The 202,875-nt window shown below is 42.9% G+C and overlaps 2 protein-coding genes across 4 annotated transcripts; both read right to left on the reverse strand.

Annotated features, from left to right (window-relative positions):
- Positions 1 to 37,261: 37,261 nt before the first annotated feature.
- ABCD2 (ATP binding cassette subfamily D member 2) lies at positions 37,262 to 141,816 on the reverse strand. 3 transcript variants are annotated; one of them, XM_063448075.1, is made up of 10 exons: positions 140,729 to 141,816; positions 117,900 to 118,080; positions 101,782 to 101,903; positions 99,362 to 99,527; positions 89,487 to 89,581; positions 81,252 to 81,397; positions 61,648 to 61,793; positions 47,851 to 47,935; positions 46,519 to 46,644; positions 37,262 to 37,893 (listed from the first exon to the last, which is right to left on the reverse strand). In XM_063448075.1, the coding sequence occupies exons 1-10, from the start codon at positions 141,635 to 141,637 to the stop codon at positions 37,683 to 37,685; spliced, it is 2,187 nt and encodes a 728-aa protein (XP_063304145.1). In that variant the 5' UTR covers positions 141,638 to 141,816; the 3' UTR covers positions 37,262 to 37,682. The 3 variants fall into 3 exon arrangements, with proteins under 3 accessions (XP_063304145.1, XP_063304146.1, XP_063304148.1); XM_063448076.1 differs by lacking the exon at positions 140,729 to 141,816 and adding an exon at positions 118,537 to 118,722; XM_063448078.1 differs by lacking the exons at positions 117,900 to 118,080; positions 140,729 to 141,816 and adding an exon at positions 117,616 to 117,703.
- Positions 141,817 to 155,393: 13,577 nt separating this feature from the next.
- LOC134601718 (tigger transposable element-derived protein 1-like) lies at positions 155,394 to 157,088 on the reverse strand. Its single transcript, XM_063446226.1, has 2 exons — positions 156,102 to 157,088; positions 155,394 to 155,939 (listed from the first exon to the last, which is right to left on the reverse strand). Exons 1-2 carry the CDS (start codon positions 157,086 to 157,088, stop codon positions 155,394 to 155,396), a joined length of 1,533 nt encoding a protein of 510 aa, XP_063302296.1.
- Between the last annotated feature and the right edge of the window lie 45,787 nt (positions 157,089 to 202,875).

Below are 202,875 nucleotides of genomic sequence, written 5' to 3' on the forward strand. Positions count from 1 at the left end.
TTTTAACAGGTCACGTTACATTTTAACATAGGACCCCTTATTTGATAGCATCCATTGAACTTGTGAGTTTTTGGACAGTTTCTGCTTAAATTTGTTTGCAATATGTCAGAATAGCCTTCCAGAGCTGCTGTTTGGATGTAAACTGCCTCCCACCTTCATAGATCTTTTGCTTGAGGATGCTCCAAAGGTTCTCAATAGGATTGAGGTCAGGGGAGGATGTAGGCCACACCATGACTTTCTCTCCTTTTATCCCCATAGCAGCCATTGATGCAGAGGTATTCTTTGCAGCATGAGATTGTGCATTGTTGTGCATGAAGATGATTTTATTACTGAAAGCATAGTTCTTCCTTCTGTACCAGGGAAGAAAGTGGTCAGTCAGAAACTCCACATACTTTGCAAAGGTCATCTTTACACCTTCGGGGACCCTAAAGGGGCCGACCAGCTCTCTTCCCATGATTCCGGCCCAAAACATGACTCCACCACCGCCTTGCTGACGTTGCAGTCTTGTTGGAACAGGGTGGCCGTCCACCAACCATCCACTACTCCATCCATCTGGACCATCCAGGGTTGCACGGCACTCATCAGTAAACAGGACTGTTTGAAAATTAGTCTTCATGGAGGGGCGTGGCCTGACACGGAGCGAGCTGGACGCGTTTCTCTAGAGCTCCGCTCCGTCTACACCGAGAATAGCCCACATTAGCCAGCAAGAAAGACTGCAAAACCCATCAACCTACCGTCTGAACAGCCCGGGTGAGATGGAGAAGCGACCGGGGAAAAAACCGCCGAAGAAAGGCGCGGAGGCAGGAGCTTCAGCCTCCGTAGCGGAGTTCTTCACTACTCCACGTGGCGGCCAGGCGGGCTCCCAAGATGGCGGAGCTACTCACCCTGATCCGGCAGACGCCTTGAACCGGAGGTCCCCAGGGGCTAACAATCCGTCCCCAGACACGGAGCAAATCCTGCACACCCTGGCAGAGGTAAAAGCCTACCTTGCAGGGGAAATAGAGCGCTCCATGAGGGTCCTGAGGGGAGAAATCCACGCCATAGGAGACCGTACCGCGCAGCTGGAGGCAAGGCAAGAAACGGCAACCCAGGCTCACAACACAATGACACAGCATGTAAACCTGCTTACGGCAAGACTGACAACAGCTGAATTAGCCGTAGAAGATATGGCGAATAGAACCCGCCGCAATAATCTGCGCCTCAGAGGCCTGCCTGAAAACACAGGGGAGGGCCCAGTAGCGGAGATAGTCACTACCATCCTGAGACCCATGCTACCTGGCCTACCCGACCACATGTGGCACATTGAGAGGGCGCACAGGGCGCTACGTACCCGGCGACCAGATGCTAATGTCCCACGGGACATCATCATAAGATTCCTGCACTTCCAAACCAAGGAGGCGCTGCCTCAAGGGGGGTGGGAAGGCCCTATCACTTACCAAGGCGCCAACCTGACCCTCTTCCAAGATCTCGCCCCAACTACGCTGCAACGCCGCAGGGAATGGAAACCGATCACGGAAGCACTAAGAGCGGCGAATATAAGATATGCATGGGGATATCCATTTAAGCTGCTGGCTTTTCACAAGGGAAAAACCCATTTCCTACAGCCAGGAGATGAGGCCTCAGCGCTGTTTGCAGACCTGGGAATCCAGACGCCACCAAGACTGCCCTCCACGCTCGGCAGTACCGCTGAACTCCAGCCTCTACCTGTAGAATGGCAAACCGTCGGGGAATGAGGTAACGGGGACATACTATATGGAGGAACTCTGTGTCCCTCACACACATGGGGACTGTGAGCCTGGTGGCAATGGCGGGGGGGTCAAGTGCTGAGTGGGGTGGGGGGTGTGGGGATGCATATGTCAAGGAGGGAGGCGTGGGGCAGCCGCCAGGACCCTTTTTTTCCCCCGCAGTTGCCTTTTTCTATTTTACTTCTCATTTTTCTCCTTTTTTTTTTTCCCTATGCGAGAAGGGCACACATTCACTGGTCCGGTACCGGAGCCCCTCATTACGGGGACTTGGGGAGGGGGGGGAGTCTTGGGGGAGGGACAGGCCGGGACACAGGGACACCCGGTAGCTTAGAGAGGCTGTGAAGGGAGGGCCTCACAAAAGCCACAGGGGACATATCACAGTCTTCGCCTCCTACCAGGAACCAGCCTCTGGGACTCTGGGGTCATGGCTTGGGCAACGATTGTCATGGATCTGGGACTCAATACGCTCCCAAGTGAGCCTACCTAGTAGACTGAGCTTTTTGACTGTGCTATTATACACGGGGGTTCATGCATGACTAAAGGGATGCACTGTTTAACTACTATTTCTGTACGAAGAGGGCATGCAGGCGTAGCAAGCTCTCTATTGTAAATAGAATGTTATGCACACGGCCCGTGTGCCCCCGCAGCCAGCTCTATTGTCTAAATCACATATTGTGCTTTTGGTGTGCAAGCATGCATTGTGGGATAGGCTGTTTAGATAAAATGCTCATGGGGTTTATGCACACGTGGTATAGTTTATGGTTTTAGAGAGCTTAAAAAGAGCATAAGATATGCGGGCCTGCACAATAAACTGTCCTATCCGAAAATCATGATGCACATAGTGCTCTTATACTTCCCTGGCAGGATAACTAGATGGAATTTGCCGCACATAGTACCATACAGGCGTAATGACGTACATTGTCTTGAGGTGGACTGCTCTGCATACGGGCCTTGCAGCATGATATATTGCTTAGACTGTTCCTATTACACGGAGTGTTTATATACATCAATAGCAGCAAAGACTGCTTGGGTAGCATACTCAGCGCGGGACGTCTCTGCATAACATAGCAGACTACAAGGAGTTCGTCAGAATATTATACACATGCTTACGTAACATGTTATGTTGTTTTCAGGGGATGTTCCGCATTTAGTACTTTATGCATCCATTGTAAGCCATCTGGTTATATTAGAGTATTCTACGCAAGGTGTTCTAGGCATGCTCAACCGTGCAGATAGATTAAGGTACACAAGAGGTCTATACGCACACAGCAAGCTACAGTACTCTGACGGCGTACTAGACGCGGGTGTGTATGCATACGTAGCGAATTCTCTCGGTCCTATTGGGGACTCCGACCGTGGGCACACTGAGACTTGACGCCCCCCGGAGTCCGGGGTGCCCACTGTCGGACTACCTATACTACCCACTTCACGGGGGTATTAAGTGTAAACAGAGATATCTCTCAACAGCCCCATAGGGCCCCTCAGGACACGGAGGGTGGACACGTAAAGGAACCATAAATCCCGGTAGCGGTTGGGGTCCACCAAAACTGATATCAATAGCTGGGGGAGGGGCACAGTTTTGTTATAATTGTTATAATTGATAATGTTTCACATTCTCTCTCTCCATGTATCACTACTCACGCACTAACATATCCAGTGTCCATGGGCAGCTATGGCCTGAGACCACTAAACCAGAGGCGGGCGCCCCCTAATGGGTACATCCCAACCCAGTGCTAGGGTGGGCATCGTTCACAGAGGCCCCCATGGAGGGGATACCCCATACTCGCACAAGTCAGGGCACGCATCACCTAGGAACGTCAGAGGACCCCCCATGTGATCCCCATGTGCACCTCCTCTCCCCTTGCACCCCCCACACCCCTGTTCTCCCTTCCCACCCCCTGCCATCTCGGAGCCTGAAGGCTTTTACTCACGGGGATGGGCGCAATTGCGCCTTCCACACTCCACCAATAGCTCCCTAACTTGCTCAAGATTAGCTTTTTCTCACCGGTGTAGACACCCTCTTGGTACAGGTATCCATGTCTTATACTCCCCGGTATAACGGGAGAATGGATCTGGGTCCCACGCACCACATCGGACTGGCGATTAGTAAGAGCAGTCTCTTTTCTACCTCTTTCTTCTGTTGTTCCTTTCTCTCTTCCCTCTTCCTCCATCTCCTTCCCCCTCCTGACCCCTACCCTGCGGCGGGGAGCAAAAATGACATAGACCCACGACAGGAACCTTATAGGCTTCCTATTGACAGACCACGGAACGGGGGCAAACGATCCCCAGGCTACTATCAGCACGATACAGACCCATGTAGATGGCTCTAAAACTAACATCATTGAATGTCAAGGGACTTAATGCACCAAAAAAGAGAAGGCTCATGTTTAGGGAAATGAAAAGGCTGAGGGCAGATATAGCTTTTTTGCAGGAAACACATTTAACCAAGCGCACAACATTTCACCTTAGTAACCGAGCATACACCACTTCATTCGAAGCTAGATCACACTGCAAACGCAATGGGGTGGCTATACTTATACACAACACATGCCCGATGCTCATACAATCTTCCGAACTAGACGAGGAAGGGAGATATGTAATAGTAACAGGCACCCTCCATTCCCACCTGATCCACTTGATTAATATCTATGCCCCCAACGCACCGGTAGCTGCCTTTTGGGACCAATTAACCACAAAAATTAGGGCCTTGCCCCACGGAATGATTGTACTGGGGGGGGACCTCAATGCCGCACCGTCCCCAGCTGCAGACAGGAGCTCCCGGGGGGGGCAACCGAGATCACAGGGCAGAGGGGGCCAGGACAAACTACTTCACAACTTCATTAGACGCACGGCTCTTATGGACGTCTGGAGGGCCCAACACCCCAGTGAGATAGATTTCACCTTTTACTCTGCTCCCCACCGGTCCTACTCGAGGATTGACTGCTTCCTTCTAAATAACGCTGGTATGGCAAGAGCGATAAAATCGGAGATAGGGTCAATCACGTGGTCTGACCACGCAGAAGTATCTCTCACATTGGGAAACCTAACAACGGCAACCCCATGGACTTGGAGGCTGAGCCCGGGTCTACTACAAGACAAGAATACCCAGGAAGAAATCCGGAGGGAGATCAACACATACTTCCAAGAAAATGACACTGAAGGTATGGCCCCTGCTATTGTATGGGCGGCCCACAAGGCGGTGATCCGGGGCACTTGCATCAAACTAGCAACAAGAAAAAAAGCAAGAAAAATGAAGACCCTGAAACAGCTCCTTGAGACTCTGCGACAGACTGAACATAAACATAAGTCGGCACCTACACCACCACTGTATGAACAACTGAAGGAGGTCAGGAGATCCATATCAGAACTACTCCTGGATGATACGGCTAGGGCAATGGCGTGGACAAAAAGGACATACTACGAGAAGTCCAATAAAATGGACACAATGCTCGCCAGAACCCTGCGCCCCAGACAAAACCGAACTCCCATCGCAGCGATCAAACACCCTGACGGGACGACTAAGACATCGCCCATAGATATCAACAAGTTTTTTACAGACTACTATAAACGACTATATAACCACTCTCCTGGGACCACGAGCGCGCAAGCCGAATCGCTCGAAAACATGCAAACCTTCCTAGGCGACTTGGAGTTACCGAAATTACCCACAGTAGCATCAGCACAACTAAACGAACCCATCACGACAGAAGACATTGATAAGGCTATCACGGGACTGAAGGGCAATAAGGCTCCAGGACCGGATGGCTTTGATGGGTCGTACTATAAAACTTTCCGCGAAGAATTATCACCAAGACTGGAAAAACTCTTTAACCATTTCATGGACGGAGGAACGGCGGAAGGTGAAATGGCCATGGCCAACATAATCCTCCTACAAAAACCAGGCAGGGACCCCACCCAACCGACTAACTACAGACCCATCTCCCTGATTAACCAAGACATTAAGATCTTAGCAAAAGTACTGGCGGACCGACTCAACCCCCATCTCAAGACACTGGTACACCCAGATCAAGTGGGGTTCATAACTGATCGACAGCTTTTCGAAAACACCAGGAGAAACGTCGACCTCATATGGAGACAAAACAAAGTTGGAGAGCCAACCCTGGTTGTATCTATAGACGCGGAAAAAGCTTTTGATAGGGTCGCATGGCCCTACCTCTTCGGCCTCCTGGAACATCTGCATTTCCCAGACAGATACATAGCCTCAATTAAGGCGATGTACACCCATGCCTCTGCCCAAGTTAAAACACCCGGTGCAAACCCCGAACCCTTTAAACTGGGAAACGGGACACGCCAAGGATGCCCTCTATCACCACTCCTGTTCGTGCTCACTCTGGAACCATTACTACAAGCATTACGGCTACACTCGCACATCAAAGGGATAAAGGTGGGAGGCAGTGAGTTTCTCGTCTCAGCGTATGCGGATGACGTCCTACTGACCCTCACAGACCCGATGGAATCCATGAGAGCATTACAAGAAACTCTCGCCCGATTTGGGGTCTTCTCCGGCTACAAAGCCAACTTAGACAAATCCAGCGCACTCCCGCTGGGGATTCCAGCGGGGGACGTGGCGGCATTGGGGGACACCTACCATATACCCATAGCTAAAGATCATCTTAAATATCTGGGGGTACTACTACCGAGTGACCCGGATAAGCTTTATAACCTCAACTACTCCCCACTTATACAAACCCTGATTCGAGACATAGATAAGTGGCAGGATAAACCCATATCCTGGATAGGCCGCCTGCATACCATTAAGATGAATGTCCTCCCCCGCATATTGTTCCTTTTTCAAGCACTACCGGTAAAGATCCTAAAATCAGATCTTGCCCACTTACAAAGGGCTATAGGGAACTTCATCTGGCAAAATCGGCGCCATAGGATATCCAGGAATATCCTGTACAGACATAAACAGAGAGGTGGGATGGTCCTACCACACTTATACTATTACTACCTAGCAGCCCAACTGGCACAGGTGGCAATGTGGCACGCGCCTCTGGAGGAGAGACGGTGGGTGGACCTAGAATCCCTGATGACTGGCCTAGATCTCCCACAATATCACATGTGGCTCCCAAAGCAGGACAGGCCTATCCTAAGAGCCACGTGCCCAGCAATCTTAAACTCCCTGAGAATTTGGGACCAGACGGCGATAAAATACAAATTGGCATCGTCCCCATCACCACTCACTCCCATCCTGAGGAACAGGGGTTTTCCGCCAGGAATGTCGGCAAGGGATTATAAGAACATAGAGAGGGTGGGCATACAAAGAATTTGTCATATGTACAACGGAGACCAATTGGTACCCTTTGCACAATTACAACAACTAGCACACCTCACCCCCACAGACTTCTTTAGGTACATGCAAGTTAGGGATTACGTACAACAACCAAAAATACAACAGGCAGCCCGAGGTACCCCCTCTTTCTTTGAGAAGATGTGTCTTAAAGAAATTGCACAACGAGGACTCATCACTATTATATATGCACACCTCTGCTCAGAAACACGAGAATGGGGAACCCTAACATACACAGACGCATGGGAACGAGACTTGGGGGAGGTGCTGGAGGGAGTGGAATGGAGGGAAATATGGGAGGCCAACACCTCGGTATCCATGTGTGTCACCCACCAGGAACAGGCGTATAAAACTGTGTTTCGGTGGTATACCACACCTGCTAAATTGCACTCTATGAGACAAACACCCACTGACACTTGTTGGAGAGGTTGTGGAATAAAGGGTACTTATGTCCACATGTGGTGGGAATGCCCCCTAGCACACTCCTATTGGTTAACAATACGCCACCTAATAGAAAGGATATTCCACAGAGCGCCGGCCCTGAACCCTTGGACGTACTTACTGAACCGATCGGTTGATGGGTGGACACGGCGGGAACAAAAACTGATCCATAAGATCACTCTAGCAGCAAGGAAAGCAATGGCACAGGTCTGGCTACAAACGACACTACCACCCATACAGAGGGTTATATCCAACCTAAAAGAAATACACCTCATGGACAACTTAACCGCTCGATTGAAGGGAACATTACCTAGTTTCGACAAATTATGGGACCCATGGCACAGTAGTGACGTGGTCTGACCCACCCACCCTGACCCAATTGCGTAAAGGGGGGGAACGACCCAGGACAGAACACAAGTAGCACCCCAGTTAAGTACCGGACATACCACCGCGGACATAGATAACGTATATGGATGCGTTGCACCGCTGCAGGACCCCTTCCCCCCCTCCCCCCCCTTTTTTCCCTGCATTCTTCCTCTACTCAATCTTCTCTTCTGCCCCTTACTCGTATACTTAACTTCCTACTCTTCTTAATTCTTTCTCTATATACTCATGGTGACAACATAAATTAAAATATGCTAAGCAAAAGTAGGTTATAAGCCTACCTGTACACTATATTAAGCCCACGTTCGAGGTCGGCAAATGTGACACATTTATTGATTTTCATTGTTTATTATACATATTAATGATAAAGCGCTTACAAGTTATGTATGATATTATTCAGTTATTGTTTATTTAAGAAAAAAAAACCTTGACACGGAGACAAGAGAACTTACAGCTACACAGCTTAAGGTTTATATTATGGAAAAGCACATGCTGGTCAGAACCGTGATTACTTGGGCTTCTGCGAAAGCCGTGATCCAACTGTGTGTATTCATGTTGGCAAAAGCCATATTGCAACTGTGTTTTATCTATGTCGGTGAAAGCCGTAATGCAACTGTGTTCACCTAAGCTCTGTCAAGTGAAAAATAAAGAAATAAAAAAAAAAAAAAATTAGTCTTCATGTATTTTTCTGCCCAATGCAGCCGTTTCTGCTTGTGAGCATTGGTTAGTGGTGGCCGAATAGAAGGTTTATGCACAATTGCAAGACTCTACACCTTGATGTCCGTGGGACTCAAGAGGCACCAGCAGCTTCAAATATCTGTTTCCTGCTATGTAATTGTATTTTAGCAGCTGCTCTCTTGATCCGATGCATGGATCTGGCAGAAATCTTCCTCAATATGCCTTTATCTGCATGAAGCCGTCTGTGCTCTGACTCAGCCACAAATCTCTTAATAGTGCGATTATTACGCTTAAGTTTTCATGAAATATCTAATGTTTTCATACCTCGTCCAAGGCATTGAACTATTTCACTCTTTTCGGCAGCAGAGAGATCCTTTTTCTTCCCCATATTGCATGAAAATGGTGCTTGCTTAATAATGTGGAACACCCTCCTTTAGTAGTTTTTCCTTAAGTTGGGCTCACCTAGCAATCTAATTATCACAGGTGTCCGAGATTGTTTTCAGTGATCAAAAGAGCCCTGAGACCATCGGCGGATCCGGGGGGGGGGGGGAGGGGGCGCAACGGGGATCCCCCCCTTACACACACTGCCCCCCATAAACACATATCGCCCCCAATACACACACTGCCCCCTTATACCCACAGCCCCAATACACACTGCCCCCCTTAAACACATAGTCTCCTTACACACACAGCCCCTCTATCCCCTCACACAAACTATAACACCCTACACACTGCACCACACACAAATATACAGCCCCCCCTTACACACACAGCCCCCCTTACACACACTGCCCCCCATAAACACACATAGCCCCAATACACAGCCCCAATACACACTGCCCCCCTTAAACACATAGCCCCCTTACACACACAGCCCCCCTCACACAAACTATAACCCCCTACACACTGCACCACACACAAATATACAGCCCACCCTTACATACACAGCCCTCCTTACACACACACAGCCCCCACTTACACCGCCCTCCTTACACACACACACACAGCCCCCCCTTACATACACAGCCCCCCTTACACACACAGCCCCCGCATATACCCTTACACACATAGCACTCCTTACACACACAACCCCCCCTTAGACACACAGCCCCCCTAACCCCTCACAAACTATAACCCCCTACACTACACCACACACAAATATACAGTTCTCCTTACACACACAGCCCCCCTTACACACACAGCTCCCCCTTACACACACAGCCCCCCTTACACACACAGCCCCCCCTTACACACGCTGCCTCCCCTTACACACGCTGCCTCCCCTTACATACACTGCCCCCTTATACACACAGCCCCCAATACACACACTGCCCCCCTTAAACACATAGCCCCAATACACACACAGCGCCACTCACACACAAACACACTGCTCCCAATATACAAATTGCTACCCCATACATACACTGCACCCCTCTCACACACGCACTACCCCTCCATACACATACTGCGACCCTCACACACATTGCACCACTCACTCACACACACACACACACACACACACTACAGCCCCTATCCCAGCAGACCCTGGGCAAGTTATCAAACATATTTTTAAACGGTTTGACTACTTACTCTTGGAGGGCACCACAGCAAATCCTGGCACCAAAACCACTACAGAGAGCTGTAGTGGTTATTGTGCCTGGATTGTTTCTTAAAATGATCTGCCAGTGCCCCTCCCGAGATTAGCTTCTGGATCCTCCACTGCCTGAGACACAATGCCATCCATGAGTTAAACTGAAAAACAAAGTATTTAATCTTTGTGACACTTAAATAGAATTTGCATAATAATTTGGAACACTCTTCTCTTTTTGCTGCTGCATCTAATGGGTGAGTGAAAAATCTTCATGGTCAGCTGGTTTGTCACTTTCTTATGTTTGCTGGTGGCTTCAGTTGTGTGTTTTGCCATATTTTGCCATCCTTTTGATGCCTTCTTTTCTTTTTGGTCATTTAGCATTTTATTTTTTTAATGTTGGATTTTTGCAGCGCATAGTTATACAGTCAAGCTAGTCATGTCCCAACAGCAAGTAACAGACATATTAGGTAACATAAGAAGTGTTTTATAGGGCAGTAGAGAAAACATGCACAATTTTATATTATAACATAGGCAACCCGAATAGGTCATGTGATAGAATTTATCTTGATTCCAAGGCTCAAGCTTATAGGTGTCATATAATGATATCCTATATTGAAATTGGCTAACTTGGACTCAGGAAATGCTTGATGCTTAAACAACACTTAAGACCATATGTGTCTAGTTCTGGGAGCAGAGAGCTCCCACCTGAGATGTCTCTTCTCTAATCTTTTTGTTCTTTCTTACCTTGGAACATATTTGTTATGTGTACATGACGTTCATCCCTATGCCTTATCTGTACTCCCTTCCTATTACTGTTCTATGAGTATTTGCACGTAAGCACTTACTTTTCAATGTATAAAACCCAGCTGATGAATAAAACGGCAGAGGCTTATTTTGAATACCAACAGGTGTCTGGTGTCTAATTCTCGCTTCTCCAAGTGCACTTGTAATAATAATTTGGGCTTCCTCTGAAAATAACAAAGATCATTATTTGGATCCACAACAGTCAACAGTGAAACAATAACTGACTATATGAGTATACAAAATTATGCAGTTGAAGTATTATGCTTGGTCTAAAGTGAAGTATACAATAGATTTAAGACCACCAGGTCCTCTACAAGAGAGATCTTACACAGGCATGTTATCTATCTGCAAAATTGGGGCAAAGCAGCACAAAATTATGTTGGCAAATTAGACATCTGACTCTGTGTACAAGTTTATAAATAAAACAAGGCTTCTAAAATAAAACAAATAAATTGAGGTCTTGCAAATAAAACTATGGCAATGTTTCCAGAATGATATGTGAAAATTAAAGCTGTGCACAAGAGTGCTGATTACAGTCAGTGTCCAGGCTTTAGCCGATACCACGATCGTAGGTTAAGTGGGATCCATTTTTGCTGTCGGCTATGGAATGCTGGGTGGTTTTACCGCAACCTCTGGACCATGCATGTAAAGCACCAAAAGCATAAGGATCCAGACGTCAGTGTGCCAACTTCTCCACTCCCCAAGCCTGGACCGATAAGTAAGCTGGTGCTTTCACACTACGTAGCCCACCATCTCCAGAGGTAAAGGGAGTTAGTCCCCCAGGGTTGTGACCAGTTGATGGGCATAGCGTCTTTCTTGGCTCTCACCCCAAAAGACTTGCAGGGCGTCGGGACTTTGCCAAAATTCTCCCCAGGTCTAGGTAGGATAAGTGATAACTGCCTCTGTCGGGCCTCAATCCATTCCTAGAAAGCCACGCAGAGCGTGTCAAAGGCTGCAATAAATCTGGATTCCCAGAAAGATATCACGGGCTCATGTGATATGGTGGCCATCTTAGCTATGCTGCAAGGATGTGCAGGTAAGGACAAGATGAGTTTCCGTGCATTTTGGTAACGATAAGCGGTTCCTGGTGGGGACCGGGATATCCTCTAACGGTCCAAGGGTAAGAGCTTTTTCTTCTAATTACTTCCTTTCTTATTCACTGACACAGGTAGATGTCTGACCTGTTGAAAATATTCTGACATGTGTCGGAAATATTGTTTTGGTCCCCAAGATGTCCAGACAGTTCAGACCAGTCATCAATTTCAAAACATTAAATGCTTTTGTCAATCATTATCACTTCAAGATGGAGGGTATACATCTGTTCAGCAACTTTTTCTGTGTGGGGGATTGATGCACTTATCTTGATTTAAAGAGCACCTACCTCACAATCATGTTTATTATATCCAGTTCTTTTGGGGAAATACTCTAAGGCAGTTCACTTGCCTTTCTTTTGGCCTCAGATCCACTTCATGAAGCTCATAAAGCCAGTTAATGTCTGTAACAGGATCTCCATTTGAAAGTATCAAAGTCTTTAAAGTCATTCTCTATTCCTATTGGTTGTTTATTTATTTTCAATCAGATGTAACTTGCTTTAAAAGTTTCTCCTGCCCTGTAAATTGAACTTCAATTACATCCAGGAGGCTCCTGCAGGGTCTAGCAAGCTATTAGCAGAGCAGGAGACAATACATTCTAAATTAAACAGAATTTTGCAATAAAGAAAGTGTAAACATTAGATTACTCTTTACAGGAAATGTTTAGGATGGCTGTGTAAGTCACATGCAGGGAGGTGTGAGTAGGCATAAAAAAGTCGATTTAACCTTTAAATAGCAAAGAATTGAGTGGTTAGATTGGAAGGGCATGAGCTACACACCAAAACAGCTTTATTAAGCTAAAGTTGTCTTGGTGACTATAGTGTCCCATTAATGTTTGCTGGATGGCCTCTTTTGCTGGATGGCCCTGTTGTCACTCTGTAGCATGGTTTAGCATGATATGCTTTGGGGCTCTAGATTTCTACTCCCTCACATGCTGTTCCGGCGTTAACAGTGCTTGTTGTCTGAAATGTAGAGTTTTACTACATCCTCTCTGTTCCCACACATGATGTGGCTGAACAGCATGACACAGTGCAGATATGGAGCAAGACAGCATATGCTGGCCATGCTACAGGGTGATTGCATTATCTGTAGGGGCATGTTCACAAACTGGGGAAAGACTACAGAGGTTGAAAAATGGAGGAAAGACTTTTTCAGGGGAAGACTTGATGGGGAAGCTTGTGACACACATGGCTGATGATTGGGCAGAAATGGGGAAGAGGGCTGGTAAGTAGGCAAACATGGAGGAGAGGCTGATGAATGGAGACACCAATAAGAAAGACACGTTAGGAGAGTAATGGATGAGACAAGTGTGAAGCAGAGAAACAGGAGTGAGGAGAGAATGGAGAGAAGACAATAGACAAAATTGGGACTAATTGTAAAAATTAGAGAGAGAAATTAGGAAGATATGAGGAAGAAACAAATAAGATGAGGGATACAGAACTGAACATAACAGGAAGTGAATAATTAAAATGGTTTCACACCTGCAATACGAGTATGTGTGAGGGCAGTTGTACAGTGTGGCATTATAAAGGGGAGCTTAGTGAGGAGCTGGAGTCAACATAGGTGGGAGCGGCCATACATTTTATTCTTGGGCCATAGGCTCTGGTCTTGATGCCACCTAACAACTGTGTGTCTGTTCGTAGCATATTAACAAGTGTAACGATATGGAGGCAGTTTTTAACTCTAGGTAAAAACCATCTATGCTATCATAATGATAAAATTAAACTTTTTGAAAATAACCAACCAGTATAATTATTAGTCCTACCTACTGGTATATCAACGTAATTACATGTCTACACTAGCAAAATCAGCCTAAATCATAAATTCACAACTGTGAAATTAACACACCATTTGAACCAAAAACTATGCGATTCAGGCCCTATGGAAAGGATGAACACTTTGTGAGTGAAAACTCTATAAGGAATATATTATTACAGAGGTCGCAAAGCTAAGTTTTCTGCAACAATTTTTGGTCTAAGTTGTCATGTTTTGTTATGACACACGAATAAAGTTGTGTAGGGAAAGCTGCTGCAGGGTTTGTTTTGTACTGGAATCAGTTGCAGAGATCCAAAGTGAATGAATAGTTAATTTTCTTTGTGTTCTCTTTGACCAGTGTTGGCTTATGCATTACCTGAGGTTCACCGAGGGTCACTGAATACTAGTTAATTATTGAACCTGCCAATTAGTTAAATATTTTGGGTAATTCCATAGAAAATACTCAGAAAAATAGATGTTTTTGTTATTATCTTGAACTCTGAACTTCTCTGATCAGATTTACATAAATTAATCAGAAATGAAAAATGTATCACATATCACAAATCTTCACATTTAACCTTTTTAAATACTCTTCCGATTTCAAATGAACTTGTTACTTTTTTATTTACTTGTTACTAATAATTTACTTTCCGTTAATCCACCCTATGTATTTTACTGAAATTTTCCATGGCAATTTTAATGTATAGCATAAATACCAAGTATGTTTATATACTGATCATCCACAACATTAACCCCTTCAGGACAATAGTACACATTCTGATCAAAATATAAGTAAAACCTGGAATTTGCGTCTGTTCAACCGTAATTCACCCCTTTCATATTAAGTGCACCCTATTCAGGGGAAACAGGGATTTCATTTCTCATGAACTATTCATGTATGAAACATAACTTATTATGAATAAAATAAAAAAAATTGTGAGAAATTAAGATTTGAAAAAAAAATTGTAGTTCTACCTGACATTTTAGTTGTAAATGTCATGATACTGTTCACTTTTACTGCAATAAAATGCACATATTTGTATTCAGCAATGTCTCCCGAGTAAAACAGTACCCCCCATTAGCAGGTTTTATGGTGTTTTGGAAAGTTACAGGGTCAAATATAGCACATTCCATTTTGCATTTTTTTCACATTAAAATTTGCCAGATTAGTAATGTTACCTTTGAGACCGTGTGGTAGCCCAGGAATAAGAATCACCCCGATGATGGCATACCATTTGGAAAAGTACACAACCCAAGCTATTGCAAGTGGGGTATGTCCAGTCTTTTTTAGTAGCCACTTAGTCGCAAATCTAGATTTACCTCTAATGAGTACATGCATGAATTGTTCATGCATGCATTCATTGGGGATATATTTTAAAAGAGCTAGTCCTGACAAGGACTTTTCCTCCGCTGGATCCATGAAGACAGGAACTCAGGAACAAGACGCTGAAATGTGAATAGCTCTATCCCTCCCCAGTAACTGGATGACACACAGTTCTGGGAGTACAACTGCTTTATTCCACACACACTCAGCCTTTTATGCACAGACCATCAGCATGTGGTCTTAATTAAAAAATACACAAGTCCCTCTCAGGCATCCCATTGTCTGAGAGAAAACTGAGCCAAACTGAGTAACTCGATTATCTCTCAGGTAAAGAAAAATACATAATATATATATAAAACATCCCAAAAACATCATAATTCACAGGAACCCCGCAATTCTTATATCCCCGAATAGCCCGGATCTCAGCTCCCAACATATCTAAATAGCGCTCAGATACGTTCGGTAGAACGGAATCGCCATTCGAGTAAAGTTCTGACCGAGGTGATGGTCCAAAACAGTTCCAGAGAAATGAGGGTGATGGCCAGTTGGCTTTCAGGGGTTCCCGCTTACTTTTAGGGAGCGAATGCTCCCCCCAGTTGGTAGCTCATATCTCCCGAACGTCAATTGGGAAGTGGAACAGGCAGCGCACAAACTACCCAGGGAAAGCACTTGAGTTAATCACTTAATTTGTGGTTAACAGCCAGGGGAGGTCGGTGTTTGAGGAGAGACGAACAAGGGGGTACGACAACCAAACACAAGGGAAAGAAATCTGCTACACTATCTACTAAACAGATAAGAGGTCACAATTAAGGTGAAAAAAGCTGTTCTTTTAGGCAGCTATATAATAGGTTGTTCCCTAATTTTGGTTTTACCTTTATGCAGAATTATTCTTTTTAAGGATACCAAATTACCAAGTTATCGCCTAGAAAAACAAGCTGATTTGGTATCCTTTTGAATCCTAGTGAATTTAAAGTTTGTTCCTGAATGATAATGTCCAAATCTCAGATGACCCGAAATTTTAAAATTAATTAATTGAAATTAAATTAAGAGAACCAATGTTTTTGGCTGTGCACGCCTCTAATACACACAAACACACCCCTGCATTCAAATGCCAATACAACACACATATACTTCATAAAAAACATGCTTACATTAAAACACAGACGCTGCTCACAAATTCAGTCCTGCAAGTATAGGTAAATGGCAAAGCATCTTGAAAGTTGTAGGACAGTTAAAGGGACACTATAGTCACCTGAACAACTTTAGCTTAATGAAGCAGTTTTGGTGTATAGAACATGCCCCATGCAGCCTCACTGCTCAATCCGCTGCCATTTAGGAGTTAAATCCCTTTGTTTATGAACCCTAGTCACACCTCCCTGCATGTGACTTGCACAGCCTTCCATAAACACTTCCTGTAAAGAGAGCCCTATTTAGGCTTTCTGTATTGCAAGTTCTGTTTAATTAAGATTTTCTTATCCCCTGCTATGTTAATAGCTTGCTAGACCCTGCAAGAGCCTCCTGTATGTGATTAAAGTTCAATTTAGAGATTGAGATACAATTATTTAAGGTAAATTACATCTGTTTGAAAGTGAAACCAGTTTTTTTTCATGCAGGCTCTGTCAATCATAGCCAGGGGAGGTGTGGCTAGGGCTGCATAAACAGAAACAAAGTGATTTAACTCCTAAATGACAGTGAATTGAGCAGTGAAATTGCAGGGGAATGATCTATACACTAAAACTGCTTTATTTAGCTAAAGTAATTTAGGTGACTATAGTGTTCCTTTAAGGATACACGCCCCTCCCCCCTCTCCCTTACACTAGTGGGGGGGACATTTCATTTACCAAGGTCCTCTCTACATTAGTTGTGCCACAAACTAAGCTTTGCATATTCAACTGGCTTTCTGACTATGCTAAAATGAATAAACATCAGTTTGTTATTAAGGGGTATTTTGCATGAATCTATAATAATAATAATAATCTTAATTTCAGCTTTGTACTCATGGCACTATAGTATCCCTTTAAATGTAACAAACATTGAATTTTATTTATCAATTCCAAGCACACTTGCACAGCTATTACATAATTATTGTGTTTTAGCATTCTCTCAAGGGCTAAAGCTGGATGGATAGATACTTTTTATACATGCTATATGATAGTGGAGCACCACCTAGTGCTTTTAAAAAGAACTGTTAAAAACAACATCAATGCAACAAAATGTCTAAATCTTACTCAAGATATTAAAATATTAAGACTAGGCCGAATGAAGTGGTAAGAAAGACACTCTAAAACTAATTTGAAGAACAAAAACCATGCTTCCAATATATTATCTGTTAGTATGAAATGGTTCAAAATTTGTGTGGTGATAATGTCAAGTCCCTGGAACATTTAGTGTCTTTTTGCCCTTTTTGTAATACTGCTAGCTGTTTATGATTTCAGGGCAACTGCTATGTTTTGAAATTAAGATTATAAATAAATAATAAGAAATGGATGAACCATTTTTTTGTTACTGTCATGTTCACCGCCGGTACTCACCTGTTCCAGGGTGCCTGTTACTCCCTGGAGGCCAGTCCATGGTGATCTTGGTTCTTGTGCCTGCTGCATGCTAGCCAGCCACCTCGGTTGCTTGCTGCTGTGGAACTTATGGTGGTTGCTCCATCACACCAAGATGGTGGAGGGGGCGTAACTGTAGATGGAGCAAGCATAATGATGTGATCAAGATGGCACTGAGTCCCAGATGGAAAACTGTAAGAAACTCAAAACTCTTTATACCTATGTAATGTTATCTGTTGTCAGGACACACCACTTCCTCGTTCCCTCAATCTCTCCTACTTCTTCTCATTAGGGATGGCCACCCCTCCACGTAGTATAAACAACGCTCGCCCCGTTAAAAGGAAGAGGTTGTCGCTCAGTTATTTTATTTCAGCTGATCGATACAGAGTTGGTACCTGAGCTTCCCTCTACTTTCTTTTTATTGCCGTACCTGCTAGTCTCATTGTTGATACTTGAAGTTAAACTCCATTCACGCAATATCTCCTGGCTCCTCTGCTAGTTGTTCACTGTGCAAATTTACAGGAACCTTCCACTTAATTATCCTCTGGTATAATTTCTTACTCTTGGAAAATATTCATCTATGAAGTTTATTGCCTCAGAAGCTTAATTTAATGAGATAGAACATTATTTGTTTTATCTGCAATAGTATTCCTGCCTAACTTTACTGGATCAGAGCCTGACATCCTTATAATTTTCCGTGCTGCGTTCACTGTGTGATGCATAAACTTCCCTATTATATGCTAGCATTGCTAAGGAAAATATAGCCTGCCAATGCTAATACCTCCATTATGATAATACAAAACTAAGGATACCTCACTCAAAATATGTTATAATAAGGTACCATAAATTAAAAAAGAGAAAATAATGAGGTAAATGATTCTATACAAACAAACCAGACATCCTATGTAAATTGAATAACTCTCTTTACAGAATTACTAAGGAATATCATGGAAATATTAGCCAAAACACTTTTGAGTAAAAGGGTGTGTCTTACAAAGCCCAATTGCAGCTTAAATCCAGGGCTGGCGCGTCCATAAGGCGGCACAGGCGGCCGCCTTAGGGCGCACCGGCTCCGGGGGCGCAAGATTTCAGTGACCGGCAGGAGAGAAACTCTCCCTCCTGCCAGGCCACCATCTCGACCCCCGGCGCGGCAGTGCTGTGATTAGACGCGGCGAGGGAGCTCTAATCTCACCGCTCTCCTCCCTCGCACGCTGTCTGCTGATGCCGCGGGAGCCGGAATATGACGTCATATTCCGGCTCCCGCGGCATCAGCACACAGCGCGCGAGGGAGCAGAGCGGTGAGATTAGAGCTCCCTCGCCACGTCTGGTCACATCACAGCACTGCCGCACGCCACCCAGCAGCCCCACTGGACCCCAGGGAATGACTCCTCATCCACACCAGCTCTCCAGGTAGGGTGGCTGGGTGGAAAATGTTTATTAAAATAATTAGTGAGTGTATGTGATGTGTATGTGTGTGAGTGTATGTGTGTCTGTGTGTGAGTGTTTGTGAGTGAGTGTGTGTGTGTCTGTGAGTGTGTGTGTGTGTCTGTGAGTGAGTGTGTGTGAGTGTCTGTGTGTCTGTGAGTGAGTGTGTGTCTGTGAGTGACTGTGTGTGAGTGTCTGTGTGTCTGTGAGTGAGTGTGTGAGTGTTTGTGTGTCTGTGAGTATGTATGTGTGTCTGTGAGTGAGTATGTGTGTCTCTGTGTGAGTGAGTGTATGTGTGTCTGTGTGTGACTGAGTGTGTGCGTGAGTGAGTGTATGTGTGTGAGTGTGTTTGAGTGTATGTGTGTGTGTGTGTGTCTGTGAGTGATTATATGAGTGTTTGTGAGTGTCTGTCAAATCAGTGAGAGTATCTTTGTCATTGAGTCTGTGTGTGAATATCAGTGTGTCTGTCAACGAGTGTCAATGAGTGTCAATCAGTGTGTGTGTGTCAATGAATGAGTGTGTGTCAGATCAGTGAGTCTGTGTGTTTGTCATTGAGTGTGTGTGACTGTCAGAAGAACACTAAGGGACAGGGAAGTCAGGGGACCAATAACGGACGGGGAGAGGGTCTGGTTAAGAGGCACATAGGCGAAGATGTTATTTGGGGGGGGGGGGAGGGGGGGAAATACATCTTTGCCTATGTACCCAAAAATCCTTGCACCGGCCCTGCTGAAATCATTAGTAAAGTTCGCCGAGTTTGAGGTAAGAAGCTTTTGGTAGTAGGGGAATGCCTCTTCAGGAGTAGCAAAAATACCTCTTCATATATGAAAGATTGTTCTTATATTGTGCAAAAGGTTTTTCTGGTTATGTACAAAAAAAATAGTTTTATTTGCTTAGGTAGAAAGAGAAGAAAAAAATTCAGCAACAGAATTTTTTTTTTTAAACAAGATAAAAATATGCGCGATTGATGGCCAACCCTGTTTCTCCTGAACAAAATCATATATAATAAGCGTGTGTACACTTAATATAAAAGAGTTGAATTATGGATGAACAAACATATAGCTCAAATTCCAGGTTCTATGAAAAGGCAGTGTTTGCATGAAAATGCCTGCATACAGTGATTGCACTTACCAGAACAACTACCGTATATACTCGAGTATAAGTCGACCCGAATATAAGTCGAGACCCCTAATTTTACCCCAAAAAACTTGGAAAACTTATTGACTCGAGTATAAGGCTAGGTTGGGAAATGCAGCAGCTACTGGTAAATTTCTAAATAAAATTATATCTCCCCAAAATTATATTAATAGAATATTTATTTACAGTGTGTGTATATAATGAATGCTGTGTGTGTGTGTATGAATGCAGTGTTCGTAGTGTGTGTGTGTGTGTATATAATGCAGTGTGTGTGTATGAATGCAGTGTGTGTGTGTATGAATGCAGTGTGTGTGTGTATGAATGCAGTGTGTGTGTGTGTGATGCAGAGTGTGTTTGTGTGTCTGATGCAGAGCCTTGGTGGGGGGTGGGCATTTTTATTATTTTTTATTTAATTATTATTATTATTATTAAAATATTATTTTTTTATATATTATATTTTATTTCTATATCATTATTATTTTTACTATTATTATTATAATATAATTATTTTCAATTATTATTATTATATTTAAATTTGTATTTATATTTTTTTTGTCCCCCCTCCCTGCTTGTTAGCTGGCCAGGGAGGGGGGGGGGCTCTCATTCCCTGGTGGTCCAGTGGATGGGCTGTAGGAGGGGGGCTGGCAGGAAGCTGTAACTTACATTCACAGCAGCTCCCTTCTCTCTCCTCCGGTCAGCTCCCTCTGTAAGTCTCGCGGCCGCGTGGAGCGTTGCCACGCTCTGACCCCGCGGCTCTCACAAGACTTACAGTGGAGGAGAAGGGAGCTGCACGGACCGGAGGTGAGAGAAGGGAGCTGACAGGAGCTGCTGCAAAGGTAAGTTACAGCTTCCTGCCAGCCCCCAACAGGACCGCCGGGCTTGTAATGAGCCCGGCGGTCCTGTCTGTATTGTGGCAATGTAAGTTGCCATAATACAGACACTCACTCGAGTATAAGACGAGTGGGGCTTTTTCAGCACAAAAAATGTGCTGAAAAACTCGTCTCATACTCGAGTATATACGGTACATTAAGATGTAGTTGTTCTGATGACTATAGTGTCCCTTTCTTTTATTCTTTATTTTCATAGTGCTTAGATAGACATACAAGCTTGTTATGCTACGACCACAGTATCAAGCACTTGGTACATACATGTAGATACAGTGTCATAGCATGTGAGAAAGATGCTCGTTTTTATGGTATTATATAGGCTAAACTAGAGGTCTCAACTTGGGATCTGAGAGAGTATAGGGTTAAAGAAACATAATATGAACAATCACGAGTGTCAAGCGTGAAGGTGCCAGGGTTAGTATGTTAATCATAAAAAATTTCAGCTTGTAAAGACATTTTAGCAGACAATTTTAAGAGTGTCTTGAGCGTTATGGATAGAAAATGTTGCGAGATAAAACATTGCATTGTTATTGTAGTGAGCATGCTTTGCACCTAAGACAGGCAATATACGCAGTTTAGTAACCTAGGCTTTAAGTAAGTGTCAAGTAATGAGCTTGGCTAGAAGGTGGCATGAGAAAAGAAAAACAAAACAAAATAAAGAAGAAAAAAAAACAAGGTGTGAAGCTTATAGCATAAGTGTAGAACCAGATAAGTCCCCTAGGAGGCCTCAAGCCAGGCAGACAGATGCGTGTTAGGAGAAAAGGGTGCTCTGTGTAATGCAAAAACAGACGCTTAGTGGTAGTATAAATGTATATAGAGCAGCTCAACACACGTAGAGGTATCCCAATCCTACACAAATAAGTATGTGAAAAAGAAGGTTAACTTGGTGGACTGTACCAACACACAAAAGATCACTCAGTGGAGCGCTAAACGAGATATCTTACCCCTATTGTAATTGGGGAAGTCGTGTGACACTTATCCCACTCGTGGGGATATACAGGACAATTTTGTCTAGAATGAAAGAATTAGCCACATAATGGTGCAGTATGCCTGTGAAATCTGGATAGTGCAGGAGGGGTATATATTCAACTCACATGGTAAAGAGCCTGGGGATTGGCTCAAATCATAACAGCTTGGGTATATGTGGTTATACCAGACCTTCTCCGGATATACGGCTCACAGATATATGGAAACAAAAATATCCTATAAATGCAAATATGTATAAATGAGGGAGCAATCAAAGTGACAGTGAATGAATGTGCTCACCTGGGATAGAGCCAGTTATACTAGGCTCTATGTATAAACGCCACTGTGCCTTTAAGGGAGGCACTACCCTTCTTGTGTAGAGATGCAGGAAGCAGTTGAAGATACACTAGTATGGTGTATGGTATAGATAACAATTTATTGTATATTACAAACAAATAAAATAAAAACTACAGTGAGTGCAAATACCAATAACAGAATCAATGAGGTGGTCTTCCTTTGAACTCCGAGACGCGTTTCGCCAGTAGGCTCTCTCGATCGGATGAATCTGCTTCCTGAATAGGCTGTGTTTAAGTCCTTGTATTGCCAATCTGATTGGTCGTCCTGATCCCTGGACAGCCAATCATGGTGTGAATGATGTAGAGGTGTGTCTCTCACAGCTGTTGGCCGTGAGTCCGGGAACTCCGAACCCGGAAGTGACGTCACATGCGTCCGTCCTGGTCTTCTCAAATGCCGTGTGCACATGTCGTCTTTAGTAGCATGCTCACTATTGTCTCCTGGAGGTATAGAGAACCATCTTGCTTGTGGGCATTAGTTCCATAAATAAGTCCGTTCTCAATGAAAATGCATAACGTCCCATATTAGTCAATGTATACATGAAATTAAAAACAGAAACATAATTATATACAAATAATCAACCAGAATAACTGTGATATACATATATACATATACCAGATTATTGTCAATAAATGCTTCTAACATATAGGGAGTTGCATAATCAAATCTGAATTATGCATAGGAGTCGAAAATCATAACAGATCCTTATTGGTCACTAGAGTATATAGTAGTTTGACGCATATAATGATAAATAAGATATATAACCCTCTACAAGGAGTGCATTTAAAACATTTATTTATAGAATTAAAAAAAAAATGTATGCAAATACATAAAAAAAATATCTAAAAGATTAAAGATGAATGTATAAAAAGTTAAAAAACAGATTTTAAAAATTAATTCAAGAAATGGCAAAGCTCAAAGTCGTTATTTAGGCCGTTTGGTTGCATACTATTCAAGTTAAAAATCCACTTCATTTCCATTTGTCCCATTTTTATAATGGTGTCACCTCCTCTCCAGTTAAAATTAACTTTCTAAATCCCTAAAAAAAGTAATTTCACTCGGGTCACTATTGTGTTTGATTTTAAAGTGCAGTGATAAACTGTGCTTAATATATCCATTTCTGATATTGCGCACATGTTCTTGTATTCTGACCTGCAGGGGGCGAGTAGTACATCCTACATATTTTGATTGGCATGTAATAATATCTCTAATTTTAAACTTTTGATTACCGACTTGGGGATGTTGGAATTCTTTTAAGTGGCGTTTAAAACTTTTTGTGTTCATACAGGCGCCACTTATTTCGCATCCATAAAATCCACCAGATTCATTGAATGGATTTTTCTTGATTTTATTCAAAGAAGAGTAGTTTTGAGTCAAATTACACTTTAAATTGGGAACACCCCTTTAAATAACTTTTGGTCTTTCTGGAAGGATGTGATTAAGAACCTCATCACTTTTCAAAAAAGGGGCCAGTGTTTAATTCAAAGTTGCTCACTCTGACAATTGAAGTCACAAATAAACGGTACATTGTCCCCATTCATATTTTGTTGTTTATCTTTATATTTAAATATAGTAAAATATGACCTTTATTCCAGTCTGCAGATGCTGGCTCTGCACTTTATCTGCTTCCTTGGCTGACTTCATCAGAAGTGATGATCTGAGCCAATCACAATGCTTTCCCATAGGACTGCCCCAGGAAGCCCCTCTAGTAGACATCTCAGGAGTGGCCAATGGAGGTGTCCCTAGGCTTTAATGTAAACATCGTTCTTTTTGTTTTGTTTTTAAAAACAGTATTTACAGCTCTAGTTGTTCTTGTGACTTTAGTATCTCTATTACATTTTCTGATAAATCGGTACCATAGGAAAACACTAGTGTATTTTCCAGCTCCTCACCTTTTAGCAAACCTACCCCAATATTTCTACATACCCATTTTTTTTATAGTTTGGTCATAATTTCATATGATTTTTCAATTAAGAAGGAATCATAACCTTCTTCAATAATTTAACAGATCTTTATGTCACACAGATCAGTGTATGTGCATTAAAGGGACACTCCAGGCACCCAGACCACTTCTGCTCATTGGAGTGGTCTGGGTGCCAACTCCCACTACTCCTAACCCTGCAAGTGTAATTATTGCAGTTTTTTATAAACTGCAATAATTACCTTGCAGGGTTAACTCCACCTCTAGTGGCTGTCTACTTGACAGCCACTAGAGGGAACTTCCTACTCTATAGCACAGAAAACCTGTGCTAGAGCGTCGCTGGACGTCCTCACGCTGTGTGAGGACCTCCAGCGTCACTCATTTCCCCATAGGAAAGCATTGAAATTCGTTTTCAATGCTTTCCTATGGGGAGACGTAATGCGCATGCACGGCATTGCCGCGCATGCGCATTAGGTCTCCTCGGCCGGTGGGCGGGATCAGTCTCGCCCACCGGCCGACGGAATCACAGGGAGGAGCGGCGCGGAGGAGGAGGCAGCGACGAGGGACATCGTTGCTGCCTCAGGTAAGTGACTGAAGGGGTTTTCACCCCTTCAGCAACTGGGGATTGGGTGGTGGGAGGGAGAGGGACCCTCCAGTGCCAGGAAAACGGATTGTTTTCCTGGCACTGGAGTTTCCCTTTAAGCACTAATGCTAAAAACACAGTCAATACTATAGGCTCTCTCCGTATTGTATAATGTTAACATTTCACTTAAAAACAACAGCACAGCACTTTTAGTGTAATATGCATGAAACATAAGTGGCTATGGTACATAACAAGAGGTGTAAAATAGAACGTCGGGTGCAAACAAAACATTTTGCCATATTAATATTCTGAGAGCTGATACTTTGGGAATTTAGAATATATTAAGAACATACGATATTGTTTACACAGAGCCACACTGATATAAGTTTTATTTAGTAAAAAATAAATTTCATTCAATATTACAATCTAATGCATTCAATCACGCAGTTGAAAGAAAAGTGTAAAAGTAGAATCTTGTCCTACACCAATTTAATTAACATTATGGGTAGTTGGAAATTAAAAAAAATAATAATTTTAGTAAACATAAGTTGCTGTTTTCCTGTGCTTTTGAGATTACATATTTTGAAATGATGGCCAACATTGTGGACTGTCATTCACTTACCAAACTCATTGCTCAGTAATTACATTTTTCTGAGAAAGGCTGAATTCTTTTGGATCTGTTAAATAAAAAGTAACCACACAAGCTAAAATTTAAGAGGTAGCAAAATAAAACTTACCCAGAAGTAATGCCCACAGCCAAGAGGACAGGGATACAAGACTGGAGTACATTGAGGGGGTATGTCTTGGTTATAATGTATTTCTATCCTATTAAAGATCTATAGTAATGCTGCCATAGATTAGCCAGGAATAATAAGTACTCAATAGTGTCAGACAAGGTACTGCAGATCTAGTAATAATAGAAGAATATTTTCTATACACTCTGTATACATTTTCCCAGCTGTTTTATGCATTTCTGTTTTGACAAATGTTTAAAGAGGAACTCTCACTACTGGAATTGTTGCAAAACTCATTAGAATTGTTCCCAATCTTTCTATTATATTTTGATTAAAATCATATGGTAAATTGTACATGCCTGACATATGATGTAAATCAGCAGTTATCCCATAATGCTGTGAGCGCAAGTCTATGAACAAATTTGTGTGCACACAGCTTTTTGTGAAGCTAGGGTCATCTTGGGAAGGAGGTGGGACCATAACACATACGTTATATAAATTAACACATATTTCTATAAGTAATTTAGTTAAGGTTACATTTCCTCTTTAAAAAAAAAATGTACATAGATTTCTTAACAACTGGTGCTTAAATCTAATTAACACTTTATTATGCAATTTTGATCAATGTTATCATCATTCTTCTTCATGCATCTGAAGCAGACAGGATACATACTTATACATATATAGATGCATGGAAGACATCATATTTATTCTCTTTTCACTTTTAATTAAATGGCATTCCGAGATTGTTTTCTGGCATTTTCAAACAAACATTCATCAAATAATAAAATATACAGCTAGTGTACAACTCCCTTGTGTCAATTATTAAGTACAAAATGTCATGCTGATTCTGCTGTCTTGCACATAATTTAACACTAGTCACAATTAGGGCATTAGAAGTGGTAACTGCTTACATGCTACTGAAAATATCTAGATAACATTCTGATAATGTTGCTGTGCGCATTATAATAAATATTGTAAACCATTGTCCTAAATTATACATTAGGTTACCATTGACTCTGAAAGGTCATTTATTAATCTGTGCACTTGCAAGATAATTACTCTGACATATGTGAAGGGAATTATTTACTGAAACCACCTGTAAATATGCCATATAAATGTCATACACAACATCTCATAGATCTTAGAATTATTGTAAACAAAACAACTAAATATCACTCCATTAGTTCACTGGTTGGTGATGGAAAAAAATAATGGAAACATCGTAGGATATGTGACTATGAAAGAGACACCCCCTGCATTTAGAAAAACATCAGTCCTTGAAATAATGGAGACATACAAGTCCTGAATGTTGATTTGTTGGATTATTGCACCACTCTACCTCGGCAGTTCTCTGACAAATAAAGGCAACTGAAGTCTGCTTTTCAGTCGGATCTCAAATCCCTCCAAGAAAAGTTTAAGTTTATATTTGTTGTCTGGGGAGGTATACTACATCCTGGTGTTCATGAATTACTATTAAATGTATTTAGCCATGTATTATCACCCTAGAACATGCACACACAGTACTAAGTCATATTGCTCAGCCATATAGCTGGCCCATACCATTGTGAATCACAATATGTTTACCAGTTGGCAACCTGTGGTAATAGCACATCCTTTTCTTTCTCCATATGTAAACCTGTAAAGATCTAGAAACCAAAGTGAAAGCTAAATATATGACATAGTTGCTACTTTTCTTTCTAGTTTACAGGATTCCTGGATAGAGCTACTGAATGGCAGCCATGCAAACGTTTACAACCTTTTTATATTCCATGCATTTTTTTTTATTGAGTACTGACTGAGTTTTCTGGTTTTTTTTTTAGCCTGGCCCTTTTTTTTACATTCACTAACTATCCAATGAAAGATATGTCTATTCCTACTTGTGACCTTCAACTGGTAGCCACTGTTCCTGTTTGCGATGGCAGATTATTTGCGTGTAAAATATACTGTCATATGCTGTCATTTTTTAGAATGATCCTCTTAACCAGTTGTTTTCAACCAGTGTGCCGAGGTGTAAGCCATCTTAAAGTGTACTGTGTAATTCAGGGTTGCAATATGTTGAATGCAATCCTTTAAATTTACTTTTTAAGAAGTATCAGCATTAAAACTGTGAATTCCATTTGACAAGTAATTAAAGGAACACTAGTGACACCATAGCAACTACAGCACACCAGATCACTCCTAGGGTAAGTAGTCAAACTGTCTAAGATACAAACCTGGGGTGGCCAGATGCACCCGTTGCGATGGTGCTTTGCGTGTTTCTTAAAAATAATAAATCAATTTGGCTAGAAGTATACAAATCTCTAGTAAGGATTTAAATACATGTGACATTTATAAACTTCCAATGTAGTCAAAAAGAAAGACAAAGCAAGTGTGCATTGGAAATTTGACTTGAAGCATGCCTCTGTCCGAAAAGGTTAGGCACCACTGCCCTAGACATATATTTTTGTTTTTATTCCAATGCATATTTAATTTGGGCACTGATTTACTTTAAGCACTTTAGGACTCTTAATTTTTAATTGTAAAAAGAAAATGTGTCTTTCATTAAAAACTCACATATCAGCATGCTGTTATACCTATTTTATAGAGCAACAAACAATGCTAACTGGCAATACAACTAATATGATTATTTTTTGTGCAGTGGCATTTGCAATTATGATTTATATACTTGAGTATAAAGCTTTCTTTTTTCTTCCATTACTTTGTAAACTTTCTGCATTATAAATGTGTAGATTAAAACAATATTGTAGTGTTAATTTTACAAACGAGACAGGGTAATTCACTATAGTTAGAATTATTGGGAATTCAAAGTGATTCTCATGATTTAGGTCAATATATCTGAATTAGAAATATTCTCCAAGTTAGTTCTGTTTTCTATTCGAATTTCAGAATTAATGCCAAAAAAAAACACTTTAAATTCCTGACGAATCTCACTTTAGTGAATTACCCTGTAAGAAGTGAGCCATGGTGAACTGATATCCAAACTGCAAAATACAAGATTAAAGGAGACATTATCAGAAGTGTTGTTCTGAGCCAATCACAATGCTTCCCCATAGGATTGGCTGAGACTGTCAAGGAGACAGACCAGGGGCAGAGCCAGCACAAGTCAAACACAGCCCTGGCCAATCAGCATCTCCTCATAGAGATAAATTGAATCAATACATCTCTATGAAGAAAGTTCAGTGTCTGCATGCAGAGGGTGGAGATATTGATATGTTGTGATGCACACTAGGCAGGACTGCTTAAGGAAGCACATCTAGCAGCCATCTGAGGAGTGGCCAGTGAAGTTATCACTAGGCTGTAATGTAAACACAGCATTTTCTTTGAAAAGACAGTGTTTACAGCAAAAAGCCTGAAGTGAATGATTCTACTCACGAGAACAAATGCAATAAATGCTGTAGTTGTTCTGGTGACTATAGCGTCCCTTTAAATAGCCAAGCCTGAGACAGTCTCCAATACATCTATCGTTCTATCTAATTAGTTTGATCTAAAGCATGTCATTCAGTTAATTCACATGCTTGTTTTGATGCTTTTCTGACTTTTTTTTACAGGTTGCTACTCAGTAATAACAGATGACACTCACATACTGGTATACTTTTGAAGGGGAACATTGTAATAAGACTTTGCTACAAGTTATTTGTTAAATAAGTGTAACGGCACACATATTATAGGCAACGTATTATTATACTGTGGAAGACTAAGGGATTCATAAAGTATATGATTTTTTTTTAATCTCAAACAAATTTAAGTAATAGACAAGACATATACAAAACAATTATAAGTGTAACCCTTTTTTGCCCTGCTCCTGGCAACAAGCCATATTTAGCAGCAGTTACAAATTCTTCTGTCGCTGACAGGGATCCTGAGCCTCCGCTATAGTTGGGAGATCGGGCCATCTTGTTCTGACACAGTGCCTCTTCTATTTATGGGGAACCCACTCCACTGAGTAGTCGAGTACCCTCGACTTAACCCCTTAAGGACACATGACGTGTGTGATATGTCATGATTCCCTTTTATTCCGGAAGTTTGGTCCTTAAGGGGTTAAAGGAACACTATAGTCACCTGAACAACTTTAGCTTAATGAAGCAGTTTTGGTGTATAGAACATGCCCCTGCAGCCTCACTGCTCAATCCTCTGCCATTTAGGAGTTAAATCCCTTTGTTTATGAACCCTAGTCACACCTCCCTGCATGTGACTTGCACAGCCTTCCATAAACACTTCCTGTAAAGAGAGCCCTATTTAGGCTTTCTTTATTGCAAGTTCTGTTTAATTAAGATTTTCTTATCCCCTGCTATGTTAATAGCTTGCTAGACCCTGCAAGAGCCTCCTGTATGTGATTAAAGTTTAATTTAGAGATTGAGATACAATTATTTAAGGTAAATTACATCTGTTTGAAAGTGAAACCAGTTTTTTTTCATGCAGGCTCTGTCAATCATAGCCAGGGGAGGTGTGGCTAGGGCTGCATAAACAGAAACAAAGTGATTTAGCTCCTAAATGACAGTGAATTGAGCAGTGAAATTGCAGGGGAATGATCTATTCACTAAAACTGCTTTATTTAGCTAAAGTAATTTAGGTGACTATAGTGTTCCTTTAATAACGCAGAGACATGAAATAACTACAGACATAGAAATACACACTGTAGTTTGGTTAAAGAGATACACATAGAACAGCAGTAACAGCAATGCAGCTCCTGGCTAATGTTTAATCATGATAAAGTCCCTGATGTAGGAATTAAACAGTCACAAGAGTCTTTAGCAGCAGGAATGCAGACAACAAACTTCCCTTAATAACCTCAATAACTACATCTGAACAGTTAAACCCTTAGGTACCTGCAGGTAAATTATCCTCCCCTCTGTAGAATCCTTGCCTTCCGCTGGCAACAGCAGTCCATCTGGTTTGTAACTGTTTTACAAGATGATACAATACAATCTAATACAGGGAAATTCTATCACTCAATATTTCGGTCAAAGTATGCAAAACATCGATTAACTTGCAAGTGTGGGGGTTCTGAGAATAGGTGGGTTCCCCAATGCTGTTATATTGGGTTCCCCAATGCTCCGATTTCTTCTGCCTCTACCTAGGTTGCTTGGTGGTTGTCCACTAATTTCTTCATCACAGGGTCTTTCAGCCACACCATTGGGAATGGATCCGGTAGACAGAGGTCCAGATCCTCGCATAGAGTTAGAGTCCCTATCTGGTGAATGAGGGACAAAGATGGGTTTTTCATGATTTAATCCGGATGAGGAGGAAGATGGAGATGGAGCAAAGGTAGAAGGGACCAACTGTGTTTCTGGCGCTGTACACCAGTCTCTGTCAGGGCTGGAAGCTGTAGCTTCTTCTTTGTCATTATTAGTTGGTGATGTTCCACTGGAACCTTATCCAGGGTTGTCTTCTGAGTCAGTTTCCAAGACAGGCTGTATGCTGGAATTCTTATTGGCTTCGCCAGTGTTTTCCTCCTAATTAGAATCTTCACCAGAGAAGGCAATAGTTAATTAGGTTTCTCAAGAGTACTTTATCTCCAGGCTCAATGTCTTTGTAACGTACTTTGGAATCATATCTTCGCTTGTTATTTTCATTAATCTTGTCAGTAGCTTGCGAAGCCAATTCATAGGCCCTTTGTAAACTTTCTTTTAAATTCCTAACATATTGATTATGAGAAGCATGGCTCATACCATCAGAAGACACTCCCAAACAGATATCAATGGGCAGTCTTGCCTCCCGGCCAAACATCAGAAAGTAAGGGGAAAACCCAGTTGATTCATGTCTGGTACAATTATAAGCGTGGACCAGAGTTTCTACATGTTGACTCCAATTCCTCTTCTCTACATCTTAACCCCTTAATGACCAAACTTCTGGAATAAAAGGGAATCATGACATGTCACACATGTCATGTGTCCTTAAGGGGTTAAAAAGTGCCAAACATATCCAACAGAGTTCCATTGAATCTCTCCGGAAGAACATCTCCTTCAGGATGATATGGAGTCATCCTAGTTTTCTCAATCTATAACAGTCTCCGCATTTCTTTAATTATTCTGCTTTCAAAATCTCGACCTTGGTCAGAATGTAATTGTTTAGGAAACCCATAATGGGTAAAGAATTTCTGCCATAACACTTTAGTGACTGTAACTGCCTTCTGATCCTTGGTAGCGTAGGCTTGAGCATATCGAGTAAAATTATCTGTAATCACAAACACGTTGCTCTTACCAGTAGAGTCAGGTTCAATGCATAGGAAGTCCATAGGGCCAGAACTTGTTAGGTGACCCATGGAGGCAGCGCAGGTAGGTAAAGTCTTCCGCTGGATGAAACTTCTGCACCTTCGGCAATGCATCTCCACAGATTCTCTCATTTAGGGCCAGTAGAATCCATCCTGGATTAGGCCGAAAGTCTTGTCAATTCCTAAATGGCCATAGAAGTCATGTAGAGATATAAGCACCATTCCTCTGAACCTTTGAGGGAGGACCAACTGTTTTTGGCCAGGGTGATCATGGTATTGTATGACTCTGAATAGGATTCCATTTTCAATATGGAATTGACTCCACTACCTTTTAAAATGGTTTCGTAGTTCAACAGGCAAATCCTTCATATACTGGAAATCCTGTTTCTCCACAGCTTTGATGAGACTGCCAATTACTGGGTCTTGAGCTTGAGCTTGTTTTTTCTCATCTAAGCTGATAACAGACCATTCGGGGATAGTAATTGGAAGACACAGGGTTTCAGGAATTGACTTGGGGGTACAACTAAGAGAAGCAATACATCTAAGTCCTTCCAAACTTGCATCTAAATGGAGAATATATGGCATATTGGGATCAGCGTAAGCTAACACAGGTGCTTTAGTCATCTTTCCTTGAGCAGTTGGAAAGCTTCTTCACAATTCAGAGACCATTTCTCTCCTATAGGTTCCTTAGAGTGAGCGGTCTGAGCCTCCCTACAGTCCCCTTTCATGAGGCCATGGAGGCTTCGGGCTATCTTTGAATAGCCTTCTCAAAATGACGGTAGTAGCCGCAAAATCCCAAGAATGAACGCAATTCTTCAATGTTGTTGGGCGCAGGCCAGTTTAAGACTGCTTCTACTTTGGCTGGGTCTGTGGCAACAACATCTGCAGATACAATGTGTCCAACATAGGTTACAGAAGTCTGAGCAAATTTACACTTATCAAGGGACAACTTCAGGCCTTCCCTTTGTAGACAATCTATTACCTTTAACTAACGTTTCTTATGCTCTTCAGGGTTTTTTCCAAATACAATTACATCATCCAAAAAACTAGACATTCCCTAGGGCTCATATCTCCTAGAGTCTTCTCCATTATTTGCTGGAAGTTTGCAGGAGCTCCGGTAACACCTTAAGGCATGCAAGTAAATTGTAAGAATCTTAAAGGGCAAATAAAAGCAGTTTTTTCTTAATCCTTCGCCTTCATAGGGACACGGAACCAGCGGCTGCCATTCAAGGCATTCAAAAGATCTTCTATTCTTGGCAAGGTATATTGATCAGGAGTAGTTCTCTTGTTCAGTGTACGGTAATAAACACAAAGACTTTCTGACCCATTTATCTTTCTGACCACCACTATAGGTGATGCATATGGGCTTCTTGATTCTTGAATAATATCTGCTTCCTCCATCTCATGAAGGATGTCCCTTCATATCTTGAGGAGCTATCCTTTGAGATCTCTCTCTAAATGGGGTAGACTCATTTAGCCGAATGGCATGCTGAGCACTCTTGGCACATCCGACATCCATATCCCCTTTAGAGAAAACTTCTTCTCTAGCCTGAAGGGCCTTTTGTAATCTATCTTTCCATTCTGCAGGTAGTCTGATACCTTCTAAATCAAATTTCAACTCTTGAACAGAATCTTGGTTCAATCCAACAGGCAAAGATGAAATAGACCAAAACAACAAAGAAATGCACCTTATACACACACTTATATACAAGGTAGGTAAATACAGCCTCCCTCAGATCGCTCCCAGCTAGCAATCAACTTGAACACAAGAATATACAAAACACAACGAGGGAACCGGCTGGTAGCCTAAATAAAGATAAATACAAAGAAATATAGTGTAATACAGTTTTACAATATTGACATTGCGCAATATGAAATGCACTCACAGGATCTTGGACAGTTCAGGCATATATGGTGCCACCCCTGATGCTGTGGGGGGCTGGGGGAATCCCCTGGACACTTCCACCCAAAAAGCAGGACTCCGGGTGAAGGTATGAAAAAAGCGGCTTTAATTGGATAAAAGTATATAAAATAAATACAAATAGAGGTCCTACGCGTTTCGTCCCTTCTATAAAGTATGGGACTTCCTCAGGGACCAACAATATTAAAATAACAATCAATGCAGTACAATCAAAAAAGCAGCCTCATCCTGCCTGTTTTCTCTTTAAAAAAAAAAAATGTGCTGTTAATGACCGCCATGCAAATGTTAATTCCTTGTTATTCCAATGGCCTGTATCAGCTGTCGTGGCGATGCACGCAAACATGTAATCTTAAGCACTACAAAAATAAAGATTTATAAAAAAAAAAAAAAAGCAGCCTCATTGATTGTTATTTTAATATTGTTGGTCCCTGAGGAAGTCCCATACTTTATAGAAGGGACGAAACGCGTAGGACCTCTATTTGTATTTATTTTATATACTTTTATCCAATTAAAGCCGCTTTTTTCATACTTTCACCCGGAGTCCTGCTTTTTGGGTGAAAGATGAAATAGGCCTTACTTCTTCCAAAAGATGGATCACTCCCAGCTTCTGGCAATGTTCTATGTGTACATCAATTGGTGAGTGATTGTGAATGGTTACTGCAAACACATCAATTTTCTAACTTCGCCAATCTTTTACCTCAGGCATGATATTCCAGCCTTTAATTAAATCCTCTTCAGGAAGAGACTCTAGGCAAAACTGACACTCTCCTGATAGCATTCCTTCTCATAAAACTGCAACAACAGTAATGGATTTCATTTCCCCTAGTTGAAGGTCAATAGGCGTAGGCCCCCAATAATGGAACCGACCTGTTCCGGCTTCAAGGGATAGTCTGTGACATTCTTGCCTCAGAGCTGGTTCTAGTAAATTTAATTTGTTTAAGCAGGCATTGTCCACTTCTTTCAAGTAACCTCAAAATAAATTTCTCACCACCTGAGTATTAGTCCCCAATATGATGGGAACACCAGGACGATTTAGATTTGGGCACACCTCCACATTCATAGGACATTCTTTCCCAGTGTCCAATTGAGGCATCACAATCTGTACTTTAATTACTCCCTCAACGGGATAATTCTGAGAACACAGCCCCCACAATTTCATCAATTTAATTTCATCATCTGCTGGTAACATTGGTAAATGGCTTAGATGCTCCTCATAGAAAGACCAGAAGACTATCGTTACTAGCCAGTGGCTAGGAGGGCAGACACATGGATGCCTTCAATCACAAGAGATACATGTGATTTTGGTCCTACTCTAGAATTTCCAGCCAAGTTGTCACCAGAGAACTTATTTCTTCCTTTCCAAAACCGCCTCTTCTTCCAGGGTCTGCCACATGTAGGGCCTGGGTAAACAACTAAGCCCTCTGAAATAAGAGAATCCTTCAAGGGACATTTGCTCGAGACATGTCCTGCTTGCCCACAGCTAAAACATTTAAATTCTCCTTTCTTCCCTGGCTGAGGAGAGATCTGATAACTTTTTCTTAGAGCTTTGAACTTCCATGTTTAATACGGCTGTTAGTAAGTAAGTCTTAGGTGCTTTCTGATTTTCATGTGATGATGATTTCTTTATGCCATCATGACGTTTTAGGATATGGTCAAACTGTTTATTATTTTGGCTTCTTTCAGTGTATCAGCATAATCCAACAACCCCTTAACACATAGAAGGCTGACCAAAGTTGTAGCTACAGGATCCTTTGGTAGAGTTCCTCTTAGAACTTGTCTCCTTATATATTCATCAAACTTATCTGATGTGATAACATTCTTCTCAAATAACTTGCCTAGCATTAATCCTAATTGTATGAGATAGGAAGTGAGGGTTTCCTTCTCCTGTTGAACCGTGGCAGCATATTTTAACTGGAGCTCTTCTTCTTCACTTTCCTCACCATAAGTATTGTGTAACACCTTTAAAAGATCGTCAGTAGGAGAATTTGGGAAGCGTAGTAGGTGACACTTTATTAATTCTAGTGCAGAAGATCTCAGGCCTTCGATCAAGCTTGGACTCATCAGTACAAGTCCACGCTTTTAGTGCCGGGGTTACATTACTTCTCCACAGAGCAAATCCTTCTCCATAACTCCAGAAAAAGCTTTAAGTCTCTTGTAATTATGCTCATTAGATGCTTGGACCACACTTTTAGATAACTGAGTTAAGACTTTTGTTAGGGGGAGGCTCTCCTCTGTCTTCTGACTTGTGGGAACACTAGGAAGCTTCCTATGGGTACTGCTTCTTTTGGCCAATTTCAGACGCTGTTATGCGTGTTTATCACTGCCTTCTCCTTCAGTATCAGTCATACTTATTCTCCTAGGAGGGATACCAAATATGTGATCACTGTCCACTTCATTGGGATCACTTTCATCTTCTGACTCATCTTGAGCAACTGTAAATACTTAGGACAATCTTCTTTATTTAGTGGCCTATGACTCTTTACTAGAGCAACAGCAAGTCCTGCCTTCTCATCCTTCTGTGTCTGTATAAGGCAGAATTTATGTAACCCTGGGATCTGTCGAATGGCATCATCAAAACATTTCCTCTCCAGGTTGAGAGGCATGTTGCACACAGCTACAACTTGATTTGGGAGAATTAATTTCTTCCTGGCTCAGTCCCTGACTTCTTTGGGGCAGAGACATTGTTTTTTTATTACAATTTTGCAGTCCTGATCCATCTCAGGAGTGGCTCCATCTGTAACCCTTTTTTGCCCTGCTCCTGGCAGCAAGCAGTAGTTAGCAGCAGTTACGTTTGAAAAAGTAAACAACCCAAGCTATTGCAAATTTGGTATGTCCAGTCTTTTTTAGTAACCACTTAGTCACAAACACGGGCAAAAATTAGCATTCAAATTAGTTTTTTGCATTTTTCACACACAACCAAATATGAACGCTAACTTTGGCCAGTGTTTGTGACTAAGTGGCTACTAAAAAAGATTGGACATACTCCATTCGTAATACCTTGGGTTGTCTACTTTTGCAAATGGAATGCCATAATGGGGGTAATTCTCATTCCTAGGCTACCATACGGTCTCAAAGGCAACATAACCAGTCTGGCAAATTTCAAGTAAACTAAAAAATAAACTAAAAAATGTAATGTGCTAAATTTGACCCTGTAACTTTCCAAAACACCATAAAACATGTACATGGGTGTTAATGTTTTAGTCGTGGGATATCGCTGAATACAAATATGTGTACTTTATCGCAATAACAGCTAACAGTATTATGACATTCACAGCTAAAATGCCATGAAGAACTAAAAAAATAAAATTTCTTAATTTCTTAAATTTGTTTATATTTTATTCATATTAAATTAAGTTTCTTATATAAATATTTGATGTGATATGAATGCCCTGTTTCTCCTTAACAAAATTATATATAAGTTTGGATGCATTTAATATGAGGTGAATTACGGTTGAACAGACATAAAGCGCAAATTCCAGATCTTGTTTACGTTTTGATCTTATCAGAACTTGTACAATTATATCAGTCCTTAAGGGGTTAAATCAATGGTCTGTGATAAGAGTGAGATGTTTATGACATACGTCATGCTAATAGAGTAACTAGGATTTATTCTAGACCACTGTACTTACCGTACTTGGTGCAGTTAACGCATTTGTATCATTAGCAGAGGGTTGTGGTAATTGCTGTGTGTTTATCTCTGAAGCATTGCTGAATCATAAGGACAATAGTGATATTTTTATTAATATTTTGCCAAACAGATTTGGTGACAATCCATGCATGCAGACTTCTCATTTGCACACCATGGGCTCATAGTTTACTAAAAAGTAAATTTGTTCAAATTAGATTTTATGAATTGACACAATACAATTATGTGTTATTGTGGATTGTTTTAAGCACTGAATCTTCTCCTAAAATTTGACAAAGTTCATTTAGTCTCTGTTGCATTTTAGGAATTCCAGCAAGTTGAGATTCAAGTCTCTGTTTTTCTTCACTTAAAGATAGACGTGTAGCAGTATCCAGTTCTTCAAAGCGCCAACCACCTTCTCCATCAAACTGCAACAAATGCGTGTGATACTTCCTGGACAGGCATAAGGATTAAGAAATATTGAGAATTTACATACAACATGAAACACAATTTTATTTGGTTGCCTATTATAAAAAAAAGTTATTAACTGCACTATTTGATTGCATTGGCTATTTGAAGGAACTGTATTTTAAAAGTCCCAGTCTAATGTGAATAGTGGAGTAGTCTAGAATTGTGCAAAACACTTTTTATTTTCATCAGCTATATAATATTTTGTTTGTCTTCCTTTCTAAAAAAAAAAAAAAAAAAAAAAGATATGTCTTTGCAACTGATATGCCTTCCATAATGGCAAGGTATTTGTTTATGGAAGAACTTTAATCCTACTGATAATTAATCTGGTCAAGAAAATGTACTCTCCTCAACTTCTGACTGTCTCACAAACCCTTCTGAACATGGCTCTGTCACTTTTGAGTATTTCATAATAATCAACATTTGTCTCTAAAGTGAGAATTCCAAGTGAATTTCAAATTTAGGGCCAAATAACTAATATTCCCAGTTTGGTTATTTTGACCTTACATTAGAAATTTTCTTTGGATTCACTTAGAATTCTCACTTTCATGAATTCCCTCATAATCATCAAAAAATACATACCTAGTGTGTTGTAATTCCATTGAAATTCCACTACAATCCAAATAAACAATTGAAAAAAAGCAGGGACTACTTTGTCTTATGGACAAGCTTGGGGTTGACAAATATGACAAAAGGCACAGCTTCACTATCAACTTTTGCCAAATTACAGCAGTCATTGAATGCTATGAACATGGGAATCAGGCATTGTCTTGCTCAATGCAAGACATGATCTAAGTCGACTCCCATGGTCTTGCAGAGTCATCTTCAGACCTCAACATTGAAGACGGTTACAAGGAAGGAGATGGTGGTGGCTGCAAGGGACACCTTCAGGTATAGTACTGTGCAAATGTTTTAAGCAGGTGTAAAAAGATACTGTAAAGTAGGAATGCTTTTAAAGTAGAAATGTTTGTTTATTTGTATTAATTAACAAAATACAAAGTGAGTGAACACAAGAAAAATCTAAATCAAATCAATATTTTGTGTGACCATGCTTTGCATTCAAAACAGCATTACTTTTTTCTAGGTGCACTTGCACAAAATATAGTACAAAACTTAGCAGGCAGGTAGTTCCAAATATCTTGGAGAACTAACCATGTCTGTGGATATGATGTAGGCAGCCACAGTTGCTTATGCTTCTGCATGCTTCTGCACAGTTGCTTATGCGTCTGCAATACTAGACAGACTTGAGGTTGAGATCATGGCTCTGAGGGGACCATACTTCACATCCAAGACTCCTTGTTCTTTAGGCTGAAGAAAGTTCTTAAAGCGGCACTGTCATTTTTTTTAACCCCCCTCCCGCCTCCACTACATCTAACTGACCGCCTAGTTACCCCCAAATGCCCCTAAGCCCCCCATATTACCTCTTTTTTAATCTTTATTTTCTGCCCCGATCTTTATTCAGGGCGCCGCCATTTTTGTGTGGGTAGATGAAGTCCCTGTGGGACACGTCATCTGCCCACACTAGATAGCACTGAGATTCCCGCACATGCCCAGTTAAAGGACCACTCTAGTGCCAGGAAAACATACTCGTTTTCCTGGCACTAGAGTGCCCTGAGGGTGCCCCCACCCTCAGGGACCCCCTCCCGCCCGGCTCTGGAAAGGGGAAAGTGTTTAAAACGTACCTTTTTCCAGCGGTGGGCAGGGAGCTCTCCTCCTCCGATCCTCCTCTTCTCCTCCCCGTCGGCTGAATGTACACGCGCGGCAAGAGCTGCGCGCGCATTCAGCTGGTCACATAGGAAAGCATTCATAATGCTTTCCTATGGACGCTTGCGTGCTCACGCAAGTGCCTCTAGCGGCTGTCAATGAGACAGCCACTAGAGGAAATAGGGGAAGGCTTAACCCATTCACAAACATAGCCGTTTCTCTGAAACGGCTATGTTTATGAAAAAATGGGTTAACCCTAGAAGGGCCTGGCACCCAGACCATTTCATTAAGCTGAAGTAGTCTGGGTGCCTAGAGTGGTCCTTTAAACACCTGGGAAAGGATAGGGGGCACTCCCGAGACCTGAATTTTGCATGAAAGGTGCTGCCGCTGTGACCAAAATTTCATAAATGAGAAAATAAATAGTGCGGCGCACTCAGACTACAAAATACAAAAAACAAAGAAGGCTACTAAAATGCCTGAGTATAAAAATGGGGATTTGGATCCACCATATGGCCATATGTTGTTTTGAAAGTAGTGGTGGGCTTAACAAAATATGGCCATATGGTGGAACCAAATCCCCATATTTATACTCAGTTAGGCATTTTAGTAGCCTTCTTTGTTTTTTGTATTTTGTAGTCTGAGTGCGCCGCACTATTCATTTTCTCAGTTAAACACCTGGACATGCGAACAGGAATTTCATCTATTCATTCATTCGTCAGACAGACGAATGAATGAATAGAAAAATCAGACGAACAACCAAACACTGAGTATCAGTGTTCGTTCAGTTTATTACAAGGAGGGAGCTACCGGCGCGCAGCTCTCTCCTTGTAATATGTAAAGATAGAAGCGGCAGGGAGCAGTGCTCCCTGCCACTTCCTAAACCCCCCATGTCCTCCCTCACTCTATGGGGGTCAATATGACCCCCCATAATAGCATAAGGTAGTTTAAAATCTCCCGAATGCCCCTACTCGCTATACCGCGAGTAGGGGCATGTCCACTAAACAGTGAGCAGCCTGTGGCTGCTCACTGTTTAAAAAATAACCTACTAAATAACAATAAGGAGGGGGGGACCTACTGTCCTCCCCCCGGCCCCCACCCTTGAAAAGTGGGTGGGGGCCCTATATAAGAATGGGGGGGGGGAACTACTGTCCTCCCCTCCCCTGACCCCCCCGGCCCCCACCCCTGAGCAGTGGGTGGGGGCCCTATATAAGAATGGAGGGGGGGACCTACTGTCCTCCCCCCCTGGCCCCCACCCCTGAGCGGTGGGTGGGGGCCCGAAAAAATAATAAGGGGGGGACCTACTGTCCTCCCCCTGGCCCCCACCCTTGAGCTATGGGTGGGGGCCCTAAAAAACAATAAGGGGGGACCTAGTGTCCTCCCCCTGGCCCCCACCCCTGAGCGGTGGGTGGGGACCCTAGAAAAAAAGGGGGGGACCTACTGTCCTCCCCCCCGGCCCCCACTAGTGAGCATTAGGTGGGGGCCCTTGAAAAACAATAAGAGGGGGGACCTACTGTCCTCCCCTTGGCCCCCACCGCTGAGCGGTGGGTGGGGGCCCTATATAAGAATGGTGGGGGACCTACTGTCCTCCCCCCTGAGCGGTGGGTGGGGGCCCTAAAAAACAATAAGGGGGGGACCTACTATCCTCCCCCGGCCCAACCCCTGAGCGGTGGGTGGGGCCCTAAAAAACAATAAGGGGGGGACCTACTGTCCTCCCCCCTGCCCCCACCCCTGAGCGGTGGGTGGGGACCCTAGAAAAACAATAAGGGGGGACGACCTACTGTCCTCACCCTGGCCCCCACACCTGAGCGGTGGGTGGGGGCCCTAAAAAACAATAAGGGGGAGACCTACTGTCCTCCCCCCGGCCCCTCACTCCTGAGCGGTGGGTGGGGGCCCTAAAAAACAATAAGGGGGGGGGCCTACTGTCCTCCCCCCTGCCCCCACCCCTGAGCGGTGGGTGGGGACCCTAGAAAAACAATAAGGGGGGACGACCTACTGTCCTCACCCTGGCCCCCACACCTGAGCGGTGGGTGGGGGCCCTAAAAAACAATAAGGGGGGGACCTACTGTCCTCCCCCCGGCCCCTCACTCCTGAGCGGTGGGTGGGGGCCCTAAAAAACAATAATGGGGGGGGCCTACTGTCCTCCCCCCTGCCCCCACCCCTGAGCGGTGGGTGGGGACCCTAGAAAAACAATAAGGGGGGACGACCTACTGTCCTCATCCTGGCCCCCACACCTGAGCGGTGGGTGGGGGCCCTAAAAAACAATAATGGGGGGACCTACTGTCCTCCCCCCCGGCCCCCACCCCTGAGCAGTGGGTGGGGGCTCTAGAAAAACAATAAGAGGGGGGACCTACTATCCTCCACCCGGCCCCCACCCTTGAGCGGTGGGTGGGGGCCCTAAAAAACAATAAGGGGGGGACCTACTATCCTCCCCCGGCCCCCACCCCTGAGCGGTGGGTGGGGGCCCTAGAAAAACAATAAGGGGGGAACCTACTGTCCTCCCCCGGCCCCTCACTCCTGAGCGGTGGGTGGGGGCCCTAAAAAACAATGTTTTTTAGGGCCCCCACCCACCGCTCAGGGGTGGGGGCCAGGGGGGGAGGACAGTAGGTGCCCCCCCCACCGTTCTTATATAGGTCCCCCACCCATCGCTCAGGGGTGGGGGTGGGGGGTGGACAATAGGTCTCCCCCATTGTGATTTATAGCCCCCACCCACCGCTCATGGGGGCCAGGGAGGGCAGTAGCCCCTCCCTCATTGTCATTTAGGGCCCCCACCCGTCACCCATGGGTGGGGGCCGGGGGGGAGGACAATAGGTCCCCCCTAATTGTTATTTAGGGGGCCCCCACCCGCCCGCGCAGGGGAGGTGAGGGGGGGGGGCGGTTAGTGTTTTGTTTTTTTAAAAACAGTGAGCAGCCACAGGCTGCTCACTGTTTACTAGACATGCCCCTACTCGCGGTATAGCGAGTAGGGGCATAATTTACTAATACTAAGTAACCTTTACTTAGTATTAGTAAAGTTGGCTGAAAGACCAATTTAGGTCTTTCAGCCTTTTAGTAGATAGCTCCCTGATACCGTGGGAACCGTGGCAAGATGCAGCCACAGCACGAATAGGATCGGAGTTTCATTCATTCGAATGAAATTGCGATCCAAACAAAGTCCCGAATAGCATCCTAACACGAATGGAGAAACTCTTCTCATTCTGTTAGGATGCAATTCGGAAGTTTTGCCGGCGTTCTGTCTAAGTGACAGGACGTTAGGCAAAACTGACAGGAAGCATTGTGGGAACAGGGAGGAAAGCTAAGGATTGTGGGAAAATTGCTCTGACCAGCGGAAATGAAGCACACTTTGCTGCTCCGCTGGTCAGAGCTGGTCAAGCGGAGGAAACCTCCATAAGGCAAAGAGTCCCTACTTTGTCTTATGATTTTAAAGAAAACTAAAGAAGACAGGAAGAAAAGAAGAACAGATCCTGAGAGAGGGGGAGAAGAGGAAGAGATTGGGGAAAGGTAAGTTCGGCATGACAGTGCCGCTTTAGGGATTTTGGCTGTATGCTTGCATTTGTTATGACAGACAACAATGTCCCCTGCACTCAGGTTACATAGAAACATAGAATGTGACGGCAGATAAGAACCATTCGGCCCATCTAGTCTGCCCAATTTTCTAAATACTTTCATTAGTCCCTGGCCTAATCTTATAGTTAGGATAGCCTTTTGCCTATCCCATGCATGCTTAAACTCCTTTACTGTGTTAACCTCTATCACTTCACCTGGAAGGCTATTCCATGCATCCACTACCCTCTCAGTAAAGTAATACTTCCTGATATTATTTTTAAACCTTGGCCCTCTAATTTAAGACTATGTCCTCTTGTTGTGGTAGTTTTTCTTCTTCAGTCTTCTCCTTTACTGTGTTGATTCCCTTTATGTATTTAAATGTTTCTATCACCCCTGTCTCGTCTTTCCTCAAAACTATACATGTTAAGGTCCTTTAACCTTTCCTTGTAAGTTTTATCCTGCAAGCCATGAACCAGTTAAGTAGCCTTTCTTTGAACTCTCTCTAAAGTATCAATATCCTTCTGGAGATACGGTCTCCAGAACGGAGTACAATACTCCAAGTGAGGTCTCACCAGTGTTCTGTACATTGGCATGAGCACTTCCCTCTTTTTACTGCTAATGCCTCTCCCTATACAACCAAGCATTCTGCTAGCATTTCCTGCTGCTCTATTACATTATCTGCCTACCTTTAAGTCATCAGAAATAATTACCGTATATACTCGAGTATAAGCCGACCCGAATATAAGCCGAGGCCCCTAATTTTACCCCAAAAAACTGGGAAAACTTATTGACTCGAGTATAAGACTAGGGTGGGAAATGCAGCAGCTACTGGTAAATTTCTAAATAAAATTAGATCCTAAAAAAATTATATTAATTGAATATTTATTTACAGTGTGTGTATATAATGAATGCAGTGTGTATGAATGCAGTGTGTGTGTATGAGTGCAGTGTGTGTGTATGAGTACAGTGTGTGTGTATGAGTACAGTGTGTGTGTATGAGTGCAGTGTGTGTGATGCATTGATACATGGCAGGGAGTGGGGCTCTCACTCCCTGGTGGTCCAGTGGCATTGGCAGTTCAGTGGAGGGGGCTGGCAGGAAGCACTTACTTCTCCTGCAGCTCCTGTCAGTTCCTTTCTCCTCCGCGCCAGTCCGGTCAGCTCCCAGTGTAAGTCTTGCGGCCGCGCTATGACCCCGCGGCTCTCGCGAGACTTACACTGTAAGCTGACAGGGGAGCTGACCGGGCCGGCGCGGAGGAGGAGGGAGCTGACAGGAGCTGCAGGAGAGGTAAGTAAGAGCTCCCTGCCAGCCCCCCTCCTACACAGCCCCCAGTCTGTATTATGGCAATGTAAATTGCCATAATACAGACATTGACTCGAATATAAGCCGAGTTGGGGTTTTTCAGCACAAAAAATGTGCTTAAAAACTCGACTTATACTCGAATATATACGGTACCCCTGAATCCCTTTCCTCAGATGTTGAGATTAGGACTCTATCAAATATTCTGTACTCTGCCCTTTAGTTTTTACATCCAAGATGCATTATCTTGCACTTATCCACATTAAAGGTCAGTTGTCACAACTCTGGCCATTTTTATTGTGTACCTAAATCATTTTGCTGGAACAAGAACCCTGTTACATATCTTTGTATCATCAGCAAGAGACATACCCTTAAGACCTCCTGCAATATCACTAATAAAAATATTAAAGAGAATGGGTCCAAGTACAGATCCCTGAGGTACCCCACTGGTGACAAGCCCATGCTTCGAATATACTCCATTGACTAAAACCCTCTGTTGCCTGTCACTCAGCCACTGCCTTACACATTCAACAATATTGGAATCCAAACTCCAAGATTGCAGTTTATTGATAAGCCTTCTGCACATATTCTAGTTTTAGAAAAGTCTGTTTTTCTAAAGTCTAAAACTTTTGTTTTTGTGTGGTGTGACTAAACTCTAAGTCTTTTATTCACAACTCTAAGTCTACCAGATCCTACATTAATCCAACTGCCATTCCTAGCACGTCTCTGCGGCAGTATCTTTGCAACAGTTCCAGCCTGAGTTTGTTTACCAGATTATTTACAAATCTCAGACTTCAAAAACACAATCTCCTGCCACAATATAGAGAACTGTCTACAGATTAGACAGCATCCAAATCTCCAAAAAGTGGAACGTGAAACAAATGCATAACAACTATTACACTGAACTAAGTCTGCCATTTTAATGAGGTGAATTATTTAAATCAAACAAATCTTAATTATTTTTTTTTTGTCCTCCTGTACACCTCAGATAACCAGCTTATCTCCAGAATATCTCCAAACACACACTTTGAAGCAGCACTCTCCAAAATATCTCCAAACACACACTTTGAAGCAGCACTCTCCAGAATATCTCCAAACACACACTTTGATGCAGCACTCTCCAGAATATCTCCAAACACACACTTTGAAGCAGCACTCTCCAAAATATCTCCAAACACACACTTTGAAGCAGCACTCTCCAGAATATCTCCAAACACACACTTTGATGCAGCACTCTCCAGAATATCTCCACGCACACACTTTGAAGTAGCAACCAAGCGATATTAGCCAAGCTAATGACCACAACCCTTATATAACTCTTAAAAGCACCATCCACTAGGAATGTTTAACACCTGGGTAGGCCTCTGCTTATTTGCAAACAATAGCTAATTAGCCAACAAACAATAGCAAACACCTAGCTAATCAAATGCCTTACCAATTAGTATCAGGAAATCAAACCTTGTGCAATCAGTAACCTTTTTGCTCCAGTCCACAACCTCAGAGATGCTCTGCATTAGACTGACACTGCTAATCAGTCCAATGATACAAGATAACAGGCAACACTCCAGGTACTGAAGGTGTATTATTAGAGGGTAGGACACCCAATAACAGGGCAAACGTTTGACGTTTTGGCCCCAGAGGGCATTAATCATGCATGATTTAGGCTCTCTAGGGCTGAAACAATTGCCCTTTTATAGGATGTCCTATCCTCCAATAATACACCTTCAGTACCTGGAGTGTTGCCTGTATTTCCTGTTATATTGCATCTTGTCTTCAGTACACAGTTCTCAGTGCCCTGAACCCCTTATGACTACCCTCCATATCTCCAGATTACAGATAACTGAAGTGCAAGCCTTTGTTTTAATAGGTACTATTACTAATGCTCTAAACAACTGTTATGTCACAGAACATATCTCACACATATTTACATAAATGTTTTTATTTTTTTTATTTGGTATGACATAATTACTAACATATGTGTAGCTCATTAAGTATTAAGTATTAGAATAATGCACAACCACCCACAAAGAAAAATAAATCTTAAAGCTTACAAAACCTTTCCTTACCATAGTGATGGCCGATGTGTTATTGAAAGAAGACTTATTCCAGCATCTTTTGCAGCTTGAAATATTTTTCCCTCCACATCAATACTAACAGCGCTTGTGCATTCATCCAACAATGCATATTGGGGTCTTTTTCGAAAAAAATAAAATAAAAAAGTATATTAAACTCTGCTGTCATAACTGGATAGGAGACATCAGTTCCAGATGTAATCACATATATTCCTGTCTTTTAATATCTGATGAATAGTACATATAGTTTACAGTGACATCAAAATACAGTAATGCATTTGCAGTGGTCCAAAAATAGAAATGTAATAAGGGAAACATTATCTGAGTGGAATAACTAATCAACACATGGCTTCAGCAACTTAAAGCAGGAGAATGTTAGTAATTTGCTATGCCCTATTGTTGTGCTAGTCATCCTGTGACCAGCAAAAGTCTTTGACCACCCAAGTAAGTAATGATTTTACTTTATTACCATTACATAAAGGGTTATTCACTAAAGTCCAAATGGACCCAAACAGAATGGCAGCAAAACCATTTAGTTGTGTACGGGGCTATTTGCACTGTAATATCTGGAGATTATTATTATGATTATTTAACAATGTCAGAATTATGCAACAGGGACTCAAGTGCTGGCTAGATTGTGCATAGGTTAAACCCTAGCGCATCCAGGAGTTTTTTTAAAAAAACAAAAAAAACAATTTGTCCACTGTAGCACTAGTCAGTAGCACTAATAATAATTTTTCATTCGCAAAAAAACAAGTGACACTAATATCTAATATGTAAATGTATATCCTACATTCAAGTCTCAATTTTGCTTAAAATTGGTGCCTTGTAAATGTTCTGTATCCTATACTTTCTATAGCACTTACCACTTATAAGATTCTGGTCCCAGCAAGACACATTTTTCTCTTTCAGCTACACAAAAGAGATAGGACACTGCAGTGGTCTCAAAGAAAAAGCTCTCAATGGTGTTGTTTTATGGAAAAAAAGGAGGTTGTTTTATAATACTGAAACTCTGACACTATCTACTAAAGAGCTAATGGTGTTGTAGTTTCTATGGTTTCTTACGGAGTAATTTAAGTCCAGTCCCCCTCCTCACCCCTTTTTTGAATAATAATAATTGAATAATAACAATTACTAAAAATAATTTTGTTGTCAGAAAAATGTACCTGACCCTTATAAATCAACCTGTTGGTCTTTGGTTAGCAGGTTGTGCTTTATATTCACTAAACACTAATAGGTTGACTATACAAAAATGTTAATTCACCCAAAATAATGTAAAGTATTTTTTATCACCAGGTAGCAAAGCTTACAGTATAATATGCTTACTTATGGTAAAACATCCTTGCCATGCCCATTCTTTGTTTTTCACCTCCTGACAAAACATCTTTCCAGTCCATAACTGCATCCCATCCTGGAAGGATAATACAGAAATACAGTCATGTAAATATAACTGTGCAATAGACAATAAACAGTAATGGATAATCTTGTTATTTCAGATGCTGCTTGGCATTACAATTAAATCTAACAAAACACATTTGACATACAGGAACCACAGGTGAATAGAGCCCTTCCCAAAAGAGCTGACCATGTAAAAATCTTTTCCATCATGTTGTATGGTAATCACCACAGCAAAGGTATCAGCCATATGGGAGGTGTGTGCCATCCCCCTTTAACAGGTACTTTTCGATGCCTTCATACATTTACCAAATTAAGTATCAATATATGCAGGACACCTGTCTAAGGCCACACTTTACTCTTACTGTATACATAATTCCGCCATACCCCACATACCCCTTGCCTACAAATTTTAGATAGTGTCGGGGGCGGAGCCGAACAGGCAAGCTAACTAGACGCACATTGCTTGAGCTCCTGCAGGGTAGGCCCATATTCTGCAGAAATCTGGAGTTTAACCGCCGCAATTTTCCCACAAACCTGCCTGTGTGCTGGGGGAAGCAACCACGAACATGCCGGTACCTAACTTGAAGCCTGACTCGACAGGGAACCGCGGAGGTACAATGAGGCCTACTGGAAGTAGGGGGGAAGGACGGCCGCCTTCCCGCCGGATTTCAACTGCGGCGCACGAGACCAAAACATGCACCCCCCCCCTATGGATCGGTGGGGGATATCCCGGTCCCCGCCTGACGGGCTATCCCGAACCCAGCGCCGACAGACAAACCTTAAGACCTCCATAAAGATCGAGGGGACGGGAGGGCCCAAGATGGCGGATCACTTAGAAGCGACAGTATCCGACAAGCGACAGCGACCTCCAGGCGCAAAGGACACCGGGGACCGCGCAGGAGATCCCATCACAGTAATCTTTGACCGCTTCTGGGCTACATTACAGGCACGCTTACAGCCTGCAGTACCCTGCCAATCATCACCCACACGGGTAAGAGCAAACGGCGGACGGAAGCATGGGAGTCCTCCTCAGGGCAACATCAAGACCCTTACATTAAATCCCCACACCGTAGGCCCTCCCGAGCTGAGAGCAAGAAGGGGTATACCCCAGAGGCGCGGGCCACACATGCGGAGAGAGGCAAGGCAAATACCCAAAAGACTCGATCTCAATCCCCGCACCACCCCGAAAGGGCCGACCCTGGACCAAGACGGTTCCCAGGCTCGTGGCATACGAGCGCCAGCTCTCCCACAGCTCCGGGGCAAGAGAGGAATCCCGCAGCCAAGACACCGCGGCGCAGCCCTGATGGGATGGATCTCAGGCATGAGGCCCAAGTCTGGAAAGCAGCCGATCACAGGGGGCCGCCGGGCATACAGCGACAAGACTCTCATCCTGGTACAAGCTCAAGGGAAGATCTCCCTCCTTACCACTGCAGTCTTCAGTGACGGCCTGGATGTCCTCCTCCACAGCAGACATGCGGGACTCAACACAGCGAGGCAACGAGGACAGCGACAGATGACCCCCAGGGAAGATATGGTCCTACCAAGCTGGGGCATCGGCTGACAGTGCCACATGCTCCCGAGCGAGGTACCCGTGCCCCCCCCCAGGACTTAACGCTATTTACTAGCCATTGAAACCCAAGCAGACAACACTGTCAAATTATAGCTGAAGTTCTGTCAGGCATCAGGGACTAAGGTCATATTAAATAGGGGTACCGTTTTCCATACTCTATGCTGGCAAGGAGATATCTCTGATGTGTCTAATACTGGCAAACAATGTTTTCCTTTATATGTTTTACAATGGCAACCAGCGACATTTTTAAGTATTATTTTGACAACTAGTGATATAATGTATATCACTAGTATAGAATGTAAGCTCGTTTGAGCAGGGTCCTCTTCAACCTATTGTTCCTGTAAGTTTATTTGTAAGTGTCCTATTTATAGTTAAATCCCCCTCTCATAATATTGTAAAGCGCTACGGAATCTGTTGGCGCTATATAAATGGCAATAATAAATAAATAAATAATACATGTGTCTTCTACTGGCAATCAGTGATAAGTCATGTTATGTTGCATTATTTTTACTTCTAATACTGGCAAACACTGATTTCCTTTATATGTTATACAATGGCACCCAGTGAAATTTTTATGTATTATACTGTCAACTAGAGATATCTTATAAATGCCCTCTACTAGCAACCAGTGACAAGTTATGTTAAGTAGCATTATTTTACTATGACTGTGCATATAACTTGCCTCACCCTTGCCTTAAGGCATCGGGTTAACGCCCGCCATCTTTCGGCCAGTGTACCCCCTCGCTCTAGCAGATACACTCTCAAGTGGACAGCCTAGCCTAACATAAACGATCTTATCGGTGCCTTATCGCTTTTAGTTCTGCATATTGTGTCCTCTAGCATATCTATACATAGTCCAGCTCAGTTGCTTTTATCAATGCCATACTGTGTTCTTTGGCATACTCATATGATTTTCTTTAAACGTGACACATGCCTTGTGACACTGTCCCGATATACTCTGTCCTAACATTACTACGTTTACTTTTCATTAAGCCTACACAATCACGTTTAAACGTGGGATTGGAAGTAGCTTAGAGTAGGTATCTGGTATGCCATCGCCAGCCCAAGCTATATGGCGACACTCGTCATATAATGGCAGTTTAAGTGTTTTACCTAATATAGCCCGCACCTATGATATACCCAAGGTCTAGCTAATTTTTCACGGCTGATTATAACTTGTATTTCTCAACCATGTACCTGTTCTGCGTATCGCCTGCTACATATCCTGTTATTTCATTAACCAAGCTTGTATCATTATGTTTACATGACGGTTTCACAAAAAAAAAACAAAAAAACATGGCAATCTTTCTTTGAGGTGCATTGCACACCATCTTGATGTTATTACCTCATGTTACCCCACAATGCCTCCTCTTTCTCTTTTGTACCCCATAACGCATATGCCATAATAAAAGAAAGATTTACAAAAAAAAATAAAAAATTTAGATAGTGTCATTTTATGCCTTAAGAGTGAAAAGCGTTAAGTATACACTGATCAGCCACAACATTAAAACCAATGGCAGGGAAAGTGAATAACATTGATTATATCAATATTAGATCTGAGTGACTTTGACAAAGGCCAAATATTCATGGCTTGTTCACTGAGTCGGAGCATCTCCAAAGCCAAGTCTTGTGGGGTGTTTCTAGTATGCAGGTCTTAGTACCTACCAAAAGTGTTGCAAGGAAGGACAACCGGTGTCAGGGTCATGGGCGACCAAGGCTCATTGATGCATGTGGGGAGCAAAGGCTAATCCATCTGGTCCGGTCACACAGAAGAACTACTGTAACTCAAATTTCTGAAAAACTCAATGCTGGCCATGACAGAAAGGTGTCAGAACACACAGTACATCACAGTTTGCTGTGTATAAGGCGAAAGTGCCTTCAATAGGGTTGTGAACAACATAACTGGATCATAGAGCAATAGAAGAAGGTTGCTGGTCTGATGAATCACATTTCCTTTTAGATCAGATGGATGGCCAAGTGCATGTGCGTTGTTTACCTGGGAAGAGATTGCAGCAGAATTCACTATGGGAAGAAGGGATGCTGGCGAAGGCAGTGTTATGCTGCTGGGAAACCTTGGGTCCATTCATATGGAAGCTACTTTGACACGTACCACATTTCTAGAGATTCTTGCAGACCAGATACACCACTTCATGGCAATGGAAAATACATCCTGCAACACTGCAAAAATTATTGAGGAATGGTTTGATAAATAAAATAACAAAGAGTTCAAGGTGTTGCCTTGTCCTCCATATTCCTTATACCTGAATCCTACTGAGCATCTGTAAGATGTGCTGGAACAACAAATTCAATCCATGGAGGCTTCACCTCGCAACATGCAGGACTTAAAGAATCTGCTGCTAATGTCTTTGTGCCATGTATCACAGGACATGTTCAAAGGTCTTGTGGAGTCCGTGCCTCTACTTATCAGAGCTGTTTGGCAGCACAAGGGGGACCTATGCCAAATTAGGCTAGTGCTTTTAATGTTGTGGTGATCAGTGTATGTATTCTTGTGTATCAATGTATGTGGTAGTGGTGGGGAAGTGGGCATAAGCATATGGATACATAGTTTGCGGAAGTCTATTTTTATGTCTGTATGTAAGACTGTGCAAGAAAGCATATATGCAAACATATTCTGACAAAAAACGGTGTGCATATTGCTCATCGAGCTTTGAGACATGCTACATTCTCATGTAGAAAGATGACATCTGTGTCTATTACAAGGATCTGGAAGAATATTATTCCCATGTGAGACAGGTCTTACAAAGTTTAAGGAAGGACTCCATATAAAGTAAAGGTTAGAAGTACAAGTTCATGAAGCATTATGCCATTCTTCCTTAGGTATATAATTTCCTCTCAAAGTCTTTGCATGAATCTGAGACAGTTAACGCTATCACTAGAAAAGGAGCAAATCTAAAGTACTAGTTTCCCAAAGTTCTCCCAGCCTTTGCAAAACATTTACCGTATATACTCGAGTATAAGCCGACCCGAATATAAGCCGAGGCCCCTAATTTTACCCCCAAAAACTGGGAAAACGTATTGAATCGAGTATAAGACTAGAGTGGGAAATGCAGCAGCTACTGGTAAATTTCTAAATAAAATTAGATCCTAAAAAAATTATATTAATTGAATATTTATTTACAGTGTGTGTATATAATGAATGCAGTGTGTGTGTGTAATGAATGCAGTGTGTGTGTGTAATGAATGCAGTGTGTGTGTATGAGTGCAGTGTGTGTATGAGTGCAGTGCGTGTGTATGAGTGCAGTGTGTGTGTATGAGTGCAGTGTGTGTGTATGAGTGCAGTGTGTGTGTATGAGTGCAGTGTGTGTGTATGAGTGCAGTGTGTGTGTATGAATGCAGTGTGTGTGTATGAGTGCAGTGTGTAAATGAGTGCAGTGTGTGCGTATGAGTGCAGTGTGTGTGTATATGAGTGCAGTGTGTGTTGCAGAGCCTTGGTGGGGGGTGGGCATTTTTATTATTATTTTAATAATTTTTTTTAGTATTATTATTTTATTATTATTAAAAAAAAATGTGCCCCCCTCCCTGCTTGATACATGGCAGGGAGGGGGGCTCTCACTCCCTGGTGGTCCAGTGGCATCGGCAGTTCAGTGGAGGGGGGACGATGCTAACACAAAGGGTTACTTTAGGAACTTGCAGAGAGACATAAAGCTTTCCGATGGACTAATAGTATAAACAGAATGCAACCTGGATGTAGCAGATGCAATGTGCAGCAGCTGTAATGTTGTTGTACTGTGAGTAGGGGGAAAGGCAGGATACTCCTAGGAGGAAGGACTTAAGTTCTATCCTTTTTATATGGATGCTCCTGACTCGTCTTCTTTATTCTATTGGGTGCAGCGGATCCATGCCCTCATCACCTTTCACATGTGGTGAAAACACTAGAGCAGTAGTTGGCAATGTTCATCACTCCAGATGAAGGAGCTTGTTCATGCGCTGGTAATTTCTTGCATTGATTACTGTAATTCTCTCCTAATCGGTCTCCTCAGAAGTCGTACTACCCCGCTACAGTCTGTATGAATGTTCCTGTATCCTATAGGTTTCAATTAAAAATACTAACTTGCTTCTGTCTGCTGCTCATCAGGAACCTTCTCCTGTCCGCTGCTCGCACCATTACTGCTAACTCGCTCTTACTGGACTTTTCACGGGTGGCTCCTTTCTTTTGGAATAGCCTGCTTATCCCCATCAGACTCCTCCCTAATCTTCAATCATTAAATGATTGATGTCCTTGCTATTCCTTTTTTACTCCACTCCTCTACACTGTAAGCTTGTCTGAGCAGAGTCTTCATCTACCTATTGTTCCTGTAACATTTTATAATTATCTCATATATTATTTAATGTCCCTCTTTCATAATCTGGTAAAGCGCTACGGAATACGTTGGCACTATATAAATACCAATAATAACAATACATGTCCCCTAATGCTTTTCCAATAATATGGCTGTAAGCACATCATGGGATATGGCTGTAACCACTTCATGGGGTTGACTACCCCTAGACTAAAGGGCTTGTGGAGGTGTTTTAAACACAGCTTCCTGCCAAGAGCTAATTGACTATCTGAAAGAGACTGTCAGCCATACAAGACACTGATACTGGACTCCTGCATGTTTTGTGTGCTCACAGCTCCATCTGCTGACAAAAGCTTCCATATCAGTTATGTTATTATTATTTTACTATTTACAGTCGCAAGAAAAAGTATGTGAATAGGACTCCAGTTGGCTGACATCTAACTCCAATTAGCTCTTGGAGATGTCATTAGTCTAGGGGTTCACATACTTTTTCCACCTGCAATGTGAATGTTTACATGGTGTGTTCAATAAAAACATGGCAACATGTCATTCTTTGTGTGTTATTAGTTTAAGCAGACTGTGAGTGTCTATTGTTGTGACTTAGATGATGATCAGATCACAGATCAGCAGTCTGTCTGTGTGTGTACTCAGCAGTCTGTCTGTGTGTGTGTACTCAGCAGACTGTCTTTATGTGTACTCAGCAGACTGTCTGTATGTGTATTCAGCAGACTGTCTGTATGTGTATTCATCAGTCTCTATATTCAGCAGTCTTGTGTGTGTGTGTGTATTCAGCAGACTGTGTGTATGTATTCAGCAGTCTGTGTGTGTATGTATTGCATTTGTTGGAGATTCTAATAAATATAAGCTTCATTTTATCTATTTATATCATTATTTAAAATTTGTATCATTGAACTCTCTGTTGTTGTGTTCTTTTAAAACAAAAGTTGTTAATTAGTTCGGGCAACAGTACGAGTTGTTTTTTCTAAACTTAAACCTCAATATTCAGGTTTAATTGCCGTGTTGGCACTTTAAGGAAAAAAATTTGGCATGTATTGCGGTTTGGGCACTCGGGCTCAAAAAGGTTCGCCATCACTGTCCTATACCAAGGTCTACCAACTACAAGAGTTATAGCCAGGCAGTTCAATCGAATCTCCCAAAAATAATAGAGAGAAGGAACCCAACATGGAATGAAGAAGAGAGAAGGAGGAAAAACAATAGATACCCTCCAATGACACAGGGAAATAGATCGGATGAAATAGAGGAACAACCACATACATCCAAACAAGAACTCTCGTCGACTTTTTTTCTGAAGGACCCAGCAACGGAGAGATTGAAAAAAAACGCGACAAATCACAATATGGGAGTCTCCCGGCAAACAACAGAGATCGGCAAAAAAATAGAAAAATAGAAAATAGAAAAAGAAGAAGAGAGACACAGAGAGAAGAGAGGAAAGAGGTAAACTCAGAAGGAATCTTTAACTTGACAGGTGAAGAATTACCCAGAGGGGAGATCGAAGTCTTACAGAAAGGCCTAAAATTTGCCCCAACCTCTGATCTTAATAAATTAGATTTTTTTTATAGATGTCAATAAGTTTATTAGACACCTCTGTTTGCAAAAAACTTTTGTTAACAGAGAAGATACCTCAAATGAGGAAGCCCCATCAGAATACACACATATGAATTTAAAAATTAAATCCAATTTTTTCCCCAAGCACCTTATTTCAGACCAGATAAAGACGTTTGAAATAATGGTAATGAAAGAAATAAAGAGAATTAAGCCGTTAAATAAGTATCAACAAAGCATGTCAAACAAAGAAAAGAAAGCAGTGAAAGAATTGAAACAAAATAAAGAGATCATAATTAAGCCAGCAGATAAAGGGGGAGGCATAGTAGTTATCCCTAAGAGTAAGTATCTTCAGGAAGCAGAGCGAATCTTGTCAGACCCCTATACATACCAAAAATTGGATAAGAATCCAATTGAGTGTATTAAAAAGAAATTTGATGATTATATTGAGAAAGGTTTGGAAAAGGGAATATTGACAACAAATGAAGCCAAGTACCTATCCACCCCATACCCCAAAACACCAGTATATTATCATCTCCCGAAAGTGCACAAGAACAAGGAAAATCCACCGGGAAAGCCAATCACATCTGGGATAGACTCCATATCAGCGAAAGTATCAGAATACCTTGATCATCTACTATAGCCTCTAGTTATCCGTAATCCTGCTTACTTGAAATATACTATTCATATTTTACAATTAATAGAGGAAATTACTTGGAAAGAGGGAAATTTTTTTGTGACATGCGACGTGACTTCACTTCATAGTATTATACCACATGAAAAAGGATTAGAAGCAGTGCAATATTTTTTAAAGAAAAACTATTTTAAAGAGGAACAAGTGCAATTTATTTTAGATGGTATATACCTGATTTTAACCAATAACTATTTTTGGTTTAATTAAGTTTTTGACCTGAAAATTAGGGGAACGACGATGGGCACCAAGTTCGCCCCCAGCTACGCCAATTTGTTAATGGCGTACTGGGAGGAACAGTTTGTATATCAGGGGCATCCCTGGGGGGCGAACTTGGTTTGCTACCGCCGTTTCATAGATGATATATTTTTTATTTGGACTGGCAATGGTACAGATCTAGACACCTTTATCACATATCTGAATACCAATGATTGGAATATTGTTTTATCGGCACAAATTAGCACAGAAAGAATACATTTTTTAGATTTAGATGTTAAAATAATAAACACAAAGATCACGACAAAGAATTATTTTTAAGAAGTAGATGCCAACGGATATATTGGGAAAGAAAGCTGCCATTACGCCCCTGATGCTTTGCCAGTATTATGGCGGTAGAAGCATTAAGGGAGATGTTGTCCAAAACAACCAGAGTGCTGAAGGTCAAATACCCCTACCCTATACACAAATCTAAACATGGTCTATGGATCAAATTATGGCACCAAATCTTTGAATGAATACAGACTATTATATTAACCTATATTTACAAACTCTATACCTGCTGCATTAGCCCTTCATCAAGATTAACTCAAACTCGCAGCATTATACAGAGAGGGGAAAAAAGTATATGACCCCCTGCTGATTTTGAACGTTTGCCCACTGACAAAGAAATGGTCTATAATTTTAATGAAAGGTGTATTTTACCAGTGAGAGACAGAATAAAAGAAAAAAAGAATCCAGAAAAACGCATGTAAAAAAAAGTTATAAATTGATTTGCATGTCAATGAGTGAAATAAGTATTTGACCCCTTTGACTTAGTACTTGGTGGCAAAACCCTTTTTGGCAATCACAGAGGTCAGATGTTTCTTGTTGTTGACCACCAGGTTTGCACACATCTCAGGAGGAATTTTGTCCCACTCCTCTTTGCAGATCCTCTCCAAGTCATTAAGGTTTCGAGGCTGACGTTTGGCAACCAGAACCTTCAGCTCTCTCCACAGATTTTCTATGGGATTAAAGTCTGGAGACTGGCTAGGCAACTTCGGGACCTAACTGTGCTTCTTCTTGAGCCACTCCTGTGTTCCCTTGGCTGTGTGTTTTGGGTCATTGTCATGCTGGGATACCCATCCACAACCCATTTTTCAATGCCCTGGCTGAGGGAAGGAGGTTCTCACCCAAGATTTGACGGTACATGGCCCCGTCCATTGTCCCTTTGATGCGGTGCAGTTGTCTTGCCCAGTTAGCAGAAAAACACCCCCAAAGCATAATGTTTCCACCTCCATGTTTGATGGTGGGGATAGTGTTCTTGGGGTAATAAGCAGCATTTCTCCTTCTCCAAACACGGCAAGTTGAGTTGTTGCCAAAGAGCTCGATTTTGGTCTCATCTGACCACAACACTTTCACCCAGTTCTCCTCTGAATCATTCAGATGTACAGTGGAAAACTTCAGACGGGCCTGTACATGTGCTTTCTTGAGCAGGGTTGACCTTGCGGGCACTGCAGGATTTCAGTCCTTCACGGCGTAGTGTGTTACCAATTTGACTATGGTCCGAGCTGCCTTGAGATCATTAACAAGATCCTCCTGTGTAGTTCTGGGTTGATTCTTCACCGTTCTCATGATCATTGAAACTCCACAAGGTGAGATCTTGCATGGAGCACCAGACTGAGGGAGACTGACAGTTATTTTGTGTTTCTTCCATTTGCAAAAAAATCGCACCAACCGTTGTCACCTTCTCACCAAGCTGCTTGGCGATGGTCTTGTACCCCAATCCAGCCTTTGGTTTTGGCCATGGTGGAGAGTTTGGAATCTGATTGATTGCTTCTGTGGACAGGTGTCTTTTATACAGGTAACGATCTGAAATTTGGAGCACTCACTTTAGGAGAGTGCTCCTAATCTCAGGTCGTTACCTATATAAAATACACCTGGGAGCCAGTAATCTTGCTGATTGATAGGGGATCAAATACTTATTTCACTCATTGACATACAAATCAATTTATAACTTTTTTGACATGCGTTTTTCAAAATGTTTTCTTTTATTCTGTCTTCCACTGTTAAAACACACCTACCATTACAATTATAGACTGATCATTTCTTAGTCAGTAGACAAATGTTAAAAATCAGCAGGGGATCAAATACTTTTCTCCCTCACTGTAGCTGCATTTCCTGTATCAAACGTTTGTATCCACAAAAATACCCCTGCATTGTTTTGTATAATTAATTTTATATATGGTGCATTAAGGTTACACTGCTTCAAATCATAAAACCAAAGTAACATTTCTATCTAAATATTACAGGGGACTTGGGACTAAAAATGAAAGGGTGCCAAAATTTAACCTGGAGCTTTGCAGGACCCCCTTGGTGCTCCAGCCTGTGTCATACCCGCAATGCAACATATATGCTTAGGAATATTGAAGATATTCTAGAAGATAATGGATTTTTAAGTTGTATTGTATAGAGAGAATTCAACTTTCCAGTAGTTATGCAAGTTTTATTTCTATTTTTCTCATACGCTTTTAAGATTCTATCTTTCACACATAACACGTTAATGACTAATATTATATAGGGTGAATGTTTAATATGTCTGTGTGTCAATAATTTTTAGACATATAGTTTACAACCCCATTTAGGGATGATAGACTCTTTTTGAGAGATGGACTTTTTATATATTTATGAGCTTCAGGCGGAGATGATACCTGTGGTGTAAGCATGTTAAGATCCACTTTACCAGTGACAGCTTCATCGGGAGCAGCTACAAGTTGTGTAAATGGTGAAGAGAAGCTCTTTAAATAAGCCCATGTACACCTGGAGTTGTTTTTACATTTTAAGGTTGGTGTCCTTTTGCATTTGGATCCACCATTAAGAAGGATTTGATCCTCCCCATGCAAAATAGCATGACTGGCGCTTTATCACGCTACATTTGTCAGTTTGTTTCAGAGGGGGTCTGGAAAACATACTAAATTGTATTACAATATTACACTATGAACATTGCTTCTTTTTAAGAAGGAATAAAACACATTAAAAAAATTATACTTAATTGTTTAGTGCACCAAATTATTATTATTAATGTTTGAATTAGTGTATTGGATGATGTAACACTAATTGTTTGCAGCTTTATATTTTCTTTCACACACTGGTATATGTATTGGCATTTGTGTCACTTTTTTTTCTTTTGTTGAATGGCTTCATCTAAAAAATTACTGTGGTAATAAATGTAAAATCAATGTTTTTTATTCAAGCAGCATGGTGGTGTCATCCCTAAAAGTCTGCACAGTAAAGGTAAGATCTATACCTCAACCTTCTCCTATACCAGGGGTCCTCAAACTCCAGCCCCTCAGATGTTGCTGAACTACAACTCCCATGATTCTCTGGCTATCTATGTAATTCAAAGAATCATGGGAGTTGTAGTTCAGCAACATCTGGGGGGCTGGAGTTTGAGGACCCCTGTTCTATACCATTCCCTCTACCTATCCTTGTACACTCAATTGCTATGTATGTGCAATACTTCAAAAATGGACCAAGACAAGTGAATCTATAAATCAGTGGGGTGCTATATATCTACATCTATTTCTTTTTGATTTATTCTTGCACATACAGTATTGCAGATAGAGAGGCCTCAGGGGAACATATTGCAGGATACACAAAAGATCCGAAAATCTCCGCAAGTGTCTTTTTTCCATGGCTAACCTATTTATTTGCACCCAGGCGTCTTTTTCAATTTATTACTCACAAACATTGTCCAACATTCTGAATTCCTTTATGTTTTCTGTATGGTTTAATGGAAGCTTAAAGAAAGATCCTAGGCAACTGTATGACTTTGAAGCATGTTAAAGCTCATGATAAACTAACTTACATTATTTAAAATGACTCAAAATAATCAAGTTCTTGAAAAAAATAAATCTCAAAAACAAACAAACAAAGAACAACCCACAATGGAGCCTTTTTTCTGTAGGTTACCTTGACTATTTACTAGTAATCTAATGTAAACACAACAAACGGGCAGATCTGGATTGTCTATGTGCACAGTCCAAGTAATGTGGTAGTATCCAACAACATCTAGTATGTATGTACACCTGTATGTAGTTGTCATATTTATTTTTGTTTGCCATTGGAATAATAGTACGTGATCTTGAGGTAAGTGCGTATTTAAATCTATGGTGTTTTTCTTAGCACAGTGCACAGTTTGCAGCTAAATCTACCCGATGATGAACTTGCGAATAACAGACTCACTTTAAAAGATATAAAATTAAACCACAAGACAATTCTTTAAAAAATATAAACTAGAAACAAAAAGAATCTTAATGTATAGGAAAGTCCCAGTAAAAGTTCCAACCTGAGTCTGACTGTTAGCTTTTGGCAACACCTGAAAGTACTTTCAAAAGTCCACAACCAACTGAATGGATCTCATACAATCTGCCAACAAAAATTGGCAAAGCTTACAGGATCCAGGATCCAGATGAGTAATGCTAACAGGGACCTATTTTAAATGACTCATAGCTCTAATTGCTACTGTGGTAATCCCACTAAGTATTGTGTTGAATATTCATGCTACAAGTAATGTCTACCCTTTAGTTTAATCAATTTTATATTTTGCCCCTTTAACCCCTTAAGGACCAGACTTTTTTTGCGATGTTGTACATTTGCGACCAGGCATCTTTTTGACACTTATATATATACACGTGTGTAATTTAATTATAAGTGTATTTTTATATTAATATATGTACATATTAATATAAAAATACACTTAGTATGACATTATATATATGATATTTAGACGTATATTATATATATATAATATACGTCTATATATCATATATATATATACACATATATAATTATTATTTTTATTTATTAACTTTAAACTTTATTTTTTTTATGATTTTACACTAAGCAGGGAGACTGCCTGTCAGCACAGACAGTCCCCCTGCAGGCAGAGACTAGGACACCTATTGTGACCATGTGGTCGCCCTGTTGGGCGATCACATGGCCACAGGGGTCCTAATCCGCCATGGGGAGACTGTCTGGGCTGCAGGCAGTCTCCCCACACCGGGAGCACCGCCGATCGCCGCCGGGGGAACGACGGCGATCGGGTAAGTACATTGGACCGTTAGGACGGTTCAGGACCGTCCTCGGTCGGCAATGCAAAAATGCCGATGACGGTCCTGAACCGTCCTCGGTCCTTAAGGGGTTAAAGTACTGTGTGGTACATTTCAAATAAAAGTGTGCATAGTTAGACAAAGCATAATACATTTAATGTAAAAAAAAATATACAGAAAGGAAATTTAAACCAAGTTACGTGTTGTCTGATTTTGGAAGACTGGGAAGGGCAATATAACATGATCAATCACTAGGGTGGAAAATCAGTATTAAAATAACAGCAAAATACATACCTCCCTCTCTTACTGCAATGTGATTTAGATAAACTAGATCAAGTATATATTCCAGGTCATGGTCCTGATATCCTTTTTCATGCATATCATCCACAGAGTCAGGATAGATTACTTGATCTCTAAGTGTTCCAATAGACATATAGGGTCTGTGAAAGAAAAAGAGATTTAGTTCAATGTCTTACAATCAACAGTAGATATATATGTAGACTTTTCCAACAAACATTGCTCTTATTTCTAAATTATTAATTATTTTTTTTAGCGCTAAATAAATAAATAAATAAATAAATAAAATAAGAAATACCTTTGTAACAAACATTGATCTTATTTCTAAAGCAGTTATTTTTTTAAACTAAACCAAAAAAATTATATAAAATATATATATATATATATATATACACATATATATATATATATACTCAAACATAAATACATACATAAACACACACACACACTGTTTAAAATGAGAGTTTGAACGGAACACTAGAATGAACGTGAAAAGCTATTTCTGTCCATAACTACGTAATTGTTTAATATGCTTGTGGTGCTATTGCAATATAAATCAATATTTTTATTTATCCAAAATGCTCAAAATGTATGTGGCACACTGTTTCAACTCTGATATTATATTGAAATGTAAAGGTAGCAGCAAGGAACTCTACAGGTTATGAGGACCATCCTCTGCCTCCATGTACTTTCATCAGAAGAGATCTATATCACTTCACCTCCACAACCTCCATTATTAGCACTATGCTTGGTGCTGTGTTATAGGGAAAATCTGAAGATGTTATACATAGCATTGTGCACCAGAATAATTGTGAAGGCTATGCAGAAAACATCTAGATTTACTGGTTGCATGGCAACAACAGGGTAAGGGTGCCAGAGACAACAACAAAATGGTAAGGATGCCAAATAGACTGGGAAAGAGGAGCTACACCAGTAGGGTTATAGATAATGGACAAGCACTAGACCACTATTACCTCCATTCTCAATACAGCAGATACCACTGTATGTTTAGTTTCAGGAGTCATGTTTTTTATAATTTAAAGGATCCCTAAAATGTAAAGATTTTTTTTTCTTTCTTCACACTCAGAATGATTACCATTCTATGTGATTTTTGACTAACATATTCTGGTCAATTTACCAATGCTGCTAAAAATCAGATACGTGTCAATTTAAAGATCCATAATATTTGCTATCATGTCTTGCATGTTGACTTTCAAACATAATAGAGTAAAATAGCAGTCTGTCAATAATAGCTGCAAACAGCAATACTTTGCCACTGTTTGCAGCTATAAATAGTCGGCTCTTGCCGCACATGCACATTCAGCCGATGACGGCGAAAAGGAGGAGGAGGAGAGTTCCCCGCGCTGAGGGAGCCCGGCGGGGGAAAACAGGTAAGATTTAACCCCTTCAGCCCCCTAGAGCCCGGCGGGAGGGGGGCCCTGAGGGAGGGCGGGACCTAGAGTCCCTATAGTGTCAGGAAAACAAGTATGTTTTCCAGGCACTATAGTGGTCCTTTAAGTAATTTATATAGGCTAAAAAGGACAAGATGTTCAGTCTCTTAAGCTCTTAAAGTGACTCCCCAAGTTGAACAGGGTCCCCAAGTCCCTAGAAACCTCTTGAAAATATGTCTTTACCTACACTAGTTATAGATAGGAGGCAAATAATCTGATAAATAAACAAATCAATAATACCTTTAAAAACAAATAAGTAAATAAAAAATGTAATACAATTTGAAGGTTTGATTGAAGATCTTCCTTTTCACTCCAAAAAGGCCAAATAAACATCCATAATAACCAACTACAATCCCTAAGCCTAAAGGTAAAAATCCCCTTGAAAAAAGTAAAAAAGCTGAAAGCCTCCAAAACATATGTATTCTCTATCATCAGAATTACAGTGTACATAAAGCACAAAAATGTAAAAGCCACATTGCAAGATACTGATAAAACAAGTCATATACATAAAGTGTGAACTAAATAAAAAATAAAAAGGTGTTAATCAAATAAAATAAAATATCAACGACATAATCTCCATAAAAGGACACTATAGGCACCAAAACAACTTTAGTTTAATTAAGCAGTTTTAGTGAATAGATCATGTCCATGCAGTCTCACTGCTCAATTCTATGCCATTTAGGAGTTAAAAAACTTGTTTATGCAGACCTAGTCACACCTCCCTGCATGTGACTTACACAGCCTTCCTAAACACTTCCTACAAAATTCATCTAATGTTCACACTTCCTTTAGTAAAAAAGCTGTTTAATGTATAATGTCTTATCTCTAGCTCTGTTAATAGCTTGCTAGACCTTGCTGGAGACTGCACTAGATAAAAACACTTCTAAAACAAGTTAACCTCTAAATGAAAATGAAACCATTTTTATTTCATGCAGGCTGTGTGACTAACAGATATGGGAGGTGTAGGACGGAAACAAAAATGATTTAAAGGGATTCTCCATTGCCAGGAAAACATATTGCCCCTCTCCCTCCCACCACCCCATCCCAAGTTGCTGAAGGGGTTAAAACCCCTTCAGTGACTTACCGGAGTCCAGCGCCGATGCCCCTCGGCGCTGTTCAGGCTCCGCCTACTCTCCTCCCCGGCCACCTAAAGCGCACATGCGCGTTAGAACTCCAAATAGGAAAGCATTATTTAATGCTTTCCTATGGGGATTTTGGTGACGCTGGAGTTCCTCACATAGCGTGAGGACATCCAGCGTTGCTTAAAACACTCTGATGGACAACCACTAGAGGAGGACTTAACCCTGCAAGGTAAATATTGCAGTTTATGAAAACTGCAATAATTACACTTGCAGGGTTAAGGGTAGTGGGAGTTGGCAGCAAGACCACTCCAATGAGCAGAAGTGGTCTGGGTGCCTGGAGTGTCCCTTTAAGTCCTAAATGGCAGTGAATTGAGCAGGGACAGTCCAGGGGCAAGATCTATACACAAAAACGTCTTCATTAAGCTAAATTTGTTTGGGTGACTTATGGATCGACCGATATTGATTTTTAGAGCCGATACCGATAATCTGTGAACTTTCAGGCCAATAGCCGATAACTTACCGATACCGACATTCTGTACATTTACCGTTTTGAAAAAAATAAACTATTTCTACACAAATCTACTGTTAACTGAACATGTTTATTGAACTTTATTTATTTTTTTGCAAATCTTTTTTTATTTTTTATTAAGGTAAATGCACAAAATACACATGCCAGTCAGAAGTTATGTTTTCAAGAATATACAGTTGCAAGAAAAAGTATGTGAACCCTTTGGAATGATATGGATTTCTGCACAAATTGGTCATAAAATGTGATCTGATCATCATCTAAGTCACAACAATAGACAATCACAGTCTGCTTAAACTAATAACACACAAAGAATGAAATGTTGCCATGTTTTTATTGAACACACCATGTAAACATTCACATTGCAGGTGGAAAAAGTATGTGAACCCCTAGACTAATGACATCCCCAAGAGCTAATTTGAGTGAGATGTGAGCCAACTGGAGTCCAATCAATGAGATGAGATTGGAGGTGTTGGTTACAGCTGCCCTGCCCTATAAAAAACACACACCAGTTCTGGGTTTGCTTTTCACAAGAAGCATTGCCTGATGTGAATGATGCCTCGCACAAAAGAGCTCTCAGAAGACCTACGATTAAGAATTGTTGACTTGCATAAAGCTGGAAAGGGTTATAAAAGTATCTCCAAAAGCCTTGCTGTTCATCAGTCCACGGTAAGACAAATTGTCTTTAAATGGAGAAAGTTCAGCAATGCTGCTACTCTCCCTAGGAGTGGCCTTCCTGTAAAGATGACTGCAAGAGCACAGCGCAGACTTCTCAATGAGGTGAAGAAGAATCCTAGAGTGCCAGCTAAAGACTTACAAAAGTCACTGGCAAATGCTAACATCCCTGTTAGCGAATCTACAATACGTAAAACACTAAACAAGAATGGATTTCATGGGAGGATACCATGAAGGAAGCCACTGCTGTCCAAACAAAACATTGCTGCACGTTTACAGTTTGCACAAGAGCACCTGGATGTTCCACAGCAGTACTGGAAAAATATTCTGTGGACAGATGAAACCAAAGTTGAGTTGTTTGGAAGAAACACACAACACTATGTGTGGCGAAAAAGAGGCACAGCACACCAACATCAAAACCTCATCCCAACTGGTGGGGGCATCATGGTTTGGGGCTGCTTTGCTGCGTCAGGGCCTGGACGGATTGCTATCAACGAAGGAAAAATGAATTCCCAAGTTTATCAAGACATTTTGCAGGAGAACTTAAGGCCATCTGTCTACCAGCTGACGCTCAACAGAAGATGGGTATTGCAACAGGACAATGATCCAAAGCATAGAAGTAAATCAACAACAGAATGGCTTAACCCCTTAAGGACACATGACATGTGTGACATGTCATGATTCCCTTTTATTCCAGAAGTTTGGTCCTTAAGGGGTTAAACAGAAGAAAATACGCCTTCTGAAGTGGCCCAGTCAGAGTCCTGACCTCAACCCGAATGAGATGCTGTGGCATGACCTCAAGAAAGCGATTCACACCAGACATCCCAAGAATATTGCTGAACTGAAACAGTTCTGTAAAGAGGAATGGTCAAGAATTACTCCTGACCGTTGTGCACGTCTGATGTGCAACTACAGGAAACGTTTGGTTGAAGTTATTGCTGCCAAAGGAGGTTCAACCAGTTATTAAATCCAAGGGTTCACATACTTTTTCCACCTGCACTGTGAATGTTTACATGGTGTGTTCAATAAAAACATGGCAACATTTCATTCTTTGTGTGTTATTAATTTAAGCAGACTTTGATTGTCTATTGTTGTGACTTAGATGATGATCAGATCACATTTTATGACCAATTTGTGCAGAAATCCATATCATTCCAAAGGGTTCACATACTTTTTCTTGCAACTGTATGTGTGTGTAGTGGATACAGTGATAGTATTTGATTAGTGGATGCAGTGTGTGTGTTTGTGTAGTGTGTAAAGTGAATGCAGTGTGTTTGTGTAGTATGTATATAATGAATGCAGAGTGTGTGTGTGTAGTGAGTGCGTGTTTGTAGTGTGTGTAAAGTGAATGCAGTGTGTTTGTGTAGTGTGTATTTAATGAATGCAGAGTGTGTGTGTTTGTGTAGTGTGTGTATAGTAAATGTAGTGTGTGTGTGTAGTATGTGTTAAGTGAATGTATGTGTGTAATGTGTGTATAGTGAATGCAGTGTGTGTGTAGTGCGCAGAAAGTGAATGCAGTATGTGTGTACCCGGCTGGACTGACAGGAAGTGCTCTCTCTCCTGTCAGTCTGTCCGGGTGCATGAAACAGAAGCTCCTGTACCGCGCTACGCCACGCTACACTCAGTGGTGTATGCACACTAACAGCCACACACACTCAATGACAAACACACAGGTGTCACTGACAGACACAGACTTAATTATCTGACACACACACACTGACAGACACACACTGATTGACAGACACACTGATAATTACACACAGACTCAATGACAAACATACTCTCACTGATTTGACAGACACTCACAAACACACACTGACAGACACACACTCACACTGGCAAACACACTCATACACTGACAGACACACTCATATACTCACACGCACAGACATTTATACAATCACGCACACATACACTTGCAGACACACACACTCACACCTATACACACTCACACATACACTTACAGACAAATACACACACACTCACAGAGAAACACATATACACACTCACACATACACTTACAGACACACACATTCACACAGACAAATACACACACTTACAGACACACATTCACAGACAAACACATACAGACGCACACACTCAGACAAATACACACACACAGACACAGACAAGAACATACACACACTCACATATACCCTTACACACGCGCACACTCACAGACAAATACACACTCACAGACAAACACATACACACACTCACACATACACTTACAAACACACACACACACACTCACAGACAAACATACACACACTCACACATACACTTACAGACACACAAATTATTAATAATAAATGTCCACCCAGCCTCCCTACCTGGAGAGCTGGTGTGGATCTGTCCCTGGGGTCAAGTGGGGCTTCAGTGCGGCGGTTGGCTGTGTTCTAATCAGACGCGGCGAGGGAGCTCTAACCTCTCTGCTCCCTCGCGGGCTGTCTGTTGATGCCGGGAGCTGTAATATGACATCATATTCTGGCTCCCGCGACATCAGCAATCATCGCACGAGGGAGCAGAGAGGTATGAGCTCCCTCGCCGGGGGTCCAGAAGGTGGCCTGGCAAGAGGGAGCGCTTTCCCTCCTGCCGGTCACTGAAATATTGCTCCCCCCATAGCCAGTGCGCCCTAAGGTTCCGTAAATATAGCAAAATCTTACTGTATTCAAGCCTGAAGCTGTAACTCTGAATGCTGTTTGCCTCAGAAAAACAAGCAGTCTGCTGACATCATCAGAAGTGGTAGTCTGATCCAATCACAGCGCTGCCCCATAGGATTGGCTGAGACTGACAAAGAGGCAGATCAGGGGCAGAGCCAGCATGATTGAACCATAGCCCTGGCCAATCAGCATCTCCTCACAGAGATTAATTGAGTCAATGAATCTCTATGAGGAAAGTTCAAGTGTCTGCATGCAGAGGGAGGAGATACTGAATGTTGGATGCATTTTAGGCAGCCATGACCCAGGAAGGATCTCTAACAACCATCTGAGGAGTGGCCAGTGAAGTTATCACTAGGCTGTAATGTAAACACTGCATTTTCTCTGAAAAGACAGTGTTTACTAGACATGTGCATGGGGAAAATTTTTGGTTCGGTTCGGGATTCCGAAATTCTGGATTTTTGCAATTCGGGGCTTCGGCAATTCGGCACTTCAACACTTTGGAACTTTGGCAACTTTGGCACTTCGGACCTTCGGCAACTTCTGAACTTCAGCATTTCAGGACTTCGGCACTTCTATTGCAGCCGTTTAGTAGATAACTCCCAAATTCCCACGGTATTAGGGAGTTATCTACCAAAAGGCTGAAAGACCTAAATTGGTCTTTCAGACAAATTTACTAATACTAAGTAAAAATTACTTAGTATTAGTAAATTTGCCCCTACTCGCTATACCGCGAGTAGGGGCATATCTAGTAAACAGTGAGCAGCCTGTGGCTGCTCACTGTTTAAAAAAAAAAAAAAAAAAGAAAAAAAAAGCACTCTGATTGGCTACTTAATCCACCAATCAGAGCGTTATGAGTCAAATTACACAGCGTGGGAAAATTCCAAAGAACTTTCCCACGCTGTGTAAAATGACACAGAGCACTCTGATTGGTGGATTTCAAACCAACCAATCAGAGTGCTGTGACAGGTAAATGTAGAAACTTACCTGTCAGTCTCTTCATTTACCTGTCAGAGCACTCTGATTGGATGGCTTAAACCCACCAATCAGAGTGCTCTGAGCCTAATTGCAGGGCGGGGCAAGGCTTTATAAGCCTTCCCCCGCCCTGCAAAGCTCAGTCTGCGCGGAGCCCTCCATGGGTGAAGATGGATTTTTTTTTTTTTTGCGCTCGTTTTTTTTTCTTTTTCTAATTAGGTCGGTTATTATGTTTTTTTATTTGACCTTTTTTGGGGCTGAAAAAAGAAGATTTTAGAAAAAAGAAAACATTGAATGGTAAGTTTTTTTTACAGGTTCTCAGTTAAAGGTCCCCCCTCATTATTTTTAGGGTGATGGGGGGTAGGTAAGGGGATCATTTTTCTGATTTTAGGGCCCTCACCCGCCGCTCAGGGGAGGGGGCCCGGGGGTAGGACAATAGGTCCCCCCCCCCATTATTTTACATTAGGGCCCCACCCGCCGCTCAGGGTTGGGAGCCGGGGGGGGGGGGGCAATAGGTCCCCCCTTTAGGTTAAAAGCCCCCACTCAAGCGTCGCGGGTGGGGGCTCGGGAAAGGGAGCCTTTTTTTTTTAATAGACATGCCCCTACTCGCGGTATAGCGAGTAGGGGCATAATTTACTAATACTAAGTAATCTTTACTTAGTATTAGTAAATTTGGCTGAAAGACCAATTTAGGTCTTTCAGCCTTTTAGTAGATAGCTCCCTAATACCGTGGGAATTAGGGAGTTATCTACTTATTCATTCCTGTCATTACACTGACTGGCCAAGTAACTTACATTTTATATGAATGTATGTTACTTGATTGTTGTAAGAGTTGCAAATGCTTACAGGTGAATCCTGGCTATGTTTGTATACTTTTTATTTAAAATTGTATACAGTGTAACATTCTTCTTCTTTCACTGGGTAAGTATATTAGTACTTAGGCAATACTATGCTTCGGCACTTCGGAAATTCGGAAATTCGTTAATTTCGGAACTTTGGGACCTCAGCAATTAGGATATTCAGAAGTACCCGAATGTACAAATTGCCTGAAATTCGGCCAAATTCATATTCGGACCGAAACGAATTGCACATGTCTAGTGTTTACAGCAAAAAGCCTGAAGGTAATGATTCTACTCACCAGATCAAATCCAATAAGCTATAGTTGTTCTGGTGACTATCGTCTCCCTTTAACTTTTCTATGAACATAATGGCACTTTATTACACAAATATCAACTGACAATAATCATTCTCTATGAAAACATAAACACACATTATTAGGAGCAATGTTGTTTCATTTTGTCAATGCTGTGTCTAAATACTATCTGACAAACTAACTGAACAGCTATCACGATATAGATTTGGTGTCGGTGGTCTAAATAATGCTTTCGTAATGTGTTTTTATTAATGAAATGTTGCTCTGATCAGATGAAACACAATCATGGTTGATAAGATAGGGTTAACATATCTTAATTATATATCCCATATAGATACTGTATGTATATCTCAGTTTTTTATGTTTATTTTTCTTTGCCATTTCTTATGTCCAATGTCTTATGTCACATTTGATGAATTGGAAATGTGCTTATGTTATCATAGAGTGAACAACATTTTTCTCAGTGGCAGCAAAATACACTGATAAACCAAAGCATGAGGGAATATAATGTTCTCTTTCAGTAAACTGTGCAATAAAAAAATAAAAGGTACTGAAGTCAACTTATTGACAAGAAGCAAAATATATATTGTCGATGGCCATGAAGCCACATCATAAGAGAATATAATGTCCTCTTTCAGTATACTGTGCAATAAAACGTATTGAATTGAACTGTATTGACACAAAGCCAAAAATATATTGTCAATGGCCATGAGTAAATTATAAGAGTATATAATGTTATCTTCAGGTAAACTGTGCAATAAAAGGTACCGGAGTCCACTATAGTGACAAGAAGCAGCAAATATATTGTCGATGGTTGGGAGGCAGCTTTGAGTCGCAGGTACAGGGGTAGTACAGGCTTATGCTAAACAGTACTAAACTGCTACCTAAGAGTCTATTGGGACGAACTCTGTGACCTAATTTATTAGATTCTGTTTCTAATCCTTATGTATGAAATCTGTTTTTTTTTTTTTAATTAAGTGGCTTTGCGAACTAACCTAACATCCATTTACCACTAAGCAGGGTAGTGCGAGTCCCGAATAATTTGGCTATATACTCTTGTATTTGGGTCCTGCGAGACTAGATCCATTTATCAGACCTAGAGACCTGTGTGTCCTATTGTGTTCAAACTTGAAAACTTCTTTAAAAAAAAAAAAAAAAAAAGAATAAAAATTGATACTTACAATAAAAAAATATATTGTCGCGGGGCCGAACCGCAAAGCGAAGTAGACGCATGGTACTCTAGCTCCTGCGATTTTCAGACAATTCAGTTTCTGGTGCTGAGACAAGGCAGGCAACTGCACTATGAGGTGCTAGCTCTGAGGATAAGCCAGTGACCCAACTTTTGGCCCCTTTAGGGGAGAAAACTAAACTCTGTGACCGAGGACTAGTCAAGCCTACCCAGGTGGTGAGTAGGGTGGACGTCCGCCGCCTTGCTATCCTCCCTGTCTGCAACATAGTGGTCCCCTAATACAATGGGGCCCTACTAATGCCTATTCTGATCTGAGGACTCACATAACCTTCAAGATAGCTGAGCATGACCGGCACTCTGTGGAGAAGTTGACCCCCTTGACCCCTTCAGGGCTCTTGAAGCTCACAGCGGGCAACTCTGGGTGATATCATCTGAGCAACATACCTCTCCCGAGGCCCGGCCTGGGGTGCTACCAGTCAACACTGAAGAAGCTGTGCTGAAATCGCCTGACTGGCTTCCCTAGGTAATCAGGCTGCATGCTGGTAGAGACACATGATGCTGAGTTACACCACTGATTGCTGCACACCTCCAGCTCCCTACCGCAAACGGCTGATACCACCCGACAAGCCACACCACGGCATCAGGGGAATTGTACTCTTTTGGTTAATACTTTACAATGATACCCAAAATGTCTATGTTATTTTGTGAAAATTGCAATGCACTACAAAAATAAAGAATTTAAATAATAATAATAATAATATATATATATATATTTATATTGTCTTTTATTTTTCTTTAAGTTGCACAAGCAAAAAATTGCCTGCTCAAGGTAAGAGTTACATGCAAAACTTTCAAAAGTCCATTGCCAATATCGGAGTAGGCCCTCTTTTGGTTTCATTTCATTCTAATCAGATACTCTGAGCAGCAAAACAACTTTAACATAATGAAGTGGTTTTGGTGTATAGATCTCTACAACAGCAAATGATTAGTTGCTTTTCTATGAGAGGCACTGGATTAGCATAATGAGACAATTGCTATGTGTGTGACATGTGCATGAAAAGCATCTGATTGGACATCAATATTAATGACTTTATAGGAGGATGCTCAGGCTGAAATTAAAGTCTGCCTTGGTGCTGGAATAAAGGTAAGTTCAACATTTTATTTATTTATTTTTTCAAATTTTTTAAAGGGTTACTCCAGACACCATGATCATTTCACTGATTTGAAGTGGTCATGGTACTTAGAGTCTGTAAGGGTTAAAGCACATACTTGCCGGATGTCAAATTCCACCTTAGGCAGCATCCTTAGTCAGTTGCCCAGCAAGAGTTCTGGGTTGGCTAATATCACATCTGTGCATATTCAGCATCTGTTGTCAGCATGCATATCATGCTTGCAACAGACAACCAATATTGGCACTGCCCCACTCTGTGCTGCCCAAATACTACCTTCAGCTTGTCCTATGAGATTAATTTCTCTCAGCAGTGACGGGTAGTGATATCACCGCAGAAGTATTAGAATGCAAGGAAACCTTGCCTTTGCCACATTTCTGCTTTGTTTTATTTTTTTTTAGAGGATGCCAGCAAAGGTTTGTCTAATAAAAAACACTTTTTTTCTGTTTTCTCAAATTAAGTAACTCTTTAATTAACTGGGGTCAATATAAATTTGTGTAATTTACAGACTTTAAGCTGTTAGCAATTTAGCAATGAATAAAACAAACAAAAACAACTGAAATAGCTCAACACGACCAATGCTTTAAGTGGTCTCCCCAAATTCAACTGAAAACTTACAATGACTTTTACGCCCTCAAAATTATTAAACCCTTTGAACAGAATCCCTCACAGCAGCACAAATATGCAAATAAAAGTGGAGTCTCAAGCATACCTGATGCAATTAATCAAGTGCTTCATAAGCTGAACCAGGTGTGCTTGAGCTGGAACATATGAAATACCTCAACTGGCTAGAGGTTTGAGGAGTGTCACATTTGATTGATTGTTGGAAATATGGCTAAGTCAAAAGAATGGCCCATAAAAGTTACGAGAAGAGATCATAGCCCTACATAAACAAGCAACAGGATATAAAAATATAGAAAAGGCATTAAATGTTCCTAGACACTCCAATGGAAGCAAAGTTCACAAGTTCAATGTTGAAGGAACAGTGTTTACACTACCTGGACGGGGAAGAAAAAGGAAGCAATCAAAGGCTGAACCCAGATTTATGAGAAGGCAGGTTGTAAAAAGCCCTCGAGTGACTGCAAAAGACCTGCAGCAAGACTTAGAGGTATCAGTGAGCACAGTAAGGCACATACTAAACACAGATGGTTTCTATGCCAGTACTCCAAATGAGTACACCACTGATGACCCAAAAGCACAAGAAAGGTCGTCTCCAACATACTCAAATCATATAAATAAACTACAGAAGTTTTGGGATTCTGTTCTGTGGAGCGATGAACCAAAATTGGATCAGCGGTATGTCTGGAGGAAGAAGAACACTCTGTCTACAATTGTTTCGATTCAGTTTATTCTCAGTCTGGTGCAGTATCTCACAGTGCCACTACCTGTCTGTGGTGCTATTTCAGGCTGCTGCACCTAGACTGAGATCTCTCTCTGTTCACAGCTGGCCTTACTTTGTAATTAACTTCTCCCTATTTCGTTGAGCCTCAACCTTTCTTATTTGTCAGTTCATTGATGTTAATGTTGTTGATCTGGTCCTGCCTATCCTGTGTTCCTGTGCTAGCTGTCTCTCTGTGTTCCTGAGCTGGCTGCTTCCCTGTATCCAGAGGCCTTTTCCTGCGTACCCTGTATCCACAGGCCTTTTCCCTGTGTTCTTTGTATCCAGAGGCCTCTCCTGCGTTCCCTGTATATAGAGGCCCTTCTGCTACATTTAGTTATCTGTACACTGTGTGCAGAATTATTAGGCAAATTAGTATTTTGACCACATCATCCTCTTCATGCATGTTGTCTTACTCCAAGCTGTATAGGCTCGAAGGCCTACTACCAATTAAGCATATTAGGTGATGTGCATCTCTGTAATGAGAAGGGGTGTGGTCTAATGACATCAACACCCTATATCAGGTGTGCATAATTATTAGGCAACTTCCTTTCCTTTGGCAAAATGGGTCAAAAGAAGGACTTGACAGGCTCGGAAAAGTCAAAAATAGTGAGATATCTTGCAGAGGGATGCAGCACTCTTAAAATTGCAAAGCTTCTGAAGCGTGATCATCGAACAATCAAGCGTTTCATTCAAAATAGTCAACAGGGTCGCAAGAAGCGTGTGGAGAAACCAAGGCGCAAAATAACTGCCCATGAACTGAGAAAAGTCAAGAGTGCAGCTGCCAAGATGCCACTTGCCACCAGTTTGGCCATATTTCAGAGCTGCAACATCACTGGAGTGCCCGAAAGCACAAGGTGTGCAATACTCAGAGACATGGCCAAGGTAAGAAAGTCTGAAAGACGACCACCACTGAACAAGACACACAAGCTGAAACGTCAAGACTGGGCCAAGAAATATCTCAAGACTGATTTTTCTAAGGTTTTATGGACTGATGAAATGAGAGTGAGTCTTGATGGGCCAGATGGATGGATTGGTAAAGGGCAGAGAGCTCCAGTCTGACTCAGACACCAGCAAGGTGGAGGTGGAGTACTGGTTTGGGCTGGTATCATCAAAGATGAGCTTGTGGGGCCTTTTCGGGTTGAGGATGGAGTCAAGCTCAACTCCCAGATTCTGGAAGACACCTTCTTCAAGCAGTGGTACAGGAAGAAGTCTGCATCCTTCAAGAAAAACATGATTTTCATGCAGGACAATGCTCCATCACACGCGTCCAAGTACTCCACAGCGTGGCTGGCAAGAAAGGGTATAAAAGAAGAAAATCTAATGACATGGCCTCCTTGTTCACCTGATCTGAACCCCATTGAGAACCTGTGGTCCATCATCAAATGTGAGATTTACAAGGAGGGAAAACAGTACACCTCTCTTAACAATGTCTGGGAGGCTGTGGTTGCTGCTGCACGCAATGTTGATGGTGAACAGATCAAAACACTGACAGAATCCATGGATGGCAGGCTTTTGAGTGTCCTTGCAAAGAAAGGTGGCTATATTGGTCACTGATTTGTTTTTGTTATGTTTTTGAATGTAAGAAATGTATATTTGTGAATGTTGAGATGTTATATTGGTTTCACTGGTAAAAATAAATAATTGAAATGGGTATATATTTGTTTTTTGTTAAGTTGCCTAATAATTATGCACAGTAATAGTCACCTGCACACACAGATATCACCCTAAAATAGCTATAACTAAAAACAAACTAAAAACTACTTCCAAAAATATTCAGCTTTGATATTAATGAGTTTTTGGGGTTCATTGAGAACATGGTTGTTGTTCAATAATAAAATTAATCCTCAAAAATACAACTTGCCTAATAATTCTGCACTCCCTGTATTTGTATTTTATTTAACTGCCTTTTTTGTAAATATCAATACACTTATTTTATTGCCTTGATTTGTGTGTATATTGGTTTCTTTGCATTCTGGCTTCCACTCTATAGAGGATGCTGCACTGGTCAGCACCCCTTCCCGACGACCAGACCCCTGACAACAATTAGGCATGGTGGTGGCTCGGTGATGTTACTGCTATTTTACTTATTTTTATAAGACTCATTAGGAGGTTTTAGCCACTTTTAGGTCTGAAGAGAGATCACTGTGAAATGCAGTAGATGTAGGGATTTTGCAGCAGACACAGGAACTTCATAAATTATGCCCTGTAATCCACCCTCGGTTGCTATATGCCTGATTATGACCAAATGTGACCTCAGTACAATTCAAGCTTTTTCTGAGCCTCAAGCAGTTTTCTTAGGAAACTTTTCTTCCACCAGTTCATAATCCTCAAACTTCAAACTGATAACAAACTGCAAACCTACCAGCAACCCGGAGGGAAATACAAGCAGCACTACAGAAGTTAAAGAAAATTAATGTAAATAAAGCTCCGGGGCCTGATGGTATTCACTCACGAGTACTTAAGGAGCTAAGTATGGAAATAAGTGAACCTCTGAATTTAATCTTTCAAGATTCTTTTCTTTCAGGAATTGTAACCAGAGGATTGAAGGAAGATAGATGTTGTTCCTATATTTAAAAAATAGTTAAAATAATTGCCTTGTCCACAGTCAGACAAGAGTAAGTGGTCAGACTGTGGTTTTTTGCAGAGTAATGAACATTTGTGTACAGGCAATAGAGAGTTGATAATATTTAATATAAAACAGTAGGGGTTCAAGTATATTGTTAGAGAACCTGAGAATACATTAGGAAGCATAACTTGGTATGAAGGACAGCTCCACAGGTTTGGGTAATGTAGTGTATGAAATGATTGGAGCTGGGGGGGTGTTGGTGTTACTTGGAGCTAGAATAGTCGGGGTTATCCCGGTCTCGACTTAGGTCGTTCCGCTAATCGTGGCCTTGGCATAGAGCCAATACTGCAGAGTGTCCAGAAAGGTGCAAACTGGAAAAAATAATGTAGAAGCTTAGGGCAGACCCTATCATTAAGGAGAAGAAAATATGACCAAAGAGAGAGTCATATTTCGTTGTGCCATGGGTCGCTGGGACAAAGGGGATGAATTTAGCAGGATCCCAGACAGTGGTGGTGGTGGGCTGGGGGCCGACACCAAGGCACAGTGTAGACAGGATAGCATCCATCTCTGAGGCATCTGACATCTTGACCTCTGTGTAGCGAGGAGATCCAGATCTGTATTTTAGGCTGTTGGCAGTCAGGATTGAAGTGAGAGGTCGGGGAGTCTTCCTCCACTGTAGGGTACTGCGGGAAAGGTTGGAGAAAAAAGTGAGATCCATCTCCTCAAACTGGTACAGCGTCTTCCCCCTGGTCGCGTTCAGTAAGGCGGCTTTGTCCTGCCCACTCTGGAATTTAACCAGAAGATCGCTAGACGCAGTCGCCGCGCTCGGCTAAGTTTTGGGCAGTCGGAACATGCCATCAAGTGTTATGCCCTTTGCTTGTTTTGGGGGTAGTATAGCTGCAAACAGCCTGTGGAGGAGATGTGGATTTCTGCCATGGTGATGCTTTCTGATATGCCCCTGATCTTGAGGTGTTTCCACCTTCTCTTATCCTCTTGCGCTGCCAGTTGGTGGGTTAGGGGAACTTGGGCTGAAGTAAGGTCCTGAACCTGTTTCTTCAGTTCTTTTATGTGGTTGCTATGGGTGTCTGTGGTGTGTTTCACTGTTGCCATGCGTGCACTGAACCCCTGAACATCCTCCCTCACCTGTGATATCTCAGCAGAGAGTGATTTCCTGAGCTCTGCCACAAGATTGGTGAATATAGCTGTTGTGACAGACGGAGAGGTGATCTCTTTCAGGGGTGAAGACTTGGGTCGCCTTTTGTAGCCCAGATTGTCCATGCCGTGGAGGAGTGAATCGCCTGAGTCAGAGAAATCGTTGAGTACCGCCGCCATATTGGACACGCATGTCCCATGCGGCCTTCGCAGTAAGTCTCCGATATCGGCGGTAGACCTGGGGTGAGCTGGTCTCGGCTTGTTATTCTTTCTCCCCATCACGTAGTGCACCCCTGTGGGCTTAATGACAGATTAAGATGTGCCTTGATCAGCCGGTATTTGGGCTCTTTTAGCCTGAAGGCACGGAGCTCCGCGATCGTGCGACTGCTCGTGTCGGGACCTAGCTCCGCCTCCTGAGGGCCTTTTAAGGGATAATAATCAGGAATTAATTTGGAAGAACTTTGTTATTAGCAATAATCAGCATAGTTTTATGACATATAGGTCATGTCAAAGTAACCTAATTGCATTCTACAAAGAAGTAAGTAGAAGTATAGATCAGGGTGTTGCAGTGGATGTGATCTACTTGGATTTTGCCAAGGCATTTGATATGGTTCCTCACAATAGGTTAGTCTTTTAAACTAAAAGAAATTGGTCTAGATAAATATTCTCGTTCTTGGGTAGAACAGTGGCTTAAGGATAGAGTACAATGAGTTGTCATTAATGGTACATTTTCAAACTGGACAAAAGTGGTAAGTAGTGTCCCTCAGTGTTCTGTTTTGGGACCGTTTCTATTTAACATATTTATAAATGATCTTGAAATAGGCATTGAAAGCCATGTTTTAGTGTTTGCAGATGACATAAAACTTTGTAATGTAATAAAATGTGAGCAGGATATTGCTTTGCTGCAGAGGGCCACTAAAATGGCAAATTAAATTTAATGTAGAGAAATGCAAAGTTATGCACTTCAGGGTAAGTAATGCACAAGCAACTTACACCCTAAATGGTAGTGAATTAGGGATAACACACGAGAAGGATTTGGGAATTGTTATAGACAACAAATTAGGCAGCAATATGTCAATCGTCAGTTGCTAAGGCCACTAAGGTATTGTCAAGTATAAATAGGGGCATAAATTCTCGGGAAGAAGTTGGCCTCTTTATAAATTGCTGGTAAGACCACACCTTGAATATGCTGTGCAATTTTGGGCACCTGTTCTAAAGAAGGATATCATGGCACTAGAGAAAGTGCAGAGATGGGCTACAAAATTTATAAAAGGAATGGAGCATTTTTAGTCATAAAGAAAGGTTAAAAAATTTAAATCTCTTTAGTATGGAAAAACGGCGCCTCAGTGGGGATATGATAACATTATACAAATATATTCGGGGGACAGTACAAACCATTATCTGGAAACCTATTCATAAACAGGGCTATACATAGGACACAAGGTCACGCTTTTAGGCCGGAAGAAAGGAGATTTAGCCTGAGCCAAAGAAAAGGCTTTTTTACAGTAAGAACTATAAGGATGTGGAATTCTCTGCCTGAAGAGGTTTTTTTTAAATCTGAGTCCATATAGATGTTTAAACAGCAATTGGATAAATACTTGCAAAAACACAACCCACAGGGATATAATTTCTAATTAGTGCGTCGTTGGCGGTCTTCCATTGCTGCCAGCCGGGCCGAAATTGCTTGTTGCTGGGTCCAGATCTGCTGTACCAAATCTTGCAGCCTGGACAGTTGAGTTTGCACTTCAACAATGTCCTCTTCTGAGGCCTTTACACTTTTCCTGATGGTCTGCATGTCTGTTTTGATGTCAGCTAGTTCCGCTGCCAGAATTTTGCGGAAGTCAGTCAAGAGGACCTTTAGGTCATGCTTGGTGGTTGGAGTTGACTCGGCGAAAATCTCTGAAGAGAGAGGTTGTGGGGTTCGCGGGTCCGGTGATGCCGCTCGGGTGATATCATGCATGTCTTCTGCGAGAGTGTACCTGTCGCCATGGTAGGCTTTTGTGAGCGGCTGCCCATGATTGGCATACAGACGGGAGAGGTAGATGTTGCGGGGTGTGAGGCCAGATTCTCCCATGTCTCTGAGGGTCTGCCAATGAGTGTCTCTAGGCCCGGGAATTTCTAAGTGGGGTAGGCACCTCCGTTTCAGCTGAGTTACAGTAAGAAAAAACTGCATCTAGTTATGCGGCTAGTGCTGTGGGATCCAGCTATCAGCTTTTTGTGTCTGGATGGGCTTCAGATTTTGAGATATTCAATCAGTTTTGTAGAAATATGGAGGAGCTTACAAGAATTGCATCTGTTCTAGCCAGGGAGCAAGCTCTGTCCCATATGTTTTTTTAAGTACATAAACTGTTTAATTACAATTATGCTATATCATAATTATTGATGAAGACGTTAAAGGACCACTATAGTGCCTGGAAAACAAACTCGTTTTCCTGGCACTATAGTGCCCTGAGGGTGCCCCACCCTCAGGTTCCCACTCCCACCAGGCTGAATGGAGAGGAAGGGGGTTAAACACTTACCTTTCTCCAGTGCCGGGCTCCCTCGGCGCTGGAGACTTTCCTCCTCCTTCGCTCGTCATCGGCTGAATGCGCATGCGCAGCAAGAGCCGCGCGCGCATTCAGCCAGTCCATAGGAAAGTATTCTCAATGCTTTCCTATGGACGCTGGCGTCTTCTCACTGTATAAATCACAGTGAGAAGCGCCTCTAGCGGCTGTCAATGAGACAGCCACTAGAGGCTGGATTCACCCATTTGTAAACTGCTATGTTTACAGCAGGCAGGGTTAATCCTAGATGGACCTGGCGCCCAGACCACTTCATTAAGCTGAAGTGGTCTGGGTGCCTATAGTGGACCTTTAAGACTCCCTTTCCACCTTCAGGGAAAGTGTGTAATTTTGTTTTCCTGCTCATTTAAAATGTTTCAAGTTTATTTCAGCCTTTATACTCTTTAATCAATTAATCTGTTACCTTTTAAAGAATATATCATTTTATAAAAGTGACTTTATGCAATCAATAAATAAGAACATATGATGGTTAACTATTCCATGACTGGTTTGAAAAATTATTCTGACAAGAAAATAAACATAAAATTACAATATAATCAAAATGCATTTATAGTATTGAATCGTATGATACAAATAAAGCACATTTCTATTTATTTAGACTTCTATAAAGATAGATCCAAACAACAAGTTTAAAGACAGAAAAATGGGAATGCACTGAATAATCTGTGACTAGAAAATACTCAACACCAAGCATTAGTATAACCAACCTAACTTCTGGTGCAAACAATTGGTATGAGCTGAATACACTGGGTTTGATTGTGAAAGCCAGACTATGGGAGAAGTAATTCTGACTGATACAAGCGGCTGACAATCAAATAAAGCAAATATTAAGGGGAAAAATTACAAAACAAAGTACTCATGTAGGGAAGTCAAATTAGTTTAGGGCAGATGATAACATATATGGCCGTTCAATAGAGCACAGCAGAGACAAGTATCTGAACTTGTGTAACCATTTACTAGTAAGCGGACAGGTTCTTTATTTGTGTAAAATGTAACCATCTGCAGCAAATACAATGGGATGAAAGGTAGCATTAGAACTATATACTCTATAGGATACATACCTTTGTGGGATATAGAACATTTGTTCAGGAGGGGGTTTATAGAGAACTCCTTCATAAACAGGCCATAGACCACCTAAAATTCTAAAGAGAGAACTTTTTCCACAGCCATTTGGACCCGTAATTAGAAGATGCATTCCTTCTTTTACCTGAAAACAAATAAGTATAATGAGATCGGCACAATGGGGTCTGTAAGTATAACAGTAATATACTTTTTTTAAAAAGACAATCTAAGAGGAAGTGGTGTACTGAATTCTACGCTAATACTTAATACTTTCATAGAAACTATTTTACTTTGCAGTACCACGTATTACTGTATATTTACTATTTCCAACTGACATTTTAAATGAAGAGGGATTACACATATAAATAATAATAATGCAAACTTGTGCCTGTAAAATAAAATCATTGAGTCATTGGAATTTCCTGTTAATGTGTAGGTAGTTATTGCATGGTTGAGACTTTATTTTATGTAAGCTTATGTAGTTTCATTAAAAAAAATCTGTACAATAATTGCAATAAACATGGAAAACATAATATGTACCATTAATAAAAAAAGAGCAGTGCTAACCTTTAAGTAATGCTAAACCATATAAAAAATACCGGTTGTGTAACCTAATCTCAAGAAAAGCGAGTGAGAACGTCAAACACCCATTAGGTAATCAGAAAATTATGCTATTATGTGATGCTAGTCTCCTATAATGGTAATACAAAATAAAAAACATATTAGCATTAAAATATCTGAGCAAGAAGCAGCTTTGGAAAGTTACAGTATACTGTATATGAGGCATACATTTTGAAACTTTAGTTGGTAGATACATTTTTAACTAAATGTAACCGTTATACATGACCAAATCTCACGAGAGGCAAAATGTGATTAACACAACATCGAAAACACTGATTATCGCATTTGCACAGAGGAAAAACTGCATTCTATCAAAGTGCAAATTATATGTTAATACATTCTAATTACATATCATTATATGGCTCACTCTATAATTAAGTAAAAAGTAGTATGAACTAGGGGAAATACAATGTGAGGTATCTTTATTATGAGCAGATTTATTCCTTGGAGGTTTTATTGATTATAAAGATCATGAGTAGCTTTAAAAAGGGCATGTTGCATATAAATAATAAATATATTGTAAATTTTTGGGTAAAGTATAAATTCAGTCAGTGTGTTACATGAGATTCTTCTTTCTTTAATATACAGTATAATTTTTTGTGAGATTCAGTTTGTATTATTTGTGCTAACATCCACACCACACTTTTGTTAAAAAAAAAGAAACTAAAAAAAACAACTAATTTTGAGGATGGACTCACCCATTCTTTAACATTAACTTCCAGAGTGCCGAATAGTATAAATCTGGAACTGGCTAATCCTAAGAAAGTTGTAACAGTAGCAAGTTACGATGACACTTTGTAAATTTATCTTTTTTGAATGTTCGTAATAGCAGCTATGCCATATGTATTCTTGACGTATACATTTTGGGATTCAAGTGTGTTAATAGAACTCAATATAAATAGGGTATGACACTCAATTAAACAAAACCTAGAAAATGGAGTAAAAATGATAGCCCTCTCTAAACTGCTCTACCTTTCGCATATAATTTCCCTCTCCTTTCCTCAATGGTATTCAACAGACAATGAATAATGTATATGCAACTAAAATTAAAAACAGGACAAAGCAGTCTAACCTGTACCTCCTTTCCGACAGAAGTATATATGAATTCCTAATAAAATAACATATTATAATGCTGCTGTATTAGTCAATGCTGTACACAGTTGGTTAGACTTGGAACAATCGGATGTACATGCCAGCTGGGTTTGCGCTTATATTTTTGTTGGATTCCCCTCCTAAGCTATGCGACGGTTGATTAAATGGGCTACCCTTCCCCTTGCATTGCCCAAACACTGTCTTTGGTCCCTGTTCTCCACCCCCTCCCCCCCCACTGTGGACTGGTGGTGGCTATCTCGGTCCCCACTGAAGTGCTGACCAGATAACAGCCATAATACCCTGCCGTTCACATGAAGCGGACTCCCTGCCACATGTGCTCTAAGATGGCGTCGAAGGGAAGACTGACGCTCAGCAATCTCCCACAAAATGGGCCTCGCAGTGCATTGCTTAAGCCTTTGAGCGACTATAGTTGCAATTCTGGACACAATTTGCCACATTTATGAAGACTCTAAGCAGTCTAGGTGGTTATAGCTACGTTAATATGTAACAAGGGTGATCTGTGTGGAAAATAGGCGAGTGGTAGTAAGTATATAACATATTTTATGTGGATCTCTCTAGTCCACCAGATTAGAAGGTATAATAAGGATTAGGGAGTTTGAGAGAGGGTTAGTAAGAAAAAAAACCACCAACCACAAGTCCCTTAAGTGGAGTGCTGAATAGTACTTACCCCTAAACTTAGGGGTATCAGGTAGTCCAAATGAAGATTTAGATATGCAATACTCGTAAGAAAATACGCAAAAAATATATTTCTCTGGTGAAGTATGTTTAGAGGAAATTTGAACAAATTAAAACACCAAATGGTATATTGCTCATCTTTTCCAAAATCAAATCTGTATACCTGGCTCTGGTTTGAACAGCTTGTTACCCACTAAGAGGGGTACACCTTCTTTGGAGGTAGATGAAGATAGCAGCATACGTTAATATGTAATTGGTGTGACAATATGCTCACATGTTTCTTAGTTGGCTAGTAACCATAGCATAATGTGTCTAAATGTACTTACCTCGTCCAACTGAGACTGTTTAATAAACAATTCAAAGGGACACTATAGTCACCTGAACAACTTTAGCTTAATGAAGCAGTTTTGGTGTATAGACCATGCCCCTGCAGCCTCACTGCTCAATCCTCTGCCATTTAGGAGTTAAATCCCTTTGTTTATGAACCCTAGTCACACCTCCCTGCATGTGACTTGCACAGCCTTCCATAAACACTTCCTGTAAAGAGAGCCCTATTTAGGCTTTCTTTATTGCAAGTTCTGTTTAATTAAGATTTTCTTATCCCCTGCTATGTTAATAGAGCCTCCTGTATGTGATTAAAGTTCAATTTAGAGATTGCGATACACTTATTTAAGGTAAATTACATCTGTTTGAAAGTGAAACCAGTTTTTCTTTTTCATGCAGGCTCTGTCAATCATAGCCAGGGGAGGTGTGGCTAGGGCTGCATAAACAGAAACAAAGTGATTTAACTCCTAAATGTCAGTGAATTGAGCAGTGAAATTGCAGGGGAATGATCTATACACTAAAACTGCTTTATTTAGCTAAAGTAATTTAGGTGTGAGGTATTCTTTAGCAGCTTATGTCATAAAAGAGGAGGCATTGTAATTTATAAAGTTTAAGATATCGTGCAGTAAACAAATCATTGTTGCTGGAATCTACCGCCCACCTATTTCTCCAGTGCATTCCCTGTCTGACATAGCCCAACTCCTTAGTGAAACCATAGCTCAAAGCCCAAAAAGTGAATTGTTGGTTTTGGGAAATTTTAATATTGATTGGCTGAACCCTAAAAAAATTAGTTCATGCTCGCTGTTTAAGATGTTGCAGCTATCGCAATTAATTTCATCCCCTACTTGCATAAACATAAAAAGCCATACCCATACTTTGCTGGACTGGATTCTCTCCACTTCCCCTGATAGAATACAGGAGGAAGGTGTTCTTCCTAACAGTTTCAGTGACCATTGCTTAGTGTACTGTGTGCACAAAATAAAGGAAGCAAGGTGAAAGGTCAGTGTAGGACCCGCTTACGGGGGTCTGCCTTGACGGTGGCGGGCGGGCATTCCCTCCAATGACCATTGGAGTAACTAAATGACCTCCATTTGTCTAAATATACATAGGGATTAAGGAGAGAGCGCAGGTAACTTTTTTTTCCTTTGCGTTTTACTATATATTGGGGCTGATGTGTACTGTGGTCGTTGTTGCCGCCCAGGAGTGATGGGAGTGAGTACAGGACTTATCTTTTTCTTTTTGTATTCACTTTTTGTATTACACAGCTTTGTAACAATGCTGCCGCCCATCCCATGTGTTCCCTATTAAGGGTTAATAAGTATATAGGGGTGTATATAAAAATACCCCTTTCGGTCTCATTAGAGATATCTTTGCCAGAAGCTCAAGGAAGCAAGGTGAAGGGTCAGTGTAGGACCCGCTTAGGCCATTCCCTCAAATGGTCATTGGAGTAACTAAATGACCTCCATTTGTCTAAATATACATAGGGATTAAGGAGAGAGCGCAGGTAACTTTTTTTTTTGGTGCACAAAATACAGGCTACTAAATCCTCTCCCAAGGTTATAATCATTAGGTCTGTCCAGAAATTTAATCTTGAATCCTTTCTAACTGACAACAAGAACCTCCCAAGGCACATATTAAACTTTATCCCAGATCTTGACTGTACAATTGAATAATTTCAGTCCAAACTCCTACAAATTTAGAATTTGCATGCCCCGCTGCATAAGGTGCAAGTAGAAGGGGCACATACTAATTGGATTACAGCTGACCTGATTCAAATGTACCAGTTTAGAGAATCATTGTGGTCAAAGTTCAAGCTCCATGAACAATCACTGTGCATATAGACAATGGCGAAATACATGCACAAAACAAACAAAATTGGCCAAGGTCAAATATTTCAGTGAAAATCTGAACAATAACATTTCAAACCTTAGACCTTTGGAAAATCATAAATAACTTACTAACTCCTCCAATCCACTCCACTGTCAAAGTGGACAACCAAACCCTGTAACATTCCTTAGATGTAGCAAATTCCTTTAACAAATATTTTGTTAGATGTTCGACAACCCTGATGGCTATGCTAATAAATGACAGGCCCCACTACATTTACCAAGTCCCAATATAGAAGAGTTCAATTTTAGACTTGTACCTAATAGTGTCATTAAGAAACACCTTAATAATCTAAAAATGATAAAAACAATCTGGATATGATCAAATCCCAGCAATGCTGTTTAAGCTCAGTGCACCAGCAATTGATAAATGTTGCAAGCCTAATCAACGAATCCTTGGTGTTTGCATACATACCCAAACTTTTGAAGACAGCAAGAGTAGTACCTATCCATAAAAGTGGTGACATTACTTTGGCTTCTAACTATTGCCCGATATCATGGCTCTCTGTTTTGTAAAAAAAATTGGAAAAATGCATCCATATTATTATTATTATTATTATTTTATTATTTATATAGCGCCAACAAATTCCGTAGCGCTGTACCATACACAATTATGTGAGTATTACCAACAATCAAACTATCTGACCCCAGATCAATCAGGCTTCTGCCCAAATCACTCAACTACAACTGCCCTCTTAAAGGTTTGTATAGACATCCAAACTTAGACCTAAGTGGAGCTATTTTCCTTGATTTTGCCAAGTTCTTTGACACAGTAGACCATAACATTCATCTGCAAAAACTAAAAAATTCAGGTATTGGTGACCGTCCACTAACCTGGCTTCGATCATATGTATCGGATCAATCACAATATGTGTCCATTTCTGATATTGACTCACTCCCTCTCCCAATCATGTGTGTTGTTCCCCAAATTTCGATACTCGCCCCCCTACTATTCACAATATTTATAAATGATCTGCCTAATGTCGGCAAAGCCTCAAATGTACACATGTATGCAGACGACACAGTAATCTACGCAAGGAAGCCCGATCTACCGCAGCTTGAGGCTGTGCTCTAAGACCAGTTCACAGAAGTAGAAAAGTGTATTGCTAAACACAAACTGTTCCTAAACACTATCACAATGATCTTTGGAAACGTACCTAAATCACACAAATTACAAGATTCCCATCTATGCATCAAAACAAAATAAAATAACACACTGACGGCAGTCCATTCTTTCAAAACCTATGGTATGCTGTTAGACCCCAATCTATCTTTTGGCCTCCACATAGAAAAACTTTCATAACAACTTTATTAAAAACTAGGTGCCCTGTACAGAAACAAATCCTGCCTAAGCCATGCAGTAAAGGAAAAGATTGTACAGAAAATGCTGATGCCAATCATTGATTATGGGGATGTAGTATATGCACCTGCACCGCAATCCCACATTAATAAACTCAATACAGTGTACAACTCGTTCTGCCGATTTGTGCTACAATATAATTACATGACACACCATTGTGACATCTTAAAATAGCTAAACTGGCTATCGCTGGAATCCAGATGCACCCTTCATCTTTCCAGCCTTGTGTTTAAGAGCTTTTCTGGAAAGCTCCTGTGGAGTAGGGATCATTATTATTTGATATACAATATACATTGTATACGTATGGTATATTGTATAGTATGGAGTATATATATTTAATATGGAAATGCATTTAGCTTTATGGTGTATATATATATATATATATATATATATATATATACACACACACATTTCTATATATATATATTTATATATATACACATATATACATACACATGTATATTGCGGACTCTTGACATTCACTTAACAAAAGCACTGGAAGGGTTAAAATTTCAAAATAGCACAAACAACACCTGCCTGTCAATCAAAATGTATACAAGGCACACTTCACTTAAAGGACCACTCTAGGCACCCAGGCCACTTCAGCTTAATGAAGTGGTCTGGGTGCCAGGTCCAGCTACCTTTTACCCTTTTTTTTAATAAACATAGCAGTTTCAGAGAAACTGCTATGTTTATACTGAGGGTTAAGCCAGCCTCCAGAGCCTCTAGTGGCTGTCTCATTGACAGCCGCTAGAGGTGCTTGCGTGCCTCTCACTGTGAAAATCACAGTGAGAGCACGCAAGCGTCCAAAGCATGCGCATTCAGCCGATGACGTCGCGAGGAAGAAGAGGAGGAGGAGGAAAGCTCCCCGCCCGGTGCTGGAGAAAGAGGTAAGTTTAACCCCTTCCTCTCCCCAGAGCCCGGCGGGAGTGGGTCCCTGAGGGTGGGGGCACCCTAGTGCCAGGAAAACGAGTATGTTTTCCTGGCACTAGAGTGGTCCTTTAACCTTGGAGATAGTCATAGACAGCACATTACATCATATATCAGGGAACAAGTTAAAGAGCCTTTTTGGGAAATATCACAGCACGTGGGGGCCTCTCTTTGGAGGAAGAAAAAACTATATAAACAGTAAGTTAGAATTTGTCATTCTCCATCATTTCCATCACTCCTCCATCATTCAATCATCCAGCATATATTCTGCTGTCTGCACCTAATTTCCGTTGGGAAGATTATTTAATTGTAATTTTCTTTCTGTAATACTTATTGATTCATTAATCTATTCTATAGACTACACATTCTGCTGCCAGTGTTCTCCTTTCTGTAACCTTAATTAATAAACATACATTTCTATATTTATTTGAGTCATTGTTTCATTTATACAATATTATTACAGTGTCTTCAGACACTCGTCTTCAGACATTGGATTACTTTAGTGATAGTCAATTTATCAGCTAGAATAGTTTATCTAAAACAGATTTTTTATAACATCTTGCAAAATGATAGTTCTCCTACTGCTGTATAATCACGATAAGTAGAATGACCGGAGAAAAGATGTTCGTCGGTACAACAATCATACCTTAGAGCAGGGGTGGGGAACCTTCGGCCCTCCAGATGTTTTGGACTACATCTCCCATAATGCTCTTACAGGCATAATGCTAGCAAAGCATCAAGGGAGATGTAGTCCAAAACATCTGGAGAGCCGAAGGTTCCCCACCCCACCTTAGAGAGCCATGTGACCAATATATAATAAAGTGTTAATATAGTGGAAAACCGATAGCTTCCACCATACCTGAGCAGAATGCTCTCCCCAGCTGTTCCCACCATCTATAACCTCCGATCCAGTACAGGCACTTTATTTAGTCTACCTCAATACAAAAAGAAAGCGTCTCGATCCTCATTTTTCTATACAGCACTTCAATTATGGAACAACCTCCCACACACTTTCAAATCTTCCCCAAGCCTAAAATCCCTTAAGAGATCCCCCTCTACATGTTTCAAAACAGAATGCACCTGTCATGGTTGATTATCTTACCTGTTCCATTTTAAATTTTGTATATATGTTGTGCACTAATATTGTATTTGTATTTCACAAATTTTATTCAACCACATACGTTATGCTCTTTTAGGAATCATCAACATATTCCCATTAATCAATACCAGACAAAATAAATTCTAGGTCATGTTTTCCACAGACACGGTTGTTGGAATATGTGTATTGCAATTATACTGCAGAACTTACAATATGTACATCTTACTTTAATGTTCAACTTGGAAACCACGACATCTCCATTTGGAGTAATGATAGGGACATTTTCACAGATGATCCCATGATCAACATCAATTACTTTACCTGCAAAAAACAATTGATCAAAGAACAAAATGTGTCAATCTTGCTTAAAAGCTTAGAAAACAAAACAAAAAGAAAAAAAAGAAGAGTAAAACCAACCAAAATAAACAAATATGAAAAATGACATACGGTTGTACCCCAACTTACAGAAATGGTGAATCCCATAAACAGAGGTTCTTGATAGACATATTACCAGGCCTTAGAGTGGCCGGACTTAATGTAAGAATGGTAAAGACAGAGTCAGGTATAGCCAAGGTCAGGAATTTGAAAATACAAGTAAACAGAATAACAATCTAGGTCAGGATACCAGGAATATACAAGGTCATATACAAGCCAAGGTCAATATCACAAAATAACTAGAGACTTACTATGAGCACTAACATGTATCAAGGCAGAAACCATGAGAGAGCAATGAACAAGGTCCAAAAATATCTTTATATGGGCTAACATACTTTCGGATTGGTCCAGGTTATCTCACTTAGCTGACGTGGTACCTTTAAGGGCAGGTGTGACGCCTGAATCTATAAAAGACACGTTCAAACAGGAAAGCAGTGCGGGCACCATGAGCAGGGAAGTCCCTTACATAAACGAAACAGGAACATACACACATGCTGGCAGTAACGGACTTCTGTACAACCCAATACTTTGGTTAGTTAGCTATGGGTTATGTTATTTCAAAAAAATTATCTTTTTTTGTAATTAATAAATACCTTAAATTCATATTCATATTCAAGGTGTGGTCTTACCTAGCCTGGCCACTCAATGAAGGACCTAAAAATCTAATTACTGAAAGGGTTTTTCTAAAAATACCCATGAAAGAAAACCTTTTTAAACCAGAATGATCAAATAGTTTAACAGCAAGAATAGAGGACTAAATATTGATTTGGGTTTCCTGTCCCACTACCAACACTTTACATGAACACTCCTCCACATTAGCTTACTGTTCTGTCATATGTATCAACAGTGGCGTACATACCAGGGTCGCAGGGGTCGCGGCTGTGACCGGGCCCGGCCCACCAGGGGGCCCGGCCGCCCCTGCAACCCTGTATGTACCCACTGGGCCAGCCTCTTCTCCTGGGGGCCCCAGGAGCCGGCCACCTCAGGGCCCCCCGAGGCTGGCCCTGCTTACACCCGGCAGGCAGTCAGGCTGGCCGGTGCGAGAGGGAGCACTCTCCCCTGAGTGCTTCCTCTTCAGCTCCCTCGCGCACCGCACTGATACCGGAGCCGGAAGATGAGGTCATCCGGCGCCGGCATCCCTACGCGGCGCGCGAGGGAGCTGAAGAGGAAGCACTCAGGGGAGAGTGCTCCCTCGCGCACCGGCCAGCCTGACTGCCCGCCTAGGAGCCCAGCAGCACCACTGGACCCCAGGGAATCCCCTCAGCACTCCAAAAGGTAGGGAGGCTGGGGGGCATTAAATAAAAAAAAAAAACGTGTGTGTGTGAGTGTAAGTGTGTGTGTGAGTGTTAATGTGTGTGAGTGAGTGTGTGTGTGAGTGTGAGTGTGTGTGTGAGTGTTAATGTGTGTGAGTGAGTGTGTGTGTGAGTGTGAGTGTTGGTGTTTGTGTTAGAGTGTGTGTGTCTGCTAGTGAGTGTCAGTGAGTGTGTTACTATGTGTGTCTGTTACTGAGTGTGTTTGTGTGTGTGTGTTAGTGAGTGTGTGTTTGTCAGTGAGAGTGTATGTTTTCTAAGTGAGTGTGTATGTATGTCTGCCGCTGAGTGTGTCTCTGTCAGTAAATGTGTGTGTCTGTTAGCTAGTGTGTATGCATTTGTTCGTGAGAGTGTGTGTGTGTGTCTTCAGCACTTACCTTTCTCCAGCGCCGGACTCCCATGGCGCTGGGGATCTCTCCGCCTCTCAGCTCCGAATGCGCATGCACGGCAAGAGCCGCGCACGCATTCAAACCGCCCATAGGAAAGCATTACTCAATGTTTTCCTACGGACGTTCAGTGTCTTAAAATGGCGGAACCGCCTCTAGCGGCTGTCAGTGAGACAGCTACTAGAGGCTGGATTAACCCTCAGTGAAACATAACAGTTTCTATGAAACTGCTATGCTTTCAGCTGCAGGGTTAAAACTAGAGGGACCTGACACCCAGACCACTTCATTGAGCTGATGTGATCTGGGTGTCTGTAGTGGTCCTTTAGGTGTGTGTGCATCTGCATACACTGGCGTACATACCGCGGTCGCAGCCCTGCAACCCCTGCGACCAGGTGCCCGCCGCCATGTGTTGCTGCCTCGGCCCGCGCAGAGTAAGCGCGAGGGGGGGGGGGGCACAGATCAATTTTCGCACCAGGGCCCCATGGGTCATGTGTACGCCACTGTGTATCAACACTTTAAAATGCATTCCAATATGTTTATTCTATCAATATACTGTGTGTAGACCTATGCTTTTCCATACTCTTATGCATGTATGCTTATATATATGACTGTGCATTTATATGTGTGTATATGAGTTCATTTGCATGTATGTATATGTGTTTGTGTGTATGTATATGTGTTCATGTATTTATTTGTATGCGTATACATGTATGTATTTGTGTGTGTGTGTATATATACATGCATACATGTATGTATATGTGAATAGGTGTATGTGTACATATACATATATATATGAGTCTATGTATGTGTAGACACATTGGTATATGTGTAGGTACATGTATTGGTGCTTGTGTGTGGATGTATGTGTAGGTATGCATGTACATATATATGAGCATTTGGTTGTATTTATATGTATATTTTTTGTACTTGTGTATAGGGTGTATGTTCTTGTGTATACTTGTACATATACACTACTTGTATATATATGTATATGTACATGAGTGTGAGTGTGTATGTGTATGCTGCATATAGGCCTTCATGCATTCTTTATAGTAATACTCCCCCTTTCTAGCACCATCTTCTGCACTGTTCGCTTGTTTTTTTCTCTCTCTCCTTCCTCGCTCTGTGATCTTCGCATAAGATATTTACGACCCTCTATGTTCTATCAAACCTGTCTTATCTGCACTCAGAGCGCTTTAACCCCTGTATCACAACTCAACTTTGAATTCTATGTGTCGTCTTGCTCAGAAATGCTTCAAACTTGAGAAAGGGTTCTCCTGAAAGCTTGTCATTAAAAAAATTCTGTTAGTCCAATAAAAAAGGTATTACAAGATACAAATGTTATCTTTTTTTTTTTTTACATCTAAATATAACTTTAAATAGTCGTGACTGTAATGGTCAGCTTTTTATAAAAAAAATAATCTGGACCGATTCGTCTAGCACAGTTTTAAGTGAGATTGAAATATTTTTAGCTACCAGTGCATGTCATTGAGGAACACAGTGAGAACTGGTGCGTTTTTTTCCTACATTTCTTATTTGTGTTACAGCGCCTGCCACTTTCCCATCCATTGCTTTGGCACCATCACTGCACACATATACACATTTGTCCCAATTTATACTGTGTGTGTTCATGAACTACTGGATACAGTTAAAGATTTTCTCACCTATGATATGAGTTTTAAAATTTTCACACAGAAGTCTTCTTCAATCTGTTTGTCAAAATTATATCTAACAAAAACCAAAAAAATTGAAAGTCCCGCAACATCTGTGGACTTGTCTAATTGCAGAGAGTACCCATCAAATTGATGCAGTCAAGAAATTAGTTCAGGATGGACGTCATCAGCAAGATCATGAATACAGCGCAAAAACTGTGTTGTTGGAAAGTGGCACAGCTTAATTTTTTTACTCTACATGACACTATTTCTTTTGCACATAGTTTTATTAGTGATTCCCCAATTGTGTGTGCTTCTCCTGCAAGTGGTATGCGGTGACTCAGTCTGTAAGAAGCCTCTGTGGCTTTTTCATTAGCATTTTGACATTTTTTGCTCATAAATTGTTTACTCTTCTGATTCTCCTTTAACTTTCGCTTAAAAAAGTCAATGTACTTAATTTAGCAGGTGCTAATGAACTGTTTGGCAATATTTTATTGCAAAGTACGCATTGTGCTTCAGGACAATCTTCATTTCTGGCATTTGTGAATCCAAATGACAAACAGCTATCAAAATATTCTATTTTCTTTGTTTGCGAAGAAGATTGGGTAGCATTGTGTGCTTTTCTTTTCTTTTGACTTGTCACTTGTCTCTGCTATTTGAGGAACAGTAGATACAACTATTTCGGGCATGTTTTCGGGAGTTTTAGCTGTATCTTCTTTCTCAGTTTCTATAAGTGCCGAGCAGGTAAAAGCAGTAATAATTTTTCTCTAAAGAGTTCCCTGCTTTAACCAGCTTTCTAAATTCATGGTTGTTTATTGGTAAAAAAAAAAAAAAAAAAAAAAAAAAACACTTTGAAAAATAAAGATCTCACTACATGACTGAAAAGGATGCTGATTTTGATAACACTCTTAGAAAGAACTAAAACTTAAGCAGGATTTTTGAGCTAGACTTGGAGCAAAAAGATTTGAACACCAACAGTTTTTTTTACCCCTCACAGAGTCTTTCAATGCCCCTGACAGAGTATTTTAATGTCCCTTCCAGAGCCTTTTAATGTCTCTAACAGAGAATTTCAATGCCCCGACAGTCTTTCAATGCCCCTGACAGTGTCTTTCATTGTCCCTTACAGAGCCCTTTAACCCCTTAAGGACACACGACATGTGTGACATGTCATGATTCCCTTTTATTCCAGAAGTTTGGTCCTTAAGGAGTTAATGTCCCTAACAAAGAATTTCAATGCCCCTGACAGAGAGTCTTTCAAAGTCCCTTACAGAGCATTTTAATGTCCCTAACAGAGAATTTCAATGCCTGTGACAGAGTCTTTCAATGCCCCTGACAGAGAGTCTTTCAATGCCCCTGACAGAGAGTCTTTCAATGTCCCTTACAGAGCATTTTAATGTCCCTAACAGAGAATTTCAATGCCTGTGACAGAGTCTTTCAATGCCTCTGACAGAGTCTTTCAACACCCCTGACAGAGCCTTTTAATGTCCTTTACAGAACATTTTAATGTCCTTAACAGAGAATTTCAATGCCCCTGACATAGTCTTTCAATGCCCCTGACAGAGTGTCTTTCTTTTTTTTATTTTTTTTTTTATATATATATTTTTTTTCTCTTATTTTCCTTACGGTACATGGACGTTTCTTAACAATACAGTACATCAGAACTTGCAAATATTGAAATGACATGGTATAACGAAGTGTAATCACATGTTATTGACATTGTTTACCACATTTTCCTTATTATACGGTAAATTTTCACAACTTCACATTCTTCACATTCTCCGAAGAAAAACAAATAAATTAACTTGTTCTCATAGCAATTACAAACAGACAAACACATTGACACTTTAGCTGCACTTATGATTTCTATTATCTTGTAATATTTCCCTTTAGAAATTGCTTCCATGGTTGCCAGATCTCTGCATATATGTGGTATTTATCTAGTGCACCCCATCTCAGTTCCTCCATTGTGTGGAAGTGTTCAATTTTACAGTACCAATCTTTTTTAGTGGGTGATGTGGGGGTTCTCCAATTACTCACTATATTATATTTGGCTGCTGTCAGCATAAAATACGTGAGGGAGTACCTGAAGCTACTGTGCGTCGTGTTGAAATGGAATAATAGAAGCGCCTCTATGTTAAAGTGGATGTTCAATTTTGTTACTAAGTTCACCGTGTTCCATACCTCCCTCCAAACTCCTGTAATCAGATTGCATGACCACCATATATGCTGAAACGTGCCTCTTTCTATTTTGCATCTCCAACACTTGGGAGACGTTGTAGGGTCGAATCTATTAACATCTACTGGAGTCGTGTACCATTTTGATATGAACTTGTAGTTTATCTCCTGTAGTGGAACGCTAGAATGTGCATGGAAAATGGCCGTAAATATAGCGTTCCATTCCCCCCCCCCCCCCCCATCTCAGTGTGTAGGTGATCTTTCCAAGTTCTAGTGAAGTATGGTAGTTGGGTGTGCGTTTGTAATAATTTATAACACGTGGAAGTTGGTTTGAGTGGACTTTTGTCCTGAAGGCACAACTGTTCAAACTTAGTCAGCTCCCTAGGGGACCAATGTAGTAAGTCCTGTGCTTTTAAAAAGTGCCTTAACTGTTCGTATTGGAAATTTTGCATAAGTGTTGGTGCTTCTCCCATTGTCATACTAGATATTGGGGTTATTTCCTCTTTGATTAAAACCTCGACTAACGTTATATGACCTGTGAGTTCATTGCCTTTCTCTGGTTTTAATAGTAGACCTTTTTTTCCCAGCTGGTACCACATAACTACCACAGGCGTCTGGGTTTTTCCCTGGTTTGTGAAGTAGGGTAATATTGGCTGACAGAGTGTCTTTCAATGTCCCTTACAGAGCATTTTAATGTCCCTAACAGAGAAATTCAGTGCCTCTGACAGAGTCTTGCAATGTCTCTGACAGTCTTTCAACGCCCCTGACAGAGCCTTTTAATGTCCCTTACAGAGCATTTAAATGTCCCTAACAGAGAATTTCAATGCTCCTGGCAGAGCATTTCAATGCCCCTGACAGAGCCTTTTAATGTCTCTTACAGAACATTTTAATGTCCCTAACAGATAATTTCAATGCCCCTGGCAGAGCCTTTTAATGTCCCTTACAGAGCCTTTTAATGTCCCTAACAGAGAATTTCAATGCTCCTGGCAGAGCATTTCAATGCCCCTGACAGAGCCTTTTAATGTCTCTTACAGAACATTTTAATGTCCCTAACAGATAATTTCAATGCCCCTGGCAGAGCCTTTTAATGTCCCTTACAGAGCCTTTTAATGTCCCTAACAGAGAATTTCAATGCTCCTGGCAGAGCCTTTCAATGCCCCTGACAGAGCCTTTTAATGTCCCTTACAGATAATTTCAATGCCCCTGACAGAGCCTTTTAAGGTCCCTTACAGAGCCTTTCAATGCCCCATAGAGAGTCTTTCAATGCCCCATGACAAAGCACTTTAATGTTCCTTACAGAGCTTTTTAATGTCCCTAACAGAGTCTTTCAATGCCCATCAGAGAGTTTTTCAATGTCCATGACAGAGTCTTTCAATGCCCCTAACAGAGAATTTCAATGTCCCTACCAACAGAGATTTCTATTTCCCTACCTAACAGAGCTTTCTTTGTCCCTACCTAACAGAGCTTTCTATGACAATAACAGAGCTTTAACTATCAGGTCCACTCTCTATCACGAGTGATAGAAAATGGCTGATGGCAGGGCTGGCTGACGGCAGGGCTGGCCGGCTGACAGCTGGACGGGCTGGTTAATGGCAGGGCAGGCCAGGAGCTAGGGTGGGCTCTGATGGCACGGCGTACTGACGGCAGAGGCGGTTGCGTGATCTCTGCTTTTTCCGACCTTCCGGGAACAGCAGGTAGCAGCGGCCATCTTGGATGTGGCGAAATGCAGCAGAACCGCAATTTTGTTCTTGCGGAACTCTTGCGTTCCGTGGAACACCAATTGTGAAACGCTGCCTTAGAGTGACATTTATTTGGAAGGTGAATAATCATCTTAAAATTTCAAGTTAAAGTCCTCGAGTGCAAGATCTGAGGGTATTTTTAACATGTATTTGTACATATATATAAAATTTAATTCTATGTGTATATTTAATGTATTTTCTTTTCATAATTATGTGAATTTATTAGTTATATATCCAAAATCCCATAAAACCTGTACATTGGTGGGTACCAGTGGCGGATCTAGGGGGGGGGGGAAACGGGGCAATTGTGCCCTCCCGAGAAAACAGACGGTCTCCCTCTCCCCTGCCAGCATATGCAGGCGCCAGCCCTGCAATGTGCCTTCGCGAACCGGAGGGGAGATCAGAGATCTCCCTCCCCGGTCCGCAGGCACCGTGCTGGCAGCCGGCAGGGGACGGAGGCCTGGGAGGGAGAGAGGACCCGGGAGTTCTTACCTGCAGCTCCTCCGGGTCCTACTCTCGCGAGCACGGAGCGTTGCCGCGGTTACCACGGCAACGCTCCAAATCTCGCGAGAGTGAACTCTAGCCCTGGAGCTATGAGCTAGAGATTACTCTCCCCACCGGACCACCAGGGAATCCCACCCGGACCACCAGGGATCCAGAAATGTCCCCCCTCCTCCCAGTAAAGGTAAGAAGGGAGGGGGGACATAATGAATATTTATTTTAATTAAATAAAAAAATATATATATATTATAAAAAAAGCCCCCCTACCCTTCTTATCACACACACACACACTCTACACATACACATTGCCCCCCATACAAACACACACTGCCCCCCATACACCTACTGCCCTCCATACACATACTGCCCCCCATACACACACACACTGCCCCCCATACACATACAGCCCCCCATACACACACACATTGCCCCCCATCCACACACACTGCCCCCATCCACACACACTGCCCCCCATACACACACACTCTACACACATGCACTACCCCATCCACACACACTGCTCCCCATACACACACACACACTGCCCCATACACACATTGCCCTACACATACACTGCCGCCCCATTCACACACATTGCCCACACTCACACATACACTGCAATACTCACACACACACACACTGTAACTGTTACACACACACATACTGTCCCACACATACACTGCATCCCTGACATACACTGCCGCCCTCACTCACACACTACAACCTTCACACACACACACACACACACACTGTCCCCCTCACACACACACACACACTGCACCCCTTACACATTGCATCACTAACACACACCACTGCTCCTATGCCCTACTACAGCCCCATTTCCCAGCAGACTTTAGGTAAGTTGTCAAACTGTTCTTAAACGGTTTGACTACTTACTCTGGGAGGGGATCCCGGCACTATTGACACCATAATCACTACACTGAGCTGGATTATTTCTTTAAATAATTTACAAGTGCCCCTCGCGAGATCAGGCTCTAGATCCGCCACTGGTGGGTACTGTTGTACTCATGAGACATCGTTGAGCACAAATATGACTGTTTTAGAGCAGTAAAATGTGTCATGACAATGATATCAATTATAAAAGGGCAGTTTTTGTGTAAAAGGTAAAAACAAAAACAAAAATCAACACTAATTTTGGCTAAGGACTGTTTATCAATGGGCAAACTGACTGACATTTATTAATTGGCAAACTTACTGTGGTACTTATTAAGTGACAAATTTACTTTGATATTTATGAATTGGCAAATCTACTGTGGTATTTATTAATGGACAAACTTATTGTGGTATTTATTAATTAGAAAATTTGATGTGATATTTATTAACGGGCACACTGACTTTGGTATTTTTTAATGGGCACCTGGCTTGGCATATGTTTAATTGGCAAACTGAATGTGGTATATTTTAATAGGAAAACTGAGTGTGGCATGTTCTGTGGCATGACACTGTGGCAACCGGCAGGTTTTGTTTGTTGTTAAATTGCTGTTGTGCCAAATGCTGCCAAGTGCTGGAATTGCTGGAGCAATGTGGAAATTTTAATGTGACACATGTAAGGGGGAATACTGGGAAGAGCTTTGGTGTGCATTGAGTGAGAAAAGGTTGAGTAGCACTGCTTAAGGGGTTAAAAAAAAACAGAGATAATAACTTTAGAGGATTTGGGTAAAGGGCGATAGTTTCAACATGTTTCAACAGCGATAGTTTCAACATGTTCCTTTAGTTGTTTACAAAACCTTTGTACACTCAGAAGATTTGATTTAAAACATTGCATACCATTTTTTAGTTTGCAACATAATTTAAACATGAAAATAAAAATAAATGTCACAGCAGCATTTTTTCTATGTAACTTTACGTCAATGGATTTAGAAACACATGTATGACAAATCACCTTTAATTTCCAAAGGTCCATCGATGTGCAATCCTGTTCTTCCTTTATTATCTTCAGTTTGCATCGTTTCCTGAATTAAAGACTTTTTATATATTCCTCTCTTAACTTCATCAAAGACCATAAACATATTGTACACTCTTGCCGTGTAACCTGCTAATTCTGTGACCTGTAAAAAGGAAAATTAGGATTTAAAGAAATGACCCACTGGGTTACCACGCCACATCTTGTCTTCTCCAGCAGCACAGGTTAGGTTGGTCTATAGAGCAAAGAAGGGCCACACAGGACCACATTCATTGCAGTGTCAACTCTTAGGTAGTGTGTACTTGGGCTGCACAAGTACTTGATTGGTTGAGTGAAGCAGATGTACTCCCCTAAATGTCCCCAACACAAAGGGGTGAGGTTTGAGTGCTGAAGATTGACCACAAAAAAGCAAATGCCATGGACTTTAAAGGTAAGATCACAGGTACCAGGGCCGGCCCGTCCATAGGCCCCGGTGGAGCGATGGCCCCAGGTGGCACTTTAACAGGGGCGGCATATGAGTCTGCCGTTGTGCCCTGTGTCTGCCGTTAGGGGCCCGGGACGGCTATCTGCATATATATATAGCGCATATCTTTATATGCAGCCGATGCTCCGCACGTCCCTGGGGTCCAGTGGGGTTGCTGTGAGGCAGGCAGCTGTAAGTGCATTCTAGGTGGCGAGGGAGCAAAGGAACTGTAATCCTTCTGCTCCCTCACGCGCCATCTACTGATGCCAGGAGCCGGAATATGAAGTCCTATTCCGACTTCCAGCATCAGCAGACGGCCCGCGAGGGAGCAGAGCAGATGCTCCCTCGCCACCTAGAATGCACTTACAGCTGGCTGCCTCACAGCAACCTCACTGGACCCCAGGGACATATCCACTCCAGCTCTCCAGGTGGGGAGGCTGGGTGGGCAAATTCAGATAATAAGTGAATGTGTAAGTGTATGTCATTGAGTGTGTTCGAGTGCCTGTCAGTGAGTGAGTGAGTGTCAGTGAATGTGTGTGTCTGTTTAAAAAATACAATAAGCCACAATGCCGATTTTTTCCAGGATAAAAAAATCTGATACTAAAAATACCAGATATTTCATTTAATTTACACAATACATGACAGGTATACAGGTGCACTAAATTAACCCCTTAAGGACCAAACTTCTGGAATAAAAGGGAATCATGACCATTCACACATGTCATGTGTCCTTAAGGGGTTAACCACCAACTAAGGCATCTGTTTTCAAAGAATTTCCTTATTTTACAGAGGGTTATGTACAGAGTTATTGTATATATTGTATATAGTTATTGCATTGTATAGAACTACTGTATATAGTTATACATATCTTAATTATGAAACCTGTAAGTATGTGGTAAGTGATTTTGCATTAACATTATATGAATACAAAAAAACATTTCAAATTTCATATAATATGTATGTATGTATGTGTAATACTAATATAAATCTTATACTGCTTAATGCACAGTCAGTATTCGATGATGTCTGAACTTACATTGCTCCTTAAATGAAGACTATACTCACCAAAACTACAGCTTAATGTAGTTGTTCTGGTGTCTATAGCCTATCCCTGCAGGCTGTTTAAGGTTTTAATACCTAGTAACACCTCTAGTGGTAGTCACTTCAGATGTGCTTGACTCTGCATGGAGGTGCTGAACATTACCCATAGAGATGCATTGCTTCAGTTCATCTCTATGAGGAGATGTTGATTGGCACAATTAAAGGAACACTATAGTCACCTAAATTACTTTAGCTCAATAAAGCAGTTTTAGTGTATAGATCATTCCCCTGTAATTTCACTGCTCAATTCACTGACTTTGTTTCTGTTTATGCAGCCCTAGCCACACCTCCCCTGGCTATGATTGACAGAGCCTGCATGAAAAAAAAAATGGTTTCACTTTCAAACAGTAATTTACCTTAAATAATTGTATCTCAATCTCTAAATTGAACTTTAATCACATACAGGAGGCTCTTGCAGGGTCTAGCAAGCTATTAACATAGCAGGGGATAAGAAAATCTTAATTAAACAGAACTTGCAATAAAGAAAGACTAAATAGGGCTCTCTTTACAGGAAGTGTTTATGGAAGGCTGTGCAAGTCACACGCAGGGAGGTGTGACTAGGGTTCATAAACAAAGGGATTTAACTCCTAAATGGCAGAGGATTGAGCAGTGAGGCTGCAGCGGCATGTTCTATACCGCAAAACTGCTTCATTAAGCTAAAGTTGTTCAGGTGACTATAGTGTCCCTTTAAGTAGAATTACCCTTTCAAAGGGAGGCAGGGGCGCCTGAACCTAAACAACGATTTTACCACAATAGTGTCAGGAATACATGTTTGTATTCCTGACACTATAGTATTCCTTTAATTAACACAATGAAACATAGATTTTTGTCTTACCTCTTTGTACGATGACATTATTCTTTCAATGGCATCAGCTCCTGAAGCCAATAAATTTCTGGCTGTAGTGAAAGCTTCAGTACGTTCACTCACCATTGCTTGTTTCTGTCCATCTTCTAATTCTAGAACATATTCACAACAAAGAAAAAATACAAAACATGATTACAAAAGAAAGATCATTTTATTTTCAAATATATTTTGTATATTAATTTAAAGCTACAGACATTTTTATTGGACTAAATGGAATAGGAGCCACAAGATGAATAAATGACATCAGGGTAGGAACAACAAACAAATTACGAGTAATAAATTCAGTTATGAAAAAAAGATGATGAATAATTATACTAATAGCAACCATGATGCAATCTATTAGGCAATACTAAACAGGTGTAAATATTTCAAGTCCTACGCCACTAACCAGATTCTAAAAATATAGTTGCCACTGCAAGCCTGAAGGGTCCTTTTCACACTCATCAGGGTTGAATACCTATTCGCCAGGACTAAATTATCACTCGCCAATGCACTCTATTATGTACTCAAATAATTCTACATCATGGCCTTTGATGGCTCTGGCTTTATGTAACCTAATTGAAAGCCATTTGTATTTAAATGTGCGTCTTAAAGTAGTGGAAAGAAAGAAAGTAGTTTCCAGCAAGTAATCAATCAACAAGCATGTCTGCCTGGTATCCAACACACTGGGGTCTCCATGCTTCTTGTAAATAATGTGGAACCTCCACTACTAAAGCAGTAATGGGGCACCTATAACCTCATCTATGTGAACACCTCTGAGTGTCTCAAGCCCACATGGGTCTGTGATATTTCTTGAGATTTCAACCAAAGGGCCAAATATCAGCTAATGATGCCTTTTACCAGAAACTTCCCCTTTGGCCATTCTAATAGCTGAAGAGAGGCACATGGAGTCACCCTATGTTACCATATGTGTAACTAATGTTGGAACAGAGCTTGGATGTCATTCTGCGTAGCAGATTGATCACACAGCTCTTCTATACAAATAGTTTATTTATTATATCATATTGCAGATAGATTTTCTCTTTTTGTGTTCCAGAAACATCTGAAGACCATCAGATCTACCACATCATTTTCTTCATGAAATTAACTGTTATGGGTGAGTATGTTCCCTGTCAGTCAAATGCTCTAGTCTTATCCACTATATACATGATACACTTTTATGGTGCTAGAAAAGACTAACTCAAAGGTATTTTTTCTAGGCGGTTTTCTTATACTGTTGTATCTTGGGACCAAGAGAATGCCTTTCTTAGCTTAGTATTTAGAAGCATACCATAAAATGATACTATTTAGACAGCGCGGGCGCTCAGTGACAAGCTTTCCATGGATCTATATCATGTGCCAATTATGTTTGCTAGGGATAATGAAATTAAGTTCCCAGACAGAGTGGCCCAGGGAAGGGTCAATTGTACTATCCATTTCATTGTAAATAGGACCCCGGCAGAGAGAGTCAACACTGTTTTGTATAAACAGCTGTGTTCTGTACAATAAAGATAATTTTATCCCCTACATTAAGACTTGTCTAATATGTGGGGGAAAGGCTATTCTAAAGCTATAATCACTGCTCAACAGGAGAGAAGGTCGTCAAAGCTATATTCACTGCAGTCTGGTCCAGTGGAAGAGGTCAAGCTTTGGCGACTGTCTGTAGCGCTGGTAGCAGAGGGCAAGCTAACCTGGTGGCGGTACAGGATTTCTGTCACACTTAACATCATCTTTGGCATTATTAAACAACTTTTCCTATAATTACGATACCTTTTTGTTTATTTTTTATTTTTTTATCAATTCTATTCAAACCTAGTTAGCTTTTCAATCAGTTGATTGTTGTGGATTAGTCTACTGCAACAAATCAGTGACCGTCATTTTATCCTTAATATCTAATAACTGTCAGAGAACAAGGATGATTAATTTCATCCACCATCCTACTGACTGAAAGCACAGTTGGCAACGGAGGGTACTTTAAATAGAACTGCTAGCTGTAAAATCTCTGTGGCAGTATGCATTAGCAACAACACATGGAAATTACTGATTAGATTTTCTGGAAAAAAAGAAGGAAAAATATAACAGAGAAGAGAAAGAAAGAAATGAAAAAAAAAATCAGACAATAAAAATAAAAATATCCCCCTTTAATTTCCCCTTCCCCACTCCATCAAGCTAATTTTGACAACATCATAATTCAACTAGATAGTAGTTTTACTGTCTCAATACTTGATTATGGTCCCATTCTAAATTGAAACCATTTGGTATTCTGGTTTGTAATGTGAAGATCCAGTACATTTTTTTCCTGTAAAGGATTTTCTGGAGATTACCTCCTCTTGGACCCAGTCTGCATTTTTGAATAACGTGGAATATAAAAGAAGACAAGTCTCCATCCACACACAATCTAAAATATTTAGACACTGTGGTTTGTTTCACACCCTCTGTTTTAATGTAGTAGATATGTTCTGCTACTCGAGTTTTCGTCTTACGCATAATTTAGCCTATATATTGTTTATTACACTTTTGGCAGGTTAGCAAATAGACAAACCACTCTGGGCAACAACACAGAAGACGAAATTATTGAAAGAAAAACAAAAAAGTTCCAAAGAGACAAGGAAGCTTATGGAAAAAAATCCAATATATGATTGGCAAAAATCCACACTTATCCATTTTGAAAATAAAAAATAAATAAAAATCTAACGAAAAGTGTCATTCTCCAGCAACAACGCCCTCAGAAATTCAGTAACCACACTGGATACCTCAGTTGCCTCAGGAGGTCTAAGTAATTTAGGTGAAACACAAAGAAGAAAATGAACAGTGCATCATAATAGAAGCAGTAGTAATGTTGACAGTAGTGAGGACTACAGTACAAAAAAACAAAAACAATCTTCCTTGTCTCTTTGGAACTTTTTCCATTTTATTTCTATGATTTCCTCCTCTAGGCAGTTGTTCCACAGAGGGGGTTGTCTATACGCTAACCCGCAACAACAGAAAATTAGACCAGCGTGAACATATCTACTACATTAAAACAGAGGGTGCAAAACAAACCACAGTATCTAAACATTTGAGATTGTGTGTGGATGGAGAGTTGTCCTTTTTTTACGTTCCAGAGTATTACAAAACTGAACTGGGTCTAAGAGGAGGTAATCTGTAGAAAATCCTGTACAAGAAAGAAATGCACTGGATATTCACATTACAAACTAGAATAATGAATGATCTCAATTTAGAATAGGACCATTTAGAAGAGGACCAAAGTCAAATATTGAGACAGTAAAACTACTATCTCACTGAATTATGATGTTGTCAAATTTGCTTGATGGAGGCATGGGGAGAGTTTATTTTTCTTGCCTTGTTTTACACCCCCCCCCCCCCCCCCCCACCCCCTTCTTTCTATTCTCTTTTTTCATCTTTCTGCTTTCTTCTCTTTTCCAGAAAATGTAAACAGTCATTTCCATGAGTTGTTGCTAATACATAATGCCAGATATTTTACAGCTAGCAGTTCTATTTAGAGTAGCTTCTATTCCCACCTGTGCTTTCAGTCAGTAGGCCGGCAGATGAAATTAATCCTCCTTCTTCTCTGAAAGTTATTAGATAGTAAGGATAAAATTATCTGATTAGTTGCAGTAGACTAATCCATAACAATCAACTTACAGTGGAACGCTAACTAGGTTTGAATAGAACTAGCTTTTCCTCTTTTCTTTTTTTTTTTTATTAAAAAAGGGACACTATAGTCATGAAAACAAATTTAGCTTAATGAAGCAGTTTTGGTGTTAAGATTGTGCCCCATGCAGTCTCACTGTTCAATTCTCTGCCATTCAGGAGATAAATCACTTTTATTTTTGTTTATGCAGCCCTACTCACACCTTTCCTGGTTGTGACTGACACCGCCTACATGAAAGAAAAGGTTTCATTTTCAATCAGATGAAACTTACTTTAAACGTTTTTATCTCCTGCTCTGTATATTGAACTTTAATCACAAACAGGAGGCTCCTGCTAGTTCTATCAAGCTATTAACAGTGCAAGAGATAAGAAAAGTCTAAATTATGCTGAATTTACAATAAAGGAAGTGTAAACATTAGACGACTCTTTACAAGAAGTGTACAGGAAGCATGTGTAAGTCATATGCAGGAGGTGTGACTCCTAAATGACAAAGAATTGAGCACTGAGACTGCAGGGGCATGATCTATACACCAAAACGGCTTCATTAAGCTAAAGCTGTTCTGGTCACTATAGTGTCTCTTTAATTGGTAGTGTCATTATAGAAAAAATTGTTATACCTAGAGTAATGTGAAAGATGATGTCATTATTGTATCTATACTGAGTTGGAAGTAATTCGGGATCCAAAATTGTATCTTAACAAGTATTTAAAAACTAGCGCAGGGATATAAAATGCATAGAAAAGTAAAAAAGACAATTCTAATAACTAACATTTTATTGAAAGTTTTTTGATAACATTACTCTTACATTTACAAGATATGGGATACAAGTGGGAGCCATCTGATAGTTGTAGCCTTCTGTGTATCCATGTGACATAACTGGATAATTAATGAAGGCTTTATATTTATGCAATTTTTTCGAATAATGTTGATAATAAAAATATATTGGTACTTTCAGCAGTGTTGGTAATGCAGTAACAATATTGCTGAAAAGCACCATACCCTATTTCTCTTCATGTTGATATCGACTTATGAAGGATATATATATATATATATATATATATATATATATATACACTGCTCAAAAAAATAAAGGGAACACTTAAACAACACAATGTAACTCCAAGTGAATCACACTTCTGTGAAATCAAACTGTCCACTTAGGAAGCAACACTGAGTGACAATTTCACATGCTGTTGTGCAAATGGGATAGACAACAGGTGGAAATTATAGGCAATTAGCAAGACACTTCAAATAAAGGAGTGGTTCTGCAGGTGGTGACCACAGACCACTTCTCAGTTCCTATGTTTCCTGGCTGATGTTTTGGTCACTTTTGAATGCTGGCGGTGCTTTCACTCTAGTGGTAGCATGAGACAGAGTCTACAACCCACACAAGTGGCTCAGGTATTGCATCTCATCCAGGATGGTACATCAATGCGAGCTATGGCAAGAAGGTTTGCTGTGTCTGTCAGCGTAGTGTCCAGAGCATGGAGGCGCTACCAGGAGACAGGCCAGTACATCAGGAGATGTGGAGGAGGCCGGAGGAGGGCAACAACCCAGCAGCAGGACCGCTACCTCCACCTTTGTGCAAGGAGGAACAGGAGGAGCACTGCCAGAGTCCTGCAAAATGATCTCCAGCAGGCCACAAATGTGCATGTGTCCTCTCAAATGGTCAGAAACAGACTCCATGAGGGTGGTATGAGGGCCCAACGTCCACAGGTGGGGGTTGTGTTAACAGCCCAACACCGTGCAAGACGTTTGGCATTTGCCAGAGAACACCAACATTGGCAAATTCGCCACTGGCGCCCTGTGCTCTTCACAGATAAAAGCAGGTTCACACTGAGCACATGTGACAGATGTGACAGAGTCTAGAGACGCCGTGGAGAACGTTCTGCTGCCTGCAACATCCTCCAGCATGACCGGTTTGGCAATGGGTCAGTAATGGTGTGGGGTGGCATTTCTTTGGGGGGGCCGCACAGCCCTCCATGTGCTTGCCAGAGGTAGCCTGACTGCCATTAGGTACCGAGATGAGATCCTCAGACCCCTTGTGAGACCATATGCTGGTGGGATTGGTCCTGGGTTCCTAATGCAAGACAATGCTAGACCTCATGTGGCTGGAGTGTGTCAGCAGACGAAGGCATTGATGCTATGGACTGGCCCGCCCGTTCCCCAGACCTAAATCCAATTGAGCACATCTGGAACATCATGTCTCGCTCCATCCACCAACGTCACGTTGCACCACAGACTGTCCAGGAGTTGGCAGATGCTTTAGTCCAGGTCTGGGAGAAGATCCCTCAGAAGACCATGCGCCACCTCATCAGGAACATGCACAGGCATTGTAGGGAGGTCATACAGGCACGTGGAGGCCACACACACTACTGAGCCTCATTTTGACTTGTTTTAAGGACATTACATCAAAGTTGGATCAGCCTGTAGTGTGTTTTTCCACTTTAATTTTGAGTGTGACTCCAAATCTAGACCTCCATGGGTTGAAAAATTTGATTTCCATTTTTTTTTATTTTTGTGTGATTTTGTGGTCAGCACATTCAACTATGTAAAGAGCAAAGTATTTCAGAAGAATATTTCAGAAGAATATTTCATTCATTCAGATCTAGGATGTGTTATTTTTGTGTTCCCTTTATTTTTATGAGCAGTGTATATATATATATATATATCCATAAGTATTTCGTAATACATAAGGGATAAGAAATTAGTATAACTTACTTAATATATCAGTGCCTATTCAGAAATACTAACTAGGCATTTAATATCCTTTAACGTTTGAAAATATTGTTTTACAAACACAGAACCCATTTAGTGTATTTGGTTATACAACACGTGATTCCTTGATAATAGATTAACGGCATTTTAAAGTGTCTTAATATGGTAAGTCAATAAAATCATGCATAATCATTAGTACGGAACTATAGTTATGTGATATATATTAGACATATTGTCATGTTATTCTATGTTAGGATTCAATCTTCTTTAGATCAAATATGGATACTAACACATTAAAGGAGCACTATAGGGTCAGGAACACAAACACGTATTCCTGACCCTATAGGGTTAAAACCACCATCTAGCCCCCCTGTCCTCCTCATTCCTCCCTAAATATAGTAAAATCTTACTTATATTCAAGTCTGCAGCCGCTTACTTTGTCCCTGTTTCCTTTAGACCTGCCCACTGATATCATCAGAAGTGGTAGCCTGATCCAATCACAGTGCTTCCCCAAAGGATTGTCTGAGTCTGACAAAGAGGCAGATCAGGGGCAGAGTCAGCACAATTTCAAAAACAGCCCTGGCCAATCAGCATCTCCTCATAGAGATTAATTGAATCAATGCATCACTATGAGGAAAGTTCAGTGCCTGCCTGCAGGGGGTGGAGACACTGAATGTTTAGATGCATTTTAGGCAGCCATGACCCAGGAAGGATCTCTAACAGCCATATAAGGAGTGGACAGTGAATCACTAGGCTGTAATGTAAAGACAGTGTTTACAGCAAAAAGCCTGAATGTAATGATTCTACTCACCAGAACAAATTCAATAAGCTGTAGTCGTTCTGGTGACTATGGTGTCCCTTTAATATTATACAAAATATCTGTAGAACCGCAAAAAGAACACCGCAATATGTGTTCAGCAACATCTCCTGAGTACAACAGTACCCCAATGTAAAGGTTTTATGGGTTTTTGTAAATTTACAGGGGTCAAATGTATGGCTTTCCCCTTTTCCATGTTTGCACATTGAAATTTGCCAGATTGGTTTGCTGGGCCTTTGAGACCGTATGGCAGCCCAGGGATGAAAATTAACCCCATCATGGCATACCATTTGTAAAAGTAGACAACCCACGGTATTCAAAATGGGGTATGTCCAGTCTTTTTTAGTAGCCACTTAGCGCTTCCTGAGGGCTCCAAGCACAACACCAGCAGCCATAAACACAGCAGCCCCTCACGAACCGCCGCAGCTTGGTTGGGGTCTCGCCGTCTCCTACCCATCCTGGACCTACGACAAGGCTCCAGGTTCCAGTGGGTGAACCTCTCTTTCCCCAGACAGCGAAGCCGAAACAGGAACAAGCTCTTAGAAGAGCTCACTGATTATAGCAAGGGAGTATGAAGAGCATAGAAATCCCTTGTAGCAGATACCTGCCAATAAGAGACAGGACTCTAAATTGAGGGTGAAGTAGAACTTCAGGTTTAATGATACAGCAGCTTCTTTTATACAGTTTTTCCCCACAAGGTTACCGCTCACGTGGACCTTGTGGAGCACAGGACACAAAGTTACAAAAGCCAATAGAAACAATAATTAACACGAAACACTCCCACATACAGTCAGCAAGCCCTCCTCTATGCCTGTGATGTAATTAAGCTAGCTAATGGAATAACTTAATTATCCACAGGCAAAATCCATTTATACAAACCCCAAAAAGTACCTAAAAAAACAACATATCCCCATTAACATCCCTAAATAGCTCTGATCTGGGCCAACAACATATCCAAAAATCACCCAGATCAGAGCAGGGGTTCAAAAGTTTTCTGGAAGTCACATTTGACAGCATGGCTTTCATGCCCTAAAATAGTTCCACAGAATTTGGCTGTGCGGCTAGTCTATTTCCAATAGTTTTAAATGCCAAGTTCCGTTCGAATGCACGAACGGAAGCCGTCCGTGCAGATATCCACTGTTAACGTGGCGTTTGAATATTCGATTTCTCAAGGTCTAATGGAAAAGGTGGCCTATTTTAAAGAAAATAATATGGTTACCTATAACAAGATATGGACAAATTGGTTTGATTATTATACAGAATAGATTGCCTACCTCTAGTAAATAAAACCCTTGCGTAGCTACATCCATTTGGTAAAATGCTGTTATTTTAAAGAAAAGATACTGGTATCACCCATTCTTTTGTCCTCGAAGGATGTCCATATGTCTTTATTTTGTTACATGTTTATGATGTATCTGACATTTATGTTATATTTTGTGTATTGTATACTGCTTTGCTGATTAATTCTAGATAATTGGTTTAACCTAAGACTATATCAGCTTTTTAGATACCAGCTTGTAATTATTATCTATTTAAGAAATGATTCAGACGAGACTTAAATGGGATAATCAGATTTATTATATTTGTTGTTTTCATATGAAATATGAAGTTAAACCCAAATGTTTAATTTCTAAAATTTAATGAAATACAAAAATATTGAAGAGGAAAAGACTGCAGGCTTTTAATATGGTCATTCTTAGGATAATGTCAATATTTTAATACCTATTTTAATGACGGTCTATGCTGTTGTGTAAATATAACTTTAACATATTCTAATTTAGCCACTATCCACAACATGTCATTGTGATTGTCTCTCTGATACTCAAGCCAAAAAAGTACAGTTAAAGCGGCACTGTCATGCCGAACTTACCTTTCCTCAATCTCTTCCTCTTCTCCCCCTCTCTCAGGATCTGTTCTTCTTTTCTTCCTGTCTTCTTTAGTTTTCTTTAAAACCATAAGACAAAGTAGGGACTCTTTGTCTTATGGGATTCCTCCGCTTGACCAGCTCTGACCAGCGGAGGAGCAAAGTGTGCTTCATTTCCGCTGGTCAGAGCAATTTTCCCATGATCCCTAGCTTTCCTCCCTGTTCCCACAATGCTTCCTGTCAGTATTGCCGAACGTCCTGTCACTTAGACAGAACGCCGGCAAAACTGCCGAATTGCATCCTAACAGAATGAGCACTGTTTCTCCATTGGTGTTAGGATGCAATTCGGTACTTTGTTTGTATCGGAATTTCATTCTAATGAATGAAACTCCGATCCTATTCATTGCCGCGGCTGCATCTTGCAGCCGCTTAGTAGATAACTCCCTAATTCCCACGGTATCAGGGAGCTATCTACTAAAAGGCTGAAATACCTGAATTGGTCTTTCAGCCAACTTTACTAATACTAAGTAAAGATTACTTAGTATTAGTAAATAATATGCCCCTACTCGCTATACCGCGAGTAGGGGCATGTCTAGTAAGCAGTGAGCAGCCTGTGGCTGCTCACTGTAAAAAAAAACAAAAAAAAACAACAACTAATAAACACCCCCCCTCCCCTGCGCGGGGGTTAAAGATTGGGGGGGGGGGGAGGCTACTGTCTTCCCTCCTGGCCCCCACCCCTGCGCGATGGGTGGGGGCCCTAATAAAACAATAAGGGGGGGGACCTACTGTCCTCCCCCCCTGGCCCCCACCCCTGCGCGGTGGGTGGGTGCCCTAATAAAACAATAAGGGGGGGGACCTACTGTCCTCCCCCCCGGCCCCCACCCCTGCGCGGTGGGTGGGGGCCCTAATAAAACAATAAGGGGGGGGGGGGACCTACTGTCCTCCCCCCCGGCCCCCACCCCTGAGCGGTGGGTGGGGGCCCTAATAAAACAATAAGGGGGGGACCTATTGTCCTCCCCCCTGGCCCCCACCCCTGCGCGGTGGGTGGGTGCCCTAATAAAACAATAAGGGGGGGGGGCCTACTGTCCTCCCCCCCGGCCCCCACCCCTGCGCGGTGGGTGGGGGCCCTAATAAAACAATAAGGGGGGGGACCTACTGTCCTCCCCCCCCCCGGCCCCCACCCCTGAGCGGTGGGTGGGGGCCCTAATAAAACAATAAGGGGGGGGGACCTATTGTCCTCCCCCCCCTGGCCCCCACCCCTGCGCGGTGGGTGGGGGCCCTAATAAAAACAATAAGGGGGGGGACCTACTGTCCTCCCCCCCGGCCCCCACCCCTGAGCGGTGGGTGGGGGCCCTAATAAAACAATAAGGGGGGGGACCTACTGTCCTCCCCCCCGGCCCCCACCCCTGAGCGGTGGGTGGGGGCCCTAATAAAACAATAAGGGGGGGGACCTACTGTCCTCCCCCCCGGCCCCCACCCCTGAGCGGTGGGTGGGGGCCCTAATAAAACAATAAGGGGGGGGGACCTACTGTCCTCCCCCCCGGCCCCCACCCCTGAGCGGTGGGTGGGGGCCCTAATAAAACAATAAGGGGGGGGGGACCTATTGTCCTCCCCCCCCTGGCCCCCACCTCTGCGCGGTGGGTGGGGGCCCTAATAAAAACAATAAGGGGGGGGACCTACTGTCCTCCCCCCCGGCCCCCACCCCTGAGCGGTGGGTGGGGGCCCTAATAAAACAATAAGGGGGGGGACCTACTGTCCTCCCCCCCGGCCCCCACCCCTGAGCGGTGGGTGGGGGCCCTAATAAAACAATAAGGGGGGGGACCTATTGTCCTCCCCCCCTGGCCCCCACCCCTGCGCGGTGGGTGGGGGCCCTAATAAAACAATAAGGGGGGGGACCTACTGTCCTCCCCCCCGGCCCCCACCCCTGAGCGGTGGGTGGGGGCCCTAATAAAACAATAAGGGGGGGGGACCTATTGTCCTCCCCCCCCTGGCCCCCACCCCTGCGCGGTGGGTGGGGGCCCTAATAAAAACAATAAGGGGGGGGGACCTACTGTCCTCCCCCCCGGCCACCACCCCTGAGCGGTGGGTGGGGGCCCTAATAAAACAATAAGGGGGGGGACCTACTGTCCTCCCCCCTAGCCCCCACCCCTGCGCGGTGGGTGGGGGCCCTAAATGAACCCCCCCCATCAAGGTGACTAGGGGTCCCAAGCCCCTAGTCACCCCCCACCCAAAACATTCTATCCCCTACCTACCCCCCTCACCCTAAAAATAGTGAGGGGGGAATAAAATAACTAACCTGTAAAAAAAAAAAAAAAATTAAACTTGCCATTTGACGTCTTCTTTTTTCTAAATTCTTCTTACTTCAGCCCCCCAAAAGGCCAAATAAAAAAAATCCATAAACCCGTCGCACTTTAAAAAAAAAAAAAAAAAAAAAAAACGAGCGCAAACAAAAATTAATCCATCTTCACCCATGGAGGGCACGCCGCGTACTGAGCTCCGCAGGGCGGGTCATGGCTTATAAAGCCTTGCCCCGCCCTGCAATTAGGCTTAGAACACAATGATTGGTTGGTTTAAGCCAATCAGAGTGCTCTGTGTCATTTTACACAGCGTGGGAAAATTCAAAAGAACTTTCCCACGCTGTGTAAAATGACAGATCACTGTGATTGGATGGTTTTCAAGCCATCCAATCACAGTGCTCTGTGTCATTTTACAAGCGTGGGAAAATTCCAAAGAACTTTCCCACGCTTGTAAAATGACACAGAGCAGTGTGATTGGATGGATTTCAAACCATCCAATCACAGTGCTCTGTGTCATTTTACACAGCGTGGGAAAGTTCTTTTGAATTTTCCCACGCTGTGTAAAATGACACAGAGCACTCTGATTGGCTTAAACCAACCAATCATTGTGTTCTAAGCCTAATTGCAGGACGGGGCAAGGCTTTATAAGCCTTGACCCGCCCTGCGGAGCTCAGTACTGTAACGAGTATATACCCCTACACGCAGGATCCAGCCTAACAGAAGACAGTACAGAGGAGAGATACGTCTACCGGACCTTAGAGTGGCCGGACTCGACGTAATAGGATAAGACAGAGTCAGGAACGATCCGAGGTCAAGGGCACAAAGAGACAGCGTAAACGAAAACTAGCCGGGGACTGGTACACAGGAATCAGCAAGCCGGCAAACAGTACAGAATAGGATAAAGCGAAAACGAAGTCAGAATACAAAGCCAAGGTCAAATACGGAGAAACACAACTGAACACAACAAGCACTAAAGGGAACTGTAGCAGAAACCACGATAGGGCAAGGAACTAAGGGAAAAGGGTAAGTATAAGTAGCCTTCAAACTAATGTGATTGGCTCCTGTCACTTCCACTCCCCTAACAGGTAAGTGTATGGGGTGATTGGCATGACAGGAGCCAATGGGAGCCTTTTTGCAATTTAGGCTCCCACTGTCTCTTTAAGAGCGCGCCCGAGATTCGCGGCGCGCTCTTAGCTGCAGGCGGGACACGTGACCGCTTCTCGCGGTCACTGCCCGCCTTCCTGTCTGAACAGTCGGACGAGCCGCGCGCGGCTCGTGCAGCCGCAGGACCGCGCGCGGCTTGAAGAGAGGACCGCGTCCGGCCCCCGGATAAGGTAAGTACCGCTACAAGTACGCGGCGTGCCCTCCATGGGTGAAGATGGATTAATTTTTGTTTGCGCTCGTTTTTTTTTTTTTTTTTTTTTTAAAGTGCGACGGGTTTATGGATTTTTATTTGGCCTTTTGGGGGGCTGAAGTAAGAAGAATTTAGAAAAAAGAAGACGTCAAATGGTAAGTTTATTTTTTTTTTTTTTTACAGGTTAGTTATTTTATTCCCCCCTCACTATTTTTAGGGTGAGGGGGGTAGGTAGGGGATAGAATGTTTTGGGTGGGGGGTGACTAGGGGCTTGGGACCCCTAGTCACCTTGATGGGGGGGGTTCATTTAGGGCCCCCACCCACCGCGCAGGGGTGGGGGCTAGGGGGGAGGACAGTAGGTCCCCCCCCCCTTATTGTTTTTATTAGGGCCCCCACCCACCGCTCAGGGGTGGGGGCCGGGGGGGAGGACAGTAGGTCCCCCCCCCTTATTGTTTTTATTAGGGCCCCCACCCACCGCTCAGGGGTGGGGGCCAGGGGGGGAGGACAGTAGGTCCCCCCCCCTTATTGTTTTATTAGGGCCCCCACCCACCGCGCAGGGGTGGGGGCCGGGGGGGAGGACAATAGGTCCCCCCCCTTATTGTTTTTATTAGGGCCCCCACCCACCGCGCAGGGGTGGGGGCCAGGGGGGGGAGGACAATAGGTCCCCCCCCCTTATTGTTTTATTAGGGCCCCCACCCACCGCTCAGGGGTGGGGGCCGGGGGGGAGGACAGTAGGCCCCCCCCCTTATTGTTTTTATTAGGGCCCCCACCCACCGCGCAGGGGTGGGGGCCGGGGGGGAGGACAGTAGGTCCCCCCCCCCTTATTGTTTTATTAGGGCCCCCACCCACCGCTCAGGGGTGGGGGCCAGGGGGGGAGGACAGTAGGTCCCCCCCCCTTATTGTTTTATTAGGGCCCCCACCCACCGCGCAGGGGTGGGGGCCGGGGGCGAGGACAATAGGTCCCCCCCCCTTATTGTTTTATTAGGGCCCCCACCCACCGCGCAGGGGTGGGGGGGACCTACTTATTACCATTTTTTTTTTTTTTACAGTGAGCAGCCACAGGCTGCTCACTGTTTAGTGGACATGCCCCTACTCGCGGTATAGCGAGTAGGGGTATTGGGGAGATTTTAATCTCCCTTGTGCTATTATGGGGGTCATATTGACCCCCATAGAGTGAGGGGGGGGACATGGGGGGCTTAGGAAGTGGCGAGGAGCACTGCTCCCTGCCGCTTCTATAGTTACATATTACAAGGAGGGAGCTGCACGCCGGTAGCTCCCTCCTTGTAATAAACTGAACGAACAAACTAACACTGATACACAGTGTTAGTTTGTTCATCTGATTTTTTCTATTCATTCATTCGTCTGTCTGATGAATGAATGAATGAATGAATGAATAGGTGAAATTCCCGTTCGCATGTCCAGGTGTTTCACTGGGCATGTGCGGGAATCTCACAGTCTGTGTAGTGTGGGTAGATGACGTGTCCCACAGGGACTTCACCTACCCACACAAAGATGGCGGCGCCCTGAATAAAGATCGGGGCAGAAGATAAAGAATTAAAAAGAGGTAATGTGGGGGGCTTAGGGGCATTTGGGGGTGACTAGGGGGTCGATTGGATGTAGTGGAGGCGGGAGGGGGGTTAAAAAAAAAAACGGGATTCGGCATGACAGTGCCGCTTTAAAGGACCACTAAAGGCACCCACATCACTTCACCTCAATGAAGAGATCTGGTTGCAGTAGCCCTGTCACTTTAATTCGGCAGTGCTAAGATTAGAGGGTTAAATCTACCTCTCTTCCTGGCAGCCACTTGAGGCACTTCCACTGCTCATATGAATGCATTGGACCTACTATGGGTATGGGTATGGGCACTATAGCATTAGGAATATATCTTTATGGTTCCTTTAATAATTCATAGGTCTACAGCATGCACAGGAAATTAGATTTGCCCATTCTTGAGCTTGTCAAGTTAGTATTTCTCCTTTATCTAGTCTTGCAATGCATGACAGAGCTTTCTTGTCTCCTGTCAAGTCCTCTTATGTCAGTAGCTACCTTGCTACATGCAACTCAGTGTTCCAGGCCAACTCTTTTGTCTTAATCAAGCTTGTTAATTGGGCAGGTACTGTGTGTGGCTATGTTACATCAGACTGTTTTACACTGCTCACACACTTATTTGTGTGCTCCGAGTCACTTGTTACATCAAAGTCACACACAAGTTCTCACATCTTCAGCTCTCCAACCATTATCCCATTGTCAGGATTTTATATTCTAACATGCAAACCTGAGACAGCATAAGTTATAGAAAAAGGTAGGCAAACAACCCCTGAAACGCAATATCGTTGTCAAACTAGCCATGGTCAGAAGTACAGAGACAGCAATACGAGTAATTACAGACAAGGTTGGGATAAAAGAGCAATCAGGATAAGTGAAAATCAGGAACACAAACTCAGTAAATCACGCAATCTCATGAAAAAAACAAAACATTATAGGGCATTGCAACAAAGGAGAATGAAGTTTATACAGGTAAAGAAAGTTCCCTATTGGCCATTGTCACTTTCCTGCACTAGAATATTTGTGGAAATTGATGCTGGAAAGACGCCATAGAACTGGCGTGCTAGACTTACACAGGGCGTCTATAAAGAGATCAGTGTGGTTGTGAGAATCATCAAAATTGATAAAAGAATGGTGCAATAATATTGGCTACAAGTGGTTTCTCCAAATATATGGTCGATAAATAACTATTAAAAGTGTCTCTTCCACCTCAAACTTATTTTCTATTGTGTGCTTGCTCTCGACTTTTTCAGAATATGCATTTTGTTTCATTCTGTAGTCTGTGAAATATATGAGGAAAAGTAGGGACTACTAATCTATAACATTTCGATTGGCATAATGTAAATGGTAAGGGATTATGTCATGATCCACTTACCCTGTCAAGTTATTTTTTTATATAATCCTTACCTGCCCTCTGTGTTAAATCTGTCTGTTCTGACTCATAACACCAGACGTCTGATGTGAATATAAACAGGATTTACCTGAAGCCTTGAGAAAGATATTTTAAAGGAACACTCCAAGCATAATAACAACTACAGTGGTACCCAGTAAAGTAGACACACTATTTAACTACTTACATTGGGAGGGAACCAGGTCACTCGTGGCACCATAACCTTTCCAAAGCAAAATAGTGGTTATGGTGCTTAGAGCATTCCTTTAATTAAAATGTGCAGATTATGCCACCCATCAAGTCAACTATTCAAGCACCGTGCCCAGTCAGTATCTAAGTACAGAGGTAAATAAAAATATTAGAAAATACCCTTCAATGCACCTTCGAGTACTTTTTATAAAAAACATTATTTTACACTGTAACACGGAGGTGCTAAAAAATTATAGAAACAGATAATTACTTAGTTCTTACCTCCATCTGCAAAGCCTGTTGCAGTGATTATGGGAACAGCAACCATTACTAAGCCACTGCCACTCCATACATATTTCATCAAGAATTGCTCTATCATTACATACCAAAGACGTTTGGAAAGAATAAGATTTATTTGATCTGCCAGAGCCATATAACTTTTCTGAAGTTTTGTCATTTCTACCTAAAACATCAAAAACAAACATAGAAATATATGAATAATATGGCAAATCACAATTTGAATGTTACAGTGGAATAAAAACAACACAATAAAAGTCCATACATTTTGACCAATTTAAAAATAAATGAGACAATGTTGTATTTCCTCTTGAGATGATGAGGGTGATCTTTAAAATAATGAATACGTCACAGAGACAGAAATGTATTTAAAGTACTAGCTACTGTGTGATGTAATAGGAATTCTGATCATAGCCAACGGGGCACAATGAAAAAAATACAAAAGAAACAAACTATCTTTAGAGTTCTAAAACCCAAAACTTCAGATATGTCTGTAATTCTTCTATGCCAGTATATATGTTGTATTAAATCAATACACCATAAGCACTACAGCCCACTGGGAGTGCCTTGGTGCTGTCCCAGTGTTATCTGTCAAAACATTTTAGCAAAGTATGACACTTACTAGGTTAACACTGGGAGCCTGTGCTGCTTCTGGTCTTTTCAAGCATTGGAAGATGAATGCTGATGTAGCTCCAAATGTTTGCTCTCAGACAACTGATGAGTTTAATGAGTACCTGTATTTAGCAAAGGTGATATGTGCTTCTACAGAAATATCTCAGGCTGGAGGTGGTGGACAATTCCATATCCACCCCCCTACTTTTTATTTAATTAGGACGCTGGCATGTGTGGGGGCAGGGAAAGGGACAATAGGTCCCCCCCCCCTATTGTTAACATTAGGGGCCCCACTTGCTGGCATGGCTGCCAGATTGAGGCATATGGAAGTGAATTACCAGCATTATATTAATATGAAGGGTCTTATTGACTCCCATGGGATTTTTATTTTTTTCTTTACTATTTTAATGTGGCAGCTGGCAAACCCTGACTCTGCTTAAAGTTTTTAACTATTTGCACTACTACAACTATAGCGCTAGCAGCCAGTGGAAAAATCTTTCAGATTTTTCAAAATCTAGGTTTAGAGTTGAATTCTCCATGCCTGGATTTGACGCATTTGTCCTGGATTTCATCCAAGCTGAAATCCGGACTAAATTCAGGCCCATTTGGGGCCTAATTTATTATATACGGACATTGATAAATTCCATCAACAACCTCTGGATTTTGCTGTCCAAATCGTCCTGTATTCAGCCGGATGGTTTTGCCCCATTCCGTTTGGCGGCAATCAAACTTTAATGCACGAGTGTCAAAACGTTGCCCAGTCTTTTGATGGCTGAATAAATGACTATCTGAACTTCATATTGCTGTGTGCTGAGAACTTCATTTTCCATTTACTAATGCCAAATCTGTGCAACTTTCATTGTACAGAATGTCAGTCATTGGCTGAGAGAGGTCAACTAAGTATGGCTCTGGGTCAATGAATGGTGACGACTGCGGCTTCCGGGGCTCTACAAAAGAAAGCATGTCTCTAAACCAGTGGTTCAAACTTTTTATGTTCAATGTGCCCTTTGTAATTCAATATTTTTCCAAGGCGCCCCAAGTAAAAAATATTTCTAGGTTGTATACATGTACAGCGCTGCGGCATACACTGGGCCTCTGTTCTGCAGAAATGTTTCCCTGTCAAGGGCAGATCCAGAATCAAATCTCGGGAGTGGCACTGGTAGATTATTTAACGAAACAATCCAGGCAAAATAACCACAACAGCACTCTGAAGTTGTTATGGTGCCAGGAGTGCCCTCCCAGGGTAAGTAGTCAAACTGTTTAAGAACAGTTTGACAATTTACCTGGGTCTTACTGGATAGAGGCTATAGTAGGGCATGGGTGTAGTAGTGTGAGTGGTGAAATGTGTGTGGGGTTAAGTATGTGTGTATGTGTGTGTGTATGTGTTTGAAGGGTGCAGTGTGTGTGTGTGAGGGATACAGTGTGCGCATGAGGGGTACAGTGTGTGTGTGAAGGATATATTGTGTGTGGGGGCAGTGTGCGAGACGTGTACAGTGTGTGTATTGGGGGCAGTATGTGTGTATTGAGGTCTACAGTGTGTGGAGGGGCAGAGTGTGTTTGAGGGGGAAGTTTGTGTATGGGGGCAGTGTGTGAGGGATACAGGGTGTGTGTATCGAGGCTCAGTGTCAGTGTGTGTGTATGGGGGTGCAGTGTGTGTGTATGAGGGGCAGTGTGTGTGAGGAGTACAGTGTGTGTGTGTGTATGGGGGCAGTGTGTGTTAGGGGGGTAGTGTGTGTATGGGGGCAATGTGCCGGGGGAATTATTGTGGGTCTGTAGGGGGTAGGAGGGTAGATTAACAACAATAAACTTTTTTTTAAAATTATTTTAAAATAAATTTAAAAAAAATGTTTTTTCATATCCCCCTCCCTTCTTACCTTTGCCTGGGAGGGGGGACAGTACAAGGCAATTCCTGGTGGTCCGGTGGTGAAGCCCTGGTGATCCATGTGGTGAGATTGAACTCAGTTCCTGAGGCTAGAGTTCACTCGCGAGATGTGGAGCGCTACCATGGTAAGAGAGCGACAGAGATGCAGCAGGTTAGAGCTTGCCTGGGTCCTCTCTTCCTCCCCTGCCGACTGCCAGCATTACAGTGCTAGCGGGCCGGTGAGGGAGATCTCTGATCTCCCCTCCAGTCCTGAAGAGCCGGCAGGGTTGAGCGAGGCACAATTCCCGGTGATTATGATTATAGCACCGGGGAAACACTTGGCGTCGCCCCTGTGTGCCCGTCGCGGCTCCCTAGGGTGCCACGGCACACAGTTTGGGAACCACTGCTCTAGACCACCAAAGAGCCTCAGAGTCTGGCAGGGACCCAAACCATTGCCCATTACCAGGGGATTAGATACACACAAAGGTTATTAAAAGGTTATTAAAAGAATGACCTTAATGTCCTTTAAAAATACAATATATAATATTGGAACAAACATATAGCCCACATTTTAGGTTTTGTTTTGATTCAGAAGTTGGGCAGTTGCCTCCACCCTAAAAGGGAAACTCTTGTGCCAGCCCCCTCTCCAAAGAAATCAATATTTAGTTCTTCAGTTCTCTTGTCTGACATCTTTGCATACCCTTCCCTTCTAACCCAGTCCAGGCTTTCTGTGGCTGTCTAATAACAGACTTTCCAAAGCAGCTTATTGAGAAGTCTTTGCAAGGAAGAAGAGTTGGTCAGTTGCTGCCTCTTGAGTTTAGTTTCACTAAACTAGACTACCAGGAAGTAACAGAACCAGTTCACAGATTGAAATCTGCACTTTTTGTAAAATTACCCCCAAAAAAGGACACACTTTTCACATATAAAGCACTCCAGCAAGCTGAAGTGCCTTATGTCTGTAGCGGTCCTATAAGGGGTTAAAAACGTTTTTGTTTTTTTTGTTTTTTTTTAAATCACATCTATCTGAATTATAGAGAATTGTGTAGTGGAATATACGGATGAATGAAACTGTCTATATGTTCCATTAAATCCATTAAATTGCAGGTGTATGTTTTTGGAATAGTATAAATACAAAAATCAAATAACACTAAGTATATCTCCCTTATACCCCAACCAACATGCCATTTACTAAAAGGTGAGCAACCAATCAAGGTTAGAGACAAGACTTGCCTGTCAAAGCTCTCTGAGTCAAATTTCCAAGCATGGGAAGGTCTTTATTTCTTTCCCACCTTGAAAGGCGATGTTAGAGTAATATTATGGTGGCATGCTTTTTATTTATTAATTTTGTTGTGCTTGAGAATAGCAACCTGTAAGGCCACAACAGCAATACAGGAGTAGAGATTGACATTGAATTATACATATATTGAAGGCATAAACATATAGTAGTGCTACGGTATGTGGCATTTGCTATTTTCACACATTTGTATAATGTAAAGAAAGATTCAAGCTAAAAAAAACATGTCTAAGCCCTAGGGCAACTCAACCTATGTATTTAAAAGTGTATTATTAGACATGGAAGTGTAAGGCAAGAAAATTTAGATTAAGCTAAAGCAGCGAGTAACTTACAAGCTATTGCAGGCTTGTCTAGCATGTCTGACAGGGTAGAGATACCGGTTCTGAAATTATGCAAAACGTACTGACAATAACAAATTATAATAATACATGCTTGAGGATTGACATGTCTATGACAGTAGAATATGGCATGTAAGTGACTGTACAGATTTGACATCAGTCATGTCAATAGCGAATACACAGAGAGGCAACATGTATGTCTGGGCAGACTAACTAGCAATTAGTGAGGATGAGAAATAATAGTAAAATAAACAAAAAAACAGGAGAAACATAATAATAGAGATAATATTTATCAGCTGTTACTAAAAAAGATGAAAACCACTGCTGTCCCATATGCTAATACTTCAGGTACTTCCTTGACTGCGTGTTATGAAGCTGCTATCCCAATACGAGCTCATCTAATGAGCGAGTCCCAGCGTTACAGCAGGCCCAGACTTATCCACCCTGCCAGCCCCAGGACGCAGCACAAGCCAACATCTTGTGCACTCTGATCTGGTTCTCCTCCAAGCCAATTTCGGAAGTCCCAGTGAGGTTTGTCCCCCGGAGTGTTGGGAGGCAATGTGAAGGTTCATTCCCTCAAAGCTCGAAGCCCAGGTAAGCATTGCCATTGCGGTAATCGGTCCCGCCAAGTGGCATACTAAAGGGGCAACGGGGGTCCGCCCAGGGTGCCACTGATTATTGGGGTACCCGGGGTGCACATTGACAGGGACAGCATTTTGACTACTGGGCCCCTCTTGATCATGCAAGAAGATACAGGGGCAGCAAAGTGCTGGGAGTCATCTTGCACCCTCCAGCAGCAGCATGTCTTTTCCTGTTGCGAACCTCGAGAGCGTTGCCACAGGTTGCTATGGCAAGGGTCCGCGCGGCACACAATGCATGCCGGAGCGTTGCCATTGCAACCCACAGCAATGTATCGCAGCTCGCAAGAGGAAAGTGCATGCTGCAGCTGGAGGGTGCAAGATGACTACTGGGTCCTTCTTCGCTATACAGCCTGCTATAGCCACCGGACCACCAGGGAAATGTGTTCCCCTTTCCTGGCTACAGGTAAAAAGCAGGGAGGGGGTAAATAGTGTGATGTGTGTATGGATGCAGTGTGAGTGTAGAGCATGTAGTGTGTGTGGATGCAGTGTGTGTGTTTTGGATTCACTGTCTGTTTGTGTAGTGCATGTACTGTGTGTGTTTGTTGTGTGGGATAAGTGCTGGGGGGTGCAGTTTTTTTAAATAGTAGGGCTTATTCCCCCCTACCTGCCTCTTGCGTGTGGAAGGAAGGGGAGATAAACCCAGCTAATTAAAAATCTGCTTACCCCCCATTCCCCAGTACTTATCCAACAGACACTGCATCTACTAGACCAGTGTTTCCCAACCCAGTCCTCAAGGCACACCTACCAGTCCAGGATTTAAGGATTACCCAGTTTTGTCTAAGGTGTTTTTAGAAAAAAAGAAGAAACACCTTAGACACAACTGGGTCACCCCTAAATCCTGGACTGGTAGGTGTGCCTTGAGGACTGGGTTGGGAAACACTGTACTAGACAAACACACACTACATGCACTACACACAGACACTGCATATATATTTGCAAGTGTATCGGTGTGTAAAGGTGCATACATCTCAGCATCTTGCCAACACTACACACCCTCAACACTATATACAAACACACCTAAGTATTAAAACACCACCACCTAAGTATTAAAACACCACCACTGTATTAAAAAAACAACCACTACACAGAAATGCATGCCTGCCTTCAAATGCCAACACTACATACAAACACACTCCTACATTCGCTTACATACTTCATACAAAAACATGCTTACATTCAAACACACAAGCAATGCTCAGTGCTAAGTACATTAAAAACATGTTTTTTTTTTCTTTACATTTTAAAGTTGGGGGGGTGCCAAATTTAGGATCCGTCCCGGGTGCCAAATGCTCTAGGTACGCCCCTGGTCCCACCAGCCGGGTATGGGGATGGAAGCAGCCAACAGCTCTCCTCCCGTAGTCAGGAGGCTGTTTGGAGTGCCAGAGTGCTGATGTGTGAGAGTTGGAGGTGAAAGCAGGGCAGCAGCCGTCCGCCCGGCTTCTCTCTTGATCAGGCCATAGATTCCTAAGCTTTGTGTTGCCCCCAGGAGCTCCAAAACTCCCGATCTCAGAATCTGCTTGGACACCATCAGCTACCTGCAGGATTTGCTGTTTGTTCCTGGCTCATAAGAGGCCCAGAAGCCGTTGAATCCAACTTAAACAGTCGGTCCATGCAGGAGGATCTCCTGCCTGCGACCGGTTAGCATGGCAGTCCGGTCCTGTCCCCCAACAGTAGCAGTTTTTATTATGGTCTTTATTGCCTTTGGTGGGGCTGAAGAAAAGAAGATTTAAAAGGTTTATTCCAAGCACCATGACTATTTCAGTGATAAAATAGTCATGGTGGATTGGTGGGTAGTCAGAATGTGCAGAAAGCGTTCGAGGCTGTGTATGTGCATAATGGACATCTGTCATCATCTTGCACAGCATATTCGCTTTAGGTTCCAATAGTGGCACAGTGTAAGGTACATGACTAACTGCGTCAAGACCAGAGATCCGTACGAATAGGCATTCTGCCAACACTGATGCATTTGCGACAACTTGAAGTCGTTCCTCTCGGATAAAACTTTTCTGGCTTGGCGTCCTGTCCGAAGAATTGCGCAGCATCAGTGATGCTAAATGTACACAAAGGCCTTAGTCTTACATAAATCCCTAGAAACATGAGACCTGTGCCATTTCATAGTTTCCTGAAACTTAAACACATTATTTTGTTCATGTTAGCATTTTTCGTGTACCCTTGCTTGCTCCTGGTCTTGATTTGGCCTAGTTCTCCGTATTGTTTTTGTTCCTCTGTGCCAGATTTGCCCCGACTTCTGTAGACTTTTGCCTTTTTCTCTGTTCCAGCTTTTTGAGTGTACCAGTCCCTGCATAGTCCTAGACTTCGTATTTGCCTTATCCTTGGTTCCTGATATTTATTATTTCTGATATCAGTATGGCTTTATTTTATTTCCTTTCTGGCTGAAACATATTGTTAAAGTAGTTCTCTTACTTACATGTTAGTAAGTCCTGCCACTCTAAGGGCCGGCAATATGCCTGACTATCATTTCCTACTTTGCCTTTGGTTAGGTATGCAGCTTGTACTTTGCTGAGGATCTCTTTAGCATCGTGACACACAAACCATGCCTTCTTGCCTACCAAGTCCTCCCCGAGGCGGTGACTCCTGTAACTAAAAGTTGTTTTTTATTAAAACAGAAATAGCTGCCCAGTTTCTACTTTTAGTAACAGTGAGTAGCCGCTGGCTGCTCAAACTTTAGTTGATGTGGCGGGTTAGGGCGTACGGAAGTATTACACCTCCCTATAGTTGGATGGGAGTCATATTGATTTTTTCTCATGTATAAATCTAAATCTACGGTCAATTCCCAAGAAGTTATACAAAAAAAGAAGAAACAGACCGACAAAAAATTATTAATTTAAATATTAGCTCCTGCTAGCAAGTGACCAAACGGTTCAGATTTTAACCATCCTGAAAAAGTTTTCAGTTCTGTATGTAATTGATACAGACCAAATTCAGAATCATTCAGTGCCTTGTGTTTTGCTGTCCAAACTGCCCCGTACGTCAATGAATAGTTTAACCAAATTTGGTAGAGTGCCATTCAGGCTTTAGTGAATAATCTTGATTGGGTTATTTACGAAAGTGACAATTGTCAGGAATTCAAACTGAATTTGAAGTTTAAACCAAAGTAGCTAAACTAGATGCATAGCCAACTTGGATTATTGTTTGAATTCCGACAATTCCATTTAGTGAATAACCCTCTCAGTGTTACTTTCACAATGTATCAGCAAATTGGAGAGTGGCTACTTCACTCTTTTAGTAGTACGCCATATTTTCCACCTGTTTATCTAGTATTGTTCCCAACATTCTCTGCTTCATATAATTTCTCTACCAAGCACTTCTGTCTGTTTAAATGATGCTAGTAATAAAATAGCACAATGGTTTGTTTAAAGGGTACCTGCCATGCACAGTTTGAACTTTAAAAGTTTTGCTGGCAAATGTACAGAATTGGAACAAAAAAAATAGAACTTCTTCAGACAGGACAATCAATGAGAGACAAGGAAAGCAGATGAGATTTTTCACATGCAGTCTAACTCCGTAGCTGATGATATAATTTACTGTGAAGTACTGATGTTACGCTGTTCAGACACTGTCATGCTGGCAATAAATTCAATGTGTTGGCATCACAAAGCAGGTTTGCCCGAATGGAGGAAGTGTCCCCAAGGATGGCATATCAAAGAAGAGAGCAGGCAGACCCGAGATGGATGTTACATAAGAGTACAAATTTACAAATTTGCTTGGAATCTAGGAGCCAGCTAAAAAGGTTAGGAGCCAGGTTTTTCAACGTCAAAAATACAATTCTTAAAGTAACACTTTAGGCACTAGAACCACTACAGTTTTATGTAGTTGTTCTGGTGTCTATATCCTGTCCCAGCATGCTTTTCAATGTAATCACTGTCTTTTCAGATCAAAGGCAGTGTGTACATTGCTGCCTAGTAACACCTCTAGTGACAGTCACTCAAACTGTCACTAGAGGTGCTTCCTGTGTCAGTGCTGCAGTGTGCAGCACCTTTGTTAAAGCTCCCCATAAGGATGCATTACTTCAATGCCGTGTTAATTTTGGCAGCAAATTTTAATTTATTTGTCATCATAGTCTTTTGACTAAAAAGACGTTTTAGTCATATTTTAGTCATCTGGATTGATTTAGTTCTAGACTAGTTTTAGTCTACTAAATCCCCAGTATATTTTAGTCGACAAGACTAGAATCTAATGAGTTTAGTTAAAGCCTCTATGTGTCTCTTTTGCCTCTTCCCCAGCCCCTCTGTGTCTCTTTGTGTCCCCCAGCCCCTCTGGGTTTCTCTCTCCCAAGTCATGGTCTGTCTCTTTTGCCCCTTCCTCTGCCCCTCTGCAGTGTAAGTTTGGCAGCAAATTTACATTTAGTTTTAGTCATAATCTTTTGACTAAAATGCCATTTTAGTTTTAGTTGTATTTTAGTCATCTAAATTGTTTTAGTTTTAGTCTAGTTGTAGTCGACTAAATCTCAAAAATTTTTAGTTGACTAAAATGTTTAGTCGACAACATTAACACTGCTTCAACGCAACTCTAAGAGGAGAAGTTGACTGGCGCAGCGTGGTGTTTTGCCACAAATGCACAATAGTCTCCCAATGCTTTCCAATGGTAAAGCATTGGATTGGCAGAGATGGTCAAGACTGATTATCTTTATTAGCCATTGAGGTGTAGCCAGCCACTGCGTCACCAGCACAGAGAAGGATAAAAGGTGAGTCAAAACACTTTTCCTATGTGATTGTAGGGGGAGCATGTCACCTAAACACACACACTCACTGACACACACACACACACACACAGATTTGATACACACTTACTGACAGACACAGCACTCTGACTGACAGAAACACACACACTGATGGAGGAGTGGGCTGATTGCGAAGCAGCGAGGGAGCTGTCATCTTCATGCTCTGCTCCATAGAGCGCTGTTTAGTGAGCTGGGGGCTGGAGTGACGTCATATTCCGGCTCCAGGCACCACTGGAGGGCACGCGAAGGAGCAGAGCAGGGAGATGACAGCTACCTCGCAATCAGCCGTCCGCCTCCCTCAGCTGTATGTTAGTCGCTCGCCTGCTTCCCTGCCTCCCTTAGTTCTCTGAACTGGCCGCCCACCTTCTTGCCTGTCTCCTCTCGCCATGAGACGCCTGCCCGACTCTGCTCCCAGGCAGCCCATCACCTCGGGGGCTAAACAGGCTCACAAATACCAGGCGCTGGGACAAATTTCCTGGTCGTCACTGGGATTTGTCGAGCCCTTTATTAACGTTATGTCATGGTGGTTCTAGATTAGAGATGAGGCGAGTGTATAACCTGTTATGACATGTTCACTTAAAGAGACACTGAAAACACAAAAACAACTAAAGCTTAATGAAACGGTTTTGGTGTAAAGATAATGCCCCTGCAGTCTCACTGATCTGGTACCTGCCATTTAGGAGATAAAGAGACACTCCAGTCTCCAAAAGCACTTTGGCTTTCAGACAGCTAGGAAAGTTTCCTGCTTCCCTCAATACTTCAAAGTGGAAATTAGTGTTTCTCTAGAAATAGTGTAGCGGAGTGATTGCTGCGCGTGCTCACTGCTCCTCTTCACGCAGGATGTGTCACAACATTCTATTCCAGCAGCCCTTACCAATACAGTCTGTATACCGTCAGCCCATCTTTGGCTGGCAGCACACAGTTGCAGTAGCAGGCAATCACAGTAACGTGCAAGACTGCACTGACTGTTACATTGTGGTGTGACTGAGCTCTTCTCAAATAACCACCATGTAAGGCACGCGAACTGCATAAGGAGCAAAGTGGGTTTTAAGTATAGCGCTCGCGCTAGGGTTAAATGCAGGGCTAGGGTTAATGGCAGGGCAGCTCGCGCTGTTAGAAAGATGGTAAGCTCGTGACCAGGGCATGAGCCCTGATTGGTAGATAGCAGCGCGAGGACCAAAGTGGAGGAAAAATAAGGGGTATAAATTAAAAGGCGCCAAAATGAATTACCTCAGCTTGTGGCAGACAAATCTGAAGGTTGGCTGTATTAAAATATTTGAGCTGCTGTTTTTTTTTTACCTGCGGAGATGTCTGGCACAATTGAGGCTTTGTTGGAACAGCTTAAACAGAAGGCTTTAGGCTGCAGTGATACTGCATGGCTGCAAGCTTGTTTGGAGTCCGCCCTCAGCACCTCAGGAGGAGTTAATAAGGGAGGGAGGAGGATATTCTCCTCTAAAAATTAAAGGGCTAGTACAAGCAGGAAAATCTGGTGATAGCGACCCCTGCAGGATTCGTGAGGCAAGAACGAAAAGGTCCAGGGAAACGTTCTCACCGTCTCCAATAAAGAGCAAGAAAAGGATGTGGAAACAGAGCAGAAAATACAAACAAAAGAAGAAGAATAACGAGGCTGAGGACAGACCTAGGCTATTCGAGGAAAACGAAGCTGCTCAGGATATCTCGGGTTGCAGTCATGAGCTGGGTGAGTTACAAACAACTGTGAATAATGCTGTTTTAGGTGAAGTGGTGTCTTCACTTGAAAAACGTACTAAATTATTGCAGACACCTATATTGGCAGGAGTATGGGAGCAGGGTACAGAAGTGGTCACAGTTAATCCGAAAGTGACACATTCTGTGAGGGAAGAAGTTAGAGTTAAAGAGACATGCATGAAAGAAGCGTTAGGCTATGAAAGCTCTCCTTTGGGTTTTCATTTAAGTAAATTAATAAAAGATAGGATATGGAAAGGGGAGTATATTGATATTTTATCATTGTTGCCCACAGCTAAAGAATTTACTAAACCGGATAGGGAAAAAGGGGAGGATAAAAGAAAAAAGTTTATTCCTAGGTCATTCAATACTTGGCTGCAAGCTTTTTGCATTTATTCTAGCGTGTTAGGTGAAAAATATCCAGAAGCTACCGTATATACTCGAGTATAAGCCGAGTTTTTCAGCCCATTTTTTGGGCTGAAAAACCCCAACTCGGCTTATACTCGAGTCAGAGTCTGTATTATGGCAATTTGCATTGCCATAATACAGACCGGGGGAGAGGGGGGCTGGCAGAGCTGTACTTACCTTTCCTGCAGCTCCTGTCAGCTCTCTCCTCCTCTGCGCCGTCCGTTCAGCACCTCGGTCAGCTCCCAGTGTAAATCTCGCGAGAGCCGCGGCTCTCGCGAGACTTACACTGGGAGCTGACAGAGGGAGCTGCACAGACCGCGCGGAGGAGGAGAGAGCTGACAGGAGCTGCAGGAAAGGTAAGTTACAGCTCTGCCAGCCCCCCTCTCCCCCCACTGAACTGCCACTGGACCACCAGGGAAGGAGAGCCCCCCTCCCTGCCATATATCAAGCAGGGAGGGGGGACGAAAAAAAAAATATATAAATAAAATAAGAAATAATAATATAAAAATAATAAGAATAAAAAAAAATTAATAATAACAAAAAAAGGGTTATAAGGACCACTATGGGAGGGTGGGGGTGAGTTAAGGACCACTATGGGAGGGAGGGGGGTATAAGGACCACTATGGGAGGGGGGGGGGGTATAAGGACCACTATGGGAGGGTGGGGGTGAGTTAAGGACCACTATGGGAGGGAGGGGGGGTATAAGGACCGCTATGGGAGGGAGGGGGGGTATAAGGACCACTATGGGAGGGAGGGGGGGATAAGGACCACTATGGGAGGGAGGGGGGGGATAAGGACCACTATGGGAGGGAGAGGGGGGAAAAAGGACCACTATGGGAGGGAGGGGGGTATAAGGACCACTATGGGAGGGAGGGGGGGGGGGATAAGGACCACTATTGGAGGGAGGGGGTATAAGGACCACTATGGGAGGGAGGGGGGTATAAGGACCACTATGGGAGGGAGGGGGGTATAAGGACCACTATGGGAGGGAGGGGGGGTATATGGACCACTATGGGAGGGAGGGGGGGATAAGGACCACTATTGGAGGGAGGGGGGTATAAGGACCACTATGGGAGGGAGGGGGTGGGATAAGGACCACTATGGGAGGGAGGGGGGTATAAGGACCACTATGGGAGGGAGGGGGGGGTATATGGACCACTATGGGAGGGAGGGGGGGGTATATGGACCACTATGGGAGGGAGAAGGGGGATAAGGACCACTATGAGAGGGAGGGGGGATAAGGACCACTAGGGGAGGGGAGGGTAAGGACCACTAGGGGAGGGGTGAGTCAGGACCACTGGGGGGGGGGGGGTGAAGGAACACGGGGGTGGGGAGGTAAGGACCACTGAGGGAGGAGGAGGGGAAGTCAGGACATATGGGGGGGGGAGGGGGCGGCAAAAAATGTTTTGCCTACGGCGGCAAATATCCTTGCACCGGCCCTGCACACACTGCATTCACACACTGCATTCATACACACACACACTGCATTCATGCACACACACTGCACTCATACACACACTGCACTCATACACACACGCTGCACTCATACACACACACATACGCACACACTGCATTCATTATACACACACTGTAAATAAATATTCAATTAATATATTTTTTTTAGGATCGAATTTTATTTAGAAATTTACCAGTAGCTGCTGCATTTCCCACCCTAGTCTTATACTCGAGTCAATAAGTTTTCCCAGTTTTTTGGGATAAAATTAGGGGCCTCGGCTTATATTCGGGTCGGCTTATACTCGAGTATATACGGTATATTGGAAACATATAAAAATTTGGGGTGTTTGTTTGTAAACTCTGCAAGAGCCGCGCGCATTCAAACAGTCCATAGGAAAGCATTCTCAATGCTTTCCTATGAACATCCAGCGTCTTCTCGCTGTGAGTTTCACAGTGAGAGGCGCGGAAGCGCCTCTAGCTGCGGTCAGTCAGACAGCCACTAGAGGCTGGATTAACCCTATTGTAAACATAGCAGTTTCTCTGAAACTGCTATGTTTACAGCTGCAGGGTTAACCCTAGATGGACCTGGCACCCAGACCACTTCATTGAGCTGAAGTAGTCTGGGTGCCTATAATGGTCCTTTAAAGTATGGAAAAATTTTCTAACAGATTTTAATGGAAGATCAATGTGGCAACAAGAGTTCATAGATTCTGATAGTCTGGAGCTGTTTACAGACGCATCTGGTGCTATCGGTTTTGGCATATATTGGGATGGACAATGGTGCGCACAAGAATGGCCGGATCTTTGGACACGGGAAGGCTTAACCAAACATTTGACATTGTTGGAATTATTTCCAATTGCAGCCGCAATATATTTACGGGGAGACGCATGGAAAAATAGGCGGCTGATTGTCACATGCGACAATCTAAGTGTAGTAATGGTAATTAATTCCTTACAGTCTAGGTCAGGGCCAGATTAAGAGCCCAGTGGGCCTGGTGCTGACAGTTATGATGGGCCTAAATACAGGATCTTATCGACCAAAAACACTAAAACAGTCATACCTCTTAAGCATCATGTATCTGATTGAGATGGTGTTGGAGGGAAACTCAAAGGATGCAGCCATAAGAAAACACATACGCTTTATTGAATTTAAGCTTTCATCTTTTAAGTAAATCCATACCCCCTAACAGAAGTGTCCAGTGAAGCAGGACGTCAATGGGCGGGGTAAAAGGTAGGGATCGACCGATTATCGGTTTTACCGATATAATCGGCCGATATTCGGTATTTTCGGCAATATCGGTATCGGCCAATAGAGATAATACCTCCCAGGACCGCCAGGCTCATTACAAGCCCGGCGGTCCTGGGGGGGGCAAGCGTTTACTCACCTCCCTGCAGCTCCTCCAGTTCCCCAGTGTAAATCTTGTGAGACCCGCGGCACGCTGGCCGCGAGACTTACACTGGGGAGCTGGAGGGAGGTGAGTAAACGCTCACCCCCCCCCCCAGCTCAGCCAATGCCACTGGACCACCAGGGATTGCTATATCCCCCCTCCCTGGCCAGGCAACAAGCAGGGAGGGGGGGGGGGGGGACAACAAAAAATAAATAATAATGATTAAATATAAAAAAAATAATAATAATTTAATATAAAAAAAATTAATAAAAAATTACCCCTCACACATACACTCCATTATTATACACATACACTACACAAACACACTGTGTATATAATGCAGTGTTTATATAATGCAGTGTGTTTGTATAGTGTGTGTATATAATGCAGTGTGTGTTTGTATAGTGTGTGTGTATATAATGCAGTGTGTGTTTGTATAGTGTGTGTGTATATAATGCAGTGTGTGTTTGTATAGTGTGTGTGTATATAATGCAGTGTGTTTGTATAGTGTGTGTATATAATGCAGTGTGTTTGTATAGTGTGTGTATATAATGCAGTGTGTGTGTGTATATAATGCAGTGTGTGTGTGTATATAATGCAGTGTGTGTGTATAACACACACTGCATTATATACACACACACTATACAAACACACTGCATTATATACACACTATACAAACACACTGCATTATATACACACACTATACAAACACACTGCATTATATACACACTATACAAACACACTGCATGATATAAACACACTACACAAACACACTGCATGATATAAACACTGCATTATTTACACAGTGTTTGTGTAGCGTGTTTATATAATGCACACTACACAAACACACTGCATTATATACACACTACACAAATACACACACTCTGCAATCCTTATATACACACACTACACAAACACACACACACACTTTGCATTTAGTATACACAGAATTCACTTTACACACACACTGCATTAACTTTACGCACACTACCCACACACTACACAAACACTCTGCTTGTATTATATACACACTAGACAAATACACACAGCATCCACTACACACACTAGACAAATACACACTGCATCCACTACACAAACACACACTGCATCCAAACACACACACTACACAAACACACACTGCATCCACAACACTCACACTACACAAACACACACTGCATCCACTACACACACACTACACAAACACACACTGCATCCACTACACACACACACTACACAAACACAAACAGCTCCCCTGTATAAACCCACTGCATCCACTACACGTGGCATGTATATTTTGTGCATTTACCTTTAGAAATAGTTTTTATTTTCCAAAATGGTAAATGTACAGAATATCAGCAAATTATATCGGCTATCGGCCTGTAAGTTCACAGAATATCGGTATTGGTATCGGCTCTAAAAAATCAATATCGGTCGATCCGTAGTAAAAGGGTCACTGACGCGCATCACGTGACCAGAACTGCCAAAAGTGGCGAACATGCCCAAAAAGGGGGCATGTCTGTCCAAAGAATTGGAAGGCCAGCCTGGCATCAGTGTCCCTATGTATCACAGTGTCAATGTCCCCATGTCGCCCAGTTCCCTAGTCTCCCAGTGTCTGTGTCCCCATTTCTCCCATGTCTCCGTGTGTCCCGTGTCACTAGCATACTAGGGGACACATTGAGACCGGGGACACAGAGACCCGGGGGCACTGGGAAATATGGAGGCACTGGGAGAAATGGGGACAGACACTAGGGGACACAGACATTTGGGGAAACTAAGACACTAGGGACACTGAGAGACATGGGAACACAGACACTGGGAGACACTGAGACTGTGACACTAGGGACACAGGCTGGGAGGCATGGGGACACAGACACTTGGGTATACTGGGAGACAAGGGGACACAGACATTTGGGGAGACATGGGGACACAGACATGAAGACACAGATGCTGGGAGACATGGAGACAATGGCTGAGAGACATAGGGACACAGACACTGGCTGAGAGACATGGGGACGCTGAAAGACATGGGGACACTGAGACACTAGGGACACTGACTGGGAGACATGGGGACACTGGGAGACATGGAGACACTGTGTCCCTAGTGTCTCCCTATGTCTCACAGTGTCCCCATGTGTCTCAGAGTCCCTATGTTTCCCAGTGACCCCAAGTGTCTGTGTCCCCACGTCTCCCAGTGTCCCCTAGTGTCTTAGTGTCCCCATGTGTCCCCTAGTGTCTCAGTGTCCCCATGTGTCCCCTAGTGTCTCAGTGTCCCCATGTCTCCCTGCTGCCTTTCTCCCCATCCTTCAAATCCCTGAGCTGTAGTCTGTCTCTGCAGGCTGGGAGCTGCTGTCTGGACTCTCTGTGCTGTGTAGCTGCTCCCCCGCGGATCAGTGAGTAGAGAGAGGCAGGGAGATACTGTAACTTCCTATCCCTGCCTCTGTCCACACACAGTGACCCCTACTGGCTGGTGCTGGTATTGCAGAGTAATCTCAGTTTATACTGAGAAAAATATTAGAATTTGTTTTGCCGGTATTACAGCAATACCGTCACGGCCAGGCAGCCTCAAATACCGACTGTGCCTTAAAATAACAGTCAGGTGGCAAACCTAAGAGTACTGTGTAAAAAAAAAATGTTGTTTTTTTAACCCCTTAAGGACCGGCCTGTTTTTGCGATGTTTGTACGTTAAGGACCAGAGCAGTTTTAACACTTTTGTGTTTAGCTGTAATTTTCCGCTCTCTCATTTACGGTTCCCATACAAGTTATATATTGTTTTTTTCACGACAAGAAGGGCTTTCTTTACATACCAGTATTTATATTATGTCATATATTGTATTTAAAAAAAATAAGAAAATATGGTGAAAAATAAAAAAAAACATGTTTTTGGACTTTTACTTGAAAAATCTTTTACTTATCTACAAAAGCTAATGAAAAAAACTGCTAAATAGATTCAAAATTTTGTCCCGAGTTTAAAAACACCCAGTGTTTACATGCTTTATTGCTTTTTTTTGCAAGTTATAGGCCTATAAATACAAGTAGGAAATTGCTGTTTCAATATATATATATTTTAAATGTATCAATAGTGACATTGTTACACCGTTATCTGTCATAAATCCCCGAAACACACCTAACATGTACATATTTTTTAAAGTAGACAACCCATGGTATTCAAAATGGGGTATGTCCAGTCTTTTTTAGTAGCCACCTAGTCACAAACACTGGCCAAAGTTAGCATTTATATTTGTTTGTGTGTTAAAAATGCAAAAAACGCTAACTTGGCCGGTGTTTGTGACTAAGTGGCTACTAAAAAAGGCTGAACATACCCCATTTGCAATACCTTGGGTTGTCTTCTTTTGCAAATGGTATGCCATCATGGGGCTAATTATCATTCCTTGGCTACCATACGCTCTCAAAGGCAACCTAACCAATCTGACAAATTTCAATAAAAAAAAAAGTAAAATCAAGCCTTATATTTGACCCTGTAACTTTCACAAACACTATAAAACCTCTAAATGTGGGGTACTGTTATACTCAGGAGACTTCGCTGAACACAAATATTAGTGTATCAGAACAGTAAAATATATCACAGCAATAATATCCTCAGTGAAAGAGCTGTTTGTGTGTGAAAAATGCAAAAAACTTCACTTTCACTGACAATATGATCGCTGTGATATGTTTTACTGTTTTGAAACACTAATATTTGTGTTCAGCGAAGTCTCCCGAGTAAAACAGTACCCCCATGTACAGGATTTAGGGTGTCATAGAAAGTTACAGGGTTAAACACAGTGCTAGCAAATTAAATTATCTGGACTTTTGGCCTGGGTTGGCAGGCAGGTCCCTCAAATTGCAATCATTAAAATTACTTAATTAGGTAAAAATATTACATAAATATGCACGTCGAATTTTAATATATATACATATATATATATTTGACGTCTACGTGTATATTTATGAAATTATTTATGTAATTATGTATGTGGACATATGTATATTTCGTATTATTTTTATTTATTTATTTATACATAGATATATATATCATTACATTCTAAGTGTATTTTGATATAAATATATCTATAGCAATATCAAAATACTGTTAGAATAAAATTGAATATATATATATAATTTTTTTTTAATTATTAAAAATTATTTTTATTTTTTGTTATTTATTTTTATTAACATATTATTTGTATTTTATAATAATATATATATACCATATATATAGTTATTATATATTGTATATATTCGTGTGTAATTTAAATATAAGTGTATTTTTATATTAATATACGTATATATAAATATAAAAATACACTTAGTGTGACATTATATATATGATATATATACATATATTATATATAGGTATATATAGATATAATACATGTATATATATCATATATATATACACATATTATTTTTTTTACACTGATTTTTTTTTTTTACACTTTATTTTATGATTTTACAGATGCAGGGAGACTGCCTGTCAGCACAGACAGTCCCCCTGCAGGCAGATACACAGACCCCTATTGTGGTCATGTGATCGAGTGATCACATGGCCGTGGGGTCCTGATCTGCCGAGGGGAGACTGCCCGGGCAGACAGGCAGTCCCCCTGGACCGGGAGGAGAGCTGATCGCCGCCGTGGGACCGACGGCGATCAGGTAAGTTGCCCAAAACCGTTATGACGGTTCAGGACCGTCAGCGGTCCAAACGCACGTTTTACCGCTGACGGTCCTGAACCGTCAGCGGTCCTTAAGGGGTTAATGGGCCTATTCCATGGGCCTGGGCCTGGAGCTGCAGCTCCATCAGCCCCTATGTTAATCTGGCCCTGGTCTAGGTGTAATAGGGTTATCAATTTACTTAGACACTTAGTGTTAAGGTGTTTTCAGTTGAATATTTGGGTGAGAGCTAGGCATATTCCAGGCAAAATGAATAGGCCTGCTGATGCTCTTTCACGATTACAATTGCAGGAATTTTTTAAATTGGCACCAAGAGCAGCTGCAGAAGGAACCCAGTTCCCGTTAGACCACTGGGATTTGATTGGGGACAGTTAAGTGTTATGCTGATGAACTCGGTAGCTGCTTCTACGTGGAGTGCATATGTCAGGGCATGGAATGAGTGGGTCAAATTTAATAAGTTAAAAAATAAAGATCCGTTTGGAGAGGATAAGGAGAGTACAATACAATTTACATTGGTGTCAATGCAGAGGGGTTTCTCGAAGTCCAAGTTAGCTTGTAGTTTAGCCGGGGTGGATTTATTTAGGAAGCTGTGTGACTGTAAACCAATCAAACAGTATTTCATAGTGAATCAGTTAGTTCGAGGTTATAGAAGAGCTAGTAGAGTTAGGGATAATAGAAAACCGATATCGTTAACAGTTCTGTCACAGTTATTTGCAGTTTTGGAAGAGGTATGCTATTCTGCATTTGAGTTAGTTTTACTTAGATGTTCGTTAATAATAGCATTTTTCGCAGCTTTAAGAATTAGAGAGTTAGTGACCAAGAGTAAATTTTGTTTATCAGGATTACAATGAGAAGATATTATAGTTAGTGATAGGAAAGTTATGGTATTCATTAGCAAATCAAAAACAGATCAAGAAGGCAAAGGAAGATGGTTAACATTGTTGGAGATTCAAGGATCCTTTTTGTGTCCGGTTAAAGTGACCGAAGATTACTTGTCAATAAGACCGAGGGTTGAAGGTCCATTTTTCATGCATAGCGACGCCATTCCTTTGACTACGTTTCAATTTACAAAGGTCTTTAGGACATGCATAGATAAGTTAAAGTTAGGTGATGATCGTTATTCATCTCATTGTTTTAGAATTGAAGCGGCAACGGAAGCAGCAAGGTGTGGTTTGTGATGGAATAATTCAAAGGTTGGGAAGATGGGAGTCTAATAGATTTCAACTATACGTTAGGCCTCATTTGATATTAACCCCTTAAGGACACATGACATGTCTGACATGTCATGATTCCCTTTTATTCCAGAAGTTTGGTCCTTAAGGGGTTAAAAAAAAAACAACAACAATTAGTTTATCTACTCAATGTTGTTAAAGTTTATTGATGAATATGAACATTGGTGTATATATTAATAATTTTCTTTTGTTAGGTAATAAGAAGCCGGCGATTGCCTGGGTAATTGGTCACTCTTTATAATTTGGGCCCAGAAGAGGGCAAAAAAACGGTCATATGGTGAAAATCTTGGATTGGAAAGCAATGCTGTTAACGTTTTTTTTGGAAAGGAATTCGTGAGGCCAAATGGTCTCAATTATTTGAGATAATACAGCAGTGTATGTTAAGCTTTCCTTATCCAGAGGTGATAATAGTTCATTTGGGAGGTAATGATATCGGTTCAACAAAATCAGTCAATTTGATACAAGAGATTAAAAGAGATTTGGTTTGCATAGCACAGATATTTCCAGATGTTTGGTCGGAGATTATCCCAAGGCATTGCCGATTAAAAGTCATTTTTTTTTTAAAAAAACATTGGAAATGGTACGAAAAAAAAGTAAATAGAGCATTGGTAATTTTTTTTTACCAACTTTGGGTATGACTTTGTATAGGCATAGGGATTTTGAGGGCAATTGCGCTGGCTTTTACAGGAGCGATGCAGTTCACTTGTCGGATATTGGTTTGGATATATTTAATTTGGAGATTCAATGTATGTTGGAGTGGCCGTGGGCGTTGGGGGGCCACCGAGTTTGGTAGCCCAGAACCTGGGTGGCGTTGGGATATAAGTCACACTCTTGGTCATCACAGTATGGTGGATTTTGTTTAAGATATATTTATGGCTCCTGGCTTTGTAGGGGGGTGGAGCTTTGGAAAGTGGTTATGGTTAATATGTTGGTTTGGTTTAAAGTTATGGTTTATTATTATTTATTTATGTATCACTTTGATTGCAACATTCAAACCTCATGAGTATTTTCAAGGTATCCCAGCAGGCTGTTCAGAACCTGATGATATATTCCTTCAAAGTTTATTGTTAAGAGTCATAACTTCGCAATCATGAATGACAACCCCATCCTAAAATTGAAAGGACTGTCAGTAGCCCCAGTGAAGTTACTATCAGCTTAGGCACCAATTCTATTCATCCTATGTGATGAATGGAATTGCTGCTAAATTTTCAAATAGGTGATATACAACATTTTAAACAAAAGGATAATTAATACATGTGCGTGGCAGTAAAAACTATTCATATGTAGTGGTTTCAAACAGACAAATTATAAATTTTTTGTTTTTTTTTAATTGCTTTCTTGTTAAATAATTTGACTCGATTCCCATTATGAATGAGGTCAGGATCATAGTTAAATATTTGGAATCTAAGCTGGGTTATGTAATGTCTTGCCTCAGTAAAAAAGCTGGGGATGGACAGCAAAATCTTTTAATGCCTTAGAATCTATTTTCCCTTTTTTTGGTAAGCTCAAACACATAATTTATCCCACAGACTTATTGATTGATTGATCAATCAATATTTTTTGCATCTGTTTTACAATGAGAAATTTCAACTCTATTGAAAATTATAAGATTATGCCAATTGTCTAAGCCAAATCCTAACACCTTTTATTTTCAATTTTAAATTCCTGTAAGCATGTTTTATCTATATTTTGAGGCATAAAATATCACGATATGAAGGTCTTTTTTGGGCGTCTATTAAAAATTTGAGCAACATAGAGAACTGCTTCAAAATAAACAAATTAAAGTGGTACTTTAACACTAAGACCAGCTAGCAAGTATTGATAATGATGTATTCCTATTTGATTTCAGAGACATAAGATACCTGTATATCAAATGTCAAAATAATAGTAAGTAAAATTCCACTGTTATTTTTTTAAATTTTTTTTTACTTCCAAAAGTAACTGTGATTAAAGTTAGATGCAAAAAATCGGATTTTGCCTTTTGAACCCCAGCATATACAGCATAATTCTATAAAGAATTATTTTCTATCATCATTCCAAAATGTTTTGCAAATGTAATAAATGAGAACATAATTCCAAGATGAAAAAAGCATATTGATTTAAGTATATTATTATGCAGCTTAGCTAGCCACTTGGCATTTATGCTTCTGTATAAAATATATATTTAGTCAGATACTCAGTGGTGCGCACGCATGTGTGACGGTGTAATTAAATGTATACTGTGTTTGTACACAGTGGCACAGTATTAGCATTTGTGTATTAAGTATACACATTAATATAGTTATTTACTGTACTGCAGGTTGTGCTCTCATCAACGCTTCCTGAACAGTTTTGTGTTTCGAAAGGAAGCTGAACCACACAATAGAGGGGGATGGGAGTTTCAACATCACAATAGCAGCATCTTCCCAGTGCGCAGCACCATCACTAAAGCGTCTCACATTTCATGCATTCGATTCCTCTAATTGATCTTACCTTGTGACCTCTGTAGAACGCGATTTCTTCGACATTGGCTATGATTCTAGAATGGACATAGCGCAGGTAACCTTTTCTATGCGCTTCTTCAGCCACCAGTTTGCCAAATTTAGGAGAGCATGCTTTCAGCACTTTGGCTGTTGCGTAAACTACCATTCCAGCTAGAAGCGTAGGCCCCAGGGGATTAGCTCCTCTTGACCTAGCAGTCTGGATGAGTGTGTAAGAGGTCAATACTACATCTAATATGGGCTTGGTAAGGTTAGAATACAAATGGGCCACTGACTGTGAAAACATCATAATATCTTCGGTCAGGGACTGGTCGGGGTTGGCCAGCCTGCCGTCCATATTAATGATTTTATAATAAGTCTGATCTGCGAAATAGGTCTCGTAAGCGTGGTCCACTAGCCGAGTGCGGAAGGCCAGCGCCAACTTGCACTCCAAGTAGCGTATTGCACTATTCACAAAAGTGGCCGGGATGGCAATGAGAAGCCATTTCATCAATTGCACCAGGAAGCTCCTTGGTTTTTTCTCCACAATACTTTTTACTATTTTCCCGTCCAAACCTGCAACATAAACAGACAGGAACGTCCTGGATATTAAAGCCAATGAGTGAACGGAGAGCAGCCCTATCTCCTTTGTCACCATTTTGGGGAATAGGATTTTCCTGAGCTCGAGCAGCTGTCTGTAGAATTCCGCATTGATGGCCGGGGAGGTGTGAGTAGGAGTACCGCCGGCGAGCTCGCTAAGTGCATGCCTGCAGGGGCTCCTGTCCTTTCGCCGGAGCTGCCTGCAGAGGATGGGGTACACGAGCTTCACTCCATACGCTGCAGCCAGAAGGAAGGCAGTTTTTTTAAGGGCAGCCTCCTTGCTCCATTTCACCCGTTCGGCCGCCTGCAACATATGTGACATCGCTGACCAAAGCAAATTAAACTCTAGTAAATAAATGTAAACCCGACCACAGTTACTCCCCAATAGGTCAAAAGAGAAACGTGAAGACGAGTGCAAAGTGGCCTCTGGTCTGCATCGTTTGGGTGAATGCAGAGCTCTATACGGGGAGAAGCTCTGTGGCTGTTAGCATTATGACAGGTTCACAGAAAGTCTCTATGGCATCTATCGTGGACGAGTATCTCAATGCATTCTGCACTAATGGGATTGCAAGTCCCGCCCCTGGCAGTACCTCACTGGGTACAAATGGATAAAGCATCATCATGTCTGTCACTGAGTGCAGGGGCTATGTACAGCTAGTCTCCTCTTCCAAGAGCTACAGGACTGCAGCTCTTGTCACTATATTAATCTGACTGCAATATATTTTAACAGAATCGCTCGAGTATTGGGAATACCCAGCACTCCAAGTATTTTAGCTCTTTAGTGTTAACGTAAATAGTATAACGTTTTATATATATATTATTTTTTATTTTATTTTTTGTCATAAAGGTTTTGGGTGACTTACAAACCATTTTAGTGAAGGGTCATTGGACAATTTTGGCAGATGTATAGCTGTTCTGTCACATTGTGTTACTTTTTGAGCATTTAATAATGATAGTATCATAATGAAATACTCTTCTTGACAGTGTCAGGGAACTGCCCAAAAGCTTAAATCATTGGGCATCACACAGTAAACTCCCCATGCGATGGTATCTGACAGTGGCCAGATTGGCTCATGCCTTGCTACTGGCAGTGTGGTAGAGATACCAGTTTACTACTCCATATCTTTTGGTCATATCCTATACTACCCAAAGTGAGGTCAACCATGGAGTTCCCGTGGTGAGAGAGGTGCTCCCGAAACTGCCATCTTTTACCAATTATGGTCTGCCGCCAATTCGTGTCTTCCATCTTTGCCAATTTTGGTCTGCCGCCAAAAATGAAGCTTGGGTTCTTGAATACTTCATAAAGTTGGTACATACTCCAGTAAAGCTTTCTCCTCCTTCTGCTCTGCAAGAAGGGCAGTTAGATGAGGCCGGTCATTAACCTCTACTCATTCTACCTTAATTTAAAGAGGGAGGGTATTCATTTTCTGAGGGACATTCTTCTCACCAACAATTGGTTCGTCATGATTGACCTGAAGGAGACGTACCTCACCATCACCAATGAGTTCAGGAACTTCTTCCAGTTTTGTTGGTGAGGCGTGATCTGGCGTTTCATCTGCTCTCGTCAGCAACAAAGTTGCTGTGTTTGTACTATGCTGTGGAGGGGTGCGTCTGCTTATCCCAACAACATCCTTCTCATGTCTCAGGATTGTGATACACTTCTGTTGCACCTGCGATGGACTGAATACCTGATGTCAAATGGGATTCCTCATCAAATGGGAGAACATACATTCTGACTTGGTAGGTTGAAATCCAGGGGTTATTTTTCGGCTCTCATTCCAAGACACTGAGCCTTCCAGCCTGGAAAATCAGTAACATTCAGAAGGAGATCTGGTGGACCCTCTCCATGAACAAGGTAGTACTCAGACATCTGGCTCACTTGATCAACGTTCTGATCTACTCGATCCAGGCTGTATTTCCAAGGCCATTACATTATTACCAAGGTATTGACGCCTTTCCGCAGGCAACCACCCTTTAGTTTGTCTCCTTAAAGGTGCAAGATTGGCTGGGCCTCTTAGGGCCAAGTACTCCTGTACTTGGGATGTTAACAAAATATTAGCACTTTTTTTATTCATGACCTGGGAACATGGATTTGTCCTTACGTCCACTCTCTGCTAAGCTGGTTACTCTCTTGTTACTCTGCAAGTTTTAGATGCACAAGTTTTTGACAGGGATGTCCATGTCAGGGCGAACCAGTGGCCCAACATGCAGAATTAAGTAAAACACGTAACAAATACAAACAGTAACAAAGTATTATTGGGCCTTAGAATGTCCGGATTTAACGTAATAGAATAAACAGTCACAAGCCGAGGTCAGGAATACAGAAAGGAACAAATACGGAAAGAACAAAGCCAAAGGGTCAGGGATACCAGAAATATGGGAAGCCAAGCCAAGCCAAGATCAAAAACCAATAATCAGAATCAAGAACGCACTCTGGGATAACCAACAGGATGGAAACCACGACAGGGCACTGAACAACTGCAGGTTTGGGTTTAAATAACCCAGTAAATCCTGCTATTGGCTAATTTGGGTCCCATGACCCCAGAACGTGTGTGCAAGACAAAAACGTGACACCGCACGTTAACGTCACTAGTGACGTCATTGTAGGCGGCGTTATTAATTAGCGCCGTCTTGACGATCTACAAGCTGCATGGAGGGAGAGGCTCTGGCGGTGAGATGAGTAACCTCTCCCTCCTTACAGTTAGGCGTGGCCACACTGTGGTGCTGATCGGGCACTGTGATAGTGTGACCGCACCGATCAGGCACCGTGACAGCCCACTCCTTCATTCTTGACGGGTAATTTTCACATATCCCACTGGACTAAGTATTTTATCAAATTCATCTGTTATCCGGCACATACTGGTCTGTATCCTGTGTCTTGCTTGCAGGAGTATAATTGGCGGACAACTTCCCTTCACCAGCCTGGCTACTTTAAGGTGTTTTTGTCCTTGTGCCTGCCTTGTTTCCCAGTTTCCAAGGGATTCATGTATTTTAATGTCCGTAGGTGGGCACCTTGGTCTTGTAAGTCTACTTTCCTGATGTTTTAGTTTAAAGGATCACTATAGGGCCAGAAACACAAACATGTATTCCTGGCCCTATTGTGTTAAAAGCACAATCTAGACCCCCTGGGCGCCTCATGCCTCTATAAATATAGCAACATCTTACTGTATTCAAGCCTGAAGCTGTAGATCTGCATGATGTTTGCCTCAGAAAAATAAGCTGTCTGCTGACATCATCAGATGTGGTGGCCTGATCCAATCACAATGCTTCCCTATAAGATTGGCTGAGACTGACAAGGAGGCAGATCAGGGGCAGAGCCAGCACAATTCAAACACAGCCCTGGCCAATCAGCATCTCCTCATAGAGATGAATTGTATCAGTGAATCTCTATGAGGAAAGTTCAGTGTCTGCATGCAGAGGGAGGAGACACAATGTTTGGATGCATTTTAGCCAGCCATTACCCAGGAAGGATCTCTAACAGCCATCTAAGGAGTGGCCAGTGACGTTATCACTAGGCTGTAATGTAAACACTGCATTTTCTCTGAAAAGACAGTGGTTACAGCAAAAAGCCTGAAGGTAATGATTCTACTCACCAGAACAAATTCAATAGGCTGAAGTTGTTCTGGTGACTATAGTATCCCTTTAAGCTCATCAATCATGTAGCTTTAAACTTGCACAATATGAGCCTTCATGATCTCTTTTCTACTAGATTGTCTTTCTGCTTTTGTAGTTCTTGTTCTTTTGGTGCTGATGGTATGTATTCTGATTGCCTATTATTTGATTGTTTCATGTGGATGTTCTTTTGCCTAATGTCCTTTTTCTGTTTTTAACAGTGGATACACCCCCTTTTCCCCTTTTGTTTTTCAGCCTGAACCGGTCTTCCATCTCCTGTTCTGGGGAACCTGCCTTCATACATTCCGTTTAATCCTTATGTCTGGAGTGCAGCACATCATTTGCACCTTCCACACGTGTTTGCGCTTTGTTTAGTTTACATTATTCCAGTGTAATTGCTGGTCTGTTTAGGACTGTTTTACAAAGAAAGAGGAAGTCATTGGGGTGTCCTCAGGCTTATATAGTGGATGAGATAGCTGGATGGGTTGGGGTATGTGAGCTCATGTGTACTGAATTCTTTTTTCTATTGGTTGTTTTTTTCTGCTATTTTTTAGTAAAAAATGAGTTAAAGGGATACTATAGTACCAGGAACACAAAGCTGTATTCCTGGCACTATCGCTTCCCCTTCCCCCGCGCCCCCCCCCCCCTCTGGCCCCCTGCTTGGGTGAATAAAGGGTTAAAAAAAAACTTATCCTAGCAACGATGTCCCTCAGTACTAGGTCGTGGCTCTGCCCCCTCCGACGTCCCACGACGAGCAGGTGCTAATGATCCGGTTGAATTCAGGAAGCCCTTTAGAGGCTGTCTGGTAGATAGCCACTGAGGGCAGACTTAGAGCTACAATGTAAACCTTGCATTTTCTCTGGAACTGCAATGTTTAACCCCTTAAGGGCCGGACTGTTTTTGCGATGTTGTACATTTGCGACCAGGCCTCTTTTTACACTTTTGTGGTGTTTGTGTTTAGCTTAATTTTCCGCTCTCTCATTTACTGTTCCCATACAAATTATATATTGGGTTTTTTTCAGGACAACAAGGGCTTTCTTTACATTCCATTATTTATATAATCTCATGTAATTTAATTTTAAAAAAATAAAAAAATCTGATGAAGAATTGAAACAAATACATGTTTTTTTACTTTTACTTGAAAAATCTTTTACTCATCTACAAAAGCTAATGAAAAAAACTGCTAAATAGATTCAAAATTTTGTCCCGAGTTTAAAAATACCCAGTGTTTACTTGCTTTTTTGCTTTTGTTTGCAAATTATAGGGCTAAAAGTACAAGTAGGATATTGCGATTTCAAAACATTTTTAAAACTTATCAATAGTGACATTGTAACACTGTTATCTGACATAAATCTCTCAATAACACCCGACATGTACATATTTTTTTTAAAGTAGACAACCCAGGGTATTCAATATGGGGTATGTCCAGTCTTTTTTAGTAGCCACTTAGTCACAAACACTGACCACAGTTAGCGTTCATGTTTGTGTGAGAAAAAAGTTAAAAACTAAATTGAACGCTAATTTTGGCCAGTGTTTGTGACTAAGTGGCTACTAAAAAAGACTGGACATGCCAAATTTGCAATACCTTGGGTTGTCTTCTTTTGCAAATAGTATGCCATCATGGGGGTAATTTTCATTCCTGGGCTACCATACGCTCTCAAAGGCAACGTAACCAACCTGGCAATTTTCAATGTAAAAATATTTGACCCATATATTTGACCCTGTAACTTTCAAAAACGCTACAAAACCTGTACAAGGGGGGTACTGTTATACTCAGGAGACTTTGCTGAACACAAATAGTAGTGTTTCAAAACAGGAAAACGTATCACAACAATTATATCATCAGTAAAAGTGCTGTTTGTGTGTGAAAAAATGCAAAAAAAGTCACTTTCACTGACAATATCATCGCTGTGATATGTTTTACTGTTTTGAATCACTAATATTTGTGTTCAGCAAAGTCTCCCAAGTAAAACAGTACCCCCCCATATACAGGTTTTAGGGTGTCATAGAAAGTAACAGGGTAAAATACAAATTCAATTCTCTAGACTTTTGGCCTGGGTTGTCAGGCAGTTCCCTCAAATTGTAATTAATAAAATTACTTAATTATGTAAAAATATTACATAAATACGCATGTAGAATTTAAATATATATGCATATTTATATATTTCTACTTGTATATTTTGCATTATTTTTATTTATTTATATATATATATATATATATATAGATATAGATATATATATACACAATTTCATTCTAAGTGTATTTTGATATAAATATATATTATATATATATATATATTAATATCAAAATACAGTTAGAATAAAATTTCATATAGATATATAATTGTTTTTACATTTTTTATTATTATTTTTACCTTTACTAATTTAATTTACTTATTTGTATTTTATAATAATATATATATATATATACACACAATATATATAGTTATTATATATATTATATGTACGTGTGTAATTAAATTATAAGTGTATTTTTATATTAATATATGCATATATTGATATAAAAATACACTTAGTATGACATTATATATGATATATAGACATATTATATCATATATACGGTAAATCTATTTTTTATTAGCATTAACCTTTATTTTTTTATTTTACACTAGCAGGGAGACTGCCTGTCAGCCCAGGCAGTCCCCCTGCAGGCAGATACATGGACACCTATCTGTTGAGCGATCACATGGCCCCAGAGGTCCTAATTCGGCATGGGGAGACTGTCTGGGCTGCAGGCAGTCTCCCCACACCGGGAGCAACGCCGATCGCCGCCGGGGGAACAACGGCGTTTGGGTAAGTACATAATACCGTTGTGACGGTTCAGGGCCGTCAGAGGTCGGCAACGCTAAAATGCCGATGGCGGTCCTGAACCGTCCTCGGTCGTTAAGGGGTTAACATTGCTTTACAAAGTGCAATAAAGACACTGCACCCAGAACACTTCAATGTGCTGAAGTGGTCTGGGTGACTACGGAGTTCTTTTAATGATTTATCTGCGTCTTTCATAAAGTCATGACTTGACATTATGAGACAGTAAAATCCTACAGGTGTCTTGTTACATATGTTATAAAACTGATCAAAAAAACTGATTAGTCACACTTCACTATCTGCCAGTTTCATGGAAGAATCTGGGTTTGACAAGAGAATGCTACGTTTGGGGATGCATAGGGCCCACAGTAAATATTGGGGGTAGTTTGGGCTAGGTCCCTTAGTTCCATTGAAGGGTTATCATAATGCTACAGCAAACAAAAACATTTTAGATAATTGAGTACTTACAACTTTGTGAAGGCTCTTTTCTGTTCTAGCATAACTGGTCCACTGTGCAAAAAGTGTGGTCCATGAAATTTGACGAGTTTGGTGTGGAGGACTGCCTTCTCTTGCCCACAGTATGCGACAGGGGAGATGCAGAAAATCTAGCGAGGTAATTAAGGAAGGGCAGGATAGAGGTTAGCATTGTGGGAAAGGTAGCTTGACAAAAGAAGAGAAGCTTGTCTTAAAGGACCATTCCACACCCCAAAAGCACTTCAGCTTGCTGAAGTGCTTTATGGGTGAGGAGTAGCCTAGTTTAACCCATTTATAAAAGTGCTGATTTCTACGAAATACCCCTCTGGCTATCAATCAAACAGCTAGGGAGATTTGCAGACTCCTTCCGTGAGCTCCCCTGAACTAACAGAAGTGGCAGGCACGCTTTACTTGAGCGTGCCTTCCTCCCCACTCACCAGTTCCTCAGCGCCAGACCTCAGACCAGACGTGTGCGCGCACATGTATCTGTGTGTGCATGTGCACGATCGCGTGTGCGCGCACACTCGTGTGCACCAACCTCTGGTTGTTTATTTTCCTGTTTAGAGACTGCAAATCTCTTCAGGGAAAAAAGGGGAGGACTTACAAAGGCTGCAGGTCATAAGAAAATTCATGCATGTATTCATTGGGGGTATATCTACTTGTGGCAGACTGCCAGTATATCTTTCTTCGTTTCTTTCTATTGAGTGATCAGTAATTCATTTAACTATACGTTTTCATTAAATATTACCCTTATTACAAAGGGTTACTATACATCACTTCCGTCATTTTTGCCCTTCAGTCCGGTTGGTGGAATCAACATCCAATCGGAGCTGAGGGCGGGCTATTTAAACTAACGTTATACTTAGACTCAGTTCCTCTGGAAGAGCCATTATTCTGCAAAACGCAAGTCAGGACAGTTTAGAGCAGTGGGTGGCAATTTGATAAGGGATGCTGTAGCTTAAATATACTCTATTTTCCAGATAAGCCACCACGCTGTGATTTTAACAAGCTATATCTATTCAGCTATATCTATTCACTAGCTAGTAACGGTCAGCTATATCTATTCTCTAGCTAGTAACGGTTAGATATTTAGGTAAGGGGAAGGGATCTGTCTCTCTCTTCTATTTCATTTTTGGGATTTGGGGATTGGAGCCCAAAATAGTTTAACCCCTTAAGGACCAAACTTCTGGAATAAAAGGCAATCATGACATGTCACACACGTCATGTGTCCTTAAGGGGTTAAGAAGTGGTGACAATGGACGATCTCTACTCGGGGGTTCTTGTATGAAAACCACACAATATAGTCGATTGCTTTCAAGTAGCGAATGCTCCCCTTATTCGGTAGTTCCTATCTCCCGAACGCCGCTCGTACAGCTGGTCGGGTACAGAGATGGGCAGCGGCTCCATCTTCACTGGTGTTCGCAAGAGGGCATAGCCGAAAAGAGTTCCAGGCACTCAACGACCATGTACTGTTGCCTGCTGTAACGAAAATATACCCCAACTCGCAGGATTCAACTCGACAAAAGACAACACAGAGGAGAGATACGTCTACCGGACCTTAGAGTGGCCGGACTCAACGTATATGAGAGGAGACAGAGTCAGGAACGATCCGAGGTCAAGGGCACAAAGAGACAGCGTAAACTAGGACTAGCCGGGGTCTGGTACACAGTAAACAGCAAGCCGGCAAACAGAACAGATACGGATAAAGAGATAACGTAGTCAGAAACAAAGCCAAGGTCAATACGAAGGAACACAACTAAACACAACAAGCGCTAAAGGGAACTGAAACAGAAACCACGATAGGGCAGGGAGTAAAGGGAGAGGTAAGTTTAAATACCTTCACCTTATTCTTGATTGGCCCCGGTCATATCCACGCCCCCAAAATGTGAGAGTATGGGGAGTGTGGGGTGACAGGGGCCAATGGGAGACCGTTTTGATTTTCGGCTCCCACTTCCCCTTTAAGGGCGCGCTCTCAGAGCTAGGCGGGACACGTGACCGCATTCCGCGGTCAGCGCCCGCCGTCATCAGCGCTCTGAGCGCCGAGAACAGAGGACCTCGGCCAGCCCCCGGACAAGGTAAGTAACGCTACACCTGCGTTTGGGAGACAAAATGGCTGCCATCCATTCTGTCGACCACATGCATTCCGTTTACAAAATGACGACCACCCTTTGCGGTTTCGCACTAGATAATTGGTGTTCCACGTTCTAATGGGGTGCTGGGGTGGTCCTCATTCAATAGACGAACTAGGGGGTTCGAACAAAATTTTTAAAAAGGAATGATGCTGATACAAGTGATAGGGTATTCCTTCACACTTCTAAACAGTGATTATGAGCCATTATGCCTCAGACGATGGCGCTTTAGCAGTGCCGAAACACGGGTCAGGCAGGCTTGTAGACAGGCTTATTTTATTTCTTTAAACTGTTTAGCTCTCTCTCGGTTCCTAGGGCATGGTGGGTGGTATGGATGCGGGGTATCCATGTGTCACAGCACCTCTTTAGGGTCTGCATTCCCCCACCAGGGATTGCCTTGGACCGCCATCTACCTAGATTCACAAGGTAGTTTAGTTGACCCTAGAATCTTTCTCGCTTTCTTTACACTATGTGGGTGTCAATGATACTCGGCCGACTATCCTCTGGAAAGATTTGACCAGCCTTTTCATACTGTTGAACGAGGACTTTAGTAAACTTGGTTAACTTTATTTAACGACCAGTGTGCCACTTTGCCACTATATAGGGTGAGATAATCCTTCTCATTAACTTACTAGGTAGTCCGTGGCTGCACCATTGCATCACCTTTACTTCAGTTTAGCATCAGCGAGCATGGCGTGGAGGAGGATAGTTCTTGCAACAGTGTATATAGTTACTGGCTACAGTCTATTATTAGCCTAGCCGGCTTCAGCAACTTTCCACCTGTTACAGTCTCAGCTCAAGTCACAATATTATTCTTTACCAGCGACTCATTAGCTATAGAGCTGTTTACTGGTGGCTTATCTCATGCTGATACTACAGCCTACTAGGGTCATTACAGAAGACGTCAATTAGGTATAAACCGTAGGTGTGTATGAGTGCGATTAGCTAGAGATATACTTACTTCTCTAAATTAACACAATTCATCAGTATTTGGAGACTAGAGCATTCATCGCTACGGCTTCTTCTATATAGAGCTACAGACTTTCTGTTAGGGTATGCCCCAATAGTGTAATTTTTTATATGCTGCAAGCGTATCACCCGGGCACCCATGCACTATAGGATTGACTTAATTTATTTTATTAGCCTGTATATTTCTTTTGTTTCACAAGCTTCACAATTACTAGTATTTGTATTATAATCTTATTATAAGTTTATAAATACAAATTATGTTTTAACATATGCATACGCAGTTTCCCCAGGGACTTCCCAACTTATGACCCCCGGGGGTTTTTACTCTTGGGGTCATTCTTTCTTTGGTGTTAGTATTGAGCAGTCTGAATAACTCCGCTTTCCTGGCAGTAGCTGGGAAAGGAATACATCTTCTACGGTGCTCTGCTGTGAGGCGTGGAATAGTCCATGATTTAAGTGAAGATGGACTAGTCACATCAGCTCCGTGGGCAGGGGTATATGACCTAGCAAGGGTGCTAGGAAGGGACAGCTCTTCTGGTACTTCAGGAACTTGAGACATACTGAAAATATATACATACACTGTAATTACCATGAGTGAGACAATGTAGCCTGGTACTGGCTGGCTAGCTAGCTAGATGCCAAGCGGCAAAAAAATTATACTACCACAAGGTGACAGGGGAGTCCCTACTAGTTGCCAAGAGGCATGAGAGGCTCTAACTATGCGTTGGCCCAAGAGGAGTTTGACGCCACCGAACGGTGTGGTGGGGTGTTGGCGTCTCGGTAATAGCTAAAGCATAAGACAGTATGGGAGTGACATGTGAGGCCCTCTCTATGCGACCATGCAAGGCGAATAACTATGCTTTTGGTCGATGGGTGTATACCTCTGAGTATGAGGATGGGTGTTGGCCTCGCGGGACCACTAGCCTATGGCTTAAGACCAGAAAAACATAACCTATTTGGACACATAGAATCGCTGATAGCCAGTACTATCTGCTAACAGGAGTAGGGTATAGGAGTTTAAATGTCGTCCCTGAGATAGTTCGAATCAGAAATGATGATTATTGCAGAATTAGGGAAAAAGAGGGTGGCAGTAGATACATGCTGAAACCTATAGATAAGATGTAATAAGTATCTGAGCATATCGATATATATGTAAGTGGGCCAGATTGTGGGCCCGGGTAATAATATAGGAACCTACCCCAAAACCTAGATGTGAGGAGAGAAAATTGGCAAAAGCTGATACGAATGGAAGAACCTTTATAAATACTACATTCTGGTCTGACCAAGGCACCTAAAGGAATTTGAGATGTTAATGTAAAAGGGATTATTTAAATAAGCCAAACTTCAACCAAATTACCAACCTTAAAAGGACAAGTTTGTCAAAGCAGGAACAATTTCTTTGACTAATCTTTCCGAAACGCACCTGTGGGAAGAACATCACAATGACATAAAATGTCAGCTCACGGGGGGCGTGGCCTGACCGCCATACTGACAAGATGCACACGGAGTGAGCACCTGCAAACAAATAGCAAACTAACGAAAAAAACTACTCTCCACCCGTGAAAATGAGCCCTGATCTGGCTTGAGTCACTCTGCAACCACGGGTGACAACTTGCATGGCATCTCACCACTCGACAGGCGGTCATAACCCGAAGCTTCCTTGGGGCCTGTGCGCGGGTGCAGCGGTGGAGATACGGCCGGTCTCCCTGCTGCCTGCGTTGCCGGGGCACATAGGGTTAGAAGGGGCTCCTGTTCCCCCCCCTTGCCGTTGAGGGATATCACGGCACCTACACACAGGCTAAAGCTCCCCACTAAGAGGATACTTACACCTTGACAGGACGCCTCTCCGACCGCATGGTCACCTAAGATGGCGGACACGCTATACCCTCAGCGAGCACGAGCAAGGCTCGATAGCATGTCCTGGAGAGAGTCTTTCGAAACAAAATTTTAGAGAATCTGCCAAACATTCTGGCTCCGTCTACAAAACAGAGCGCACCAACCGACCTCCCATACTACACTCGCGAACCTAGCAGCAACTGAGGCTAATCCACCTCCACATAGGAGCAAGGCCTACCCAGAGCAGAAGCCAGCCCGACGCCCCCAAGCCAAGAGGAGCCCTCGGCTTACAATGGCCCAAACCCAACAGCGCTCAAGGGCATTCCCTCCGGCAGCATCGCCCAAAACGGACACACAGCAAAACATAGCCACGGCACGACCACAAGGGCGAGATCCGGACGCAGCGCGGCTAGTGAGGAGCCAAAGGCGGGAGTCCACACACCAGCACAGCAGCACCGAGCAACTGGCTCACTCACCCCACCCGAAGGTACCTGGACTCACAAAGCTGCAAAATACTGCTCCTTACCAGTCCCAGACCCGACAGGAAGACCAGCCCCTCATTCCGACAAAAGGGCACAGGGACTTGCATGACCTAGCAGGCATGCAGAACCACAAGACATCCACAGCGGGCAACAGCACTCTGCAAAACCAGCCAGGGCATCCACATCCAAATCTGTCGGGGACATTCCCCCGCCCTCCACACTCCTGGCGCTTCCCGGACATGGGAATCGGGTGACTAATAACTCTGACAAGCATGGGCTGGTTGTTTGGTTGTTTAGTACTCAAGCACAAAAGTAGTAGCCACCATTAGCTCTGATCTATACCAATTTTCCTCTGCATGCCATGCTCTTAAGTAGTATTGATTGGTTTGTTCAGCAAAGAGCAGACTCAGCATAAGGACCCTGACAAAGAAACGAGATCAGCCTGCAAAAGCATGTATGTTATTCAATGATTATAATTGATACCGGAGAAACTGACGGAAGCCAAGCACAGAGAGATGGACACAGGTTTCTTCAGGAAGGAAGAGATTCTTTATTCGGTTCACCGATCGGGACTCAGAGGGACTAATGTCACCAAAATACAACAGGTTCTGAGCCCCAGACAATAGTGCAGGCTCCTTATATAGGCACATAACTCCTCCCATATTAAGCTCCACCCGCACATTCTCTTGACCAATCAATACAAATAAGAATTAACTTCCTGCTTGACCGCATGGCTTGTCCAGCACAATGGAGGAGGGGAATACTACATCCTGTATTCTCGCACATGCTCCGTACACTACTGATCGTATCTTGCCACGTGCAACCAACCGATCGATACGTCAGCATATGCACGTACACATGCCACGTGGTAATCTCGGCCTACTAAATTTATTTTTACCGAGATTCCACCACATAATGAGCTCACTAACCTAGCTAATCTAACTAAACGGTTTGCGCAAACTATGAATATGCCTTAATAATCCTGACCTTACGTATTAATCTGGTTTAAAACTTACTTAAGTAAACCTGATCTCACACATGCTACTCCTCCTGTCACTAACCCCCTTACCCCTGATACATGTTCAGTGATTTAAGCCTGTGTATGATATGCAAATTAAGCCTCCATAATCGAAACTGAATACATACATGTCCGGATCATCTTGTCAATTAACCCCTTATTTCTGTGACAAGTTGGGAGTTTAGGCCTGTTAATAATCTGCACACAAGGATCACATATGTAAACTTGCACGTACGCATGCCCTCCTCACCTTGTCACCCAGCTTATTATATCTGTGACATGTTAGGGAACTTAAACCTTATATTTTAAGCTTGTATATGATATGCAAATTAAGTCTCCTTATTCGAAACTGGATACATACAGTGGGACCTCGGTTTACGAATTTAATGCGTTCTCTGGGACGTTTCGTATTGCGAAAAATTCGTAAACCGAAACACGGTTTCCCATAGGAATGCATTGAAAACCAATTAATGCGTTCCGGAGGTGAGAAAAAAGTCAAATAAAGTATTTTATCTTTTCAAAACTCTTTGTAAAGTGCACTTTAAAGGCATAAATACTGTACAGGGACATGATTAATCAAGCAATAACATTTCAAACATCCAACTTTATGTTTTAAAACATCACACATCAACTTTTAAAACATGGCAGACTGTTGGTAACATGGTACAGTACACTTCAACTGTACATAAATCACACGTCAACAGGGAAAACATGGAAAATTGCAAATCAATTTCAACCCTTTTTGGAAGATGTGGAGGACGAGGGCAATTGGGCAGCACTAACACAAGCAGGTTCTTCTTCATGTCTAGGCTGGTTTTGTAGGAACCTTTCCATTGTCTGCTGCCTCTGGCGCCTTTTAAGCATCCCTCGGAAAGGGGACATGATGTCTGTGTCAAAACTGCTCACAAGTCTGTGGGCTAGAGCCTTATCTGGGTGGTGCTGCTGTACAAAAGTCTGTAGGTTTACCCACATTTGGCATGCCTCCTTGAGTTCTGTGGAAGAGAGCTGTTCCTCACTAATTTCCTCCTCCTCCTCAAATGCGATCTGCTCCTCCATCGACTCCTTCTGCAATTCCACCAGCTCCTTGGTGGTTAGGTCATGGTCGTGTTCCTCCACCAGCTCGTAGACATCCTCCTCAGTCACCTCCAGGCCCATAGTCCTCCCCAAGGAAACACTTTCCTCCAACACTGTTGACTCTAGTGCAGGTGCAGAAGCACTGGGGGCAGGTTTTACAACACAGTCTGGCCACAGGTTGCGCCAAGCAGAATTTAGGTTTGTCTGGCTGACCCCGGCCCAGGCAATGGTGATAATCTGCAGACAGCTCACAATGTCAAAATGCTCTCTCCAAAATTCATGGAGGGTGAGGCTTGAGCGATCTGTCATCTCAAAGCATCGCCGGAAAAGCTCCCTTGTGTAGAGTTTTTTAAAATTGGAGATGACCTGCTGGTCCATTGGCTGGAGTAGTGGGGTGGTGTTAGGCAGAAGGAACATGACCTTGATGAAATTAAAGTCCTCCAACAAGTCTTCCTCGAGACCTGGAGGATGGGCAGGAGCATTGTCCTTGAGCAGCATGGCCTTGAGTGGCAGGTTATTGTCCACAAGGTACTTCTTCACAGCAGGACCAAAAACCGCATTGACCCACTTCACAAACAAGAGGCGTGTGACCCAAGCCTTTGGGTTAGACTGCCACAAAACACTCAACTGCTCCTTGTTCACCTTGTGTTTCTTGAAGGCCCGTGGGTTCTCTGAATGGTAGACAAGTAGGGGCTTGATCTTAAGGTCCCCACTGGCGTTGGCGCAGAACAGGAGGGTAAGACGGTCCTTCATCGGCTTGTGGCCAGGCAATGAGGTCTCCTCTTCTGTGATGAAGGTACGCTTTGGCATCCTCTTCCAGAAGAGTCCAGTCTCGTCGCAGTTGAAGACCTGCTGAGGAAGGTAGCCCTCTGACACTATGACCTCCAGGAACTCCGTAGCAAATTCCTCAGCTGCAGCAACATCGGGACTTGCAGCCTCTCCATGCCTGACCACACTGTGGATGCCAGATCTGGTCTTGAACCTTTCGAACCACCCCCTGCTGGCCTTGAAGCCTTCTGCATCTGCTGACGTTCCTGGCTGTTGTTTGAGGAGGTCATCGTGCAAGGCCTTGGCTTTTTCACAGACGATCGCCTTGGTCACTGAGTCCCCTGCACGCTGCTTCTGTTCAATCCAGAGCAGGAGCAACTTCTCGACCTCCTCCAGAACAGGTGGCCGTTGCTTGGAGACCCTGGTGACTCCCTTGGCTGCATCTCTCCCAGTAATCTTCTCTTTCATTTTTAGGATTGTACCGATTGTGGATGCACTCCTTCCATACTCTTTGGCAAGGTCAGTCAATCGCATTCCTCCTTCATGCTTCCTGATGATTTCCTTCTTGTCCTCAAGCAGAATCATCTCCTTCTTCCTCTTCCCAGCTTCCGCTGCTTTCTTGGGTGCCATGACACCACCGTCCCTAAGTATGCAAAAAAAATAAACAATGCTTTACACCCACATGAGCTGGCATGGAAAACAACCCCACAATGCAAAACACACAGTAAAATGCATGCACAGCACATGAGCTGGCATGGAAACCACAGTAAAAGGCATGCACAGCACATGAGCTGTAACAAGCATGCACAGCACATGAGCTGGCATGGAAACCACAGTAAAAGGCATGCACAGCACATGAGCTGTAACAGGCATGCACAGCACATGAGCTGGCATGGAAACCACACTAAAAGGCATGCACAGCAGATGAGCTGTAACAGGCATGCACAGCAGATGAGCTGTAACAGGCATTCAAAGCACATGAGCTGTAACAGGCATTCACAGCACATGAGCTGTAACAGGCATTCACAGCACATGAGCTGTAACAGGCATGCACAGCACATGAGCTGGCATGGAAACAACAGTAAAAGGCATGCACAGCAGATGAGCTGTAACAGGCATGCACAGCACATGAGCTGGCATGGAAACCACAGTAAAAGCCATGCACAGCAGATGAGCTGTAACAGGCATGCACAGCACATGAGCTGGCATGGAAACAACAGTAAAAGGCAAGCACAGCAGATGAGCTGTAACAGGCATGCACAGCACATGAGCTGGCATGGAAACCACAGTAAAAGCCATGCACAGCAGATGAGCTGTAACAGGCATGCACAGCAAATGAGCTGGCATGAAAAGCAACCCCACAATGCAAAACACACAGTAACAGGCATGCAGAGCACATGAGCTGGCATGGAAATCACCCCCAGAATGCAGAACACACAGTAAAAGGCATGCAAACAACTAAGCTCAGCTCCCTACCTTTCCACTTCTTGAGATGCACCAAAAAGGTTCCAAAACCTGCTGCAAATGGCTCCACAACTTGCTGCAAATGGCTCCAAAAGGATCAACAACTTGCTGCAAATGGCTCCAAAACCTCTCCAACACCTCCACACTACACACTCACGTGCTACCCACACTTCAGTATGCAGGGGGTGGAGCTATAAACTGGGACACTTGTTTCGTAAACCGAGGCATTTTTTTTCTTGGAATTTTCATTCATAAACTGAATTTTTTGTTTACTGAGGCGTTCGTTAACCGAGGTTCCACTGTACATGACATGTTAGGGAACTTAGGCCTGTTTATAATAAGTTTTTGTTTACTTCATGAGAGAAAAAAATAAATGAGGCATCACTATTCTGGAAAGGTACAACAACAATATCAATGCTATGTTATCCCTGTATTATCACCCATACGTTTCCCTTTCTTTATTCTGTACCCATGACTCATGCCTCAATAAAAGAAAGATTGAAAAAAAAAAAAAAATGTCAGCTCACTGGCAGGATGATATACCATAAATAAGCGATCTAAAAATAGCAATAATCATATACCAATATTTGTAGACCCATAATATAATTTTTAACCAGTAGCGGGCACCATGAACACAAAGTGACAGGTATACATACAATTCGTCTTAATTGGTGTAAGAGAGGAATTAGTAACACCTGTCAATGGGGAAGAATCATGCGAACAGTCCATGCCTTTACCTAATCGTTCGCATGTTTCACAATAAAATTACTGGAAAGGTTCATATGAATCATGGTGAACTATTAAGCGTGTGAACATAGTGAAAGGAGCCGAACGATGCTTGCGTTCGTGCGCTTGAAAGTAGCCGAACGATGCTTGTGTTTGTGTGGTTGAAAGAACCAAAACCCGTACCCATAGAAGTGAACTAATTGTACGAATAGTGCAGAAACGCCTACAAAAATACGAATGAATAAGAAAATGGAATAGACCCAAACCGTGATGACGCTGAACGAGTGCGACCTGGGCCTTACGGTAAGGGTCTGACTTACGGTTTAAAAACGAGCCACACTGAGAATCGGTCTCTGAGCAAGCCGGGGGAGGCAGCGGGCTTGTAGCGTTTGGTGAGCCGCCAGGTCAGTAGGACAGTAACAGGAGCCAGAACCACTAAGGAAAACAGGTAAGAGACAGCAAAATGGCGACTTGACTGGAAGTAACCCCTTCAACTCGCCAGACCAACAACATAAAGGAGAGGATTGGCAGCCCTTTTAACCCCTTAAGGACCAAACTTCTGGAATAAAAGGGAATAATGACATGTCACACATGTCATGTGTCCTTAAGGGGTTAAAGGGGATCCAAACCCCTCCCACAACTACAGGCCCAGCCTTAAATATATATTAAAATACACTTATAATGAAATTATACATATGTATTATATATGTATAATATATTATAAAATGCTTTAATTTTTTTATAATATATTTTACATATATATGAAATAAAAATGTGTGTGTGTATATGTATGTATGTGTATATACATATACACACACATTTTATATATATATATATATATATATATATATATATGTGTGTGTATGTATTATATAGATTATATAAATTTTATATTTAACAATTAATTTTACATAATAATTTGATTTTATAAATTATAATTTTAGGTACGTACTTGACAACCCAGGCAGACAGTCAAGAAAATTTTATTGGCACGCCATATATTTAACCTTGTAACTTACCAAAACACCATAAAACATTTACGCGGGGGGTACTGTTTTATTTGGGAGACTTTGCTGAATACAAATATGAGTGTTTCAAACCATAAAATTTATGGTACCATCAATGAAAATGCAGTGTTCTGTGAAAAATGCAAAAAAAATAAATAAATTATGAATGCTAACTTTGGCCAGGGTTTGTGACTAAGTGGCTACTAAAAAAGACTGGACATACCCCATTTTGAACACCCTGGGTTGTTTACATTTGCAAATGGTATGCCATGATGGGGTTAATTCCTGGGCTACCATATGGTCGCAAAATGCAACAGAGGCCCAGCAAAACAATCTTGCAAACTGAAATGGGCAAGCCCTATATTGACCCTGTAACTTTCCAAAACATCATATGGCATGGTGAGGTTAATTTTCATTTCTTGGCTGCAATACCATCTCAAAGGCATCATAGCCAATCTGGCAAATTAGCAAAAACAGAAATGGGCTAATCTTATATTTAACTCTGTAACTTTCCAAAACACCATAAAACCTGTACAAGAGGGGTACTGTTGTTCTTGTGAGTCATTATCCTACATAAATATGAGTGTTTTAGAGTAGTAAAATGTATTTTACTTACGATATCATCAGTGAAAGGGCAGTTTATTTGTGAAAAATTAAAAAAAAAAAACTAATATGAATGCTAACTTTGGCCTGCATTTGTTACTAAGTGGCTACTAAAAAAGACTGGACATACCCCCATTTTGAATACCATAGGTTGTCTACTTTTACAAATGGTATGCCATGATGGAGTTCATTTTCAGTCCTGGGCTGCCATACGGTCTCAAAGGCAACATAGGCCCAGGAAACCAATCTGGCACATTTTAATGTGCAAACATAGAAAAGGAGAAAGCCCTATATTTTACACCTGTAAGTTTCCAAAAACCCATAAAACCTGTACATGGGGGGATACTGTTGTATTCGTGAGACATTTCTGACTAAAAATATGTGTATTTTGGGGGGCGTGGCCGAACGGACATGGAGTAAGCCGCACACACACAAGGCTCTCTTGCAGCCAGAAATGGGGAAAACAAGGCGCCAGATGACCCCTGGACCCCCGGGGACAACCTCCCCAAGGCGTCAGGCAGGTCCCATGGACGGATATCTGTCCACCCCCGACGGCTTCAAATCCATGCGGCTGGCGGACAAGATGGCGCCGGACTGTCCGGGCGCCAGTAGCACAGCTGAATCCACGGCGGGATCTATGCATACAGATTCCCTATCACAGATTTCGGCGGAGCTGGCAACAATAGCCTCCAACATGCTGACTAAGGCTGACAAGACAGCCATGGTGAAAGAAATGCGCTCAGCCATCAGGGAGGAGATACAGGAGGTGCGGAGGGATATTACTGCGCTGGAGCAACGGGTTACAGACCTGGAGGCAGACTGCATACAGGCCTCCCAACACTCCCAAGCAACAGATAACGCCACTTCACGGCAGGGTGCGGTCCTCCTGGACCTGAGAAGACAGGTTGAAGACCGGGATAACCGCGGACGCCGTAATAACATGACCGAACAGGTAGGGGAAGACCTCGTGGCCATACTGACCCGACTCTTCACATAAATACTGGGGGAGAATGCACCTGACACATACAACATTGAAAGGGCCCATAGAGCCCTCCGACCACAAAGGAATGATGGTCTGCCCAGGGACATTGTATGCTGCCTGCTATCCTTCCACCTGAAAGAGGCCATCATGCGAGCAGCCAGGCCGCAGGCCATTACTTTCATGGATGCACAGGTGTCTCTATTTCACGACCTCTCACCCGCTTGCTTCAAGACAGATGGATCCCATACAAATGGGGCTACCAGTTCAGCTTGCAGGCACGTAAAGACAACGCCTGGCACACGCTACGATGGCCGAACGATGTACCTGGGTTCCTTCGAGCCCTAGACAGTGGCAATCTCCAACTGGATTCTGATGGGACCGCCACAACAACCTACAGACCCCGGTACCAGAGGGCCCCCAAGGAGAGGGGGACCGGATCCCCCAGATCAGCCCACCCGAGGACTTTGGGGCCCCCAACTTGCAGAGGGTCAGTCCTCCGGACTCTGACACCCTACCCTGCCTGACACTGATGCCCTGGACTCAGCAGCGGAGCCGCCAGTGGGGGTATGTACATTGCATTGCACCTGCACGCTTAGCCCACACTCCCCCTGGGGACCCCAACATGGATGCTGCATGAGGTAGCGCTCCTTCAACCCAGGCCCAGCTATAATGGGCTCTAGCCTTCACAGATGCTCTGCCACTACAGACCCTAAACCCATGACTCATAATGCCAGCCCGTCACACCCAGATGGGCAGGAAGCTACAGCGGGAGGGCGAGGTTTGTTTGGGCGGGGGGACTCGGGCATGGCTCTTATCTATTACCGCCCTGGGTGGTGGCGGGGGACATATCTCCCAGGGAACTCCAGCGGCCCACAGACATGGGACACTGATGCCATCGGCGAACTGGACTCATATTTGCCCCTACCCTGCTATACCCAGGGGTTCTCAAGCTTGGTCAAACCCCGGTGAACCCTGGACACACATCCTAGGTTGGCCCCCTCGGGGCCCAGAGGTATTAAAACAAGCGGAGGGGAAGGTGGGGGGATACGGGCGGAGGAGGGGGGGCAGACACCAGTCGGGTAAGGAGAATGGGACTACAAGGGAAGGGGACCAACAGAGGGTCTCTGAGTAGAGAGAGGGAGGCAGGGAGGGATATGCTGTAACTTCCTATCCCTGCCTCTCTCCATACACAGTGACCGCTACTGGCCAGTGCTGGTATTGCAGAGTAATCTCCGTTTATACTGAGAAAAATATTTGCATTTGTATTGCCGGTTTTAAAGCAATACCATCACGGCCAGGCAGCCTCAAATACAGGCTCTGCCTTAAAATACCAGTCAGATGGCAAACCTAAGAGTAGTGTGTAAAAAAAAAAAAAGTATATATTTTTTTTTAAATGGGCCTATTCCATGGGCCTGGGCCTGGAGCTGCAGCTCCATCAGCCCCTATGTTAATCCGGCCCTGGGTGCAATTTCCTTTTTCTGAACACCAACCATAAGTTTACGTATAAATCATCCTTACACTACTCCCAACACACTTTAAAGCCATTATGATTACTAAATCCTAAATCCCCCATCATCTCTAGTTTTTTTCTTGTGGCCCCACTCCCTTTGTGGCTGTGTTCAAGTGAATGTCACTGCAGAAATGCAATCTAATTGTAATGACATCTATGCTTGGCCCCTTTTTGACCGTGTCATGAAGGGGAGGAGCATTGTCATTATCACATAAAGCCAGGGTGAATAGCGTTTTCACAACTATGGTGTCAGGAATACATGTTTGTATTCCTGACACTTTAGTGTTCCTTTAAGAAAATTAAAGGAACATTCTGGTCACCATAATAACTTCATCTAAATGAAAATGCTATGATGCCAGGAAGCCCCTGGGTGCTCTCTTTCCTTTAAGGGGTTAATTTGCTCTCAAATCGTTTAACCCCAAATGCTTCCTCCAGCTCCAGTTCGCTCAGTGGTATTCGTCATCTGAAACGGAGTGCCAGGAAGTGCAGATTGACGTCAGGCATGGGTGCCGCTGATTGGCTAGAGTTGACAGTTGACGCTCTAAGCCAATCGCTAGTTCCTGGTTCCAACGTTTTTTTTAACTTTTTTATGAATAGGGAGCTACTGATTGGCTTAGAGTGCCAGCTGACCGCTCTAGTCAATCAGCAACACCCCTACCCAGCGGCACTCTGTGCTTCCTGACACTTAGTAAATAAAAGTGAACACATTAACACTGTCTTCTATATTTGGCTCCTTCACCTTCCTGCTCCTTTCTGCTTATTTTGCGCCCATCTGCTCCTTTCTCATTCTGATTCCTTTCTGCTCCTTGCAGACCCTTTCTGCTCCTTCTCCTACTTTAGCTTTGTGCTCCTTGGGGTCCCTTTCTGCTCCTTCTTCTACTTTACCTTTGAGCTCCTTCTGATTCTTTCTGCTCCTTTTGTCCCTTTCTGCTCATTGCAGACCCTTCCTGCTCCTTGCAGACACTTCCCTAATCTATAAACTGCCCCCATGCCTCACTTGCCTAATCTATAAGCTGCCCCCCCCCATGCCTCACTTGCCTAATCTATAGGCTGCCCCCCCTATGCATTACTTGCCTAATCTGTAGGCTGTCCCCCATGCCTCACTTGCCTATATTTGCTATATTTGAACCTGTAACTTCCCAAAACACCATAAAACCTGTACATAGGGGGTACTGTTTTACACGTGAGACTTTGATGAATACAAATATGTGTATTTTATTGCAGTAAAAGCAAACAGTATTATGACATTGACAGTTAAAATGTCATGTAGAACTAGAATGTTTTTAAAAATTCTTATTTTCTCCCATTTTTAATATTTTATTCATATTAATTTATGTTTCATATCTAAATCTTTGATGTTAAATGAAAACCCTGTTTCCCCTGAATAAAATGATTTATAATAAGTGTGGGTGCACATAATATGAAAGAGGCGAATTATGCCTGAACGGACATACAAATTCAAGTTTTTGTTTACGTTTTGTTCACAACGTGTACATTTGGCTCAGTCCTTAAGGGGTTAAAATAAATACCTGGTGCTCTGGTCACATAAAGTATAAATAATGAAAGAAATACCAGCACTCCAGGATTTTATTAAAGACACGTAGGCTCATATTATGCATAACTCTTTCTTTATTTCCTCAGCAGCAAAGATAGAGGAATATAAATATTATCAAACTGAAAGGAAAAAACTGTATAGGTACACAGGCAACCAATAACATAACAGAGGAAGTGACTATATAAGGCCTGTGTCTCCCACAATCCCCCTCTTTCTTTGCTGCTACCTCAGACAGCTAAGTGTCTTGCTTGAGCTCTCTTACTCATTGCATTTTATTTGTGATATTTACGTGTGGTTACTGTTTTTGCTTAATGCCTTTTGCTGTTCTTATTCTACTTATTATTTGTACTTGGTATTTTGTTGTAACCTACATCGTTGGTGTGCTTGGGTGTTCCCCTGGGACTTTGCCCGCGACCGCGGGCTCTTTTCCCCTCCCTCCCGACCCTGTTTATGCTGTGCGCTTCCCAGCGCTTCCCTCTGCCGCGGCGGTCCTTTCTCCTTGCGCCCGCGGCTGGGTGTGCTTGTTTCCTTCTCGCGGGCTGCCCGCACGGGTAGGTGCACGCGCCCCTTCCCCTGCCGGGAGCCTGTCCACGAGCGCACTCTGACACGTGCGGCGGCCATTTTGGGCGATCACTCGCATCACTCACTGTTCTGCCGTGCGGTCGGTCACTGTTTTCCTCCAGGTCCCCTTGCTACACCAACGATCAGGTCATATTTGTGTTGCTTTTCTTGCTGGGTTCCTCAACCCATTTATTTAGTGCTCCTTTTATAATTCCACTTAGTGCCCCGTTTTTTCTCTGGTGACTACTGCCATTATGCAGGATAGGGAGGATGGGCCTACTGATCCCTTTGGGGATTTCCCAATTGATAACCCTGAGGGTGCTATGGCCTCTCAGGAGTTCCAAGCCTTGTTAGAGGCCACTACGGCTTCCTCCCTTCAAAAGGCTATTGCCTCAGCAATGGGGGCTGTTTCATCCTCTTTTTCCAAGTCACTACACTCTGTGTTTTTGCCTTCCATGGCTACCCCTGCCCCCCTGGGTGTGGGGTCCCCTTCCCCTGCCCAGACTGTGCCGGGTGCCCGTAAGGCGAAGGCAAAGTCTCGACATATCGGCTCCTACTCCTCGATGCAGGTTTTGCCTGCCATGACTGACACGCCTCTGGCGGTCACAGATAGCGCGCCTCCCACGTGCACAAGAGCCCCTGGCCGGGCTAAAAAGGCTAGATTGTGGAAACGGGCTAGAGCCCTGGATAATGGGTCGGATACCGACCGGAGTGTGGAAGATGATTCCGATATTATGGAGTACGACTCCTTTGTTGAGGGCGAGTCAGGCGAGGACCTACCCCCTACGGGTGTCACCCCTTCTAGGTCCTCTGCCAACCCCCGAGGGAAGGTGCCAGGCCCCGCTGGGGATAATAAAGCGCTTTTAGACCCACAGGGTAACCCCCTGTTCGACCCGGACGACCTCCGTCACCTGCGGTCTGCTGAATGGGTCCCTCCGGACCATATCGCCCAGTATGTGGCTAAACGGATACGCACACCTCTATCCAAAGAAGGCCGTAATAAGTTGCGCGCCGAGTGCCCACGGCCTTCCCTCCCTGGCGCTGCCTGTAAGACCCCAGACGTTGACCCCCAAATTGCCCAATTTCTAAATAAGTCTGGCTGGAAGCCTAAGAAGGGTCTTGATCACTCCCTGAAAGGATGCCAAGACAAAATCCTAGATACGCTGGGCCCCCTGTCGAAGCTGTACGAGCTTCTTGACGCCGCTAGAACTGGGGACTCTGTTTTGGATGTCGATGTGGCCATCGGGTGGGTCCAGCGGGCTGCCTTCTAGGGAACGCTAACACGGCTATGTCTTCCGAGAGACGCAAGGCGATTCTCTTAAAAATAGACCCTAAATTGGCCGCTATGACCATGGCGGAGCCTGATTCAGCCGATGAGGGGATGTTGTTCGGCACATCCTTCGTGAAGGTCATGGGATCTTATGTCAAGACCTTTACGGCAATTGACAAGGCGCAGGCAAATATGAAGCGCGTGTTCGCGCCCAAGGTTTTCGGAGGGGCCGGGCGTAGCAGGAACCGTCCACCCGGCCGTGGTTTCCGAGGCTTGTTCCGTGCCACCAGAGGTTCCTTTTTTCCCTCCCGAGGATTCCAAGATCCGAAAACGCCTCCCTTCTTTCCGGCAAGAGGGAGATTGTGGGGCTCCAGATACCCCCGTGGTGGGACTTCGGGCAGACGCCCTTACGGTGAGTACCCTTTCTTCCCCTCTCGATCATGTTCGGGTGGCGGGGAGGCTGGCTTTATTCTACCTAAGGTGGGCAGATATAACCTCAGATGCTTGGGTTCTGCAATGCGTAAAGGGTTATCAACTAGAGTTTGTTTCCCTTCCTGTTCAAATTTCTGCCCCCAGGGAATTGTCTCTCCCACCGGAGCAGGTCGCGATGATCTCCGCGGAAGTCGAGGAGATGTTCTCGAAAGGCGCCATCGAAGAATTGCCGTTCGCCGCCCCAGGCTTTACGAGCAATCTCTTCCTAGTGCCCAAGAAAGGGGGCGGGGTCCGCCCGGTGATAAATCTCCACCCTCTCAACACGTTCCTACGCTACCAACATTTTCAGATGGAAGGCATTCATTGTCTCAGAGATCTTCTGCGTCAGTCAGATTGGATGGCCAAGTTGGACCTGAAGGACGCGTACTTCACGGTTCCAATCGCGGTGGAGTCCAGGGACTACTTACACTTTACCTGGCACGGACGGCGTTGGCGTTTTACCTGCCTGCCGTTCGGTCTCTCCTCGGCCCCTTGGTGTTTCACCAAGATAATGAAGCCGGTGGTGGCGTACCTCCGTACCCGGGGGGTTCGCCTGATCATTTACCTGGATGACATCTTGATCATGTCCCAATCGATGGAATGCCTGAGGCTGCATTTGGACTGGACAATCAACCTTTTGCAGAACCTAGGTTTTCTGATCAACTGGGACAAGTCGGTCCGGACCCCCGCCCAGTCGATAGAGTTTTTGGGTTTCCAGGTGGATTCCATACGGCAATTCCTGTACTTGCCGGAATCCAAGATGAAGGCCATCCAGAAGGAGCTTCGGCGAGCTCTTCGAGCTTCAGACTTATCGGTATGGCAGTTAGCGAGGATCATCGGTCTGCTGGCGTCCTCCATTCAGGCGATATTCCCAGGCCCATTGCATTACCGGGCCCTCCAGCGGCTCAAGGGGGTCGCACCTACGTTCGGGCCACTCATACGAATGACGGATATGTTTGGACGAGATATCCAGGGACGAGCTGGTATGGTGGCTGGCACACATGGAAGCCTGGAACGGAAGGGCGATTTTCGGTTCCATTCCGGATGTGGTCATAGAATCAGATGCCAGCTTGCACGGCTGGGGTGCTCGTTGTGGCAACGTTTCCACAGGAGGCAGATGGTCCGACACAGAGAAGTCGTTGCACATCAACTGCCTAGAACTCCTGGCAGGGGCTTTTGCGATTCGCAGCCTTACCCCTGGACGGGCGAACTGTTGCGTTCTCCTCAAGTTGGACAACGTATCGGCAGTCCGCTACATAAATCACCTGGGTGGCACCAAATCCAGGATGTTGGCTCTCTTGGCAAAAGATTTTTGGCAGTTCTGCCTTTTCAACAACGTTTCGGTGACGGCGGAACATATTCCGGGTCTGGACAATTCGGGTGCGGATTGGAATTCCAGACATTTAAGAGACTCGGGAGACTGGCGCTTGCACGCCTCGGTCTTCCGAAGCCTAGCCAGTTTGTGGGGGCGATTCGAGATGGACCTGTTCGCCTCTCGCCTGAACACTCAGTTACCGAAGTTCTACAGTTGGAGACCGGACCCAGCGGCAGTGGCGACGGATGCCTTTCTTCAGGAATGGCCGCCGGGCCGCCTGTATGCTTTTCCTCCATTCAACATGATTGCTCGCACAATCTCGAAACTGGTTCGTCACGACTGTTGTCTGGCTCTGATCACCCCCCTGTGGAGATCCCGTCCGTGGTTCCCTCGACTGATGGAGTTGTCAATAGACTTCCCACGTCTGTTACCGAACTTCCAGGACCTCCTTCTGGATCCGGATGGGAACTCGCACGAATTGGTATTACGACGTCAGTTGCCCCTAGTAGCGTGGTTCCTTTCAGGGGACGCTGGGTTGTCCCTGACGTTCCACAGACAACTCTCTTGCTCCCCGATAACGCCTGGGCTCCAGGCACACGATCAGCTTACCGTGCTGCATGGAAGTCTTGGCCTGGTTGGTGCATGGAACGGGCAATGGATCCCATATCTGCCCCTCTCCATTTGATGCTGGAGTTCCTCACGTTGCTATCCGATTCGGGCAAAGCGTACAGAACTATCAATCTTTTCCGCTCGGCTATCTCTGCCGGACACGGCGGTTTGGAAGGTTTACCCGTCGGCAGGCATCCTTTTGTATGCCGCCTTCTTAAGGGTATTCGCCTCGCCCGTCCGCCTTGGTCGCGTTTTCCGGCCTTTTGGGACGTCAACATTATGTTACAGTTCCTGTCGGCTAACCAAGAATTGACTCTTAAGCAGTTATCCTCCAAGCTGGTTATGCTGCTTTGTTTGATCTCTTGTAAGAGGGTCTCCGATGTCAGGGCCCTTGACTGGGGTGCCATTGTGTTTACTCCTGAAGGTGTTACTTTCAACATATCTAGGAGGACTAAGTCGGCATCCAAATCCTTCGTGTATCCCAGATTCTCGGGATGCCCGGCACTCTGTCCGGTGGATTGTCTGAAGGCTTAAATGGATAAATGAATAAATAAATAAATACATTTAATTAATAGTACCGTGGATACCGTGTAATCTGGATAGGATAAGTAGATTAAACCAAAACACAGTGATATCTAGCCCTAATGGCTCACCTCCATATATTTCCAAAGATACCTAATATCCTATTCACTCAAACAATCACGACTGGATACTGACTTTAATCGGCAATTTAGCATGGTCAAGTCCAGTGGATTAGAGTGTAAACCATAGGTAAATGTCAGATAGCTGACCCAGGTATTCAAGAGAGGTCACTAAAGAGTCTGTCATATGGGTGAATGCCGAGTGGCTATTGGTTGATGCCAGTACAAACAGAGCCTAAAATGCTACGGCTGTGGGTAGCTGGTTAAATCAAAAAACGCCCAGATTCGGCATTAGGGATAGCATGCAACTGCACCTATAACTTGTTGCTATTACACTATAGTGCTAACCTATACATGGTTATCATAGCTAAAAAGAAGATGAGTTCAGCATGCTTGAAAAAATTCTTCCCATAACCCCCAGAGGAACTCCCTCGGTAGACTCCAATATATAATAGTGTCCCAACAGAAAAAGGAGGTGAAAGAAATAATTAGAGTGCCTCCATGTGCAGAACCATACTTAGAATGTTGGTTGCCTGCACATGGTGATAGATAGCTTAAGGTGAAAAAAAACCCAGCCCCTGACGAAGGTGCATCTAAGAAAGCACCGAAACGCGCGTCGGGCTCTTTGGGCTCTTTTCTCACATACACATTTTTTTTTCACCTTAAGCTATCTATCACCATGTGCAGGCAACCAACATTCTAAGTATGGTTCTGCACATGGAGGCACTCTAATTATTTCTTTCACCTCCTTTTTCTGTTGGGACACTATTATATATTGGAGTCTACCGAGGGAGTTCCTCTGGGGGTTATGGGAAGAATTTTTTCAAGCATGCTGAACTCATCTTCTTTTTAGCTATGATAACCATGTATAGGTTAGCACTATAGTGTAATAGCAACAAGTTATAGGTGCAGTTGCATGCTATCCCTAATGCCGAATCTGGGCGTTTTTTGATTTAACCAGCTACCCACAGCCGTAGCATTTTAGGCTCTGTTTGTACTGGCATCAACCAATAGCCACTCGGCATTCACCCATATGACAGACTCTTTAGTGACCTCTCTTGAATACCTGGGTCAGCTATCTGACATTTACCTATGGTTTACACTCTAATCCACTGGACTTGACCATGCTAAATTGCCGATTAAAGTCAGTATCCAGTCGTGATTGTTTGAGTGAATAGGATATTAGGTATCTTTGGAAATATATGGAGGTGAGCCATTAGGGCTAGATATCACTGTGTTTTGGTTTAATCTACTTATCCTATCCAGATTACACGGTATCCACGGTACTATTAATTACATTTATTTATTTATTCATTTATTCATTTATCTATTTATTTATTTATCGATTTTCTCTCCAGGACTATACTCAGCTAGTCTGGTTCACTCCAGCCTCTTTGAGTATTATCATTTTTTTTCCTTTTGACCTGAAGGGGTTAAGCCCCAGGACACCCCTGGAGTGTCCATTAAGGTGCCTTTCCACTAGCGAGGTGGTGCCAATTCTTTTGACCCATCATCATAAGTGGAATCTCTCTAGTTATTGTCTGAAGGCTTACCTGGATGCTACACGGACGTTTCGTTCGTCTGATCGACATCCTCTTTTCATTTCCTTTAAGGCACTTCATGAGCCGGTTTCGACACCGACGCTGGCGCGTTGGATTCGTTGGCTTTTATCCGTAGCGGGTATAGACACGTGTATCTTTACGCCTCATTCTGTACGGGGTGCTATGGCCTCGAAGGCATCTACAGTAGGTTGCCGTCTGGAGGACATCATGCGCGCAGCGGACTGGTCTCGAGAGTCGACCTTCAGGGACTTCTATTTCAGACCAATTGAGCACATCGCATCTCAAGTGGTGGCACAGCTTTGAACTTGCATAATATGAGCCTCTGTGTCTTTAATAAAATTCCCAGATTTGACTAATAACATGACGTAAAGTCATGATTTTATTAAAGACACGTAGGCGAGTATTATTCCCTCCCACCCTCCCGGTGTGGGGTCTGCGAGTGAGATGCGTTTTGGGCTATTCAGGTATGTTGCATATTGATCCATTTTTGTGGTTAATTGCGTATGCTGCTTATGATAGCTTGATACTAATCATATTTTGTATTTTCAGATTTCAGTTCTGTTCTGTGAATGACCAACAGTTTTGACTGGTAAGCACAGAGTTTTCATCAGGACAAGAGCTAAAACGTTGACTGGAACTGTAAGAATAAAGATGAATTAACCTCTTTTTTTTTCTGGAGTGCCGGTATATATATATATATATATAAACAAATTCGAAATCTGGCACTCTACCTTAAGTGATTATCCTCAAAAAATGCCTTGGTGCTGCAGAGCGTAAGTATACAGAGAACAATGATTCAGAGCACTCCAAAGGGCTTGTTTGAAAAAAAACTTTATCTGTATGTGAAGATCGACGTTTCGACCCGCAGGTCTTTATCAAGATGACATCAAATTTAAAATAGTGTCTTTATATAACCACAGTAATTAACAGGAAATTACTTACCCCAGTGTGACCGTGATGCCCCACCACCATGTGTAACCGCTTGTGTAGTGATTGACATAGCATGCGTCGCAAAGTGATGACGTCAATCGTGTGTATCCAATGAGGATTGAGAATGGGCGTCATGTATCTATGGCAACAGCCGTTGCGTGCGCATGCGTGACAGTATGAAATACGAAAATGTTTAAAATCAAGGAAGACGATCTAGCAACTATAAATAAATGAAAAGTGTGTATAGAATTGTATACCAGCCTGGATTTGTTCCCCAGATAAATGTCTAATGTGTTAGCGTGCACATTGCGCCATAAATAAAGGTTGTAGAGGAGCGTCTTGTAGTCATGGAGACGTCCTCACCATGCGCATGCGTAAAGAGATGAATAGCTCTCAGAGGGACCTAGAGGCATATAATGTGTGTAAGAGATGTATAAGCAGTGTATAATGCTGCGTGAAACATAGATGCATATGGAACGGGTGATGAATCTAGTGGATTGACAAATATGGCATGGTGAAGATATGTGAATATAACGAGGAGAGAGATAAAGGAAGAAAGGAGGAGGAGTGTGGGATCCTGACAGTGTGCAGAAATGGACAGTGTAAAACATGAGAGACGGACAAACTACACTATATGTGATAGTGACACTTCATATAATGACACCAAATCGTGTGTGTGGACAAAGTGGGGGAAAGGGAAAGAGAAACGAAAGCCTAGATAGAGAATGATGGTGTGTGAACAAAGTGGTGGGTGGATGTGAATATGTACAAAGTGTGGAGGTTCAGAGAAATAAGATGGGGAACAGATATATAAATGCAACGTATAACATACAGGTGCAGGCAATGGTAAATGTATATACATATGTACAAAAATCATATATAAAGGGCCAGAGAAACCAGATATGGGAAGAATGTATAAAGATAGCGTATATCATATGGGTATAGACAATGATTGATATCTGACTATGTATACCATAAGGGTGAGCATAAGTATAAAGAACTAGTGGATAATTATTTTTCCTAAGACTAGATGAGAGAGACAGCATTTAGCGATTGTCCAAAAAAGAGTGGAAGGATATATATTCGTTGAGGCCTCTAGGGTGCACTGTGTCAAGCGTCTTTATCCAGTACGTTTCTCGTTGGAGCAGACTTTTGGAGCGATCACCACCTCTGGACAGTGGGGGGATATGGTCGATGGCGATGAACTTCAAAGTCGGGAGTCGATGGTTAGCTTCTAAAAAATGTTTAGCCACCGGTTTCTCCGTTTTGCCGTCCCTAAAGGCGGTCATAATGCCTGAGCGGTGTCCCCGCATTCTGTCTCGTAGTGTAAGGTCTGTCTTCCCCACATAGTAGAGACCGCAGGGGCATGAGATAAGGTAGACCACGTGATCCGTGAGGCAAGTGATGTGGTGTCTGATGAGGTATCGTTTTCCCGAGTGTGGATGGGCGAATGATGGACCTGTGAGCATGTGTCCGCATGTAACACAATTAGTGCATTTAAAGCACCCCATTTTCGTGTATCCTTTTTTGGTCTCGTATTGGTTGGTATAGTCGCTTTTTACCAAGATGTCCCTCAGGTTGCGGTTCCGTCTGAAAGCAATCCGGGGAGGATGAGAGAATGTAGGGTGCAGTGTAGGGTCTGCGGCCAATAGGTCCCATCTGTTTCGAATCACCTTCGCGATCCGATCGCTTGCTGTATGATACAAGAATGGTAATGTGATGGTTGCTGGATTTTGTGGAGATGTGGAGGTTTTAGGCAGAGATTGATGAAAGATCTCAGTGGCTCTCTGTAATGATCGTTTGAGTATGTGGGGCGAGTATCCCCTCTGTAAAAAAGATTGCTGCATGGTATCCATCTGGTCTTTGATGTTGTCTGGATCTGAATTGTTCCGTAGTACCCTAAGGAACTGGGAGATCGGGAGAGATCTTTTAAGCGCACCTGGATGGAAGCTAGTGGCGTGTAGCACTGTATTACGATCGGACGTCTTTTTGTATAAGGTGTATCCTATAGAGTTCTGTGTTCGATATAGCTCTACATCAAGAAATTGTATCCTGTTAGTGTCACTGCAGTGACTCAGACGTACAGGAGAGTCTATATTGTTTAGATCCTGGATCATCCCGTCAAACGATACAGGGGAGCCTGACCACAATATCAGAATGTCGTCCACATATCTAAAATAACATATGATGTTGGACTGATAGTTTGATAAAATATGTTCTTGCTCATAAGCATACATATAGCTATTGGCATAGTTGGGCGCTATGGCCGATCCCATGGCTGTGCCTGTTTGTTGAACATAAAAATGCTTCTCAAAACGAAAATAATTGTTAGTCAGAGTAAATTCTAGACATTCCAAGAGATACTCGATGGGGGGTCCCTGATATTGATCTAAATGGATCAAGATTTGTCTCATAGCCTCTAACCCCTCAGAATGGGGTATTATGGTGTAGAGGTTTTTAACGTCTACAGTAGCGAGGGTAATTGTCACGTCTAAACATTTGTTATGAAGGAACACAACTGCAGATTTCGTATAGTTTGAATATTTATTAAAGAAAGTAAAAGGTAAAGACTTTAATTCCAATTTACAGGTACTGTAGCTTTAAGTAGTAAACGATAACTGAAGTCCACAATTACAGGCACTGTAGCTTTAAGTAGTAAATGATAACTGAAGTCCACAGTTACAGGCACTGTAGCTTTAAGTAGTAAACGATAACTGAAGTCCACAATTACAGGCACTGTAGCTTTAAGGAGTAAACGATAGTAAATTGCAGACACTGAATCAATAAGGAGTCTCTTAGTAGAGTTAACGGTTTAGGTGATAAGTAATTACAATAGCTGTTCCATACTTTAACTGAAGCAAGACAGATGCAGATAACTGATATGAAGTATGAGTTGAAGTTAGCTGTAACGGGATTGTTTTTACCGAAGGACTTTTGGAGACAGGTAATAACAGCTTTTAGATGCAACTCTTATCACATTGGTTTTACTTAGCTTCCGGCACATAGAACACTGATTTCCCGAGATCTCCTCAGAGGCGTATGAAGAGTGTTTAATCTTTAGTCGTGGATGAGGAGAGGTGAAGGGAACTTTGCAGAGTCTTTCAGTCCGGTCTGGTAGCAGAGGCTTTCACAACGAAGTTGTAGCCGGGTTGTGAGTAAGGAACGTAGTTCAATAATCCAGCCCTGATCAGCTGGTGCAGTCAGATTAAATAGGCAGACCGTGTCATAAAGGGGTGTGGCTAGGCTCCGTGGAACCAGGAAGTAAGAGGATACCATAGTTAAGGCATGACAGTACCCCCTCTTTAATGAGCAACCTCTGGGTGCTATTGACTAGGTTTAGAAGGGTAACGCTTGTGAAATTTGGAAACCAAGTTGTCAGCATGAACGACAGAGGAGTTTTCCCATGTATCTTCATCAATTCCATATCCTTACCATCTGATGAGGTATTGTAAGGAGCCACGATGGATCCTTGAATCCAGTATACTTTGAATTTCGTATTCTTCTTCACCCTGGACCAATATGGGATCAGGAGAAGTAGTGACATTTCTTTGGAAAGGGTCAGGATGATGAGGCTTCAACAAGGACAATTGATTGGATCTTTGGCATACAGAACAAGATTTGACATAAGATTCGATAGTTTGGTCTTGACGAGGCCACCAACAGTATCTTTTAGACAATTCAAGGGTCCTTTTCATACCTGGATGACCTGCCAGAGGAGAATCATGAATAAATTCAAGTACTTTAATTCTGAAAGAGGGAGGTACATAAATCCGGTCTTTAAAATAGTAGAGACCGTTTTTCTTGGATAATTTCATTGATTTAGGAAGTTCAAGAGCATCTTCACTGAGACCTTTAATGTCGTCAATAAGAGAAGATAAGATTCCAATGACTTTAGGCAAAGGAGGTTCTTGAGGAGTTTTGTGTTGAGAAAGGACAGCTCCAATTGCAAATTCCGAAGCATCCGTTTCAAGGACATAAGGATATGAAGGATTTGGAAGTTGAAGGATAGGAGCTGTTGTAAACTTTCTCTTTAATTCACCAATGACTGTAGGAGGAAGAGACTCCAGTTCGGTGTCAGAACAACATGAGGTTTTAGCTGGTTCTTTCGTAGACTGAAGAATTGGAATTTGCTGTAAACATGTTTCTTTACAATAATGTGAGTTAAAGGTGAGAGAGAAAGGAAACCATGAGATTTGAGGGTTGTGGTTCCTTAACCAGTTGATCCCTAATATAATAGGAAAAAATGGTGATGAGATAACATCAAATATAAGACTTTCCGTATGAGTATGATTGATGGTTACTTTTAGAGGGACGGATTCATGAAGTATTGGTCCCGATGAGATGAGGGACCCGTCAATCACTTTAACAGGTGCAGAAGTTCTTTTACGAACACAAGGAATTTTATTCTTTGTTACAAAGGCTGAGTCGATGAATACTCCATTTGCACCGGAATCGATAACAGCCTTGGTTATGATTCTTTTATTGTCCCACTGTAATACAAGAACGATAGGGGACATTTGAGTATTTGCTGTAGAGGGAAGTACACTTAGGATGGAAGAGGCATGAGACTGCCTTCTGCCTTTTATCCGTTTTAATGAAGGACAATCAGAGACTAAATGAACTTGAGAGGCACAATACATGCAGAGGTTTAACATACGTCTTCGATTTTTCTCTTCAGGAGTGAGGGGACTTCTTATTATCCCTATTTCCATAGGTTCGATTGGTTCAGATGGGTTGTCAGGAGGCTTTGGAGCCCCTATTTCCATAGGTTCACTTGGTATGGAATTCTTATCTGGAGCTTTTGAGGGAGTGAAAGGTTTGCGGTCTTTTGAATGTGAAAGGGCTTTTTCGGCCTTTCTTTCTCTTAATCTTCTGTCAATGCTGATTGATAGGCGAATTAGAGCGTTCAAATTAGTAGGGAGTTCTGTTCTAGATAATTCATCTTTTACAGCTTCCGATAAACCAATTCGAAACTGGTTGCGCAATGTGATGTCATTCCATTGCGTTTCTATAGCCCATCTTTTGAATTCAGCAATGTAATCTTCAACGGGTCTATTTCTTTGCTGTAGTGTTCTGATTGTTAAATCAGCTGTAGCTTGTTTGTTAGGATCTTCATAGAGAAGAGACATGGCTTCAAAAAATTCATCTAGTGAATTTAAAATGGGGTCATCGTTTTCCAGAAAGGAATGAGCCCATGACATAGGTTCACCTCTTATAAAGGAAATAACCGAACAAACTTTAGTTCTTTCTGTAGGATAGGATCTAGGTTTCAAAGCAATTAAAAGTTTGCAAGAGTTGAGGAACTCCCTGTATTTTGAACGATCTCCATAGAACTTTTCAGGGTTACACACAGCAGGATCACTAGCCGAGTGCAGAGTAGTATGAGGAGTATGAGTTTGTAAATCTCTGATATAAGTGAGAAGTCTTTCGTTAGTAACTTGCAGGTCTTGCACACTTTGGGCTAGTGCATTAACTCTTTGATTCAGCGTAGTTATAGTAGAATCGAAATCTGCTGGATCCATTACAATGGCTGGATTATTCTGTCACGTCTAAACATTTGTTATGAAGGAACACAACTGCAGATTTCGTATAGTTTGAATATTTATTAAAGAAAGTAAAAGGTAAAGACTTTAATTCCAATTTACAGGTACTGTAGCTTTAAGTAGTAAACGATAACTGAAGTCCACAATTACAGGCACTGTAGCTTTAAGTAGTAAATGATAACTGAAGTCCACAGTTACAGGCACTGTAGCTTTAAGTAGTAAACGATAACTGAAGTCCACAATTACAGGCACTGTAGCTTTAAGGAGTAAACGATAGTAAATTGCAGACACTGAATCAATAAGGAGTCTCTTAGTAGAGTTAACGGTTTAGGTGATAAGTAATTACAATAGCTGTTCCATACTTTAACTGAAGCAAGACAGATGCAGATAACTGATATGAAGTATGAGTTGAAGTTAGCTGTAACGGGATTGTTTTTACCGAAGGACTTTTGGAGACAGGTAATAACAGCTTTTAGATGCAACTCTTATCACATTGGTTTTACTTAGCTTCCGGCACATAGAACACTGATTTCCCGAGATCTCCTCAGAGGCGTATGAAGAGTGTTTAATCTTTAGTCGTGGATGAGGAGAGGTGAAGGGAACTTTGCAGAGTCTTTCAGTCCGGTCTGGTAGCAGAGGCTTTCACAACGAAGTTGTAGCCGGGTTGTGAGTAAGGAACGTAGTTCAATAATCCAGCCCTGATCAGCTGGTGCAGTCAGATTAAATAGGCAGACCGTGTCATAAAGGGGTGTGGCTAGGCTCCGTGGAACCAGGAAGTAAGAGGATACCATAGTTAAGGCATGACAGTAATGGGTCCTTCCGGAAGAGAGATTTGTCCGAGGTGGGTGAGGAGATCTTGTGTGTTCTTAAGGCATGTTGGTATGAGTAAGGAGGGTGTTTTGCAGTGGTGGTCAATGAACTTCGCCAGTGGTTCAAAAAAGGCCACGTCTGGCGGACACAATGGGTCGTCCGGGAGGGTTGTTGAGGTCTTTGTGGACCTTAGGCAAGGTGTATAACACCGGGACGTTGGGATGTGGATCTATAAGGAATGTGGCGGTCTGTTCGTCGATCCAACCTGCTTCCACACCTCTGGTGACTAATGATTGCCATTGCCATCTACCATGTGGGGAAGACAGACCTTACACTACGAGACAGAATGCGGGGACACCGCTCAGGCATTATGACCGCCTTTAGGGACGGCAAAACGGAGAAACCGGTGGCTAAACATTTTTTAGAAGCTAACCATCGACTCCCGACTTTGAAGTTCATCGCCATCGACCATATCCCCCCACTGTCCAGAGGTGGTGATCGCTCCAAAAGTCTGCTCCAACGAGAAACGTACTGGATAAAGACGCTTGACACAGTGCACCCTAGAGGCCTCAACGAATATATATCCTTCCACTCTTTTTTGGACAATCGCTAAATGCTGTCTCTCTCATCTAGTCTTAGGAAAAATAATTATCCACTAGTTCTTTATACTTATGCTCACCCTTATGGTATACATAGTCAGATATCAATCATTGTCTATACCCATATGATATACGCTATCTTTATACATTCTTCCCATATCTGGCTTCTCTGGCCCTTTATATATGATTTTTGTACATATGTATATACATTTACCATTGCCTGCACCTGTATGTTATACGTTGCATTTATATATCTGTTCCCCATCTTATTTCTCTGAACCTCCACACTTTGTACATATTCACATCCACCCACCACTTTGTTCACACACCATCATTCTCTATCTAGGCTTTCGTTTCTCTTTCCCTTTCCCCCACTTTGTCCACACACACGATTTGGTGTCATTATATGAAGTGTCACTATCACATATAGTGTAGTTTGTCCGTCTCTCATGTTTTACACTGTCCATTTCTGCACACTGTCAGGATCCCACACTCCTCCTCCTTTCTTCCTTTATCTCTCTCCTCGTTATATTCACATATCTTCACCATGCCATATTTGTCAATCCACTAGATTCATCACCCGTTCCATATGCATCTATGTTTCACGCAGCATTATACACTGCTTATACATCTCTTACACACATTATATGCCTCTAGGTCCCTCTGAGAGCTATTCATCTCTTTACGCATGCGCATGGTGAGGACGTCTCCATGACTACAAGACGCTCCTCTACAACCTTTATTTATGGCGCAATGTGCACGCTAACACATTAGACATTTATCTGGGGAACAAATCCAGGCTGGTATACAATTCTATACACACTTTTCATTTATTTATAGTTGCTAGATCGTCTTCCTTGATTTTAAACATTTTCGTATTTCATACTGTCACGCATGCGCACGCAACGGCTGTTGCCATAGATACATGACGCCCATTCTCAATCCTCATTGGATACACACGATTGACGTCATCACTTTGCGACGCATGCTATGTCAATCACTACACAAGCGGTTACACATGGTGGTGGGGCATCACGGTCACACTGGGGTAAGTAATTTCCTGTTAATTACTGTGGTTATATAAAGACACTATTTTAAATTTGATGTCATCTTGATAAAGACCTGCGGGTCGAAACGTCGATCTTCACATACAGATAAAGTTTTTTTCAAACAAGCCCTTTGGAGTGCTCTGAATCATTGTTCTCTCTATATATATATATATATAGTAAAATAGTACCTTGCACTCAGGCTCCACAGTAACCAAACCGGGTGCAACACCAGGGCTTAGATATCCAAATAGAAAAAATGGTTGGTGGCACTCACGGATTCCATAAAATATAACTTTTATTCCAATAGTTTAAGACAGATCAACGTTTCAGTCCATCTTGTGGACTTTAATCAGGATCCTGATGAAAGTCCACAAGATGGACTGAAGCATTGGTCTGTCTTAAACTATTGGAATAAAAGTTATATTTTATGGAATCTGTGAGTGCCACCAACCATTTTTTCCATATATATATATATATATATATATATATATATATATATATATATATATATATATATATATATATATCTCAAAAAAATACCGGCACTCTAGGTTTTCTTCTTCCAATTTATTGTATGGTTCCCAGAATGGGAACCATACAATAAATTGGAAGAAGAAAACCTAGAGTGCCGGTATTTCTGTATTCATTTGACTTGGCACCGGGTATTAAATTGTTACTCAGTTGGAGTGCAGGAGCTTTGTTTCATTTTATATTTTTATATATATATATATATATATATACATATACATATATATACACACACACACTAAGAGAATATGAAAAAAAAACTCATTCTATGCCTTTAGCACTATTCTGTGAAGCTACAATGCCATATAGGAGATAATATATGACCTAGTCCTAGACACTATTTTCTTAAAGAAGACATCTCAGGGTATTTCAAAAGGCATATTTTGAACCTTAGCGTGGGAACATTTTTACGCCTTTTTGACACACAAAGTGAGTTTGCACTGTATTTTTTGCAAACCTTATTTTGCAATACTTCGGATATTGCTTAGCTATGTCCACTTAGTACAGTAATAACCTATATGTACCTTTGCCAGGTATATGTGAACATTGAAGGGGCACATTTGAGACACAGTCATACCAGTTTGTTTCAAACGTTGAATTTTTACGCTGGGTCCATGTCTCATTTTGGAGTAGTTTAGCAGGTTGATTATTCAAACTACCCCACAAATTGTTCAAAAAATACACACTGGCATATCTCAAAAGGCATATTTTGAACCATTATTGTTTTTGCTGGTTTGTTCCAGGTGTAGTGGTAATGAGCATTTTTTACATGTATTTTTTTTCCTTTTTAAAACTTTCTCAAAACTTTTGTTTACACTCTAAATTTGTATAAACTTTTTTTACTGTTAACCCCTAACTAGCCCAACAGTAGATTCCCCAATTTCCCACTAACTCCCACCCATCCACACCAGATATCTAAATATATAGTTTTGAAATATTTAAATTAATTCATTAAATAAATTTAACCCCCGAGGGTTAAAAAAAAAATCAGATCACAGTAAAATACTGTGATCTGTGTTTGATCACTGTAGTTAGTGATCACTTGGAAGGTGTTAATTTTAATAGTACAGTGTAAATGGGGGGAAGGGTGGGATTTAACAGTAATACATTTTTTTACAGGGAGAGGAGGATCAGCACTGATCCATCTCCCTGCACTTCAAACGGAAGTGCAGAGAGGCGAATCAGGGTGCTGCTCGTCTCTCTCGGATACCGAGGCAGACTGCAGCAATGTTAACCCAACGATCTAAAGTTAACTTCATTAAATGACAGACTTTTTCCATCATGCTTCCTTAAGGGTAGTGTGGCGGTACTTATCTTATCCGTGGGCCGGCCTGGGTCCTCAGCTCGAGCGCTCCCACCTCCACACTAGCCGCGTGCAGCTCGTTCTCCTCTTCTGAGCCGAACGAGCGCTTTTATAGGTCACAGTCAGAGCCAAAAGTTAGTTTAGGCTCCCATTAGCCCATGTCAATCTAGCGCCCCAACACTCACATGTTTTAGGGGCGTAGGCTTGACTGGGCCAATCAAAAGGCTATTTAAACTACCCTAGCCCTATCCACTTTGCCCTATCGTGGTTTCTGTTTCAGTACCCTTTAGTGTGTTCCTTGAGCTATTGTGTTTATTCTGGTATTAACCTTGACTTTGTTCCTAACTCTGAGTTTATCTTTAACCCTTTCCTGTCTTGTTTGCCTGACATTACCGTGTACCTGACTCTGGCTAGTTCTTGTTTTTGCTGTCTCTCAGTTACCCTGACCTCAACTCTTCTCTGACTACACTTTATCTCGGTCAAACGTTTAGTCCGGCCATTTTAAGGCCCGGTATATGTTATTTCCTTGTCTTGTCCCTTGCTATTCTAAACTGCATGTTGGGGTATTATACCATACAGGTAAGACTGCATTGACAGAAATTTTTTCTGTCATGCGCCACAGAGGGGTTAAACCTGTAGATGTGGGGGGGGATTATAATAAATCGATAATGTAAAATATATACAGGAAGGATTAAGACTAGTTGGTGACACTAAAATGTATCAAAAATTACCGGGTGATCCAAGGGAAATAATTTAAAAATGTTGACATTTCTTCATACTATGAAGAGAAAAAGAGATTTCAAATAAATATGAATATGATAACAAATACAAATATTTAAAAGAGTGTTGTTCAGTTTTGGAGCGCTTAACTTGATACAATACTGTAATTTCCACAAATGTTCCACATTCAATAATTCTACAACTACTGCTAACACACTTATGTGTTGTACCCTAAGACACAGAATAAAATCAGAACCAAGGTATAAATAAGTGGAGCAGTGAATAACAGAAAATGTATCACAGTGGCAAAAAGCAGTGTTTAGGTGAGAAGACCCAAAAAAAGCTAAAGCAGCTTTGTTAAAAACATTGTGTTGTAGTTTTACTTATAGACCAGCAGATGTCACCAAGACAAAACTCTCATTATATGTATAGGAAAAAAACATAAATACAGAGGATAGTGTAGACAGTATAGGTATATGTGTTTTAGCGCAACATAAGTAAGCTTTCTACTGTGCCAGCATAATGTATAAAATTACAATATTAAAATACTATTAAAAAGAGTCCAATACCCCCAACCAGCTCCAACAGTCATGGGTCGAAAGACCAAGAAGCAAAAGGCAGACAAGCAAAGAACGGGAGCAACCATAGGGGACCTATGGCGACAGGCACACTGCCTGGGAGAGAGCTCCGACTTTTCCGATGACCAGATCTTTTGGTCGTAAGACTTTCACCTACCTGCACCACGGTCACCGACATCGCCCCCTGTGCCTACTGTGCCCAAAACATATGCATCGGCGGTAAGCAGGGCGGATATGCAGGAGATGCTTGCGGGCCTCAGACGCGACATCCACGCGGATGTAGCTACGCTCCAAAAGGACCTGCTAAGCCTAATGGGCCGCATGGGCACACTGGAAGAGAATTCCCGCACCAACACAAAACACACAACTGCACCAGGAGCTGCACACGCTTCAAAAACAACACACCACCCTCGAGCAGCGGTATGCAGCGATGGAGGACTCTTGACGCAGCAAAAACCTCAAGATTAGAGGGGTGGCAGAGGCTGTCCCAGACACGGAGCTACCGCACTTCCTAAGTGCAATCCTATCTCCCAGACAGGCTATGTCGGTGGCAATAGATGGAATATTTCGGATCCCCAGACCGGCCCGGGCCCCTGTCACAGCCCCAAGGGATTGTACGTTTCCAGGCTGGACATTACAAGGTCGTAGTGATTGGCGCTCTCAGGGGGCAAACGTCTTACAACTTCTACAACTTGATAACTAACTCTTACCTTCTACGATGACCTCTCAAGGAGTACCCTAGAGTGGCAAAAAACAATGCAGCCCTTCACCTCGCTCCTTTGAGCACAAGGTATCACATATAGATGGAAAACGGCCCACACTCTGGTGGTCTTACAGAACGGAGCCTCCTACCCAATCCACGACATCGGAGGGGCAGAGGCGATGCTGGCGAAGCTGGGTCTTCCGCAGGACTCACTCTTGAACAGAAAATCGCAAGTGGTGATCCAACCCCACAACTTGGACCCAGCTAACACTGCAAAATTTGTGCCCAGGAGGCCTCCAGCGGACACCTACACTATGGCCACCACATGAACCCCCTTCTGCAGGTCTACAGCGCTAGACCTTTCACACTATGCTTACCGCTAACTTGTTCAAGATGAATCTTCACCGGACGATGTTTCGTATTCCCTCATGTTGAAACCAAGTTTATGTTATTCATTTTAGATGTAAACACTTGTAACCTGTACCTCACCACTAGACCTCTCATTCATAAGGCCTCCGCTATGGAGGTGGTGGGGCAGGGGCTGCGGGCACAGAGTTCGGGCCACACGGATCCCTCTGCGGTTTCCCATGCACACTACCCCCCCAGAGTGACAGAGTTGGGAGGGGGTGACAGGTGGCAGAGTGAGGGAAGGGGTGACAGAATGTGGGAGGGGGTGACAGAATGTTGGAGGGGGTGACAGGGGGCCGAGTTACAAGGTGACGGAGGGCAAAGTGAGGGATTGACAGTGTGGGTGGGAGGGGGTGACAGTTGGCAGAGTTAGGAGGTGACAGGTGTCAGAGTGGGGGAAGGAGGAGGTGACTAGTGGCATAGTTAGGGGGTGACAGACTTATGAGGTGGCAGAGGACAGAGTTAGGGAGTGATATGTGGCAGAGTAAGGGGTGTGACAGGTGGCAGAGTAATGGTGTAAAGGTGGCTAAGTAGGGAAACGGGTGACGGGGCAGCGGAGGGTGTGAAGGGGCAGAGCTGAGGGTGATAAGAGTGGGGGAAGGAGGAGGTGACAGGGTGTCAAAGGGTGTGATAGGGGGCAGAGTGTGGGATGGGGTGTTAGGGGGTGACAGGTGGGAGAGTAAGGGGGGTGACAGGTGGCAGAGTGTAGGAGGGGGTGACATGGGGCGAGTGAGAGTATGATGGGGCAAAGTGAGAGGGTGGCAGGGGGCAGATTTAGGGGGTGACAGGGGGCAGAGTGGGGGGAGGAGGTGACGTGTGGCAAAGTGTGGGTGACAAGGGAGCAGAGTTAAAGAGTGGCAGAGTGTGGGAAGGGGTGACAAGGGGGCAGAGTGAGGGCTTGACAGGGGGCAGAGTTAGGGCGTGACAGGTCACAGAGTATGTGAGGGAGTGAGAGGGAGCAGAGTTAAGGGGTGCCAGGTGACAAGATTAGGGGAAGGACGAGGTCCCTGTATTCAAACCATATTTGTGCAAAAAAGTTCAAGTTTTTTCTTTAATGTACCGTATATACTCTAGTATAAGCCGACCCGAATATAAGCCGAGGCCCCTAATTTTACCCAAAAAAAACTGGGAAAACTTATTGACTCGAGTATAAGACTAGGGTGAGAAATGCAGCAGCTACTGGTAAATTTCTAAATAAAATTATATCCTAAAAAAATTATATTAATTGAATATTTATTCACAGTGTGTGTATATAATGAATGCAGTATGTGTGTATGAATGCAGTGTGTGTGTGTATGAATGCAGTGTGCGTGTGTGTGTTGCAGAGCCTTGGTGGGGGGGTGGGCATTTTTATTATTATTTTTTTTTTATTATTATTTTAATAATATTTTTTGTTATATTATTATTATTTTTTATTTTTTAACCCTTTCAGGACCGCTGACGGTTCAGGACCGTCAGCGGTAAAACGTGCGTTTGGACCGCTGACGGTCCTGAACCGTCATAACGGTCTGGGGCTACTTACCTGATCGCCGTCGGTCCCACAGCGGTGATCAGCTCTCCTCCCGGTCCAGGGGGACTGCCTGTCTGCCCGGGCAGTCCCCCTTCGGCAGATGAGGACCCCACGGCCATGTGATCACTCGATCACATGACCGCAATAGGGGTCCATGTGTCTGCCTGCAGGGGGACTGTCTGTGCTGACAGGCAGTCTCCCTGCAAGTGTAAAATAAAAAAATAAAGTGAAAAAAAACCAATCAGTGTAAAATAAATAATATGTGTATATATATATGATATATATACATGTATTATATCTATATATACCTATATATAATATATGTATATATATCATGTCATACTAAGTGTATTTTTATATTTATATATACGTATATTAATATAAAAATACACTTATATTTAAATTACACATGAATATATACAATATATATAATAACTATATATATGGTATATATATATATTATTATAAAATACAAATAATATGTTAATAAAAATAAATAACAAAAAATAAAAATATTTTTTAATAATTAAAAATAAATTATATATATATATGCAATTTTATTCTAACAGTATTTTGATATTGATATATATATATATATTTATATCAAAATACACTTAGAATGTAATGATATATATATCTATGTATAAATAAATAAATAAAAATAATACGAAATATACATATGTCCACATACATAATTACATAAATAATTTCATAAATATACACGTAGACGTCAAATATATAAATATGTATATATATTAAAATTATACGTGCGTATTTATGTAATATTTTTACCTAATTAAGTAATTTTAATGATTGCAATTTGAGGGACCTGCCTGCCAACCCAGGCCGAAAGTCCAGATAATTTAATTTGCTAGCATTGTGTTTAACCCTGTAACTTTCTATGACACCCTAAATCCTGTACATGGGGGTACTGTTTTACTCGGAAGACTTCGCTGAACACAAATATTAGTGTTTCAAAACAGTAAAACATATCACAGCGATTATATTGTCAGTGAAAGTGAAGTTTTTTGCATTTTTCACACACAAACAGCTCTTTCACTGAGGATATTATTGCTGTGATACATTTTACTGTTCTGATACACTAATATTTGTGTTCAGCGAAGTCTCCTGAGTACCCCACATGTAGAGGTTTTATAGTGTTTGTGAAAGTTACAGGGTCAAATATAAGGCTTGATTTTACTTTTTTTTTTTTTTTTAATTGAAATTTGTCAGATTGGTTAGGTTGCCTTTGAGAGCGTATGGTAGCCAAGGAATGAGAATTAGCCCCATGATGGCATACCATTTGCAAAAGAAGACAACCCAATGTATTGCAAATGGGGTATGTCCAGCCTTTTTTAGTAGCCACTTAGTCACAAACACCGGCCAAAGTTAGCGTTTTTTGCATTTTTAACACACAAACAAATATAAATGCTAACTTTGGCCAGTGTTTGTGACTAGGTGGCTACTAAAAAAGACTGGACATACCCCATTTTGAATACCCTGGGTTGTCTACTTTAAAAAAATATGTACATGTTAGGTGTGTTTCGGGGATTTATGACAGATAACGGTGTTACAATGTCACTATTGATACATTTAAAATATATATATATATTGAAACAGCAATTTCCTACTTGTATTTATAGGCCTATAACTTGCAAAAAAAAGCAATAAAGCATGTAAACACTGGGTGTTTTTAAACTCGGGACAAAATTTTTAATCTATTTAGCAGTTTTTTTCATTAGCTTTTGTAGATAAGTAAAAGATTTTTCAAGAAAAAGTCCAAAAACATGTTTTTTTTTTACTTTTTCACCATATTTTATAATTTTTTTAAAAATACAATATATGACATAATACAAATAATGGTATGTAAAGAAAGCCCTTCTTGTCGTTAAAAAATCAATATATAACTTGTATGGGAACAGTAAATGAGAGAGCGGAAAATTACAGCTAAACACAAACACCACAAAAGTGTTAAAACTGCTCTGGTCCTTAACGTACAAACATCGCAAAAACAGGCCGGTCCTTAAGGGGTTGAAAAAACGGGTCGCAAGAGTATTCTGAGAACGGACAGCAGCTGAAATAGCCTGCCCTTCGGTGGGTCCCCGCTCAGAGCTCAAGCTGGTTTTAGCTCATCTTGTGCCATTACAGAGAGAACATATCTGAAGCATATCAGACTGGTCCCACCCATACGGGCAGTCCAGATCCGAAATGCCAGCAAGTTCTCTCTGCACGAGAGATACAGCAACCCCAGACGATCGTTTCAGCCTTGTTAGGCATCATCAGTGAGGCATAGCTGATATCTCTCTAGGCACCGTGAGCAAGGGGTCCACGTCTGGATTACCCTTTAAACTTATGGAGAGAAAAAACGGGTCGCAAGAGTATTCTGAGAACGGACAGCAGCTGAAATAGCCTGCCCTTCGGTGGGTCCCCGCTCAGAGCTCAAGCTGGTTTTAGCTCATCTTGTGCCATTACAGAGAGAACATATCTGAAGCATATCAGACTGGTCCCACCCATACGGGCAGTCCAGATCCGAAATGCCAGCAAGTTCTCTCTGCACGAGAGATACAGCAACCCCAGACGATCGTTTCAGCCTTGTTAGGCATCATCAGTGAGGCATAGCTGATATCTCTCTAGGCACCGTGAGCAAGGGGTCCACGTCTGGATTACCCTTTAAACTTATGGAGAGAAAAAACGGGTCGCAAGAGTATTCTGAGAATGGACAGCAGCTGAAATAGCTTGCCCTTCGGTGGGTCCCCGCTCAGAGCTCAAGCTGGTTTTAGCTCATCTTGTGCCATTACAGAGAGAACATATCTGAAGCATATCAGACTGGTCCCACCCATACGGGCAGTCCAGATCCGAAATGCCAGCAAGTTCTCTCTGCACGAGAGATACAGCAACCCCAGACGATCGTTTCAGCCTTGTTAGGCATCATCAGTGAGGCATAGCTGATATCTCTCTAGGCACCGTGAGCAAGGGGTCCACGTCTGGATTACCCTTTAAACTTATGGAGAGAAAAAACGGGTCGCAAGAGTATTCTGAGAACGGACAGCAGCTGAAATAGCCTGCCCTTCGGTGGGTCCCCGCTCAGAGCTCAAGCTGGTTTTAGCTCATCTTGTGCCATTACAGAGAGAACATATCTGAAGCATATCAGACTGGTCCCACCCATACGGCAGTCCAGATCCGAAATGCCAGCAAGTTCTCTCTGCACGAGAGATACAGCAACCCCAGACGATCGTTTCAGCCTTGTTAGGCATCATCAGTGAGGCATAGCTGATATCTCTCTAGGCACCGTGAGCAAGGGGTCCACGTCTGGATTACCCTTTAAACTTATGGAGAGAAAAAACGGGTCGCAAGAGTATTCTGAGAACGGACAGCAGCTGAAATAGCCTGCCCTTCGGTGGGTCCCCGCTCAGAGCTCAAGCTGGTTTTAGCTCATCTTGTGCCATTACAGAGAGAACATATCTGAAGCATATCAGACTGGTCCCACCCATACGGGCAGTCCAGATCCGAAATGCCAGCAAGTTCTCTCTGCACGAGAGATACAGCAACCCCAGACGATCGTTTCAGCCTTGTTAGGCATCATCAGTGAGGCATAGCTGATATCTCTCTAGGCACCGTGAGCAAGGGGTCCACGTCTGGATTACCCTTTAAACTTATGGAGAGAAAAAACGGGTCGCAAGAGTATTCTGAGAACGGACAGGAGCTGAAATAGCCTGCCCTTCGGTGGGTCCCCGCTCAGAGCTCAAGCTGGTTTTAGCTCATCTTGTGCCATTACAGAGAGAACATATCTGAAGCATATCAGACTGGTCCCACCCATACGGGCAGTCCAGATCCGAAATGCCAGCAAGTTCTCTCTGCACGAGAGATACAGCAACCCCAGACGATCGTTTCAGCCTTGTTAGGCATCATCAGTGAGGCATAGCTGATATCTCTCTAGGCACCGTGAGCAAGGGGTCCACGTCTGGATTACCCTTTAAACTTATGGAGAGAAAAAACGGGTCGCAAGAGAATTCTGAGAACGGACAGCAGCTGAAATAGCTTGCCCTTCGGTGGGTCCCCGCTCAGAGCTCAAGCTGGTTTTAGCTCATCTTGTGCCATTACAGAGAGAACATATCTGAAGCATATCAGACTGGTCCCACCCATACGGGCAGTCCAGATCCGAAATGCCAGCAAGTTCTCTCTGCACGAGAGATACAGCAACACCAGACGATCGTTTCAGCCTTGTTAGGCATCATCAGTGAGGCATAGCTGATATCTCTCTAGGCACCGTGAGCAAGGGGTCCACGTCTGGATTACCCTTTAAACTTATGGAGAGAAAAAACGGGTCGCAAGAGTATTCTGAGAACGGACAGCAGCTGAAATAGCCTGCCCTTCGGTGGGTCCCCGCTCAGAGCTCAAGCTGGTTTTAGCTCATCTTGTGCCATTACAGAGAGAACATATCTGAAGCATATCAGACAGGTCCCACCCATACGGGCAGTCCAGATCCGAAATGCCAGCAAGTTCTCTCTGCACGAGAGATACAGCAACCCCAGACGATCGTTTCAGCCTTGTTAGGCATCATCAGTGAGGCATAGCTGATATCTCTCTAGGCACCGTGAGCAAGGGGTCCACGTCTGGATTACCCTTTAAACTTATGGAGAGAAAAAACGGGTCGCAAGAGTATTCTGAGAACGGACAGCAGCTGAAATAGCTTGCCCTTCGGTGGGTCCCCGCTCAGAGCTCAAGCTGGTTTTAGCTCATCTTGTGCCATTACAGAGAGAACATATCTGAAGCATATCAGACTGGTCCCACCCATACGGGCAGTCCAGATCCGAAATGCCAGCAAGTTCTCTCTGCACGAGAGATACAGCAACACCAGACGATCGTTTCAGCCTTGTTAGGCATCATCAGTGAGGCATAGCTGATATCTCTCTAGGCACCGTGAGCAAGGGGTCCACGTCTGGATTACCCTTTAAACTTATGGAGAGAAAAAACGGGTCGCAAGAGTATTCTGAGAACGGACAGCAGCTGAAATAGCCTGCCCTTCGGTGGGTCCCCGCTCAGAGCTCAAGCTGGTTTTAGCTCATCTTGTGCCATTACAGAGAGAACATATCTGAAGCATATCAGACTGGTCCCACCCATACGGGCAGTCCAGATCCGAAATGCCAGCAAGTTCTCTCTGCACGAGAGATACAGCAACCCCAGACGATCGTTTCAGCCTTGTTAGGCATCATCAGTGAGGCATAGCTGATATCTCTCTAGGCACCGTGAGCAAGGGGTCCTTAAGGGGTTAAAATATTATTTAATTGTTATTTATATTTTTATTTGTCCCCCCTCCCTGTTTGATACATGGCAGGGAGGGGGGCTCTCACTCCCTGGTGGTCCAGTGGCATTGGCAGTTCAGTGGAGGGGGGCTGGCAGAGAGCGTTTACTTACCTCTCCTGCAGCTCCCTTCTCCTCCACGCCGGTCCGGTCAGCTCCCTCTGCAAGTCCCAGTGTAAGTCTTGCAGCCGCGCTATGACCCCGCAGCTCTCGTGAGACTTACAGTGAGAGCTGACAGGGGAGCTGACCGGACCGGCGCGGAGGAGAAAGGAGCTGACAGGAGCTGCAGGAGAGGTAAGTAAACGCTCTCTGCCAGTCCCCCTCCTACACAGCCCCTTGTCTGTATTATGGCAATGTAAGATCGCTAGACTCCTATCACGTGATCTGCAGCTCTGCACCCGGTGGAGCTGCAGACCGGATAGGGAGCGGAGCTGCAGACCGGATAGGGAGCTGTCACGGTAATATACCCCAACACGCAGGAATAGTTCAGATAGTCAAGAGACAAGAAACCAGGGTTCGTCTTACCGGACCTTAGAATGGCCGGACTAGGACGAGTATAAGAAAGACAGAGTCTAGAACAAGCCGAGGTCAAGGGAACTGAGAGACAGCGTAACGTAGAACAAGCCGAGGACTGGTACACAGAGGACAAAACAGCGGATAAGCAAGCAAGGATAAAGAGAGAGCGGAGTCAGGAACAAAGCCAAGGTCAAGCACCAAAAAACCAACTGAACGATACAAGCACTAAAGGGAACTGGACAGAAACCACGATAGGGCAAGGAGCAAAGGAAACAGGTGAGTATAAATACCCTAATGTTCACTTTGATTGGCCCCTGTCATATCCACGCCCCCAAAACGTGAGTGTATGGGGAACGTGGCATGACAGGGGCCAATGGGAGACTGATTCTAATTTAGTCTCCCACTGTCCCTTTAAGAGCGCGCCCGAGACGCGCGGCGCGCTCTTAGTGTCGGGCGGGACACGTGACCGCTTCTCGCGGTCACTGCCCGCCTGACTGATCTTATCGTTGGCTGAGCCGCGCGCGGCTCGTGCAGGAGCAGGACCGCGCGCGGCGAGAAGAGAGGACCCCGGCCGGCCCCTGGAGAGGGTAAGTACCGCTACAGTACCCCCCCCTGAAGACACGCCCACCGGGCGGGGAGGAGCAGGCCTGGCAGGAAAACGAGCGTGGAAAGAACGCACAAGGCGAGGAGCGTGAACAGCGCCAGCGGAAATCCAACTGCGTTCCTCAGACCCATAGCCCTTCCAATGCACCAGATATTGGAGGCGACCCCGAAGAAAACGAGAGTCAATTATAGCCGCCACTTCAAATTACTCATGGCCCTCCACAGAAACCGGAGGAGGAGGAGGGACATGCCGAGTATAACGGTTGCACAGGAGGGGTTTTAACAAGGAGGTATGAAACACGTTAGGAATGCGTAGATTCCTAGGAAGATCCAATGCATACGAGACAGGATTAACCACATGCAAGATACGAAAAGGACCAATAAAACGAGGGGCCAACTTCATAGAAGGCACACGAAGACGAATATTGCGAGTAGAAAGCCAAACCCGGTCTCCCACAGCATAGGATGGAGCCGCCCTGCGATGCTTGTCTGCCTGAACCTTCTGGCGAGCAGCGGAAGCCACCAAAGAACACTGAACCTGCTCCCAAGTATTACGTAGACTAGCCAAATGTTCATCCAGAGCTGGCATGCCCTGCAAGGAGAACGCAGCTGGAAGAACCACGGGATGCCGGCCATAAACAACGTAAAAAGGGCTGTTACCGGAGGATTCATGAGCAGCATTATTACGAGCAAACTCAGCCCAAGGAAGAAGGTCAGCCCAATTGTTCTGATGGTGGGACACGAAACAACGAAGATACTGCTCTAGAGATTGGTTGGCACGTTCAGCAGCTCCATTAGACTGGGGGTGGTAAGCGGAAGAAAACGAGAGGGAGATACCCATCTCTGTACAAAACGTTCTCCAGAATCTGGAGATAAACTGGCTACCCCTATCGGACACGATCGAAGTGGGAATACCATGCAACCGAAACACCTCCCTGGCAAAGATAGAGGCAAGTTCCTTGGATGATGGCAATTTGACAAGAGACACAAAATGAGCCATCTTAGAAAAACGATCCACAATCATCAGGATGACAGTTTTACCATTAGAGGGAGGTAATTCAACAATAAAATCCATGGATATATTGGACCACGGCCTCTCGGGTATGGGCAACGGATGCAACAACCCACAAGGAACTCTGTGGGAGGACTTCATACTGGCACAAGTACTACAGGCATTAACGTAATCGGTGACGTCCTTGCGCAAGGAAGCCCACCAGAAATATCTAGAGACTGCTGAGAATGTCTTAGAAATACCAGGGTGTCCAGCAGTTCTAGTGTCATGATATAATGACAAGATGTCTCGTCTCTCCGGTATATCAACGAATAGCTTATCAGCAGGCCTCTCCCCAGGAGCCAAGTTTTGTTTAGCCTGAATAGCTTGTAAGAGGGAAGACGAAATAGAAAGAACAGTAGTAGCTATTATTCTGTCAGGCGGAATGACAGGGGTAACATCGATCTCGAGTTTGTCAGTAGTCTCGAATTGTCTGGACAGAGCGTCAGCTTTAGTATTACGATCACCTGGTCTGTATGTGATTATGTAATTAAAACGAGACAAAAACAGAGACCACCTGGCCTGCCTAGAAGACAATCTTTTTGCTTCACTGAGATAGGAGAGGTTTTTGTGATCTGTTAAAATGAGGATGGGATCCCTAGTACCCTCTAGCAGATGTCTCCATTCCTTGAGCGCCAAAATGATAGCAAGGAGTTCACGATTGCCTACATCATAATTCTTCTCTGCTTTGGACATCTGTCTGGAAAAGAAGCCACAAGGGTGTAACGGCTTTTCAGGTGAATCTCTTTGAGACAAGATAGCACCTACCCCTATCTCAGAAGCATCAACTTCAAGAATAAAGGGCAGTGAAGGGACAGGATGCTGTAAAATAGGAGCAGAGGCAAATGAAGCCTTCAGGAATTCAAAGGCCTCGAGTGCTTCTGGTTTCCAGACATGAGTATTACCATCCTTCTTGGTCATTCTGGTTATAGGTGCTACAATGGCAGAAAACCCTTTAATAAAACGCCTATAATAATTTGAGAACCCCAGAAAACGCTGAATGGCTTTCAAACCCTGAGGTAGAGGCCATTCCATAATGGCAGACAGTTTCTTGGGATCCATACGAAAACCCTTGGCAGAGATTATATAACCCAAGAATTGGACTTCAGATTGATCAAATTAACATTTTTCGAGTTTGCAATAGAGACCGTTAACCAGAAGAGTTCTCAACACTAATTTAACATGCATGTGATGAGTCTGTAAATCAGTAGAATAAATTAATATGTCGTCCAAGTATACTATAACGAATGTATGTATATATTGACGTAGGACATCATTAATAAATTCTTGAAAAACTGCTGGGGCGTTACAAAGGCCAAAGGGCATCACAGTATATTCGTAGTGGCCACTCCTGGTATTGAATGCGGTCTTCCATTCGTGATCCTTTTTGATACGTATGAGATTGTAAGCACCCCTAAGGTCCAATTTAGTAAAAACTGTGGCCTGTTTAAGCCTATCAAATAGTTCTGTGATCAAAGGTATGGGGTACGCATTTTTGACGGTGATTTTATTTAGGCCCCTATAGTCAATACAAGGCCTTAATTCGCCATCTTTCTTAGATACAAAGAAGAAACCAGCCCCTGCCGGGGAAGAGGATCTTCTTATAAATCCCTTCTCTAAAGATTCCTTAATATATTCCTCCATAACCAGATTCTCCTGAGGAGATAAAGGATATATTCTCCCTTTGGGAGGCATCGTACCAGGTAGTAAATTAATAGCACAGTCGTAAGGCCTGTGAGGTGGCAATTTTTCAGCCTCCCTTTTATCAAAAACAGATTTAAGAGACAGGTACTGAGGGGGTATGACCGTAGGCACGGGAGGAATATTAGTAGAATTCAAAGGGGTGATTTTAACAATACAAGACTCTTGGCAAGAATCACTCCAAGAAACTATTTGTCCTGACTCCCAATCAATGGTGGGATTATGAGTACGCAACCAAGGATACCCTAACACGAGGTGAGAGGAAGGAGAAGTAATGATCTGAAACCGAATGGTCTCAGAGTGTAACACCCCTGTAGACATATGTAGTGGAACAGTTTCATGTGTGATAACTGGAGAGCATAATGGTCTACCATCTCTGGCCTCAACGGCCAAGGGTGTCTCCTTCTCTCTGGTGGGTATGTTATTCTCCTTGACAAAACTGGAATCAATAAAGTTTTCGGCCGCTCCGGAATCAACCAGGGCTAGTATATTCCCTACTATGCAGTTACTACCAAGGTGCAGGGAAACAGGGAGAAGTAATTTATTAAGAGGCAAATGTGAGGACTGTGATGTCACACCCAAGGCCAGTCCTCTATACGGTCTTAGGTGCGATAGTTTCCCGGACGCACGGGACATTCTTGTCTCATATGACCCCTCCTACCACAATAAAGACAAAGTCCCTCCTTTCTCCTATAAAGCTTTTCAGCGTCAGTAAGTTTGGCAACCCCTAACTGCATAGGTTCCTCCTCTGACCCTTTAGATCCCTCGGGAGTCTCAGCTCTAGGTGAGTTAACGGGAACAAAACGTCTATTTCTGGACCTGGTATATAACCTGTCACGGATCCTGTTATCTATATCGATAAGATAGTCAATCAGGTCCTCCAGGGGTACAGGGAGGTCCTTAGCTGCTACCTCATCCAACATAGTTTCAGACAGACCTTCCATAAACGCAGTAGTAAGCCCATTATTAGTCCAATCTACCTGTGAGGCAAGGGTACGGAACTGAATAGCATAATCGGCTACAGATTTAGATCCTTGCTTTATTCTCATTAATGCCCTGGCGGCATTTTTTGACCTTTTAGTCGTGTCAAATGTTCTACGAAACGCTGTGAGGAAGCTATTGAAGTCGTGTACCATAGGCCCATTAGCCTCCCAAATAGGATTTGCCCATTCTAGTGCCTTATCCGTAAGCTGGTGCATAAGAAAACCCACCTTAGATCTATCAGTGGGAAATGAACGTGGGTACATTTCAAAGTGGAATTCCACTTGATTAAGGAATCCCCTAAATGTCTTAGCGTCCCCTCCATACCTAGGTGGCGGGGTTAGATGTGCTGAAGCATTAGGCATATTAGCTGTGTCTGGTATAGGGTTTACAGGAGGCGCAGGTACAGGTACCGGAGCTGATCTGGATAACAGTGTCTGGATGGCTTGAGCCATTTGATCCATACGGTGATCCTGTTCTGCGAATCTAGCCTCATGAGTGGCCATCTGTTGTCCTAAACCTGCGGGGTCCATGGCCCTTTCGTAATGTCACGGTAATATACCCCAACACGCAGGAATAGTTCAGATAGTCAAGAGACAAGAAACCAGGGTTCGTCTTACCGGACCTTAGAATGGCCGGACTAGGACGAGTATAAGAATGACAGAGTCTAGAACAAGCCGAGGTCAAGGGAACTGAGAGACAGCGTAACGTAGAACAAGCCGAGGACTGGTACACAGAGGACAAAACAGCGGATAAGCAAGCAAGGATAAAGAGAGAGCGGAGTCAGGAACAAAGCCAAGGTCAAGCACCAAAAAAACAACTGAACGATACAAGCACTAAAGGGAACTGGACAGAAACCACGATAGGGCAAGGAGCAAAGGAAACAGGTGAGTATAAATACCCTAATGTTCACTTTGATTGGCCCCTGTCATATCCACGCCCCCAAAACGTGAGTGTATGGGGAACGTGGCATGACAGGGGCCAATGGGAGACTGATTCTAATTTAGTCTCCCACTGTCCCTTTAAGAGCGCGCCCGAGACGCGTGGCGCGCTCTTAGTGTCGGGTGGGACACGTGACCGCTTCTCGCGGTCACTGCCCGCCTGACTGATCTTATCGTTGGCTGAGCCGCGCGCGGCTCGTGCAGGAGCAGGACCGCGCGCGGCGAGAAGAGAGGACCCCGGCCGGCCCCTGGAGAGGGTAAGTACCGCTACAGGAGCACACCGGACCAGCAGGGAGCAAGGACACTGGACCACCAAGGAAAATAAGATATTTCTCTCCCCTATTCTGCCACCTGTCACTCCCTAACTGTGCCCCCTGACACCCCCTCCCACACTCTGCCACCCAGGGGCGGGCTGGGAAGGGGGGCAGGGAGGCAATTGCCCCCCAGGCCGCCCTAAACCCAGGGCCGCCCACACCCAGCAAAAAAAGGAAAAATCTGAATCCCCTGCTTCTGGCTGAGGAGTCCGATTTTTCAACTTACCTCCCTCTTCCTGCAGTCTGCAGTCAGTGGAGTCGGCCGGCCTCTCCTGATGATGTCAGGAGGAGGGGGCGTGACTTCCACTGCTCTTCTCACAGGACCGCTGGGGAGTCTGGAAGAAGAGCAGAGGAAGTCACGGCCCCCCTCCTGACATCATCAGGAGAGGACGACTTCACTGGCTGCTGCTGGTTGCTGCTCCTGTTGGCTGCTGTCCACCCCTCCCTGGCCCAAGGTAAGACACAGGGAGGGGGGAAATACACTTTAGTGTTTTTTTTATTCCCCTCCTCAGCCCTGTCCCCTTAGTCAGCCCCTGCCCCCTCCTCAGCCCCTGTCCTCTCATCAGCCCCTGTCACCCTTCCTCAGCCCTGTCCCCTTAGTCAGCTGCTGTCACCCCTCCTCAGCCCCTGTCCCCTCCTCAGCCCCTGTCCCCTCCTCAGCCCCTGTCCCCTCCTCAGCCACTGTCCCCATCTCAGCCCCTGTCCCCATCTCAGCCCGTCTCCACCTCAGCCCCTGTCCCCATCTCAGCCCCTGTCCCCATCTCAGCCCCTGTCCCCACCTCAGCCCCTGTCCCCACCTCAGCCTTAGTCAGCCCCTGTCCCCACCTCAGCCCCTGTCCACACCTCAGTCCCTGTCCCCACCTCCCCACCTCAGCCCCTGTCCCCTTAGTCAGCTCCTTCCTCAGCCCCTGTCCCCCCTCCTCAGCCCCTGTCCCCCCTCCTCAGCCCCTGTCCCCCCTCCTCAGCCCCTGTCCCCACTCCTCAGCCCCTGTCCCCCTAGTCAGCCCCTGTCCCCTACCTCAGCCCCTGTCCCACCCTTTCCCTGCTCCTTTCCCCCCTCTCAGCTCCTGCCCCCTTCCTCAGCCCCATGTCCCCCACCACAGCCCCATAACATCCCCACTACAGCTCCTCTCCCCCAATTGCAACCCATATTACCCACACCACAGCCCCTTTCCCAAATTGTAGCCATCAACTTGCTTCAGCCCCTATCCCCCCGTACATTTCCTAAACCCCCAATTACAGCTTATACCCTCCACTACCATCCCCTGTCCCCCACTACAGCCCTGTCCCTTACTCAGCCCCTGTCCACTGGTTTCAAAAGTGTAAAGTTTGTGTGTGTCAGTATGTCTGTGTGTGTGTGCGTCAGTATGTCAGTATGTCTGTGTGTGTGCGCATCAGTATGTCTGTGTGTGTGCATCAGTATGTCTGTCTATGTGTGTGCCTGTATGTCTGTCTGTGTGTGTGTACAGTATGTCTGTCTATGTGTGTGCAAGTATGTCTCTGTGTGTGTGCCAGTTTGTCTGTGTGTGTGTCAGCCAGTATGCCTGTGTGTGTGTGTGTCAGTATGTCTGTCTGTCTGAGTCAGTATGCCTGTAACAGTGTGTCTTTCTGTGTGTGTCTGTGTGAGTACCAGAATGTATCTCTGTGTGTGTGTCAGTATGTCTGTGTGCAAGTATGTCTCTGTGTGTGTGCCAATTTGTCTGTGTCAGCCAGTATGCCTGTGTGTGTCAGTATGTCTGTCTGTCTGAGTCAGTATGCCTGTAACAATGTGTCTTTCTGTGTGTGTCTGTGTGCCTGTCAGTGAGTGTGTGCGTGTGCCTGTCAGTGAGAGTGTGTTTTTTAGTGTGTGCCAAATCAGCAAGTGTGTGTGCCTGTCATTGATTGTCTGTTTAGGTGACTGCCGTTCCTCCCCCGCCCGCCCCACGCACACACACACTTTCAATCACATGGGAAAGGTGTTTTTACTCTCCTCTTGCAATGGGCCACTTGACTGGATTTGCCCCCCAGGCCTAAGGCTGCCAGCCCTCCCCTGCTGCCACCTGTCACCTCCCTAACTCTGCCACCTGTCACCCCCTAACTCTGCCCCTCCCGCCATCTGTCACCTACACTAAAAATGTCATCTACCTCGTAATATGCACTCTTATATTATGTGGGAAGAACAAAACGTGCACTACAAAAGAGAATAAATGAGCATGTTAGAAATATGAACAACAGAGTTTTGTTGCATTTTTTATTTTATTATGAATTTTTGGTTCACATTCATGTACAAGAACATAAAAACAAGGCATCATTGACATAATTTTTTAGGGTAGTTTTGCAGCAGGAAGCAGTCAGGGGTCTGCGGGATGCTCAGACCCGTTATGGAGTGCACAAGCTGTGCTATGTTCTTCCAATAGGTTGTCAGTAACAGGCATGTCCACCAGATGTGGAGCATGTCGCCTATTCCCTCCTGGCATCTCCAGCATTTGTCAGAGATACAGAGGTTCATGCGGTGTAACCGCGCTGGCACCAAGTACCACCTATATAATATTTTCCTGGATAATTCTATGTGATGGGAGCATAATGTCAGCTCCTTATGGAAAGTAAATCGTTTCTTCCATGCCTGTTCCATGAGTGTGATGTTTAGCTCACGTTCCCATGCTCAGACAAACAGCATGTAAGGATATTTATATTACAAAGGTTTGGAGTCCAGCAGTCAGATCAGCAATGTTTTCTGCCAGAAGTGATCAGCAATGTTTTCTGCCAGAAGTAGCCACTCGTTACCCAGGTGGTTGAGCCCCAGTGGCCATCTGGTCTTAAGCAGAGATGAGAGACTGGAACAGAAAGATGGTAACTGTAGTGAGGAAAGCCGAGGTCACTGAGAAGGAGAAGCAGCAAAGTCAAAACGGTCCAAATTCAGCAACAGGTAGGAGAAACAGGAACTAGCTTGAGTACAGGAGCCACAATAATCTGGCAAAAGTACAGAGACAGGAAGTGGCTTATATAGGCCAAGAACCAGACACAGCTGAAGAGAGTCGTCACTGATATCATTGCTTGCAGAGTCAAGGTTATAAGCTCAGTAAATTTGCAAAAGGCAGGCTGGTGAACTGGTAAGGAAGAGGTTTAGCAGCATGTAAACCAGTGAATCAGTTCCTCACAGTCTGGCCAGGGTTCAGTCCTGCTTATAGCAATGAAATAATTTTTTTCCGCTGGCATTTTATTTGTTATTTTATTTCTCTAAACTCGTCTGCTGTTGCCCAGTTTATGTTGCTGGAACATAATATTTAAGTAAACATGACCTTAATTGTAGGTACGAAAACTGTGCGATACTCAGGAGAGTGTAATCTTTTTGTAGCTGTGTGAAGTGTATAACTTTGTGTTCCTGGCCTACCCTGGTAACTTTGGGCTATCGGTCCCAAAAACCTCAGCAAGAATCGCCCTCGGGGTCCAGGGACATAGGTGCCATGCTGCAACAATGACAACCACCGCCCAAAATGGCGGCAGCAGCGGAGCACGAAGTCACCAAGGTATCTATAGACCCCATACCGCCTGACATCTCTCTAGAACGGGCACATAAAACCAAGGGGAATATGGATGGGTCTGCCCCAGTCACCCAGCAAGACTTTCACAACCTAGTTGGGCAAATCAAAAGTCTCCTGGCAACCAGTGAAGTGGCCATTAAAGCGGACGTACAAGCTATCACTGACAGGGTGCAGTCCACGGAGGATGATATCTCAGGCATCAAGCAGGGACTGACAACCCTACAGGACTTTGTACTGGCCCTACAAGCCCAATAACAAGCACTCTTCCTACACTACATAGCCCTCAATGACAGGAGTAGGCGAAACCACATTAAGATCAGGGGAGTACCAGAAGCCATCACTCCTGATGAACATTTAGTTTATAATATGATCATTGACTATAAGCCTCTAAGGTAGCGGCAAATGCCGGCAGTGATTCCCATGGTCTGGTCAGTGTGAGGAGAATGTCATCCGCAAAGAGTGTCAGTTTGTATTCTTTTTGTTGGACCTGAATTCCGTGTATGTGTGGATGGTTGCGGATTAATGTGGTGAGTGGCTCCAGCGCTATTATGTACAATAAGGGGGATAGGGGGCACCCCTGTCTTGAGCCATTAGAGATATTGAACGGTTGTGATATAAATCTGCTGTTTGTGACTTTTGCGGATGGGTTGCTATATAGCTCCTTTACCACGGTGAGGAATAATGGTGGAAGGTGAAACTTTGTTAGGACCGCGAGGAGGAAGGGCCAGTGCAACCTGTCTAAAGCTTTTTCAGCATCAAACAATATGAATAACTTTGTCGCCCCCTCCATTCGAACAATGCATCAGGTCTATCACCTTTCTAGTCCCATCCGCTCCCTGCCTGCCACTGACGAAACCTACTTGGTCATTGTGCACAATCTGTTGGTGAAGATTTTTGCAAATCATTTTTTGTCTGTATTCAATAATGATATGGGTCTCAGGTGTTGGCCCCTAAGGTTTTCTCTGATTTTGGCAGTGTTGTGATTTGCGCCATCAGCTTTTCTGACGGTATGTAAACTGAAAGGCCTGTTGTAAATGTTGGACCAGTGTAGTGGAGAAGGTCTTGTAGTACTGATTAGGGAGCCCATGTGGTCCTCGCAATTTCCTGATCGGTAGTGCTATGATGGTGGAGAGTATTTCTACGTCAGTAATGGGGGATTGTAGTGTTGTTTGTTGGGCAGGGGTGAGGGTCGGGAGTTGTACCCTGTCCAGGAAGTCTGTGATTTCAGTGTCTGTCGGTTGGTGGACTTTTGTGTCCTTTTTAAGGTTATATAGATTGGTGTAGTACTTTGCTCATTCTTCAGTTATGTGTTGGGGGTTATATAGTTTTGTGCCAACTGGCTGTAATAGGTGAGGGATTTTGGAAGACATTTGTTGTTAGCATAGTCTTGAGGCTAAGAATTTTCTTGCTTTTTTTCCCCAAGGGGCGTTTTCTCGAGTTTTACATTTTTGTAGAATGTAGGCTGTTTTGTCCATCTGCCATTTGTCAAAGGACCACTATAGTGCCCTGAGCGTGCCCCCACCCTCAGGGTCCCACTCCCGCCAGGCTGAAGGGGGAGAAAGGGAGCTAAAAACTCACCTTTCTCCAGCACCGGGGACTCTCCTCCTCCTTTGGCCGTCGTCGGCTGAATGCGCATGCGCGACAAGAGCCGCACGCGCATTCAGCCAGTCCATAGGAAAGCATTGTCAATGCTTTCCTATGGACGCTGGCGTCTCACTGTGAAAATCACAGTGAGAAGAGCCTCTAGCGCCTGTCAATGAGACAGCCACTAGAGGCTGCATTAACCCATTTGTAAACATAGCTGTTTCTCTGAAACTGCTATTTTTACAGCAGGCCGGGTTAATCCTAGATGGACCTGGCACCCAGACCACTTCATTAAGCTGAAGTGGTCTGGGTGCCTATAGTGGTCCTTTAAGGGACTTGTGTATTTTATCAATTCTAGTCTTGAGATCAGGTGTGGTAGGGAGCATGGGATGCCCGTTTTTTTATGAGAAGCCTGGCTTACAAAAATGCCATGTATCACCGATTTGTGTGCCAGCCATTGCGTGAGTGCAGAAGTGTCAGTAGTAGTATTGGTTTTAAAATATGCCTGCAGTTCAGTGTCTACCTTCCTTTGAAAGGTGTCATCATGTAGTAATGATTCAAGTTTCCACAGGTTACGCCCTCGTGTGGGGAACTGTTGTTATGATCAGGAGTATGGGCGCATAGTCCGACTACACAATGTCTCTTATAGAGCAAATTGTGGTTCTATGTAGAGTTGGTGCAGAGACAAGTATGTGATCAATTCTGGAGTGGGTTTTGTGAACTGGGGAGTATGCGTTCTGATGGGTGGAGTGTTCTCCATGTGTCTTGGGTAGCATGGGACAGCGTCCCGATAGCTAGCGTGCTTTCCTCAGGGGTCTGCAGGGCTGTAATCCCTGTTTTGCACAATAAGAAGTTTTGTGGGATATCCCCACCTGTACTGAATGTCATTCGCCTTGAGCACT

Source organism: Pelobates fuscus, chromosome 3, assembly GCF_036172605.1.
Source record: "Pelobates fuscus isolate aPelFus1 chromosome 3, aPelFus1.pri, whole genome shotgun sequence".
Taxonomy (NCBI): Eukaryota; Metazoa; Chordata; class Amphibia; order Anura; family Pelobatidae; genus Pelobates; species Pelobates fuscus.

Coding starts and splice junctions, on each gene's coding strand:
- ABCD2 (XM_063448075.1), bottom strand. CDS start 141,637: ATGTCACATATGTTGCAGGCGGCCGAACGGGTGAAATGGAGCAAGGAG. Junction 118,081..140,728: donor CGTTCTACAGAGGTCACAAG/GTAAGATCAATT, acceptor TTGATGTTTTAG/GTAGAAATGACAAAACTTCA. Junction 37,894..46,518: donor ACACATCGGCCATCACTATG/GTAAGGAAAGGT, acceptor ATGCCTGTCCAG/GAAGTATCACACGCATTTGT.
- LOC134601718 (XM_063446226.1), bottom strand. CDS start 157,088: ATGATTCTGCTTGAGGACAAGAAGGAAATCATCAGGAAGCATGAAGGA. Junction 155,940..156,101: donor TCCAGCCAATGGACCAGCAG/GTCATCTCCAAT, acceptor GGGGTCAGCCAG/ACAAACCTAAATTCTGCTTG.